Below are 286,171 nucleotides of genomic sequence, written 5' to 3'. Positions count from 1 at the left end.
TGGTGATGGTACAACTAACACCTTGTGTTATTACATATGTTGCAAAAAAAAGTAACAACAAAAACTAACTCCATGAGTTGATAACAGCATGTCATGTATTCATTTCAAAAGGCCACAAGATGCAACCATCCCTATGAACATACTAAAACCTATTCACATTTGAACTTCATGTCATAAATGAATTGGAAACTGATTTAGTGTGTTTCACATTTGAACTCTTAGTCTGACAACATGTGTAACATCACTAGCTGAAATGGTATCACTTTTTTTTCTCTCTCTCAAAAATATGTGTATGCATTCTAATGTATATGATTATGTCTACTCATGTGTGTATACTTCAGTTGACAAAACAGTTTCATGTGACATCACAAATATTTGTATTTATTTCTAAAGCCCGAAAGCTCTTTACTGACCAGACATTTTGGTGGTAAAAGTGAAGAGAACACTTGGGTTACCATAGTATTCAGGTGTTTTATGAACCTGTCAATGTATGATATTTATTGAATGTATATTGTGAAGCATTTGATGCCAATAGTGCCTGACAATTTTGATTATTCCACTTTATGCATATGGCAAGTTACTCCTCATGCATGTGGGACAATACACTGAACAAAAGTCCCTCATTTGGTAAATGCATCTAAAGCATTTTAAAATGCTGATGGCTTTTGTGTGGATGATATATTCCACAGCTGATCATTTTTCATTTTCCATTCCACATTAATTTGATTTACTGGCACATATGCAGTGGAGTTACTGAAACTGGTCATGGCTAATTCCATGAACAAAGTATAAAACACAACATGTTAAGCTGTGGACGCACATATGAATGAGGAATGGTAACACGAATGCTTTAAATTCAATGTTAGTATAACTCAGCTAAGATGTCCTATAATCACAGCCTCTAATATGCTGATACTGTAGTAACAAACATCAAGTCAGGTTTGAAATTGGAGTAGTGCTCTGAAAAAAGACACCCCCAAAAAACTGTATGGCTGCAAAATGGAAATTCTTATGTTATGACTCATTTCTTTAGAGATGCCATAAAGGAATTCCATATGTGTAGGTACAGCTGTTCAACGAAGAAATTTACAGAAATGAACATTTTTCATATTATCATTACACTGTTTTCATCACCGTCCAGTTTTGCAAGGAAGGTTTCCCACCGACCTAAATGTTAATATAGAGTAGGAGACAATCAATTCTCCATTGACATTAAGTCCATCCTACTTAAAGCAGTCATCAGTCTTGCTTTCATTTAATTTATGTTGTCTGTTTATAGTTTGTGATGATCTGATGCATAATTTGATATTATAAATCAGAAGGTTTGATTGTATATATAGTATCATATATTGATTTTGATGATAAACATAGTGATTATAAACGTTTTGTCAGAATTTTGTCGGAATGAGTTTTCAACTGACTTTTGAAAAGCTACCTCTCTTTAACACTAGCTTGGTAACAATGAACAGTACTACATGTATATGCCTAGATCCAGGAGATTTAACTCCATGTCCAAAAGCATAAGATTGTCAAAAAGCCAACAAGAAAATGCTTCATAAAATCCCTGGTACAACAGTTTTTTTGTTTTTTTTTTAGAAATCAGTGATGTGAAATTGAAATGTTGTAAGCTCTTCCCCACTGCTGTAGATATAGTATAAATCCAAAATCTGTTTTCATTTCTTTGTTAACAGTATATAACAAAGTATCGAGATCACTGAACATGCAAGTTCAGAAATGTTTTTCCCTGGAAATAATTTGTATAGTACATTGTATTTCAAGGACTTTGATTGTGAGTGATGATAAGCCAATGTAAAGTTTTCTATACTTCTACTTTTACATCAGGAAAATTTAGTTTCTCACAAAGTGGATTTATGTTCTATGCATTCTGCCACAATATTCTCCGAAATTTAAGCAACTGTTAAAATCTCCCCCAAATATATACCTATATGACACTCTAAACTTTGTTCGTTCTTGTGCCAATACATTGCATGTACCAAGTTATTATTCTGTCCATATCCCCTTAAGTTAGTGATGGGGAAGGGAGGATGGGGACCTATTTCTGAAAAAAACCCATATTTTGTTACATCAAGTGATTGTCTCCTGTCCACCTGAACTCCGTAACATTTTTCAACAATACATGTAGACTTCACTAGCTGGTCAGAAACTGGTACCGGTAACGAATTCCCAAGTGGATCAGTTGAGTTTTCAAAAGTGTTTTGACATGTGATATCATGATCATTGCCATATTCTAGTTTCAAATAACATTCATCCAAGACTTGCTCTTCTTTTGCATAATTAAAATTCCATTGAACTTTTTCTGTGATTTGTTTCTGGTAATGAATACTATATTTCTTTCATGCCGTGGTATTTATAGCTTTTTATCTTTTTACTGTGCATTTACTATGCATGGTACTTGTTTCTGGATGGGTAAAGAGATGGTTGCATTTTGTCATAGAAGCAAGTTTGTATCGCAGGATTTAGAGTGCCAACGCTTATCGTAATAATATAATTGAAGGTCAAAACTATTCTGACAATGCAGTAAGATGATTCTTTGTACATTAAAGTTAATTGTGTTTCCACTGCCTGCTGCATAAGTGATGTTTATTGATTACAATTCAGTGTTTCGTATGCTGCATGTTGAATGTTATTCCCATCTTGAATCCACAGTGTTTGGCGTTTGGATGCCCTAGTACACAGCCGTCTTCACTTCATCAACATATTAGCAATCCACATACCAAACAGTCATTGTATTATGCCTTTGTGTTGATGGTACTCTGTACAGACTGCATAACCATCATGGTTAGCTTGTAATGCTGTAGAATTGGAGGACACATCTAAGCTGTAAATATGATTAAAGATACAAGGGGGGGGGGGGGAAACATAATTGGGATTACAATGGTGCATGAAGTTTAAATTTTCGCTGCTTGTCATTGCCTTTACTGGAAACTTTTTGCCTTCATCCATGCAACCTGAAGCCAATGTGATGTGTACAGCTGGAATGTGGTTCAATGTGAGAAAAACGTTTCCCTTTTTTGATCTAGTTATGAAAAGTTATAAGTACGCAGAGGCTAAAACATAGTGATCAAGTGATATTTGAAATTTGGCAGTTGAAGAGAAATGCTATTGTTGTTTCAAAGTCACTTGTTCTCTGGCCCCACATTTTGGTCACACTTTTTCCATGTGTGTACCCCTTTCATACTTGATACTTTGATACTGTAATCCCTCTTGCAGCTTCATGAAGCTATACTGGGATGAACTACACATACTCATCACATTACAATTTCCTGGTTTGATTTTGATTAAGAATCAAAGAACTTGTTTGAAGTTATTTTCACAATGAATGTCATGCAAATTTACCTCACAATTTTGAGATTACACCAGTTTGTGTATTTTAGCAAGAAGTCGTACATCTTAAAAAATGAATCGTGTATCATGTTTTTATGATAAAGGAAGATGTGTAAGTTTGAAGGGTAGGACTAGACCGAACCATTTTGCATAAATGTATTCAGCCTAATATTCTTGTACGCAAATTTTACTTTATACTTAATGTACACGACTTTGCTGGGTACATTAAGAAAAATCATTAAATGTCACAAGAATATCACTCTGTGTTTATGTATTCAAGCATTCATACTGGTTGTTTGTCATTAGTGTGTGTGTGTGTGTGTTTGTGAGAGAGAGAGAGCAAGAGCTAGAAAGAACCGCTTGTTAAGAAATTCTACTCAGTTCACAACTGTCACCAAATTTCATTTGCTATTAGTAAACATTACACAGCTGATGTTGATTCAGTTTCACATCTGTTTATTACTGGCAATATCCTTGCCTCATTTTCACACACATATAAAGGAGAATAAAAATATTCTTCTTCTACCACACATACAGACCAAATGGTATTTCTCCTTTCAAAATGTTCTCATCCCTGTAACAATTTCAACCACAACAGACCATTTCATACTAATTATTTTTATTCTGATATAGTATAAAAACATCACTCCAGAAACTGCCTGATTACATACTCTTGAAACAGGTGTATGAATAGGAGATGACATCTGAAGTCATCAACCCGGTAAACAGGTGGAAAAGGATCAACTCCTGTACTAAAACCTTGCAAGTAGAAGATTCATAGAAAACAGTTGTCATTCTAAGATCAATATGTGAGGTTTCTGCCAGAAGTATGCTTTAGTTACCTCACTGACTACTTGGTAGGTGAATCAATCCCAATTTTGGGTCAATGCGTAGAACTTCGCGGAAAATTAACATCTTGTCAGTGACCAATAGCTGGAAGATGAACAAGCGGTAATGATTAACAAGTATTACAATTTATCACTGCCATACCACAATGTAGTTTGTGCTGTGTCAAAGATATATGTGGATAGTATGCATCTATGAAATAATGTTCCTCCATTTTCCACATGATAACCAATGCCAATTTCCGCCCCCCCCCCCAAAAAAAAAAAAAAAAAAAAGAAGAAGAAAAGAAAATGGATTCAAAAAAAGTCAAAATCACTACTTGGTGGCTTCTCCATAGAAAAGGAAATGAAGAGCATATGGTACAACAGATATCAAAGTGAAAAGACCAAAGTGTGTATCTACTCTGTGATGCCACATAGTGGGGTTTTCTGGCATTCACTCACACTTTCTCTTTCACCTATCAAAAAAATGACTTTCTGGATAGGGTAATTTCATTTTCATTTTCCTTAGCATTTCATGATACTGAAACTGAACAGCAATATTTTTTTTTTTCTTCTTCTTTGGAGCAATATACAAAGATATGGTTGCTACACTTGAAGATATTTAGCAATTGGTCAGGACACTGTGACAGGCTGATTTTAAGTTTAAGAACAAATTATAGACAAAATCACAAAACTTTTCCTCATAAGGACCCTAGAAAAATTAGTATTCAAAATTCGGCAGTTAATCTTATTAGACCATGGGTTTTGGGGAAGCTGATGTGAATCATTTCATGTTAGAAAGGGTACAAGCAGTAATTTGCAGATTAGTTGAAAAAGATCATACATGCTCCATATATTCTAAGATGCTGGTTAGTAGAAAAGACATTATCATGGAATATTCTTACACAAAAAATGTGAAGTATCACTTTCATACCATTTCACGCCTACTGTTGTTGAAATGGGGTGTAGTTACCACACTCAAAATAGAATAAAAATCTCTCCAGATGGGACATGGTGGAATATATATATAAAAAACAAAAACAAAAACAAAGCCAACACATGTCATGTCATGTATGTTCGGGTAAGTTTTAAAAATGAATTACTTTCTCTATCATGATCAAAACTATGGATCCCCCATCAAAAATGTCACTGATAACGCTCTCTGAGTGCTGAAGTCATTTGGTTACAAACTTAAGACATTTCTGTTTGTGTGACTCCAAAAACATATGTCATCAAATTTGAAAAGTTTGGAGAACACTTTTGACAGTTTAATCTTAATACAAAATATATATTCTGTCAGATGTACATGGCTGGAAATAAATTATATACATTCTCTTAATATTATTGACAGCAATTATTTACATAACCATGATGTTGAAAGATAATTGGATGACCATGAAGAAGAAATTCTAAAGCAAGAGTTGATAGAAAACTAGAAATCTTTTGCAAGGTGACATTGCATTACATATCCCTACATATCGTTTTGTAGCTAACCTACATAATATGAATTGAATTGAATATATATGTTGAGATGTACATGGTACAGACTTTCATTATTGAAAAATGATGAAACAAGACAACTGTCCTGCAATATGGTATCAATGTACCAAATAGACCGATTCCGTGATGCATTACAATTGATGGATATTTCTTTTCCTACAGCCTAGTAATAAAATATTTCATTCACCTGCTCTCTCCAATTAAAGGGGCACCAAGACAGCTTTTATAATTTCACATCATGTAGTGTAGTACATAAATCGATAGTGCCATGTATAGACTTGTGGAATCTATTGCAGTCCTATAGCAGATAAACTAATACTCTGAAAAGCCCAAAACGTATTACACTGTGCAAGGAGGATGACAGGAGGAGGCTCACATATTCCAGTTATGTAGCAATGTAATTTCATTATGATACCACTTGCCTAACAACTTCACCTGTGTAGAATTCATGCATCTACTGTCTTGAACACCCAATCATGTATTCTTGTGTGAGGATGATACGCCATTATCCTCGTTCACTGTGATTTGTAATGAATCTTGAAAACATTCTTGTTCCTCGTCCTAATCACTATAGATTCTGAACTTCAGGTAAGGGTACAATGAACTTTTCCATGACATTTGACAACAGGCCTGCAATGCACTGTCCCAAAACTACCAGGGAAGAGCCCTGTCATACCTCATCCTCAGCCAATTTAGAAGTAATTATGAAGACACTTATAACGCTATCACAGAATTAAAGTTACGATGGACGGACACTTTTATAAAAACATGCCTCTTGAAAAATAAGACATTATTTCCATATCCTGTGCAACAAATATTGTTCTCACTACAAAAGCTAAGCAAGAGCTATCTTTCTTGTTTCTACAGAAAGTTTTACCAGGATTGCTCTGCTCTCCTTCAGTTATCTGCAATCCAAGCTTTTGGTTTTTTTTTTTTTTCAAAATGGAATTCATAACATTACAAGAGACCCGCGGGTCTAGCGCTCACCTGAGTATCGCAAGTTCACCTTTCACACAGTCACTAATCTAAATTATTTACAGCTCTACCAAAATTTGACCAGGCATTCTCAAGCAGAAGATGAAAATGTACAATAAAGACCCAAATTTTTAAAGATTCCTTAATTTGGGGGGGATTGAGGCCCCCTGGGGCCCTCTGGTGGGGCATGGTGCCCATTATGATAAATTGAGATCCTTACCCCCTAGGGATGCTACCTGCCAAGTTTGATGAAAATCAATCATGAGGTTTTCAGGAAGAAGATGAAAATGTACAATTCAGACCCCATTTGGACCTTCCCACCCCCCCCCCCACCCCCAAGAGGGGCACCCCTGGATCTGCTATGAACATCCTTGAAACTACAGTCATTAATGTACTCATTCATAGTATTATCTTAGCTCTATAACTTCTGATTCTAGAGAAGATTTTTAAAGATTCCTTCATTTTGGGGCGTTTGGGCCCCCCTGGGGAGCCCCCCCCCCCCCCCCCCCCTGGGTGGGGCATGGTGCCCATTTGAACAAATTGAGATCCTAACCCCCTAGGGATGCTACCTGCCAAGTTTGGTGAAAATGGGTCATAGGGTTCTCAAGAAGAAGATGAAAATGTACAATTTAGGCCCCATTAGGACCCCTCCCCACCCCCTCCCCTGGGTCCCAAGGGGGGCCACCCCTGATTCTGCCATGAACAAACTTGAAACTACAGTCATTAATGTACTAACTCATAGTATTAACTTAGCTCTATCACTTCTGGTTCTAGAGAAGAAGATTTTTACAGATTCCTTAATTTTGGGGGTTTGGGCCCCCTGGGGGCCCCCTGGGTGGGGCATGGTGCCCATTTTAACAAATTGAGTTCCTAATCCCCTAGGGATGCTACCTGCCAAGTTTGTTGAAAATCGGTCTTGGGGTTTTCAAGAAGAAGATGAAAATGTAAAAAATTTACGCACGATGCACGACGCATGACGCACGCCGGACGAAGGGCGATCACAATAGCTCACTTGAGCCTTTGGCTCAGGTGAGCTAAAAATGCAAGTAAATGAGGGATTAAGCATGCTTCTGTCTTAAAAATAAATTCATTAGGGTTATTAATGCCCCTTCATACCAATATAAAGCAGGGGAAATAGCACCAAATTTATCTCTGAAATCTCTACTTATTACATTGAACTACCAATATAATGACAAAATTGGTTGATTTTGTCTTTACCTTGCAATAGTAGAATAAAATCCATTGCACAAAGTCACTTCCTGGAGAGGTAAGTGATTCTCTAAAGAATATAGCTTTATTGCACAATACACCTCAAGCTACTAATAATTCTCTGCAAAATCAATTTGCTCAAAACCATTGTCAGTGGTGATTAGGACAGTCTTAACACTTCACAAAATATTGTAAATAATGTATTTCACACAATTACAATAGCATGTAAATGTCATTTTCAATAATTGTATAGGTCACATATTTACATTTTACTACTGAAAGAGCCATCTGCCTTCTGTCATCAGTCGAATGTACCTCCCCTCCTTCTCATCTTTTGCCAAAAAAAAAAAGAAAAAAAAGAAAGAAGTAGAAGAAGAAATTTTCACATGAAGTGTCCATGAATGCTTTAGGAAATGGATGAGAAATAATGACAAATATCACCTTCAAGTTTAAATAGTTTCTGTAAAACATGATATATTCGCGGCATGAAATTTTCATGAATTGGAGCCGGCGGCCTTTTTTGCGGCATGAAACTTTCGCGAATTGCCACTGGCATTCAATGCATATAGTGTAGACGAGAACTTTCACTTGCATTTTAATTTCGCGAATCTTGGCGCTCGCGAAATTACAATGCATGCGAACATTCCTCGTTTAACAGTAACCAAACGGATGGAGTTTTCAAAAAGGTTGTACTTTGTCATCCATCTCATTTCTACACACTGATGCATACGTAAAGTATGCTGAACCTGGTAAACAGCTTCGGCAAAACATAGATAGACTGATGATGTGGAGTCACAGTTAGCAAGCCCCTTCATGAATGAAAGTAAGTAATATCCTCGTATTGTGGAGACATAAAACAGTGAAGGTCCCTGCTGCTAAAAGAAAATGGCTACAAACAGCGAGTCCTCAGGACTTGTGTACAGATAAGGAGGGGAGGACAGTAATCTCATCTCCTACATAATAAGTATTCAGGAAAATCATACCTAATCAGCAGAAAGTGATGCTGGTTGACTGCTGAAAGCTATCTCCCTCCTCACTAGCTTCAGCACAAAGGGAACAATGATTCTTGCCTTTACCAAACAGAATATATGATTTAAAAAACAAAAATGAATGCAAATACCACGGCAAGAGTTACGTAAGAATAGATACACACATACTCCATAATTTCTGATCAAACAGGTATATTATAACTGCCAGCTAACATTTTATGAATCAGGCTATGCAGAGACAGCACAAACCATCTCTCACAAATGTTGCCAACTCTGATATCAGCATTACGGTACGTGATCCAATTAAAGGCTACCCGGCAGGTTAAATTCGCTTGAGTCTGCACATTTGAGTTGAAGTTTTCAATAGACATATTGCTTGCAAGAATGCAACAGGAAAAGAGCATAATTTGGCCTATAACTCTACTTGCATTCACATTAAGCTGCTCTTGATACTTTTTGAAATAGAAAGATTTTATCATCTTGAGAAAGTTTTTCAATCACAGAATTTGTTCAACAAGTTTTTGAAGTCTCAACTGTTTCAGTTGACCCAGGGTAAGAGTTCCTAAAGCATTTACACTTGCTGGGAATACTTCCTTCAAAAAGCATTATTTTTTTGGCAGAGTGCTGCTGCAATTGCTTGAAGTGAATAAGACCAACATAATTATAAGATTAACTTGGCAGACCTTGAATCCTACTATCACAGCAATCTGTGCATAGCTCCTAAAGGCAGCTAGTTTTATGAGGCTGCAGTTGGCAAGTTCATTGATTATCTGTGGATGCTTTCATAAACAAGCCCTGTTGTCATCACAGTTTCTATGTGGGATTCCTCTCTCATCACAAGCTTTCCACAGGAAAGCACCAAGAGTTTCAGCTAATAAGTCTACATCACTGCACCAGCAAGGCCATGGTATCAAGTGAGACATGCATCGAGTTTTATGCAGCCTTTGGGCCAAGAGCTGATGATCTTACGTGATGTATTCCTGGAGAGAACAAGAAAACCCAGTGACCCCCATCCTGGCTTCCCTCTCACTTCAAATTTCTGGACCAGGTGCGAGTGCATCCACCATGCAGAGGGACCACATGCTCCTTGACCGCATCAACGATCCCCAGAAACTCAGGTGGGCTTGTAGTAACCCAGTCCCCTGTTCTTTGGCCTCAAGTACGCCTGGACTGGTTCCTGTATGCCAGTCCTGTCAGCCCCAAGCCCTGTTCCAGGGGTCCAGCCCATACTCTGTAGCATGCGACTGCCAATGCTGGTTGAAGAGATGGGCAGAGCATCACCCCCGACTGCACCTGTTGATTGAACACAATGATGGTACTGTTGAATATAGTGGCTCTTATTTTAACAGACTCAACAAGTGCAAGATTATCATCATCATGGCTCACTTGAGCCGTTTTAACTCAGGTGAGCTAAAGAGTGTGTACCTCATGCTTGGACCAATTTTATACAATAAAAGTAGTTCTATTTCATGAACATATCACATTGTAGCATATAATTTTAATATAGTCAAACTGCTGTACTCTATAACAATGGTAGGTTTAGTAGTTTTGAATTCCTCCAGTATTAATCAGTTCGCAGGACTGAGGTATATAAATGTAGAAGAGAGTAATGATATCGATAGTAAATCTCATGTCAACTGAATAAGAAAGTCATTAATTCAAACAAAGAGTCTATTCTTTGTGAAAGTCTGTGCATTCAATAACAAGTGATTGTAAAACGAAAGTATGACAATCCCATAAAAAAAGGCTTATGTTCATTTACGAGTACATTCTTAGAGTCCATATGAAGGTGTCTGCTAACCTTCTGATGGGGTCCCAGGCGGTGGTGACTTTCTTCTGCGTTTGGCAAATTGTGGGGAAAAGGACTGGCGACCTTTCAGAACCATCTCTGCCCCACCCCCTCCTCCTTCATAGTTGATGGTGTGTCTGGTGAACATACAAAAATATTTGACTGTTAATGCATTATTATCAGACGGCTATATGTAATCACTCTTGCCACTATCCACAGGGCACTAGACCCCTCCCCCCCCCCCCGCATCTTTATGTTGTTACTGTACCTCTTTCAGACTCAAATGAAAGAAACTAAAGCAATAAATAGTACCTGTTTGACATAATGTGACTGTGAAACCAAACACACCTTAGATGTAAGCTTCATACGGAGAGACAAGACATTGCTATATAGGTTGTTTTTTTTTTCTTTTTTCTTTTCATAAAAACAAGCGTGGGTTAAATACATTATGCCGATCTGTGGCCAATAAATGGAAGCCACAAAGAGAGTACATGCTCTGCATTAGTGCCTGAAATAAAGCGGTGCCTGAAATACAGCGGTACACCTCAGCTGTAAGTTTTATACAGACAGACAACACATTGCAACACAAGTTTTTTGTTTTAAGAAAACAAACATGGATATAATATGACAGGCTACATATGCTCTGCAGCAATGTACTGGTAAATGTAAACCCAAATCTGATTGAATAGGAACAAGACAAACAGAGAAAGAGAAAATATAAAGAGAACAACAATAAACCTTGTAAACCTCCTGCTATGTGAAGCATCAAATTCAGGTTAAACAATCACACATGTCACAGTCTTTTAAAGTCAGTATGAATCTTACTAACGCCAGGGTATGAAGTTTTGTTTTGTTGTGTTTTGTGTATTGAAGATGGAACTGACATAACAAGCATGACGTCAAGGACTGCTGTACCTCGTTTTAGTCAGCACAGACTTGCTCTTCTGACCCCCTCCTTCAGTTCGGACATCCAGTGAATACATGGAGGCCAGATGGAAGACCTGGTTTCTTTCTCCTGTCTTGGACGAATGCAGCTTCAACCTACGTCAAGTTGAGAAGCAGTGACATTACGGTTCAGGAGAATTGTCATGGCAGTATTCACACGTATCCTACTTCATTTTATCAAAATCATGCCATCAAAATCTAACCTGCGCTGCATATGAAGGCTAGAATAACAAATTTGTGTTGAAAATTAGAGCCATTGTACATCTCTTCTTACCTCACATCAATGACAAAAGAAGGGGCATATGTAGGGGTTGGAGGCTCAATGTCCTTTTACAAAGGAAATGGTCATGTTTTGTTATAACTATGGTATTCAAAAGATAGCCACGCGATTAAGAATTCAAATTTCATGCAGAAATATCATATTATGCAGATGCTAAATATTTTATTCTCCACAGAATATTGAAGTTTTATGACATGTTGTATTCAGAAAGATAAAATTTTGTGTCTGACCATGTTTGTGTTTCTGCAGGTATGAACTGAAGAAGTATTGCCAAAGATAGTAATGACAATTCTTCTGATGTCTCAAATTGTATCACATTGTGTGTATGAAACCCATTTCAGCATGCACCCTTCACACAGCATTTAGATGCCAACAGTCCATTATCAACTACTACACAGGATCTCAGAAAGTTTAGACATTTCAGTGGCCATGTTCCTCATTATTTTTCAAATCCACCTCAAATCAAACATGACATGCAGACTCATTAGAGTGTTATGAAAGGTGCATCGTAAGAATCTAAAGAGAAGTACCTTGGTAAGTTGGTAACACTGACTTACTCTTTCTCAAATGGATTATGCAGAAATCTGACAATCTTCTCATTGAAAGTGGCTAGACTGGATTTCTTCAGTCGCTGTGGGATGGAAAAAAAAAATGAAATGTTAGCAACACATAAAAGCCTTGACTATTCTCGTACATTCCATCAAAAACTTTGGTTTGCACTGTTCAGAAGAACAAAACAAAACAAAACTGCAAAGTATTGACATATTTGTAGGACCTATCATATTTGTCCACTAAATGTAGGTGTGCATGATATGGGGGGGGGGCTGATAGAGATAACCGATTGATCACATAGATTGAGCTACTGTTTGTGATTAACGGTCCTATTGCCCAATTTGGCCTTCCAGAAGAAAAATAAAATGTTGGTCATAAAGCAACTGCTTGGGAGTTGTCAAACACACACACATAAGCTCTTATTGTGATGCTACATAAGTACTTCTCTCAGGGAGCTAAGTGCAGTGGTATGTGACTGGTATGCTTTTTATACATTACACTGTATATGGACTAGCTTCATATTAGGTTTATACCTGAAGAAGCAGAAAATATATGGTTCTATTACTTTTCATCAGTAAGTTGTAGTCAGGCTCAATCATTGCAAGACATTTATCGGTAGGTTTGTTTACAGGATTACGGTGTTTTACTCTATTGTTACAGAGAAATAATTCCAATAAATAAGTGCATTGAGCGAATGCAGAAATGATTTTTTTAATGTTTTTATTGGAGAAAAAAAACAGAACATGCACACATAAACAAAAGAATACATGCATTATCATTTTAGTAATATCAAACAAGGTATTATACATTAAACATGAACTTCTTAAAGTAAATACCAAGATTATTATTTTTTGAGGCAATGTTGTACTCTGTCTTTTGTTTCACCCGGATAAAAGGAAGCAATGAATGAAAAGAGGGTTGAACATTTTGAAACTTACATTGATACATGAAGAATTTTGTACAAAGCAGAAAAATGTTGGTACAAGAAGAGTGAGATTGAGATTGGTTGATGCCAAAGAGTTTTTCAAAATTTGATAATTCTACTGTCTTTTTCAAATTGGAGCTGAAGTATCTTTCTAATCTGGACTAGATTGGAGTAACAATCTCACAAAAAAAAAATAGAAAATGCTGAATAGAATCCTGATCCTTTGCATAAACTACATAAGGAAGTGTCAGAAATATTAGTAGAACGCATCAGTGAAGTTTTGAGGAAAATTGGTCAATCCATTCAAAGGTTATTAATTTTTAAAGTTTAGGTACCACCATCACTGCAAAGGAGGACTACGACAATTCATGATGTAAAAGGAGGACATTAATACCATGATTGAGAATTCCATAATTTTTTTTTTGTCATTTTTTTTTGTGTGTGAAAAGTACACATCCCTGTTGAGAGTAATATTATGCCCCAGCATTCTGAAAGGGACAAGCCAAGTGCTCTTTCATTATGCTTGAGAAAATGAAAATACACTGAATTCTCTTTACATTTTCTCTATATCTTTGATATTCTGTGACATCACGAATTGTTGCAGTCTCCTTATCCTGCAATTGCAGTACCAAAACTTTTAGAGGGAGCATCCAATTTTCCTCAATATTCACTGATGTTTTCTTCACTTTATATTTGGGTTTCATTGCCATTTAATCCCACACACTTAGAGAGTACATGTACAATGCATTTTCCAAGAGTGAGATTGGGCACATAACGTAAATAGCGGTGCATTAACTGCACCCACGTATTAAACCGCACTCCTTTTTTTCAACCGTTGGGGGGGGGGGGGGGGGAAATATTTGCCTGGGCATATCTCTTTGTATTTTCCTATGTAAACTAAATATCTTATTTGATCTTCCCCATGACGAGAAAAAGCAATCTTTTTGAAGGGTTGAACGAACGTGTCAGATACATAAAATGACTATCATTGTTTTTCAGTTGAGACCAATTAAATGAAAGAAATATAGAGTTAAAACATTTGAAATCATGAAGGTGGTATTCAACTTCAGCTAGCTTTGAAACATCCTTTCCCTGTTTATTCCCCAAGGCCCCAGACTGTTTATGTTTGAACAAAGAGAAGAGTACCTGGTAGTGACGCATAAGCGATATACAGTCTATATATATACAAGATTATATCTAGGCTCTAGCTAGAGTAGGGAGTAAGGAAGAACATAAATACCACCGGCACAATGTTTCTTCTGTTAGCACTATGTAGACAGAATGGCTTGCCATTGATGTACCAAGCAGCATTGCTGATGTAAATCCATGATGTGCCATTCAATTTCAAATGATTAAAATGTCTCTGCTGCATCTTTTTATGAACATTCAACTATCCTGACCATCCACAGGCAAGCTGAGAGTGGTAGAATGTACACATTCATCATTGTCTGCACACTAAATGCAGACAAGCAGTAGGTATTGACAGTATATAAACCGCACCCTAAATTTTGACTGGTATCAAAAGGGAAAAAAGGTGCAGTTAATTCATCATTATTTACAGTACACAAATTTTACCTTGGGTTTTAGTCTTCCTCTGCAGCTCCTTATGATTTGGGGATCCTCCAGACCTTGGCAGCCACGTAGTTTAGACTGAAATGCTGCAGACAAGAAGATAAGAGTGATGACTTATAAAGTAGAGCATCATTGTGAAAAAAAAGTGCTACCATTATCATTTCAACCACATCCACACGACCAATTTTTCTCAAAATGTATTCATACGAAAGTTAGGCCAACATGAATAAAGGGGGAGTTACTTTTTGTTGTTGTGTGTACATCAAATTCATGCAGGAAGAGAAGAAGCTAAACATAACCACATCTGTGCTGGGGTGGAGATGGGTGGGTATAGTAACTATGAAGGCTGGGGTACTGTATATACACCATATATTTTGCAGGGTTTTTATTCTTGTAAGTTTCAAGTCAGGTGCTATTTGCAAATTACAAAACATGTGAAAAGTATGTGTTGCTTGAAGGTTTGCATGGTGGAGTAAATGAGGGCGACAGTTTGTGGTAACACAGTGTGTACGTAGTCCTTGTAGGGATTGTTGCTTGGTAGTTTAACAGCCTAGAAAGAGGAGAGTTAAGGATGGAAGCAACATAGGGGGATTGTAGGGAAGGCAAATAGTGACAAGTGGGGGTAGCAGTGAGCTGGAAGTTGAAGTTTTAAAAGTTTAAGTTGAAGGTGACATGAAAATATCAATTCTAATCTCGACATGACTGCAATGTGTATGTGTACATTCCTCCATTTATTGCCGAACTCCACAATCACGGATTTCACCACTCACGAATTGTTGGGAAGTCCTGATTCACAAAAAAATTAGATTAGCCAAATATATGGAGTATAAAGCATTTTGGAAGGGAGGGAGATCTTACAGAGCCGTGACAAAGCCAAAGCCTCTGTGAGTACATGAAATCTGGTACAAATACAGATCAACAAATGAGGTATAAGGTTGTACACTGTAACATGTTCATGAAATATTACATTTTGTTTACTTATCATAGATTCATTGTGTAATATGCAATTTCTCACATCATCAACTGAGCACTTTTTTTTTTAAACCTAAATGTTCAAAATAGTGTGAAGATTAGATGTCACTAGACAAATGGTGATCATACATGTACATGTTCATAAATGACAATCATTTTAATAGGCCATCACACTGCATACAATACCATGTTGCATAATGAAAATGCAAATAGTTGATGCAAACAACATCAAAGTTTACGCAAATTATCAGTACATGCATTATAACTAAACCATTAAAAAACCTGCCGGAGGTGGAAATGATAGCTTGACATGTTAAATACAATTAGGGTATATTACATTTGTCCAAATCATGTGATTAATATTTATTCTAAACAAAATGTCTGCATGACACAGGAAAACATTCCATTCCAATGTCATGGTGAATGGAACTTAAGGAGCCATGAGCAAATGTCGCTATGGCTATGGCGCTATGGCGACTGATGCCTCCACCATAATGCATGATTCTCCCAATAGGCGTATAGTACAATGTCTTCACAATGTGTGATCCATGACAGTTTCACATAACTGGCAAAATATTGAAATGACAGGTTTGTCAGAAATGTCTTGAAGTTGAACTGGGTTTGCTATAATTTTCTAAGAGTGCAGGTACACATATTTGGGGAATTTGGGGGAAGTTTATGCATTGAGTAATTTCCAAGGTATGAAGAAAGAGTGTGATGACGGTACAAAATAGATTTTTTTTTTTTTTTTTGGGGGGGGGGGGGCATTGAAACCTGGCCTTTGACCCTTAACCCTTGACCTTTGACCTTCTGGCTGGAAATTTCCCGGAGAATCTCCATTAGGTAATGCATGTATTAAGTTTTGAAACTAATAATGCAAGCATTGCATATACTAGTATATGAGGGAAATAGTAAAATTTTGAGGAGTTAACCTTGACCTTTGACCCCTGACTATTGACCCATGACCCCTAAATTCCCTAGATAATCCCTGCCAGACAGTACATGCATATGTACCAAGTTCCACGAAGATACATTGAACCATTTGCGAGAAAAGTAATACTGCAACATTTTCACCTAACCTTTGACCTTTTGACCTTTGACCTTATGACATGAAACTCTCTCTGGAGAATCTTTATGCAGTAGTACATGTCCACACCAAGTTTCAAGAAAATACCTTCGGGAATCGGGCATTGCATAGATATGGGGGAAATTGCAACATTTGTAGCATTTGACCTTGACCTTTTGACCTTTGACCTCTTGCCAATGTCACTAAAATCTACTCAACTAATAGACCGGTTTACTAATGATATGCATGATGACGTCAACCCCACGCGACCCTAGTGATTGTAACTAAGTCGGGCAAGCGAAATAAGCGCGGACGCGCGCGCCACACTGTTTCTGCATTCACGCGTGTATTGTCTACGATCATTACTCGCTGCGGATAATCGACAACTTTTGTTTGCTTTAATCTTGCTTTGAGATGGCGTCAGCTTCAAGTTCTAGCCAAAGTTCGAGCAAGCCATGAAAGAATTGAACAGTTAAGGAATTAACTGAGTATTTTAGGGATATAGGTGTGAGCACAAGCGGCTACAACAAGGAGAAACTCATCAAACTAGTGCAACTGCCGTAGCCGATTTGGGTTTGCCCATCGATCCCGACCTCTCCCGGGCGGACACCGGCCGGTCACTGCAGGAGAAGCTCGCTCTGGTAGGCTGCTCGTTCTCCGATCCTAACAAGCTCGCTGGGTTTACATCCAACTTCGAGAGTATTCCGGATTTTGGACTCTTTGACGTGTTCAACTACCTGATCATCAATCGGACTGACTATGACTGGAAAAGCTAAAGGGGTACAAGTCATTTGAGGACTACCGTCTTTTCGCGGATGGGAGTGTTTCAAGCCGGAAGTTCAATGAGGTTTCGGACACGAGCCCTTTTCGTGTTTTCCTTAGTGAGGTTAGGCCGACCGGACATACCTCAACAAACCAACGTACCAGACCTGGGTCGTGATGAATAAGTCAACGGGGGAAATAAATGTTGCCTACTGCGAATGTGAGGGAGGTTAGGTCTATCATTGTTTTGTTTTTAATTTTAGGTCTACGTCTAGATCTACTCTAGATGTAGTCTAGTATAGGGCTAGGCCCCCTAACTGTTATTGTTAATAGAAAAATAGGTCAAAATCGTCATTCTGTTTCATGAGGTCTAATCAGTATGAATCTAACTTTAAAAAAAAAAAAATCCTTGGAAACATATTGATTATGAGAGATTCGTTGTCTAGTTTAGATTTCACAATCAACCATAATGCTTAAAATCATTGAAGTTTGAAGTGATGCGGTCATACTGTTGCATGTTCCGTTGCAGCAGTGTTTTCCACCCATTTTCAGAACTACTGAAGCCAAAATCGAAGCCAAAATTCAATAAAATCGAAACTATAGTCCAGGGAATAATTTTCCTTCTCAAAATTGAATAGCAATCTTTGTCGATGGACATACATTTTCAACAAAATGGTGTACAAGTCTATGTAATGAAACTGCTATGCAAATTACATTTTGTATAGCAGTCATACCAAAATGCATAGCAAATTGCTATGCGATACCAGGAAAATTATTCCCTGTAGTCCAAATTGCATTTGATCACAGCAGAATTTTCCCTCATCTAAGGTTGGGAATTGATTTAGAGCCACACGAAATGCCAGGAGGTAAAGTCGAAGTTGATGCATCCCACACATGTACACAACATACACGTAAGTCTATATGTGGGGACGTGTCGGGGACGGCTGCAGCAGCCGACGTTGCAGGCTCGCATCCTTTGTTTGCCCGAGGTTGCGGCCGAGTGCAAAATTAAAGATCTGTGCATACTTAGTAAACCGGTCTATTGTCCCATCATACATCATCCTTGGATCCAGTTTGGTGAAAGCTGCTTCATCCAGTTTTGAGTTATCACATAAACAGATCAATTTTAGGATTTGACCTTGATCTTTGACCTTTGACCTCTGTCTGATTTCACTGAAAAACTAATCAAGTAATTGTCCCATCATACATCATCCTCCAACAAAGTTTGGTGAAATTTGCTTCATCCAGTCTTGAGTTATCCCGTAAACGATAAAATTTCATGATTTGACCTTGACCTTTGACCTTTAGCCGATTTCACCCAAAATCTAATCAAATAACTGCCCCATCATACTTCATACTTGGACCAAGTTTGGTAAAATTCCAGTAAATATTACTCAAGTTATCGCGTAAACGAAAGCGTACGGACGGACGTACGGACGGACGGACAACCCGAAAACATAATGCCTCCTGCACCACTTCGTGGCGGAGGCATAAAAACAAGTTTCAGAGGGTTGAACACATGTACGTCTCATTTGTTGTTCCCACACCAGATAACAGTTTGAACTGAACATGATACTCTGTAGATGTCTGCTAACAACTGCAAATCTAATCCAGTCCAAATCAAAAGGGTCTGAGCGTGACTGCCACTGAAAATGCTTGAGGCCAATGCAACAATTTGTTCTTGAGACATTCTAATATTCAAGGCGTGATGAAGCATACAGTCTACAGAATCGAACAAAGAGGAATGTGGATGGGTAGGTACGGATGTATATATACATGTATACAAAATTACAATGTACTGTCGTGAAACTACTTTATTTGGCCATCTCTTCACAAAAGTCTCAATTATTAGTAAAATTATCATGCGTTCCGGTGAAGAGCAATGTATTAAATGGTCTGCCATCACAATAAGCATCTTGGCAACAGAGACACTTGATTTGAATACCACGATTAAGTATGGCGCCAGAGGCGACTGGTGTTCTTGAGACATTCTACGATTCAATGTGTGCTGAAGAATACATTCAACAAGCTTGAGACAAACAAGAAACTTCAGCGGGGCCGTATCGTTGTAAGGCAACCCCCTTGATCAGCTTCCTCTCAACAAAAGTCTCAAGTATCAGCAAAACAATCAATTGTATTGATGAAAAGTAACATATCTTTCCTGCCTACCATTCCAATAAGCGTCTTGACAAGTGGGACGCTTGATTTAGATAACAAGACTAATGTGGTGCCCCAGGCATTATGACATCATCAATTACTGCTGTTTCCATGACAACCACATCTACATTAGAAAAGCTAAAAAGAAACAGTCAGGCACTGTTCCTAAAACATTCTTCGGCAAGCACAACCAATTTGTGCAAATCAACATGTGGAGGCTTCATCCTAGCACCTGATAAATTAAGCCTCTTTCATAACATTAGACAAAACGCGAAGAAAATACTTCTGCAGCCATTTTTGTTTCCATCATTTCGTATTTTTGTTTCTTATCATTTCTTATCTCAATTTCTATTTTCCCCATCAAAAGTTGATATTTCAAAAGGAGCAAGATGGGGGCAAAGAGAGAGGGAAATGAGAGCAGAGTTGTTTGTCTGCATACATTATAGTTATTTGGGTTGACTAGACCTCTGCACAGCCTTGTGGTAACAGCACAGTACAACTACTATAAAAATCAATATTTTCGCACAATGAATTTTTCATGCTGAGTGGCTCAAAAACACCTTCGTGGGTTCCTGAATTTGTACTGCGCAATCGCTATACATTCATATTACAATGTACATGTTTCCATCCAATTCACAGAAGGGTAAAGACAGAATTTGATTTATCATTTCCCTGCATGAAAATTGATGTGCTGCCTGATTCATTCGAATGTACACGTATGGCCAGCACAGTGACTACTGCACACACGAGTGCTTAAAGGAGAAGTCCGGACGATTTTGATTAAATTTCACCATAATCTACATAAATCAAAGACCAAAATGACTAAGTTTCATTAAAAAATACCCTCCCAACTTGTCACAATTGATTTTTTCGCATCACTAATTTTGAATCGTAACTGTTCAATTTCTGTACACCGGCAAGAAAGATCACGTGACGGCGTGACGTATTAGCCCCACATTGCTCTGTGTTTGGAGCGTCAGCTGGCTCGGGGAGCCCTGCATGAGCAACGGCGATACGGGTTGAGCAAGCGGTAGCGTACCGCGTGGTTCCGGCCATGCAGCGGATCCGCGGATGCACGCGGCATGATCTACATGTGTATGTTATTGCTTCTCTTCGCACGCGAAAATGCCGATGTTTCAAGCGTTTGGCCAGAAGAAGAGTTTCTTTGCCATTCCGAACCCAGAAAATGAGCAGGAAAGGTGCGCCAGATGGTTCTCCGATATTAGAATTGACAACTTTGACGTCAAAACTTACAAATACTACTCAATTCAGCCTCGTCATACTCCCCACCGGCGGCGGCACTGGTGCTTGCGTTTCTTCCGCGGTTCAAAATTATACGGTCGTAATTTACCACCGTCAGACATACTCAACAGTCTTGGACAACAAAAGAGGCAATAATTCTGAAATTGACAGACTGAACTCATATTGTTCACACTCGGAAGTCAAAAAAAAAAAAAAAAACGATCGCGGATTGTGATAGCATTTGGCCGCAGCAGACGTACTTCCGATGAAAGCCGATGAATGTACATGTAAATGATGGCATGGACACAAATAAGTACAGCAATATTACAATACATATAATATTTCAATAAAATGAAAATGTCATAAAATTGCAACTATTTTATATCAATCTTTGACAGATTTTAAATATATATATATCGAAGATAATTTGAATAAAGGAATAGAGCGCTTGGTAACATTACTCCTAAACGGTGTACGGACTCCTGCGGTAGCGCCAACTAGGCAGCCCTTGGCAGGCATGCAGATACCGCGCCGCAGTCAGCAGTGCAATGGGAGATCGATGCGTAGCTGGGCTGCACTCGCGGTGCTCTCAGCTGAGGAAACCGAGCCTGATACGTCATGATACGTTCATGAAATATTGTTCTTTACACGGGAAACGGCTGATAATCGTCCGGACTTCCCCTTTAACTGAATACTACTGGGGCACATACGCACATACACATAAACACACACACACACACTTGTACCACGGAGGCATCACTGATGAAGCCAATGATTCAACCCATTCGAAAATGTACAGAGAAAATTGTAAAGATATTTTCTTGGGTGACAGACTTTGTGCTAGACAAAGTACACAGTCGCTCAAATTGCAAAAATTTCTGCCTTTACAGTATGTCTTTAACTTCAATTCACATCGATTTCAACGCATGTCATGGGAATGAAAATGGTGCATAAATGTAAACCAAAACAAATTATGATAAAAGGATGACAAAAAACAAAACAAAACAAAATGAAGGTGTTATGAATTTTAATACATCATAAAATTCATCTCACGTTTATCATTACCATATCACATCCATAGCTAAGATGTTCTATTGTTTGTTCATTATAAATGAAGATCAAGGTAAAATGAATTTGGGAAAGAATACAGAGATGAGAAATTACAGAGATACCACGTGAGAGTAATGAGACAGGAGCATAAAACTGGCATAAGTTTGGAGCAAAATTTGCAAATTATCAAAAAAAATGCTAATAAGATTATCTGCCATCTGGAATGACATCATATGAGTGCCATAAAAGAGCAATTGAAGGAGAGAAACTGTGACGTTGTGTAACTTGTGTACGAGGAATCTTCCCTGGTAATTTGATTAGCCACAAGTCATGGTTGGAGTGTAGTAATAAGGAGTGACCCATTGTGGAAGTAATGAATACCCTCCCCTCCCCCCCCCCAAAAGTCCTTCAGATGGAAAAGAACATATGGATACAATAAATCAAAGAGTACATGGATGGTAATTGCACTTATATAACTTTTTCTTCTTTATTCCTACCTTTTTGACCAGGTTTGGAGAGATGCTGGAAGCTACCGGTGAGGATGCTCTGAAAGGTTTGCTCATCTTCATACTCTTCCAGTGTCTTGGTCTCCCACCATGGTGCCACCGTTGGGATGCCCGACACACTCCCTGGCTCGTGGTAGAAGTCACTCTGCTCATCATCACCTGACTCACAGAAAATGAAAGGAAAAGATGGTGGAGGTGGGTTGGAGAGAAGATGTGAATATGAAATAATGGGTCATAGAACAAAGGTGCTTGAATAGAGGATAAAACTCCACAGATTTTTGCTGTGCTAACTTTCATTATGCTCAGATGGTCTCATGATACTGCATTCATACGCCTTATATTTAGTAAGTCTAATTTTGTGCACGTCTGGACTTCCCAACAATTTTGCGAGTGGTTATATTCGCGATTGCGGAGTACAGTACTGAACGGAGAAATGTATGCATGCACATCACATTCACGTCAGGATGAGAGTTTATATTTTTGCGTGTTTTTAAATTTGCGAATAGCACCCGACTCATGAAATTCATGAAAATAAAAGCCTCAGTGTTTAAAAAAATATATTTGGCGTATGCACTAAACTATTTAAAGCTGAAACTTCAAACAAAATAGAGAATAAAGTAGAGATAGTTTTCAAACATGCCCATGGTTGCACTATAAAAGGAGGGTACATGTAGCTGAACTGTTGTGTCAATTCAACTCACACTCCCTTATAACATAAATACAATGTAAGTACCTGACTCAATGGATTACAGAGATTAAGAAATAAGTCAATCAAAGGACACATAATTTGTAACATTCTTGACATTGCAAGTTTACTAAGCATCACATCCACAAAAAAGTATAACTTCTTGGTGTGTTGTGTGTGGGTGTAAGTGTGTGTGTATGTACAGGTGTGTAGAATTTAACACAAATTGCCTCTCATGAATGATTTTGTACTTTTACAACTCTTTATGGACAAACAGTGTGTATCCATTGCCAACAGGAATCTGGTTACCTAGATATATATTAAAATAAACTCAAGTTTCAATGGTTTATGTACAAAGGGAACAAGAGAAACTGTACACAACAAATCAGTAAGCATAAATAGTACAAAGTATACAGTACCAACATTTGTACATGCACTTGTACAATGTACATAAGATATCCCCTTATCAGCATTCACTTTGTAATATCTCCACTACTTTCTTTCTGGGGCCGGCTACCAGAACTTCATGTGTCTGAATTACAAGTGTACCTCTAAATCTATGTAATTTCCACAAAACTGCACATGTACATGTATGTTACGCAATGTATTTTGCGGGCAATATACTTTCACAAATTTTTGCTAGTTGGTTCAATTTGGAAATTACAGTGCTCATGGAAACATATCAACTCTGATTCCAATATAAATGTAATGTGATATGCATGCATGCATATCTCAGTTGTTGACTACTGTACTCCACATTATGAAACTAACCACTTAGAAAATTGTCGGGAAGTCCCGTATCATGAAACTAGAAATGTCGCTATGGCGACTGGTATGCCTCCGCCATAACGCATGATTCTCCCAATAAGTGTATAGTACAATGTCTTCACAATGTGTGATGACAGTTTCACCTAGCTGGCAAAATATTGAAATGACAGGTTTGTCAGAAATGTCTTGAATGTTCACTTTCCTTGCACTAGGTTTGCTATAATTGTCTAAGGGTGCAGGTACATGTACATGTATTTGGGGAATTGAGGACTTTTACCTGACTTTTGACCGATCTTTATATAAAATTTATGCACCGAGTAATTTTCAAGGTATGAAGAAAAAGTGTAATTACAGTATAAAACTAGAAATATCACTTAAGGTGATTAATACCCCCGCCCTGTGACGACAGTCTTACCCAAGGAATGATCTTTCCTTGATCTTCTGCCATTTAAATGCCGTTACCATGGCAACGCAGCTTCCGACACGTCCGAAAAATATGTCTTGCACATCTTCCCACCAAGACTATTGTGTGCGCCACATTTCATAAGCTTTTGTCAAAAACTGAGGAAGTAGTTCAATCCACAAGATCTTTCCTTGATCTTCCGCCATTTATATGCCGTTACCATGGCAACGCAGCTTCCGACACGTCCAAAAAATATGTCTTCCACATCTTCCCACCAAGATCAAGGTGTGTGCCACATTTCATAAGCTTTGGTCAAAAAACTGAGGAAGTAGTTAAATCCGCAAGATCTTTCCTTGATCTTCTGCCATTAATATGCCATTACCATGGCAACGTACTTTCGGGTACTGTCATCCTAAGACTATCCTAAGACAAACATTCAATATGAATTCCATGAGAATTGGAAGAACACTGATGAAGCAGTTTTGCCATGAAGCATTTTGCCCTATATTTTACCAATAACATGCCGTTACCATGGCAACGCACTTTTTGCCACTGCGGAAATATGTGTCTTGCACATTAACATATTTAGATGAACATCTGTACCTAATTTCATAAATATTGATCAAAAACTGTGGGAGGAGTTCGCGACGCAAGATTTGTACCCATTTTTGCCCATAATATGCCGTTACCATGGCAACATACTTTTGGGTACTGTCAAAAAATATGTCTTGCACATCTACAACCCAGGGCACACATCTGTGCCAAGTTTTATGGGAATCGGTTGAAAACTGAGGAAGTAGTTCGCGACGCAAGATTTGCAACGGACCGACCGCCCGACCGACCGCCCGCTGATTCCTGGTGGGGGTATAATAAAAAGTGAAATTTTTATTACCATAGGATGGGGCAATTAGGTGGGGGTATAATAAAAAGTGAAATTTTGAGGAGTTGACCTTGACCTATGACCCTGACTATTGACCCATGACCCCTACATTCCCTAGATAATCCCTACCAGTCAGCGCATGCGTGTGTACCAAGTTCCATGAAGATACATTGAACCATTTGTGAGAAAAGTGAAATTGTAACATTTTCACCTGACCTTTGACCTTTTGACCTTTGACCTTATGACATGAAACTCTCTCTGGAGAATCTTGACCCAATAGTACATGTCTACACTAAGTTTCAAGAAAATACCTTTGGGCATTGCATAGATATGGGGGAAATAGCAACATTTATAGCATTTGACCTTGACCTTTTGACCTTTGACCTCTTGCCAATTTCAATAAAAAACTACTCAACTAATTGCCCCATCATACTTCATCCTTGGACCAAGTTTGGTGAAAGTTGCTTCATCCAGTTTTGAGTTATCACGGAAACAGATAAATTTTAGGATTTGACCTTGATCTTTGATCTTTGACCTTTGACCTCTGTCTGATTTCACTCAAAAACGAATCAAGTAATTGCCCCATCCTATATCATCCTTGGACAAAGTTTGGTGAAATTTGCTTGATCCAATCTTGAGTTATTGCGTAAACAGATACAAATTCATGATTTGACCTTGACCTTTGACCTTGGCCTTCAGCTGATTTCACCCAAAATCTAATCAAGTAATTGCCCCATCATACTTTATAGTTGGACCAAGTTTGGTAAAATTCCACTCAATATTACTCAAGTTATCGCGTAAACGAATGTGGACGGATGTACGGACGGACAGATGTATGGACAACCCGAAAACAATAATGCCTCCGGCACCACTTCGTGGCGGAGGCATAAAAAGTAGACTTGTTAAATATGGTATATATGGAGTATAGAGTATAACACATTTTTTTTTTTTTTTTTTGGGGGGGGGGGTCATGAATACCAAGGCACGATGACAAAGCAACAGCATTTGATATTCAAAGGCCAGACAAAGTGTGATGATTATCACACATCACACTGATTAATTTGTGTATACATGCACTTAGAAAATTGTGACAAACAATCTGAGCAAATATTGATGGCACTTTACATCTTGGAGAGTCATAAATTGGTTCTGAGAGTTGGCATAGCTTCTTCAATTTACAACAGACCTTGTTAGACTGAGGTTAAATTGATATTGATATAGGCAGGACAAATGAAAGCAATCACTCATTATTCTGCTGTTGTGGGTAAACAAATAATAAAAAGCAACACATCTGCATTCATCTATCACTACACTGCGTCATCTATGACTGAAACCTTCATGTCTTTCTGTTCTGTACATGTAATGACTAATGAAAACCCACTCATTTGTCTTTGGTGAATGTCAACTGAATGTACATGTACAATACCAGAGTCTGAGATGGCAATTTACATTGAAGTCTTGTCAGAAACGCTCTAGAAAGAAGACACAACAATCCTGAGACTTTGCTAAAAACAGAAACCCCTGTGCATCCCCTTAGTCAATAACCCGGCTATTGACTTCAGAACCAAAAAGATTTGAACTTTGCTATGACGCAAGATACCTTCACCCACATTTTATTTCTTTTCATTGTACCTGTAAATCTACTTAGGATAAGTTGCAAGACCAACCGAGTGTTGTTGTTTTTTCCCTCTCCTCTTATTCCCTCACACACTTCTTGAATTACAGGTGTACGATGAAGTAAAAGAGTTTTTCCCTCATAATTCCATTCCTTTCTATTTTGATTGGAGATTAATGCATATTGGCTTACGCTATCTATCAAATTGACGTTTAGTGATAGATGAATTACCTAGTAGTACAAAATGCGCAAAGTAGCTAGGTTCAAATGATTCGGGTAATACGTGTGTATACTGATACATACAAAGTTAGGCCCTACAGTGCACAATAATTACTCACCATTATCATCACTTATTCATTCTTTAAATAATGCTAATCATAAGTTCACTTAATTAGCTTAAAGGGACTGTATAGTACTGGTTGAGGTGGGGATTCATGTTTTGAACATTACTAAGTGAGATAATGAGAAACCTCTTATGAAATATGAAAGAGCATGTAATCTAAAAAAGGACTCAATGTTTATTTGATGAAAATTGGTTTTCAAATGGCTGAGATATCCAAAAGAGTGATAGTAATAAAAGGTGACAGGCCATGACTTTAATTAGGATCTCTTTGTTTCACCTTGTTTTTGGATATCTCAGCCATTTCAAAACCGATTTTCATCAAATAAACTTTTGATACCCCGTAGAATTGCATGCTCTTTGACATCTCATAGAGTGGTTTCTGAATATCTCGCAAAACGTTAAAAGCTAAAACCCCACCTCGACCAGAACTGTACACACCCTTTAATGTCAAATTTTTAATTTATTGGGTTGTTAGTCTCAAAGCACATTCAGCAGCTACTTGTAAACCAAGTGCTCCTTAAAAATGACGCCAAACTCAGCTGATATTGCAGTCAGTCTTCTACCATGTTTGTAACTAATACAATGTACTGTAGTCACAATGCAATAACTGTATCTTGTTCTCCACTTACGATTTTTGGTTTTTCAACATTCTTTATATTTTTTATAAACAATGCAACATGAAAAGCCTAGGTTGCCTCCTGGATTAAACAGAAGACACTTAAGACAAAGACAAAGGGCAATATAGAATAACATGTAACAACTTACATAAGAAGAGACACACTCAACAATTAGTTACATTTAACCATAAACAAATTGACAAAAGAAAATACATGCATAAACAAATATACATTTCTATCCTATTAATACAATACAATTTTGTCTCATTCTTCTGTTTTCTTCTTCCCTTTCTCTCTTACTAACTCACTCTCTTTTCCCCTCTCTCCTCTCTCTCCCTCTCTCTTGCCATTTAAAGGCATTATTTACCATTTTGCAGATGAGACAAAAACCCAGCTTTAGGTTAGTGCTTCAATTATATAGTCATAAAATGTGAGTTAAGAAGAGAAGCAACCAGCGCAAAAATGTTAATCAGTATTATAACCAATGTTAACTTAGGTATTGCTAAATATACAAAATGTGAACAATAGTTACTATAAAATTGTTTCTACACTAAACCATCTACAGTATTGGGTTATTGAGAAAAATAGTGATATCTCCTTGTATTTTAGTCTTTATTGCAAAACTTTTATATGGTAAGATGTTTTATGATACAACTGACTTACACATAAAAATGCATAAAATGTGATAATGCAAACCTTTTTTGAAATCACTGCTCCCAATGGTAAACAATACCTTCCTTCTAGCTTACTACCTGCCTCCTACTGCACATCACACAGTCCCTCTCTCACACTCTTCTCTCTTTCTCCCTTCCCCTCCTTATTCTTCAACTCATCTCCCTCCTTTTTTTCTAACTTTCTCCTTTATACATTCTCTTACCTTGCAATTCATTTAACACCTTATTGATTTCTTTTCCAAAAACTCCACTTTAACTTTCTCGTTTAAAAAAACCAAAACATTATAATACCAAATCCTAACATCACATAGCAACATCTTATCGAGCATCATCTGAAATCATATATTCACAATAAACTGAACCCCAAATTCCTTTTGTTTTCTGTGTGTAAACATAAAATCTTAACACTAAAAAAACCCCCAAACTTTGCAGATGTTATGAATAACATAATCATGTCTAAAATCATCAAACACAAACACCACACATCATACTCATAATAAATCAAACCCCAAATGCATTTCTTTTTTTCATAATGTAAGTAAAGCTTTAAACTTAAAATTCCACGAGGGTTTTTTCTGTGCTTATATAGCATACAAGTATGATGAGATAATTGATATTCTAGACAGGGCCTCAATGTGGGCTTTCATTTTCTCCTGTTTATCTGCTAACCCGAGCATGGAACAGATTTTCTTTTTGTTTTCTTTCGTAACTGGTCCTCAGGAGCCAATTGCGAAGCAAATGACATCACATTTGTAACCATGTGATTCAATGTCTGCTTGAAGGGGCGCACATTTTTCTCCTTTTCTTCTGTTTGCGTCTGTGATAATTGTGATTAAATCTTTCATTTAGTCTAAAGAAACCCATTTTCCATGACTCATACAATTGTATCATAGAAGATGGTACAGTACACATACTGTGGTCTCAAGGTGTTGTAACATTTTCATTTATCAATTTGGCATCCCTGGCATTATTTAACTACCTATGAGATTTCATAACTTAGTAATGTTCAAAATCATGAAATTCTGCATTCAAACATTGTTATCTCTTTATGTGCCACGTTCGCACGTCCGGCTCAGTCGATGGCGTGCCAACTGCGCATATTCTGCTCAACAAACAAAGCCGCCAAAACCGATCGATAAATCGCTAATCCCACGGTACAGAAGCGTTTCTCGCGCTTTTGTTCCTCTCACATACGGCTTGCATTCTATGTGGTGATTAACTATCAAGCGGTGTTCCCAACTAAATTTGTGTGTACAATCTAAGTTTCTGTCACTATTTCATGTGCAAAAGTCATGCCTTTACAGTAATGTGGCAACTGGTAATTCAAAAGAAAAAATTAAAATAGAATTGTATACATTGCATTTATATAGAAGCAAAGTTTGGCATTCCTCTTTAACTTTGCTCACTATTATGTCCAGCTTAACAGAAATTTGCAGAAGTTATACAAATTTGACAAAACAAAATTCTTTCTCAAAGCATGACTACCTTCGTGTCTCAGAATAATGTGGCACACAGGGGGTTTCCACCATGGCACGTAAAGAGTTAAACATGCCACAATGGAGCAGAACAAGTGCAATAGGGTTCTTACCCTCTCTGCCCTCATCATTCGTATAGCCATCATCTTCTTCATCCTCGTCACTTGATGACATGTAGCTGCTGCTTGTCTCACTGAAGTGGGAAATGTACATCAGACAAATAAACTTATCTATCAATACAATGAAAAAAGATATTGCAATACAGTAAACAGAACAGTTGCACAGGAGACTACGCAGGCATAGGTTTGGCTTGGGTCAAAGAACATGTAATGTATTTATACTACATGTAGAGCAAGAATGCATGTTTGATGCTAATGGGCCAGTTATAACATGAAAGAGGAGACCCCCTGGTCTAGCGCTCACATGAGCAGCACTTTTTGCCTTCGTAGCACTCCATCTGATGCAAAAACATTTCAAAAAGATTGAGATTCGGGGCTTGCAGCAGGCCCCTTGGGCTATGCCCTCTTATATTTGGGTATACATTTAGGCCCCCATCTTAAAAATCCTCCAGGGGGCACCACCACTTTTTATACAAACTATGATTCCCTCCCTGACTGATGATTCCTGTCATGTGTGGTCAAAATCCAGGAACAAGTTTTTAAGAAGAAGATCAAAATGTATAAACAGAAAAGAAAAATGAATATTAGTTGGGCACTTGGGCTCCAGCCCAAAGGCGTTATTGTAGGGACACCACCAATATTTGTAATAACGATTCTCTCATTCCCACTGATACTCTCAAAAAGTTTGGTCAAAATTCAGCTCTTCATTTTCAGGACGATGATGTACACTTGTATGCAAAAAATGCAAATTTACATCTAATGTACACCACATACCAGAAAACGGATGGTGAACAGTTAGATAGTGAACAATCGCAATATCTCAGGTGAAATATTCTGGATTCCACTCATTCAAATCCAAATCACCGTTGAAAAAAAAAAATAGTTTTTGCTCCTTTTACCACCAGGGACCTACATTATATCCTGAATATCTCGTCAAAACCCAGGCAAAAATTAGATAAGAAACTGGTAATGCTCACTTGAAAAAGAAAGGATTATCTTTTTAAAGAAATTCAGTTCTATGATTTTCTTTATATATCTGATTGATAGAATTCAATTTTCATGGCATGTAGGATGTGCTAGAACACAATGTTTTGACCAAGATTGATAGATCTTTTTCCTCACAAACATATTAACATTGTTATAAACGTATTAATCAGAGACTGTGAATATGTGAAGCTCTTCTTGGCAAACTGGTATGATGATAAGATGTGAGATGCTCTGAAAAGAAGTACTCACTCATTCTTCGGGGTTAATGGTTGAGCCATAGTAACATCACTGTCATTACTTGAACAGTCCATATTCTTAGCCTCTGGCACCTCAGTGGAAGTTGCTCCATCCGAGCTGGATGATCGAGTCCTCTCCTTTGACAATGTGGTGTCGGTGGATTGAGACTCCACCGAGCCCCCACTCTCTGGCAAAGATTTGCTTGGTTGCCTGCTGGGCAAGTCCTTGCTTACTTCCACTTCACCTACATGTGACTCGCGTTCAGGTTGGTCAAGTGGATTTTGCGGCTTGACTCTTGGCTTTAAGCTTGTCTTTTTTGATTTGGCAGAAATGATGTCAAATCCAAACTCCCCTCTGGCTCTGGGACCTGCTTTGCCCTTGCCTTTAAACTCTTCCTTTTGTCTTGGCTGCATCTTCTTGACATGTGGTCGCTTGTGCAAGAGTTCTGGGACAAAATCCGGCATTGATGAGCTGCGCACCATGCAAGAGGAAGCAGCTGGAATGGACTCTACGGCCATTCGTTTGAAGCGCTTCTTTCGCTTGTTGCCTGTCTTTTTAAGTTTTGTGTGATTTTCTGTGACAGAATCAGACTCACCATACAGATTGCTAGATGATGTGACATTGAGAGACGAAAGCCTCTTCATCATGGCAGTGTCATCCGAACCTGAGTCACTCTGCCCCTGCTGCTGCTGGGATGTAACATTGTCCATGTAGTCCTTGAGCGCCTCATCAAGGCTAGAATCGGAGCCCTCACTGTACTTGATGGCATACTCCCAGATCGGGTTGGGGTCTAGCCGCCTCTTCCGTCCCCTCCTCTTGCGAGACTGCCGGCGCACTGATTTTGGGCTGTTGAAGTCCGAAGTGGGACAGTCCTTGCCAGACTCAGCCCTGGAGGCCATGTCTGACAACATACTTGTGCAAGTCACTCGATTAATCCTTCATTTACGAGCAACAGCGTCTTGATTACAGGGCCACTGCAGTCAAGTTCCAACTCAAAGGAATACATCACATCACCTGACCTGGAGTACAAAACATGCAATTTCTGGAAGCTATCGTATACAGTACATGTGCCAGCATCTTGAAATGCGAGAAGAATACCAAACATATTCATCATTGCTTTCATAGACTTGTGATTTTTCATAATCTTTTACAAATTTCAGTTGTAAGAAAATCTTAAGTGGCATACCTACATGAAATCAATTATACCCTATATGGGATGACAATCTCTCGTTCTTTAATGGTTGAACTCTGCTAATGCTGAAAAACTACTGGCAGGAACACACACACACAGACACACACACACACAGCATCCACAATATTTGCCTCAAGAATTTGATTTAGCATAGCAATTTCCTGTTTCCAAGTCTTATAACAGATTCTAAGGCCAACACAACAATAGATATATAATGTGCTCTTAAATGAATCCCACAAGGATTGGAGCAATCATCCCCCAGCATTCCCACTGATTCCCACTGATCAGTTACTAGCCATCCCCTTTAAAAGCAGAGCAAATAGACAACCAAATTTAAGAGATAATACTAGACATGTGCAACTACAACTGTAGATCAGCCTCCAGCACAAATGTTTGCTACTGGTCAGTACATACTTAGCCAATTTTGGATGGCGATACGCTCGAATTATGGGCGGCTTGCTTGTGTTGAGTGGTACGGGAAGTGGAGGGCATACATGTATTTGAAACAAGTATTTCCCATTCAATACACATTTATTGATCATGTACAATGTAGAGCAGGTGAGTTTTGCAGCATGTAGGAGCACAGAATGAAGCATCCTCTTTAACAGTTTGTTTGATCTGGGGGAAAATGCAAGTATATTTGAGTGACCCACACCTCATCACACTTTAATGTTTATATGCATGCTTAAATCACATTTCGTCACTGAAATTCTATGAAATCCCACTCACATATAGGAAAAATGCTGAAGATTCTTATAGTACCACTAGTTCACTGATCGATGCCAAAAATTTGCAGCTATCATCGTCGAACGCGAACGATGTGGAATAGTTGTGCGCCAAGGAAGGGGCCCACACCTTGTCACCCCATGCTCAGCTCCCATAGACAAAGTACTGGTACGTAGACGTGTGTGGGTGACTGTGATGAGTTGTAACACCTATTGTTAGATCTAACATTAGTCTTTATTCCTAATACAAAAATCTGATATTTTCACGAAAAGTTGTTCCAATTTCAATTCAGTTTGCTTGGTTGTGGTACAGTTGTAACCCTGCAAAGTTTCACATGTGCTGAACACAGTCCTGGGCGCACATTTTTGTTCAGTGCGTTCAGGGTGATCACGTGACGTGATCATGGTGATGGTATTCTGTACTATTCATTTGACATGTTTTTTTTAATTAGGGCCCGTGACACTGGCCCTGAGCCTGACGAGGACGAGGTTGAGGTGCGGGCACACGCACATCAAATAGACTCTAATTTGATATTTGATAGCACAGCTGCTTTTTCACATAGATCTAATACTGGAAATCAAACAGTGGAATCAATGGTCTGGTGATGATGCCATAAAACATTTGTGGAGTGTGAATTAACCACGCTCGTCATTCAAATTAAACAATCCAACATTGCAACAATATCATCAATCACCGATCATGCACGTGTCGTGTTTAAATTGGAATAAATTAGATCTAGGCCTAGGCCTACCTTACGTGAATTACAATTAGATAGGGAGGTCCTCCCTGGTGGAATAATGCAATGGTGCCAACTCACTGCTAGATGCTCCAAATCCGGGCTTGTAGAATTACATTTGTGCTGGTGCTGGCGATTCGATCTACTGTACTGAGAGCTCCCAATATTGCTCTTGGTATCATCTAACGTGTTGCCTTGTACTGTAGGAGAAATGGACTAGCCAAAGGGTCCACAATGGCACAAGTGAAAGCCTCAGCGACAGCGTACCTCCTCTGCACTACACAGCACTGTGATGTGTTACAGCAGTCAGTAGGTGACTGCTACTAACTAACTGGATATGGACTTGCTCGCGAAGTGTGAGCTAGCTGTGCGTTTTATCATGCATGCATCATCACATCTCCCACACATCACTGCACTGATGTAGAAAAAGGAGTTACACCACCGAGTTATGTACACATATCATGCAGCTCCGCAGCTAGCAGTGAGAAAACTATGGTGTCTTTGAACATAAAACAAGTATAGAGAAATTATTGCATTCCTGTGGAGTGTTAGTTTTGCAGTGTTGGGTATGTAAGTGGTTACTGGTAGAAAGTTGAAAAGAACTGGTAACGTAGTATTCTTTTGATGAAAAATGTAGAGAAGAAAGTGCAAAATTTCGCTCGTATTGGAGGGATATCCCCTACCAGTAAACCCTCCCCTGGCTCTGTTTACCTGGCGGGGTTCACCTTCATAGATTTTGTACATTGTTTTGTTTAGTTTTTGTTTGTTTTTTGACAATTTGATTTTCCAATAATTCGTCAAAAATGTGTAAGCGTCTATATTTCTATTTCGGTTCAGATCAATCCGCTGCAGAAAGGGCTGTCTATCACCTCGCCTCGTGCATGGTTGTCCAGGAACAAAGTTGAACCAAAGTTGAGTGTTGCTATCTACCAGGGCTGATCAACGTACACTCATCAAGATCAAGATCAAGATCAAGGATTACTGGATATGCGCCCTCGGGCCTTGATCATCAATCTCTCAAGCTGAACTAAGATATGGTGATTGCGCTTTTCCAAATTATTCCACCAAACGGGTGCACCATATAGTTAAATTGCAATCATAAAATGCAAAAGCTCCCTCACATGGAGGGGGGGGGGATATATACCCCCTCCCACATTCAACATCCTTCAGCCTGATCTTCTCCCTCCACAGCTGTTACCGGCACTACACTTCTCTCACTGACTAATTTCTAGGTAGGTGCCTATACAGTATTCCCCAAAAAGTGTGCACCAAATCTTTGAATTTCAATACTAAAAATGTGAAAGAATGGTATATAACAGGGGGATATCCCCACACCATGCCCTTGTGTTAATTCAACCATGACACTGCATCGAGGGCGGATCCAGGAATTCTGTAAAGGGAAGGCGCCTTTACAAAAAGGGGGCACACGGGCTCCATTTTTTTTTATTCCTTGTTTTAACAAAAAATAAAGAGGGGCACGTGCCTGGTGCACCCCCTTCTGGATCCACCACTGCGCATGGTGTCGATTTGATATTGCTGGTGTTAATATCAATGTTATAACACCCGCCCAGTGTAGGAGACCACACCAACTTGGTGTTACTGTGGTGTAAATGTGTTTACACCTTTTTTTTTTTTCTTCAAAAATCAAGAGATGCACTTTATCGGAAAGTTCTTGTTGAAGTTCAAAGGTTACAAAATGAACAGTAACTATATAAGTAACTATTCAAAAGACAATCTTATAATTTGAAGTGACACCCAGAGGTATTTATCTAGCACCACAAATGAGCACTGGAAATTTAACACCGGACTTTTTGCAATGAATGTTTAGGCCTATGCTAAACATAATTTTCATTAATTTTGTTATTTAGTTTTGTTTTTAACTGAAAATGATATGTGAATGACTTACCGATGTATTTCTTTCATGATGCGAAGCCTTTCTTCAGAGGTTTTTAATATCAAAGTAAGGCAACGATAAAGAAATGTTGTATATGTAGGCCTAACTGTTCTTTTGTGAATTATGGATCCATTTATCCGTATTTCGGATACATTATGTATATATACGTCATATGCAGAGAAAGAGAGGGAGAGAGAAAAATAAAGCGCCTACTAGAAGGACTATGAAAGGTGCTTAGTAGGATAGAGATATAGGCACGCTACATGGATTACCGGTAATTTGTGACATTGAAGGAGACATACAATAATTTAGGTAACTCCCTATCTTTGTTGGATTTTGTCAAGCTGATCTTGTCATTGCTATTTTGTTCATAATGTTGTTTTGATATTTTTGTATTTTGTTTCTGTTTATTTTTTTTTTTCTCAGCTCGAATACCCCAATGGGGAAACTGGATAAAAGTGAAACTAGAAACTTCATGCGCCTGCTTGTACAATCCGTATTGATTATTCAGTGGTGCGCATACATGGTTTTTTTTCCCCTGGCCTATATTTTTCTATTTTTCATAGCCCAAAACAAAGATCTGCTACAATAAGGACGTGATTGCGTCCAGCGTGTAGTTACAAGCGCACGTTTGATCAAGGAGGTATCATACCTCCTTGGTTTGATCGTGTGCGTGGAATACTCTTAGTACTATTTGTACTATCAAGAGCAAACAGGTTCGTGCGTGCATGCTCAACCAATTCATTAGCGCGTGCGCATGTCGTACGTGCGTGCGGCATGAGCGTGAAATACGTGCACAGTTGGCCATGCTGGTATAGACCAAACAGTATTGAAGCGCACTGTCCCGATTTTACACGAAAACCGGCGTAGTACGGAGCCCATCGGCGGCCATTTTAGGATGCAAGCCGCTTGGGTTATGGCCGTGTATATAGAGAAAATTCTGCCTCCCTTTCATTTTCTTCTTTTTACGGGGTATACAAGGTTTCAGATGTATTTAGGACCTTGTTATACCATACAGAAGCATCATTTCTATTAAAGTATAATATAAAATTGAAGAAATGCCCTTTTCTTTTGTTCCAAACTGTTGTCCCTCAAAGTTCGAGCTGCCGTAACCAGCTGTAACCGCAGCAGCGACCCCATACGGACAAATACGTACCGTACTACAGCGCCCCGCGAGGGGCGCGACGGGGTTAGAGCTGCCGTAACTATGTGCAGGCCTAACTAAAACGTATACTCACAAAGCGCTTTTTAAGTCTCCCTCTCTCTCTTTCTCTCTCTCTTACCGGGCCCTGTTGGCTGTAGACCCCTATGTAATATTATTCGAATGATACGAATATCGATTCCATTATTCATATTTTAGGTCGTTCTCTTCTTTTGATAATGTATAGATAAGATATTACCTACAGTACCATATTCTCCCCAGAGAATCTATTTAAGGAACGCAATTTCCTAATATAACAAATTGAATTTTCCTTATCATAGTTTAGTCATAAGAAATAGTTATTTTCATATCTATATGTTTCATGGTCAATCTGCACACATAGTAAAAAGGTGTTGAGTTTTGGGTGATGCCTCTCTCCCGGCACCCTCCCAAAAAGGTTTTGGCATGGCCTTTCTGTAACTGAGGCTGCAATGATAGAAAAGATTTGACCTAGTATTATTGATTATTTTAGGGATGAGAGTTTAAGGGGTGACCCCCCCCCCCCCTTCCCTCGCTGGCGAGCAGGGTGCGCTTGAACAAGGAAAGGAAAATAAAAGTAAAAAAGTTCTTCCCAAATCTCCAAATGCAACAGAAGAGTTAAAGGGATCGTATAGTTTTGGTTGAGACCTAATTTCAAGTTTCTAACATTCTTTGGTGAGATAATGAGAAACCTTTATGAAATATAAAAGAGCGTATTGTAATTCCATGAGGAATTTAACGCTTATTTGATGAAAATTGGTTTTGAAATGGCTGAGATATCCAAAACAGAGTGATTAAGTGGGCCCCACCTTTTATTACTATCGCTTTGTTTTACTTTGTTTTTGGATGTTTCAGTCAATCCAAACCCGATTTTCATCAAATAAATTGTGAATTACTCTTAAAATGGTATGCTCTGTACTATTTCATAAGTGTTTTTCTTGTATCTCGCAAAGAGTTAAAAGCCGAATTCTCATCTCCACCAGTACTGTATACCATCCCTAATGTTTTAAGATTATGTAAACCACAAAAAAGTATATATACAACTGTGACAGGTTGATTCCCAGGGTATCCCCCCCCCCCCGTTTCCCGCTTCATCGGCGTTATAGCTGAAAATCTTGACTCCAAGAAACGGCAGAGAGAGATAGTTTCATAAGAGCGAGTCAGTATTAGGCAGGACGTCTCATTACTAGCGGGAGGATTGGTCTGGATGGGTTGGTTTTCAAATCCTTTTTTTTTCAAGAATCAGATGATGGATTTTCAAATGATTTTGATCAGTAAAAAACCGTGAAACAATTACAGATTATACCCTTCTTTTTACTGGTTGCATTTCTCGCGATCCTATTGTGAGAATATACCTCTGAGATCGTGATATCTATATGACCATACTGTATTCAAACTGCTGGTTTTTGAATTACCGGTGAGCGCTATACATCCAGTCCACCCCCAGACTGAGTATGGTGAAGACGCATAAGAGGTGACAGATGTACAACGGTTTACCTCTTAATATTTTATAAATATAGAATATTTTTTCTCATTTTAGATTAAAAATATTTGAGTGTGTGTTTCGAAAATATTTACCATAAAAAATGTGTACCAAGATTTGAATTTCAATAACAAAATAATGCAAAAGCTTTCTTGTGTTGGAGGGGGTATCCCCATCCCACATTTCTGACTTTCTCGACTCACTTGACTGTGTGCATAATCAAGAGTTTCAAACAAATTTGATTTGTAGATGAGAAAATCACCGAACGTGTGCTATACAGACTTCAGTTTATTTCTGGGCTCTTATTCTTAAAAATACTTATACATTTATAGACAACCGACAGAAAAAAATAGTACTATATACTTTTTTTTTTTTTCATTTCAAAATGTCCATATCATTTCACGAAGCCGGAGCACATCCTAAAAGACTGACATATTCCGCAACACAAATCAAAGAAGGATGATGCTGAACTCGGTAAATATAGGACAGAAAAAGTCAGTCGCAAATAGGCACAAGGTTATAAAAGACAATACTTTCGCATGCCTATGGCTGATTATGTACGTCAACTTGGCAAAAATGCAAAAATGAAAAAACAGTCTGCTCTTACCAGTTTTGAACCATTCATTTTTTTTTTACGGATCTGTTTTATTTTGTCCATGGAATATATTTCATCATGGGGATATTAGTCTATACGTGAAAAAACAAACAAACAAACAGACAAACCACGGGTGACTTGAAAACATATAATGATGGAACTAATATTCTCTTCATGGCCAAAACTGAAGGTGGAAGACAGAGAAGAAGGAGGAGGAAGAGGAGGAGAAGAAGAAAATGAAGAAGAAGAAGAAGAAGAAGAAGAAGAAGAAGAAGAAGAAGAAGAAGGAGAAGAAGAAGAAGAAAGAGAGAGAAGGGAGGCCCGAGGGAGAGGGAGAGAGGGGGAGGGAGAGAAAGCGCGCTTGGTTATTATGAGCACCCCACGTCATTCTGTATAAGCACTATATACGTGGCATAGGACACAAGTAGGCTAGCATATGGTCATGAATTAGCCGGCGAACATTGATTAACTAAAGATTGGAAAGTACAAAAAAAAAATCTTCAATTATATTTTATGATAAGGCAGAAATTTTACTTCTTTATGCCATAATAAGGTCCTGAATAATTCATCGTTTATCCTGTGTAGGCCCCCTGAAATGAAACGGACGCCCTCTATCGATCACCCGGCGGTTTGCATCCTAAAATGACGACCGCTGGACTGCCCATTAGCGTACTACGCAAAATCGGGTGAGTGTTTTAGCGCACCGTGCGCTTCTGACCGGCCGCGTTGTGAGCGCATGTGTGTACATAAATGGTGTGTGGGACTTTGGAAAGTGGATGCTGTCGATGTGATCGCTGTAAATTTAAATGCTGTTTGCAAGCTTCTAGTTCTACGAGAAGTTTCGGCAACTACCGGTATACATCCCAAGTTTACATGCAAACATAGTGTAAGGGGACTGCGTTTATTGTTCAATATTTATTCTCAGAACAATCGCTCATGCAGTCTACCTCAAGAGGGAGTTAGACCGCGACCGTAGTGCATGCTTCTGCCTCTCCCTCGAGTCAGGGCGCAGCGCTGGCCACGATCCGGTAAGTCTGCTACTAGTACTACCGCGGTATTCATTCTGCAGCAGCCGGCAGCCGCCATGCAACATTGCAAGTGTAACGTGTTAGGGGTCAGGGGAATGTGAAGTGCCTGTTTCTTCTTCTTCTATAATCTTCAAAGGGTTATAAAATGCAGCCTATCACGAAGATGAATACAACTTGTGTGCACGATGATAGGAGGGTGTAACTATACACAGCCCAGTCGCTGTACATGGTACGTCGCGACGTACCATGTACAGCGACTGGGCTGTGTATAGTTAAGAGGGGTGTGGGCTTAACAAGGTGTGATTTTAAGGTGGATCATTAAGACTAAGAGCTCCTTTAACTGTTCTTACTTTCAGGTGAGCAACAAGTGAGACTGCATGCTGCACAAACTACATTTTGTACAGAGCTTGGAAGTTTGTTCCACTCAGCTAAGTCTCAGGTATGGATCTCTGGGCAAATGCAAATTTGTCGATGTTGCCCTTGGGGCGGTATGTTTGAAAGCACATTTTGTGATTTTTCCTGGTTTTAGAAGAGTTAATTCAAATTGTAAAAAATGTGATTATGTATCTGGATGAATTGCAACAAGGTCGTTCATGATTCTGTACACCATAGTACGTAGTAGTAAGTCTGCTCACAGTACGTCGTGAAGATAGACTGGGCCATTTCAACTTATTGATCATGCTGGTCACACTGTTCGTTCTTCTATAATCAGCTGTGACAAAGCGAGCTGCTTGGCGTTGAATCCTTTCCAGTTCTTGAATGTTCGAGGCCATATGTGGGTCCCAGACACTATATAGGCAAACACTGCAACTGCAATATTCTAGGTGGGGTCGTACAAGGGACTTTATATAAGCTACCTCCCTCCCTGAATGACTGAGGGAAGAACCTTGTGTTGCGCCGGATGAAACCAAGCTGTTGATTAGCTTTCATGGAGGTATAACATGCAGTCATCGGTGAAAAGTCTGGTTGTAGATGAGGTTACTTCAGGCAGGTCATTAATGTAGAGAAGAAAAAGTGTAGGACCCAAAACGATACCCAGGGGAACACCAGAGGTGACGGAAGAAGCCCTGGATGTGGCACCTTCTATGACTACGGACTGCTGACGGTTGGAGAGGAAGTCCTGTATCCACATGAGGTTTTGGTTTTGGATTCCATATTGTCTGAGTTTGAGTATAAGGCGTTTGTGTGGATTGGGGTGTGTGATTATAGATTTAGAACTTGGTTAGTTAAAAAGTAGTGTGGGTCATCGGTTAGTTGATTCGATCAGCAGGAGCGGGAACTTAAAAAAAGAAATAGTGCTGGCTCAAAATTAAATTCAAATGACCGGTGAAAAGGTGTGGCTATTTTATCATGGCACTAATCAGCCCAGTCGCTGTTTGCGTCTGGTCGGGCTATAGATAATGGCAGTATAAAAATCATGTCGGCGGCGTGGCAGTGAGTGGACACTCGCGATCTATCTCTAATGTAGCTAACAGTATAATGTCAGCTCATCAGAGTAGACTCCATTTGTTTGGAGGAGTTTTGCATCATTTTTTTACTTTTACAGAAAATGTCCTCCACAGAGGACTCAAGAGGAGGTTCCGTTACGCCAGACATACATTGTAGTCTCCGCAGAATATATCCCCAACTACACAGACCAATCTTTTGATCAATTGTCAGAAATGACCATTTTTACATTTATGTTACCTATTGTTAGATGACAGATTTTGATAAAATATCATAACAGCAATGATCATTGTCTTACTCTTACTGTTGTAGTGTTTACAGCAGCGATGTTTTCAGCTCTTTCTTGTGTTGTATAATATGATACTAAATTTAATAGTATATTAAAGCTGAAGCAAGTTTTATTTAGCAAATTAAATACCATACATACAAATACAATTTAGCAGAATATATCATGGTAGACAGTAGCCAGACCAGACACCGTGTGAAGTATTTGTCTATAGTTAGGTAGACAGTAACCTGTACTGGCTATAGACAGCCCTGTCACTGTACAGAAGTTGTGAAAGGCTAAATTCTCATGGCGTCTGGTTGCATTGGCTAGGTAGACAGTAGGTTGAAATTGTTAGACAATGGCAGATTATTATTTTACATACCAGATACAATACTACACAAAGATATACCTTACAGCTGTGAAAATTGTGTTTTGGCAGTTTGGAAATTGTAAGATGCAGTTTTACAGTGCTGTATTCCTCCCTGTGCCAGCTGTGAGTCCAAGCTATGTTTATAGACTTCCTTTAAGAGAAAGCAAGATTAATTGATTTGATGAGTAAACTCCTTTCTTGTCTTAAATGGACATCCCATTGTTTGATTTATGTGGCCATGAAAATGTTGATAAGAAATCAGAAGTTATTTTTGAAAGTATGTTGACATCCTGGAATCTCACTCTTTCCTTTCTCAGAGAGCAAGAGGAAAAATGGACATCCTAAGTGATGAACGCTTTGCAGTTATTGCAAAAGATCCCAGGTTTCGGGAAGTTCCAAAGCAGGAACGCAAAGTCAAGATTGATAAGCGCTTTCAAGGAATGTTTACTGACAAGCGTTTCAAGCTCAAGTATTCTGTGGACAAGCGAGGACGCCCCGACAATAAAACAGCAGGAGAAAACCTCCGAAAATTTTATGACCTCGGGCATTCTGATGATGATAGTGATGAGGATATTAAAGTGAAGATTGAAATAGTTAATGATGCAACAGGTCAAAGTTCTCAATCTCACGAAAGAGAGAATTCAACTTCAGGATTAGGTGAAGACACAAAGAAGCGAAAGAGAAGGCGTCAGAGTGGACGAGAGTTACTTTTGGCATTCAAAATGAGGAAGAATGCATCCCCCAGGAAGTCACCAAAAAATTCAAATTTCTCTACACAAGCAAACATTAAACGCAAATCTGGGATCAACCTGGCAGATCCCCGTGGACAGGAACAAGACAATAGAAGACAAAGTCACAGCAACACTTTTTCCTCAGATGATGAGGATGATACTTCAGATGGAGAGGGGGAAAGTGGTCTTGGGAGTGATGACAATTCAGATGATAACTTACAACTGATTGGTAAGATGAGATGACTCTATGTGATTTAGCTATCAAATGTATCAATGTCCTTTACTGTCACTCCTTATAGTGCATTGTTAAAGCTGCATTAGATATTGAAAATTTGACATGTTTGCATTGATTTGTAAATACTTGTACATAGGTTGGTTTATTGTATACTCAAGCAGATGGTATGAAATTGCACAACCTTTCATTATTCAAAATTGTGTTGTTTCTTTTACATATATATCAAGAGATGTTTGCTGTGAATCAGCATTGAAAGACAGGGATATTCTTTCTGACGATTTACATGTGCAGTAATTAACATTATGAATGAGAGACAAAAGCTGAATTTTATGAAAAACAAATTAATCCTTTGTGACTTGTAAATACATGAACCTATATTATTAAGAGTTTCTTGTATTATGCGCATAGATATATAAATATAGATAAAATAGTGCTAAAATCATGAATCTCCCCTGTCTGATGATTTTCTCAGATTCCAACAGAAAGTCAGATGTTCAAGGTAGTCTAGCCTGGCAGAAACAACATGGTATCGATCTTGCCCGCGGTGAAGGAAACATCGAGTCCAGCTCCTCTGAATCAGACAGCGACAATGATGATCTTCCTGCTACATCCTCCTCAAGTACCAAGTTGGGCGTGGCAAGTGATGGTGTGGATATCAGCCACAACTGGGGAGAGCTTGATGCAGATGCTCCCAGGGAGGAGGCTACGAGTTGTCGACTGGCACTTTGCAACATTGACTGGGACTGTGTCTCTGCAAGTGACCTCTTTGTAATGCTGAACTCTTTCAAGCCAGCAGGGGGTGTCCTCCATTCTGTGACAGTATGTGTCTCTTTTTGAGTTGGCTTTTCACCATGTCCTTGTACAGTGGACTCCCATTAGAATGAAGTCCTTGGGACCGGCAGTTTATGTTGTGTTGAAATTTTGTTATAAACAATGTAAACAATATAAATCATAGAGCAAATAATGTTGCGGTCTGAATTATTACTTCGTTTTAACTGGAATTTTGCTGTAACTGTGTTTGTTATAACGGGAGTGCACTGTATAACATCTTTTACGCAGGATAGACCATGTACAGTATCATTTTTGGGAACTGCAAAAAGGAATCAACATGCTATTGTCTCTAGGATATATGTGATAAAGTGATATCATTTGTACATATTTTCTAGAGGATGATGAGTGAAATGTTTCATCAAGAAGATTAAAACTGTTTAAAGTTTACTAAAGACAAAAAGGTCGAATTTTACAATCGATGCCACGCTGTTGTAACCAAGATTACTCATTCAAGAAGCCAAGTTAAGGTCGTCAGAGTATTTGCTGATTGTCAAATGGCCACGAAAACATCCTTCATAGTTCTTTAATTCAATCAATGTTTTGCACTGATCTCTCTTTCACATTTTAGTGAATCTGTTGCCATCTTACACAATGAACATTTTCTTCTAATATTGACATTGTAATCATAAATGGGACCACTGCACAATATCATCTTGTCACTAATTTCTTTTTCTTTTTTTTTTTTCGTATCAAAATTTCTTGGGGACCTGTCCTTTCACTTGACTTGCCAGTTCATCTCAGTTTGAGCCTTCTGACTTTTTCATCCTTCAAAATTGTATCTACAGGGGTCGCACTTAACTTTTTTTTTTTAAAACTAGCCAGGCGGACTACCGGTACTTAGAATCAATTTTGACACTGAAGCAATTTTTTGGCTAGCCAGACGGACTAGTAACTTCAGAATTTTACGATTTTTAGCTAGTCTGACGTGATTTTGGGTGGCCAATGGCCAGCGGACCATCACCAATTACGAACCCTGATCTATATGTGCATGATATGAACTACACATTCTCCTCTGTGCAGATCTATCCATCAGAGTTTGGTCTGCAGCGTATGAAAGAAGAGGATGCCAAGGGACCACAGGAACTGGTGGAAAGGGATGAGAAGACGAGCAAGCTAGAGGGACTTGACAAAGAGCACTACCAGAGAGAGAAGCTTAGAAAGTATCAGATGCAGAGGTATGATGTCACAGCTGCTTCCACTGCTTGTGCTTAAAGGGAAAGTACACTTTATTCAGGTTGACTTTAACAAATATAAAGATTTTACAAAGTGAGACGTTGGTTGCGGCAAACAATTAAGAACAGTGAAATTTTTGCTTAAATTGGGGAAAGCTAAGAAAGTTTACTTTGTCATCATGAAAGCAAAGATATCTGTCACAATTACTTTTGCACACTGAAACAACGTGGTGTCACTGGCTCAGAACTCTCCCACTAGTGTGTCATGTAATTCTTCTTGTCTGTGAGGTGCATGGATGCTATTTCTATTAAGGCATCTGTTAGGCCAGGGTCATGCTGTACATATATATGTATGGAGCACAACAAACGGGTTTTTAATACAGTGGAACAGCAGATGAAATCATACATTAGCCATATTTGATTATAAAATGGGCTTTAGAATCTCTGCAATCTGATTGGTCAATTGTCATGCATGATTTTTACCGATCCACACTGAGCCATGCGTCCGGTAAAATCCAAACGCATGGTCATGCGTCTGGTAAAATCCAAACGCATGACTCAAGTCTTGTATAGTGTTGTAGGTGTACCGGACGCATGATGGGGAAAACGGTTGTATTTCATGAATTTACAGGCCCATTTTATTACACAAATGATGCACATTCCTATTTCATGGATCAGTGAGAATTGGATGTTCTCGTTTAACTTTGGAACAGTCTAAAACCCACTCACTACGCTCGTGGGTTTAAACAGTTCCAAAGTTAAACTCGCGCATCCAATTCGCACCGATCCACTCTGTCCTGTGCATCATTTGTATACTGACCTTTCAATGTCTTTGCTGCAGACTAAAATACTACTACGCTGTGGTAGAGTGTGACTCGGCTGATACAGCAAACGGCATCTATGAGCAGTGTGATGGCATGGAGTATGAAACCAGCTCATCCCGACTTGATCTCAGGTAAAACATACATAATTTCCGAGGCTTGTTCGAGTGGATGTGTGCCCTTTAGATTCCATGCTTTAAACTTCGCTGTGATGCAAGTTATCACTGCGTACACACGTACATGTAACCTGGACTCTTGGCAAAACACATTTGTGTGAAGGCATACTCAATGGAATTGATGATTTGACATCTGAAAATTGATTATGCTGGATGAAGTGTAATGATATGTCTTGATGTCTATAAGTCTTTTAAAGTATTGATTCAACTTTTTATGACTATAGCATAGGTCATTAAAAGTGTGTAAATAGATTGTAAATGTAAGCTTAATGGTTTAGTTTGTGTGTGTGTGTGTGTCTGTGTGTGTTTGCTTGAAAGTTGAAAGTGAGAATAACTCCTTAACAGGTCATCAGGGTCTTGTGTCATAATACAGTGTGCAACCCTTCCAATTTGCAAGTTGCAGTAACAATTCCTACTTGCAGTAATGATACCAACTTGCAGAAGTAACTGCAACGCTCAATGTATTCCAACTTTCAGTAACAGTTTCAACTTGTAGTAGTGATTCCAACTTGTAGCAATAAAAACAACTTGCAGTAATAATTGCAGTTGCAGTAATGTTTACAACTTACAGTAATTTTTTCAGCTACAGTAACAATTTCCATTCACAGCCAACTTGTAATCTTATGGGAGCAGATTAGCAAAGTCTATCATCTCAGAGAATTTTATCCTCTCTTCCTGTGAGAGATTATTTTCATGAAATTGGCCTCCGGTATTCTCTATTTGGCATCATGGCAGGTTTGTACCAGACGACACAGTTTTTGACCAGGATCCCAAGGAGGTGGCTACGGAGGCACCAGACGTTGCCGGATACCAGCCCATGGCCTTTCAGACCACTGCCCTTCACCAGTCCAAGGTGGAGCTGACGTGGGATGAAGACGACAAGCGGAGAACACAGCAGACGATGCAGGCCTTCGGCAGCAAGAAGAACATAGAGGAGATGGAGTCGCACATTAAGTCCTACCTTGCCTCATCCAGCGAGGAGGATGATAGCAGCGAGGAAGAAGAAATCAAAGAGGAAGATGGTAAGGCATAGAATACGACTGTAAAAGTGGATATTTTCGGGCGACCAATTTTTCGCGCTCGGCCGGGTTAGAAGAGTTTCGCGTATTTTTAAGTTGGCAGGATCAAGACATCAACTACAGGAACGTATAGCAAGCAAAAATATTTGTGTGCTTTTATTTTCGCACTTATTTCTGGTTGCACAAAATGCGCAAAAATTTCCACTTTTACAGTATGCTGTTGCTATTTCTTTGCTTTGAATACTAGAAGCAGTGTCTGACTTGTGCCTAATGGCAGCTCAAAGTGTTTTGACATATACCACCTATATAGTGCTAGTATAAGGAAGATTCCTTACCTTTACTACCAATATGGCAAGCATTTTTTTTTTTACCCACTGTGTAAATTGAGATAAATGACTCTGATGTTGGATCACCTTATTGCATGTTCTGTCCAGATCATGCAGCATAACAAAAACAAAAATGTTCATAATTGCCACCTTTTAATCGGTGCTAAATTTTTTTTTTTTTTTGGGGGGGGGGGGCCTCCGAGGCCCCCCCCCTCGACGTTCCGCGCGATGTATCGCTAACGTGAAAAGCTATCGCCGCGACGTTTCATGACTTTTTTCTTTCGAGTCTCCCGCATCTTTTGACACCAAATTTGCGATGCCCGGGTGCGCAGTTCCGAAGTTGCACATAAATATGTACGTGCATGTCAGACCAAAAATTGCTCAAAAACGTGAATTCGTGTACAATTTCAATGCAAACTGTGCTTACAGGCAAATTTTATAAAAGCATGATTATTTTGGGGTTTTATTGATTAAACTCAATTATTAACATATTTTCTTGTTCGGAACAATGTCGCGGACAAGTTTCATCGAAAAAACAATGAAAAACATAAAGTCGAAAAAACTAAGAAATTCAAAAAACAATAAAATACTTCAGAAATTTTTTCTGATGGCACAATTTTTTTCTCTTATATTTGCTCAGGACACTAAAAAGAATATTTACACAGAAAATGTGCCCATTTTGAGCTTTATTTAGTGATTTATACCAAATTGTCTGATTTCATGCATCATCATGCATAAATTAGCATAATTTAGCATAAATGATAATTTTTTTTTAAAATTTAACTTCATGGTACTTTAGATTACATCGTAGGCAATGTGTGTGCCAATTTTTGTCGCGATCGTGCGGTTGACGGCCGAGATCTCCTGGGAGGCCCCCCCCCCCCCCCGGCTCTATGATCTACCTAAATAGCCCGGCCTAGTTAGGGTTAAATCTTATGTCATTAAACAATTATCTCATTAAATCTTACATGTTTTTCCTGGCACACGTTTGATGTCATTCCTTTGTTTGTTTGTCATCAGTCACAATGAAACAAAGTGCTAATATCACAACAGTTCAGACGTACATGCATTTTAGCATTGTGGGCAAGTCTTTTAGCAGTGATTGCCACAATCACACAAGGACAATCCAGCTGAATATCTGATCAACTTGCCATAAAAGGTAACGACCCATCACTATTACTGAATTGTGATTCGCTATTCTAGGCCAATTAAATAGAATTAAGCTTTACCCTTTAGGGGTTCAAGACAGCAAAATTTAGTCCCTGTTAGTTTTAAAAAAAAAAGAGAAAAGGAAAAAAAAAAAGAAGGAGGTATGTGTTGTTCTATAAGTATGAATATGGTGTTTAAGCAATACATATATTTTACACATGCCTTCATTTTCCTCACAGCTCAAGATTCAGGTGAGGAAGATGAGTGTGAGGATGGTAAGAAGAAGAAGAAGAGGAAGAAGAACCAGGCAAGTGAGAAGGCCAAGATAGACATGTACCGGAGCCTCCTGAAAGGGATTGAGGACAAGGAGAAGCAGACTCAGGAGGACAAGGAGATGGAGATGGAGATTTCCTGGGAGCCAGGTATGGTGACTTTGTGCCTCCAGGAGGATCTCTTACTTTTTGCTCCTCTGCAATAATAAGGAGCTTTAGATTTTCGTGATGCGGACGTCCATAGGAGGAAAAAAAAAATGTTCTGCACATGCTCAAAATTGTTTTTCAAAATCAGTCTGGCATCCTCTGAGTTTTCATGGTTGGTTCTGGGCCATATTTGTGTCTGCTCAAATCATGATGCAGAGAGCTACTCGATGCAGTTGATCATGTGAAGGCGACGTTTTACTTTGTATAGGCTGCGTCATCGCGTAATCTAAAATAACTATGCAACATGACGTAGAGGGAGAATAAAATGGTCACTGCATTGTGCAGTCATTGTCTAAATTTCTGCATTGCAAATCTAAAGCTCCCTAATTGGTAATGATCAGACACAGAGTGACGCATCAGTGATCGCTTGTGATTGTTATTTCTGCAATGATGGCAACAATCAAATTCATTCACTGGTGCATTTGTGAGTGCTTACAACTGGTATTTCAGCTGCACCAGCTTGTTTGTTGTTGGTTTTTTTTTTTTTTTTTTTTGGGGGGGGGGGGCTGTCTGCATGACAGTATCAGAAGTATGGGAAGGCAGACAGGGGTGTTTCATAAAGCTGTTCGTAAAGTTACGAACGACTTATGAGCAATTGGTGATCAGTTCTTGTGCTGAATTATGGAAATTCTGATAAGTATAGCCAGGGCTGCACACTGGCGCCGGTCCGACGGTCAAAGACCGGTAAAAGTCACTGTCGGACCGGTAACTTTTCAGGAAATCCACAAGTTACCGGTCCGACATGACCAGTAAGAAAAAAAGCATTGGTGGGGTCAGTAGAAAGAAAAAGAGCAGCCCCGATCAGGAAGAAACAGAAGGCAAGATATCGCACTGATCAACAAGTTTTACGCAAGTTTTCGTTTATGTTTACCGGTGCAATTTGTACATGATATACAGTAAACATATTAGTTTTGAGCACTAGCAGTCGACCAGTGTATATTCGCGCTCGCTTGCGCATTCGGCGCTGTTCACGCACTGCCATGCAATGCAATACATGCAAAGCATGTATAGAACAGTGTAACTGCTTTTCGTTTGCTTGCGATCGGCGGTCATGCCAGACAAGAAGCATTGATTGAAGCGCACGCATTTCTGAGTCATTTTGCTCATGATTTTTTTAACGCAAGATCAGTCCGATCCCGGCTTCGCAGCAGCGTGGCAGTTATGTTAGAACTAATTTACTTGTGTTGATTTTTAGAAAAAGTAAAAAGACATTCGATATTCAACGATTCAGTAAACTGATTGCGTTTATTTTCATTTTACACAGTCATTTCACAGATGAGTATTTTCATTCGTTCAGAATAGTCTCATAATGAAGATAGGCGCAAAAAGGATCACGAAATCGGCCCTTCCGTGTACTTTTTAAGAACGCATGCACAAAATGTGAAAGGATAATACTAGGGAGAAAAAAATCATACAATCATCGCAGTCCCGCTTACATATTTGAGGTAGAAATCGTCCCAAAAAGGATCATGAATTCGACCGGCCGCGTCGTATCTTTCAAAAGCTTATGTACGAAATGCGAAGAGATTATAGAGGAGAGAAAAAAAATAATAAAGGACACATTTGGTGAGTACATCATAAAAGATTACAGCAGAATAACAATTCATGAAATCAACGCAATCCCGTTGAAATTTGAGGAAATAACGGGCGCAAAAAGGATCTTGAATTCAGTCCTGCATGCCGTGTTGGTTATCAAACACGCATGCACAAATGCGACAAGATTATCGGGAGAAAAATAAAAAACACATTTTACCCTTCTGGTGCGTGCATTACAAAAGATTACATCTGAAGTAATTCATGAAATCGCCACAATCCCGCTGATATTTGAGGTAGAAATAGGCGCAAAAAGGATCGTGAATTCGGCCGTGACGTATACCTTTTAAGAACGCACGTACGAAATGGGAAAAGATTAGCTTGAGAAAAATAAAGGACACATTTTCACCCCTTTTGGCGTTTGCATCATATAGATTACAGCCGAATAGTAATTCATGAAAATTCACAATCTCCTTGGAATTTGAGATAACAATAATAAGCGCAAAAAGAATCTCAAATTCGGCCCTGCATGCAGTGTATAATTTTGAAAACGCATGCACAGATGCGAAGAAATTATCCGGAGAAAAATAAAGAACGCATTTTCAACCCTTCTGGTGCATGTATCACAAAAGATTACTATCGCAATCCCGCTGATATTTGATGTAGAAATAGGCGCTAAAAGGATCGTGAATTCGGCCGTGACGTAGATAGGCATGTACGCAATGCGAAGTGATTATTGGGTGAAAAATACAGGGCACATTTTCAACCCCGTTTGGCCCGTGCATCATAAAGATTACAGCCGAATAATAATTCATAAAATCATCGCAATCCCGTTGAAGTTTGAGGAAACGATAGGCCCAAAAGAATCATGATTTTTGGTCGTGTTGTGTATCTTTTAAGAACACACTTACGAAATGCGAAGAGTTTATCGGGGAAAAATAAAGGACACATTTTCAACCCCTTTTGGCGCGTGTATCATAAAAGATTACATCCGAAGTCATACATGAAATCATCGCAATCCCGCTGATATTTGAGGTAGAAATAGGCGCCAAAAGGATCGTGAATTCGGCCGTGTCGTATACCTTTAAAGAACGCATGTACGGAATGCGAAGAGATTATGGGGAGAAAAATAAAGAACACATTCTCAACCAGTATAGCTGGTGCGTGCATCACATAAGATTACATCCGAAGTAATTAATGAAATCGCCACAATTCGGCTGATATTATTTTGATGTAGAAATAGGCGCTAAAAGGATCGTGGATTCGGCCGTGTCGTATTTATTCGCATGTACCAAATGCGAAGAGATTATTGGGAGAAAAATACAGAACACATTTTCTAATTTCAACCCCTTTTGGCCCGTGCATCATAAAGATTACAGCCGAATGATAATTCATGAAATCATCGCAATCCCGTTGAAGTTTGAGGAAACAATAGGCGTAAAAAGAATCATGATTTTTGGCCGTGTCGTATATCTTTTAAGAACGTATTTACGAAATGCGAAGAGTTTATCGGGGAAAAATAAAGGACACATTTTCAACCCCATTTGGCGCGTGTATCATGAAAGATTACAGCCGAAGTAATTCATAAAATCATCGCAATCCCGCTGATATTTGAGGTAGAAATAGGCGCAAAAAGGATCGTGAGTTCGGCCGTGTCGTATACCTTTAAAGAACGCATGTACGGAATGCGAAGAGATTATGGGAGAAAAATAAAGGACGCATTATCAACCATTCCAGCCGGTGCGAGCATCACAAAAAGTTATATCCAAAGTGATTCATGAAATCGCCACAATGCCGCTGATATTTGAGGTAGAAATAGGCGCAAAAAGTATCATGAATTCGGCCGTGTGAAACATCAAGAACGCACTTATGAAATTCGAAGAGTTTATCGGGAAAAAATAAAGGACACATTTTCAACCCCTTTTGGCGCGTGCATCTAAAAGATTACAGCCGAAGTAATTTATGAAATCATCACAATCCCGCTGATATTTGGGGTAGAAATAGGCGCAAAACGTATCATGAATTCGGCCACGTGGTGCATCTTTTAAGAACGCACTTACGAAATTCGAAGAGTTTATCGGGAAAAAATAAAGGACGCATTTTCAACCCCTTTTGGCGCGTGCATCAAAAAATATTACAGCCGAAGTAATATATGAAATTGTCACAAACCCGCTAATATTTGAGGTGGAAATGGGCGCAAAAAAGGATTGCGAATTCGGCCCTGCATGTCGTGTACCTTTCAAGAACACATGCACAAATGTGAATAGATTATCGGGAGAAAAATAAAGAACCCTTTGTAGAGCGTGCATCAGAAAATATCACAGCTAAAATAATTCATTAAATCGTCGCAATCCAACTGACCACCAAGAGCAGGTTACGCAGCAAGTTCGTGCGCCGATGTTTAGAAAAAGTCACACACGCATTTGACACAATCTGAATTTGTTCATTATCATTTTACACTGTAATTGACAAACAAACATTTTATTTTTTCCTATTTTTTTTTATATATTTCTTGTGCAATATATAATGCAAGTTTTCCAAAAAAATATTAATCTGTAGAATGTACATGGGTGGGGGGGGGGGGGGGGGTGGGGGGGGGGGGGACGTCCATTAAAAAAAAAAAATGAGTTTGCAAGTCATTTAATGTTTTTTCAGGTTGTTGTTGTTGACCGGTAAATTTTCTGTTCGGACCGGTAAAAAATGGTAAAACGGGGCATTTACCGGTCTGACAGAGACAGGTTGGACCGGCAGAAAAAATGGGTTAGTGTGCAGCCCTGGTATAGCACATCAGAACTGATCACCAGTCGCTCGTAAGTTGTTCGTAACTTTACGAACAACTTTATGAAACAGGGCCCTCGGTTGTCAAATGGCAGGAGAAAAATTTGACAAACTCTGAATCATAGATGTGGTCCAGTGAACCAACCTTATTTCAAGTTTAAGGTATACAGAAGTTGAAATAAGGAGATCCAGATCTATTAGTGGAAAGGGATACATTGTGAAAAGCTAACTTCTCAGAATGTCAAGAAACTCTTCTATCCATTCGTATGTTTCATTTTTCCCCCTCTCATATGAGACTTGGTACGAGAGTAGCATTCTCAAGGATCCTATTGCAGAAACTATTTTTTCAAAGGAGGTAGTGTGAAAGATGTAATACCAATTATGTAAAATGATTACTGGTACTTGTAAACTTGGTTTACACAAGTAGTTCTATTAGAAATTGATTTTATTCTTTGATTTGTTAATCTCTCTTATCTTGTCCTGCTACCTATGTCCCTTTCAGGACTGAAAGAAGCAACTCAAGAAATTGTGATCAAGAAAGCAGAATCTACTGGCTCAACACCATGGGAGAAGTACCTGGAAAAGAAGAAGGAGAAGAAGAAAGAGAGAAAGGAGCAGAAGAAAAAGGCTCCAAACATGGTAAGATGAGACGATTTAGTTAATTCAAAGACTTGTTAGATTTATACCTGCCCAAAGGGGAAAAAAATAAAAATTTTCAGCAATTCCAATTTAATTTACTGCTCAGAGAACATATCGGAAGGAACGTAATTATAAAAAAGTCAGTAATGATTCAAATCAATGTAATTCACTTAGCGCCATTAAAGGCAACATTATATGAAGGTGACCGAGATTTCATTATTTGCTAGGTAAATGTATTACCTGTATTATTGTTGTGCTGAGAAGTCACATACATTTGGTGATTTGGAGGTTATTTTGGCAAGCTACAAACATATATTGCCCATCTGGTCTGTGGAAAATCTGTTCAGCTTTAGAACCAAGACTGCTGCCAAACAGGAGGCTATTCAAATATTCCAAATTGTGCTAGCATGAATTGATTTCATTCCGAATGCTTGCTCATAGGTTGAACAGTCATTGATATCGTTCCTTCTACCACATTATACGGCTTGGGCTGTGATGTTAATGATGATGACCTTTCCATTGCTGCCGTTATCAACATCACTGCTGTTGATGTTATTATTGTTACTGTCTGCAATGTTGTATTATTTGTTCTTCCTATTTTCTGTTATATTTTTATACCGATTCTTGGACACAGCAATCTTTTTCATTATATTGTTCATCCTACCTTCCACCTCTGTTGTTGCTTATTGCCTGTTCTAGCCCTCTCTCACACACAGCAGAGTCTGGCATGCATCCCAATAGCCACACAAGCAGCAATACAGAATGCGAACTTGTTTTAAGATTTATTTTTATGCCTCCGCCAACGAAGTGGCCGGAGGCATTATGTTTTCGGGTCGTCCGTCCGTCCGTACGTCCGTCCGTCCCGTTTTGTTTTTGTTGATATCTCAAGAACCGTGTGGTGGTTTTGCATCAAACTTGGCATGAGGGTATATCCTTGGGGGATGATACTTTGTGTGGATTTTAGGGTCACAGGGTCAAAGGTCAAAGGTCACAGATTATTTTGTGAAAAAAAATTTGAAATTTCATGTTTTTCTCCATATCTCGCAAATGGTTCAAGGTATCTTCATGGAACTTAGTATATATGCTTGTAACGATGGGCAGTGATTATCTAGGGAAGTTGGGGGTCATGGGTCAAAGGTCAGGGGTCAAAGGTCAAGGTCAACTCCTCAAGATATAACTACTCTCCTTATATTTATGCAATGCCTGAAGAATTTTTTTAAAACTTGATGTATGCATGTATAACCCAATATATATTCTGTGGGAAGTTTCTTGCCAAAAGGTCAAAGGTCAAGTGAAAGTGCTAAATTGCACTTTTTCCTCCATATCTCAAAAATAACTCAAGGTATTGTCATGAAACTTACATATTTATGCATGTTCTACCTAACAGTGATTCTCTTTGGAACTGTGGGGTCAAAGGTCAAAGGCCAGGTTTCGATAATACTATTTTACTATTTGATACTGATATTATACTTTTTCTCAATACCTTGAAAATTACTCAATGCATAAACTTGTAAAAGGGTCAAAAGTCAAGTGAAAATCATCAGTTCCCCCAAATACCTGCACTCTGACGTTTTAATCATTCATCCAATTGAACCTAGTTCTAGGAAAGTGAACATTCAGCACATTTGTGGCAAACCTGTCATTTTAATATTTTGCCAATTGTGTGAAACTGTCATCACACATTGTCAAGACATTGTACTATAGACCTATTAGGAGAACCATGTATTATGGCGGAGGCATACACCAGTCGCCGTAGCGACATTTCTAGTTATTTTTGCCATGGTATTTCAGGGCCAGGAGGGGGTGGATGCTGCGGAGAGCTACCAAGCATTCAGTGACGATGAGCTTCCGGAGGGCGTTGACCTGAACGATTCATACTTCAAGGACTCTTTGAAGGGTACAGGGAAGCAGGGTAAAGATTATTTCGCATCCATCGTTGATTTGAGATACGGAGTTCTGTCTTTTATCTGTACATTTCAATCTAGTGTGTAATTCAATGTACTCAATGTCATTTGTTCATATGACTATGTATTTGTTTGCTAATGTACTGTAATGCCAGTTGTGGATTATAAAGAAAAGCAATATGCATTTATAACTGAACATGCCAGAGATTACCATTTTCTCTTCTTTGTGAATTGTTTCAATGTATGGCGGGATCAGAAAGCTCCAATTCTTTTGATATCGTATCCTTGATTCATCAGCTGTGATGCAAATGATACTTTGTGCAAAAAAAACAAAAAAAAAAAGAAAAAAGAAAAAAAAAAGAAAAAAGAAAAAAGAAAGAAAGAGTGAATTGTATCCATACATTTGCAATGAGATACAGCAATGGACATAACTACCTGTATTTCATCACTGTATGTAATCATGTTCTGCATTTGTACATTAATGTTTCTATTTCTATTGTTGAAGGCTTTTAAGTCAAAAACTTTGAATACATTAGAACACTATTGTAATAGTGGTCAGAAGCTTAAAATGATATTTGTGTAGATGCACATCATATATATATTTATCTATTGAACAAGTTTTAATTTGCAGTGTCTGCTTGACATGCGCATTTGAATTCAGCAATCTGGATGGTACCAAGGATCCATGATTAATTTACATAATTTACTTTCATTTTCTTCAAGGTGGGAGCAGCAAAAAGAGGAGGAAGGACATAAGCACTGAAATGTCACAGGAAGAAAGAGACACAGAAAAACAGCAAAAGGTTAGACCAAGTTCCTTACCTGCTTCTTTGTCCTGACTGGACTCTAGTCCTTTTATTTCCCCCATTGCAAGCCAAGTAGTAGCAAAACAGTTTTTTGAAGACCAAATGTAAAGACAAGTAATGATTTTTTCCCATGTGAATTTGTGAATTTTTCCAAAGTAACATTCATACACCTATAACTAACAATAAAGAAAAGCAATACAAGTATTAAAATTGTGATATTTCATTGAAGCTGGAAGCATGATACTTACATGTGATTATTGAAATGCACATTTGGTATTCTTGTGATATTCATTATCATCCACAAATAACTTGAGGTTACTTACCTTTATTGACCTTTGCTTTCATTTCCAGGCTGCACTTGAACTTCTCATGCTTGATGAAGAAGACGATGGCAAACAGCACTTCAACCTCAAGAGCATCATCGAAAGCGAGAACATGACAAAGAGCAAACGCAAGCGACAGCTCAAACAGCAGCGCAAACTGGGTGTGACCGAGGACGACCTCACCCAGGACAGCTTTGAGATTGACGCTTCGGATCCTCGATTTGAAGCCCTTTTCACTTCCCATGAATACGCTATTGATCCATCTGACACCCAGTTTAAGAAGACCAAGGCAATGTCAGCATTGATTGAAGAGAAACAGAAGAGGAGGCGGAGAAAAGAGCGTGAGGAAGAAAGGACTGATGGAGGAGACCATGGTCGAAAGTCAGAAGATGTGCAGGAAAAGAGGAAAAAGGACACAGACATTTCACAACTGGTGCGATCTATCAAAAGTAAAACTGAGCAGCATCATTCCAGGAAGAAACTGAAAGTTTCCTCATGATTCTAGGAAAAGATTTCCCTGTGTGCTTGCAAATCTTTGAAACTGAGCTTGTAACTGTGCTCTGAGCATAACCAAATTGTTCATTTTTTTTTTGTTGTTGCCAGACAGACTATCAAATTTATTAGAAGTTCTACCATCATTAAATACCACAGGGATTGTGACATTTTGGTAAAACAATAGTCGAAGCGAAAGGGTATATTTTGTGTTTGTGTGTAATAATATTTTCATGTGATTATCAATGATTGGTAGTCTTGCATGTTAAAACAAACTGCAAACATGATAATGATTGAGTCTGGTTCTCTACCTTTTTTTTTTTTTTTTTTTGGGGGGGGGGGGAATTCACAAAAAAAAACATCTTCTTTTAACATGTTTGAAGAATAAGGTATCCTAGGGCATTCACTGATATCGTTTTGACCATTGCCTTTCATATGTTCAGCAAAGGCCAAAGTTAAACAGTAGGATTTCAATGGGTTATCAACAGTTTAAGATGTAAGTAAATACAGTAATTTCTGCTTCTCTACTGAACAATTCATAGCAATGCCAGAGTTACAATTGCATTTGTGCAGACTCTGTACATGCAACACTACAGTAAATAAATTAAGTTTGATGCTATTCCTCCTGATACAGTGGAAAAGAGTTGAGCTCTGAGCTTATTATGGAACATAAGAACAACTTCTTCATCTTTTCATCCTTTTTTTATTTTTTATATTTTTTGCCAAATTGATTGATGCTGAGAAAATCATAAATAAAATTTGCATCACTTCATCAAGAAGAAATTGTTGAAAATCTATTTACATGTATTTTTGCATGATTATTCCTCACCCTCAATGTAACATTTTTCTTTTCATTTAGAATAATGATATACAAACTTTCTAACCTGGAAGAAATGTAAGTAAAGCGCAAACCTTTTGTTAAGCAGAAGCAAACCTTCATTATGTGGCCGTGTCAAAATTTGGGACAATGAAAGAAAATTACTGGTCCTAAGGACTTCATTATAATTGGGAGTCACCTGTATAAGAGAGAGCAGTGTGTGTGAGACAGCAGTGAGTTGAGGTCGTGAGGAAAAGTGACAGTGAAGAGGTTGTAGGTCACAGAAAACTTGCAGGATTGCTAGGTGGGAGTAAGAGATGATGGAAGGTGTGAGAGAAATCTAGCTGATCACAGCACTTGGGTATGGTACACAAGTTATTGTTTTAACTTATACCAAACTGCGGGTTTCCCATTTACTTCTTTATACAGTCTGCAATGTTATGAGAAATTGCTTCATTGGAGTTGGTGGTACTGGATTATCTCATAAACATACAGACACAGCTTTACTTGTACGTTATTTGCTAAGGTAGAGATATAGATGAATTTAAACTTGCCCAATTTATTATAAAACAATCTTGCTCAATATGTCATCATCAAGCGTGCCGGAACACTTCTGGTTTTGGGGGGGCAAAATCTCAACGGGGGCACATTGTGACGATGTGAGATCCTCCCCGCGGGAGCGAAGCGAGTGAGCGGGGGGGAGGGGGGTGGAAAGGGGGATCCCTCCCCCCACCACTGTAGGGAGCTTTTGTAAAACAGGGTACAAAAGTCGCGTTTATAGACCATTTAAAAGCAAATTTCTAAGGAATTAAACATAGTGAAAAATAATCAGTGCGAAGGACTATGATTATTACATACGGGAGTACATAATAATGTGATGGTGTGTGATCCTCGGCGAGGGAGCGAAGCGACCGAGCGGGGGGAGGGTGTGGGAGGGGGATACCCCCTCCCACGGTAGGGACTTTTTGTAAAAACAGGGTATAAAAGTCACGTTTATAGAGAATTTAAAGCAAATTTCTAGGGAATTAACATATTGAAAAAATTAGTTGGAAGGACTATGATCATAACATACGGGAGTACATCATGGTGCGAGATCCTCGGCGAGGGAGCGAAGCGACCGAGCGGGGGGAGGGTGTGGGAGGGGGGATGCCCCCTCGCACGGTAGGGAATTTTTGTTAAAACAGAGTATAAAAGTCGCGTTTATAGAGAATTTAAAGCAAATTTCTAGGGATTTAACATATTGAAAAAAAATCAGTTTGAAGGACCATGATCTTAACATACAGGGGTATATTATGTGATGGTGTGAGATCTTCGTCGATGGAGCGAAACGACCGAGCAGGGGAGGGTGTGGGAGGGGGATACCCCATCCCACGGTAGGGACTTTTTGTAAAAACAGAGTATAGAAGTCGCTTTTATAGAGCATTTTAAATTAAATTTCTGAGGAATTAAATAAACATAGTAAAAGAAATCACTGCGAAGGTCTATGATAATAACTAAAGAAACTTTTAATTTACTATATACGAGCGAGCGAGCGAGCGAGCGAGCCACTTTCACTTTGCAATTTATCTGAAATGTACTCATCAAAAGCTTAAACGTGATCGCATCGTTCGAACAATAAAAAATATTCTTATACTGCTAGAAAGCAAAGAAGAAAATGAAAAAGGTAAGGTTTACTAAAGGTATGTTTCAGCGGGCACACTCGATGACACAAGGCTACCATCTATACACTAAATTTACTCGTAAGTTACTATTAGTGTATAGATACAATAATGTATGTTGTTAGTGTATTATAATTTTCGCCCCGTTAGGGGCGAAAATTTTTGCATTTTCAGTTATGAAATTACAACATTTAGACAAGAAATATGCCTTTATTGTTCATTTTGTTCTTTAAATCAGTGATTAATTATTTGTTACAGGGGGCACTTTGGGGGGGGGGGGGGGGGGGGCAAAAACTCGTTTTGCCCCCCCAACATTTTGTTTGGGGGGGCAAGTGCCACCCCTGCCCCCCCCCGCGCTTCCGGCGCCCTTGGTCATCATGTGCAACAAGGATCACAATGGAAGATCTGTATACATGTACCAATACAAAGTGTATTTTTACAGTCTCACATTCAACAAGGAAAAGTAGAAATTACGCGGTGCGTAATATATGTCCCCGCCGGAAGTAGCATTTAGTAGCAAAATGTACAATATGGGTAAAAAGATCAAGGTCAAAGGTCAAAGAAGTCAAAGGTCAAAATTCTGTGTAGAAGTTTTGAAGCCCTCACCTAGTGCCATCACTTAAAGCAAACGGAACTGAAATCGGGTTACAAATGGCGAAGGAGTAGCATTTTGTAGCAAAATGTACAATATAGGTCAAAAATCAAGGTCAAAGGTCAAAGGTCAAAATTCTGTGTAGAAGTTTTGAAGCCCTCACCTAGTGCCATCACATAAAGCAAACGGAATCGAAATCGGGTTAGAAATGGCGAAGGAGTAGCATTTTGTAGCCAATGTACAATATAGGTAAAAAATCAAGGTCAAAGGTCAAAGAAGTCAAAGGTCAAAATTCTGTGTAGAAGTTTTGAAGCCCTCACCTAGTGCCATCACTTAAAGCAAACGGAACTGAAATCGGGTTACAAATGGCGAAGGAGTAGCATTTTGTAGCAAAATGTACAATATAGGTCAAAAATCAAGGTCAAAGGTCAAAGGTCAAAATTCTGTGTAGAAGTTTTGAAGCCCTCACCTAGTGCCATCACATAAAGCAAACGGAATCAAAATCGGGTTAGAAATGGCGAAGGAGTAGCATTTTGTAGGCAATGTACAATATAGGTCAAAAATCAAGGTCAAAGGTCAAAGAAGTCAAAGGTCAAAATTCTGTGCAGAAGTTTTGAAGCCCTCACCTAGTGCCATCATATAAAGCAAACGAAATCAAAATTGGGTTAGAAATGGCGAAGGAGTAGCATTTTGAAGCAAAATGTACAATATAGGTCAAAGGTTAAGGTCAAAGGTCAAAGAAGTCAAAGGTCAAAATTCTATGTAGAAGTTTTGAAGCCCTCACCTAGTGCCATCACATAAAGCAAACGGAATCGAAATCGGGTTAGAAATGGCGAAGGAGTAGCATTTGGTAGCAAAATGTACAATATAGGTAAAAAATCAAGGTCAAAGGTCAAAGAAGTCCAAGGTCAAAATTCTGTGTAGAAGGTTTGAAGCCCTCACCTAGTGCCATCACTTAAAGCAAACGGAATTGAAATCGGGTTAGAAATGGCGAAGGAGTAGCATTTTGTAGCAAAATGTACAATATAGGTCAAAAATCAAGGTCAAAGGTCAAAGAAGTCAAAGGTCAAAATTCTGCGTAGAAGTTTTGAAGCCCTCACCCAGTGCCATCACATAAAGCAAACGGAATCAAAATCGGGTTAGAAATGGCAAAGGAGTAGCTTTTTGTAGGCAATGTACAATATAGGTAAAAAATCAAGGTCAAAGGTCAAAGAAGTCAAAGGTCAAAATTCTGTTCAGAAGTTTTGAAGCCCTCACCTAGTGCCATCATATAAAGCAAACGGAATCAAAATCGGGTTAGAAATGGCGAAGGAGTAGCATTTTGAAACAAAATGTACAATATAGGTCAAAGGTCAAGGTCAAAGGTCACAACTGAAATTCTGTATAGAAGTTTCAAAGCTCCCGTGTAGTGCTATCATATAAAGCAAACAGAATCAAAATCGGGTTAGAAATGGCGAAGGAGTAGCATTTTGAACATTTTGATCACACACGGACGCACAGACGGACGGACAGACGGACACACGGACACACACATGTACGGAGCCCGTTTCATAGTCCCCTGCTCGAACTCGTTCGGCGGGACAAAAAGTCCATCACTTCATACAATACTGTACTTGATAGGATTTGAAAGTTCAGGCATCTCAAGAGGCTGATGGTGGAGGAGCATACTCATGCACACAGGGTCTACAATTCACCTTGGTGGAGTAAAATTGAGTATTGGTCATGCAGTATAGTCCATGACCATCACGAAAACATCTATGGTTATGATTCATGTAATGGAAAATTATAAATTTGCAGCATGTTTCTACCTATACTGCCATTATATCCATGTATATTCTTTGTAATACAACCTTATATTACCCAAGTTCAGTCCAGCTCTTACAAGTCAATTCCTGCTTTTGTAAATCAAAATCTGGGTGTGAAAATAACTGCATGACATATACAGTATTATATATTCTTTGTACATGATACACTACTTTTTCACCTGAATTAATTGACAAGACAGGAGTTCCACCGTCTGCTTATCATGATTTTTCTCCTTGCCCAATTAATCATTGAGCAGTTATTCATTTTAACCCACAGCCTTACAGCTAGAATAAAGGAAAAGAAAAAAGATGTCAAATCACTTGGGAATAAAAACCCATGATTGCATATGGAGCAAGTTACAATGCATGCATACAGGTACCATGTAGCTGTTTTTCAGTGTACAGTGAGTCATGACATCTACAGGTTTCCAACTGCTAAATGTCTTGTCACATGACTGTACATACTTTCGGAAACAAAAAACCCACACACACACTCACACACAAACAACAAAATCCAACACTGACTGCAAAGGCAACATGTACAACAAATCATGAAATACTTTACGCTAAGGCAAATACTGGGGAGACTCGTAGTGAGGTAGAATATAAGAATTGTGAATTGTGAAAAAAGTTTTTTCACAAGGTAAGGCATCACATCCCAACTAACCTTTATGTTGTGTGAAAATTATTTGCTTCAGAACGGTCTCATGATATTCAAGTAATGTGCAGATTAATGCCCCGTCACTGACCAGGGACGCTTACCTGGAAACATTAAACTGCACATTACTTGAATATGAGACCATTCTGAAGCAAATAATTTTCACACAAGAATAGATATATAATGTACTCTTAAATGAATCCTACAAGGATTGGAACAATCATCCCTCAGCATTCCCACTGGTTCCCACTGATCAGTTACTAGCCATCCCCTTTAACCTATGGGATTTGAAATTTTCTTTTATTGAAAGGTACATCTGGGACAAAACGGAAGAAAACTAAAAATTTCAGAAGATACTTGTGACAAAGCCAGCAACTACACTGTACTGCCAAATAACCACTCTATTGTCTATATTAATTATTGCTGTGTGCTTGCATTAAATGACTCCATGTATCTCAATGACAAGTGCCACTTACATGTGTGCTCTGCATTATCTGAGCCCCTATGGGGCCTGTTAATTGCTTGGAAGATGTAACTGTATAAATATGAATACTTGCGAGCCATCCTTACTTGGCACTGTTTGAGGAATAAAAATGGGGGGGGGGGGGGAGGGCATTCCATTCATACCCAGTATATCATGTATTTGTCCACAGAAACATCGGGTGTATCAACATATCATCAGGTGTCGCTGGCAGGAAGACTAGAAAGCATGCACGCTTATAACGACTGTCCAAGTTGAAATGCTCCTGTACTGATATTATGACTCGATTCGGTTTATTTATGAATGTTACATAGCACCATCTTGTGGCAGAGGCATACAGCAGATTGCATATATCGAGATCATCATGTGACATCACGATGTTGAGTTCCGGTCTAATAAACACCACTCCTGATGCATACACGTGAAGTATGATTGTCATTTCAGTTTCCAAGAATTATAGATGGTGTCAGGAGTGAAAGTGACTGTTGATTATCTGAATTGAGATATCTAATACAGTATGAACTTCTAGTGCCATCTCTGAGGTGAAAGACCCCACGATCATTGATTGACCAGAAATATGCGCCGAGAAAGTTTTCATTTGGTGCAGTATAGTGACTGGAAATAGCAGCTATGGAGCAATTGAAACCTCCATTGCCATCGGATTTGGAGAAGAGAAATCTTCCACGAGCATGAAACTCTGAAGCAAAGAATTTGAGCTCTATACAGAACTTTCAGTCACTGGTGACGAAGAGAAGAAGGTAAAACTTTTTCTCTATTCGGTGATGGGATCAAAAGGTAGATAGCTCTACAAGACCCTGAAGCTGGAGCCTACCCTGTCTCATTCAACTGACTTGACTATGCCAGCTGCACCTGTAGTGACCTTGAAAAAAGAATGGCAACCCCCCACAGAACGAAACTGTTGACAGGCACATGTATAAATTTTTCACCCGCCATCAGGCAGTTGGAGAAACACAGCTGGAGCAGTACATGACTGATCTGAAGCTACTGGCGAGCAGTCGCAATTTCAGAGACATGCATGATTTCCTGCTGAGAGACAGAATTATTGGTGTCATCAGGGATGATGCTGTGCAAGCAAGATTGCTTTGTGAGTTGGATCTGACACTAGAAAAGTCTATCCAGATATGCAGGGTGGCTGAGCTGTCAAAAGAAAGGATGACAGTTTTTGACAAGACACACTCACGGGATGTCCATGCAGTGCAGAAAGCCAAGGCTAAGGGTGGGGCTAGACTAAAGCAGAAGTGCAAGTTCTGTGGAAAATTGCATGTATTGGACAAAAATAAGTGCCCCACATTTGGAAAAAAGTGAAAGAAATGTCAGAAAGAGAACCGTTTTGTCAGCATTTGTAATGCTGTGAAGGATAAATCAGCAGGAAAGGCCAGACGTTACTGTAATGTATTGCCCATGTGCCCTGTAACCACATAGCAGAAATGGAAGCACATGAAATAGGGGCATAAACCCTGGGAATACTGGATAGGGCTGACCACTGTAACCACATAGCAGAAATGGAAGCACATGAAATAGGGGCATAAACCCTGGGAATACTGGATAGGGCTGACCACTGCCAGACAGCACCTGTCCCCATATATTTCATTCTGACCAGGGACCACTCCTGGCATTCATGAGGTCGAAGCCATGTGCTTCTGGTAGAAAAATATTCAGTCTGTTTCTGTACTCCGTAAGATAAACATGAAGGTTGGTTCCACTCCACATTATAGTAGTTTTTGTTGAGTACTTCGGTATTTTCTACAGTTACAAAAAGTCTGTGCATACGATTGAAGAAGAGAAGAAGCTGAGGATGTTGAGGAATTCTCCCTAGATGCCATTAAGTCAGCAGATTGATTCTGACAACTGGTTCATCGACTTGAAAGTGAAGTCGAGAAAGGTGCAATTCAAGTTAGACACTGGGTCACAATGCAACATAATTCCATAGGTTGTGCAAAAGAAATTGCAGTCACCGATGCAGAAGTCAAACTCAGGACTGGTGGTCTATTCGGAACATGGGATGAAGCCTCAAGGCAAGATACTACTTGTCTGTGAGCACAAGGAGAGATTCTTTTGATTTAGAGTGCCAGGTTGTGGGGCAGAAGGCCCAACCGATACTTGGTACGCAATCCTGTAAGCAGCCCAGATTAGTGAAAAGAACTTATGCTGTGCGCGAGAAGCCTCGTGCAGTCAAGGTAAAATATGCACAACTCTTTCAGGGACTTGGGTGTATGCCAGGAACGCATCAGATTAAGCTACGAGATGCAGTGCCCAAAGTCCATGCTCCTCACAGACTTCTGGTAGCTCTAAAAGAGAAGGTCAGAGAGGAACTCAAGAGAATGGAGGACCTGAACGTCATTGAAAGGGTGACGAAAACCGACAGCTTGGGTGAACAGAATGGTCACAGTAGCCAAAAAGAACAATGACAGAGTGAGGATTTGCCTTGACCCAAAGGAATTGAACCAAGCTATCGAGAGGGAACATTATCCAATGCAAACCACTGAGGAGGTTGTAGCATGTAACCCCTCTGCCAAGGTGTTCAGTATTCTCGATACGAAATGTGGGTACTGGCAGCTTTGTCTGGATGAGGTGAGCTCAGATCTGTGTACCTTCAATACTCCTTTTGGCAGATACAAGTACATCAGAATGCCTTTCGGCATCAACTCAGCACCAGAAATCTTCCAAAGAGCAATGTCACAGATGTTGGAAGACCTAAAAGGCGTTGATGTAGTGATGGATGATATCCTAATCTGGGGAACTGCCAAGGAAGAACACGATGAACGCCTTGACGCAGTGTTCAGGAGACGGCAAGAGAACAATGCTAGGCTGAATGACAACAAGTGCGAGATCACTGTAAATGAAGTTATTATTGACCATACACACAATTATAATGTTAAAATTATAATATATGTGTTGGGGTAATGTAATTTGCTTTTTTATGAAAAGGGGGATGTAATGATATTATGACTCGATTCAGTTTACAAAGTGCCACCTTGTGGTAGAGGCGTACAGCAGATTACATGCAGAGATCTTCATGTGAGATCACGATGTTGAGTTCCTATCTGATATATAACACCAATCCTGATTGCATACACGTGAAGTATGATTGTCATTGCAGTTTCCAAGAATAAAAGAGCTCCCCTTGCACAGGAGGCACTCAATGCAAGTCATTGATAGACTGCATTCTTTTGACATCAATCTTTCCGGAGGCTGCAATATGACCCACCACGTAGGCCAGGTTGACCTCATGTCCAGCAATACACAGAGTCTATGATGATGTCATCATACTGACAGGTGTTTGGCTTACATCAGTCTCTTTGCCCAAGTGGGGGACATCATCACAGAGCAAGTTGAGCTGCATGCTAATTTCCAGCAGCAAGTTGAGCCAAAGATGCACTCAGCTTGTGATGGCTGTGACATCTCACAGACTGATGTTTATGGGGTACCTCATGCGACTCATCATCTGAAGCCGGCAGGTGTGTATTGATGAGGCAGGCTGGGCAGAATGGAGAAGAACTTGAACCTCTCTCCCATCTGGGCGGGGTCAGTCAGCATCCTGTAGCCACTCATGAGGTCCTTGTGGTCGCTGGGTGGAGCACTCTTCAGCAGCGCCTTGTAATATCAAAACAGATAAAACAGGGTACATACCATAATGAGGTGCACTGTACTGCCATTACACACATTTGTCAGGGATGGTCAATTTGTAGCTTTTTTTATTTTATTAACAATTAACCTGAAAGAAACTGACTACAAGGCTCAGCTTTACATTCTTCTGTTCAGATGACAATGGATGTTTACAAAGAAACAAAAAACAAAAAACAAAAAACAAAACAAACATTACAACAACCATCCAAAAGAATATGAATGATTCATTCCTTTACAAAAGAAACTCTTGATCAGGCTATTGCTTAGTGGGTACAGAAACTGACTTCATTATGTGCTAATGAAACAAAATTATGGATGAGATTTAACTTCTCCCACAAATAACGAAATGTTTTACCCTTGATAAAATTCAAAGGATGAGTAATAATGGGATGTCTAACTGAATTGAAGTTTCAATACATGCCATGAACATAATTTGCATCAAGTATCAAAGGAAACAAATGCAGTGAAAGACTGCAGTGTTTATGTTCTCTCTTCAAGTCTGGACCATAAGAAATTGGGCTCAACTTTGTAAATATGTAGAAAAATAGTCTCATTTGATTTTCCTCACCTTTAGTCGAGTATCAATACCCATCATTTGAAGGAAGAGTCCTTGATGGACGGGCCCATAGGTAGTAGCTAATTTTAAAGTGCAGATGAGAAAAAGACAAATACATATTTGCATTGCACAGTGCCAAAGTAATCATTGTGACGCACAGTTGAGACACCAGTCAATTGATCAAGTGTCGAGGGATTGATTCTGGTAAGGTTTAAACAAAAATCAAGGTAAATAGCATCTGCATGTGTAACAAATACTCATCCTTCCCAAAGTGCTTGAATTACTGAATTTATCATGTTAAGATGAAAAAAAAAAATGCATATCTACCTTTGATTTGTGTATAAGAAATGAGATCTCTGGACGCTATTAATCACTATTGGGCAAGTACAGGTGTGGACATAAATGCTAACAGTAAGTGGTTCAACAGTAACACAAATTAAAAAAATAAACAAATTGAATTTTCACCATAAGGCATTATCACTTTTATTCAGAGATTTTGCCTCTGCACCATACGCATACCTCTATCGCCAACCATTTGTCTGAGGTAAGAGAAGTCAACATCAGCTGTCAAGTCTGCTGTTCCTGGCTCACTCAGCACATCATGAAGCTTATGCTGTCTAAATCCCTGCAGACAAATAATGTGCACAAAAAAAAAAACAAACAAAAAAAAAACAAAACAAAAAAACTTGCATTCTCATTTTAAAATCTAGTTGACTTCAATCTTCTTGATAATACATAGACTCATCATAGAACTCCGGTCATTCACTTAAATGGCAGATTCAACTCTGGACCACAGGTACATAAAGGAATGAAGTTGTTGGTTCTCTTATCATGAAGTTAGACTAGTCTTCACGCTTCTTGAAACCAAAGTAGACTTTTTTTCCTTTGTGTAATCATTATATGCAAGAAACATCTCTTTGATTATCCCAACACAAAGATTTGCAGTGCCAGGTATTTGAACATAGCCAAAAAGAGAAAATGTTAATTGAGCAAATAATGCATGATATATATTAAAAATGACAAAAAAAAGAAAAGAAAAAAAAAGGAAGAAGATAGATCAAACGTGCATGCAACTGGCAACAAGTGAAAATCACTCCATCTCCTCACCCTAAATGTATCTGTTTTAGTGCCATCATGTCCATAGTCCACAATCAAGGCCATGCCTCCATCACTGTAGATTCTACTGGCCATCTCCTGGGTAATGACCCCAGCCTGTGGGCAGACTTCTATATGGTCTCTTGTTTCTGACTTCTGTATGGGACGAGATCATTGTGACCACACACAAGTCTTTCAAAATGAATTTTAGATTTGTCTGTTTTAATATTACAATTAATTTCTATACATGTGCAAGTCTGCTTCATTACAAGAGAACAGCTTCATTTGGAAATCACCAGGTATGAACAATCAGTACCCTGCTATATCAACAGTCATTGACACATCAAAGAAATGTTATTTCTGGTGTGCTTTTTTTTTCAGTCCTGGAAAACAATTTCATGAAGGTAATTATTGTGACTAATTCTGATCAGTGCTTTATATTTAGAAGAAAATAGTGAGGGTATTTTCATGGCTGAAACATGTAAGCTGACGGTGATAGAAACAAATCATCAGAGAGTACACAAAAGCTTCAAGATACCAGTCCTGTCACTTTTACATTTTGAGGGGAAATACTAACTGCAGAGACTAAAGATGCATTATTTGTTGTATAAACACATCAAGCCCTCTCAACTGCATGTATCCATCTCTAACAACTTACTCATTAACCATTTCAATTCTCTGTCTGAATGTGCAAACTCCACTTTGTAATACCTGAATGTATGTGTTGGAAGCTGGTGTGGGAGCTGGAGAAAGAACAAATCTCAAATCTGCAGAGTCTGCCTTGTCTGTGACGTCAATCAGTATCTCCCTCCACCCTGACTGGGTTTTCTGTAGAAGCATATCGAGGTGAAACAAAAACTTAATACATGTATTATTCAATGAATATGAGAAACGGATGCACGATCAGCATTGTCTATCTTGTACTTCCAGTCTATTGACTCTTTTAAAAGCAATTAATTTCTAATGTATTGGCAAAATGTTCGATACTGGGTTTGAACTACAGCTCAACTTCATGCATAGTTGGTTGGACATACTAGGTTAAAGTGTAGAAAGTACTGTAAAATGCATGCGAAAGTTCTGTTAGAGGCAACTTGTGAAAATTTCATGCCGCAAAAAAGGCCGTCCGCTCTAATTCATGAAAATTTCATACCACAAAAATATCATGTTTTATAGTACTTTTCTCTGGTCTCCACCCTCTTCTTATGGCTCTTTCAAATAAATGTCATGCCAACCTCTGTAACAAGACTACCTCACCAAACAGAAGCTAGGAAAATGCACTATACACACATTGTTATCCCTTGGTCTTTATTAGATTAATATGTGAATACTGGTAACCGGTTTTTCCATTAAAATAAGCCTAATCTACCATGAGGAGATTACCAATGAATAAAGGTCTACTGTAATACAAACCTGAAACTTATGAATGGGCAGTGCATCAAAGAATTCATGTGCCAGAAAACAGCTAAACCCTGTGGAAAGGACATGAAAAGCATCAAGAGAATTCAAGTCTCATTTATCAAACTTATTTTCTGTCCTCTTAATAAAACATGAAATGAAAAAAAAATGAAGGCAACATATGAATTTTGTGTTCTTAGACTGATAAGAAGAGACAAAGACAGAGGAACACAAGGATACGAAGATGTACTAAATTCTATTGAAAAAAAAAACAAAAACAAAAACAATGCAAAATAACTACTGTTAAGCAACACTACTGTATGGAACAGTTGAATCCTAATGAGCTAGTGAAAACAAACATTTAAAGAAACTGACAAACATATCATTGTTTCATGTTGCATAAGGACTAGAAACAAATTTTTTTTTAGTACTTGTCCAGCAGTGATCCCTTCAAAATTTCCACTACAACACTAATACATATAATTTCATCATAATATACATTTTACCTGGATATGTTCTCAGAGACAAGATTCCCATTTATAATCTAAGCAGTTCTTTTAAACACAAACTTGCAAAAATACAGGTATTGTAAGGGCATGCAAGACATAAGCTTGACAAAACCTGCGGCAGTCAGAATGAATTACGAAATCCACACGTGTCAGACAACTTTGCGAGTGGTTGAACTCATGACCCAGAATCACTGTGATGAAATGAGGAAAAAGAATCATTCCATTCCAGCAGAAAATTAGAGATTTCAAACTTTGGAAAAGTTATACTGCACATGCATTTATGATAAGGGAAACAATATTTTACAGAGTTGTATATTTCATGAATATTAGCTGACTCACGAAATTCATCAAATTATTGAAAAGCACTGCCAAATAAATGATGTATACAGTAGAGTTTTTGGATATCGGTACTCACCCTGAGGTACCTGTGAGAGGTCGGTATACCAAAAGATGGGGATGCCATGCTCACTAGTTGCTGACCTATATGGTATAGTGTCTACCAGCCTTGAGCTGTCAGAGTTCTCCACCTTCTGTTGACCGGTCAGTCGAGCATGCTGGAGGTCACTCATCTCCGGGCTGACCTCCACAAGGTGAAGGGTCATGGTGTCAAGAGGTAGCTGAGGGAACTGTTTGAAAACCTAGTTCAAGATATGAAATATATGATTCTTGCATAAAGTGTTCTTGCAAAATGGTTTCAGAAACAACAGCATCATTCAAATCAATGGTGCCACCTCCTACTCCGTGGACTCTGTAAGCTGTAGCAGAGAATGCACTTGTACCCATAATGCACTTGTAAATAAATAGAACACCATTGCACACATCACCATGGCACTGCACAAGCCTCTCTTTGTAGCAACAGAAGGAGCTTTTAGGGAGATATTGAGAGTAAAATACGCACAATTTCGAAAGCATAATGAAACATATCTAGCATGTCAACACTAGAGTCTTTTTAAATTCAGAGACAATACATATTTCTGGAAGCTGTAGCACTTGGTTTTTTTTTTTTTTTTTTTTTTTTTTGCTCTACATGATTTAGTGCAGTCATGTCTATGCAAACAATCTCCTACAATGTATAGTCTTTTGTATTATACCTCAAAATAACATTTCTGATATACACTACTGTTCTGTCATGATGCATACACTGTACCTATGATCTTTCGATTGCAGCTGATTTAAACACTGAGCTTGTCCTAACCCCTAGGAAAAAAGCTCACAAAGCTATGGGAAAAAGTAAACAAACAAACAAATGAATGTGTTCAAGCATAAGAACAGATAAAGACTGGACATCTCACTCTTAGAACATCTTCAACGAGTGTTCCCCTTCCTGGTCCAAGTTCAACCAGCTGCAACGGTCTGGGACAGCCAAGCATGGTCCATTCATGGATGATCCATAGAGCTATGAGCTGAAATGAAAATACAAATAAAAACAGACTACATGCGAGGGTGTGGGAAGGGCACGTTTCACAATACTATTCATTTAGCATTGTGTGTTGCCCTCTTTGCTTGTTCCCCCACCCCCCCCCCTTTTTATTTTAACTTCTAAGTGGGCATGTTTGCATGTGTACAGGCACAGTATATAAAAGGAGAGAAGCTTGAAATATGTTGAATATAGTCAGGCAGCATATTTGTAAATCACATAGTCATAAGAGTAGGTTGTACTTCAATCAAGTCACGTCATTTATATGGTACCCACCACAGGTTCAGTGAAAGCACGTCAAACCAATTAATGACTCATCCCACCTCTATACTATACAGTGCACTCCTGTTATAATGAACACGGTTATAACAAAGTAAGAATTTAGGCTCCAACAATATCAGCTCTTTGTTTTTTCATTGTTTATTTGTTCGGTTATAACAAAACTGTTGGTTCCAAGCACTTCGTTATAATGGGAGTCCACATATACAAACAAGGAAAAATACAGGTGAAACAGAAACATGAAAATATAATGTTGTTAGCGCTTTACCTCTCCAAACATTTGGCTGATCTCGGGTGAAGTAATGAAGTCACCTTTTTGACCGAAGACATCTCCTTGCATGTAATAGCCCTGTACAGGTAAATGGATAAACAAAAAGACATCATATCATCGTTCTTGCAAGTCAGCGCAGATGGTATCACATAAGGCTATCATGTGGAATTGTAAAGCTAATTAAATGCACAGCACAATAGAGAGTTACTAAATAAAATCATAGCATTAAATGAATTGATACTTAGTGGAGATGAAATGAAGGCATCATCACTGCACTCACTCCAACTGGACTGGTGAGAACCTCTTTCATGTATTCGGCCACAGTGATAGGTCCAAGTGTTCGAATGCGCTGCTTCAGTCTACGAGAGACCGGATTCACTGCATTTTCCTCACTCTTCTTGTGAGTACATCTCACGAGTAGCATGTTTGGGTGACTGGTGCCCCTCGACACAGTTGGACAGATGCATCCTTTTGGGGGAAGTGATGGGTATACATAAATAAGTAGTTTCTTTGCAATAACTACGCACAATTTTAAGGAGTCATATCTATTCATTATGATTTGACCCAAGACATTCTCCTGTTAAAAAGATTTCATAAGCAACAACTTTTTGATGTAATTAAGATCACAAATTAAGTAACAGCTCATACTTGCCAACATTTTCATTTGAGAAAGCGGTAGAATCCAGGATGCCTATGCGAGCAGCGCTAGCTTGAATGCTAATGAAATCTTTCAAAAGCGGTAGTCTACCGCCAAATGCGGTAGAGTTGGCAAGTATGAGCAGTCCAATGTAGAGTTTGATCTTTTTTCTATTCTTTGTCTTCTATCATGAATTCAATGTTTATTACACACTGTAGTGCATAAATCTCTGAACTTTGTTTCGACCTAAACACAATTTCATTATCATAATGTATCATAAACATATCATGTTTAATAGCAGATTTGTCAAGAAGACATTTTCAGTACGCATATCTTTTGTGCTTCTCATAATTCCGCTACTATCATACTTGATACCATGTAAATTTTATTTTCGAGCAAATTTTGTACATTTTGTAAAAATAATCATTAACTTTTAGAGTTGAAAATACATGTATGTGAATTTTATTGAATTGAATTGGGGAGGTCTACTAATTTTTCACATGTGCATCATGTGCATGCAGCTGCAGCAGACACCGAGTACTCACATCAAATTGTATGCGAAGCTAAATTTATCTTGACATCTTGTCAATATCTAATGTAAATGTGAATACATGAAGGAGTATCCCCACTATTGTTAATTACTCTCCTTCATGACCGTATGCTTACCTGCTTTACACTGTAATAATACACATTAAATCTTTCTCATTTTCTTTTCTAATCTGTATAATCATCATCATCATAATGCGTAACACATCATATGTGTGAACAAGGAGTAGATAAATCACATGAAGCATCCGAGTTTATATTATTCATCAAATTGAACCTAGGTGTACGTATAAATTTGCACAAATTGCGAAGAGATGCTACTCCTCCACCACTCATCTGCTGTGGAACTTCTATCACCTCCTTGCCTAGGTACTGGCCTCAGACTGAATGTAATAATTAATAATAATGCACTAATAGTGGCCCAGCAGTGCATTAGCCATTTTTAGGCCTGTTATTATTAATGCCGGCCCCTTCATGCATACATGAAATTCACCTCGACTTACTCATTCTAAGAAGTTGATTTCCAGCAACTCTTGAAACACCTTGAGTCAGAACTTTCCGCAACATTATGGGACTGGGTATTTGGTTTGTTAAGAATGGAAATGCTCCTGGCAAAAAACCGTTAACAGTTAGAATGCCGAGACCCTGAAGTCGCCAAACATTGACTAGTCTAGTCTTTTGCAACGAGATATTGCGGAAAATAACGTTTTTCTACAATATGATATGATATCACAGCGCTCAGAGAATAATATGTTTGCAATGAAATATATTATTGAAATAACAATTTTGATTTCTAATTCCAGAATATAAAGAAAACCATGAAATAACATTGCCATAGTTTATTCGTTGTTCGAAATGTCATTATCAAGACTACATTTTCAAGATGGCAGCGCCCTTGGACATGTGGAACCAGAAAATATCCATTCCGCCACCTACCAACTTTCTGACTGTTGCACCCTGCCAAGATGTAGGTGACATATCAGGTGAGTATAAAAATGTCTGTAATATGCGTTGTTTGTTTTGACTCGACTTGATACTCAAGATTATGAGCGATTGTCGCCATACATTCTTGAGCTGAGCGAATAGGATTCTGATATGCGTAGTCCCGTCCGCTCATTTTCGTGTAATACAATGTAAATTTATTTAACTTTTTAGCTTGCATGTATCGAATACATTGTAAAAGAGTTGAAAGCTATACTGCTAACTTTAGTAGTCTAAACAAGGCTATTCTGGCAAAATCGTGAAATAGGCCCCACCGCAGTGCGTGTGCACCCGTGCGTTAGCAAACAAGAGACAGAAGAGTAGGTCCTAGGGTTAGGGTTAGGGTTTAGGGTTAGGTAGGGTTGTATTTATGGTTAAATTAGTCGAGGGACATTAGGGTGTCCTGACCAAAACAAAAAACGGGAGAAATTAAAGGGAGGACGAAAGATGCTATGCTGTGGAAATCGGCCCCACTGCTGTATCAATCTCGCGTAAACGCCGTTTGGTGGGGCCGCATTCACGAGTATTATACTGTGGAAGAAAGCCCCACTGTCGTGCTTATCTACCGATGAACGCCACACGGTGGGGCTGAATTCACGAGTATAAACAGGCGAGCCGCCGTAGTATTTGTACGGACAAGCAGTGGTGGGGCCTATTTCACGAGTATGCTGCTATTCTAGTCTATATCCAACGTAGGTAGTCACATCAAGGAGGTATCATACCTCCTTGGTCACATGTACCATGCTGCCGAAAAGACACGGCGCGTATGGTGTGTAATTATTTTTTACAAGCTGAACAGACTAGACCTCTAGGCTCTAGACAGACGTAGACAGGATCAGGAGCAAAAATGCCAATCTTCCATTTTAAGGCGTAAAGACACTAAAGCATTTATTGAAACTCCCCAAAAGCCAAAGGTAAAAATAAGATGGAGTCTACTAGACTTCTATTGCTTATACTAAAAAAGTCCAGAACTTGCTTACACACACCACACATTTAAAACTTACTCTTGTTCGCAGTATGACAACATATAAATTTAGCCTAGGTCTACTTAAGTATGAATTGAAAACTGCAGATCAGCAGTGCTCATTTGTGTCTGAGTGATGAGGAACAGTCAGAATGGGTGGAAGGAATGATAGGGCCTACTCCCTGTTAATATGGATCCAGAGACCAAGTAAAGGAATCTGTTGTACACCGTGCTAAGCCTCTATTTTTCTTTGATACTTCAGTAGCTACCTTTGAGTAGCTGCCAAACCAAAAGAAAGCCCAATATGGGTGCAGTGTTTGCAGGAAAAAAAAAAAGAAGAAAATACTGCATTGCCAGTGGGTCATCTTGACCCTAACTTGAATGATATTTCAGAATTGAGGTGATACGTTTTGTTCACTTTTGATAAACAAAACATAAAAATTGTTGTCTGACAAAGTTGAATGAATGATCCCTTTTTAGTTTTATGCCATGATTCATTTTCAGGTAAGATTTCAGCTTTTAAATATGCACTGGAGAGGATCTGTGAAGGTGAAACACTTAATGGCACATACCTACAAGGAGACCAGATCACACTAAGCCGATTGCTCTACAAAAGCAAGAACTCCAAGAGGAGATGGAAGCTGTATCAACTGCTAGCTGGGGTAAGATAGAATCCAAACGATTTGACATGGATGTGTGAATTAGTTTCAAACAGATGTTTGGGTGGGTTTTTTTTTCTGTTGCCTCCTAGTTGAGACAAAAATGGAGGAAATTATCATTAAAAAAATTATTATTATTATCTCTCGAGTTTGAACTCATTCATCTTCCCTTCTATGTTTGTAGCTTTTGCTCTAATGGTGGGAAAGTTGATAATTCATAAAATGGATGATTATGAATCATGATGATGCAAAGTTAGAGTGTAATTTCATACAATGTTCATGTTGAGTGTCATAGAGAGAGTGCCAGTAAATTCAAACCACCTGAATGGAAGACGTTTCATCAAAACCTGACCTGAAAAAAGTCATGGAATTTTTATAGTTACCCATGTTTGGTTTTTTTCTTTTTTTATCATTTGTATTGATTGCATCCACGTACTGGTGTTGAAACTGTCAGAGGTGATGACTTCTTTACCTCACAGATATCTTTTGATCTGTGCACAAATCTTGACTAATTTTCCTTTAAGGTTCATGTTCAAGAATGGGTTGAATTGTTGGCGTCAGTTTTTAAAATAAATTTTGAAAAATCCATCAATGATGACCTTTGGGGAAAGAGTGTGCAGTTGAAAAATCATTATCAAAAGCATGATTTGGATAATATTTTGTGTAGAAATTTATGGGAGAGTTGTGAGGTGGTAGCATTTATCACCTCTTCCAATTAGCATATACGTGGTTGTGCAGGGAATAATCTTCAGACTCATGTTTGATTAGCAATTTCAGCTGATGAACAATATTTCGAATGGTATCCTGTACACTTCTATGAAATAAAACTGCTACACAAAAGTTAGTTTGAGTAGCAGTGGTGTAAAAATGCATAGCAAATTGCGATGCAATACCAGGAAAATTATTCCCTGTTGTGATCAGTATCACTATTCAGCAAAAAAAAAAAAAAAAAAAATGTTGTGCTTCTTCCATATTTTGCTTATTGTATGTCCAATTTTGATGAAACTCATGCCACTCTGTTCATCATTTTTTTTTTTCAATACTTCTAAAGGTTATTGATGTCAACTTCAAAATGGATTAGTGTCTTGCACTTGAGCGGTGGAAATATCACAATCTTGAGTTACCTAAGAAGTCATTTGAGATAGAATAACACAGCCATTGTTGACATGGATATGGCAAGCCTGTAAATATTTGGAAGAATTTGTCAAGCAATTCAAAGATTATTACATGCCAGTAGATTTCCCACAGAAATTCTCAAGATAATGTGTGTGAGGCCCTGTGTAGGTCAGTGTTTACTAATACAACATAATATGTTTCATGACATTTGTTTGTATTCATGTGTAAACAGCATGATAATTTTTTTTTTTTCAAAAAGTGATGTGGTGAAGTTTACACTGCATTTAATAAAGGTTTTTATTTTCTGTACTAGTAATGGCCTCAAAATGGCACATACACCAATAAGTTTCACACAGTTTTTGATCTGACCCAAGCTGTAAGAAGTTCAACCTCGATGCAAGTTGGGAATATGTACTGATAAGTCGGGCAGTAATTAAAGCTCATTTTCTTGACTATAATCTTACTATTGATGTTGGCTGGTTCTCTCTTTTTGTAGCTGAAGAAATGTCTGGATCGCTTAGCAGAAGCTGGCATCTTCTCTTACGCTAAATTAATGCTGTCATGCTGGGAAAGGTAACTTTTTCTACTCATTGTGTTAATTTATGTCTTTAATCTAAGCTGCACAAATTGCAGTGTGGGGCAGTCAGCACTGTAGCATTTGTAACATGTTCTCTTGATTTTGTATAATCTTTATACTGGTGATGAAAAATCTTGCACACAGAAACAATGAAAGATTAAAAAGATTCTGATTTGTAATTCCATACCTTTGTGTTGATGTGTATCTTTGCTCCCTGTCATTCTGAAGTGACAAACATGAATTTGAATTCATATAGACATAGTTTATATCCATTCTGTTTGAAAATCTGTATTGATGGAACAGATGCAACCATGTATCATCAGTTGATGACTCAAGATTAATGTTAACTCCATGTTCTTTGTACCTGACCTTGACTTCATTTTTTTTTAATACTTATATATCATGAGTATTTTGAAAAGAGATAATGCAAGAAATTAATAATGTGTACTTGGGTAATGTAGAGATTAATGTCCGATTTCACAGATATCGAGTGTACACCATACATTTTTTCCTAAATTTGACTATTTTCATACAGATATGATGTGTTTTCTGCTTTATGACTTGATCCTTAGATTCATATTTCCAGAATGATAGCATTTTGATCCCAAAGTCTCAGTTATGACTTATGATAAAAGTGATGATGTTTCAGGTATCATTTTATCAGATATTCTGTTTATACTTACTTTTAAATATGTGTCATTTCCTTCTCACATCATCTTATCAATTGCTCTGTCCAACTCTATAGAGAACTTCAACCAGAAGAAGAAGAGGAGTCACCGTCTGTAGACTGTCTCCCCAGCAGGCAGATGTTGGAATACCTACTAGTCTCCCTTCAAGGCTGTGCCAAGCTGATAATTCGCATTTCATCATTCTGCGAACAGTCTGGCCTGTATCCTTCCATTTTTACCATTTCCATGTAATAGGATTACAGTGATTGCAAATCCAAGAGTTGAGGTTGAGGATATTCAAGGAAGTACTCGGCACTTGGGTTGAAATATGAGTTAAGAATTCATTTTAGGAGATTCTGGCATTTCAATCCATCTTCCATATCATTTGTCTAAGACGATATGAACCTAGAGTACGACAATCACTTTTTGTCCCCGCCGAACGAGTTCGAGCAGGGGACTATGAAACGGGCTCCGTACGTGTGTGTGTCCGTGTGTCCGTCCGTCCGTCCGTCCGTCCGTCCGTCCGTGTGTCCGTCCGTCCGTCCGTGTGTCCGTGTGTGCGTCCGTGTGTGATCAAAATCTTCAATTTGCTACTTCTCTGTCATTTATGAGCCAATTTTGATTCTGTTTGCTTTATATGATAGCACTACATGGGAGCTTTGAAACTTCTACACAGAATTTCAGTCGTGACCTTTGACCTTGACCTTTGACCTATATTGTACATTTTGCTACAAAATGCTACTCCTTCGCCATTTCTAACCCGATTTCGATTCCGTTTGCTTTATGTGATGGCACTAGGTGAGGGCTTCAAAACTTCTACACAGAATTTTGACCTTTGACTTCTTTGACCTTTGACCTTGATTTTTTGACCTATATTGTACATTTTGCTACAAAATGCTACTCCTTCGCCATTTCTAACCCGATTTCGATTCCATTTGCTTTATGTGATGGCACTAGGTGAGGGCTTCAAAACTTCTACGCAGAATTTTGACCTTTGACTTCTTTGACCTTTGACCTTGATTTTTGACCTATATTGTACATTTTGCTACGAAATGCTACTCCTTCGCCATTTTTAACCCGATTTCAATTCCGTTTGCTTTATATGATGGCAGTAGTTGAGGGCTTCAAAACTTCTACACAGAATTTTGACCTTTGACTTCTTTGACCTTTGACCTTGATTTTTGACCTATATTGTGCATTTTGCTACAGAATGCTACTCCTTCGCCATTTCTAACCCGATTTCGATTCCGTTTGCTTTATGTGATAGCACTAGATGAGGGCTTCAAAACTTCTACACAGAATTTTGACCTTTGTCTTCTTTGACCTTTGACCTTGATTTTTGACCTATATTGTACATTGGCTACAAAATGCTACTCCTTCGCCATTTCTAACCCAATTTCGATTCCATTTGCTTTATGTGATGGCACTAGGTGAGGGCTTCAAAACTTCTACACAGAATTTTGACCTTTGACTTCTTTGACCTTTGACCTTGATTTTTTACCTACATTGCACATTTTGTTACAAAATGCTACTTCCGGCGGGGACATATGTTACGCACCGCGTAATTTCTACTTTTCCTTGTTCATCTAGCAATAACACTGTGATCCTGGGAATATGTTACTGTGGTGTTAAGATAACACTGGAGTTAGGGATCAAAAGTTTTGCTTGGTGTTGCTTGCATTAATCTGACCATAGCTGCTGGATCTCCATTTAACATGATTATTTGGTAGGCAACACCAGCACCATCACCAGGACCAAACTTGATATCATATGTTCTATTCCTGAAGTAGTGATGATAAGAACTAGCCTTTCCTTAACAGTGCTTGATATATATAGCCTCATGCTGCAGGATCTGCACCTTGGGAGGTTTCTTGGAAACAACCTGGTTCTCTTTGCCATTGTCAGCAGGATACGGTAGGAAAGTTTTCGGTGTTTTTGAGACTTATAAGCAACTGTAAATCAACTGCTTGTGTTATGTAGGTTATTCATAGATTTGTGAACTAATTTGAGCCATTGAAAACATGGTGATCCTGTCTTCTTCCCTGTAAATGTATGTACATGTAATTAAATTGTGTGTGTGTGTGTGTGTGTGTGTGTGTGTGTGTGTGTGTATGTGTGTTCATTGTAGTGTGAATTATATACAGGCAGTACAAAGTTTCTGAGGAAATGAAAGAATTATAATAGCCATATGATTTCAAGCAGGTAATTGGTCAAAATGTGTCAGGTGGCATTTAACTTGTTTTCACGCACTGCACGGGAGTGCAGATGTTGCGCAAAAAGGTGATATACCACTCTCGTGATATCATGTTGAAGTTTGTTTATCAGCATTCATCATGTAACATTAAATAGCTTGTGATGCTACATCGTATCACAAGAAATTGCACAGTGCAGGATGGCTTTCAGACTGCCGTTATCGCATTGAAGTTTGTCTATCATACATCGTTTTTTTGATCTGTTATACTGCCATTTCTTCTTATTTGTTATTCATGAAAACTTGCTGTTTTATAAAAATAGTGCACTTGTCCCATTGTGTGACAATGTAAGTGCAGTGGATGCTCAGTATCTTTAGATGATGCGCACTGCGTACTCGCCTAGCAGCTCGTGTTCAGAGGTGGCACCTATCTAAAGATACCTCACGTTCACTGCACTTAAACTACTGCACGCTGTGCCATGTGCTGTTTCTATAATTATTGTATTTCTCTCCTGTAATGTAGCACGCACTACTTAAGTCACACTGAATTCACACTTTAATCGATGAAAAGCTTTTCTTAGCAGTAAGTGTTTCTGGAGTTTTTAAAATCCATCCAACAAACCCACACTCCTGGCACAATCTATCCAATTGAACCATATTTTTGAAGTGGCAGCTTCAATTTAATGTAGCATTTAGAATTCAGTATTGATCTTTGGAGAACCTTCAAGGGACTTTGAAGAAACCTTTTCTAGTAGGAATGTGTTCTTATATTAACCCACATTTACAGACTGGGATCGAATTTTGCTCACAATTAGATATTAGGGTTAGGATTTTGGATATGCCTCTGTATGTCCGAGATGCCTATGGTATTATAGAGGTGAGAGACATAACCATTGAGCTTAAGGTATCTCTTTTTTCATCTTTGATATTTCTAGTGTACTGGTCTCGAGAATTCTCAAGTCTGTCATGAGCTGGTATGATGATCTGTTTCCATGCCTATCACTTCTCTCAGCTACAAGTGCACCATGGGTAAGCTATTTTTTTTAAAACTCAGCCCATATCTTTATTTGTTAAAGTGTTTCTTTTGTTTGTTTGTTTGTTTTTTCAAATATATATTTTTGTTGGTGTTGTTTAAAATGTGCAAGTGGTTTGGTTGTATATTTCATTGTGGAGAGTGTACATTGACAATAAACTATAATATAATAGCTCTCTTTTACCTCCTTAGCTGAGGACAGGTACGGAGTTACCGTCACATCTTGAGGAGTGGCTTGGAGACGAAGCAAAGCGACTCACAACCAACATGTCCTGGTATGTTTACTTCTTCCCTCTTTCACAGAAGCAAACAAACGAACAAACAAATCAGATAGTCAGCCTACGTTTGTGGTGATATTTTGGTTGGTATTATTCAAGTCACGCTATCAATACTCCTGCAACCTGGATCGCCCGATATTATGTAGTTTATGACATGTCTCAGTCAGCCGTACAGAACACTGATTATGACCTTATGAACAGAAAATTACTTTCTATCCACATCATTGCAAGTAATTTTCATCAACAACTGTTGTCATTTATTAGTCCTGTGGTATATCGTCCTTTATGTGTAAATAATCCTATATAGAATGTGTAACTGAAATTAACCCAAAATCCATATGTCTTTGAATGATCAGTTAATTAACAGATAAATATAACTGATAGTACTAGATATGATGATTTCATTATATGTCCATGTCTGACTGAAAACTTGGACTGATTATTTCTCAAACTTTCTAGGAAATCAAAGGCTCTGAAGATGAAGCGAGATGTGCTGCTGGAACTTTTTAATGGCGCTGAAGACATTAATGGCAGTCAAATCCAAGATGATGTGCAGGCTGGGCTAGTCCATTCTCTTCTACATCAACCAGTGACAGATTTGGGAGGTAAAATTCATGCGAGAATAATCAACAGTATACCATTATGATGAAGAGATGTCCTTACTTCGTGTGTTTCAAACAAATATGTTATATAACACATCTAGTTATACTCTATTCTGCACACAGTGAAAAAGATACAAGATTTAATCATGAAAAAGAAAAAGTCATTAAATCAGACAAATTTGGCAGTGGTATGCATCTGTTTTGGTCTCATGTCAATAAAAGCATCATATGCTTGTGCAGTATATAGATTTGAATCTTCAGAAAATGCCCTTAGATTAGACAGCTTGACCAAAATACTACTAAATGATCAGACATTCATATTGGTGCTAGTATTTTCTGTTGGAGATTATTCATGCCATGAGATACCAGTATGAATGCATGTACTTGCTGTATATACAATATATAGAGTGATATGTATTTGTGCTTTTGTGTCTGTGTGATCTACATATTCAAAAATATATGGTAGTTTGTTCCATCAATTTTCACTGTAGAAAACTGGACTTAATCCTGTGTGATACTAGAATACACGTATGGTATTATGAAAAGTTTCTGTGGGAGCTGCTGTCATATCGTGGCTTGTGATGTTGTTTACGCCCCTGGGGGTTTAGACTCACCTGTTTACATCTGTTTTTGTTTCATGACTTTTGTTTTGACTGAAAACAAGTAGAGAATTGAAAAGGAAGTGACCTAACTTTGATGATACTGTATTACAAATCACAATGCCAGCTGTCACAGGTAGTTCTGTACACCAGCGGGTGGTTAAATGCAGGACTTACATTTTTAGGCACACTGTGCTTAAAGTGTAAATGCAGCCAATTATTTGAAATAAAGCTCTAAAGTATTAGCCATCTTAATGTTTCAATTTCTAGAGCTTGATTTCTGTATTCAACTTGTATATTACACCTACAGATATATATATATATATATATATTTTTAACGAAAAATACCATTACTCCTAGAGTATCACTTAAAGCAATGATTTAGACTCTTGTCAAGTCTTCCAATGCTTTTGAATTGGACAAAAGAAAATTAGGTTGTGAATATATGTATATTTAACTGTGTATTTTTCTTTTGTCATTTCTATTCATTTCACAGAGAAACTTAATGCAGAAGATTTGAAGGCAGTGTTAATGGGGACAAACTCACCCACATTGAGTGGACCTGGTAGTACACAAAAGATGAAAAGAACAAAGCCCAACAGGAAACGAAAGAGAGCAGAGTCCGTGGAACAGTGTCATGGCAACATCAAGACAAAAACAAGCCGTTCCCCATATGGTAGCCAAATCAAACACCAAGCCCACAGGTCAGACACCAAAATGAGGTCACAAACAAGTAATGACATCATACGTCGAGTCAGGAAGAATCTGAAGTCGGGCAACATTCCAGTTACTACTGGCAATCAACAGGAAGAGACTAGAGATAGAAGCCTCAGCGGTAAAGGTGCAAGACTACCCAGTGTGTGTTGGATGTCCTTAAGTAAACGGAGGAGAAGCAGCACCTCACTGCAGCGAAGTCTGTCTTGGGAGAATGCAAAAAGAGGTCTATCAGTCAGAAATGGGAAGGGGATGTCCAGGAAGAAGAGAAAGCGTGAACACCACCTGGTGAAACTAAAGATGAGAGGGAAGATGCAAGGAAAGAGCAAGGCTGCAGTACCTGATTCCAGTGGTTCCACTAGTCTTGTCATTGCCAACAGCACTGCTGATAGAGACTCTGATGTGCATAGGGAGTTCTTCAGTAATAGAAGGAAAGGAGGAACTCCACAACAGCAGAGTTTGTCCAGGGAGAACGTCAAAAGATGTCCATCAGTTCGCAAAGGCAAGAGAAATTCCAGGAAGCAGAAATATCCTGAAGACCAGCAGTTGAAACTAAACAGGAGGAATCTGAGGAGAAAGAAGAATACTGCATTACCTGTCTCCAGTGGTTCCAATTGTCTTGTCATTCCCAACAGCGCCGTTGAAACTAACTCTGATGTGCTAGGCTCTTCTGTGAGTTCCAGGAAAAGTGAAAGGCAGAAAAGTGCAGAGAGATCCAATCCAAACAAAGGTCATTTAATGAGGCGTAGAAGTTCCTTGCAACCTGGCACATCAGACTTTGGTAGCGTCCCTCCTCAGACTTGTCAAACCCAATCCTCTCCCACGACTCCTCGGCCTCCTCAAAAGTCAATGAGGCAGGCTAAAATGGTCAAGCGACTGCACAAGATGAGGCAGAAGCTTCTTGCAAAATTGCAATTCAAGAGGAGGGCTTCTTATAAGTTCAGTGCTGATTCCTTGACTATCGCCAACCAAGGAGGTCATCAGCAGGAAAGGGAGAAGCGGCGTCATCCAAGTCCTCAACAACTCCAGCGCCAGTCCCATCAAGGACACCGTTACCCACTTCTAGGCCAACAGTTTCCTCAGCAACCCTGGATCAAGCAGGAACACTCTCATTACCATGACCACAGTGTGGGGCAGCTTCTGCCAATCCCTTATCGGCAACAAACTCTTCCTCAGCATCAGCAACATTACCAGCAGCCACAGCTGCAATTTCAGCAGCGTCAACAGCAATATGAACAGCTCCAAGCACAGCAACATCAACAGTATCATCCACATCTTCACCAACAAACTCAGCAGCAACATCATCATCAGCTTAGGCAGATGCAGCCTCACGTGCCTTCACACAGGACTGCAAAGACTGGCAACAAAGGGCACTCATCCACAGGAAGGCAAAGGCATGCCACAAAAACTGAGCTTGTGGGTAGTGACATTGATTCAATATTTGACAAACTGTTGTGAAAAAGATTGTTATATGAGATCTGTATGGTATAGATAACCTTTATGCCATGCCACTACCTCAGTAGGAGTAAATTTTGGCAGATTGTCTGCAACCATTCGCTGTTACCCCTATTAGAACCTACCATTTCTTAGTACAGTTTACAGGGAATAGGAATGTTTTTAGGGTAGGGGGCTGTGGGGGTCATGGATCAATGTTCCCCCTTCCCCCCCCCCCCCCCAAATGGGAAGTCACAGATGCCATTATTCTTTTTCTGATTTTTTTTTATTCAGGCTGCACCCCTCATTCCCCCTCCTCCTGATTCCAGCATGGCCCCTGTGCACATATTATACCACGCTTTAATTCTCTCCACTGGATGATAAATCCTTTACACTGCAAAATTTGTCTTTGACCATCGGGTTATCTAGCTCTTACTTGCAGAGTAAATACACAAGAATCAGGCTATTCCTTGTTGCAGATTTCATTCAGTAGTGTTGCTATTCCATTCAAATACAAGAGCACCTTCAAAAGAATGATACAATGTACTCATGTGGTTTCATGGCAGGGTACATAGTCCTGCTAGTTTAAGCAATATCTCAAGGTCTTGGTCATTCTGGACTATGGTGGTTTATCGTAGCTAATGATGTCTTCTATCACAATGGAAATAACAACTCCAACTGTTAGCTTAACTGATTGTCCTTTAATTGCCCAGAGGTGGCGCTATATGTCTACCTCTCCTTCGTTATGGTAAGCCTAAGGTGAGAAAATCTACGTACACTGTACCGTACTAGTACTTTGTGTTCTATCAAAGTAAAACAACAGCAGTGCCAATGAATACTACAGCGAATGGTAAACATGTGAAGGGGATGTATGCATGTTTGTAGTAGTGCAGCTTATTATATAGAAGTCAGAGAAGAGAGAGAGAGATAGAGGGTGGGAAAAGGGATAATTTGGTAATAATCCTGGTGATAAATAACAATGACATGGTTAGGAAACTGACTAAGGATGATTGTTCATTCTCAGACAAATAAACGAGGACATGCAATCATTACACACTTCATTTTGTTTATTTCATGTATGACAGTGGACTACACAAAGGTCTACTCCAAAAGGAATAATGTCAGAAAAAAAAAAACAGTTTTAAGATGGACGGTTTCTTGTGTGTGTGTGTGTGTGTGTGTGTGTGTGTGTGTGTCCCAGTAACGAGGAGTGCTTTGCAACCACAAGATTTAATTTCTCGAAACTCCGCTTACTTTTGAAAGAGCAATTTGAGAAAGGTATACATATCATCATAACAGAATGGATAAGCTTAAACACTTCTTGTAGACTTTTTAAACGAACAGAACCAACAGTGTCAGCAGCGGTGACAAGCAGTTGCATCACGCAAACTGAAAGAGTGCAAATTGTACAGTGTACCATGTTTCGATGTTTAGTTTGTTGATACCTCCTTTGTTGGTTCTATCACAGTATACCATGGTTCGTAAGGATATCATACTGCACTGGTATTTTGTGCGGGATCAATGCAAGCAAGTTTCAGTGCACCAGCCGCCCTGTGTGAGTACATTATGTTGGTGAATGGGAGTGGAGACAGCTAAGTAAGTGCCTTCTGAGCACTTATCTCTATTAATAGTAAAGAGATCAGTGGTTCTGAGTCGTTGTTAACAGAATTACGAACCATCTATAGGCTTAACCCAAACCCACCGGGTTTTTTGAGGGACTTGAAACCACGGGGGGCCTCTTTTTGGCCCCCCTTCAGATCTCGGTCGTGGATTGCGCGATCCTCGCGAAAATTTGCACTAAGGTAGAGGCCAATGTAATCTACAAGACTGTATAGTTAGATTTTTCAAATTTATGTATTTTATACTAATTAATTTATGCTAATTTATACCAAAAAAATGCCTGAATATCAAAAAATGAAGTTCCAAGACTTGTAATTTTTGGTGAACATATTCTTTTCAATATCCTCAACAATAATATTGAAGCAAAAATTCGCCTTCATAATTATTTCTTATGTATTTTGTTGTTTATTGAATTTCTTATGTATTTCTTTGTTTGTTACTTTTTGTTTTTGTTGTTTTTCCGTCAAAATTTGTCGCAGAAATTTTTTAAAGCATAATCAGGCTAAAATAAATCATTATCAGCCGTTGGAAGTAGAAATATTTATTTTTATATGAATTAATTGCAAAAACACAAGATTTGTACACAAAATCATGTTTTTGAGCAATTTTGGGGTCGACGATTTTTTTTTTTCAAAGGGGCGTGGCTTCAAAACGGTATGCCCGGGAGCGACAAATTTGGTTTCAAAAGTTGCGCGATACTTTAAAGAAAAAGTCATAAAATGTCGCGGCGAGAGCATCACGCGTTGCGGAATAATCACGCGAAACGTCGGTGGGGGGGGGGGGGGGGGGCAAAATGCCCCCCCCCCCCCCCGTAGGAATAGGGTTAATTAGTGCAATGTAATTGTAATCAAAGTTGAATAACAATAAGCCTTACATTTTCATTCACAATGATTAAGATTGCCAGAATACATGATATGTATTAAAAGTCTCGGAATCTTTTAAAAATTGACGATGTTGCCAGTCATGTACGAGTGTCTGTTACTTATTGTGTTCTATTCCGTCTGCCGACATTATTTTAGTGATATAAGTGATAATCAACCGAGTCTTTTGCGGTTGTCGTAAAATGTTAGTCGCATGTGGGTACGCGCCAACATTGAGAAAGTCTTATCAAAATCATGGTTCTGTAACTGGTGTAGGTAAGCCTACATATACAATTAGGTAAACTCTTATAACAACAACAACAACAAGAGCAGCAACAACAGTAGCAACAACAACAACAAAGAATAATACGTTGAAATATCTTCTCAAATCTCCAAATTTGTTAATCGGAAACTGAAATAAGGTTTGTTATTCCACAGGTGTGTAGTTAATCCAAAAATAAAAGCTATATAGGTTCGTAATAATAAGTAGAATCAAACGTTCGGAATAACGATTCTTACTCGTTTTCGGATTAATGGACTTTCGGGATAATTAACTGTAACCTGAGCGAGATATCTTCAGCGCCAGTATTACCAAGGAGGTACATTTGTACTACATAGGCGAGCCAAACTCGACTATAGCCGTATGCAGCTGAAAGAAATTGTTCTCATTTATTTTTTTTAAAGACTTGAATGGATGTTTGATTTTCAAATGATTTAATAAGCAAATGAAAAATTACAAAACAGTTACATCCATTGAATTGCTGTTTTCTTTTATTTGGTAATTATATTTTGTGATATATGTCAGATATACACAACGGGTTATACAACTGGTTATGACATTTGTGTGTGTGTGTCACAGTGTGTGTGGGAATACACAATGTACAGGTCATGACAGTGTCGTGACATCTGTCACCACTCCATACCCAGCCTTTTACGTTGTCATTGAAGGTAAACACTAGCCACCTGCATAGACTGATCATAATGAGTGCAACATTGAAGACTCACACGGCTACAAGAGCTGACAGATATACGACTAATTTATTCATATTTTCCCTACCTATTTATTGTTCCCCCTTTTTTTAGTGAAAATTTTCCGAATATTCCACCTAAGTGTGCACCGGATCGTTGAATTTCAATTCTAAACATGAACAATTTCCCCAATTTTGATAACTTTTGATACAAAATTTTGATAAAATGGGAAAATCATGCCAAGCTGGTTTGGCGGTTTTTGCTTGCAACATAAGTAAAGTGTAAATAACTATCCTTTTTATTGAAAATTTGTAAAATATGCCACCAAAAGCGTGTACCAAATTGTTGATTTGCCACTCTAAAAATACAATAGCTTCCTCGTGCGGGAGTGGCTCTCTCCCTCTTATATCGTATTATATCGTATTATTGTATCATATCGCATTTACTCGCAGCTTCAATACATATAACCAAAGTATCGTCTTACTTTTTTAATTGAAAATTTCCCAAATATGCCACCAAAAGGGTGCACTGAGTCGTTGAATTTAAATTCTAAAAATACAACAGCTCCCTAATGATTCTTATCAATATTCAAATGAGCGAGTAAATTTTCATGTATGTTTTATACGAAATTAGAAAAAAAGAATGTTATTTTTAGCTAATACGGGTAAAGGCACATTCCCATACCAAAATATAGTAGAGTTCACATTTTTGTTCTTTTCTATTTTAGGTGGTTTTAAGGCCAATTTTTATATTTGTACAACTGAAATATGAAATTTTTGTCATTTGTGTAAAACAAAATGAATAAGAAATTGTGACAGCATGACATCGTCAACTTACTGATTTGAATATTCATAGCGACTGGTCAAGAAATGTCTTCCGAAAATTTTTGACATTTCAAAATGTCATAACTTCATTATTTCTTATCCGATTTAGATCATTTTTACACTGCTCTGCAGGGATTTTTTTCTCCTGGTCTTACGAAATTGAGAAAATGTTGGATTGGATTTCTTCTTTAATTGTTGCACATTTTACGAGCAGACCAACATGAGTAAAACTATACTTCTAAATGACTAAACTGAAGGAAACACCGACAGACAACATTAGTTCTAGAGGGAGATGAATGATTAGATGGAAGATGATACATAGAATGAGAGAAAAGAGGGTAAGATAGAAGGAAGGAGAGAAAGCAGTACAGATCGAGTAAATGAGAAGCATTGGATGTGAGAGATGTATAGAAGGGGGGGGGGGGGTGGAGGGCCGCGAGAGGGAGGGAATCAAATTCAAAGCTGATAGACCATCATAAAGTCTGGTCAATGCTCATTAAACTCTGACTTGCAAATCACGTGACAAAACAAGAACACCGATGACAAATAAAGCAGTGTTTGGCAACGCGAACTGGTCAAACATGACTGTTGAAACTAATTGTCTTATCGCAGGAATCCACGGGACCGCGTTTTCCACGATTTCTTTCGGTCTTGAACCGTCGGCAGTAATCCGGTCAGGCAGCTTGTTTATATAGGATTATACACAAGATTACTTATCAACAGGTTTCTACAAGTACTGCATGTGCATATTGTAGAAATTTCTCGTTAATTTCGTAGCGGTATTTTCGTCTACATTTCAGAATTGCTATTCTGAAGCTAATCGCCTAAACTGATATCGAAATTGAGAAGCCGGCGAGGTAAAAAGGAGGTCGCGACCTTTAATCAATCGAGTGGAAAACAAAGATGAAATAGAGGTCCAGACCGTGAACTCGGGAGTGGTAAAATAATTTCTTCATTACACTGTATATCGTCCTTCGTTGGCGTCCTTGTGCTTTTGGCCCGATACTGTCAGACGGCCAGGTTAAAGGGACATCTAACTCAGAAGAAAACATATAAAGTAAGTGTGAACTCGGTGAATGGAAACTAAGATATTCATTGCAGAACGCATCAGTGCAGTTTAAACAATCTTATTGGACAAGGCTTTCCAAACTTTAGACTTTCTGAATCTTTTGTGTAATTTCATGCGCCACCCTACGTAGGTAGTTGATGCTGATGTTACAGCAATAATTACTTTATGTCAAAATGGTGCGACAATGTGTAAAAGAAAAAACAAAGAAAAAACAAATTCATTGCCCCCCCCCAAAAAAAAAAAACAAACAACAAAAAACCAACAACAACAAACAAACAAAAACCCGCCACATTTTGGTAAATGAACAGTGCACATTCTCTCAGATTGCTATCACACTGTCGTTATTTTGAGAATAATTTCCTGGCCTTCTGAAGGCGGTAAGTCAAATGCTCTTTCATATTGCTGTGGTAAAAAAAGAAAGAAGGAAATACACAATCATACAATATGGGGGATTCCCTTAATTGATATATTTTCTTCACATCGTTTCATTCTTATAATGACATCACCGACTGTTATGGCCTCCTCGAATTTCATGCAGTTATGGTAGGACAAGGATATAACCATAAAATTTACAAGTTTGTAACTTTCGAACGGAATCGGAAGTCACTATGTGACCTTCCATGTCAGGCATATTATTCTTGGAAAAGTACAGACGACCCGTCCCGATTTGAGAGTGCTGCGGCTTTGCTGGACAGAGGTGACTTTCCTTCTCGTGTTGCCGACGTCATTATTTCCGTCAAGAACCAATTCATTCTCATGAACCCTCCGTGCAACCTAGAACAAATAACATTGGTCAGAATAAGTAAAGGCAAGTTATCCAGGTCAATCAAACGTTGATAGTCGAAGTATATATGTATAGTGATCGATATCTGCTCAGGTAAACGGTGGTTTTCTACTTCGCCCTCTAGAGATATGAGGCGATAGACGGACTTCTCTAGATCTGCTGTGTTCGACTCTGCTTACTATTAGTTATCGCAGACCCCCTCACTGCAAAGGGACACTATTGGAGAAGACGAAAAAGTGAAACAGTAAACGACGTTACAATGGATGATACCTTGAAGTTGAGTGTGTGGGATTACGTGCTCTTCGGAGCCATGCTGGTCGTCTCGGCTGGTATCGGCGTCTACTCGGCCTTCTCCGGGGACCGACAACGGACGGCCGACGAGTACCTGTTGGGCAACCGAAACATGCACGTGGTGCCCGTAGCGCTCTCAATGATGGTGAGCTTTGTGTCCGCCATCTCGGTTCTCGGGACGCCAGCCGAGATGTACGTCTTTAACACCATGTTCTGGTGGAACATTGTGGGCTACGCCCTGGGTGCATTCATCGCCACTCAAATGTTTGTGCCCATGTTCATGAAACTTCGAGTCACCAGTATATTTGAGGTAAAAATGGTCTCTCTTGCATATTTCTGCACATATGAGCAAACATCGGAAAGTACATGTGAAATGATTAAGAATACGAATATAAGGACGGCTCAAGTCTAAATTTAGCTATCATCTTTTGAGACCCCTTGCGAAGTATTGTAAAATATAGATTATCATTTAAATGACTATTTTATATTTCAATATGTATACCCAACGTAACATTCCCATAACTGAAAAATAAAAGATATTAGGATGCGTGTGTTTACTTTCTCAAAATTTTCTCTCATAGTCATGTATCTATATATACTTTGACATAAGCATGTATCAATTATTGTATGCATGTAGATTTCTGATAGGCCCTATTGTTTATATGCATACATCATACTACGCTTCATGCGAAACAACCACTAACAGACGCTCAAACCAACAGCAGGTATTTCATGCAGTATTTACATTACATGACATATTGTATTGCTTTTATGTATCACAATCATTGGCCCATTGATTTCAAAATGAAATTGTCTGATGTAAGCCCTACATTAAGGCAAATGCCTATAATGGATGTGTTCTATAAACATAGTATATACAGACAAATTAAATGTTTCGTATAAAAGACAGAATCCGCAAGAACAAGAAAAATTGAAAGTCAACGACTTCCCACAAAATAATACGAGTACATGCCAGATAATGGATCCAACCACTTACAAGATCTTCGAGGTCCACTGTTATTCAATTGATAACTTTGATACGATACTTTTGATATGGTCTAAGCTATAGTTGCCGTGGAAATTGTCTTCCATTGGCAAGACATCGGTAGTAATATTATCATGATACCATCGTTTCCGGCGTCAATATCGGCTCATATATAGGAACTTTGTGAGCGTTTGCATATCATGTGTGTTTGTGTGTTGTGTGCGTTTGTGTGAGTGTATGAATACAGCATGGCATACACGTGTATTTTATAGGTATAAATCAGTCTGTCAGCACATGCAGGTCATTTGAAGGTTTACGAATGCAACATCATGAAACTGTTACATGGTTTAGTGTGTTGGTTCATAAACCTTTTTTGTTTTCGTTTTTAATCTAGCAACGTCACAAAGTTAGGATACGACGGATACGATCTACTAAGTATACGAGACAAAAACTGCTGAAACTTAATCATACTCGTGTCTTAGTTTGCGCAGTTTAGTGTTTCTTCGAGTATACTGAAGGCGTAGGACCAAATCTATTCTATGCGTACAATTTTCTGTTCAAAGCTGAGTTGTTGTTTTTTTTTTTTTCAACTGATTCATTTTCAGTATTTGGAACTCCGCTTCAACAGGACTGTCCGCTTATTTAATATGTTTGTATTTTTCTTCCAAATGGTGAGTTTTTGAGACAAATTACCTTCATAGTTTCAAATTTAATGTGTAATTCAATTGACGTTCAAATAAGCCACATAATGTATAATTGTTAAATGGTGATAATGATGGTGATATGAACATTGACTCTAAGAATATTAAAAGATAAAAATAATATATTTTTTCTGTCCTTTTATCATAATTCAGTTCTATTGACCAGAGGCCATGTATAATTTCCAAGACGTGGTAACATCAACGTCAATCCGTTGTTGTACTGCACTCGATCACGCCGGATGGATGGCATGAAATATACTTGGTATTTGTTTATAAGATCAATCTTCACTTCGTTACCCGTCCGAAACTCCTGTCGAGTCCATGCACATTCACTGATTAAGCCACACAATCGACCCATAATATTGGATTCGCGGAGGGCTGCATTAATCACTGGTGTCAAAATGTTCACCTCATTACATGACTGAAGATCCGTATGATGCTATGTAAAACATAAAAAAGCCAGTGACGATATGATTTCTACGTATATCAAAGTGAACATGTCTAATGATAATCATGATTTTTGCTTTTGATAACTACAAGTAATAATCCCGAAATATGGTATCATTAATTTGTTTTGCTCGATTTCCACTTCAGAATTTTTACATGGGAATAGTGATCTACACGCCAGCACTAGCTCTTAATGCAGGTAACAATAAGTCTTTAAAACTCTCGGTAGATTCAAGAAAACTGAAAGGAGAAACATATTGGTTGTGTATATCATGTCAATGTCTGAAATCAATGCATTTTGATCACTTTGTCGACATCAGCTCATTAAATCTATAAATCTTATAAATCTTTGATGAAGAAAATGGAACAAGCTGTGACAATCTTGCCTTCACAATGACACAAGAGTGAATGGAAGTATCTGCTTTTGCTTATCATGTGTGTTTCTTTCAAGTATTTTTCTTTTTTTCATTAGATTTCGATAGTGTTCTACAAAGCATATTACATACACGCGTTCAGTTGTTTATCAGATCTATATGCAATCACTTAATCCAAAATGTCTGTTTGACAATACGTGGAATAAAGTAAATGTAAGTTATCCCATTTCGTTTTAATTTCACATAGTTTATTTCCACAACAAAATTAATTGAAACAAATGTATGATCATATTATTTATGAATACATAAAGATGGACCAATTTAAACAGTGTTAAAACAAAACAAACAAATATAGTCGCAAAGGGTCCAAATGATTCATGTATGAATTTTATCGTTTTCCCTGGACATAATCGCACATATTCTACGTGTTTTATTCTCTCACGGCAATGCATTATTTGCAGCTACAGGCATGAGCCTTTCAGCAAGTATCTTATCAACAGGAGCTGTGTGCATTTTTTATACAACCATCGTAAGTGCAGATAGTAGTTTTCTCAAAATTTGATATTTCATTTCATTTATTTCATTTCCAACAACATTTTCATACACAAAATAACACAACATCAATGCAATGTAGTAACAAAGAAAAATACGTGAAGTTGACAATACTACGCATCACAAAAGCAAAGTAAACAATGAAAATTGAATTGAAACTAAAGTTGCGGGAAATGGAGGAGACATGCTAAAAAGCTAAGCTTGTATTTTGCAGTCTCCTCGTGGACAAAAAGACTAAATAACATCAAAAAGCAATTAGCTAGACATAATATAAAAGGTGTACAACACATACAGACCTATACATACAAACAAACAAACAGACGGACAAACAAACACAAGCAACCTCTCTTGTAGAGAGAAAGATAGAGAGAGAAAAACAAAACACAGTAAAGGAAAAAGAGGAAAAGAGGAGATTATTTCGAAAGAAGAAACAGAAAGAGACAAGAGGACATGGAAAGGCGAGAAAGGAGAAGAGATGAAAGGTCTATATACCAGCACACGCGAGGCACATGATGCGGTGGATCACTAAGGTATATGTACATCATGTAGGAAAGGAATAGATAAAAGAAAAGAATGAGTATAACGAATATAAAAGAGAGCTCAAAATTAAGGCTAATTAAAATATAACTCATTCAACTATATGAGAATTTATGAACAACTTCTTCAGTTTAAATGTGAATGTGTTTAAACTTAGAACTTGTTTCATACTATTATCGAGAGTGTTCCAAAATTTGGGGCCAGGAAAAGAAAATATAGATTTAGCAAACATAGTCCTAGTTAATGGCAAATGAAATGAGTTGGATTGCCGGGTAGGATAAAAATGAACAGATCTATTTTTAGTGAACATGGACTCAAACACAAATGGGAGAGAATTATTGGTAAGTTTGTACATGAATTGTCCTAGGTGTAAAAAATACAAATCCTTAACTTATAAGATGTTGTTTTCATGAAATGTCACATCAGTATGACTTCTCCACGATTCATTGCAAATAATACGAAGAGCTTTTTTTTGTAACAAAAGTAGTCTTTCCAAATGAGAAGAATGTGTGTTTCCCCAGGCGAGTATACCATAATTCAAATAAGGTAAAATCAGAGATGAATATAACATTAAAAGAACATTTCTGGGTAAACAAAATTTAACTTTATTTATAACACCTATATTTCTTGAAATAATACGGCTTATGGAATCAATATGTAAATTCCAAGTGAGTTTACGGTCAATAATCAAACCTAAGAATTTGATTGAAGAAACTTCTTCGATAAGTGTGTCATTCAGATATACATTCCTAGGTACATTTTCCAAAGAGTTAATAAAAATCATACATTTATTTTTTTTTTCAATATTTATGGACAATTTATTTGCTCTTATCCATTGAAGTAATTTATCCAATTGAACATTTAAAACATCAATTAAGGTATTAGGATCAGAATGTGACAAAAAATTAGAATCATCAGCAAATGATTTAGAAAGGAAAGAATACTTGATGAATTTGGCATGTCGTTAATGTAAAGGATAGATAAAAGAGGTCCAAGCAAACTTCCTCAAGGCACTCCACAATTAACATTTTGCATGACAGATGTATGTCCATTAACATAAACAAATTGCTTACGGTTAGAAAGGTAAATTCTGAACCACTCCAAGGTTCAGGAAGGAAATAACTTCTATAGCAAGCTCATTGTCCATAATAACAGTAATATACGACTTTTATCTACATGTCTTTTTTCTTAAGAATTTATTCGCGATTTTACAAAAAACAGCAACAACAAAACGATATGGTTAGCATAAAAAACAAACCTGTCATGTTTCAGAGCACTTTGTTTAACCTTTTTGCGATGGCCCAAATCAGAAGTCCAAGGTTCTGATGATGGGGTCATATTTACTCTCACATTAAGTGAATTGTAGTAAATACATACGATAAGATAACTACCACTCAAGAGGCGAAAGATTATAAAGATAAGAATTTGGATTTACAGCGTCTATAGTGCAGTTAAGTTACAGGCTATTGACTTATTCTCCTTGTGATCAACTTCTGTGTGCATAAGGCCTGTCATTAAGTGGTGGAGACAGGGATATAGTCATAGTTAGACGCATGCACACGTCAGCCTTTGAATGTACATTGCACACACGCGCACAAAATCCGGGGTCGCAGGAGCTTGATCAATTGAGCAATGATATACATGTATTACAACGTAAATGCTTGTCTTCTTAATTTTTCATGATTTAATTATTGCGTCATTTCTCAGTTTGTTTATATTGCTGCTCTTTCACTATATGATTTGGTCAACACATGGTCTGAAACAATTCAAAGGAAAGAATGTCGTCTAGCAACGGGTTTTTTGTTGTTGTTAGTTTATATTTTTTTCAATTTGTTGTTATTTTTTGTAAGTGCAATTCAATAAAGAGGGGTCGCGGCAAGCTTGTGCCAGGTTGATTTGAGACATGCCACTTTCTGCAGCCATTTCTCATAGTCGTGCTTTTAGAAAAAGAACCCTTAATTCGGAGAAATGGCGTGTGTGGCCTATATTTGTACTGCAAGGTTTCTTAGCAGTGAGGCGGTTCAGAGTTATCATTACATTTGGATGTTATTTGTAGGATATGAAGTCCTATGTTGGAAACGCAACAATAACAATTATGGTTTACCAGCCCGAAGTGGGGTCGGTTTCCACTATACATAGCTTCAGAATAAATAAACATATTAGGCACTGCTTGGAAGGCTGAATGTACTTTATTTGTCATAGATAGATTCATTTTGCATTCTATGTATTACTCGCATACATTCCATCTCGGGGAGCTGTGTTTTACGTCGAAATATACAGAAGAAGAAACAACATAGGAAACAAAGCCGAGTCATAATATATATGGTAATGATTATACGTCGCCGTCTATACAAGTCTTCTGAAATATTATTGTCATCAGTTGTAGTTGTATATAATGTTGTCCTTTTATTTTACTTTCCCTCGTTATCGTGTCTGTTTTCTTTTGCTTGTCCTTCCTTTTTCCTTTGAGTCCTTAGTTTCCTCATTTATATGAATTAACTAACATTCTCAGAAAGAAAACAAATGCATTTCCCTACAAAAAAGAAAACAAATGCATTTTCCTTACAAGGGGTGTATTATTAGCGTCCTGTGCTTTATTCTTGGTTTCCTCCGTACTGTCATAATTTTTATTCTTGTAAATTCTAAGATCAATTATCATTCGGAAATTGATCATGCTTCTTGTCCTTTTCCCCTCAATTATCTTTAAACTTATTTGCTTCATTGTTTGTGTAAATATAATATATTATATTCTTTTAATGTATATTTGCATGTTCTTTAAGGAATTGTATTGTTTATGTATGTGTGTTTTGTACCTGAATGAAATACGAAAATGAAACAAAACAATAAGCAAGCGACCAATAAATGTTTCTGTTTGGACCTCCGTCACAGGGTGGTATGAAAGCCGTCCTGTGGACAGACGCCTTCCAGACCTTTGTAATGGCAGCCGGCGTCATCGCCGTTATCATTGTCGGCTGCATCGAGGTCGGTGGCCTCGATGAGGTGTGGAAGATCGCCACAGAAGGGGGACGAATCGTCTTTTTCGAGTGAGCGCCATTACAGAAGAATTTTATAGAAATCTTTTCGTCCACATTTAAATCAGTATTCACCTAGGCATGAATTTGAATGTCATCACATTTCTAAGTAATACAGATATTCACGGATATCAGGTTGTATAGTTATGTGTTTAACTGTAGACGGTATGGACTTACCGGTATACAGTATAGGTATGTGTCAGAACAGTGGAATAGTTTAGTTTCACGGTTTGGAATAGTTTATCTTTATTATTAGCCATCCTCAATAAAAACAGTATGTTCATAAGTTTTGAATGCACCTTGTCAATTGATAGTTTTTGCCCTATAATAATGTTTTGATTTACTCTATTTAGAAACTATAGACAGAAACAACGTGGTCGCTTTGATACGCCATGGTATATAGGGAACAGACTCTTATGGTTTGTTTATAGCAAATGATAACATTTATATGCTATACGTGTTGGTATAAAGTCATCAAAAATTACAAATGCCAATTGATTTGAATGCACGGCCTCTCGATCGAGTTCAGTGTGCACGACGTACGAGGTGACTTAAAAGAGGCACATGAATTCTAGGATGTGAAGTGTACCGAGGGATGGTAGTGAAGCGTTATGAATTATTGTTTAAATTTGTTAGCAGCAGTATTATATTCTAAGGGTCTTTTCACGTAATTCATATGATAACGGTTTCTTCATTTTTTCTATATGTTTCATTTACCACCAGCATGCGTGCTGACCTGACGATTCGGAATTCATTCTTGACAGTAAACATTGGTTCAAGCATGATAACCGTCTGTACGTTCGGCATGAACCAGGCCATCGTGCAGCGCTGTCTAAGTCTTGGTTCACTAAGAAAAGCCAGATGGTAATCAAGTCAACACTAACTTGTAACAAATAAACTTAATCAACTCTCATCCCTAGAATTGGTAATCAAAGCCCCACATCCAAACCCTTGGAAAAAGTTTGTATTTACAGCTTCCTGTATATAGCCAAAGGATCATAAATTCCTTGAGGGTTTGAGTCGTTGATGAGACCTTTGGTATCATTCCTAACTAATCTTGTATAAAGGAAAAAAAATGATCAGGCTTAAAGGAAATTACAGGCAAAGTTTGATTGTTCATTAACCACTGACAATCACTGTTTTCTACATGCTTTGTGACCATCGAATAGAATATCCATTTATTTTTCTTCCTATATATACCTACTTGTATTTTTGTTCCCTTTTTGTCAGATATGCAGGGCACTGCACGATATACATTGCAGATTTCAAGCATACATTAAATTTCGTATCGAGATAAGATGAGAATGACTGCATTATCAAATTTCATTATTGTAATAAGGTCTTGTATATTAATTTATACAGTCATGTACGTTGCTGATATAGTCACTTAGTCTTGCATGAAAATTCTTGCCTCCCGTCAGAACTTGAAAAAAACAATCAACCCCTCGATGACTTGTTAGATTAACTGTGATACATCGAGTGATGTATCGTTACAGGGCGTCAACCCTGCAAAAGTTTAGATGCCGTCCTTTTATGGAGTTGGAAGGAGTTGGAGTTTTGAGATGAAAAAAAAGTTGTGATATATCATGTTACTGAGATGTGGATCTGTCATGTAAACAAAGTCATTGCCTGGCGGTATACCCTTCGAGTGTTTACCATAATGTCGTTAAAAAATAGCACAAGGGTTCCAAAGCCTTGTTAGCACTCATTTAAACAAACGGGAGGACAGCAACCAACATGACGTCATGGCCTTGTTCATGGGGCGCCATGCATTTCCTTACATATATGTCGTACTTAAAAATGTGCATTTTAAGGACTCTGCATCTTTTGTTCTCAGGGCTATCTTCTTGGCGGTGGTGTCTCAGTGGGCAGTAGTATCGCTGATGTGTCTGTCTGGGGTCGTCATGTACGCGTACTACAAAGACTGTGACCCCTTCACTGCCGGCAAGGTGCACAGTCCAGACCAGGTATACAGGGCCAGTGAGTCAGCGTTTTCGGCATGCAGACACGATACGTCCTTAAGCCCCTTTTACACTTTCACGGATTTCACGGATGACCAAGGATCGTCATCCGTGGTGTTCCGGCATGCAAAATATCGATTTTCCTCTCAATGCCGGTGTGAATACGATCCCAACTGGGTGTCTACACGGACAAGTACGGAAGCTACAAGGACAAGTACGGTGCCTACACGGACCGACAAGGAATGAATGCGGACCACAGTGGAAACGATACGGAGCTAACACGGATATCAAGGAAGAGCACGGGTGCAACTGGGTCCCTTCGTGGTCTTTACACGGATATCCCCAAAAAGTTGACACATGACATTTGCTTTTGCTTTTGATACTTAATCATTTTCGGGCGACATGCTTCCAGAGCTAAGTATATATAACAAGCACACCACAAAATCTACAGCAGCCTTCATACGCATCTGCTTGTCGACATCATAAAGGCATATTCTCTTTGTTGTAAAATCTCATTTTGCGGGAACATCATAACACAAACAAAGCAAAACAAACTGAGACAAATCAAACGACAAAAAAAAAAAAAAAACAGCAGGAAGATGCACTGTAAAAACATCGGTGTTAGATTTAACACCATGGGTGTTAAATTTAACACCGATCAAGTGTTAATAGAGGACCACACCCACAGGTGTAGAAAATGCACTGTGATGGTGTTGAAAAGTGTTCACCTGACACTTCGTGGTGTTAATTTGACACTGTACCTGGTGATATTTTGACACTGTACTGGTATTAATTAAAAAATGACACCACATGGTGTTGATTTGATATTGCTGGTGTTAATATCAATGGTTTAACACCCGTCCAGCTTCAATAAGAGACCACACCAGCTGGTGTTACTGTGGTGTAAATTTATTTTCACATTTTTTAAACAATCTAGTATTTTAATGTAAAATTCTTGATCGTCTTGTTTAAATCAAAATTCAACAAGAAGTGCAGTTACTAAGAAAACTCTTTAAAAAACGGTTTTATATTTGGAAATGACACCCGGAGGTGTTAATTTAACACCATAAATGAGCACCAAAAATTTAACACAAGCTCGGTGTTCACTATTTAACACCGGACTTTTTGCAGTGTGTGTGTGGGTCACTGAACCTTCTCTTGCGATATGGACCTACTAACAGTAAGACGAGTCAATTGGCTGTACTGATGGGGAAGATGTGAGCAAATTTCCTTGACTTTCTGAGCTTGTTTTGGCAAAATACACGAATTTCTCATCCCGGATGGAGCCAATGCTAATACGGACGTCCCGATGTCTTCACGGAGGCAACACGGAGTAGCCGGTGCCTACAAGGAAGGAATACGGATGCAACACGGAGTAGATGGTGCCAACAAGGAAGAGTTTGTATCTATTTTCATCCGTGATGTCCGGGAAGAAAAATTAAGCAAGCTCAATTTTTTCAGCGAACATGCCGGATAATCAAGGATAATGCCGGATGACTTCACGGAGTCAACACGGTCATGCCGGAAATAGTACGGATGATCCCGGACCGACGATCCGTGGTCATCCGTGATGCAATCCGTGAAAGTGTAAAAGGGGCTTTAGAAATGATAATACGAGCGCGTCCTGAAAAACAGCAGGAGTTTTGATTTTTACGATGAGTTTATTGCCTGAGTTAGCAGCCATAGCTCGGAGCAAAGTAAAAGATAGACAGCAAAGAAACATAACAGACAAATCGCAGGTCTTCTTGTTGAAATATTTGTTTTCTTATGTTTGAAGAAGAACTGTAAAAACATGTACAAGTACTCTTGTTCAGAGGTTGTGTCAGGTAAACAAGCAAGAATTAAAGTCTGATGAAACACTTCAGGCATCGTGATAAACAGTCGAATTGTGCTTGACATAATAATGAACCTTGACGCGATGGAGTGATTGCGCATGTGCGTTCAATAAAATGAACGTTGACAGAATGTGCAATGATACGCTTCAAAAACAGAATGTTCGCATGATGTTGCGTACTGACCAATGGACATGAAAAAGTAGCCAACTGCGCCTTGTATGCTAATAATTCATCTTTGTCTTCTTGTTTTTACTCCCAGCTGATGCCATACATGGTGATGGAAGTTTTCTCTGATATGCCGGGTATCCCTGGGATATTTCTCGCTTCAGTGCTCAGTGCATCTCTCAGGTGTGGTGGCTTATGGTATCACTTTACAAACCATCTTGTGTCCGCGCGCAGTGTGTGTGTGTGTTGTGTTGTGTGTGTGTGTGTGTGTGTGTGTGTGTGTGTGTTGTGTGAGTGTTGTATGTGTGTGTGTGTGTGTTGTGTGTGCGTGTGTGCGTGAGTAAATTTGTGTGCAAGTATAGGTGATGATGATGTGGGTAGTTTGTGTTTTGTGTGTGCGTGTGTGTGTGTGTGTGTGTGTGTTGTGTGGGTGCGTGCGTGCGTGATTGTGCGTGAGTAAAGTTGTGTGCAAGTAGGTGATGATGATGTGGGTAATTTGTTGTTTTGTGTGTGCGTGTGTGTGTGTGTGTGTGTGTGTGTGTGTGAAGATTTGTGTAAGTAGGTGAGGGTGTGTGTAGTTTGTTAGTTTTCGTAAGTTGCGTTATCACATTTTCATTCACTACATTCGTATAAGGTGTTTACGAAGATAGCTTTCTATACGCAACAGTCTGAACTAGAACTTCCTGGATTCACATCGAATTATATTAATATGTTTGATAACTCATGCACCAGATTAAATTCCCATCTATGTATAAATGGCATTTTCATGATTGTATATCATTATCGTAGTATATAGAATTATTCACCGCAATATGAATAAAATACATAAAAAACAACGATTGCACTTTTTTAGTTTGTTAGCGTTTATCAGTGTATCAGGGCAATTACCCCGAGGGCAATTACCCCGAGGGCAATTACCCCCCGGCTAAATACTGGTTAGTGATAAGGTTAGAGTAAAGGTTAGAGTAAAGATTAGGGTTAGGGTTTGGGTTAGGGTTAGGATTAGGGTTAGGGTCAGGGGAAGGGTCCGGGGTAATTGCCCAGGGGGCAGGCCTAATTGCCCTAGAACCTTTATCAGGTCGTATAGCTGCTACACTTCTCTTACAGCGTTTTAATGTCCTACAATTTGGATCGTATGAGCCAAAAGATAACTGAAATTTGGTGGCCAGATATCAATCTTTGGTGGTCTCGCGCCATCGCTAATGTCAAGCCCTGTGTATAAAGATAATAAATATCATGTATACTTATTATTTTGCAATCTACAGCACCTTATCTTCGGGAGTGAACGCACTTGCAGCGGTAACGGGTGAAGATGCGTGTAAAATGATATGGCCTGATTTAGGCGGGAAGAAGTACGCCGCGGTAACAAAGCTCTTGTGTAAGTCAACACGTTGAGGAATTCCGTTTCGGCCCAACATTAATATTGACACGTGATAAAAGTTTGAAAACACATGTTGCCAGCACGTCATTATACAATGAGAAACTACATATTGGGGCTCCTTGGTAACTATTCTGTGGACTACTAATAACACTACGTAAATGAGAGAACCTCGATGTGAATCCTGCTCGACAAGAACGTAATAGGTGGACAAGAGTTTATACCCACTCACTAATTAAAGCCGGTGCGAAATGGACGTCCGGTGACTGGTGATGTTCGTTGTCTTCCGAAGGTTCGATAATCCGAAAATGAAATAATGTTCGTTGTTGCGAAGCTTCATTATTTAGCAACACACAAATTCCGTACATATAGGTTTGTAAATGAAAAAGAGTTTGTGAATCCGAACATTCTGTGGCATTGTTCCGATTGAAGATTCATAATTCCGAAAATGAAACAAGATTCGGTTTTTTTTTTTCGAAGGTTCGTTAATTCAAAATTTATGTGAAGTTTGTCATTACGAAGTTTCGTTAATCCGAAAATGAAATGATTTTCGTTCATCCGACAATGTGAAGACCGTATTGTACTGATGAACTTTCGGAAATGCGAAACTTTTGTTTTGTATTGTTCATTTTTCGTATTACCAAACTTTCGGAATAATGAACCTTAATTCGATTTCGGATTAACAAACCTTCGGAAGAACAAACCTTATTCCATTTCTTGATTAATGAACCTTACGAATAACGAACTATATTTCGTTTTCGGATTAACGAACCCTCGGAATACACTGAAGTGTATCCCCTGGTGATACTGTACTCCTTGAAGCAGTACTCTGATATGGCACCAGTGATAGTAATAGCGAAAAGGATGTCCTGGGCTGATCAATTCAATTCAGTTATCTTTTATTTCCATACAACAAAACAATGAAACAAACTACAAAGCATATATAACACAAATCATATCAATTTGTAAGAAATACACAATGTGTGGGTCATAATAAGACATTGTCATTAAGACAATTTCAAGCAAAAACTCAAAACTTATCTATACAAAGTAGCCTATGATTGTTAAATTTGAAGTCATTAATGCAGTTGTCTCAGTAGTACTGGTAACTCTAATATATTGTGCTTAGTAATTTGTAATTTCTGTTATATTTTGTATTATGGTATAATTTGTTTGTTTGTTTGTAAAGTGCATTGAAATTCTTTTCAAGTTTGAAATGCGCTATATAAGAACTTGTTATTATTATCAGTAGTATTATATGTGTGCAATAAAGTAGAATAACCAACACCAGCAATGCATATGCCCTGAAAGGTTGACAGAAAAGTAGACCTTACGTGTAACGATAGAAGCAAAAGGGTGATCCCCTGAAAAAAGCAGGGCTTATAGTACCTGGATCAGTCAATAAGCCAGTTCGGAGTTAGCTCATGGGCCCATTGATCCGAATGACCTTTCTTTTTTCTCAGTCGGTTAGGGGCATTTCACTCGTTTTAGAGCAACCCAATGCGTAAGCGTTACATAATAATTTATGGAATTCGTTGATCCTGTTCAAACAAAGAATGAACTTACGTAGACCAGATGACCAGAATGATCCGTCAGATAACACTTGGGAAAGCATCTTTCATTATTTTGCACTGAATGTATTAACAATCTCTTTCTATTGATATTGCCAAATACCGCTTTTGCTGCCAGGTGGATGTGCTGGCAAGCAGCATTTATAAGTATTTCATGAATAATCATTACATTACAGATGCTTATCCCAGTGAAATTAAAAACCAACATGCCTGTTGGTCCGTATGACCTTGTTTCTGCTCATGCGCAAAGTGGAACTCCGAACTGGCTTATACTGGATAATAATCAGAGTAGACTCTATATCATATTGTTATGCAATGTACTTCATCCACACATAGTTGTGTATAACACTGAAAGAGCTGCAAAGAAAACTCGCCTGTTGAATATGCAAATGTGTGATGTCATACATGTATGTATCGTATGTATTATATTAAGTTTACTCTTTTCCCTTTTCTTCTTTTTACCCTTTTCCCTTTTCTTCTTTTTACCCGTAATCGATGCGATAATCTCCAAATCGTATTATGTTACGGCTATAATATCCATGAATATAATGTAATTTTATCGGTGTGTGTGTGTTTCACCCATCAACAGCGCTGTTCTACGGTCTCCTTGCAATTGCAGTCGCATTCCTTGCAAAATTGATGGGAGATCATGTCCTCTCGGTAAGCCAGTAGACGGTCTTTGTTTTTTGATTGATTGCATTACATGCATAGTGATACAATGGTTGTCTTGTCTTTATTTGAGTTTCGTCGGACTGAACACATCGTCCCATGAAGCCTCAATGATCCTCTGGGCAAATGCGGCGACATTTTCAATTATGGTGATGCAAATATTTTAAGTTCCTCGTTGGAGTTCATCAAAATGTGTGTATTAACAAATTAAATTCCAGCATGATAAGAATTTGTAAAACATATAGTACATTATTTATGGCAGCCTGACTTCATGCAACTCCCCGTAGCAACAAGCAATCAAGAAGCAGGATTCCTGCCATCACCATGACACTTGCCATCCCAGCAAAAGTTGCTATATCATAGTATCAGCTTTAATGAAATGGGGCCCCTCTCATGGCTTACCCGAGAGGCCGCAGTGACTGGTAGAGAATTTCGTTCTCATACTTTGATTGACTTCACCAGATGGGACTGTCTATCTTCGGCATAACGTACGGGTCTGTTGTGGCGACATTCGTCCTAGGCGTTTGTTTTCCCCGAGTCAATTCAAAAGTAAGTTTTATTCTCGGTCATACCTGTTTCTGAGATAAGTTTTTGTGGACACCTCCTTTTGTTTCACTCAAGACCTCAACTTTACAATATGATTCGTTTTGATGCATTTGAAAAAAAAAATGACATCGAGAAATGTGGACATGACTGCATACATGATGAATTGATGGGTGACGCAGGGTACTTTATCAATTTACATCTTTTGCCAGGAGGAAAAATGATATGGTTTCTGACACTTTTATTGGTTGTTTTATATAAATTTGTAAGAAGAATGTCAAATACATACAGAATACCTGTGAAATGAGAGTATTTCCACAATAACCCAAACGAATATGAAGTTTGACAATTGAAAACAGCATATTGAAGTTGTACTGATGAACATAAATCTATATAAAGAGCAAAAAAAAAAAAAATGACGTCATCGTAGAATTGACGTTAATTTTCATGATTTTGATCCTGCTTAGGGTATTGTGCGGTTTTAATTGTCTCAACCTTCCTACCATTTACTTTGTTTTCTTCGCCTTATCTCATTTTCATTCTTAATATTTTCTTTCGATTGTATTAAATCGTCAATTATCGTCATCTTTGTCAGCCTTATAAGCGTCCAGACACATTGCCGTTCACAGAACTCTCACCTTCTCAAGCAGTATTAGCAGAATCCACATCGTCTGTTGAGAATGAGAAGGGCGTTAAGTGGTCTTGAACACTATGGGTTTTGTGGCAACTTAACGCCCTTATCATTCTCAACCGACGCTTATGTTTTGACAATTGGATCTGTCTTTATCATCCCGTTGTTTCAAAGGGCGTGTTGATTGGAACATTCGTGAGTATCGGCATCATGTTGTGGCTCAAACTGGGCAACTTGCTGATGGAAAACCCGCCATCCAGCCGCCTCCCGCTTTCCACTGACGGCTGTCCAGCAGACGGTGTGGAGAATAGTACGTATGTCGATTACTACACGACCCATATCATACAGACAGAGATTGGCTACACAGAGTTCGGATCGCATCAGTCGGAAGAGCACGTTACAAGGTTTGTTACTTTGATTTTTTTTTTTTTAATTTATGGACGTGTGTCGTATGACTGCGAGACATGAATATCTCAGTGAAATACCATTTATTTATATATCTATCTATATATATCTATCTATATATCTATATATTTATATTTTAAAAAGATCACAGTGTTTTGCTTCCAATATTGCACTACGTGATGTCAAAATGAGGGGTATGGCATAGAAGCGTAACGGCAAGAAGACTCAGCAAAATGACAACACAAATAAACTTCAACATCGTATTGCTGTGCTAGTGCATAGGGTACATAAGTACAAATTGTTACAATGTCGTTCAAGCTAAGAACATTATTACTATGTCCACCCTTTTCTTCAATATCCGACAGTAGCCCTTTATAATTCTATAACAATTTTGACCTTTTATCATCGTAATCTGTCTTTTTTTCCACACACGGTTGATTGCATTACATTAAAATATCAGATTCTTGCTGTAAACAATAGAATATCATTGTCCCATTTTAGCTTATTCATAGACTGAGCCTTCACCAGCATTCAATGTTGTAATTTGAAATATGCTTTGTTGTTCCTCAGATCACCACTGGACAACTTCTACTCCTTGTCATACCTGATGTACGGCCCACTCGGTTTTCTCATAACAATGGTGGCTGCCGTGTTCGCCAGCGGCGTAATAGGTGAATACTTGATCACCATCATACTGTAGGGCCCGAAAACTCGCGAAGTTAGTGTGAACGTTGCCCAATGCAGCACATTTACCAAATTCCACGTGAAAATTCGCAAGAAAAATCGCAAGTCAGAGCGCGAAGTTTGTAATTGTAAACACGTAGAGTTAAGATTTATGGTTTTCATGTCGCGATTTTTTAGAAGTGAGAATGGTCCTATAATTAATGAAATCCTCGGCAGTCCAGGCGCCAGGAAAACTATCCCATCAAGCCATGGACAACATATGCTGCAGGAAATATCCTCTAGTCATCATCAAATTGGCAGTCCCGAATTTCACTGTGTATCTTGTATTTGACAAAGATTACAGGAACTGCAGGATAAATTCATGAAATCTGCACAGATTCAGAGAGACTTTTACAAAGATTTGGCAAATTGAGGGAGACTGCCGAAACATGGACTAACTGAAATTACTTAACATGCGTTGCAAAGTTGAGAATCAGTACATAATAAAGAGCTTAAGAGAACTCTGCAAACAAAATTTAAGATAAAATATTTGAGCAACAAATTGCTCAAATTATGCATTTTTGTTCTCTCTCTACTTTCTGAAGCACTATAAACCGATTAGAGGTAAAATTGTTACAGAGACAGGCAGCACCAAATTACAGAAATTAAAAACCTTTCAGGAGTACCACCAACAGTATGAGAGCACTGTGGCGTCGTGGATAAGATTCTTGACTTCGGGGTCTCGAGTTAGAATCCCGAAAAGTGCCTATAATGTCCTGGGGCAAAATGATTTCACCAACTACATGTATATCCATTTGGACCCAGGTCTACAAGTAGGTGCCTGGCAGTGCTAAGATAATGATAATAGCAGGACACTCTAGTACAGCAATGGCAACTCTTGATATGGAGACAATACTGTCATTATGATGATAATGATGATGATGATGATGATAATAATACTGATAACCTAAAATGCTGACGACAAATTGTACATATAGACATGTTTTCCAGGGGACTAAATGAGGTTGAGCTTTGGTAAGCACGGACAGAGTGGTACATGGCAAACCGGATATTCGTTCCAAATCTACTTAAGATAAACGTCAGGTTTGCTTATGAGCAATGAAACAATTGGCAGGAAAAAAAAATAAAATCCCAAACTTCCATTGTTTTCCATCCGATGGTAAAAAGAAAAAACAAGAAATCAGAATACAGTTTGAAATACATTTAATAATACTACTTGTTATATCATTAGTACACAAATTTCAAGTCGTCAGAACAGAAACACATATAGTTTGACAGAATAATATCCGTTGTATGCTGCTGCTATTCTCTTTCCGTCTTGCCTATGGGTATATACAGAATATTCCCATTGTGCCTTTGGCACCGACGTATAGGTGGATAACTGATCATAATGTCATCACAATTAACATGCCATAATCCATATTTACAGGGTTCCAAGACCCCAACAGCGTGGATAAACGACTTTTGATAAACTTCGGGGACATGCTTTGCTGTTTCCTACCACCATGTTGGCGAAAGAAGTGCAACTGCGGTGAGGACGATGACGCGTTAGATGACGACATACCGTGGGCTGAAAGTCGTTACCAAGAAAAGGTGAGTCCATGAAGTGTACAATCTTTGATACTTCCCACCCCTATCCTATATACAGCGCAAGAGATTTTCATTCCTCTTTGACAAATATGTAACCAATGCTGTCCAATAGCTGGGATTTCAGGGTAAATTTGAACTCGTAGGTCTATACTCAGAATTGATATTCGAATCGCCATGGAGCGTCCCCGTCCTTCGCATCGACAACAAAAGTTGCCTGCTTGAGTTGGAACAAAAAGTAAATGAAGACTTCAAATATCATTCTGATAGTTTTGTGAAATTACATGTACTGTCCTTTTAACGTCAAAGATGAACTCATAAACTATGATGACATGATGTACAAGGATTGATTGTGACAAAGATCTCGATAGTATGAGACTCTCATCTAATGATTGATTCTGAACGAAGGCTCGTATGATCATTATCAGTCAGAAAAAAAAAGAGATAAATAATTATATTTTGCTTACCTACCAATGAGAATAGAATGCAGAAAAACATGGCTTGAAACCTCTCGGAAAAAAAGCTAATTTCAATGTTATGTTCTGATATCATCCAATCGCCATGAGATAACATTCCTGCCCCGTTTTTTTTTTTTTTTCTCATTTTCAGCTTGACAGCATCGGACATCGGCTGCACCTCCAAGAAAACGGAATTTCGGAGGAGAAAGATTTATTTCTACCTCCCGACTACAATGCTGACTACCCTTCGAAGACGACGACCACAACTAAAGTCTGGACGACAGTTTGATGACAATCAAGATGATGACTAGTTATCAAAATCTGGAATAGACTGAATTGATACTAATTCCGTTTTATCTGTCTCTGATTGCGTAACGTGGTGTAGTAATGGCGAGCTCTAGATTTTCCGAGAATTTTCCGAGAAAAAAAAAATGTTATGAGCATGCGCAAAATGGCTTATCAAATGCGATCATCTATTCATAGCTCGTGACGGTTGAGTCTTCACTATACCATGACTACGTACGCGTTCTGGGCTATTTTTACGTCCGCTCAATTTAGGACGCAGAGAGCTACTTGATGGACTGGCACCATTATTTCTTATATAGGTTGCCTCCTCGCGTAATCTAAAGCTACTTTACTTTGCAACACGACGCACAGAGAGAGAAGAATATGGAGAACGGCCAACGCTATCGTCGTCTCTTTATCTTTATCATTATTGCCGGTCTTATGAATTATCTCAGCGACGAATTATTGGGAGGAAATCAATCAATCCCTGATACATGAAGTGGTAATTGTAGAAAAGGATGTAACTAGTATATGGGGAGAGTCTGACCGAAACGCATGCAATATTCGCACCCTATTTTTCACATACTGTTAAATTACAACTACTTTGATGAAGGCAAACCACCAATATAGTGATCTGGAGTACATATTCAGAAAATGAAAAGTGCCCTGAACCACTGATCTCTAAAATTATAGTGATCAATGGCCATAAACTAAACCATTATCAATTATACCAGTTACTGCTTATACCAATACAGTGCTGCGTGCTCGCCCTGAATGTCATAATATTATATGCGTTTGTGTGCTTGTGTGAGCGAGTGTTGTTACTTGGGATTTTTTTGGTGCTTCTGTTGTTGAACATACGAGAATGAGAATAATTATTACGATGATATTCATAATGATAATACGCCCTTCCCTATTAACTACTGGTAATCTCTCAAACAAATGGAAGGGCCTAGCACTGCTCTTTCAGGCCTCATTGCCATCAATACTTAAAAACCATTACATCATCACTAGGGACTGCCTCTTACTGTGGTTCTTGAACGAGAAGTGAGAATAGGGTCACCACGTGAGACAGCTGCTATTAAGTCGCCAGTGAGAGGCTAGCACGAGCGAGAGAGCCTTTGAAAACCCGTCTGAATTTCTTCACTCAAGCCTCCGAGTTACGCGAGTGTCTTTTGCGTATAAAGGCTAGATGATTTTAATATAAATATAGGCCTACAAGAGGTTTCTATTTGTCAAATGAATCCCCATTGGTAGACGAAAGGCGCCCGACCCACGCATCATTGTATTTTTCTCCTCTACTAAACTGTTCATTTTCGTTTTGTATCTTTCCTTCTCCTAGTTTTCACAATCAAAATAATTACAGTGATGAACGCCTAGTGTCTTCTCTATACATACTTTCCTCTCCTTATTTTCCCATTTGTCTTCGGTCTTCCGTTACTTTTTTCTCGTTCATTTTCCCATCTGTTGTTTTCTTTCACTTATAATGTCTTGAGTCAATCACATGGTGTATATTTTGTTAACTTTGTACAATGTTAATAGATCCGTTCACTTATCCAGGATATGCAGACACGATCGTTTTATTTGATTAAGGCATTCCTGAATAAACAAGCATTATTGCAGAAAGATGTTGTTTGTATGCCTTGTATTCATGAATTTTATCATCTCTGTGTAAAAGTTCAGACGTACGTAACAATGTCAATCGGCCACTGAGCTCCAGTGCATATATAGATGTGTAATGAACTAAACAAGTTGATAATGTTAACAATAGTGGTATTATAGTAACGAAAATTGTGATGTTGTTGACGATGATAATGATATCAATTAAATATGATAATGATGATACCAATAATGACAATGATGATGATGATGATGATGATGATGATGATAATAATAATGATAATAATAATAATAATAATAATAATAATAATAATAATAATAATAACAATAACAATAACAATAACAATAACAATAACAATAACAATAACAATAATAATAATAATAATAACTAGAACACTCGGCCGGGGGACCCGATCAAGCACATGTATCCCCGTGACCCCCCCCCCCCCATATCCTATTTGGATGATTTTTTTTTAGGCTAAACTGTAAATTTTGTCCTGATCAGGGTGACCTTTGACCCTGTAAAAGGTGGAACAGTGGGGGCAGTAGTATCAATTTGTAAAGGTGTCTAGATTTGACTATGATATGTTTACATACCAAATTTGAAAAAAAAAAAAAAATCAGTCAAGAAACACAGCCAGGATCGTACACACAAACAGACCCTGAAATATTTACCGCTTCGTGTGTGTATAGAGACGGAACAAGCGAGCGCACACAAGAAAATAAATGTGACATATCCGCATGGCATCCAAGTCGGAACACTGAGGACGCCGTAACCACAAACTTTTGTGTCCTTCATGTAGAATGACCACCCATTGTACACCTCCTTAGCAAGTGTGAATCAAGCTATTGCATAAATAAGCACTTATGCAAATTTTGACATGATCAGGGTGACCTTTGACCCTGTAAAAGATGGAACAGTGAGGGCAGCATTATCAATAGGTATAGGTGTATAGATTTGACTATGATACATTTACATACCACATTTGAAAAAAAAAAAAAAATCGGCCAAGAAACAAGGCCAGAGTCGCACACACAAGCAGACCCTGTTAAATTTACCTTTTCCTGTATAAAGACGGATGATGATCTAAGTAGAAGTGCAGCCAGTAGAGCGCTCACAAGAAAATCTCTGCGGCGGACGCAGCGGACGCGACGGCGCAGTGAGGCCAAATCCATAGTATCCTCCGATCTCTGTTCGGGGGATACTACAACAACAACAACAACAACAACAACAACAACAACAACAACAACAACAACAACAACAACAACAACAACAACAACAACAACAACAACAACAACAACAACAACAACAACAACAACAACAACAACAACAACAACAACAACAACAACAACAACAACAACAACAACAACAACAACAACAACAACAACAACAACAGCAGCAGCAGCAGCAGCAGCAGCAGCAGCAGCAGCAGCAGCAGCAGCAGCAGCAGCAGCAGCAGCAGCAGCAGCAGCAGCAGCAGCAGCAACAACAACAACAACAACAACAACATATATACGTGTGTGTGTGTGTGTGACGGAGGAATGACTTGCAGACGTTGCAGTAATGCATATTAACCCGTTGAGGACGATTTCATTTTGCTACAACACGTATTTCCCATAGATCTGGAACTCGTATACTCGGAACTCGTCCTCAACGGGTAATAATTTTCATGTATATTTATATGTATGTATACATATATATATATATACACACACACATATACATATACATGACAATTATGAATCAATATGCTGGGCTCAATGAAGTACTAATATTGAATTGACAAGAGCACAAAATGCATCTTATACCATTAAATTCTGTATGTTTATGGGAAAATACAACTTTTTTTTTTTTTTTAAAGAAAAAGCAGATATACCTACATTCCCCCAATGACCCGTTTTCTATGCACATACAATATATACACCCATTTTCTTTTATCACTGACAATCTCCCCTAAATTGTATTGATGGTACAGTCCTCAATCTACACACATTACGCCATCTGTGTCCTACTGTGGAGTAGTCCTTAGGGTCCAGATCACTAATAAGACATTGAAAAACATTGTCAAGATACATCGTTTTCAGACATATATTTGCCCTATGGACCATTATTATACATATAAATATATATATATATATATATATATATATATATATATATATATATATACATATATATATATATATATATATATATATATATATATATGTATATATAATATATCACAAGTTTAATATCTTGTTAGAAATGCAAAATTTGATTCTATTTAATACACACACATAACATCCATGAATAATTACATGAGTGCACACAGAATAGGCAAACACACACACACACACACACACAGAGTTATATTTTACAATGGATACAACAAGAAATGAATGTCACACTTTCGGATCAGTTTGCAATTTTATAATTTTAATATCTTGTTAGAAATGCAAAATTTGATTAATCAGTTAACAGGTGAGCAAGACATGAGCAGATGACTATGGCCATCCTCAACAGACATGAGCTCAAAGCACAGAATTTTCACAAGAAATGCAGTTTCATCCCGTAAATATGGAAGTCTCATCAGTCTACCCTTACCGGTCAGGTAACAGTACAACCAGGGTTTGTTCGCGATTGAGTAAATACCTGCATGCTTGGAACACATGTTCATCTGTTTATGTCAGCAGCCCCCCTGCTCAGTACATAATGCAGAACCTTATTTCATGAGATATTTTCATCTGCAGTTTAACTGTAATATTTCGATGCTTTTTCAGAGAAAAAAATGCACTGGTTTTAAGTGAAATCCAACCACATTTCTGAAGAAATTAGTTAATAGGAGTTGTGTGATTCCAGACAGCGTACATAGTTTACGGTTTACCATGCAGAAAAAAAAGCCTGTTCTTTGGTACCAGCCTCTTAATGTCAGAACAGCTCATGACGTAAACATTTCCTGCTAACATAACACATTCACAACCTAACTGCATACAAAAGAATAATGATATATCTTTCAATTCATGGACAAATATTGTATAAACCTGATGGCCAGCATCATAAAGTTTTAATCGACCTAGAAAAAAAATGTATAAAGATGGATATAATATAGAGATAGATAGATAGATAGATAGATAGATGGACAGGCAGCGGGATAGCTAGATACATAAATGAAAGAAGATAGACAAAAGAAGAAAATGCCTCTGGATTGTTTTATATTCATTCCAAATCTACTTTTTAAAGTATTATGTACTGCATACTTTTGTAAAAGTCTCTACAGTGGATATTACGTAACATATTCACTTATAAAATGAATATATCCAGGATTTTTTTTCCCCTTAAAATCTCTGTTCCAAGTTGTACAATCACCATGTGATATCGGCAAAATAGATGATTTGGCATATCACAGCTCTTCACTATTGGTGAGTGGAATAATCACAGAAATTGTTTCCCTCTGTTCCAATCATATCTGATTTAAGCTCCAAGTATAAGAAACTTCTCTGGTCCCCTTTAAATTCTTACATCGACTAGACCAACAAAATTCTCTGGGGTGACACACGTTCAGTACAGAGCAGAAAGCATGTTAATCACATACATGTTTTATGGAGAGAATAAACTACTGGACCTTCAACACACTGCCTTGCCAGTCGCATTTCCTCTGCCAGTTGTTTTGAATACACGAACTACACACAAAGCGATATATGAGGAGCAAGGGTAGCGGAAAGTGCCCCCCCCCCCTTTTTTTCTTTTTGTATGAATACAACAACTACCTCATAAAATTGTTCATAGTATACTTCACATTTAAACCAACAAAACAAAAACAAAACAAAAAAAAAGCATGAAAATAGAAACATGCTAAAAACCTAACAATCACCAAACACTGACAGCTGGAAACTTATCTTCCCAACCTAATAATAAAATGGCAAAAACAAAGCAAAGAAAGTGATTTGCCTGTGGCTGATCTTCTCCATATCTTTCTAATCCCTAAACTATACAGCAATTTGATTTTTTTCCTTGATGTTCAAGCCGTCACTTAAATAAGACTCGGTGACATGAATATGGCCAATCATTTCCTCTTTTCTTTTTTTTTTTTCTTTTTTTTTTTGACACAGCATGATTCATTCATGACTTGATGTCAATACAAAAATGTCAGAAATCACAATAAACAATAAAATCCAAGCCCTTTAACATCGGCCCAGTGATTTCGAGTTCAGGCATTGTCTGTCGATTAGATGGCCATTGTACATTCTCACCATATTCATCTGATTTGACAAATGCAAAGAAAAACAAATGAAACAAAAAGAAGTTGGACCTCTTAATGGAGATTGCCAACATCTAAAACAACCTACAGAGCTCTGAGAACCCTGCCTTTGTGCAAGGAACACAATCATGGGGCATGTCAATAAAAATAATAGCAATGTCAAGAATTTTGGCTTGACCACAGGGTAGCTACATTGTAGATTCTTCTCAAATGTTTTGGATGCAGATTTGGACCTGAATGACTAACAGAATCTGTTCACTTGTTCCTTGGCATGTTTCTGACCACTCCGGAATATTTTAATCAAAGTTTAATGACACAATTCTGCCAACAGATAAACGCACATTACAAACAGACGTTCACAGTCTGTTAACATAACCTCCTTGGCCAAAGCAACTATAGGGACGAGACTGGAATGCATAGAATTAAATCTCCAGAGGGACCGCATAGAGATCAGAGTCTTGTTGTTGTTAACCCTCTGAGACTTCAGAGCATGGCCACAACAAATTCGCTGGTGGACAAAGATTTAAGGTGAGTACACTTTTAGGCATGGAGAGATTTACAATCCATTACATTTTGCACCGTCAGAGCTTTTCCTTAAACAAAAAAAAAAAAATAATAATAATAAATGAATAAAGATAAATCAATAAATCAATAAATATATAAATAAAGAAAAAGATCCAAAGAAAAAAAAAATGTCTTTTGCATACGAATTCCTCTCCCCTCCTTGCCTCCTTTTAACAAGCCAAGCAACAAAGACAATGAAATAATTATTCTGCTGTCAAATCCAAGCCTAAGATTACAAAGAAGAAAACACATTAAACAGGATATATATGGGAAGACTATCACTTGGTCGCTGGTTCGTTTTACTCTTCAGACTTGGTATTTGCAGATTAAAAAAAAAAAAATGTTCATCTAAGTTTTCATATGCACAGCAAGCTCTATCGTGTGAATACGAGCTTGCTGCCTCATTTTTTTTTTCTCTCTCTCTCTCTGTGGGTATGAAAAGACAGTTCAGAACTCTAAATTTCATTTCTGGAAGTTGACAGTTTATGAAATCAATTCTAAGACACACAATCCGCTTTGTTGGTGTTATCTGTTGTGTGGCAAATACCACGGTTGTGAGCTTAATCAACAAGAACAACAACAACAACAACAAATTGCAAAATATACTTGGGTATATCAGCCACTTACAACACTTACCAGACTGGTGATAAATTATGATTAAACAAAAAATATATGTTTGCTATGTACACTTTGATCAATTAATATATACTTTAACTTCACTGCATGATACACATAATATGTACAGTGATAACTGATTTACTGTGCTCACTTTACAGTGTGAATTACTGTTTAAATGCGTGTTACCACCTCTCTCTCAATAAACGACATATTTTTTTATATATCTGACATACAATAACATCTTATGAATAATTTCAAAAACTTGTCATCAATTATATACATGTTGATCTAGTGATCGTCAATTTAGAGAGAATATAACCATTTCAAACCTTGCTAAATACATATTATGAGTGTTAAACACATCAGTAACACATGTTATCATTCACAGAACACACAAATAAATAAATAGAAGCATCTAAGCAAAGATTACATGCATACAAATCATTTGCATAGCACTCAAAGATACCACAAAGACAAAGTGTTGTAACATAAAAGTTTCATCCCAATGCCAGAAATCATCCAATTGACTTTGTAGGAGGATGCCTAGCTAGAAACTACCACTGCACTGGAGGTATCCAATCAATTGTATGTTGACACTAATAGATGGGCAGGCCCCACTGCACATGATGAATGCTTTATTTCACTCAGAGCAACACCAAGCTGCAATGGGTGGGTGGCAAGGATTCAACGGGTGGAATCCAAACAAGGTGGTAGTAAAGTCAAATTTCATGGCCTGAAAGTTGGTAGGATGCTAACATCTTTGGGTCTGTAATGCAGTAGGCGGTGGGCATCACCAGCTTAATAACAGTTAGATTAAATCACATGTCATTTAGATGTTTAACATTTCCACAGCTACAATGTATGACTTAAGAGGTTCAATAGTGCCGGTAAGGAAACAAGTATGAATTGGAATGCTATAATAAGAACAGCTTCAGGATTCAATCATCTCAAATGAGAAGCTTGATTTGATTCACATTTTCTGCGGAAATGTAATCATTAAAAAAACAAAAAACGATTAGGGGGCATTGAGAAGGAGAGAAAGAAAGGAGAGAGTTAGAGAGATTTGGGATGTAGTGCCTACCCCTCCCCCCCCCCCCCCCCCCCCCCCGCCACAAAAACATACAAATAGACAAAAACCAAATGACTATAACTTTAAGGATTGAAACTATATGAATGAAAGATTGCCAAATTACAACAAAACCAGTGAACTGCTCAATGTGAGTTGTAACACAGAAAAGGTAAATCTTAATAGATGATTGTCACATGGCAATGAGTTTTCTCCATGAATAGAATAAAGAGTTTGAGCATCTCACTCTTTCCCCTCCCCAGTAAAATACTGTATAGATCAGAACACGGTATATCATTACATACTTGATATGCAGACAACTAAGTTGGCCAACAATCTGTAATTGCACGGTAGATGTTTTGTAACCTCATGCTAAATGCACTTTACCAATTACTGCAAGTTACACTCATCCATATGACCTCAAATTGTGAAATTAATAACTTTCCCTTTTGGAAATAAGAGGTCCACAAACGAGCTGGGTCAATGGGAAACTGACTTGTATAATGGCTGGCTTATTTTCATGTACGAGCAGGAGGTAAAAGTGAAAAATAGAATTATTTTCACTGCCTGAAACTCTTTATTCTGTTTTCATGTCTTCATTTACTTTGTTGTGTGTGCATGTGTGTGTGTGTCTACATACAGATCAGAATATAACAGAAATCAAGCATATTAACAGAGAGAAAAAAAAAAGTATCCATCCCACCCTCCTATTCTTGCAATCTTTTGAACATTTCACTATTAAATGCATGATTATCCCCGCAATGATTAGAACTATCAGTACACAGTCACCAGATATTAGATGCATTAACTCTCTGTGACAGAAGAGTGAGGCTAAACAGCTGAGGATCCACCTACAGTAGTAGCAATTCACCTCTTGGGCTCATTCTGTCCTCTTACTGTCACTATTTACACTCTCATAATGGCAAGTTCATTGACAGATTCTCAGAAAAATACACACACACACAAAAGGAATCAGAAAACATACTGTTTCCTTAGCTTTGAAAAGCAAGCACACAAGATCAAGATTTTAACACATTTTTTCTTTTTTGTTTGAAGTCGTCATAACAGATTTACTGGCAATTTTTTGCTTGCTCCTCCTCATATTTGTATCAGCCTTTTTTTGAAAGTTAATTTTACTCTCTTCGAGACAACGAAAGAGAAGAGAAAAGTTGACAATGTGCGAGTGAGGACATTCACCTTCACCATATACACATCAGCTACTTTCTCACACTCCACACACTGCATCTAGCTTTGTACTACATAACAAAATGGGCTGTGACAAGCGTGCTGAACTCGTGAAAACTACGCCGATGCAGTGAGAGAAAGTCATTCTGATCAAAATTTTAAGAAACAGTTAACTTTCGACGTGACAAGGACTTCTGAGAAAGGAGCTTGTGCATGACATAATTTCCCTGCACTACATAAGGTCTACACAGTTCAAACTCTTCACACAAATACTCTATCTCTGAGTTGTACATGTGTCAAATTTACAAATATTTAATAATTATCCATTCTATCCTATTTATCTTAACATCCCTCAAAACCTCTATCTTTGAATTGTCACAACATAATGTATTTCTGCCAATATTTCTGCTCCATGGCTTTTTTATGTTCTGATCAGTCATACTGAATGTTATCTTTTTTATTCAACAGTACGACTGTCCACCTCCTTGTTTCTTCTGGGTAAACTTGTGCTCTGCTTTGTGATGATTACATCTGGCTGATGAAGTTGAATCACAAACCATAGCCATTGGCACAAAACTGATTACTCAGAGAACTTTCCATCAGGAGTTTATGAAAAAAAGAACAGACTCCACAACTGAAATATGGGACAGCTGTAAAGCCATTACATGTAAATTCACTCACTTGTGTTGGCAAATTGTTCACTCCTAAAAAAACAGCTGAGAATTTTCATGTATTGTTTTCTGCCACATATTGCACAAACCTTTGGCAGTACACACTTTACTGATTCTTTGAATTTTGCTGTTGCCATTGGAAACAATCCTTTCAAGAGCATCGATGCATGGAACATGAGAAATCATGTCAGGGGAGCCTCCGCTCCTTAGGATGGTCTCCCAACATCCTAGTGGTCAATGCACATACAGAGTTGTGTAATTCATCACATATATATGTTAATTTTGGCACCTTCAACTATCATCCTACACTGAATATCCACTACGCTGAGTGACAACATCAGTCTGTATGGAAGATCTTACTGTTAAGTTAAATTCTGGCTTCACTGCAACATTCGCTAAATTATCAAACTTTATCATTAAAAAGAAGAAGACCAAGAGAAAACTAGTATGAGATGATCCTTACTGTCGAGGGTCAAATTTGTATTAACAATTGCTACACTGTGTAATCATTCTCCATTGTAAAAATTCCCCCCCCCCAAAAAAAAAAGAAGAAAAAAAGAAGAATCCAAACAAAACAAGATTATCATTCTGTGTCAACATATGTGATAGAGCATTTAACAACACAATCACAACACTAAACAAGACAGCACATGTCAAATGTTCCTTTGTGCTCTGCTTTTTTTTTCCTTCTCTTCATGCAAGGAGAGGCCATCACGTCCACAGATAATGCTTTGGGGGGAAGCTATCATCAGACACTAGACATGATGCATTATCTTCATTGGTACACAAATCCACTGCCCATCCAGCCTCTTGGAAAACAACACTAACGGCACGCTATATCGATGTGGCTGACAGCCTTTTACTAGATCCACACAACAGTTTTAAAAAATTACATCACATTTAAGTTGAGAAAAATAAAAGACAAACACCTGTAATTCTTGTTGTAACAACGATGCGGATTCATTATCTTTCCTCTCTCTTATCTGGCAAGCTTCTGCTTTCATTTACACTTGTCACTGCTGAGTTGAAGCTAGTTGAAAACACATACATGATTTCCATTTTTTCCCCCTTTTTTTTTGAGGGAAAATTGAATCACAGCATTTTGGCTTTAGCTGATGAGCAGCTTTGCACTTACATAGCTCTGTTGTTTCTGTCTTTATTGCATTGTGTTGGTTTCATGCTGCACAGGCTATACTAGCACCAAAAGCAAAGCAAAAAACAGAAACATGCACCTTTCATACAAAAAGAAATTCACAACAAAATGTGGATTTGCATGGAAAACATTATCTTTTCTTACACATAAGAACTGAAAAATAAATTAATACTGATTCATAAGTTTGAAATTCCAGGTTTCAGAATTTTCTTTAAAATTTACAACAACCCCCTCCCCCTCACAAAAAAAAACCCTAACAACAAAGAAAAAACAAAAACAAAAGCAGAACCCAAGGACAAGGCTCAGGTTAAAGAGAGGGTTTGGAGAGGACAATGGCAAGCATGATGACATCAAATCTAATTGCATTTTTTCCTTCTCAGTTTCTCCATCTCTCAAGATAGTCTTACCTCAGAAGAGTCACGTACAAACACAGATCAACAGAAGGGAGTATCCCTTGGACATGACGCTCAGCTACCTAACACTCAGCAGCTGATACCAGCCTCTTGAATGACCAGACTCATCTCAACCAACATCGTTGTCACGGTTACTGATAAGAAACACACTTCAGAAAAAAAAAAAATCTGGCCAGTCGCTTTACGATAAATCTCATCGAATAAATTCACACATTTAATAAGTTACAGTCAACAGTCTTTGCAAATTTTTTTCCCCTTTTTCTTCTCTGTAAATCAGTCCGGTATGTGTTGCCATGGCACCTAAAATGATGTCATGGTGCACTGGGAAACAATGCAGTTGGCTCACAAATATTCTGCTGGACTGAGGCCTCGGGACATGCCAGGCCCTAGCAGGGGGCCTCCACATGGCCAAAGAGGGCCACGGGGAACTGCTTGATGTGGGTCTGCCATTGGGCCGAGAGCTGGAAAAACTTCACTCTTGACAACTCGTTGCCATCGATAGTAACTGTAAAGATACAACAATCACATGAATAAAAATATAATTCAGACCATATGCATTTATTGTATGGAGCTCACTATCATTATCTCTAATTAAATGAAAGATACCAATATAAAAAAAATACTGCAAATTTAGATCCTGAATTATGAATGATATTGTTTTTTACCCATTCAGAATTTGCTCTGGAAATTGTACTGTCCTGAATAGACTTACATGTATATAGATAGCAACCATAGTCTCTCATCATAGTGCTCACATCCTATCTTGTTTTCAAGTAAGTTTCACATCCTATTTTATACAATTATGTATCGAAAAACTACAGTTTGGACATTGCTGGGTATTTAAGATGCTCCTCACTTTTCTTCAAATATATTCTCTGATCTCTTATGCATCTCTTATACACAAGGATAACAAAAAGATAAAAATCTAATGTCACATAAGATGTAACCCAAATCCAAAGCACTACCTTTTCTACTGGCACTCATGTGTGCCAATCCTTATCAGTTCTGTTTATAATGCATTCCTTTACTTCATGAATGTCATTTGATGATTAGTATGGAAGCATGATTTGTATTGACTACATAAATACCGGTAAACAAACAAGGAAAGTTTCCACAAGTTGTGAACAGTGCAATCATCCTTGAAATGGCAAGTAACATACATTTCATAAATCTTCGCCAAGCCTTGACCTAGGAATCAACATAGCAAAATGACAGTGAATATTTATTGGAGATGCAAGAGTTCAGAATTTAATCTGATTCCTGACTTTTTATTTATTCTGCCCTAAACCCAGTTTTTAGATTTTTTTTTTTTTTTTTTTTTTTTTTTTGTGTTCAAATGCACTGAAATGTTCACAGTCTAATACACTTCAGACTTTTTTTTTAGTAAGTTTCAAATTTTGTCAGACTTTTATTTTTCTGCAAGTATTCTCACACTTTTAATTTATGAGCAGCATTCATTCACAGCTGATCTAAAGAATGCAGAGTGGGTGTATGAAGGAGAGCTGAGAGGAGTGAGGTGACCAACCTACCTGTGAGAGAATAGTCCTGGGAGCGGGAGGTGCACACCAATCTGTGGATACCATCCACCGTCTGACTCTTCAGCTCCGGTACAGGGGGCTTCTTTCCAATCCTCATCACTGCTGGAGGGATGCATGTGTGGCAAGGCAAATAAAAACCCATCACAAGTATGAATGAGGTTGAAGTGAAGAGTGGGTGACTCCCAAGAACAAGAATTCAAATTGAAATTAAGATTAAAGAATGTCTCCTACATTTTCCTCCCTCTTCATTACAATTCCCATTTACAACAGACAATAAAACCCAATGTCTTACATGACTGTGCATGTTTATTTCCCAATATTCCTGATATAAAACATAGACTGACTTTTCTTTACAATGTTGTCATTACCACCAGCTCATGAATGAATCTACGGTCTGATCTACCGTCAAACATACCAGAGCAGGTATTAATCAAGTATTAATGTTAGGAAAAGAGAATGGACGTAGTTTGTGATGGTAAGTGATAGCTAATGTTGCATTGCTCAATTAGCAGCTATATTCTGTCATCTTTGTCATCATATTCTATTCGTTTATTCATCTATCTATTTACATATCTCTTCTATTCATTTGCATATACATTTATCACAGAATTTCTTTATTCATATATTCATTTATATATTTACTTATCTGTATGTACATTCATTTATTCACTTACCCTAGTTTAATTCTTCTTTTCATGGTTGGGATATATGTAATTACTCACTTTTCTTGTTCTTCTCCTTGGTGACAACCACCATAGACAGAGCAGATGACCCCGATGGAGTCTCACTGGTGGACGGCAGGCGGTAGACGGTCAGTGAGCGGAAGGCTGTCTTGAGGGAGGACTTGTCCTTCTTACTGCCGGACATGGGCCAGTACTCAACTTGCAGGTCCAGCAGCTCCCCACCGCTGGACGTCGGCGGGCTGGTGGAGGGTGCGGCACCACCGCCAGTGCTGCTGCTGCTGGAGACACACATCCAAGACACACTCTTATCTCTTTCTACACCATAATTATTGCTCGCTTACTATTGTACTTGGTATGAAAATCTGTGATGCAAATTTGTGAGATTGGCAAGTTGCTATTTAACCCTTGGCATGCCTTGAGTGCTGATCGGCACAGAAAACCCCCACAGCACTGTACATACTGTCCACAGTCCCTGGTACAAAAAGGGTTAATATGTTGTTACCAGGGATGACCTAATTGTGCACTCTGACAATGGCATTTTGAGCTTGTGGACTTGAGAAGGTTTATAGTATACATATATGGACTGCTTTCTTGGGCATTGTTAGTACCATCCAAGGGATCTCAACTCCATACTATGACAAGAAGGGCTTGCACCCAGGGTCACAGCGTGGAGTTCAGATCCCAAGGTGTAATAATACCAACAATACCCTGAATAAAAGCAGTCCATGTCTGTCTTATATACCAAATGATTTAAACTCTTTGTTACCATGCCTAAAGAGAGAAGACACATTGTACACAGGTCTATCAACAGTTGCCTTTAATTAACATGAAAGCAATATGTCAAATACATTGTATTTCTACCTAAACATAGCTGCAGTGATTTGTGGACTGAAATAAAACTCTTCACAAATTAAATATCATGCTCTCAAATACTGTTGGACCCTGTTACCATACCACGTTGTTTTCAGAAAGTCTTCATTTCATTTCATTTTCATTTCATTTTATTTCATATCTGTCTTCAAGTCTTCTTTTTTTCATATTCTATCTATTTACTGCTTAAACAATACATCAAATTCCATACTGTATTAGACTCGACCATTAAGTCCTAATTGTTGGCATGTCTCTAATACTACATTTTACTTTGTTCATCGAGACTCACCCCTGGGGGACTGTAGTAGTACTGACAGCTGGGCTTGGGGGCGGGGTGCCGCCATCAACCTTCTCCTTCGTGGCTGCAGGTGCAGGAGGACTGGACGATAGGACGGAGGCACCTGACACTGTGTCCTCATTTTCTGCTTCCATCGAATGAGAAAATGATGAGGGCGATACACTCATTAGTCATCATGCTCACGTATTGAAATATTTACTTTGCCTTCAGTCCTTGCACTCTGAAATGAGTCACAGTGGACCATGCACTCTAATATTCATGCATGAACTTCCTATGATTTATTAACAAGTACTAAAAACTGACTGATAACTACCCATAACTGTCATTTTTCTGACATCTCCCTGATCAAAGTTTAATCTATTCCACCTATAAAGGTAGGACTGTATTGTCTATGAATCGACAATAAAAACCAGTGCACCTGGGCACACTGTGCTTATTATCTAATCTAGAATATTCTACGGTGATTTCTGTTTAGGACTTTGTTGTGGTATCTGAAGCAGGTATAATTAAGTAGTTTCTGTTGCATCATGTGCATTAATTCATGAAAATATGTACTTTTGTTTGATTAGGACATTGCATGTAAATACAATGCAGCTCTGCATATTCAATGACCAATAAAAGTAAAGACCACGGTACATTTTGAGTACCATAGCATGACAGCGGACATTCTGAATCTAAATAGCAGACTCAAAACATTAATGGGAGTGGAAATGGCCAAGATGACAGGATCTACTTTGGTGCATGTGTTCTCTACAAATGACAAATGCCAGGAAAGATCTTATGCAGCTGATAAATTCTCATCCTCCTCAGTAAAATGAAAGGAAAATGAAATGAAAATTTACACAGTAAGTTCCAAAGAGTATGTAATAATATTAAAACAGAAACCCTCATGCACTATGTTAACAACTGACTTCGAGTGCAATTCTAAAATTTAATTTCACAACTTCTTTCTCTTGTGTAAACACAATGGGAGATATATCAGATTATTACATCATCAGCTCATCTGATTTATATCTTCGGTTGAAACCAATGTCATTGTTCCATGATACACTGTACAGCTTTGAAAAAAACTGTAAAATTCCATAACTGTATCATTACGCATCTGATCTTAACAAAACTTCTGACATAATGTGGCTTTGTTTGATTCTACTACCATGGCATATCCAAGTCAGCTTGATCATCAGAAGTGGAACTGCACCTGCAGTAATGCGAACAGGTGGGTATGAATGCATCATGCCGCATTAACACTTTCACACTATTGACATTCGCTCTAATCTTGTTTTCTTTTCACCCCCTCTTCTGTCCCCTTTCCCTTCCCTGAGTCAATGTGCTTTGCCAAGGGTCAGTCGATTTTAAGGTTAAAGAAGACTGGCGATGCTAAGAGACCTACCGGGAATCACACCCACCTACATCCTCTGCTCTGACAGCTCATCAATGCCAATTCAATTTACAGCTGTTTGTGACTTTGTTACTGCCTAGCAACGGGAGAAGCACTGGGGGGGGGGGGGGGGGGGGGTAGACAATGGACTCAAGTGAGTAGGAAGAGTGGGTCACTCCCACTGTGTGAGTAAGCCCTCAGCTGCTGCTGCTCCAGCCAGGAGACAGGCAGTCCCGGGAAATCTCCACAAGTCAAGGAATGGCCAACACGCACGAAAGCCAATCACCCTCGCACGTAAACATGTGTTGCAATATGCCCAATCGCATGCATGAGGGGAAGGCATCCTTCACAAACACTTCCTCTATTTATTACTTTATTAGCGGTGAGGGATGTGACATTGCCTCTACGGAGAATTCTCCCTATGGCCACAGCATCAGCTGTCATTCATTCATTCGTTGCCATGGAAACTCAAGGGAATGACAAAGTTCCTGTTTTTTCCAACATTGAGTGGACTGCCAAAAATATCTATGTAAACAGAGAAAGCAAGCAAGCAAGCAAGCAAGCAAGCAAGCAGAAGACTTGCATTTTTAAGGCCAAACCGTCTAATTAATGAGTAATAGAGCCGACTGTGAGAGAGAGTGTCTAGGGAGAAAGGGACGGGGGGGGGGGGGAATAAATGGACTAGCCATTGTATGGTCTCACCTGCAATGGCTACTGCTCCTAGTGCTGAATTTGGAGGACCAATCAGTACATTCTGTGGAGACAAACAGACAGAGATGAGAAAAATCTACAAAACAAACAAACAAACAGATCAAACAATATGACCCCATCTCAAGCACATCATTTCACTTCCTGGAAAGACCTCTGACAAAGAAACAGAAGACAATGAAAGCTCATTAAGAGATGTCATGAACAAATTGGACAAATAAGACAGTGACAGGAAGAGACAGGATATATATACAAACAGGTTATCGACATCAAATGACAACAAATGAAACAGAGGTTACATTCTAAACAGTTTAAAGTGATGGTATAGTTTTGGTTGAGATGGGGAATTTAGAGTTTAACTTTTAGCAAGATAATTAGAAACCATTAATGAGATGTGAAAGAGCATACAATTCCAAGTGGGATTCAAAATATATTTGATGAAAATCAGTTTTGAAATGGCTGAGATGTCAGAGAGGAAAGTAAAACAATGCGGTCATACTAAAAGTGGGTCTCACCTTTTATCAGGACCTCTTTTTTGTGGATATCTCAGTCATTTTAAAACCAATTTTCATTCAAATAAACTCTAAAGTTAAAGTCCCTCTTAGAATTGTATGCTCTTTGATATTTTGTAAGATGTTTCTCATTATCTCACAAAAAAAAGTTGGAAACCTGAAACCCAATCTCAACCATAACTTTACCATCCCCTGAAAGGGGAAATCCAGTCCAAATATAAGTTAGTCCGATAAGAAAAAGTAATTCCGAGTTCAACAGTAAACTTTTGATTGAAATCAGGTGAAAAATAAGGAAGTTATGACATTTTGAAATTTCGCTAATTTTTCAGGAAACAGTTCTTGAGCGGTCAATACGAATATGCATATGGAGAAGTGAGCATGTCATACCCTCTCAACTTTCCATATAGTTTGTACATGAAATTTTGGAATTTCCTGTTTTTCATTCAAACGCAATATGCCCGAGGCTCAAATCCTGAGATATCTATCAAACTGATCACTGTTCTGAAGTTATTCAACCAGGAATAACATCATGTTTTAGACTTCAATGACAGAAACGTTGAATTTTCGTCATTTTTTTTTGTACACTATCATCGGAAAATTGTGAGGGTATGACATGGTCAGCTCACTCATTTGCATATTCATATCCACTATACAAGAATTGATTTGCAGAAGTAAGCAAAACTTCAAAATGTCATAACTTCCTTATTTTTCATTCGATTTCATTCAAATTTTTACCGTTGAATTCGTAAAATTATACTCTTTTTTATCAGACTAATCTTACTTTTGGATTGGATTTCCCTTTAAGGGCACAATATTTGAAGCAATTATACTCTCACTTCCTCAAGACATACTTCTTTTTAGAAACCCTGATGAGGCATTACCACACATTTATCGTTTCATCCCAATTATTTCATCAAAAGAACGAGATGTGGTTTTTGCAGGACTTTTACTCTATATTATGTGTCAGTGCAGTACCAGACACACTTACGTTCATAAATGGTACAAATTTCTGGCAAGATTCGTCGTGCGACCCCCTCAGCTTGCACGTCAGCATGACCTCCCCGATTGGCAGGCCCAGACTCGTGGTGGCGCCAGACAGATACTTCTCCACCCGGTTCGCCACCTCTCTCTTATCAGCTGGGGCATTGGGATGAAATTCAAATTGCAGCATGTGAGAAGTTGGGTGCATTAAAAGAGCTTGCCACTATTGAAACTTCATAAATTATTTCTACTAATACATCCTGTACATGCATCAAAACAAGGTAATTGAAAGCAACCATTTTAAGTTAATAGCAACTCATTAAATTGACCTCTAGTAAAAGTGAAAGTCTCTTAAAATAACTTAAAATAAGCGTTCTTTCCTCTCAGGATGTGAAACACAGAGAGCAACTTCAGACTTGCAGCGTGGCACAATGGATTGCATATGCAGATGTTGCATAACAACCCTGGGACAAACAGCTGAACTGTTTACATAGAAAACACTCTTGGAAAACACACACCTCTCAAAACACTGGTCTTAGTCCTTGTGAAAACTTCCCAAACTCACAAAGTACTATGCATAATATGATCTTTACAGACGAGAGAGAGAGAGAGAGAGAGGTGAAAGACAGAGGGGCTACGTGTTTGCTGGAAAGAGTTAGGGGCCCTTTTAAAATTGTTTACAGTTTGTAAAATCTGAACTGCCTGGTCATACAATGATACCAGCATCTCTGACATTGCTACAGCACAAATCCATGAAAAGACTTCACCTGAAAAATAATCACAAAGTGTCTAAACAAAGCAAGACTTTGTGTCCAAATTTACCACGATCAAAACTGTTCCTGCAGCCAGTAGTGTTAAAATAAACCATTTTTAAATAGTTTACTGGCATGGCGATATTTGTTCAGCTACATCTAGATAGAGATGGCAGAAATTTTCAAAACTTTTGTCGCTTGAGTACCTCTCAATCTTTACAAACATTATATAGCTTAATAGTCAGTAAAGCTTGGTAATTTTTAAAACTGCCCTACTACAATGTTGAAGAAGAGAATTTTCACAGTGAATGTGCAACATCTGACATAAAGTGAAGGTGGCATGAAACTACCTTGGTAAAAAAAGAAAAGAAGAGATATAAACAGCTATTGAAGAGCTGGTAATCTCCTTCTGTCCAGCAACTTCAATCTCTTGAAGACTGGTCCCGAGTACTGTAAAACACAATATATTCGCGGCATGAAAATTTCGCGAATTGGAGCCGATGGCCTTTCTCGCAGCATGAAATTTTTGCGACTTGCCACTGGCATCCAATACATATTGTGTAGGCAAGAACTTTTGCGTGCATTTTAATTTTGCGAATGTTGTCGCCCGTGAAATTCGTGAAATTAAAATGCGCGTGAACATTCCTCGTTTTACAGTATTCTTGGGCTGGGGTAAATGGGGAATGCACGTTGATAGGTAAATCACTCGGTCTTCAGGGGCTTGTTTTTCTCTCATCTCACCTGCAGCCTCTTTGTCTGTCTTGTCCCACACCTCCTTCCACAGTGAGTCCTGAAAGAGTGAGTTGTACCTTGTATCCAGAGAGCCCAGGTATTTGGCTACAGAGTTGTTTCCTAGCATTGACAGGGAGAAAGCAGTGTGAGAATCTTCCCCATTTGATATCCTCAGACATCTTCATACCCATTGAACACTTCTGTTGAGCAGCAGAAGCCCACATATGATAGTAATATTTGTGGAATATGTTCAGGGCCTTGTTTTATGAAGAGTTAAAATTGATTATAAAGTTAATTTCTATCATAAGTCTATGGCAGCCTGTGTGTTAAGGAAATATAATATTGATTATATATTTTGATAAAACAGGGCCCAGGTTTCCTAAATTAAACATCGCAGCCCTCTCTTGCAAGCCCTGCCCCCTCTCTTGCAAGCCACCCTTCCTTTCATCACAATTACCTTTTGTCTGAATAGTGGATGTCATGTTTGGGCTTAAAAACTACACTGTGTTAAGCAATGAAAAACAAGAGTTCCCCATCTCATGACTGCATTACCTTGTTCCAGCAACAGTGAGACAAATGACTTTGTCACATTATTATGCCATCACATGATGAATGTGAACAAGCACTGTATCGCATTGATTACATGAGTTGGTTTGTGCCACAATAAGACCATTCATTTTGCAGCTTCCCATCCTACGTAGCTGAATAGATTTCATACAAACTAGAGTTTTCATGGCAGTTATTTGAGTGACACAAAATGAGAAAAAACAAGGAAAAGTAGAAATTACGCGGTGCGTAACATATGTCCCCGCCGGAAGTAGCATTTTGTCACAAAATGTGCAATATAGGTAAAAAATCAAGGTCAAAGGTCAAAATTCTGTGCAGAAGTTTTGAAGCCCTCACCTAGTGCCATCACATAAAGCAAATGGAATCGAAATTGGGTTAGAAATGGCGAAGGAGTAGCATTTTGTAGCCAATGTACAATATAGGTCAAAAATTAAGGTCAAAGGTCAAAGAAGACAAAGGTCAAAATTCTGTGTAGAAGTTTTGAAGCCCTCACCTAGTGCTATCACATAAAGCAAACGGAATCGAAATCGGGTTAGAAATGGCGAAGGAGTAGCATTCTGTAGCAAAATGCACAATATAGGTCAAAAATCAAGGTCAAAGGTCAAAGAAGTCAAAGGTCAAAACTCTGTGTAGAAGTTTTGAAGCCTTCAACTAGTGCCATCATATAAAGCAAACGGAATTGAAATCGGGTTAAAAATGGCGAAGGAGTAGCATTTCGTAGCAAAATGTACAATATAGGTCAAAAATCAAGGTCAAAGGTCAAAGAAGTCAAAGGTCAAAATTCTGTGTAGAAGTTTTGAAGCCCTCACCTAGTGCCATCACATAAAGCAAACGGAATCGAAATCGGGTTAGAAATGGCGAAGGAGTAGCATTTTGTAGCAAAATGTACAATATAGGTCAAAAAATCAAGGTCAAAGGTCAAAGAAGTCAAAGGTCAAAATTCTGTGTAGAAGTTTTGAAGCCCTCACCTAGTGCCATCACATAAAGCAAACGGAATCGAAATCGGGTTAGAAATGGCGAAGGAGTAGCATTTTGTAGCAAAATGTACAATATAGGTCAAAGGTCAAGGTCAAAGGTCACGACTGACATTCTGTGTAGAAGTTTCAAAGCTCCCATGTAGTGCTATCATATAAAGCAAACAGAATCAAAATTGGCTCAAAAATGACAGAGAAGTAGCAAATTGAAGATTTTGATCACACACGGACGCACACACGGACACACGGACGGACGGACGGACGGACGGACGGACGGACGGACACACGGACACACACACGTACGGAGCCCGTTTCATAGTCCCCTGCTCGAACTCGTTCGGCGGGGACAAAAAATCTTGGGCCGTACAAATTTTATTGATTAATTTATTAATTCTGGTGAAAAGACAACAGTATATTTCTTGGCAGACAAAAACATCAAATACAAGGCAATGTGAAAAAAGTAATATTCTATTTGTGCTGAACAAAAATGAAAAAAAAAAAAAGACACACTGTTGATTCCATTTCTAGATACAGGGTACTTATTTGATTGCAATATATACTTGTTTCTGAGCATTGTTATATGCAAATTGATATTTACAAGCCTAGTAGGAATTTGGAAATGCTTGTTACTGCCACAGGTAATTGCACGAGCCCATGAACGCTGACCTAACAGCTTACCAGTGGGGACAATGTAGAACTTGACGTAGTTGAGCCACTCTGATGACTTTGCAGAGAACTGCTCAACGTAGGACTTGAGAACGGTGCCCATGTAACCGTCACTCCCGCACACCCCAATCTTAATGGGAGACAAGACTTTGGCATTCTGATTGCAACTGTAAGACAAGATACAGACAATGGATTCGAGAGGATATTGATTTGATTTTCAATTGATCTGATGAGATTTCTGATTTGATTTCTGTGCTTTTCAAAAAATAAATATAACATCCCAAAAAAATCTTCCAAGGATAACTATACACTGAGAGATATTACATATGTGACTGCCCAGCTAGAAACCTACAAAAAGTAGGCTGTAATGAATTTCTTCTCAACATCGTTCAAAACAGTTAAAGGTCCAGTTTACCTTTGGGAGCAGCGATTTAAAAAATGTACAAGATATCACATTTGATGCATATGTGTAGGTGTGTTGCATCACAAAACATCCTATCATATAAAATTTTCACAATAAAGCCTAAAATGTAAGAAGATATCAGTGTTTTTCTCAATAAACCGTAACTGTAGACGGTTTAGTCTGGAAACATTCTTATTATAACTATTGTTCACATTTTGTGTATTTAACAAACTTAACATCGATCATAGGGATTCAAATTTTTGCAGTGGTTGTTTCTATCCCTAACTCATATTTTAGAACTATTTTAAAGCACTAATGCTAGGTTTTTGTTTGATCTGCAAATGGTAAATTATGCCTTTAAGCTCTGAGCTTTTAAATGATATACAACTTGTTAAAAGTGGACCATCCTAACCCACTTAAAAGGTGAGTGAAATAAGAGAGAGTTGGGAGGTGCAGTTTAATAGAAAAGGGAGAAAAGAGGATTTAAGGATTAGGATCACTCACGTGTGCTGTGCAGAAGTATCAATGAAAATGTATTCTATTTCCCAGTGAAAGCAACGCCTGTCTGAAAAAATGTGGCCCAGAAAAACTGCCAATATCTCAATTTTGGTTTTGTTTGAAATTGCCAAATTTTTACACTAGGTAAGAAAAGATTACTCTCCCAGGTAAAAAAAAAAAACTTTAGAAAAGTCAGTCAACCCAGATGACAAATTTAGTCCATTACAAAGAATCCTAATTTGCGACTTTTTGTGGGGCTTGAGCTGAGCAGTCACATCTACAAATCATCCAATATGTATAAGATGTAACAATAAACATATGCAATAAGATCTAATTATTACAAAGAAATGCAAGAGACTGCCAATTTAAGTGACAGCTTAACTTTGGTGGTCGTCTCATGGAATTTCAGCCATGACATATCATACGTAACATAAACACTGGTGATAGTGATAGGTCTACAGTGTAGTGAAGTCATGTTTCTTTACAAAAATCACATATGCTCACACACCCACACCCCGCCAACACCAACACACAACACTCATGACTTAATCTCACTTACCAGTGCATGTTCTACACGGATTTTGTTGCACCTGTCAATTACATACATAAGTTACGCTTAATGGCAGCGTGACAAGATGTACCTTTAAATGAACTCTTATGTCTTTCAAATACAGAGAGTGAAGCTTTGTTTTGTTTCCTTGACTTGGCTGTCAATCCATTTCCCTTTATAGCAACTACAAACAACTCAACAACATCTATACACACTACTTTGAAATCTGTATGCACGTTCTAAATCTACAAAAAGCTTTTGTTTATCCAAAACCAAGAATTAACACAGGCCAAAGGGTATGGATGCATTCAACATTCATTCATAGTTTCACTCATGGCTTTAGAAAAATGCTGTCTTTTTAATCAGGTAGAGATCAATATAATGTCTCTCTGGCTTGGCTAAAAGAGATATTCAAAAAAGGGAAAGTCATTTTGACAGAGTAAATTGCCCATCGATGATCATCCATGCAGCCACAAAGTGACCATGGAGTGCCACAGCTGGGGATCAGCCATTCCTGTTTGCTAATCAACACAGACAGGCTCATCATAAACTGTTCAGGGCGCAATCGGCTGTCCTTGCCAGCAACACAGTTAATCAGTCTAAGACGACTTTTAGCACCATCACAAGAAAAAATGGGAGGGGGGGGGGCAGGAAGAAAGAAAAGGGGGCATTGTCATCTATCAGTCCCCTGTATGCAGGCAAGTGTGCAATTTGTGCCACTTGCCTGCTAGTGTACAAGCATGCAGAAATGGTTGTCAAAAAGAATGACCTCTGATGGTAAGACCTCAGTCATTACTCCACTGCCCAAACAGTCATTGTATCCTGCTAGATCTAATTAGACTCAATTACATTCATCGCTGGCACGACCTTCCCCTCTGGCTAGACTGGATTAAGGCGCAAGAAGCTGTATGAAGTCAATTACCTCAAATACACATCTCTGTGGGACTATGCATGGTCTTTTGTTTTTGCTTTTGGTGCAGCTGATGGGCTACTGCCATGACAACCTACGGGACATTGTGATACGATGCCTTTAATCCTTTGAGCGTCATATTAATTTTCTGTCCATGGGCATGTGTGTGTAGTTGGTAAACATTTGATTCATTGGCAGAGAAAGGGTTAAAGAAGGCCTAAGGTTAATACCAACCTTTCCCCATGGCTCATCGCTTTGGCATTGACTTCTGATCTCAATTTGTAGTATTCAAACAATCAGTGTTGACTCTACAAACAACTCATTCTTGGCTACCTCGGTATCTTGTCATGAACTGGCCGGGATCAAAGGATTACAGTGCTACCGCGCACCAGATGTGATGGATCATCGTTGTATGAAAACATCCGCTTCATGTGGTATTCAAAGTATTGCTTTTAGAAGTCTGGTAATCAGACACAACTGTAATATTCAGCATTATATAATGCCTACCATGAACAATTCAGAAAAATATCACATAATTGTATATTTCATGAAGAAAAAAAATGCTTTATTAATACAAACTCTGCAATTATCACATCAAAACCTCAAACCCACCATTCTGATTACAATACATTTCTGTAATGAACTTTGGCCAAAATAGACATGTCAGATGTTCCTATACCTCCCCTTTCTGAAATACAATATCTTGTTCACCTAAAATGCATAACTCTTTTGAGAGGAATACTGACTAAAGAATTTGCTAGATAAAACAAATGCTTTCTATGTTTAACTCCCCTGTCTAGGTAGACACTAATTTGTAGAATATCGTGACAGAATTTTTGTGAATAGTGCGAGTTGAAGAGAAGGGCAGTACTGCTTGTCACTCAACATGCTACTGTCAAAAGGGGAGCTGCAGCACCCCAGAAACTTTTCGGGCAGTTGATTAGCGATATCCTGTCGTCGTGGAAGAAGAAGATCAGCATGTTTGGTGTCTAACACACGCTACTACAACACGAAATACCTGTCAAACGATTTCTTCCCCTTCTCACAATCTCATTTTCTCCTTAACGAGGAAAGACAGTCAAGTATTGATGATAATGTAGGCATGCACGCTAACTAGTTTTGCTTGGGCCTACTGGTACACTTACAACTTCTGTATTTTTTGGACGATGAAATGTATAGTTGCTTCCACATCGGTCGCTGATTGCGTGGTGACCATGCTCAGCCGTGTCCCATGTAAGCACTGTGCAATGAACTGTAAAACAAGCAAAGCAATGCATCGTGTGAGTTCAGAAATGTAGTAAATTTGTTTTTTGTACCATCTTGTGCTCTCTCTCCCCTTTGATCTTTTTTAATTTTTGGGCTGTGCGCAGATAATTCCTTGCTGCACCTTAGAATTAATCTTCAAACTTAGAGTTGGCACATCACATATTCTCACTATCATTATCACAATCTTTGATTGTTATCATTACTGTTATCAGCATCATCATATTAATCATTATTACTGTTACTCTAACCACAATTGCAGTAACTACAAACAAGTTTTTAAAGCAATTCAATCATGCTCATATACAGTTACTGAAACCCATCTATCAATTCTCTTGTGCATGTTCAAATGTTGTTTTCTATATCTAGCAGAAATTACAAAATGACACTGTGTAGTGTCATGATGTACATATACCTAAAATATATTCACAATTTAAAATAATTCATCTTAATATTGTTTGTTTATAAACTCACATGCAATATATTTTTAGAATACTGTGAAACGAGGAATGTTCGCGTGAATTTTAATTTTGCGAGCGCCAAGATTCGCGAAATTAAAATGCACGCGAAAGTTCTTGTCTACACTATATGCATTGAATGCCAGTGGCAGTTCGCAAAAATATCATGCCACAAAAAAGGCCGTCGGCTCCAATTCGCGAAAAAATTCATGCCGTGAATATATCATGTTTTACAGTATTCATGCTTCATCATAAGCCTGCAAACTACTTAATTCAAGAAATTACAATTGGAACAGATATATTGAATGTGGTATAATACCTTCAAATGATCCTAATCACGAAAAGAATTTAATATCTATTTTTTCTCACTCTCTGGATAACAAGTTAAGCTAAGAATAAACATGTAACTGACTTGTATCAGGGACTAAAAAGAACTCCTTCATTTATACAGGAAAGAGACCACACCAGGGATGACATATTCATTGACCCATTCCTACTAGATCCTAAAGTAACTGCAGTCTCTGTAAAACACCCACCAGGTTGCCAAGAGCACTCGGTTAAATGCATCAATGACTGCCCCCCCCCCCCCCCCAATAACCAAAAGAAAATGAAAGACACAACCGACAAATAATCAGGGGATTCTTTTTTTGGCCATCTTTGAAAAATGTTTTTACTCAGTGACAAATGCCTCTCGAATGATCTCAACAATGTTCTCCACGATGGGTGAAAAGAAACTCTCTTACGATGTTATGCTACATGTTGAAATATGAATGCAACATAGCGATAGACGATCCCCTTTAAGAATGTGTGTCCAACAAGTCTTGCTTTTGGGCACAAACAGGAAGATTCCCCCTGAATAATGCATTGCATTGATTGTGAACTTTGGAGAACGGCGCATGAATAATCACCATGCCTACACTCCGCCGCTCTCCCATGCCTTTGGTTCTCACTCGATTACATCCACATTCGCAACGTGAGGTCGAGAATATGTTAGCGGCAAAGGCCACATATAATCAGATCAACAGATAATGTCCTCACGCGTGAGATTACTTGGCAAAGGTAAGTGGCCACAGGGGAGCATGGGTAGATGGAAGCTACCCTTTTGAGACAGACCAGAGGACGTCTAGTCTCATGCACATTGATTTCATAGACACCGTGGTAATGAGTGGCAAGGACTGTAATATCATTATACTGATGCATTTTAAGGGGGACCAAAGATATGATTTCTTGTGGGAAAATTTCATTTTCATAAGTGATAATCAAAAAAGATTCTGAAATGTGGATTATGCATTCTTGAAAAAGTCTTATTCACATCCAATCTTCAGTAATATCACTTTCACAAATTGCCATCATAATGGATTGATCACATAAAAAAAAAAGAACCTTTTTGTAACTCAGAATTGTAAAATTCATTTTCCACCTATATTTATCAATCGCACAAATAGACAACTTACTTGAAACAATAATAATATAGTTTATGACAGCAATACATTCCGACATTCAAATTTCTGTAAGAAAGCTATAATTCTGGTAGAAAAAAAAAATCAAGAATGGACACAAAGGAGGGTATCTGTATCTTTAGTGCCTGTATGCTTTCATTACACTAATCACTTCTTTTTTTTTATGGAAAGTCCACTTTATTAAGTTACCAACATCTCTACTAGCTTGTCTTTTACATGGGCCTCTCTTTTCCAGTATACATAAATGATTTTGAACAAATAGTTTTATATGGATTATGCACTTGCTCTTTTTTTTCACTTTCAAATGTATGTTCACAAATTTTGAATGACATTTATTTGTTGTAATTGTTGTATGTGAAAAAAAAAATTGTGATACTGAAAATAATAAATATGAATTGAAAATCTGAATCACACTCCAGGTTCTTGGTGGGAGTCTCACACAATAATCTTTTGTTTTTATCTCTAAACAGAAGAGCGACATTTTCCTGAACAATGAAATGCAATTAGTATGTAACCGACTCTCAAACAAATAGGAAGGATGAAATTCCTCTTCAGAATGACATTCACGAGTTTCCCTTTCATTGTTAGCATATACATTGTACATCTGTTTAAAACATCAAGGATTACAAATTTGTTGTGCACAAGAACAAGGATATGAAATATAGTGCTAGGTTCAAATTTGGAGAGCAGCAAATCAGTGTGGTTCAATATTTTTGATAAGAATAAGGTGAAAATAATTTACAGTATATTTATGGTGTACCAGCTCTATGTCCTTTAATGTATCACTTTGCTGGATGTACACATTGCACTCAAGATTCTATGTGGTGAATTATGGTGACGTTAGTTTATAATACACATACACGCACACACACACACACACACACACACACACACACACACACACACACACAAGTAGGAAGACAATATCAACAATTGATTTCTACACCAAATTTTATCTGGACAAAAAAACTCATATTTAAGAGATGGCTCATGAAAAGTTAGGTCATCATATTCCAGCATAAATCACAGCCAAACAACCAATGTGGCCACAAATCATTGAAGTGAATCCTCCCCTTTGTTAACTTCACACCAAGTAATATTGCCTGGGTAGCTTTTAATAAATGGCAGATGATCAGTGATATGATTCAGATGTCAATACTGGAAATAACCACGCTGCCAATATTCGAGATACTTCCCCCCCCCCCCCCATCCAACAAAGAGACAGGTTTGCTTGTATCTTCTGTTTTCAAATAGAAGCCCAACTAATATTTAATCCAATCACATCACTGACTCCCTTCAGCATGGCATGGACAGAAAGGGTTACCTTGAGCTCGACTGATTGAATTATTGTCATCAAAATACTGCTGGTATAATTGCCCCTGAGAACTAATAAGAGATGGAGGTATATTAAAATCCCTTGCTGCCTTGCCATTCTCCAGGCTTTATTTGTATCCCTCATCTGCAGCAACACTGATATTTTTAGATCTTAATATCCTTTGTTTTGTTCAAGAGTAACCTTTACTTTCTATGAGATTTATCGTATCTAATGCAATTCATATTGCACCATGACATCAATATCATATAGTTTGTGGTATGAGCAGTATGTCCAGACCAAATCCAAACGAAAGCCTAAACCAGTATGTATAATGGTACATGTGTGCCATCTTGCAATGCTTTTCAACAGTGCAGAACGAGTTTGATTTTCATGAATAGAAACACTTACAAGTCATGTACATGTCACTATGCAATTCATGACATGCGTGAAATATGACACACATATCGTCTGTTGAGAATGAGAAGGCCGTTACATTGTCTTGAACACTATGGGTTTAGTGGCAACTTAATGCCTTTATCATTCTCAACCGACGATATGGCTTGCAATATGATACTTTTCACAAGGTCATATTCATCTTTGTTCAGGGAAGCTAATTACTTATGAATCATGATGATTCTGCTGTAGTTTCACTTTTCATATAGGATGCACTTTGTTTCATATGCTTGCACATGCCATGTGCAATGGCAAAACAACATCTTGCCTCTTCCTCTGTAAATTAAAAGGCAATCAATGATTAATCTGTGATGGAAACATATATTACTTTGGGTAAAGCACATCTCAGTCTTAACCCATTGAGGACGGACTGATTTTGCTATAACATGCATTTCCCATAGACACCTGCCCGAGTATTCTCGGGACTCGTCCTCGACAGGTTAATCTACTTTTTTAGTTGTTACACCAATTTTAATTAGAATTGGAAATGTGATTTGCTCACTGTGATTTTGACACTTTGAACATAAATGTCCACATTCTGCATGCTTCACAATTGCTCCTTCTCATATTCAACGTTAAATTACAATGAATACAGATTTACAGGGATGAGTGGAGTACATATTATGCACAAGGAACCAGCTAAACAGACACTGGTGAGGTAAGAGAGCAATTGAGTGTTGGGGGGGGGGGGGGAGGGACGGTGGGCAAATACCTCTTATGTCCAGTACTAACCCTCTCACAACTAACATCCAAAGATCATATTGACAGTACATATAAACATGTCACAAAGGGATTGAAATATTTAAAGGAGAATGAAACGTACATATGCACATAGAATGAGTGGAAGGTAGTAATATCAGTACAGCGCATCGGTCAAGTTTGAGGAAAAGTAGAGAAATTATTCAAAAGTTATGAATTTTTAAAGTTTCAGTGCCACCATCACTGGATGAGTAGACTACTACAATTCATGATGCCATGCATGGACAATGATTTCATCTTTTATGAAAGAACACATTCCCTCAACTTTTTAGAGAAGTGAAAAATATGTTGAATTTTCATTTTATTTTCTTTACCAGATATACCACTGCCCTACTGAGATGTGACATCACAAATTGTTCTAGTCTTCTCATCAAGCAATAGCAGCAGTGAAACTTAGAAAATTAATAATGTTTCAACAGATTCTAAGATTTTCCTCAAACTTTTTAAAGTGTTCTACTAATATTGCTGCATTCCCTCAATTCCCGTATATATTTGGGTTTCATTCTCTTTAAGAGGGTCAAAAGCTGGTGGGACTTTACACCAAATCTGATGAGCACTGAAAAAGAAAAAGTATGTCGCTATCAAAATGGCAGCAAACTTCTTTCCCTGCTAGCTTGTGTATCAATCAAGCCATAACTTGTGGAAATGCAGTCGAAGCTATCACGCTCATCCGATAACCCTGTCTGTTCCCAAGGCACTTCATGGCCAATCCCAAGGTGCCTCTAGTGACAGCCCATCATGAGGTGTACGGAAGGTAAATTCTCTACATCATCATTCTCAACATTTCAACATTAGGCTTCCTGCCATGGTTAATGAATAAAACTGATAAACAAGGGGGAAGACACAAAACAATAGGCCTATTCATAAAAGCGCACAATATAATTCACACCATTCAATAGAGGCATTGAAACAACAGCAACAGTGGCATATGGATAAGTAATTTCCAGTGTATTTGAGCATACACAAAACAGGTGTTCCATTGTATGCAAGCAAATATGGATGAAGTGCGTGCTGGATGAATAAAACTGGAACAGGATGCCTCTGAGGCCTTGATGCCTGCTTCTGCTTTGCATCCATTGCTCCCATTGCATTAAAGATGATGTTCAAACTATCCGTTAGAGTCAACAGATGATCTCCTCATCAAGTCCTCAGCTTTCTGCCGACAGAAATTGATGTCAAAGCAGCATAATGTCTGCAGAAAATCTATTGTGTGTTCCATCTTGATTCCCTGAATGCTATGTATTTCCAATCATACGTCAAGAAAGTAAAATCCTTACCTGACCCTGCTTTTCAGAGATGTTGACGAGGAGGATTTTTTCCGGAGCCGTTTCGTCTGTCAGCCACAGTTCTGACAGCTGCTCAGCAACGGACAGTTTGGGTTTCTGGAATACAACACATGGAGATATCATGTAAATCTACCTGAAATTTCCTATGGACTCTTATGAAAACTGACAGAATCTCAATCTAAAGTCCATGGATGATAAACTATTGATGTAAAATGTCCAGCTCTGGTTTATTTTTCTTTTCAACATACTCACACATTTTCATTGGCAAAACAGTTAAGCCATTAAGAAAACATTTGCTCATGACCATCTTGAAAACAAAGTGAAATATACACAAAACAAAAGCACTGGACAATCCTCACAGAGGACTGGTCAGTATCAAAACGTTCATATCATGAAAGCCTATAACCACGAAAAAGATGAATTAGAAGGTGAAAACGTGCAAATTTCAATGAGATGTCAGCACAGCAGTTTTTATGCTATTACAATTAAAGCTGTGAAATGTTTGGAGAGAAGCAAAGTTAAGGATGAACAAGGTGAGCATGCTAGCTTTTGAATGACAATGATCTGCAAATGAATTTTTTTTTTAAAGCATCTGCGGAGCATCTTTTTTTTTTTTTCCAAGCAGTTCAATACCACTAGCTTATTTAAACTTAAATGGGCAAATGCCAGCTTAATTTTAGCCACTACCACTTTGATAGGTGGAGCTGCTGATCATGCATTTATATTGAGTGTTTTACAGGGAAATCAGTGCAACATATTTTCTTCTCTTTCTTTTTCTTTTTTTTTTTTGTGCTCACTTTCTTGTCACCGATGCCAATGCTGTTAGACCTCTCAGCCGACCGATTCCGCCGATGCTCGCTGTGCTGGCCCTCCTTGCTGGACCCCTTGCGGTCCCGCCCTGTGCTGCTGCTCCTCTTGTAGCTCTCCCTGGCGGCCCCCGTGAGGAAGACCCCACCTGTCCCAGTCAGGGCCCCTCTGTCTCCATTGGCCGTGGGCACGGGGTTCCGGTTGGCATCAGTGCTTTGGGAGCTGGCGGTGCTCCCCTGGCGCCGGTGGTCACCCACCTTGCTGGAGCTGTTGTCCTCCTCCTCATCCATGATGGTGGGCTCCTCGGCGTTGACATCAGAAGAAAAGATCTCCTGGGAGATGTCAAAAAGAAGCAAAATCATACACTTGATACTCTACCATGACTTATGTAGTGAATGCGCCTTCTTTCATCAGTAGCTGATCCACGATTTCATTATGTTCTAGTGACATGAGTTCCACAGTTACCAATTCAACAACTTCAACACCTTCAAGGAGGGAAAATACAGACCTCAACATGTATTATATTACTGTGCTGTTCATCAAAACTTTTAATCATAAAAGGTCATCATAGTATGTTGTGTTTTCGACTTTATTTATTCTTAACATCTTGCCCTACTTGAGAGCATGATTCTTGAAACGAAAGGGGACAATAAGCAGATACATAACAAACATCTGTGATCACATGGCAATTGAAACTTTTCTTTCTCGTTAAAGACCCTCTATTCATTTAGCCAAGACAAGGAGCTCCTTTCAACTAGTAGTCATGCACACAAATTATTGAACATCCTCCCAAAAAAGTAACACAAGACATATCATTCAGGATTCATGATCTAGATGAGTTGGAAGAGGGACAGCATGGGGTTTGCTAATAGATATATGTACATAGTAAATGCCTCATAAATATACCAGTCTTTATGATTCAGATGGTGACCAAAAGCAGTGAAACTGTCTGATTCAATGACCGGTGCCACTCATTGCTACTAATGTGCTGGTCCTACCTGCGAGTGCTTGACCGTGTCCTGGCTGTTGTCAAGAGAGAGCTCAGACTGACCCACATGCTCCATGTCCTCGGCCATGGAGCTGGACGTCGGGATGCCTTGCGAAAAGAACGGCCTGTGACGCACAGAGTAATAAAAACATGTCAGACCAAACACTGCATTCATGAGCTGATATCACTAGTGATGTCATGTGATAGATAGAATGTGATGGGGTTACCAACCATTTGGCCAACAGAGATATGACTGATCTCATGACTTAAGTTTGGTTTAACACGCAATATTGCAGTCACAACTTCATATCTTCTCTTATTTATGCACTGCTGATTATTGTAAACACTACAAAGTGTCAAGCAAATGCCACTTTAAAAAAACAACAACAAAACAACAAACCAACAAACAAACCAGAAACAAATTGTACAAAATCTTTTTTGGTAACACATACTTTCGTATCAATAACAAATTCATGTATGATTTTCTTGAACATGAAGCATAATGACCTTCACATATAATACACTTCAGACACTGCCCTCAAAACCATGTAATGTTACTGGTAATTAGAGTGATAAAAAACAACCTGAGAGCAAACTATCACTACAAGGTGTGAGCATTCTCCAATCGAATCACCTTTTTTTTTTTTTTTTTTTTTTTTTTGGGCCAATTACACGGTGTCTCACCTTAGGACTGGTTTTGGTGTGGATCCGATGCTCATTTCATCGGGATCCATGTCCGGGCCGCTGTCACTGTAGTTGATGAGATCCAGGTCATCATAGAGGAAGTCCTCATCTATCGGGGTCTGGTCCTGGTCTTCAAATGGGTAGGGCTCAGTATCGCTCTCGTCGCTCGCTACCTTGAACTTCCGCAAGAGTGCAATGAACTTCTGCTTGAAGTTGCGTTGCTGTTGGTGGTGGGTGATAAGAGTTGGAAATCTCACTCCTTTACTCAAAGACGATTTGTGGATCCATGCAGTGCAATTTCATTTACACTCACTGTGCATAACTGAGTGAAATAGCTGCACACACGTATTAAGAAAAATCATCCTTGGTTGAAAAACTGAGTAATGCCATGTACATTAATAGACATCTTTTATTTGTGTGTGTGTGTGTGTGTGTGTGTGTGTGTGTGTGTGTGTGTTTTGAACTACATTTGTATTGTTTTTGTTTATGTTACACCCAGAATGGGTTGATTCACAAATGATTTGAATGAAATCAATAAATATCAAGGAAAAACAAAAAATGTAAAATACACATTTTCCTTTAAGAGACTTCACAGGATATGAAGGTCGAAGAACAGAAAAAAAAAGAGAGCAAGACAGACATAATACTGTAGACAAAGTGGTTTCTGAAACATTGTCAGAAATTCCCAATCCCCATTATTAATAGGCTATTCTGAAACTCAAATAGGAAGGGACAATTCAGCAAACAGAGAATCTTGTATGAATAAAAGAGGATGTGTAACTTTAGATGGTTACTCTGCACCACAAGTGTTGCACACAAATTGGGAATAGAAACACTGTTTTTAAGTGTGCTATCACATTTCTTCAAATACCACAGTATTTTGATTGATCCTCAGGCTTGCCTAGTTTCCTGTTAATAGAAGTTATTTCCATAGCCCAGAATAGTAACTGAGAGTTTAAGACTTTGATATACTTAAACATAGTGAATGTTGGCATTAATGATGTAACAACTGACATTCAAGTTTCACACTAACCACAAAAATTTATTCAGTACAATCAAGCATTTTCACCAAGTACTCAATGTCTCAGCATATAGCCAATGTCACTCATCAATATTCTTTTGAATTCTTTTCAAACCAAATCATGTCTGCTATTGGTTGAATGATAATCAAAACATTTACTTCATGTTGTCTAGTTATTGTTTTGTTGTGCTTACCTTTTCATGAGATAAAGTAATAAGCAAAAAAAAAAAAAAAATAGCAGTCTAGGAGCAAATTATTTTGATCAGCGTGCCCTTTCAAATGACCTTCTGTGAACAAAACAATATCAGCCTTAGAATAGATTATGAGGCTAAACCACTTTATCTAGATTAAAGCAATCTGCATTCTAGTAAGAGCTTCACAAGTCTGGCCTGGCCATGGGGTATTTTGCATAATGCAGTATAGTATAACACCACAGCATGAAGTCGAGCTGCTTTTCATACCATAATGTAACAGCAACCACATATACTTGCACATACAACATCATAATTTTTCTGAATTTTTTACAGGGAGGAGAATTAGCTACACATTAAAACTAGAGACAATTGTTTTCACACAAGAGACACCAATTGCATATAATATGTTTTTGACTGAATACAACAAAATGAGTGGTCACTTGGAATTACACTATATTCATCTGCAGAACATAACAAGGCAAGTGCCACAATGTGTTGTCTCGCCCATTCGCGTACAAGAAATTGTATGCAAATGGGATATAACAGATTTTAAAAAAAGAGATATAACAGATAAAAAGAGATATAAAAGGGTAAAAAGTTATGGCAAGAAAGAAACGTGCCATAAAACTTAACATTGGGCCCTTTAAGTTCGTTGACCCCTGCCTGTGACCTTTGACCTTGTGACCATCCACTCCCCAAGGGACATCTACCATCCAAGTTTGGTCACAAACGGACCTATGGATCAAAAGTTATGACCCATAATAGAAACGCGCCACAAAAACTTAACATTGGGTTCTAAAAGTTTGTTGACCCATGCTTGTGACCATTGACCTTGTGGTGACCATCCACTCCCCAAGGGACATCTACCATCCAAGTTTAGTCACAAATGGAGTTATGGATCAAAAGTTATGACCCAAAACAGTTTGATTGCAATTGAAGCCCAGAGTAAAGAGTTATTGAAGTTTTTGTAGCGTTACGGACAGACAACCGACGGACGGACGACGAACGGACGATGGACGGACAGACGCCACAGGTGATTCCTTAGTCTCCCCGCACCTCCGGTGGGCTCGACAAAAGTGACTGATGGTCATTCAAAATATAACCAAAATCTGATGCCATGCAATTTTGCTAAAAATGGTAAATATATTAATAGAATGACAAAAGCATCTTCTGTGCTCTATAGTGATCCAACTTGGACTTGCTTATTAAGTGAAAAAATACATAAATCATTCTTCTGCAAAGCATCTAATAATAAACCTAACAAATATTGTTAGTAAAATGGATTTTATTTTAAAAGAAATGTTACGAACAGCTTTAGGCATTAAAATTCTTTTTACATTTTTTCTTCATGGCTTTTCATCCTTCTTTTATTTCTGCCACAAGCTTTATATCAGATTGCACTGTCTGAGTAAAGTGTGAGCTTCAATCTCATTCTCACTTCCATTTTCTGAGATTTGGCTCTCCTGTTTAGAATACACAGATACAGAATTTCTGAATTTGACCTACAGGAATAAATCACCTGCAGGATCTGGAGCTCGGTAAATTACGAAACCACAGAGACAGGGAAACAGAGAGTCTCTGGAAAGCTGCCCATGAATTGGGGATGTCTTGTTTCCACGAGTTTGTCTGAATTCAATGTAAATTAGCTTTGTTCTTTGTGTGTGTGTGTGTGTGTGTGTGTGTGTGTGTGTGAGAAATAAAGCTTTTACACTTTAGAGAGGGGACACTGGAATGAACATTTTTGATCATTTGCATTTTTTTTTCTTAATAGCACTGTGATTTCTTCAAGTAAATATCATGCTCCTTTCAATCCTGTAAGAGCTATCAAAAGCTTAGAATCATGAAGGTCTTTTCTGGAAGGTTGATAAAACCCAAACAAACTAACAAATCTTTGATTATGTCTTATTTTTAAATAACAGTGCAATTTCTTCAAATAAACACTGATTATGCTCCTTTCAATACTAAGAGCTATCAAAAGCTTGGAATCATCAAGGCCTTTTCTGAAAGGTCAATAAAACCCACAAAAACTAGCATTATGCTTTATCTGAAAACCATGTATTCATGACAACACAATATTTCAGAATATTTGCATGATCTAAAAGAAAGTACACTTCTCTGAACATGAAAAGCAAATTCAAATAAGCCTTCTATATATAACACACTCTCATAGGCAGTGAGACCATGTACTGCTATTGATTATCATTTTACATTCTTTAAAAGACACATGAATCTTCCTTTATCAAATTCTAGGAAACATCCTTCTGCATCAAGGTAGTCTCTGCAATCATCTCGATTCCATCTTCAACTGACTGTGAGCAAATGATTTCTGCACTTTTCACTCGATATGATGATATAGTAAGATGAGTCACATTGGCTTCCATGAACCTTATTTTTCCAGCAAGAATACTTCATGCTTGTCTCGTCACTTCAAATAAAACATCTGAACAGAAGTTATAAAAATTGATCATAAAACTATATAATTGGCAAATATATTGTATAAGAGTTGCAGGGTGAAATTCATGAATGCACAGTTGATGACTAAAAGATAACATAATTCCCCAGTCATTGTTGGGATTGTTTAAATAAACATTCAGCAGGCTACTTGCTTATTCCTCATCCTTGATTTGGGTTTCCTCTGAAGCCATATCGGTATATATACATGCATATCTAACTATCTATCTATCTATTTGTTTATATATATACATATATAATATATGCTTGTATATATATATATAATGTAAATAATGCATCACCTTGCAAATTCATCGGATATTTTTGGACATGCAATCAGCATTCCTTAAGGAGGGAAAAGTAAACATATTAAACAACACAAGCAAAGAATTTCAATTTAATGTTGAGGTGGATAGATGCCACTAAAAACACCCTTAGAGGAAAGACTGATACTCTGGGCAGAAAAGTCCTCTGGAGAATGCATCAGGAAAAAAAAAAATTCACAAGGTGCCCTTGCTATGAGATACCTGAGGGGAAAGTGAGATGTTGGCGAAGCATTTTTTCCAGGTCAGATCGAGGAAATGAGAGAAACACCATGGCCACGATCACTGAAATTATTAGTATCGCCATGGTGTACCCCTCACTCTAGATTGTCGAGGGCGCTTTTTTTTGACGTCACATATAATTTACGGCCAGAGACGCAGTTAATAATTGACAAAACCGCAACAGGCTTCGATGCTGGATACCAATGATCCATGGCTGGTGAATTCCTTTCACTGCATATACACAAGCTTTCTATCAAAACAAAGCAACACCAATGGATAAAAACCTCTGGGGAATTGTAACTAGATGGCAAAGAGGTTGCTATGGAGTAAATATTCCATTAGCTACAAACAATAGTCTAAAATGCAATAGGTGGTATGTACAGAAATTCTATTGACTCTACTAATTCCGACACACAGAGACATGAAAACATCTACAGTGTGAATCATGAGGTCTGACGAAGAGAGCAATTTGACAGTAGAGTACAATCAACTGGGATGCCTCAATTTTCTCACTCAATCACTACATCAGCAAGAAGTGCATGGCTAATTGATTTACATTCCTGAGATTATGAAATTCACTGTTCTTGAGCGCTGACCAATGAAAAATCAATGAAAGACCAATGAAAGACCTTTACCCGTATCTGCAGAACGGAAATATTTCTCATTATATTCATATCCTTTACAGTAATTTGCATTTATGAACGCAAGACTTTAATACCTAGTGCCAATTATTATGTCTAGAAAATGATACTGCAAGAGCGGACATTTTCAGTGTGCAAATTTTTGTGCATTTTGCACAACATAAATTAACTAGCATGGGAATGAAAGTATGTGATTTCATTGCTCATTGCTATGCTTTTTCTCTTATTTGCACTTTTTGTCACATTTACTTGTTCTGTAGCGTGTGCTGCAGACCAATTACAACTGTACTTTCTACTGCAGTACGTGTTGCCTAAGTCCTTAACCGCCATGGGAGTAGTGAGCTGTTTGAAGTGCCTACTGCTTTATTGGGACTGTCTGGGAAATTCTTCTCACCCAACTAAGCATGAAAAACTAGTGTGTGAAAATGTTCCCTTTCACAGAGTTTAAGCTAACTTTTTGTGACCTTTGACCTTGACATTTCATTCCCCTGTCCATTCGAGCTATCACTTGTTTATCAATTTCTAATCATATCCTTTTAAACTAATATTACCATTAGACATTTCTTGCCAAGTTACAACTAGATACCATTCTAACCAAATTACAGTGACCTTTGACCATGAATTTTGACCTATCACTGTTTAAACGCTCATGTAAATAGTTACTCCGGTATCCACCACCTCATATCACCACTGGACATCCCAGGTGAAATAATGGCTTAAAAATAATGTATATGCTAGCAGTATATATTATAGGCTACATTTCTGACATTTCAGACACAACTGAGCTAGATATTCTGTAGCTAGTTTAGGTATTCTGCATCTGAAATTAAACTGCAAAGTATGAGCTGATACGACATCAAGACATATGTACAATGTACTCATAGAAAATATATCAACTAAATGTGACTGACTGGCAAGTGTGCGTAGTATATTACTATCAATAACTGCTGCAAATTATGCTAAAATGATGAGAGAGAGCCAGAGGTGAAACTGATGATGTTGTAAGATCGTGGGATATGAAATGACAGCCAAGCATACAACTGTTGTAAGGGCATAAACTATTTACAGTGTGTACCCTTTGTGAGTTAGCAAACCATTAGGACTACTAACAGATAGTGATGCAGGACAATGCTGCTGCACCTCCACACTCTCTGACAATATGTCATAACGCAATTCCCAACCATCCTGTATATATAAGGTTTAACCCTATCATAGCCAAACATAAAACCATCATGTCAAGCATCAATTACTTTTTGCAACAAAGGCTGTGAAAGGGTTAAATACCCAGAAATGTTTAAATTTTCTCAGAGAAGATAATCATTGAGTGTTTTTTACTGATCAACTTTAATTTGAGGTGATGCGGTTAACACCTCAAATTTTTACTTATACTAGAATCCCATCAGGTAGTGGGTGATGCGAGGTAATGTGAGATGATCCGTCGCTCACTTGTTTAGGTGGTCGATGGAAGGTGATGTGAGGGATGAATTTCAGTAGAAACGGAGCCGGTAATGAAATTCAGTGTGCTGAAGTCTCAAATTCTTATATGGAGATTCTGAGCGTTATCTATCATATAAAGGCAGTGCACGTGCGACCTGACTTGCGACATTATAATATGAAACTTCCTGGATCATCACATTTTGCAAGTTCCCTGAAATTACCCCACATCACCACATATTTTATTTTATTGCACTGCATAAATAGTTTGGGAAGTAGGAATACACAAGGTGATGCAGATGATAAAAATCCACAGTGATGTGAGGTACTGTGTACGCTGTTATTTTCACGTACGGATATTATCGCGAATGAGGGGGTCACAGACATTTTCGCGAGATGTTGTTTTCGCGAATTGACACAGAGACCTACATAAGCGCACTACTACTTTAGCATATGGTGACATTTTCATGTGTTGTTACATTCACGGTCCAACTGAGATTCGCGAAATTCACGAAAATTAAACCCTTGCGAAAATAACAGCTTATACAGTAATATTAGGTGTCTAGTAGAATTACACACTTTGATTACCTGATGAATATAGATGGCAAAACGTATATATATATATATATTTTCTTTTTTTTCTCCCCTCTTTCATTCTCCTTGTGAAGTGCTGCTACATGTACATACAAGAGGGTAGTAGATACTAGTTAGGAGTAAAACAGAGCAGGGAATGTGTTTCAGCCTTATCCACTAACAAATTAATTACTAGAAATATTCTCAAGGCAATTGTGTACGCTAATCTCATACATACATGTTATGAATGACAACACATAGATGATCACATTTTGTTGATAATGAGCTGTTGTAGTGGCATTATTTTGCTTTCTCATCAGGGTATTAAAGTGCATCATACATCCAGTGAAGCAAATGGTACAATGATGATATTGAAGCACTTACATGACACAAATGTCTGCCACAGTATTAGTGAGCTACAACAAACTCTATAATTAGCGATGCAGAACTTAACCAACTGAAGATCCTGAAAAAAAAAAATACTTGGCAACTTGAAGATTTTCTGTCATGAATTTATACAAGGGTGGATGCAAGTTCATCTTGTGCTGATAAAGCATTATTGCATGGGAGCCAAGCTTTGTGCAAAGTGTGGACGCAAAAGCAAACTGATGACTGGATATCAAGCCACACACAAAAAACAGAAAACGGACGACCCACCTTTTGATGTGAAATTATCATAATTTTGTTGAAGTTTACAAATAAAGAATGAGCCTTGCACATGAATGAAGATGGAGCATCGGAGAACAAAGAGAAATTCTGTGGATTAAAGTCAATTCTTATCCTTACCCTTGTGACATTGTGAAGCTTGTTTCCTTTCCTTGGCTCATGTTCCTCCTCAACATCTCCAAGGAGATCCTGAAAGACATTTAAAAAAAAAAAAGTAGAAAGATGGTTGTGCATCAGGGACTGGATGTCATCTCAGTTACCAAACTTATTATGAAACTAGTTAAAAAAAAGAGAAGAAAGTAATGTTCGGATTTGTCTTTGCTTTCAGATACAGTCTCCGTCACGGTGTAGCAACTACAAACTGATATTACATTTCAGTGTATACTCTGGCAAAAGATCGTTAATATTATCCAGGTTGATATGCAAATAAGGCAACTCTGCACACTGGCACTGGTCGGATGGTCCCTGACCAGTAAAAACCGCTGTCTGATCCATAACTTTTTCAGGAATGCGGACCAGCAAAAAATGGAAAAACTTGGAACCTACTGGTCTGACAGACAGGTTGGACCAGTAGAAAAAAATGGATTAGTGTGCAGCCCTGAATAGGGTGATCAAACTTTTATATCCCTTTTCCATTTCCACTGTACAGGGAAAAAAATCACAGGATCAATCTCTCTCAGTATACTTTCTCAATCATCAATTCATGAAACATTCATCTTTTACCAAGAGACCAATACAGACAAAACTCTGGATGATCTGAATTTCAGATGACACTTCTTGTGAATAAGAGGGACCAATCTTCCAGCAATGGCTTAAGTACAATTTACAGCAATTCTGTCGTAAGTGGCTTACGGTTGCACGTTAAATGACAAGTTATTAACACTAGATTGTGCTCTGAATGGCAATAGATCTTCACGATGCTTGTCGAGTAGTCAAGTTCTTGGACAAGCCTCCTCCAGTGAAATTACTTTGCTGCACGTAATGCAGCAAACTTTTTGTAGGATGGGAATAACCTAGCTCATCCCTATACCAGCTAATATGTAGTGTGAGATGTTAATGGTATTGTACATTAGCAGTCTGGTGACAGTTACATACATAGAAAACTATTGACCCTAAAATGAAATGAAATATCATTCATTGACTGGGATATGCAGCAGTAATCTGTTATGACATTATGTAAATATGACCTCACTTACTTGTACTCCATTACTGGTCATTTTATAAGAATTATAGAAATAAAAATAACAGCTATTCTGGATGAAGAATGTCATGGACGCCTAAAAAATGTATTGAGTTCAAAGACATAAGTATCAGGAAGTAAAAATTCATGGACTCGTGTATTCTTCAATAGAATTATAAAGTCATCAATTGCATACTCATTTGAAATCCTCTTTCTGTAGCGATTCTATTTTCGTAAAAAATTAGAATGATAACTGAAACTAGAACACATTCTTGTTAAACACTTCTTTGAAGTATGGCCTTGCTTATTGAATTTCAAAATGAACATAGCATCCTTCTCTGGTTATTAAGCAAATATTTTTAACGAAAGAAAAAACATAACAATGCCATTAGTAATGCCTGTATCTTCCTGGTACATCAATATTGTCATCAGATGTAGTATACTTCAAGTTTTGATGATATTTATATAAGTTCAAATCTCTACAAATGCTTTGCTATAGAAAACATGCTTGTCAACTGTTAAACTTTAAACAGCAATAATATTGTCAAACTGAAAACTTGCAATCATTCATAACCAGTCTACATTCTGGGGAAATTTGCAATTACAACTTGCAAAATTTTCATGATAAAACAAAAGGGTTGAATATAACTACTAAAACAAATTGCATCCTTCATGATTGTCCATCGCTCAATTTGTTATTTTCTGTGTTGCTGTTTTTGGATTTTTTTTTTTTTGGATTTTTACTTGGAATGTTCCCTGCATATTTGTAATGCATCTGCACATAGAATGAAAATAAAAATTGTTTGGAAAAATCCATCTTGATGGAGTGATGAAAGGTCTGGTTGGTAATGCACAAATGAGCATCTTCTACGAATGCTGATACTGATAAATGGGATTTATATTGTGAATTGTCAGAGGATAATATCATTGCTAGTGGATTTCATTACCCATTGATTTAGACAATTAATTTCTTCACCAAATCAGTGTTGGCTTCTAGGCCTACTTCAGGATATTAGGGGGAATTTAGCTCTCTTCTGTATCCACAGGTGACCTACATAACTAGAATTATCACTGAAGGTGATTAATACTCCCGCCCCTAGTGTCGCTTTATAGTATGTGATGTCATGAGGGCAATGACGTTAATACCAAGTTTGTGCACTTGTCGAATTGCAAACAGAATAAGTTTAGTTTACTGTACAATTACAGAGTTGACACGGAGTTCCACAAGGTTTGGGTAAAAAGTGTGGTTACCATGGCAATGCATTGTCTGATACAAACACAAGGGACATTTTGCATAACTGCACTTAAAGACCATCATACACACCAAATTTGACCTACATAGCTTGAATGGTATATTTTTATACAAAAATGAGTGGTTACCATGGCAACACATTTTCCTTAAACTAACACATTGGTGTCTTGCAAAACTACACTTCTAGATCATGATACATACTAAATTTGACTTTAATTGCTTGAATGATGTATAAGTTATTCAATCTGCAGGGTTCTGGTAAAATTGTGGTTACCATGGCAACGGTTTGTGTGACAAACACAAAAATTATGTGTTCCACATCTATACCTCAAGGCCATAATGCCTACCAAATTTGGTTTCAATTGCTTGAAAACTGTGGAAGAAGTTCACTCCACAGGATTTAAAAAAAAAAAAATGCGGTTACCATGGCAACGCATTGTCTGATACAAATACAAAGGACATTTTGCAAAACTACACTTAAAGAGCATCACACACACCAAATTTCACCTTCATAGATTAAATGGTTCAATTTGATACAAAAATGAGTGGTTACCATGGCAACACATTTTTCTTATATTAACACATTGGTGTCTTGCATAACTACACCTCCCAATCATCATACATACTAAATTTGACCTTAATTGCTTGAATGATGTGGAAGTTATTCAATCCACAAGGTTTTGGTAAAATTATGGTTACCATGGCAATGCTTTGTCCGACAAACACAAAAATTATGTGTTCCACATCTATGCCTCAAGGCCATAATGCCTACCAAATTTGATTTCAATTGCTTAAAAACTGTGGAAGTTGTTCACTCCACAAGATTTCGAAGAAAACATGCGGTTACCATGGCAACACTTTGTCAAGTACAAACACAAAGAGTGTCTTGCATAACTACACCTATAGATCATCATAGATACCAATTTTGAAATTGATTGCTTAAATACTATGGAAGTTATTCAATCCACAAGGTTTTGGTAAAATTATGCTTACCATGGCAACGCATTGTCCGACAAACACAAAAAACATGTCTTGCACATCTACACCTCAATATCATTATTTACCCCAAGTTTCATTTAAATTGCTTCAAAACTGTAGGAGAAGTTCGCGACGCAATATTTTGCAACAGACCGCCCGCCCGCCTGCCCGCCCGACCGCCCAACCAACATCACGGTGATTCCTATATACCCCTTCACACTACGTGTGGCAGGGGTATAATAACCCGAAAGAAATATAAAACTGCAAAGGAAACACATACAATAGAGTAGCGTCATGAAGGGAGAATATGACACACTTACAGCAGTAGCACAGCACTTACTCACGAGATATCAATTACCCCCTTTTTGTTTGTTTTGGATCACTATTCACCCTATCTGCTGCCAAACGTCATATCAGAAAGCTGACCTTGGCACACTTTCTTCATAAGCTCCTGGATATATTTTTTTGAATTACAGATTTTTCCCTGTTTGGTAAACAATATGGGCACTTGGCAGTGCACAATTCCCCTCTAAACACATCGTAACACAATAGTCTTGAATAAAGCAGGTTCATAATCCCTGACAATATGTCGTGCATGTCCAAGGAAGTGGTGCTACCGTCAGGCTAACTTTTATTTAAGTTATATACTGTTTTTTTTTTCCCTTTTGAACATAATGTATACATGTATGATTTCAATGAACTAATGTTCAACTGGTACTAGATGTCTACATTGTTATTGCATTAGAGTTAACACTCAGTTGTTTCACACTTTACACACGCTCAAAGAAACCCTTCAGACTTTGTACTCGCACTTCACTTTATTTTAGGGTATGGAAGTTGAATTTGTAGATAATCCATGATAAGTTGCTTTTCAATAAAAAAAACTGCTAATGTCATGGGTAGGTAATTTCAGATAAGGCATTCATATTTACATTTTGTCATGTACTTACTGCACCTTGACCAAGGTATCCTTTACTCAGTTTGAATGGCCCAAGGCCTGTATATTAGCTAATTAATGTATGTGAGTCTGAATAGCTGGGCATTATTCACTTGATTCTGTCACTACAAAAATTTTCTGGAAAAATATTTGCTATGATACAGTTTCTCTTTTTTGTGCTTAGTTTTGTATTTTCCTGTAAAGATGATTCTAATACATGATTGAAAATGAATGGCAAAGTCATTTGAGTTAAAAATGAACAAATAATACCTTGTATGAACTTTATTTTACCACACATATGATGAAAACATTGCAGTAATTGATTTAACTAATCAAAGCTCACTGAATCGATATAGCTCATTTAAATATGAGGTCTACTGCATAGTCTACTTTTTCCCTCTTCCAGAAGTTCCACATATCACTTGAATGGAGTTGCGACATACCAGCACGTACAAGGGCCTAACTGTAAAATTATTATATTCAAAAATATGTGAATCATAGCTGTTTTATGTAAACCAGTCTGCTGTATTCTGTGAGTCATATCTGACAGAGATGTCCAGTCTCTTGTGCAGTGTTGTCGTCATAAAACCATGGAGCTACAACGTACACAAGACCCAGTGCTCAGTAGCCAGGAAGTAATTATTCCTGAAGCCACTTGGAAGATAGCTGACAAGCTGGTTACAGTGATCTCGGCACTGGAGTGTCACATTTCATGGGCACGAAGCAGGGGCTGCCCAGGGAAAGCCTGTCCCACTCACACACTCCATACATTTTAAATGCAGCCACTGAAGACAACAGGAAGTTGTGAATGTTTTGAGGGTGTGAAAGGGGGGCAGGGGGCAGGCTACTTACCTATCAAAAGTGGTAACTTACATACAATGTAAGTACCATTTTGTGAGCCTTCTATATTTCTACCTTATTCTCGCTGATCAGGATGTTTTATATCAGAATACAGTACAAAGCAGGCTACACGAAAGACTGGGTATCACAGAAATGAAAAAGAAAAAACAAAAAGAAAAACAAAACCATTTACATAATTTTCTTAATTCTCTGAATGCTTAAAGCAATCTTCTCACTGACTTTAGATCAATGAGGCTGGATTGGAGGAGTATCTACGACAATGCTACCAATAAAAGTGTACTCTTGTCATGCTATTTTTCACATGTGCTTTGCTCATATCAGTCTAATGCCTCGTTCTAATAGAACCTTTCAAACAAGAGTTACTGTGACAACAGTCCAGGTACATGTAGTTCTCCAGGTAATCTTTTTTCACCCTGTCTGTTAAAACAGTCTCCGCAAAATGTTACTTGGACATTTTCACAGAAACAATGCCAAATTCAACCCTTGCCAGCTAGTGTCATTACTGTGATATTACATTACTACGACATCATCCCGACATCCCATCTATTCAAACGCAACTGCGGTAACATTCCTCTGATATACTCAACCCGCATGTGCAACATGATCAGAAATTGTAACCATGATTTGCTTACTAAAACGATTGCACATGGTACCTATATGTGCACAATCTAGAACAGGCGGCACTGGCCGGTGGGAAGGGTAGTCCGTCAATGGACACACCCCCTCCGTGGAAACCTACTCAAAGAAGGTTTACAGTGTGTGTCTGATATAAAGGTACTCTTCACTCTCTCTTGCTGTATTATTGCCGAGCCAATGAGCCATTCTCTGGATGTTGTCGCGATGTTGTCACGGTAAGGTCTATCAAAACAGGGCTTAATACCGGTATATGACACACTGAAATTCAATGCTTGTGTCCAATGTAAGGAAGTTGCTAAAGCCAAATCTAACCATTGTGTAATGTCATCAAGGTCCTAGGGATGCTATTTTCTCACAATGCTAAGCTTTATTTTCTCCCCAATAATGATAAACAAAAACAAAATTAAACACCTATTGAAGAGAAATCAATAAAATTAAACAAATAGAAACAAGCATCTGATGGTGAATTGATGATTTCATCCGTGCTTGCAATATAGATAAAGGAGCTAGAGATTTCAAAGAGAGACAGTATGAATAGATGGATGGATAGGAGAATGGATAAAAAGATGTATAGGCCTATAGATAGAAGGATAGGGAGAGAAAGAGAGGGGAGGATTGATAGAGAAATGGCATAAGGGAAGTAAGGAATGAGGAGGCTAAAAGATTATTCTGTAGTCACAGAAGCTTGACTGGGTTAGCTCTGCATATTAACTCGGTGAGGCATGATCCTTGTGCCTGGAAGGATTATAATTGTCACAAGCTCAAAAGGAGGATTACGATTATTCTGGCTTCTAGCACCAATCCTACGTGGATTTTGTATTCTTCAAAATAGAACTTTGTTGTCAGCAACATCCATGCTCTCCATTATGCATGATCAGAAGCTGCAACATTTCACATAGCACAAGAATGTACTGGTAACATTTCTTCAAAAAAAAAAATCTGAACACATACCTTATCAGCTTAATATGCTAGTATCTATTTAGCTTTTATACAGCTTACAAATACAGGTCTACAAATACTATGTCAAAGATAGCAAGAAATTCCCTTTTCTTATACTTTCCTACACATAAAATATTTCCATTTAAATATCAAATATTGTCCAGACTAAACATAGATCTGAACATAGATCACTTCACTAACCTTCACTGATCACTGCACAAACCTTATAATCTACATACAAGTAATGCTAGAAAAATTTTGTCGCAGCTCTCCAATATTCATTGTCAGCTCATCTTCAAACACTTGCTATAAATGCTTCACATTCTAAAAATGTCATGCTATCTATATTTTGTTTGTTCATTTAAAAATTGAATGGTCTCACTAAAATATCTAAAAGAAAAGCAGATTTAGAGGGGTTTTTTTTTTTCACAGAATTCTATTATCCCTAACATCAACTTCAATAAACATGATGGAGGTTTGGGGTTGCAAGTAAGAAAGTGATACAAGACTCTTCACAAGATATCATACTACACACTATGTACGTACCCACTCTGGTCTGCTCTATACAGGGTGAATTTCCTCAGAGAGTCTGCTGAATTTCTTCACAGCTGACTGTGTAAGAATGGTGCTATACAGACTCATCATGTATGATGAATGTCATACAATATTTTCATGTTCATAACTAAGTTGCAGAGAGACGGTGTTACATTTGTACATGTCAATAGTCAGCACTATGACTGGCAATTAGATGCTCACTGCAGATGTTTTGAGCCTAATTAGATAACAAGGTTGTACTGCATTTCAACTACCTAACAATAAACATAATACAATGTCCAATTTACAATGTAGTTGTTGTTGTTTTTTCTCTCTCTTAGCCATGACCACTGATCATTGACTTTTCCTATAAACATGATTACCAAGATGATAGGGGTACAATTAATTATTTGTCTCACGAAGAAAATTGTAGTAACTACATTTTACTACCATTTTCTTCGCGAGACCAATGATTAATTGTTCCCTTATTGTTTAAGAACTCACTACAATGGTCAACATCTTCACAAATATGGTTACCGTTTGCATGTCAATACACGGCTGCAAGTTTCCAGTAGCCTGATACTAAAGAACCAATTATGGCTTCTTGTTTGGGGAATATGTATTATTCTCAACAAATAAGAAAGAAGCCACACGTGTACTCTTTACAAGGAATTCACAAAGGTGGTAAAAGTCAGTCCAAGGATCATACAAATGCCGATTACCACGGTACATAAGTACCCCTGACAGAACGCGTGCAGCAACATCCCATACTGAATGTATTCAGACACGAGCATGTGCGAGGTGTATATTTCACAACATGGATTTAATTCAAACCATTGACTTGACCTACACTATCTTTGTGAAATGGGTTTAAGGTTCCAGTATTTCCTGAAGGTCTTCCTCTTGAGAGTGCCCAGAATGCTTTTTTTTTAAAAAAACATTTTCCTGAGACTAGTTTCAGCTTTGCTTGCTCACAAAATGCAGCAAGCTTTAATACTACCCATTATTTAATAATAATAATAATAATAATAACAAATTCTTATATTCCAGACTTAAAAAGAATTTCAAAGCATCATTTATGCAGTTCAACACAGCAAAGATGCAGGGTACATAACTAGCTGTGACACACATTCTGATTTCCAGTCCTCCTCGCTTTGAATATTGCCCATTAATGACATACAGATTTGATGCCTCTCGAATATAGAGACTGCATGGCGAGTTCAGTTTGGGGCGGCGCTTTTTCACAGCAGGTGTGTTCTTAATTCCATTAGTTTTTCATGCATGGGAGAGTGGCACGAATCCAGCTCTTCCTAAGACAAACAACTCTATTTATTAGCTGTCTGTGGCGACCGGCCCCGCCACCCATTATGTGATGCACTGACAACTGCGGTCTCCACACTGACTCATGATGCCCCGCAATTGTTGAATGAACATTCCTCAGTTCATGTCATCCCCTCATGTGAATCATCACTCTTTTTCACTGAATACACAGTCCATTTCATTTTGTGGTTGCTTCTCTTTGCGTTAATATTGCCCCCCCACCACAAAATGAGACAGAAAAAGGCGATCAATTCACATTTGTTCATCCAAAAATGTATGTTTGGCTTTGCCTTGCTAAATCCTGCAAGGAAATTCAACAGCATGAACACAGCTTTTTTTTTTTTTCATTTTTTTTTAAAGTTTGTTCAAAATCACAACTTATTATGTGGCTTTTGTTAACCACTTTGGCAAAATCCTCCTACAAATTCTTACATTTATTTCACTATCCTCACAAATGCAACTCCATACTCTCAGTAATGGTAAGTGAAATGTCCCTGAAAGTGAGTGCAGTATTTCAAGTTATTATGTATTCTCTTTTCAAGCTGGCATTCTGTGAAAACATTGCTATTTTCTCTGTAAACTTTCAATGAATATCTTAGTTGTGTTAGTAAACAAAAAATGAGTAATCCTACAAAATCTCAAGCTTTCTCTAGTACAGCATATTCACAATATACACTTATTATACACTATACATTTCATGAACTCTATGAGCTATTGTTACATATCTGGATATGACAATGACATGTACAGCATGTCTGGATGACAAAGCTTCCAGACAGCAAATGACAACATGATCGAAGCATATATCCCACTATCCACACTCCAAGACATAAGTGCAGACATGGGATATATTTGGGCAATCTCTCTTGGAATGGCTGTGCCTTCCAAAACATCCACATTAACCCACTGAGTACTAGCTGATTTTGCTACAACACACATTTCCCACAGACACCTGCCCAAGTACACTCGGCACTAGTCTTCAACAGGTTAACTTGCAATAAAACACAACAAAACAGTACTGTTTACATGTATATCACATGTGTTGACACAGCATGTCAGTCATATATTGCCGACACACACTTTGTGTTATGGACAAGCCAAAACTGCAAACAGTCAATTTTCTCTGTACTTCACGAAGATTACATCATGTTGAAGTATAATTAAAGAATGATCTAAAGAAATCATTTCACAACACCTGTTTTGGTATTCACAATCACTTTTATAAATTGCATGTTAATAGGACTGAAAGTTGAATAGAATATATCCGACAGTCAATCAGAATGAAAGAATAAAACAATTCCACTAGCTTAACTGACATCAATCTCTACTGCTAGTAGTCAAGGCCCTGATTCCTGTAAGGGGCTTAATTAAGGAGTTCGTTCAACCCACCCCGCAGAAAAGGTTTGACCAGACAGGGTGGTAGATGGGACCTCTATGAACATCCCCAGGTAGTATGTGGTTCCAAATTGTGGTGTCAGTAGAATTTTACTGGCCACTTTTCATCATGATTTGTTGGAACAAACGTAAAAGAGTCTGCGCACGCCAAGACTATTATACGTATCACTAGCACTGCTACAGGCGCCAGTGCCAGTGCTGCGTGTAGTAGTCTTAGCGCACACATACTTTTTCTTCGAAAAACAAGAGTTTTGCCTGCAAACTAACTTTTCACGCCAAGCTGTGGTCGGTGTAGTGTATAGTTTCTAGCCGTTTTTCTTTGGTCTTCATTTCTCCGAGTTCAAGCAAGCCGAGTGAGAGCACATTCCCGGTGTTTGCGACGGCCGAATCGCAATCACTAGGTATGCGCCCTCACTCGGCTTAGCGCAATACAGCGGGCTTGTGCATAATACACAAGCTGCAACTCAGAGAAATAAAGATGAAATAAAAATGGCTAGTTATTAAGACTAGGGTCGGTAAAGCTTGTCGCTATTGGGGCACTGAAAAAATGACAAACTTACACAGTTTTTGCATTTATTTCATGAAGAATACATCAAAACTGCATAAAACTATATATGTACATGTTGCTAGAGATGTCAGCCAAAAAGTGGGATTCATTGTAAGTTATAATATTGTGCATGGTTACCATGGTAACCGGATGCCTAAAGGTGATTCGTAACCCCCAAAATGCCTCCTACTGCTGCAAACTTTGATTTCTTTTTCATCTTATAGATGCAATTTAAAAAGAAAAATACAGCACTTTTTTATTGAGTATCGTAAAAAAGGTTTTTTCCTGTTGCCATGGCAGCGAGTATTATCCAATCAGGATTCAGCTGTCAATAACTCAATAACTTAAGCCCATAATTTCAAAAAGCTCAATAAGCATGCCCTTCCTTCTGCATAAGTGACGACATTATATGTGAAGGATATTTTTAAGCATTCCCAAATTACAGCAAAACTTGTAAGCAAAGGCATAATAAACGGCTATTGAAAGAAATATATAATTTTCGAATTGTTAAAATGCATGAAAAAGTTGCATCCGTCGTACTTTCAACACAAATTTGACTTCAAAGTATAGGCAAATGTATATAGTTTTTAATAATGTATGGAAACAAATTCCCCTTAAAAATATAGGTTAATACAGAGAGCAAACCCAATATTCTATTGTTAGCTCTTTGGAGTATTTACAGAGCGATGGCTATTCAAAACAATCCTGGAAAAGAGCAAAGGAAAGCAATTGATTGTTTATGTTCTTAAAGGAAGTTTTAAAAAAATGCCGATAAATTCCTTTCTAAAGAAGGAATATACACGCGGCTGGATTATCCATCAAAGAATTGAGCATACTTTTGTGTTCGTTAGCTATTGTAAAAAAAAAATATATATATATATATAGAATAAAATGAAAAATCATGATATGCAAACTTGTATCAAAACGTGCAGTAATGAATTAAGGCTAAGGAGAGAATGGGGGAAAAATCTTGGGTGTCTTTTCTCTTTTATCCAGGCTAATTTACAGTGTAGAGGTAGGTACTTTAAGATCAGATCTACAATGGGTGATGTGCACGAAAGGCAAAAGAAACAAACCTGTCTAAATTCCAGATATTTTAGGGGGTTACCAATCACCCGTACGCATCCGGTTACCATGATAACCATGCACAATATTAGACTTTACAATGTATCCCATTGTATTGCTGACATCCCTATAGCAACATGCACATATAGTTTGAAGGCGTTTTGATGTATTCTTCGTGAAATAAATGCAAAAACTGTGATAATTTTGTCATTTTCAGTGTCCTAATAGCGACAAGCGTTACCGACCTTAGTCTTAATTTCTTGTCGTTTTTATTTCGTCTTCATTTCTCTGAGTTGCAGCTTGTGTATTGTGCGGAAGCCCATTGTATGCGCTAAGCCGAGTGAGGGCGCATACCCAGTGATTGCAACAAAAAATTGGTTCGGGCATCACAATCACTAGGTATGCGCTCTCACTCGGCTTGCCTCAACTCCGAGATATAAAGACGAAATAAAAACGTCTGGAAACTACACTACACCGACCCCAGTTTAGCGTGAAAAGTTAGTTTGCAGGCAAAAACCCTTGTTTGTCGCAGAAAAAGTCTGTGTGCGCTAAGACTACTACACACACCAATGGCATTGGCGCCTGTAGCAGTGCTCGTGGTACGTGTAGAAGTCTTAGCGTACGCAGACTCCTTCTCGAAGAATAAGGTCTTGTCGCAACTAAAGTGGCCTGTAAAATTTTATTGATACCACAATTTGGAATCACATACTACCTAGGGGTGTTCCAACCGACCACCCCATGCAGTCAAACCTTTTCTGCGGGGTGGGTTGAACGAAGTCATTTTTTCTGGGTCCCTGCGCCTGGACTATAGTATTGAATGGACAAATCTTGAATAATTGTTTCTATCAAAAAGGAAGTATTTGCCACTGTTTTGAATATCTGCATATTCATGATCAAGAATGCATGAAAATCAAATGACTGATGATTATCCTTGGACTTATCAAAGAGGTCTGTACCAAGTGTTGCATCAATGTCTACAGCCACTACGCTGGTATAGCTCATATACTTGCAAATGTATGTATATTTTTGAACATTTGATGGCTATTTTCTCAGCAGAGGAATTTCCAAAACTTAACGTATGGGAGAATTTCTTGTTTGGGGTCATTTCTTTCAGTTGCTGTTTGTAAGAATGTTACTCTGCTGAGAGCACAAAGTGGACTTGATGACATCAAGTCTAAAGTCTCCTATATTACTTAGTGGTAGTAGTAGTAGTAGCAGTGATAGTAACGATCATAATAGCATTTATAATCACCACTGCTGTAACCATTCCGATCTTCAATGTTGTTGCTTAATTTAACAGACACATGATAAGTGTTTGGAATGATCTGTTAAATGCATGCTAAGTAGAAATTCTGTCTTGTAAATCACAAGCCAAAATATGAAGTTGCAGTGCAGGTTGTGGCCTTTAAGGGTTCTCTCTTTTTTTTTCTTTTGACTCTCACTTGACCAAATTCTGCTGGACCTTGTAGCACTTAGCAGCAACAATTGACATGAACCCAAAACAAATTGGTCAACATGCGCAGGTAGGTTGTGAATTTTAGTCAATAGTCCCATTAGCAAGTTAATGTCATTATTGACATTGATTATTGAAATTAATTCTGAAGGTCGACATCTGTTGTTTGTGGTTTATCTAACATAACGTTAACAAGCCACTCTACCTTTGTGACACTTTTTACACCATTCTTTTCCCTGCACTGACTACAGAGTTAAAAAAACATTCATTGAAAAGTGTGCACATGAAATGAAACATCAATGGTTTTATCATTTCCTTATTCTCCAATTATCAAAAGTTCATACACCCAAAGCCTTTCACAAATGTTTTATGTTAATGTTTCACATTGTTTTCTTCCACCAAAAATACAATACAGCTATGCCGTAAGTAACAGTGAGGGGAGCTTTTGATATTTGCCACACCAAAATTTGCCACCATTTTTTATTTTGAAGGAGACTTTACCCCAATGACACAGTAATTCAAGAAGGGCAGAGATGAAACACAAGAATATTGGTAAAATTTGGTGTGTATGTGGATCCATGACAGGAATTTTACAACAAAACTAAATGCTGCTAAAACATTTGATTTTACTTCCTATGAGGAAAAACATGGTGGCCTTGAAAACTTGATGTTATAACCAGGATAAGAATATTCCACAAATAGAAGAGAGACCACTCTCTCTGTGTGACAAACTATACATTTCAAAGTACTACATCCACGGCATATATTTTGTATAATTTACTACAAAAGAGAGATTCCCTCCAGAGAAGAAGTTACTTCTGGTAAAAAAAATCATGCACCAGTTACATAATTGCAAGCCTAATGACCCCCTCAGTCACATGATCACATCAGCTTTCATAAGATTTTCACCAGACATCAATGATTTGCTGTGTGAGTGATCATGATTCACCTATGACTTGCCTGATTTTGGTGAATCATCCTTGTATGAGGTTTTCCATGTCCTTGCCTTTTATGATGATCTGCTTTTTTGGTCCTTATGAACAGTTACTGCCATCAGAGGACTCAACAGTCAGGACAACATGATCATATTTCATATAAGGATTACATGCAATAAGGGCTTTGACAACAACATGCTGTACACTGTAGCCATGAGTATGGCATGTAAGATAGTAGTTGATTTTTCTTGTTGATTTTAAGTGTAATTTTCTGTAGTACATCTGTATCTCTTCGATTCTGGAAAAAGTAAAAGCTATAATTGTATCAAAATAACATCTGCAACATTAATACGCATACAATGAATAACAATGATTACTGTATACTGCACAGAATTTAAGCAAGGGGAACAGCTAGGAAAACAAGGGCGGAAAGGTAACAATATTGTACAATTGTACCTTATTCAAATTCCCTTCAGTTTATACTCTCACTTTCCATGAGTTCTAGCTTTGTGCTGCTGGAACAAAGTAGTATTTAATTCTTGAATGAGTTAAAAGGAATAAGCTCAGATTTGCACTGCTCATTTGTGCCTCTTCTTGCTATTTAACAGAACTTTGCACAAACAGTAGCTCGCAAATCAGGGGGTCAGAAATATCGGGTGCTGTTCGTTATTCCGAAGGTTCTATATTCCGAAGGTTCGTTGTTTCGAAGGTTCGTTAATCCGAAACACGCAAATTCCCTATACCTAGAGGTTCGTTAATCCGAAAATGAAAAAGGGTTCGTTAATCCGAACATTTGTGGCGTTATTCCGAAGATTCGTTATTCCGAAGATTTGTTCATCCGAAAATGAAATTCGGAAAAATGAACCTTCAGAATAAGGAATCTTCGGACTGAAGAGCCTTTGGAATAATGAGCTGTAACCGAAATATCAAATCTTAATGAGATGACACCTTCTCATACTCATATAGGAATAGAATGACCTGAATAAAAGGTATAAGATTGCAAGCCTGCCCTAGCAGGGTCCCTTGCCACCCAAAGACGGCAGCTGATTCCACCTCTTAAAAGGTCTGGGGAAAGTGTGTACGCTTCAGGCAGACTGGGGAGACTAATGCATTCACAAACTCTCCAGAAACATAGCATATTTACAGACTACAAGCTATTTGAGAAGCACAGCCCAATAATGTCATTATCTCCTGTGTAACCGGCTGACTTCACAGGGTTACATGTATGAACAAGTTAGTCTTCTAAAGCAGACTCACACAGGATAATCAACCAATATGAAATGATCATTCTTTCCCTTGACCTTCCAGGGTAAGCTTTCTTACCCTTAGATTTCATTTCATTTCATTCTTTGGTTTCTGCAACTTTTTCATGAACAAAATTTTACAAAGAAAATACCAAATATGATGAAACTAAGGGTACATTTTGATTTCGTGATACAAATTATTGTCACATTATACAAGCTTATCATATTTAATGATCAATATAATTGCATTTGCTATCACAGTATATTTGATGGGGTTGCAGGGGTTTATACAAAGAAAAGAAAGCTTGAAAACATGATGACCCTAAAAGAAATCAAGTAACTTTCTTTGTGCAAAAGGGGCAGGTGCAAGTGCATCATGTGTATGATTAAAATATCAAGAATAAAAGGATGTGCAATAATTAAAATAGGATTTGAAATAATCCACCAGCAGTGACTGTTATGGTATTATATTTGATGTTGAGGTACAAAACATTGCAAAGCCTTTCATGCACCTATAACTACATCTTCAACCAAATATTTACAGAAACTTTCAAGTATAAATGAATCTGTACCAGATCTTGCAATATAATATAAAGATATTTTCTCAAATTTGTGTGTTAAGTGTGAACAGTAGCTTAAGGAGGAAGATGCTAGATGCATACATTGTACACTGTAAAAGGCACAGACACAATCGCATGTCTATGGGAGTGCATTATTTATCCATCATCATCTCAGTGCACATAAAAACTAGCCAAGAAAGTTTCAGTAATACAGCTTCTCAATGAATGGAAAGGGACAAAGAGGAATGAATGATTGCATTCCTTACACCGCAACATGAAAGTATTTTATGTCAGACAAGGCAGCTCACGATTACTGCTGTACAATTGTTTATAATGCCAGCTTTTGTACTATTTATGAGTTGCATACACTACTCAGTAAAGTACTCAGAAAATCCCTCTCAGATGATATAACTTCCATTCTAAAAACCTCCTCATCCTGAAACTCTTATAGCTGATACTTGAGCTCATGATCCCTGCCTACGAAAACCAGATCAAGATTTACAAGATAACAGAAGCTCGCAGAAGCCGACTTCCTGGGAGTTTTTAGCAGCTGCCCTGTTGTTGTGAGTCCAGGGCACCATTTCATGAAAGTTGTCAGCCCTGACAAGTTGTCAGTCTCTGACAATCACCATGGTAACAGTGACCACAGCTTCTCAGCCAATCAAAACCACAGATTTTACTGAAATTGTCAGAGACTCACAACTTGCCACGGCTGACAATTTTCATGGCACAGTACCCTGGGCATTCAGCTGTCAGAATGACAACTTTTAACTGTCCCTTTACATACAGTCATATAGCTGCTACTCACAACAGGAAGCTTGATCACATTTTGATATTAATTGCCCTTCACAAACGTTTACAGATGAAACAGTGCAGTGAAAGTTCAAGTGATATTGAACACTTTTTCATATTTCTCTACCATCTTGAAAAATCATATTGGGAAATGCTTTTGAGAGCTGTGCTAAAGGTCATCACTCTGAGAAAATTGCCAAAACAGGGCTGGTTACACATAGGATAAAGGAGTTTTGTTTCTACCAGGATATGGGTGGTCCAGTTTTCAGTCAAGTTCTTGAAAAAAACAACTTCCAAAAAACAAAAACAAAAACAAAAACAGAAACAAGAAATCTGTGATGCAGAAGTCAATGCAGTGGATCACAAATAAAATTTTGAGACAATAGCTGAATTTACACACAACGGTTCATGGTTTTCGCATTATGTTGCACAATTGATTTTCACAAACTGTTTATTTTTTGGGTGTGTTTGAATAGGAGTTACACAATTCTAAAGACTGCCTCTCCATCTGAGTAAATGAGTCTGTCATGGATCACTTGATAATCAAATACTCATGTTATATCAATGCTAAATCTTAAAAGTTTTGAATAATTAAGTACCTTAAGAACTGAGATATAAATAGAGATACAAGTACATGACCCCCCCCCCCAAAAAAAAAAAAAAAGAGAGAGAGAGAGAGAGAGAGAGAAAAACCAAACAAACAAACACAATCTTCCTTTTTCTGATCATGAAGCAAATAGCAAGTATCAGATTCACAGAAACTGTGGAGCTGAATGCTAAAGTTTCAATCATAAAATTGATTGGATTTTTTTTTTTTTACATGCTAATTATCCACTAGTCCCAAATAAAAATACTGTTCTGTCAAATGTCAAAAGGAATGATAAAGGGTGTGCTAAAACAAGCTGTAACAACAAATTGGTGCTTTGTTTATTTTGTAATAGACCATATATTTTTTCTCTTTTAGTTTAATCCAATGTCTCAATGCATGAGAAATTGTTTTCTAAAATATATTACATTTGTTTATTTGTTTGTTTGGTTTTCTTGTTCTTTGGTCTGCATTGGGTGTATAAATGACTGAAACTGAATCCATACTGACTTCAGATATAAAGAGGAAGCTGCATTTCCTGAATGTTGGTTTGTAGCACCACCTCAATCAGGCTGATAAAGGAATACGACATCGCCCCTTCTCTATCTTTACTCCACACAGACACAACAGGCTATAAAAGCCTCGCAATGTACACTGCACAGGGACAGTGCAGGCAGAACAACATGTCACGTGAGATGAAATCCCATCAATAATGCCAGATGAAACAAGACTGTTTCAGGAAATAGGTGAAGGGGCTGGCTACACAGCAAGACGCTTGCCTATTCATCTAAAGCTCATATCGGGGCTTTGAGGTCTGGCAAAAACAATCTGAGGCCACAGCAAACACACAGCAGTACCATGATTTTACATCTAAATACACATTTGGAGAAAGGGGGGGGGGGGTGATGGGAGCCATTGACACAAAACACACTGCACACAAGACCAATGTGCTTTCAAACCTCAGTAATACCATAAAGAGAAGAAACAACAACAACAGACAATACGCTCTACAGACCAGACAGATACTCTTTACAACACAGTGCAAACTGCAAAAGGGGGTTTGGGGAAGTTAGCTCAAGGTGTAAATGGGACTAAAAACATTTTTGTTAGCTTTTTTAACAAGAAGATTATTTATGCTTTAAAACCTAATACAGAGTCATTATCCCTTTACTTCTTTATTACTCGCCATAACATGAATTCTATGAGCTTTGATCTGTCAAGAATACTGAATGGTTTTATCATCAGCGAGTGCTCTACTTTGAATTTTGTATGGCTATAAAACAAATTGGGTTGTTTTTTAGATGACAACAGTGACAATGACTACACAAATAAAGCATATTTCAGATCAATGTTTCTGAGGTATTCAAACCTCTATCAATTTCATTGTTTTCACCTGAAATCATGGTCGTCTCACAAGAACAAATGAATATAATTGCTTGGATAAAATTCCACTTTTTAAAATACTCCTTGCTCAAGTTGTCCCTGTAATCACAATAACTCATAAAGCTAATACACACAACATGGTTAAAGGTAAATAAAGAAATATACTACGACAAGATTTTTTTAAAGAAAAGAAAAGGTTACAAACTTAAAATAACACAAAAATATATAAAGCATCACACTGCAATGAGGGCAGGGTGTTTTGACAAGACTCACGTTCCAGGGAAGCTGGTGGGCATGCAGCTGAGATCTCACCTGGCCGCCTCCCCCCATGTTCTCACCGCTGTCACTGTTCTCCTGGTCCGATGAATACGAATCGTCGTCATCGTCAGTCTCGTTGTCCATGTCCACTGAGCGATCTGAGAGAGGGAGGTCAGAGGAGTAACATCAAGAGATGAGGACAGGGCGTAAACATCACCCCAAGCTATTCTATACAGTGTGCTGTATAGCTCTTTTCTGTCTTCAGAAGCATGAAAATACTAGTAGATTAAAAAAAAAAAAATTGCCCTGAAACATAGATAATACTGACATTGGCACAAATGCCACAGTTATTACTCACCTAGCGTCATGTGCGTGAGGAGGACAGATAAGGATGAAAAGCATTTCATATGACTCATTCAACTTTCACATCAGATACACGTGACAATTCAAGCAACAGAAAACCTTCACAGAATGGGACAATAATGCAAGCATTAAAAATGCATGTAAACTCATTGCCCTCGCGATGGAATCATTCAGCCCTCCCTGATAGCAACGGATCATTGAGAACATCATTATTTTCTGACACAGCAGGTGCTTTGCATGTATGGTGAGCCTTTAACACATTCAAGCATCCCACTGAGAATATCGCATCCTCTCTTCTTTGCCTGTGGCAAGAATCCTGATGGTGAAGGCCAGCTAATATATTGTTATTGACAGACTAACACATTATGCAGTATTGGGAAAATACCGGTATATAAAAAAAAAAAAAAAAAACTGTCTCTCTTATAACAAATGAGTAAGTGCCATAATCATTATCTCTTGCCTGGGATTGGAGTTGCTAGAGTGGTAAATACTACAGAATGACTGTTATTTATACATGACCACATCAATATACACGGCAGTATTTCCATCCTCTAGACTCATTTTTAAGTTATTGCAATGCCTCATAGTATGGTCTTCTAACAGAGACATGGTGTTTGTTTCATTGCTAAACAGCAAACTTTTGAAATATAGTAATTATCGTTTAGACGATACAAATATTTCATTTCACATAATGTATGAAAAAATACTTGGAGAAATCTAAACCCTCCCCCCCCCCCCCGAAAAAAAAAAAAAAAAAATGTCTCATGAAAGAAAATGGATATGCTGGTACATACACATGCTTGAAAAGGAAAGAAAATTTTCCATCCATTCAGAGACAGAAAAGTATATTATCTTGTCTACATACTTGATGTTTTGTTGAATGATTGACCATTTTATAGATTAAATCTCCTAATTAAAGGGTGTCTAAAGTTCTAGTTCAGGTGAGGATTGAGCTTTTAACATTTTGCGAGATATTCAGAAACCACTCTATGAGATGTCAAAGAGCATGCAATTCTAAGGGGTATCAAAAGTTTATTTGATGAAAATCAGTTTTGAAGTGGCTGAGATGAAATCTAAAAACAAGGTGAAACAAAGAGATCCTAATAAAAGGCATGGCCTGTAGTCTTTTATTATTATCACTTTTTTGAATATATCTCAGCCATTTGAAAACCAATTTTCATCAAATAAACACTGAATCCTTCTTAAGATTACATGCTTTTTCATATTTCATATAGAGGTTTTTCATTATCTCACTTAGGAATGTAAAAAACGTGAATCCCCGCCTCAACCAGTACTGTACAGCCCCTTTATAAGGTTTGGTACATGTAATGGCTCATTACAAATTTCAGACTTTTATTTAGTCAATACCAAATTTAGGGTGCTGATTCAATGGGCAGATTTACTTCATATTATGATGTGTACATGAGGTGGCAGACAAAAAAGTGCTAGTGAATGAAATTCTTAATTCCAATGTCAAGGAATGTATTAAATTGCATTTTAACTAATAATGCCAAGTGTAAGCACCAGACCTTCATGTGAGCAGGTCAAATATGGTCCTTATCGGTTCATGAAATGCAAACCACATCCACATGTCATTGTGTTGAAAACATCCTGCAAAAACCACACACATCCTTACTTGGAGACAACCGAAGTCTCTTGTATGATCCGGCTGGAGTTTATGTATTCTACCGGCCGTAATTCTCAGCCATAAATTATACATCTTCTTGTGACGTAAACAGAAATGTGATGAACTATACAATGCATGGCTTAGCTGTACACTGGTCTTCCTCGTTGAAAACAAAGCTATTTCAGAATAAACACAGAGACAAAAAATTACTGCAAAAGTAGTGGAAAATACAATTAACCCATTGAAGACGAGTCCGGAGAATACTCGAGCAGGTGTTTGTGGGAAATGCATGTTGTAGCAAAATCAGTCCATCCTCAGTGGGTTAAGAGAGCCCCGAGACACATACGTGGGTGTACAATCCCACAGATCATACACAGACTATTAGGTTTCATACAGCTGTACAAGGTGCTCTGGTATCTGTTCAGGTATACATAGTCTATTAACCCATTGAGGATGGGCTGAATACAACATGCATGTACCATAGATGCCTGCTTTAGGAGTATACTCGGGATTCGTCTTCAACAGGTTAATATGTATGTTGTACAACTGCACCTGGATTCTGCAGTAGGCAATACTCATTCATATTTGTCATCAATCCTGCACATTAATCCTAAATCTAATTTGGGAGAAATGACTGGACAATCAACTCACTGCAGGAAGCATTTCTTTTTTCCCTGCAAATGAAAAAGCAAAGGGAATCTTAGCTGGAGAGGGAAATGTGCTCTTGGAGACTCTGCTGTACGTCATTGCGATTATTGTAGCATGGCGATACCAATTATCTCAGGAATTTTACTCGTCCTCTGATTTAAAGATTTGAGGCTAGACATGATACATAGCTAAACACCGGATGGGATCCCGCTGGTAACTGCCAACTTTGGACTCAAATTTTTGATTGATTGGCCATGTGATGGTACTGTCATGCAAGACATGACAGAGTATCACGTTTTAGACCCTGTGGTTACAAAATAGAGGCATAATGTGCAGTTGGTTTAGTTCAACAAATCAGAAAATGGTCCATAGAAATGTGTGTGTCTACATTGTAATGTAAAACATTGTATAGACCTGTGCTGCTAAATGAATTCAACATCCACTATATGAAGTGCATTTTTACATCTGTTCACAAACAATACTATTCAGAGTCCTGTAAAAACCATATAAATTCTTAGAGCAATTTACAACAGGATGTTATGTTTCTGATGGCTCTACCACCCCTTCATGCCTAATTAAAAGGTCAAATGACAAGTCATGAAGGTATTGTTTATTTATCTACTTCAATTATAGTTCTGATTCACTTCAATGCAGAAGGCTTCCTCTGAAATACTTTGTAAGAAAGTTTTAGCAACAAAACTGCGCTTAATAGGTTATAGGAACCAAACATGTTTTCTAAGTACGCGTGAAACAAATCAAAGCTTTGATCTATGACTCTGAAAGTCTGGTCCTTTATGCTCAAAGACTCACTTGCAATTACAAGAGAAATCCCACAGTCGCAGGTAAAATGTGCAGATTCACTACTCTATTTGTGAGTACTGGTAACACCATGATACAGACAGTATTGCATATACTTTGGATCTTTTTTTTTTTTAAAGTCATGTTATTTAAATGTTATAAGAAACAAAGAAGAGGATGCATTTCTGAGAGCCACCTGTATAAGCAACTCATCCAAAATATGAAAAATAACAATATGGGTTGATCACTTTCTGGGAGCACAAGAACTGCATGAGACTCAGACGAGTGCAATATATTCTTAGCTCAGGCAATTTATTTCGGTGGCTCCCAAAAGGGATGTCATTATCAGACAAAAAATTTGAAGAATACAAATGTAACTTGGTAGGATAGATCAAAACAAAGCAGAATTCATGAAGCAACTTTTCAAGCTGAGTATGCAACAGTATCAATTAATAATTGAGGGACTTTTGCCAGAGATATTGGGCCATGCATTGCTATTGTATGACTCACCCCTGACTGCACACTTGCCTTTCAAAAGATTCTTCAATCACAAAAGCAATCTTGTCATACATAAGTCCTTAAGTAAATTCCCTACCAAACATTTATCTCTTCTTTTTTTTTTCACAAGAGGCTGAATCACCTGAAGAGTAGCCATCCATTCAAGTTTGATATAAAGAATAAATAGTGACAAAAGGTTACTCACATGCCAGTTAAGCACATCACAATCACAAATTAAATTATTCAGGTTCAGAACTATTGATACAACAAAGAATAAAGAAAAGGGAATGTGAAAAAGAAAGCTTGAAATCACAATGTAGATGCAGCTCCTTTGTCACTTGTGGTGTATAAAATCACATTCATTATCTACAGGCAAAAAATATTTTGTGGAACTACCAATTAGGAAACACATCAGAATGTGTCCTGAAGTACTACTATGTACATTTCACATCAGCATTTGATATCCGATCGTATTTCATAATGGTCACAGGGAAGTAAAGAAGAATTCAATGAATTCTGAGTACAAAATGACTTCCAAATATTCATTTCCATATCAAAGCTGAGATTATTTTATTGCAAATGACAGAGAGATTGATCAATAGTATTTAAACATGATGGTGATGTACTGAAGATCAGCTGCTGGACAGGTTGTATCTGTAAATGATTCAGAGGAACAAATCAGAAATGATATAAGAATAAGAGACAGCAAGGGAAAGAGAGAGAGGGTAAGAGGTGGTTGGAGGTTGTCTTGCCTCAACAGTGCCTTAACTGAATGAAATAGATCTCATTGCTCATGGATGCCTGGAATTGCTGTTTGGCCATCATCACCTCTGAACTCAACCGACCAACTTGGAACAGCAGCGTACATCCGAACAGGTGAGGCATGTACAGATGGAGCATGCAGATTTATTTGACAGCATCAGCCTGGGCAGAGGAGTAAACTGCCCCTACAGGCAGCGGTCTTCCTATGCTTACCAGGGTACCCTCAAAAGGTCCTTCAGAAAGTATTTTCATCAAAAGCTAACATTCTATATAAGAGCCATTTATTAGAATTTAACATGAAAGTGCACGCTACATTACAGGAAATATATTTTCTTCAATATTCAACAATCAAATAACACACGGTGCATTTTACCACGAGAAGGAAATGCTAATTTCATTACGCATGCTAATGTATGCCCACTGAGAAATAATCCCATTCAAGAATATGCTCATCATTTCAGTGATGCAGGCTAAATTCACTAGGTGACCCTTTAAAAAGTCTGCAAGTGAGCAATATAAGTCAGAGCCCATGTAGCATCTTGAGCTGAGATTAATGTTACCAAACAGCAGCTAAAAGTCACTGCTATGTCTTCTGTAGTCCTTCTCTATTGAACATAATGTGGTGCTGAGACAACTAGAGGGTCAAATAAAGGTGAGCAGAAGATAATAAGCATTTGTTTGTCTGCGTCTGGTCATGGTACCATGGATTTAAAGCTTTGATCGGGTTTTGTGTCAGTCACTGTGATGCTATAGGCTGCATGAAAATAGTGAAGGAACTATATGTATGCTGCTCTTTCCTCAGATTTTCATTCGTTAGGAAAAATTAGTTTGCCAAAGATCAGAAGGTAGATAACTTGCTGTATTCTGTGTTTTGTTTTTATATCAATGTTACTCATATAGTACAGATCTGTTTCTTATTCTTTTTTTTTTTCAAACTACTAACACATTGGGCGTAATGCTCCTTTGCAGAACATACTACAATCCTTCAAAGGCTGTCTCTTGCTCAATATATTCCTATTAAAAATAGATGTAGGGGCCCTAAATATAAACTATATACAGTGCAAACTGATACCTTCATATTGACCATCCATCCACAGATTATTACCTCCTATTCCTGTTAGCATCATAAATTGAGTCATTTATTTTTATGTTGTAACTAAAGACTGACTGCTCTGATTATATACAAGTGATTAATTCTTATCAAGTCACAGAACCCAAATCCATAACAGGCAGGCTTAACCCTTTGAATGTTTACCTGGATTACCTACACTACAAAATAAGACTCTTCATTTGAATGGTTTAAACTGAGCAACTGCCAAATGTGTCAAGATACATGCCTGTCAATGTGTGTGCTTGAGTATGAGAGTCCCATAGATTTCTTATCCCTTGGAATCACTTAGAACATGAATCATTTAGAATGACCTGACAAGATGTACAGCATATACTTTCAGCTGTGTGTGTATGTTTAGTTGCAGCTGCCACTATTATGCATTTATTACTGTATCCTGATCACACTCATAAATTCATTTGAAGTACAGTGTACCCCCACATGCTGTGATGTGGTAGCAGAGTGTCCTTTATCGTCCATTTATTCTGGACTCAAAGCGTACTTTGGGCCTCTCTCAAACATTCTTCCTGAAGATAAAATTCAATGGATTATGCTTTCATGATAGTGGCATTCACATTGTACTCACTTCTGAAAATGCAAATTATATCAATTTAAATAAAATTAATAATCATTCCAATACGGTTTAACACTTACTATTGCTATGGTATCGCTGTCAACACAGGCCTAAAAACGATGAAAACATAACACAAGCATTAAATTAACTCTATCAGCTCTACTCAATGAATTAATGATAGCCATGTTGACAACCAATACCGAAGCACAACCACTGATCTATTTTTGGAGATAAAACTGCAGAATAGACAGGAGTTCAGTTGGTGCTGATGTTGACAAACTTCATAGACAGCAAGAGTACCAAAATTCAAACTGGCATGAAGCTCCACTGTATTTGAACCTTTCACAGCCAGCAATTTGTTAAGCAACATGTTTGACGCATCTTGATTCCATTCAGCCATTCAGGCGAACCTAAATAAAACTGTCCGCCTGAATCACAGCTAACCAGTTTCACTTCTTCACAGACTGTATAACATGATGTGAAAGGAGTCTACACATCACAACGTCTCCCTACAAATAATGCCAGATATGAATTGAAAAGAGAGAGATGAAAGATATGCCACATAAGAAATGCTGCATATTTCAAGGAGACTCTAGAGAATGGCCTCCATTTCTCTAAGAAGCTTCTAATAAAGCTGTATGTGCCCAATGGCTGGAGAGTAGCACATGCCCAGTCTCCATGCCTGATTTGATAAACCCCTGGCGTGCATTATAGATGATTGCGCTCATATCCTCACAGAGAGATAATGAATGCTGCTCGGCCTGAGGGTGAATTTGCCTCTCATCTACTCAAGATGTAAAATCACTCACAGGCTTCCTTCTAGCCAAAAAAGTTTTCTCTCAAATAACTCACTGGCTCTCCCTTAGATCCTATATAACATGTAAATAAATCAAGTCATAAAGTTTCTCTTCCCCCTTTCTTAATTGTCTTTCCTTTCTTCCTCTTAAATGATTTATTTTTATTTTCTTGCTACCATGAAGAAACATGATGAATGTACATTGTACAAGCTAGTCACATATGTGCTGCTCTCAAGCATGATCAGATGACATCATGACACATCCTGGCTCAATGCAAAATTCTTGTAAAGCTACATGGGTTTGGCAAATTAGGGGAAAAAAAATGTATGTGGGAATGATAATATAGAGTTTCAAGTGCTTTTTAAAGCAATTTGCAAAAGGAGAAAGGACACCAATACAGACACACCATCTCCATGTGGAAGTCAACTGCTAGCCAGCAAATTCCTTAGCTGAATTTGAGAGTCCGTTTGAGAAATTGAGTTAGCAGACAGCTTGGTGGGGCATGGTGTGCAAATCATATCAAATAAACTTGGTGAGCAGATCCTTGCAATGGCAGTCACATTCGCTGGATGCAGCTAAAGGTATGTTGGCAATGCAGACAATGTGGTTAAAGTCCTTGCGGGAGTTAGGTCGGAACCATACTTCAGATAAGTGACGAGAGCTTTATAATCTCTACAAATTTAGTGAGAAATAAGTACAGAAAAATATACATAGATACACACATGCAGACATTGTACTTTGTAATCATATCATATACTGTATGTCTCTCTCTTTGTAATATACATATAAGATCATTGTCATCACCTTCTCTGCACTCATGTGTATGAAGAATCTGTTACGAGTCAATTAAATAATCCACAGATAACTCATATTTTTCTACATCAATTACAGTACCTGTGTAACAAGTCAGCTTTCAGCAGTTCAGTTGATGCTCAAAGAAACTACAGATGGATAGTCCCTTTACAGCTGAATGATATTTGAATTCTGCATGAATTAACTCTGTCACTAAACATCAACAACATATGCGTATAGAATGTCAATGGCATTCTCGGAATTGGTCCTGAAAGGCTTAAGGAATGCACTGTGTCACTTCATGACAAAGTACTTCCTGTTCAAATCAGGATTATGTTATTGATATTAACAATAAACAACATTTTTATAACTCTTAATGTGGGTGTTTCTATGTGCAGGAATACAGAACTGAGAAGTTAAATCAAGATACAGAATTTGCAAACTGAAAAGTTTGTACATACACTGTATATTCTATGTACATGTACAATACAGTTTCTATTTACTGGAAACTCGCACAAAAGGGGAAAAAATACTACACTTCACAGTCATCGATCCTGCTATTTAAATTCACGAATGCTTTAATTGTTTGTACATTCAATACTAACCTACAAATTCAAAGACTAACATCTCGCATGGATATTAAAACCAGTCTCTCCCAACCTCGCTGGTCAAAGGGATGAAATCTATTCATAGGAAGACTGTATGGGCCCCATGGGATGAGTACCCATGACAACAACTCCATGACATTTCACAGTAGTGAATTGATGACGAGCAACTGAATATCAGTGTACTTGAGAATATAAACCATAATGGTGATAAAGAAAGAGGGTGAGAGAGAGAGAGAGAGAGATAGAAGAAAAAAAAAGGGGAAAAACCCCCAGAAAACATGTCCTGCAATGTTTTCACTCCTTTGATTTGATTTTGTACTCCCACAATCCCAGTGGTTTGGTAGAAATGTATCACAGAAAACTTTCATCAAAGTGTCAGGTATCTGGACACCATTTCCTGAGCAGTGATTTAAGACTGCTTCATGCAAGCAATTCAAAAAGAAAAAAAAATATACTGGTAGCCTTAGCTGCTATATTCAGATTAAGCAACATGAAAGCTCTGTTGACATGTAGTAATTACTAGGCCCTACATGTTAATCGCCCAAGTACAATTCTAAATTGCAAATTCACTGTCAATAAATAAAACTGCTGCTGAGATCCAAACTTTCTAAATGCATAATTTCAGACCACAGATTCTAGAAAGGGGGTAAGTTATTTCAGCAAAATCTCTCTCTCTTTGTAAACTGATTGGCAATTGCCATTTTGAGAATTTTTTGGCATAAAGTCAACTCAAGTAGATGGAAAGAGCAGACACACAAACATGAATCATATTCTTTCTTTTAAAAGAACACAAGTTTTTAATGATCATTGTATCATTGTTATCTATTATATTTCCTGTCATGTACAAACTGCTATTCACTGAAATGAACACACAAATATTAAGTAGATGAACGAAGAAAGAGAAATAAATCACTAAATAGACAAATGAATAAATTATCAGATTGTTAGCTTCTTGCATCAATAAGTCTAAAGGTACATTATGCAGGCATGAATTTGTAATCACCATGTGAAAATGACGATGGCTTATTGTCGTGTTCACACATTGCAGTACATGTAAAATGTATTGGGAACTAAGTGTAAATTCTATGAATTTCAACTCCACTTTGAACCAAGTCAGCTTGAACAGTGCATTCTACATGGTCTGACTGATACAATTTGCAACAACAGGATTTGCCTACGGTATAAAATAATCAACATCTATAACATGATATGTATATAAAAACCTTCTCACTTTGTATCTTTAATTGCTAAGGCTGCTGTATCTCTTTTTAAGATGATATTTTTATGAAAAAAAAGAGCCCACAAATGTTCAATCCTTTAACTTGCAGCTTGTTTTGTTTCAGCAATACTTCTAGTATGTTCAATTTGTCTAATTTTGCTATTTACAACAAACACATATAAGAATAGATATCATAGGTAAGACAATAAATAACGATCCCCTCCCCCCCCCCCAAGTTGTATGGCAAGCTTGTATCTCACGCTGCTCCAAACGTGACAGGCGGAATGACAAGATCCGTCCTCAACCTTTGAAGAGCCCAAGCGCCCTGCTACGAGGAAATCTGGGTCAGCTAAAGAAAGACGATCGAGGCGAGGAGTGTTTGTTTAACAGTTCGCACTTCTCTGCTTATTGGAACTCGCTCCTTTTCGGCTGCTTGGGATAATTCCCTTGACATGACAAGCGTGTCACAGATTGATAAATTAAGCAACAGCAAAAGAATAATACTTACAAAAATTAATTTAAAAAAAGATACAAACGATAAGTATCTCATTCGTGGAAAGTCATAAAACTTGGTGGTGAGGTACATTGTAGCACTTACATGTAGGTTTTGATATTGATTGTGTGTCAGTCTACCTAACCAACCTCATTAATCACATCACCTCCATCCCTCCCCCCCCCCCCCCAAAAAAAAAAAAAAATCAATTACTGCCAGCAGCATTACTCATTGTGCTACATAAAAACACCTATACCTGTATTTATTCACATTGTGGCATGGGCACAAAGTGCCTCCTCAATAAATATGAAATACTGAGCAAATAATGAATCATCTGATTGGCTGTGTGAATGCTACCTTCGATGAGATATCCCTAGCAAACGTAAAATGAACATTCTTCCTTCAGTCAGATGGTTGCATGCCCACTCATACATTAGTAGAATCAACAAAGTCAGCTTAATCCCATGCATCAATTACTCTGTTTACACTGGGAGCATATTTACACATCCACAGCTACTATTAGCACTGGCTTGGTTTGCAGCTTTTACAACCCCTTCAACATGAAAAATGCTGCCATACAATTGTACATTCATCATAGCAAGCTCAATATCTTTTATTCGTTGATCTTGGTAGACACAGGAATGTTTTATAATGAAAAAATCTCATGAAATTTAACTCTCCCTGCACCTTGAAAATGCGACTACACTCACATTTCCATTATTGTACTGAAATTTGGTTGCCATATTGCATCAGACTGCATAAGATGCATCACAGGCGGGGCTAGCTCTCTGCCATGCCGAGCTTCAAACATGTAGATGTTGAATGTGTTGTGGGATGCGTGTGTCTGTCAGTAAGTAGCTGCATCTAAGATGGTGTAAAGTGAGCTGGCTATAGAGCCATTCAGGAAGACTGGAGAGGGTGACAGCGATACTTTGTTTATCATCCTCGGTGGTTACTAAACTTATCGCAATGTCAACACAACCTCTATCATTGCGAATATTTGAAGGTGGAACGTTCACGGTATGGACATAGATGCTTCATGCAATACTGACACACACTCACGAAATGCGCAAGCCCAAAATAGATGAGCAAATTGATTTGGAATAATATGACTGGTAAATTGCACTTTCTGGGATTATGGGAGGCCTATCTGCATTACGACTCATCCTCTTTCCTATTTCTTCCTCTTCTCTCCCTCTCTTTCCATACACACATGTAACACACACACACACAACACACAGAATCACAAGCTACACAATTGGCTTTAATGGCAAAGGACGAGTGCATTACTATACACACAGTGGGAGGCCCTCGCTCTACGGGGCGGGATATTACAGCCAGTGGACTGCAGGCTCTCCAGGGAAATACAGAGAAGGGGGAAAAAATCAATGTGAATCTTCATATTCATGAATAGTATGGAGGGGGAAGAGATATGCAATGTGAGTGGCATATTGACCCTGCAATCAATCACCTGCAAGGGCTAACATGCTCTAGCATGCGATATAAATTGGAACAGATATTGTTTGGCAAAATTAAACACAGTTTATGGGTTTAACATCTGACACACGGGGCACAAATTGCATTATCTGTGAGATGCTTCAGCTATAGATCAGTGAAAACGAAGTAGTGCTCAAGCTGTATTCACAGGTCCATGATGGAAACCCAGGTCGCAGATACTCTGGCAAACGTTACCTTAATTATGATATGATGATGCACTGAATATTTCTTTTCTTTTCCAGACTTGCACCAAATCATTTTTCCCCCTTAATCTGAATCAAGTAAAACAAAGAAATAGATGGAAGTTTTAAAAACAAATGCCCAATGGACAAATTTCACACACAAAGTGTTCTTATCAATACCAACAAAACTCTTTACTCACATCACAACTAAATCAAACAAACAAAAGGATGGATGACATGAGCTCAGAATGGTACACCTACTGACCAGGACACAAACAAGACACGTGAGAATGCATGTAAATCTCACTCTTCATTGAATCTGTGAAAAGGTTGTGGCCTTTGGATTTTCAGGGTCTAACTGAAGGCACTAATCCATGGGTGCCTTTATCAACACACTTCTGGTGCAGAATTAACCCACTGAGGACAAGTCCCGAGTATACTATCGCAGATGTCTATGGGAAATGCGTGTTGTAGCAAAATCAGTCTGTCCACAATGGGTTAAGGTTTCCAACAGCTTTCAGGAAGTTTGGGGCAGTTAATAAATGCAAAGCTGTTTTTAATATGGGGTTAAAAATACCAGAACACATACCGGTAGTTGATAAACGCAAAGTCATTTTGAACACATTTATAGCTCAGACCTGCCCACCCTAACCACTGCCAACCAACCACATATCTCTGCTCCTCTAGTCAAACTGCATGATGGAGCTGTGCAGTGACAGGGCTTCCTAATCGACTCATGACAGAGATGATAAATGCAACAACTCCAGAAATGTGATCTGAAAGGTGTTTGCAAACATGTTTTCATAGTGGGTATTAAAACATTAAATGCAGCCAGTGACACTCAATTTGGATCATATATAAAATATATCCATTTGACAGCAAGATAGACAGCATTCTAAACAGATATGAACTTCACCTGTATGATGCAAAATATTAATTGCTTAAAATTGTACTTCAGCCTTTGGGAGCACATGGGTTGTGGCACTATTTGGTCTCCATGTGATATTGGTATTTGTCATCAAAACAGAGCTGTTAATAAATGCATTCTTCATTTTTTCCCCTTGATGTATGATTTACAGTGGTCTGCTACAAGTGCTTAAGCAGGCTAATGATGAAAGCTATGGCATCATGTGCTACGTCTTTGTCTTTGACAAAAAGAAGGTACGGTAGATTGATATTAGATGGGACACGGTGTGCTCACATCCGACAGGACAAGAATACAGCAGTAATGGGGAAGAAAAATTGGAAAGACACAGTCAACAAACATGTGGCAGGAAAGGTCATAACACTGCTACGGCTGTTTCCATCAAGCAAACTTCTGTCGGCATTCCGGATTCCGTGAATGCTTATTTCTATTTTTAGATGTTTAATGCACACGCTCCTCTGCAGCGCATGCATGTCAAGAGTGTTTTCCAGAAAGCAATAGGGGCAAACGGGATTCTGTGCAATGTAAGATGGCAATGTGTGATAACTTATGTGAATGACTGGTTGTAAAATATACTGATAGGCATGAATTTGAAAAATTTATTTTGGTTTAAGAATCAAAGCCACAAGGCTCATATTAACTGATCAGCCGAAGATATGAACTTGTCGAAATTGTTTTGCCATCTTCACTATCTTTAGTTAGCTAGCTTCATCTTGAACAAAGAGGACATGTGCAGAGATATGTTAGATGAATAATTTGTCTTAGTGCCTTCCAATGAAGAAAGACATATCAACAGCACAAACAATTACACTTGTGTAATACCTTTATCTACACATGCCAAGCACTGCATACAATATCTGATTGGCACAATGTACCCTTACTGTAGCATGTCCTGTGCAACTGCTTCAATCAGTAGGTTCGGAATAATAGGGGAAGTGTCATTGTACTGTCATGGTTTGCTTCAAATTTCTGGCTGACTCTTTACTTTATTTATAATGCAGTGGGAATTGTTCAGATGCAGTATTATTCAGTAAACTTACAGTTTACTCACTTATAGTTCTTATACCTCTCCTTCGTCAGGTATATATTTATCTTTGTGGGTTTGAAAAAAAAAAAAATCTATTGTTTATTCTCTTTGTCGGTCAGATGCAATCGCAGTGAAACTTCATTTGCCTCTCTCCGAATGAATGTCGGCATTGCTGTACACACATGAAAAGTAAGTGGCGGTCTGAAAATCCATAAACCTCGTGGGAGACTTTTGCAATGTGACACAATTTATGGTCACCTTTGCCAACGAGGCTGCGCTGATGACTAAATCCAATCACTTAGTCCAAGTAATTACTGACTCTTACGAGTTTCTTGAGGGCAGCAGTTTACAATATGTGCAATAGCCACTGCTGTCACTTTGTTCCCTCCCTATTTCCAGCTTATGAAATAAACTGCTGACCTTTCTCTTCCCGCGATTCACCAGTCCACCAAGCGCATACTTTAAATTATGGCACTGCTCTCCCACAAATAACCCCTGAATTTAATCTCAGCGAGAGAGGGTTTATTGCCACATATCTCTACACGAGTTAGTCCAGTGAACCATATAATCTCATATGTATGCAGTTGGATGTAAATTGCAGTGTTTGACATATGTTGGCTGTGTATAATATCAAACATTTCGTATTGGCTAAACCCGTGAAAGCATGACAAGAATACAATGTATTTATCTGATGAAACCTATCGCAATGTGTAACATGCATGAAATTTGGTCAGTATTATATCCAATTAGTATTTCTTCACATTCCCCATCTTTCTCTCCTGCGCTTGGGTTTTATCACGACAGTCACGAATCAAGTGAACCTAAGAAACTTCACAAAGTAGGGCAACAGAGTTGCTCCTAAGAGTTCGCCTGCTTCAACATAATACTCTGCCACACTTCCTAAAAATCCCATTCCACATAAGCCCTAAAGTCTTTGAATCATAAGGCATACCTATTGTTCATGGAAATCAGAACTGATATTTTACATGCATGCCTCCTATGCAAAAGGTCATGAAATCCATGTTGAGGGTACATGAAATACAAGTTCAACAGAGTAAATCTCAAGAAAGTTCAAAGAATTCATGCCCACGCAACTGAAAGGAAGTCACATTGTCCCAGTACAATCGATGACAAGATGCTAATCCCTTAAAAAGCAGAGCATTCTTTAATTTTCAGTACCAGTAGTAGTAAAGCATCATATAACAAAAGAGAGATACAATATCCAATATAATCTTGTTCTTCTTGTGGACAAAGCCTGGAAGGCACAGAGAGACTTTCTGATTGACCTAAAAAATTGAAAAGGTCTCTCCTCAGCTACCAATTTCTGTACCACGGCTTTTGTAATGATCTCAAAACTTGGCTTGCAGTGCATAACTGTAAATGTCAAACTGCCTTGTTATTTGTGGCATGAACACTGACATTTTATGTTTTTGTTTGCATCTGCCCTGTACACGTGTATCTCGATGGTCATTAGCATCACATATTTTATTCAGTTTAAAACCAGTATTATAAATACTAGAAAGTTAGGATAAAAGAGCAAAAACAAAGACTAAATATTAAGATCAAAACATTAATTTCTATCAAAAGTTTTTTTTTTAAATCACTTTTTTAACTGAAAAGAAGAGCCGATCCCCATTGGCATCTTGTTGCATACAGAGCCAGTGTATCACCACATAATTGGATTCAGTCATCATACTGGGTCAATTATCACAATATCCCATTCAAACATTACAGCATTTTACTTGTACTTTCCCTGATGAAAGAATATTTGACTTCTTCCTTTTATATGAAAGAGTACATGTATGTCTCCCGTAGATGCCAAACATTTTGTGGGCATGATATTTGCAAATCAGGAGTTGAACGAACATTTTGCGGGTGGTTGAATTTAAGGTTCGGAGCATGAATATGATACAGTTTGCATGCGCTCAGCATGTATAGTTGTGTGCCTGCATGTGCAATTATAAGGCTAAGAATCTGTGTGCAGCTTTCACCTGCTCATGTTGCATGTACATCACCCTCATACATTTTGTACTTGGTGCTCATGTAACCTGAGGGTGATATACAAATTGTGTACCATGGGTATTGTATTTAGGCAGGTTTTAAGATTCATGAAAATAAATCCCATGCAAAATATCCAGGATCTACAGTATTCCATACTTGATTTCTGTGTTGATACACAGAAGTAACCAAAATATCTCATCTTTGTTTGTGAGGTCACTAGAGGTGTACTTTCAGCCTGTAAGGAAAATAAAATCTTGCTTGAGTGTCGAAGCTGCAGGTGGATTGGGGAATTGATCATTAAAGGTCCTGTTTACCTTGGGGGAACAGCAAAAAATTTTCAAGATATGACATTTAATACACATGTGTACATCTGTTGTACCACAAAACATGCTACCATACAAAATTTTCACAATAAAGCCTAAAATATAGGGAGATATCGGTATTTTTCTCAATAAACCGTAACTGTAGATGGTTTAGTCTAGAAGCATTTTTATTATAACTATTGTTCACATTTTGTATATTTACAATACTTAACATTGATTTTATAGATTCTAATTTTTACAGTGGTTGTTTCTATCCCTAACTCACATTTTAGAACTATTTTAAAACACTAATACTGGGTTTTTGTTTCATCTTCAAATGGTAAATTATACCTTTAAGAATTCTGCATACACAGTCTGCTAATTTTTCTTTTACACCCTGTGTAGAGTCCCCTAAAACATAGCGCGACCTCTGGAGGTCATGCTATGTTTACAGCGTACAGACATTTGGGACTCGAAGGGTGCATTTATCAACTCTTTTTCTCGGCAGAAACAGGTTTTCCAAACAGCTTTCAAGGAATTTTTGCGAGTTGATAAACGCAAAGCTGTTTTGAAAGCCCTTTCGGAAAGCCTTTTTGAAAGCCGCAAATTTGTGCTTTCCGAAACAGGTTTCCTAAACAGGTTTTCAGAAACCTGTTTCTAGAAGCCTTTTGAAGCGAGATAAATGCAAAGCTGTTTTGAAACGGCTTTGTACTACAGTTACGAACCATGCACGCTATTATGACCTCTTCTCCTCGGGTCGAATTGTGCAATGCAGCTGTACAGTGACAAGCCAGTTATCGTGTTCTCAAAGAGTTGATAAACACAACTTTTTTGGAAGCCGTTTCTAAAGGGCTTTGAAAACAGCTTTCAAAAGGGCTTTGGAAACGGTTTTTGAAAGCCGTTTAAACAGAGGAAAGTTGATAAATGCAGCCTAAAAGGACAAAACACAAGGCACAAAGCACAAGTCTGGAGTGAGTCTGATACACTGTTTATAGTCCTCCTGTCTAGTAAGACCTCAGGAGGACCTGTGGAGGACATGCCAGATGAAAAATAATTTTTTTTTTTTTTTTTTTACACTAACTCACTTGTGGGTGAGAGAGACAACCGTATAAAGTTCCCTGGTCATCTAGCGCAAGGTAGGCATATGATCATATGCTTCTATGGAAACCAGTGGGCGGGCATTTCTCCTCGAAAAAAGGTTGCAATTTCTCTTGTGCAAATATGCACACTTCACCACAAACAGCACAGGTCACCGGACGTGTGTGCATGTTCACGCTGTGTTCACGCCTAGACCTTTTAGAGTCCCCTCATCTGGTGTGAACACGCCAAAACCTCGAGAGGTTGTGCTAGACTCGTGCTAGGCTGTCTAGCATGACATTTACGCCACAATCCCGATAAACTCACGGAAAAGACTTACGCAGGATTCTTTGTGCTATGACCGTTTAGAGTCCCTATATCGTCTGGCGTGAGCACGACTCAACCTGTGGACGTTGCGTCGTGTTTTGGGGGACTCTGAAGGAGTATGACACCCTGTTTAGGTAGAACCTCTGGAGGACATGCCAGGTATAAATGAGTGGTAGAACTGAGGCAACCCAGTGGGGGGAGAGAGACCTCCATTTAGAGTTCTTTGTCTTCTAGCATGAAGTCAGCATGTTTCTATGGATACCAGCAGTGGCTGCGCATTTCTCCTCCAGAAAGATGTGTGGTTTCTCGCAACAACTGATTTCCATAGAAACGTATGTTGACTTTGTGCCCAACGACCAGGAACCCCATAACGGGGTCTCTCTCAACCTTTTGGAGAATCGTTTTTTAGCTCTGGAATTAATTTTCAGTTTTATTGTTGACTCGCAGTATGGGTAGCTGGCTGGTGTGAATTCCAATCCCAGAAATCGGTATCAGAAATAGGACTGAACAAGCAGTGACATATGAAAGTAGACAAGGGAGAAAATAACAGAGAAAATGAAAGAGCGAGAGGGAGAGAGGGAGGGAGGGAGGATTGCGTACCTAAACGCTCTCTCAGGTATGCCATGTTAATTGAATGGGCTAAGACAGAGGCAACTGATCTTACTGTTCAAACCAATTAATTCTGGCAGCCCCATTGTTCCATGGCAGGCATTTGTTGGGATAGGCTTTCAATAATTGCAGGAAATGGGTCCAGTTAATTGACAGGTCTGTAAATGGACACCTATGAATGCAGTCTATGGTCAAAATTGACCTTCGCGTGATGAAAAACGGAACTGAAGTGGGCAAATTTTGCTGCTTCCTCTGAGCAGGGAGGAGGTGGCTCTACCGCCCTGCTCAGAGTGTATCATATAACACACACATAGCAAAGAAAACAGGACAAACCACCTCATATTCAGCAATGTCATGTTCCTGTTAAAACAAAGTTTTACATCAAAGTCAACAGTAACAAAACATCAGACGAACAGCTTCTCAAAGGTACATTTGTCACAAGCATCATGTCATGAATTTTAAAGACACAGGTAATGTACATGTAAAAGCTCTGATCTGGCCAAATTCAAGAATAAAAAGAATGAAATGCAGGCCAAATTAGCATTAGGATTGCACTATCAATGTCAGATGAAAACTCAACTGCATTGTGCTCTTGAGAGGCCTTGAACTGTATAGAGTACACATCAAGCTGTATATCAAGGATGCTTCTAGGGGCTATCCATTTTCATTTTGAAATTGAACAGATGCTGCGAGCAAAGAAATCAGGCCTTTTTTTCTTTCTTTTTTTGGCATGGAAAACCACTCCATGAATGTTATCAGATGTCTGTGAACAGAAACTCTCACAAGAATTGCTTGTGTGTGGATGGGCAAGGAAAAGATGGGGTCATTCTAAAGTAAGATGAGGTCAGGGTACAATAGGTGATCACTGTACCAGGGACAAGTCATAAAACAATAAAATCATCTTCTGGATTGTCAATATTGCAAATTATAAAAAGTCTTTATGTTTCCATACGAGACAATATGATATATCTATGCTTCAAGGGTAGTCAGGGTACAACCTCATCTAGACAAAAGAAATGTGCAGCCTGTAGTTGTTGTTTTTTCTGGCAACGCATACATACCTATCACACACTAAATTAATAGAGGAATGTTAATGAAGTACTAGAGACTTTCAGTATTAAAAGTTGTTATTTCACTGTTGTACTGTCAAATATACATCCCTGTACATAGTCACAGACTCCCATTTGGAATTCCAAATGATTCATAGGTCAAAAATTGACTTCAATTGACTGAAATGATATCATAACTGATTGTAAACATGTGATTAGTACTGGGTTCTTCATGATACAAAGAGCATCTACAGTAGTTTCCTTAACATTTGTGTGTGTGTGTGTGTGTGTCTGTGTCTGTATGTGTGTCTGTGTCTGTATGTGTGTCTGTGTGTCTGTGTGTGTGTGTGTGTTGTTTTGGAAGGAAAAAAAAAACTTGTTTGCCAAGGTTTCTCTACAATACATATGATATACACAGCTTATATGAAGATAAAAACTGTGCAGCATTTCATGCACTTTGTGGCTCATCAGTGATTAAACTAACACAAACATGATGCACCTGCCAAAGAGGCAGCTCTGAGAATAAATCACTTTCAGGGAAGCCAGATGGGAAACTGATATACATGTACATGTAAAGACTACTCTGCTTGAATAGTCTGTTACATTGTAGAGGAATGAGTTGCAAATTTCAATGAGCGCATCCTATACTGTTGGAGCTGAAGATGACAGAAATTTTGGGGTGACTTCTATACAACTCTAAGTTATCTATAAGATGCTTTGTGTTGGCACCATCTCTCAAAGACCTTAGACAGCAAACGTATAGAAAAGAGATCCAAATAAAATTTAAAATATTTATATACATGATTATTATTATTACTTTTTTTTTTTTTTTACACTAGCTCAACATCAAATTTGGTGACTGCAAAGAAATGTGATAGCGCAGTGCACACTGATCTTGTATTAACTTTACATCAAGTGATCACTGATGGTTTATCATCCAACAGTTTGGGGAACCATCAAATAATTTGTCGAAGCTTTTCTATGACAATCAGTGAAAGAACCCGATACTTTCTGATACATGAAACAAGGCACCAACATTATCCTTTTCATTATTCCAAGACTTTCTAAGCACCAGGACATTTTTAGGCCATAAATTTGCAGTTCACATCTGTGCTTCAGCAGCAGTCCATCGATCAGTTGAACTTTAAAAAGATTTACAACTGCCATAATCTTCGTTCAAAATGTTTACACTGCGTGATCATAAATTCACTACGGGGATGCTTTCATTCACAATTGAAACTTGTGTGGCATCAGGCTGCAGGATAGTTAAAACACCAGAGTGTGCAATGAATAATGTTTTATTCCTTGTATAATAGACATTATCACAACAAAACTGCCTTGCTTTATATCATACAAACCATAACCAGAGAAAAGATGGGTGTGATGTGTCTTGAATTCTTGGACTTTTGATTAACTGAACTGAAAGCTGTATTCAGGTTGCCATTTACAAGGGAAGAAGAGACAGAAGTTCAATTTTTAACAGGGAAATTATAGAAAGCTATGAAATCCATAAGCAAAAGAAAAGGCTTCAATTTTTATCAGGGAAAGCACTGAGAAACTTGTGAAATTCCCTGAGCATCATGTGCCTTTGTGGAACAGATAGATTACACTCAACCATGCATGTCAGACGAGACAATAATGTCACTTTTTACAACCTTTGAGCGCAAGTTTTTTTTTTTTTTTACATTTATTGCCATTTATTTTTTTTTTTTTGTCTGTAAATAATTTGTTAACTGACAATCTCCCTCGCCATAGAAAAGTCAGCACTGCTAGATTATGGAAGAATGATATGACGGATTTCATATTTTCTTGGAATTTCATCCACAATAAGTGAAAACAGAAACACTGTCATGATCATCAGTTTTCTGTGTCTGTAAGTGGCAGCTGAAAACTTTATCCATTTCAGTTCAATTCATTCAATCTTGATCAGAAGTTTTACATCAGCCTTTTTTGTTTTGTTTTTGTTTTTTTGTTTTGCTTTTCAGTAACAGCCAAGCACCAAATGTAGTGTGTTAACTCTGGCGGCATGTAGCCAATGTTTGTATTGTACATAGCCGTCATTCCTGCAATGCCACCACACTGCCTGGCTACACTAAATGAACAATGTTTGAACTTACATATGAAATACAACACAAATGCACACCAGATTGGGAGAATTCAATAACTTCCCAATCACATCAGCCTTGTGGTAGAAAAGCAAATCAAGATAGAATAGGACTATGGGTCAAAGATTTCACTTGTCTGACACTGTTTCCATGTTTACCTCATCCTAATGTGATATACTCTGACCACAAAATGCATAAGAGCAGATAGATCTGGAGATAGACGCATGGATAGAAATGGACAGATGGATATAGAGAGACAGACAGATAGATAGGTAGATGGATATAGAGAGATAGACAGATAGATAGGTAGATGGATATAGAGAGGTAGACAGATAGATAGGTAGATGGATATCGAGAGACAGACAGATAGATAGGTAGATGGATAGATAGATGCAGATATAGAGAGTTAGGGTAATATAGAATAAATATCAGCACAGAATTGATTCCAGCCATCTCCTTCCATCTCAACAAGCCGTGAACTGATAATATACTCTTTCACTCTCTCTCTCTCTTGTACGAATTGCTACTGAGGCCTTGCCCATGGCACATGAAATAATCAACATGGGGGGGGGGGGGGGGGGAGGGGGAATACCTAGCATCAGGTTTCTCAGTTGAGCTGCTAATATCTTGGCCCTTGTGAATATTGCATGCCAACAAGCAATCTGGCGGCTTGCTGGCTGGCTGCAATAGTCATCTATCCTCTGCGCTCTTCTTTCCAAGGGAGAAAACAAGCTTAACAACAGCAGACAAACTTTGCACCGATTGCATGAATTTGCATATTATTTGAATGGCACTTCTTGTTAAAAAAAGAAGCACCACTCAGCAGAACCATAATTTTTTTTTCCCCTCTGTTGCGACTACCAGCACATTTCCATGTAAAGAATCTGATCATGGCCTCCCTTTCTACTTGTAGAAAGATATCTCATTTCTTTGCGTGTGTGTTGGGGGGGGGGGGGGATAAAATGTGGGTGTCAATAAAAATGAACAAATTGCAAGAACTACATCTTTTAAAGGCTAAAGACAAACTGTATGTCTGCATAATAAATAGTATACAGTGAAACCCCGTTATAACGAGGTCCGTGGGACCGGCGATATTACCTCGTTATAACCGGTACCTCGTTATATCCGTACGCATCAAAAACAAAGAAAAACATAAGCTCGACATCGGAATATACCCATCAATGAAAGAAACTTGAGAACATCCTTTGCGTTGAACCCTGTAGATGTAGATGCCGTAGCTCTCCTTCCTCTTCCTACGCCTTCCTTCAATTATGGATCACTATTATTGAGATAATAAAGGGAAATTATTTGTGAATTAGACGAAAAAGTAGGGGATGAAATGAGATGATTATTTATTGTAATTCTTGTTTGTTAATTTTTCCTAACACCAGCGCAATTTTTTTTTATTTTTCTTTATTTTCTTCCGGAAATCTCTTCGCGTTTTGTACATCCGTTCTTGAAAAATATGCGACAGGATTGAATGTGGAAGGTAACGTTGTGATCCTTTTTACGCAAATCTGTACCTCATAGACCATTCTGAAAGAAAGATAAATCTTCATTGTGAAATGTAGTGTTAAAATTGTGATAATGAACAAACCCAGATCTATTCAATCTAATAAATATGTTTGTTTCTTTTTCTGATTTAGGTTAACATGCGTTATTCAACTATTTTTTACGCTACTGTCACCTGGCGAGATCGCGATAATTTCAGAGTAACATACATGCGTTGAGAGGTATTTTACGCTGTTGGAGCCCAGCGGGAATTCGATAATTTCATGAATCATTTCGGCTGTAATTTTATACAATGTATGATCGTTGCGTCCGACGGGATTAAAAATGCGTTCTTTATTTTCTTTCGAAAATCTCTTCGCGTTTTGTACATCCTTGAACTGTTAAATGCGTTTGTTTCTTTTTCCGAACACCAATTAAGTAGGTTAACATGCGTTATTCAACTATTTTTACGCTACTGTCACCCGACGGGATCGCGATGATTTCATTAATTGTTTCGGCTTTAATCATCCACACTCATACAGTATTTGCTAAGCAGCAAAAGAACTGGAAGTCGGAACTAAAAATGGAAAGGCTATAATAATGAGTTGCACACGCATTCCAGTTGTCCATTTTTGGCCACAAGTGTCGCTACATGAAAAGTTTTTGAATGCGTTATCGTTTTTTTTTTTCTCGTTGCGGTGTGGTCTGCCCTAATATCACGCACGCCTATCTCGCGGAAAAGAAAATCGAATGATTATGTTTAATGATTTAGTAGGAACATCGGAAGGCATTCCTGTGTCTTATCGCGTGATTTAGAAGAAAACATGGAAGGAACGGTTCTCTGCAAAATGGAAAAAGACGTGGATGGCGTGAATTCGGTTTTCAGTGTTTCGTTTGTCGCGTTTTTGAAAGCGGCAATTTAGTCAAGAAATGGAACCTCGTTATATCCGATCAAATTGCTTATGTTTTTCTTTATCATGATGCACCGAAATTGTCCTCGTTATAACCGGAATCTCGTTATAACCGAACTCGTCATAACCGATTCGTTCTGCCATAGGTTTACACGCAAAGGAAAACGGGACCGACGTGATCACCTCGTTATAAGCGGTTCCTCGTTATAACCGAACTCGTTATAACGGGGTTTCACTGTATTGCACATGGATCACACACCCATGTTCACTTAGCATTTACACATGAAGTTCTAGTCCGTGCACACTGTACATCGCACACAATTTTGCTATGATATACATTTGTTCATGATGCATCACGAGTAGTACCCCGGGTTACCGCGTTGTGTAGCGCCACCTCTCATCCATTCGAGGACAGCCAGAGAAAAATGCACGCACTGTGTGAGCGTGTACATAGCCATTCCCATGCCACTGCATGTTATACTATGCGTGCATGGTACGCTGTGATACCACTAGCATGTGCTTCAGTACAGTGCAGTGCAGTGGATAGCGCGCACTAGCACCAGCACCAAAATAATTTCCTCTTTTTGGCACCCAGGGTACAACCTTTAAAAAAAAAATAATAATAATTCAACAAAATGGCTGATTTTTATTTGGTACCCCGGGATACCATTTATGCCATCACATGTAAAAGACCTAAATTCTCAAGACCTAAATTCTCACGTCACTTTCATGCAAAGTGTCATGCAAAGTGGCTGGAAAAATAAAATGACTGGTAACTTGAAAACTAAGAGAAATAAAAAGATACATCCTATACGAATACACACCTAACACATCATAAAGAGGACCCTGTCTTATCTGAACAGGTTCAGAGGGGAAAAAATCCTGCTTAACCCTTCAGCCCCCAAACTGCCTTGTATTATTCATACTTGTGTAGAGTGTCAATGCAGCACCAAAGTAATGCTTGTTGTGACAGACTTTGAGGTTCAAAGAACTTTTGGCCAGAGAATGTTTTAGTACTTAGTGTACATTCCATGCTCCTGGGCAAATAGATTTATTGCATTAATTTATATACTGCAAACTGCATGCCCACTTTTATAAATTGAGTTATGAAACTACACTCTCGCAGCCACATAACAGGTAATTAATGCACTTACAAAGCAGATCACACACGTGGCGATAACGCACCTAACAGAATTACGTTCATTACAGCTCTTCAAAGTATGGGTAAAACTTTGTTAGTGCACAGGTAAAAGCCATCTGGGCCCTAGGGAAGATCATGTTCTAGTTATTTTTATTTTGTACTCCATGATGCCGGCTGGGGAACTACCAGGCTTGCACATACACAACAGTATTGCACATTCTGTTTTGTTTTTTGTTTGAGTGTGCACACACGTATCAATGAAGATATGTTTTCAATACAGGTAAAAAGTCTGGAAAATGATATTTTCTCTTAGATCAAGACATTAGGTATGTTCCAACAACCATGAGAGACAGAATACATCTAAAATGGCCATCAATAGGCACATTAACATGGCCTTATTGGTTGCAGTGTTTGTTAATGCCACTGTTTACCACTGAGAGCAGTGATTATAAATATGTTGAAGTTATCACATTTGATGCATATGTAGGCTCTACAGTTCAGTTGTATCACCTACATCCTACCATATAAAGTTTTTGCAATAAAGCCAAAAATATAAGGAGATTTCACTAATTTTCTCAATAAACCATAACTGTACACAGTTTATTCCAGAAACGACTTCAATGAAACTATTGTTCACATTTTTTATATTCAACAATTTACTTAACATTGGTTATACTGATTGACATCTTTACATTAATTGTTTCTATCCCTAACTCACATTTTAGAACTATTTTGAAACACTACACTACACTAGGTATTTGTTTCATCTGCAAATGGTAAACAGTAGTTTTAACAAAGTATTCCTCATTTGTTATGTGTGTGAAATACTGTATACGCTGTTATTTTCGCGAATTTCGTGAGTTTCGGGCCGATCACGAAATTAAAGACACAAAAAAATATTACCCCGTCGTACCTTATGTACAAATTGATGACAAAATGCATCCAACGCTGGCTGGACCAACGCGGCTGTTACACCGGCCAGTATGTACACATACTATCCTACTCGTTACGTACACTACGGTGCGACCGATTGTGGAAGTGCAGTACGATGCTAAACATGTGCAATCTCAGTGCTACATAACTGTGACCAGCGCAGCAGCCCCATACGCATAGCATAATGGGGCTGCGGACTGTAGCATTTAGGATCATGACAGGGTAGTATCGCGGACAAATATCAACTTGAAATCGAAAAATTTCTTTAATTTGAAGACTTACCAGTGAAGTTAAAGTATTAACAACAGGGTTCGTGCAACGTTTGGTTCTGCCAATAGTCCCTTTCTGTTCGAATTGATGACTAAATGTGACTTGGTCGAGAGGAACCTGGGAGAGCTTGAGCGAGCCACACTGAATTGACGGCCAGCGCATGTGCACTCATCACATGCGCATAAATTTCAAATCCATTGACTGGATAAGACGTCTGTGTGAGCATGCGCTGGCCGTCAATTCAGTGTAGCTCTCCCAGGTTCTTCTGGACCGAGTCACATTAAGTCATCAATTCGAACAGAAAGGGACTATTGGCAGAACCAAACGTTGCACAAACCCTGTTGTCAATACTTCACCTTTACTGATAAGTCTTCAAATTGAAGAAATTTTTCAATTTTAAGTTGATATTTGTCCGCGATACTACCCTGTCATGATCCTGAATGGTACAGTCCACAGCCCCATTATACGCTATGCATATGGGGCTGCTGGTCGCAGTTACGTGCTACGTTACCCTACACGAATGAACACCGGCTCAACCTGGTTGGGTGAGGCCAAGGGATGCATGTAAAACTTTTGCTAGCGCTAGCGCAGCTCTGAAACTTTGTCGTCTACATCTATTTGTTGCAACATTTGGTAGGTACTTGTGAATGCCGTGTGTGAGTGTCTCACTGCAAGTTCCCGTAATTGTTTCATTTTATAAATCTTCTACTGTGTCTTTTCTCTTGTCGTGTTTGGGAAGTCACAATGCAAATGGAAAAACGTTACGAGTACGTTGGCAAGTGTTTGAACGTGTTTCTCGGGCTTGGCAGTAGACCCTACTACTACTAGTATCAATCGCGAATTTAACAACGCGTGAAAATGCCACTGATACCGTGATTCGCGAAAATATCTGTACGCGAAAATATTGGCGTATACAGTAGCCCCAATATTCAATTTCTCTTAACCCATCCACACACGGGCCTCGGTGTAATCTGTAATTTCATATGCCTGCCTAGTAAGTTGGCCGTGAACTTGGGCGCGATCTTCCCTACGGCGCGATCTACACGTGAAGGGCATTCATACGTCGTTGAAAAACTGCCTGTGTCATTCCCACTAGGCAGGAGGGTTGATGCGTGTACACTTGTGTGAATGTGCACTTAGTTGACTCAATGCAGCACTAGTTTATGTGAATTTTATGAGAGGAAATAATAAACTGTGAATGAATTATGGAAAAAAATATTATGTTTTTGTGTATTTTATTCATAAATCCTCTTCATTTCAACCCATCTGTAATCACATCTTACCCACTTGCAAATCGACGTGTCCATAACGTCCTCGAGCCCCCGAGATAGCTCTGGGACATTCCATTCAATGACAGGGTTTTTATTTTGCAACGTCATCAAATAACTCTCATGTAAGCAAGTTCTTGCTATGGCTAATCTATTTTATAATGTATCATAAACTATCTATGCTTAGATAACCTAATTCAAATTTGCAAAGACATAGAAAAAGATTTGTTTTACAATCGTGATACGTTCAACTACTCATTTACCCTGTGCTGAAAAAACACTCAGCACGTGGCATGGTACAAACAAATCGGACGTAAGAAGTCGTACATTCAAGAGCTAAAACAGACAAATAGCGAAATCAAAGTCTACTGAAAAGGTCTTGACACTGTGATGTATGTTCCAAAATCATGTTTGGCTTAGTTTTGAGAGGATTTTCTACACTTTGAAGTTTTTCCTCGCACGAGATCAGGAATGAGATCAGTGAACTAGCTACTCATACAACGTGTACTGTATGTATAGAACATGTGAGTGCATGCATGCACTAAGTGGATGTGAGAGTGCGGCAAGAAATCTAGGAATGCACCAGGGTACGGTGTGCTGCAAATTCTTTGGGCGAAATAAGACTTCATTGTTCAGCCCCTTCTTAGTATTTATATTTGTATAATAATTCTAATTCTTCATAAAATCACGATAAAAATACTTCATATATTCATAATATATTTTAGAAGCTTAATATGAAATATTTTGGCTTTTTTTTTTCAGTCCAAGAAAAAAAAATATTTTGAATAAAAAAGTAATAATAAATAATAGTTCTTGACTCAAGTCTAAATTCCATGTGCCTTCTTGCAGTTACCTTACCCCGCAGTTGCCCATGGATACGATGCATAAGTAATCAGCTGTTTACAGAGTAGGACCTATTCTTCTGCTCCTGTTACTTTGTAATTGAGAGCGATTGTGATTTTATCGGTGACGTTTAGTTTTATAACCCTATCCAATAAAAAAAGACAAATTCAAACATCAAATGGTGTGACAGTTTTTGTCAGAATTCCCTATCAATATCACTTGTCACGATAGTTTTCAGATTTCACTTGCTTCATTATCGAAGCTGTTGGACATTTGAAAGAACTGCTTCATAAGAAATCACCTTTGATTTATTATTTATTTTCACAAACAAGAATTTTTATCACTTACATATTTTTTTATTAGTTTAATGTCATAATATTTCATGATGGTATGTGTTCTGTCTTTACATGGCAAGATGGGATTTTTTTTTTTTCCATCCAGGGTCAAAGAAGAAAGTGACAGGAAGGAAACAAAAAGGATAGGGAGGAAATGAAAAGGATAGAATGAAACACCTGCTCAGCAGGCTCTTTTTTATTGATTTAACACAATGGTGAACGCAGTACATCAGAATTTAAGTACAGTTCTAAATAATTTATTAGTTGAAAAATGAGCAAAGAAAATGGGATTTCATCGAGTTCTAAATGAAAACTAAATTAGCATCGCCATTTAGATCTAATATTTACTACAGAATTCAGAATAGACCTGATGCAAACTTGTTATCAAGCTTTTGGTTGAGTTTCTTCAGAGACACGAGTGATAAAATGCAGGTCTCTAGACCACTCCTGTCTGTGCACGAGCGAGCATCAGCCCCCGTTTCAGTGACAGTGTCACTCTCGTCATCGGCCTAGGCTACTCATGTTGTACTCGCCATCGTGAACGTCATGGTCAAACGAAATAAATTGCATCATCATAAGGGTTCGTACATCAACATCACCAGAATCATTATCATCATCATCACTATCATCTCAACCACAGCAAAACCCTGAATATCACTCCCATCATAGTCACTCTCACAAAACACATCAGCAAACGATACAGACATCGCAGACCTAGCTAGACATTAGTTGTACACAAAAATGAAACGGAGGTGGAAAACTAATAATGAATACACGAAGACTATCGACGATGGCATTTTACCGTAAAAAAAAATACACGGAACAACTTGCACCGGAAAAAAAATTGAGGTAAAAAACTACGATGAGGAAAACTAGGGTGAAAACCCGATGCTTGGAAGACGAACGATGAAGACACTTTACGGTAAAAATGCTTACACGAAAACAAACGAGTGGGTACCATACAAAGTATGATGTTCTCGCACACACATAGATAATCTACATCATGTTCAATCAAAAAACTCAACATTCGAACAAAAACTCACCTCTAAATTGTTGCAAACGAGATAATCACATTTAAAAAAATGAGCAAAACACTCTCAGAAGTACGATTGTACTCTGAAAATAAAAGAGATAGAATGATACGAAAGCAAAAGAGAGAAATGGACGGGAAACCTAGAGAAGTTACATACGCCACAGTCACTAACATAATTGGAATTCGACACACAGGTAAACAGATATTGTCACGCACTCCCTGAGGAGATCGATATCACGATACCACGCGCAAGAAATCACTGCAGTTGCTGGGGCAACAAAGATACATGCGCGCTGTAAACATGAATATTGATTAGTTTCTCAGCAGGCTCGAACCCCTGGTAGGTGTTTTAGCTAATAAGAGACATTCTAAGATAGATTTCTTTGCATAAATTATTTTTCAGAGTCCCAGTAAGGATCTCTGTGATTGGCTAAAATTATTCTACAGCTCGTGGCCAAGTCTGAGGTCGTAGGCTGCCCTCTTTTGGTCATAAATAATGCACCCCACGCTAGATGTGGGGTATTACGCGAATGGGTTAAGACAAGTTGTCTGCAGGTGACACCCTCAAGACGTACAAATATCATGCTGTTGTGGCTCCTATACATAAAAAACTTGAACTCTTAGTTGACTTTATCAAAAAAAAAAAAAAAATGACTCTGCAAAAATAACAGGTTGTCCAACATGACTAAGACAGCTATTTCCTTATGTAAAGCCGTGTCATATGATTTATTACATATGTACATTCAAACCACATAAATTGTGATTATGGTTTCTTAAAGCTATGATTTAAAAAAAAAAAAAAATCTCATTTCCAAATGACTTCAGATCTTTGATGCTGAGAAAAAACATTTGAAAGAAAAACAAAAATCATGGCATAAAAAGCAACATTTATCAGGAAATCCTCCTTTGGAAATACACCTGTACCTGTTTAGTTCAGTAGCTCACTACTACAAGTGTACTTCCTGTTAGTTAAAGGAACAAGGTTGCATTTTTCTACAACATGAGCTTTTGACTGTCTCCTGTACTCCCAAATACCAAGTAGTAGGAAATTATACCTCTGTTCAGAATTTGCGACTGAAATGCGCAAATGTGATGATATACAGTGTACAGGCATCAACAAAAGTTGCAAAATTACATTGGTGACTGTGGAAAACATGGGAGTACATACGTACATAATGTACGTAGAAGGAATTACAGAAAGCACAGGCATCATAGCATATTATACAATGAAGCAAAATGAAATGTACCTCAACATGAAATGGGAAATATGTACCGTACTTGCACTATTTCTCATTCAAACAGAGCAAGTGGCAAAAGTCCAGAGCCCTGATAAAAAACTGACATGATTCAGACAATACAAACACACATGCCAGTACATCAGTATACACACAGACACACATCATCTGCTCCCTCTGAGACCCCGGACCGAAACAACAAATACACTGTATGTGTTATCCACTTGTCTGCTCTGGGAAGAGTGGATTACAAGGCTGCATCCTTTAAATAGTATGAATGCATACACAAGTAATTCAACTGACAGCGAATGGCATACCACTTACTGTAGGATGTGACATGTCAAGGGAGTGAGAAATAGAAAGCACACTCAAGTCCATATGGACTGCCACTGTCTGCAGACTGCATGCAAGCTTATCACAAGCAACAAGCATTCACATTCACACACACACACACATACACACCATAACCTGCAAATACGAACATGGCCATGATCACATTCACATGCACATGTATACACACAATGTTTGGGGTCTTTTTCCCCCAAAGGACTGGGGTTTGCATAGAGTACAATCAGTATTCCTGCTTGAAGTATGAAATAAAGGCTGAGAAAAAAAAAAAACACAAAAAAATCCTACATGCCAAAGACTATCACCACTAAAAATTCAACATCTAGCAAATATAAATAGATTGTTCCTCTTCAAAAAGTAAAATATGATATTCAAAGCAATATGGAGGAAGTATACACAGCTTCAGATTTAAAAAAAAAAAAATGGACTTGGGCTGATTTTGTACAAAATGCACCAAAGAGTATTTCACAAGTTACCTATAGATGGTAATAGGATCAATATTTTTTTTTTCTATGAACACAGGACAGGAAATTGAAGAATCTACTGATATTCAAATAATCATAACTTTAATGGGAGGTAAACAGTAAATTACTGGGGGCCTGCACAAAGGAAATGTCCGGAGAATTCTACACACTCTGCCATGTATTCATTCCTTAGTACCACCATACAAATCATTTCCATAACAGGTCAAAACATAGACAAGAAATATATATTTTGAAGACAGCCACGAAATAGGGCACAAAATACTTGAACCCATCTAGAAAAAACCATCAAGGAAATTGATGGGACACTATCCCGAGGCATTTTCAAAAGGCTGGAACCTTCCAAGTCATGATCGAATAGCCCCCCCACCCCCATCAAATAAACATTGATGAGACGCAACTGTCACTTTTGAACTAAAGGCTCTTTCACATACATTTTGTGCTTCCTTTAAAGGTAGGGGATACCTTTTACAGACCTCCCAAAATGCAGCAAAACATTAAATATGAACCTCAGGGGACTTGTTTAGGCCACTGCTGAGAAATTTGGAAGTCAACAGTTATCTACAATTTGAATAATGCACAAAACTCAACTACTCAGTAGTTCTGTGTGTCAGCCACACTTAAGCCTTTTTGTTGCAGTCTTCTGTATTATTTATTTATAAACACAAATCTAAAAGTATAAGAGCTGATGTAACATCATATAGAGTGTGTGGCAAGAATGTATATATGTTTGTAAGTTTTGAAGAACTTTCTTCACAAAATATACATGATGGACACACTTGCAGTGCATGGGTCTGCAAAGGTAGCCTAGTAATGTACTGGAATTTACGGTGAGCCCCGAAAAAAATTCAATTCAAAATCTAACGGTCAATAAAAATGTACTAAATGTTACCTTCCACTTTCAATACTTTATGGGAGTTTCTAAAATGATACTCTCTTCAACATACCACTGTATTTATACAACTCTTCATTTAAGGCATGCAAATGGGATTCCCTACCTTTAATCTTGAATTGCTAACATTTGGATAAGAAAGGAGGTACTCTGGCTGCAATTTCTTACCTCGTTTGACCTGGTCAACAGGTTGACTGGAAAGTCCTAGGACTGTCACTTGGGCTACTTTATCTCTGGCCATGCCATGTTCCTTGCCATACAAGCTCAGCTCATTGTCCTTTGATTGCTGCAGCACCTACATGGTCAGATAAACACGCATGTTTAATTTCTCAGATGTTATGTCATACACTCAAAAACAAGAATTTCTAAACTAGAGTTTCTAGAAAATTTCAACACCACAAAAATTTCCACTTTTACAGTATATCAAACATAAGACAATGGGATGGGGGAGAGATTTAGCTGATCCTGAGAATTTTGAAGAATGCATTCATACAAATTCTTAAGAATTCCATCCAAGCATCTATTGGACACCTACCAACAAACAAACAAGTAAACAAGCTTGCAAACTTTAAGGAGCTAACAAAGAATAATTTACAAACATTTACAAAATATTACACTTCTTTTACAAGAGTACATTTTTTGCCAGCATCTGTAATGAGAACTTTCGTCAATCATTCACAATACAATATTTTGTAAACACTACTACTTGGGTATAACCTAACTACAGAAATGTCCAGGAGAAAGAAGAGAATTGGTTACTTTGTATCAGTAATCTGAGATATAAATTGACTGACACAGCTAATTTGACAGCTGAGCATGTGAAAACAGCGTCAGTACAGCACGTGCCTTCAAAAAAATTACCGGCAATTGGTGTGCAGGTTGCCTCATTCAATCAGGGGGACATTTCATGAAGCGTTTTGGTCGGATATTTTTCTGACAAACTGTTCATACTACTGAAATCCTTGCATCTGATTGGCTGAGAGCAAATTTGTCTTTAACAAGTTTGTCAAACAAAAAGCTTCATGAAATGCCCCAATGGGATGCATCACGCTAATTTTTTGAGGCGAATTCACATTATCATATAGCGCGCTAGTTTGCAAATCACCCCACTATTTCGGAAATTTCCCAAGTTTGGGTCAAGAAATTTTCTCGAGCTTAGCTTTAAAAAATAGTGAATAGCATGCTATTTCGTCATCGGGTTATGAAAATCCTAGCTCAAGATTTCTGAAAAGACTGCGCTATTTTGAAACATTAGGATGATGTGAAAACGCTTTCTGATAAAGATCTGCATCCCATGCACACTGATGAGGAACAAACAACCAATAAAATGTTGATGTACACAGAAACAACATGGCCTCTGGAATGTGAACAAAGTCCAGAGTTATGTAGCTTTTGAAATATCGTAACTCCAACAGGTCTTGGCAACATATCTTGCTCTGAGCAATTACCGTACTCTTCTGGTTCTGATTACAAATTGTACATCAGCTGACGTAACCATGGCTACAAATTATGGACCCCTGAAAGAAAAAAAAAATGCACTTTTCAGGAAGTTGCAGTATCACTCCTCAGAATAGGAAGTTCCTATACTGGAATGCAAACAAGAACTATGATTACCAGGTAGAGCTATAATGGATTGGTCTTCTATTGAAAGTACACACATCCATGCACTAAAACCTGCAGTATGAAACACCTGTGAACAATTTTGCTTTACCCTCCTTTTCTGTTAGTTCAGGAATCAATCCAATACTGGGAAGAAGTATGCATTTTTTTTCCTCTCTCTCTTTTCTGTTGACTATATGGGTTGAAGAGTTCACCGTGCGCTGCAAACAAGTTGGCAAATCTTGGTGAAATTGAATCCCCAGAGTGGCTGGGACAATATGTTCAATGCCTAGGCCAGCTGTTGTTATAAATATGTTTGGATGAGGCATAGTGACAAAGCTTCTGACTACAAGGCTAGGCTGTTCCTTCTGCTACTCGCCTACATGTAGCAGGGCAGACACACATACATGTACAACAAATAAATGTCAAAAGCATGAAATATGTGTTCCTTAGACTTTGTGTTGGCATACACATGTACAAACATACAAATGTATGCTCTTCCCCCTTGTAAGATCTGCATGTGTACCGTGTACGTATAACGTCACGCCATGTATGGACATGGTGCAGAACAATTGGAATTGACAATCAGAACTTTGCTTGCGGCTGTACACTTCCCTGGTACACATGCTAAAGCCATTTCCATAATGATGCATGATAATGCTACGTTGTACATCCTACAAACATCATGAGGCAGTCTAGTAAGGTATCATCACAGGCAATTTGCAATGGTTTCATAACAAAACTCACTTAAAATGCATCCTTTTACAAAGTTCTGCCTGAAAATACCAATATTAGAGCTACAAAGGGTATTAAAAATAATGTAAAGAGTTCATCTGGGCACCTCAAAATAGCCATCTTAAATACATTATACAGATGGCAGTACAACAGATGATTTCCTCAGTACTTGAACATTGTAAACACATTTCTTTGGAGATACGTAATGACCATCCAACATTATTCTACTTCCTCAAATTACTGAGGAAGTTAGGTCTGACAGTTTACTTTGATAAAAAAGTACTCATGTTTTGTTTGGCATAGGAGGCAAAATATTCTTTCACATTAAAAAAAAATAAACAGTACTACTATGATACAAAACTACATGACTTATGACAAATCATTTTGATATGCTCATATGGAACACACTGATAAACCAACATTCAACAGCCAGTACTTCCTTGTCAATTGTTGATTTTGCCAAGAGTTTCACAAAAATCTATTGCTTTTTAATTGTCTTGTTTGGGTTGAGAACTCTTTCTATCCCTGCCCTGTGTATATAATTTAAAACTTTCAGTGCTAGCACTGTCTCAGGACATGTGTGTCACATTTTAGCAAAAGTAATCATAATCTAATGAAAAATTCTAGATATTCTGGGACTCTACTTTCCTGACATACACTGTATGTAATGCAATTGCATCTCTGTGGACTATCAAAATTCATCTATCACGACCTCAATCAATTATTTCAATAATTCATGCAACCCAGTTAGACTGTTGAGCCTAGTAGATTTAACTGGTAGAAGGTAGTACTGTATTAACCATCAGAGTGTATCAAATGACAAACAAATGGAATGAAAGTGAAATTGAAAATACATCTAGGAGTCCTATGTTGAACAATTAAATACATACATTTGTCACTGACACAATGTAATTAGTGGGCGGTTTACAATATCAGTACTATTAAGGCTGTCACGCAATAAACTTGCACTGGGACTAACACACGCCCAGAACAACTCAATAAAAAAAAAAAGTCATTATATTGTAGTTGCTATCAGGACTTATTGTGTGTTGCTGGCTTTTAATTATTATTTTCAAGCCTGCACAGTATTTCAGCAAGAAATATTCTCAGTTTTGCCTCATTTTTATAACTAAAAAAACAACAAATGATAAAAATGTAAAAACAGTTCGATCTCGATTATCCGGCCATGTCGGGACTGGCGCTCATCCGGATAAGCGAATTGGCCGGATATGGGAGACACAATGTTGATATATAGCTGCTGTCCCAGTGCACTGGCAGCTACGCAGGTAGCGTATCCCGCAACGGTGGTGTAATCTATGCTAGCCTGCGCAAAATTGGAGTCCCTTCTTCACAAAAATAAAGTATATCTTTATGTGAAAATCATACATGTTTTACCTCATTAGATACTGAGAAACCTATCATGCACATCTTATGAAATTAGTGAAATAGATCCATGAAAGTCACTTTTTTTTCTCAATTTCTGGATGAAAAAAAAAAGTCCTTCACTGCTTGAACGCGTCCAGATAATAGAGATTTCCGGATAAAAGGAGGCCGGATAATCAAGGTCGAACTGTAACTCAAATAACCGAGTTAAAGGCGTAATTTACCATTTGCAGATGTATCAAAATCTCAGCTTTAGTGCTTCAAAATAGTTCTAAAATGTGTGGGAGAGATAGAAACAACCAATGAAAAAAATTTGAATCAGTATAATTAATGTTAAATATTGTTAAATACACAAAACGTGAACAATAGTTATAATAAAATTGTTCCTAGACTAAACCATCTACAGTTATGGTTTAATGAGAAACACAGTAATGTCTCCTTTTATTTTAGGTTTTATTGCAAAATTTGTATATATGACTTATAGGATGTTTTATGATACAACTGACCTACGCATCAGGTGATGACTCGAAAATTTTTAAAATCATTCCTCCCAAAGATAAACAGTGCCTTTGAGAGCATGACCAATGCTAATGTAGGGATTTCATCCATGTTCTTTTCTCACCCTAAAAACTGACATCAGTTTTACTATAGCAACACCTTGAAGAACTTCAGCAGGAAGGATTTTCTAATGGCAACTATATCTCAATTTTAGCTATTTGTCTTTATGAGACAAGCACAGAATTTAAAGATAAGGGATATATTACGTCCAGGGCACCTATTCGAAGTACCAGTAATGTGTGGATGAATAATGTTCATAAAAACTTTGTAATAAACAATTTTATACAATCCCATATACAGGTGTATACCGTGTAGACAATGTAACAATGTTGCCACCATGCCGTTAGGTTAAATACTTGCCTTAGAATCGGAAAATCCTGCCCACAACATGAAACTGACTAAACACACTTCTGTTTGGTTTTGTTTTTTGTTGCTGTGAACTTCCCGGCACAAACTGTATGCAGAGCTCTGCATATGAGACTATGACTGTGTACATAAACAGGCGCAACCTATTCTACAAGGCTACCACTGCACATACTGTTACAGTAGTTAAAAAGGCAGACTGTACCCTTGCTGTGCACAGATTGAATCAACAGATCAATGTCAATATTTGACCTCTAAAGCTCTGGGCTTATTGTTCTAGTCCCCAAACAATTTCCTCGAAGGATTAGTCATGCTGTCTCTTGAGCAAAATAACTGATTAGGGCTTAGTTCCCTATGCAGTATCTGATAACAGCATTAAACAAAGTACTTCTTGTCCAGTGTGAACACAATACTTCCAGGACACTTCTGACACACAAGTAATGGTCATCAAAATCAAGAGACAACTGTAGATTCTTAATAGAAAAGTGCATAGACACATAACAAATACAGTCTGTCCTGATTATCTGGCCCTCTCTCATCCGAACTTCTCTATCATCCATGTGTCTCGAAGCAGTGAAGACAAAAGTGATTCTACAATGTAAACACAAGTACTGAAACTCTAACAAAACTCATGCAATTTACATAATTCCCTACAGAAACATGTTATGAGTTTTACAGTAAAATGTTTCAATTTCATGACTATGACTTTAAGTAGGCTGGCATAAATTACACTACTGTTCCAGTGTACAATATGAGCACCTATGTACAACAATTTGTACGTACAGTACCTCTGCATTGGCAGCCTACTATACATAAACATTGTTTCTCCCATATCCCACCGAATCGCTTATCCAGACAGGCACCGGTCTGACATGGCCGGATAACAAGAGGTCGGACTGTACCACCATTCCAATCATATCTGCACCATGCATATACTTGATATTTTGGAAATGTTGCTGTACATTTGAGCATTTGAAGATTAACACTTTACACAATTCAAGTGCACTGTACATGCCAGCTAGTATCTCGAAGAAGTTGTTTACTATAGTCCCCTGTACTGACAATCACACGTGCTGGCCACAGAACAGTTGTGCAGCATCTGCTTCTTACCTCTGACATGTTGATGAGCCCAACAGCCAAGGTCTTGTATCCTAGAATGGTCCTGTTTTTGTAGCGCTTCCGCCGCTGGAGCATTATCCTCAATTTGTTTCCATCTCGTTTCAGAAAATGTGGATACTATGAAAACATAGGAGGAAGGAGGAGAAGAGTTGGAAATACAGGGGACATAGACACAGACATACTTTGTTCTGGGTGACATTTCCAGACAGCATCATTCCACTGATAAAGTGCTTTCAAAATACAAGTTATATAAAACCTGCAGTACCAGTATTTGCAACAGATCTTTCCTGCCAGCCTTGCCCCCTTATTCGTCATTTGTTTGTGTCGACCACATACCTTCATACTGTCATCTCAACTGTTGTGATTTCCTTTTATTTAAATATGATTTCAAAATTGCAAACACACACACCACATCACAATGCTCAGCAAACAGATACTACCTGTACCAAAATACCTCAATACATCTTGCACATATCCTACTACTAGAAAGATCGCAACTTGAGAGACATGAAGTTTTTCCTACGTGTAAGCAAAGTGGTGGTATGGGCATGTGTTGAGGAGATAGTAATGCTGTTATGTTCTGAGGAAAGTGCTAGAATTTTAAGTGATTGATCCATGAAAGCGAGGACGACCAAAGAAGATGTGGAAGAGAAAGGTGGAGGAAGAGCTCATCAGAAAGGTTGGAATGAGGAAGGAGGACTCCCCAAATAGGGCAAGGTGGTGAAAAGGTGTGAGTGGTTGCTGTGAGAGTGAGGTATATCCAGCCACTCTGATTATCTGGGACAAACCCAGATTTTAAACAAAATAAATAAAAAAATTTTAAAAAATGGAGGATGACAAGCACAATCTTATCAGACTATTCATTTTACAAACACTCACATTGTACCACTACAAGCAGGGTATTTCTCTCCCAAACATTTCATTTTTTATTTTTTTTTTCATTTATAAACAGTATCATTACAGCCCAATGAGCTCATGGAATAACATGACATGTGTGTACATGTTTCAGGAACTTGATTAGAAAGAACTGAGAGCTACACGGCTTGTACTACCAATTCATTATCTGGAAAGCTGTTTACCTGCAGAGAAAAAGATAGGTCCAGCTCCGTGTCCAGAACTTTTCCTTGCTGAAGAAAAATTTCATTTGAGCGTAGTGTCCTCTTTGAGCTCTATAGGAAAAAGATGCAGACATGAAATGGAGAATAAGGAAATGTAAACTTTGCTATCACCATCTATTATTGTTTTTGCTTTCTCCGTTATGATCCCATAAATATGTGCTCAGAATGTTTTACACTCAAGTACATTAACATACAATATGTGTATGTACATTGTAGTACATGTACACTGTGTAGGGCGCAACACAGGAAATTATTACTGTGTACATGGTAATATGAAATGCTGTTGAAGGTTTGTACAGCAATGATGCCATCCCAGGACTTGTATTCTACAAAGTATAGTACGTACCTCAAATAGCATTTCAAGCCTTTCAGGTGTAGACATTTTGCAATATTCCAGACTAAAAAGTCAACAAATACCAGCATCATCATTATCATCAGATCTTGAGGACAACAATACATAGCTTCAGAAGTACACGGTAGGACCTCTATCACTAGGCTGGAGGGAATGACAATGACAATACTATAAACTATAAAACTGCTTGTACATTGTACATGAACAGGCTTAGCATCAGCATACATGTGGAAAAATGCTTTTGGCACAGAAACAGGGAATACAGGTAAGCCCAACTACAGTAACTGCATATAATGAACCTGTGACTATCAGTAGCCAGTGCTGGTCACTAACACTTACACGTTGTAGATGATTATTAATGACTGTGATTATGTACTGTGACTGTGATAATCTAATATGACTTACTTACTGTCAAAACCTGATAGTTTATGATGTACCATTGTCACTTCTAGCACGATTTGGGGTGGAAATTAAAACTATATAAATAGTCCCCATAGTTCCATACAGTATATTTGTAACAGCACAATCTGGTATTTCATACAGTCAAAGAGTAACTTCCAAGCACAGGTTTTGTAGTAAATAAGACAAGAGGAATTCATGTACAATGTACAGATGTAGGCCTAATAATTAGGCCAGATAATTTATCCAAATAAAGAACACAAGGACTGATACATTCTCAAAACATTTCCCAGACCTACATACACTTGCAAATAACAATACACAATTTGTATAACTGAGTAATTTACATTTCTTAGGAAGTAAGATTAATGAATACATGTAACTCAGGCATTGAGGGGGTTTGATAAAGATTGAAAAATGACATCCATTCTGGATATAATATGCACACACTTTTCTTCAAAGTGATAGGACAATGTCCTTGTTAAGAGGTTTAAAAATTAGCAATCATTTGTTTTTCGACTGGCTATGACTGCTACACCTGACTCGACCAGTCTTATTTGAGTGAGGGAATTGTGTATGATAGCTCTGATGATGAGCAATTGATGACACTACAGTTCATGTTGCAGTGCTCAAACCCAATACAGTCACAATGTGTCAAGTAGCACTGACGGACTCAGTACCCATGGGGAGGAATCCCCTGTCTCATTACCTTCACGATGTGTTTTGTTCATCATGAAAAGTAAGAAAGCACTGCTACTGCAAACCAGTATGTGGCGTATACCAGTGACCTTTCTGTGACCTGAGAGAACAATCTACGTAATCCTTGCAATGCTGTTTTGGGTTCTTACACTACAATAAATCATGAGGTCTTCTTCTATTTAACACCTTCATGTCAATTTACACCCTTCTTCTGGATGTGTACACACTGAAAATACAATTTACAGGCTGTTGCTTTCAAAACACAGTGAGTAAGACCTAGGTTCTTTTAGCCTAGGTGCAACATGAATTGTAGAAGAAATCTATTACACTCCAAAAAGTTCTTTGGCGAGAACTTACAATGTAAGAGCTGTACAGCTGTAGCATTTTGAAAGAACACATGCGGGTCAATGTTTGGTACAAGTATTTGTAAACACTGACTGTACATTGCAAATTGATAGGAGTTTACATTGTAATTCATATTCAATATTTTCACACATTCTATGTATCTAGTGTAGAATGTATTTTGCAAGTACCGGTAGTCTAGGGAATGAAATATACCTTCATACATGTGTAGATGAACGACAGTCAACAAAACCAACAAAAACCCCATAAACTAGAGAAGCACTCTGAGAGCACAGACCTCCGCCAAGCATGCAGCCCATTTCCACCCGCACTGATCTTATTCTTCATAACCTCCCCCCTTGGCGGAGGTAACAAGTCTTATCTGGATGACCATGGAGTTGGTGCAATGAAAATTCCAAGGCAAACGAAACTGTATTGTTACATACATACCACATGTATGTGAACACAAGAAACATATGATAGAAAATACATGTACTCTTACTGTACATGTATGTCTGCATTTAAAAGACCTCTCTGGTAGTTATGGCACAGACAGAAACTACTCACAAAGAAAGAAAGGGAAAACATTTGACTCTTAGGCTTCAACCTGGTGGGCATTCAATACTCACTTGCATTCTCACTGCTATGATGATGGAGTTGAGATCACTCTCCACTGCTTTGTGAACGACTAATCTGGTAAGCCGCAAACTGCATAATCTGTAGGACAAACAAATTAAAATGATAAACAAGGAATATCTCAGCAACTGGCCTGAAATATTTGATTACAATCTGAGTAGCAAACTTTCTCTTCAATTTATATACTGTAAAAGTGGATATTTTCGCGCAATTAATTTTTCACGCTTGGCCGGGTATGAAGAGTTTTGCTTTTTTTTAATTCCATGGAATCAAGACATCACGCACAGGAACATATGGCAAGGAAAAATATTCGCGTGCTTTTATTTTCATGCTAGTTTCTGGTTGCGTGAAATGCGAGAAAATTTCCACTTTTACAGTATTACAAATGATATCCTACACAGTTCACAATGCAAAGCCACCAATTCAAAAGACAGGATATACAACATTTATATTGTATTGACAAATTTAGTTATAAACTGTCATAATCAATGGACTCTTTAATTCACACCTAAATAAAAGTATACAGGAGCAGAAGGAGATCACTTGTTTAAATCAGCTAGGATCATGCTTTAAAATATGGCCAGTCTAGTCTAGTATTCTCAGGTTTCCATGGCGAGAGGCATACCAGTACTGTGTTTGTAGTCTTGGTGATTTTCACTCCACAATGCACCAAATTCCTTCTTGGAGTAGTAAGAACAACTGATTGAATTTCATCACTCATCCTTGAATGTTTGTTCTGAAGCAAGTCAACAATCCTATCTTTAAATGACAAGTAGTAACCTTTACAACATAATTGTTAAATTCAATGACAATTCAAAATCAAACCCTCCCATTTGGTCAGCCATGAAATTTTGTCTGATAATACAGTTGTCAGAGTACAATTGTGTAATTCAGTATAATTATTTGCCATTTGCTTTACAATAATGATAATAATAATATGAAATTTAATGCGCTAAATCCACTCTATAGAGTGCTCAAAGCGCATACTGTACATAATATTACTATTATTACCCCAGTCTCTGGATACATTATTTCCCGCCAGCACTGACAGTGCTCACTCTCCACTCCCTGGGGAGCATTCCAGCCAGTCGCCATTTTACAGGCGCGGACATGCTGATCAACCAACATAAGCTTTCTCATCCTACCGGGTACCCATTTATACTCCTGGGTGGAGAGCAGCAATGTGGACAAAGTGCCTTGCTGAAGGGCAAACGTGTCGGGCTTTGTGGGGCTCGAACCCACGAACCTAAATCACGCTCGCGCGATTTAGAAACGTGCGCCCTTATCCACTCGGCCACGACACCTCCACGCTTTGATATGGAGGTACAGCTGTATGAAATAATGCACAGTAATGTCACAGGAATGTGCATTCTGGTGTACTATTACTGTGGCGCAGCTCCATAGAGGCACAGAAGGATTAAATAACTTGAACATGGTTACTCCATAATAACATCAGAGCTGTTTGCAATGCACCAAAAATCATGCTTGACCAGATTCCCTTGCAAATAAGTTGAATACTCTATGCCAATAATGCACTTGTCAATGTAATGACGCACCCCACTACCCCCGGACATGGGTGCGTCGGTCATTTTTTGACTGACTACACGGGGTTTTTGACGCACACCACAGTCACTTTTTTGACGGACAAAACCCTGAAAATGACGAACACCACAGTCACTTTTTTGACTTTTTTGATGCAGTTTTCCATAGCCAAGTGACGTACCATGACGCACCCCTCGGTCAAAAATTTAACGGACATAGCTGGTAAAATGACGCACACCTGGGTCACAAATTTGACGGACCAAACGAGGAAATGACGCACCCATGTCCGGGGTAGTGGGGTGAGTCATTACATTGACAAGTGCATAATAATCCAGCTATAGGATATACAATAAATGTAATCAGAAAGGCACTAAGAGAGTGCAGACCTCAGCAAAGCAGCTTATTTCCATCGGAGGGCGGGGGGTGGGGAGATGAAATCACCTCCATGTTTCCACCCATACACACATGCCGAAAATCGCCTTTACTTCCCAAAAAATGAAGACGCCTTTCTGGGGCAAATTTTTTGGGGGGGCAAATTATTTGTATAGGGCCCCATTTTTCTCTCTCTTCTTTTTTCCTATAAAACAACAACACTTTCTGTTGTGTCTCAGATCAGTGCAGCAGCACAGCTTACTCGCACACAAGTTCACCTTCATTAACATAAGGATTGAGAGAATGTAGCAATATTAGTAGAACACATCATTGAAAGTTTGAGGAAAATTGGACAATCCGTTCAAAAGCTATGAATTTTTGAAGTTTTTGTGCAGTCACCGCTGGATGAGAAGACTACTGCAGTGTATGATGTCACATGCGTACAACAATATAAGGAAAATATAGAGAAAATTTCACAAAATTTCATCTTTTGAAAAAAGTACACATTCCCTTGACTCGTTACTGACGTATGTTATGGGTACTATTATTCCCATTGCCTTTAGAAAGAGGCAAGTCAAGTGTTCTTTTATTATGCGAAAAAAGTGAAAATATGTTGAATTTTCTTTACATTTTCTTTATACTGTTGTACTCATATGACATCACGAGCCTTAGTAGTCTCCTCATCCAGCGGTTCCAACACAAAAGTTTTAAAAATTCATAACTTTTGCATCGATTGTCCAATTTTCCTCAAACTTTCACTGATGTGTTCTACTAATATTGCTGCATTCTCTTAATCCTAAATGTTAATGAAGGTGAACTTGTCCTTTAAGCACGGAGTGAGTGTGCAGATGCACACTTCAAATTTGTGCAACTTCAACTCCTTTGTTTGTTGGCCTTATTTACCAATCATAATCCTTCAAAAATCAAAAAAGTATCCTGGATCCAGATGTTTATCCAGATCACATGTTACCAAAATTGAATCACCTGTTCCTTGTGTCATTATCAACTTTTCCTGTTAGTTTTATGCAAATCCATTCAAAAATTTTTGAGTTACACCATGTATTTTGCAAACTGACACACAAAACCAACCAACAAATCAACAAACAAATGCTGGCAAAAAAACATAACCTCCTTGGTGGAGATAATAATGCGTACATACTCAACCATAAGATTACTGTACATGTTTGGTGATGCTAATCAGATGACGTACAGTACATACAAGCATGTACCACAATGCAGTATAAATTGACAGGAGTATTGTACTACCAGTGGCAATTGTTGCTTTCATTGAACATTCTGTTTTTAGAGTAATTATATTGACAGGCAGCAGCCATGTCTATTTGTAAAATAATCTAGTAATTGCAGCTAAGCTACACGTGTAGTATTTCAATCTGACGAATGACATAATGTCAGTGAATAAGTGTCACAGAGACCAGCACCCTAGCTGGCTAGCATGAGCTCATCATACCAAGCGAGTACAATACATACAATGTAAAGCTTTCTAGTAAATTCTACTAATGAGCAAGATAATCAAAATCACCAGCGACAATGTATACTGTACATTGTATAAGTTCTAACCACCACATTCAAAGTATAAAAGTCTACATACGTGTACGTGTAGATCTTTGTACTTGATAAAGTATAAAGCCTTTAATAACATACATGCATACATGTTGTAAGACTCATACTTCTTTTACTATATCACAAATGCTCAGTCAGATGCTAGAAAGTAGAACTCTATGATTAGTATGATAATTGATTGATATGTAGAACCCCAGATCCATTTTGACAAAGTGTGTAAATACTGTGAACTACAATGTGTATTTAGATCTAGACATGAATATCTACTGTCTAAACAACCTGAAAGACTGTAGTGTGAACTTCCTCCAAAACAAAAAACAAAAAACAAAAAAGAAAATGTAGCACTGCAGCAAAAGTATGAAAATTATTCTCTCAAATTTTTGGAAAATGGACTTCAGGTATTATCCCTCTCCAAAAAGCTGTCTTGGCAAGAGCTCCTTTTGAGACAGCCACCCAAAAGTGAGTGTGTGCATCCATGCGTATCACAAGCAAGGTTAGGCTAGTTTAGAGTTGTATAGATCTGCACTTATTTAGTACTAGTGTGATTGGGGTGGCTGTCTCAAAAGGAAGTCTTTCCGCTGTCTTTTACTGCAGTGTAAAATAGCACTATAATTCCGGACTTGATTTTCGTAATGGAGTAATCAACGTTTTTAGCATCTTGTCATTGCACCAGAATATCAATTTGTATGCCATATTTCACAGTACACATTCTTACCGATCGGACGACAAAGAGAAAATCGGCAATTGAGGCTCAGATTTTGTGTTTTATTTACAGTAAAATGTCTAACATGAACATTTCAAACAATTAATGCATCAATAAAATCTTGCGATAAATCTACTGTAAATTGACATATTCTTTTGAATCTGAGGTGAAATGTGAATTTCCTAGCATTTTTACATTTTTATGTCACATTTTTTTTTTTTTTTTGATTCCGGTCCGTACAACACTCTGTGAGACTAGTCTACGAAGTCTTGCGTGTATTGAATGTCATTTAAGTGAGTATTGCAGAAAAGTGCGTGTCCGGAATTACCATGCTGTCCAGCAGTAATACGGTACCATACCTGTAAATTTATACTGGTATACCATATCGAGTCTAGTTTAAATGGGTAAAGTCGGCCTACATGTAGCGGATGAACTCGGCCACTAGCGCCCTCAACAAGTCGCCGAGTTTACCCGCTAGGTCAAGTTTAGGCCTACCCATACATATATAACTAGATCTATGGCAAGTGCTTATATAAACTTACTAACACAGAGGGCCTAGTGACAGTATGTATGATTTACTGTTCATGTTGCCTACTGAATACTTAGATTCTAGTGCGGTGTGGGTAGACATGTTGATGTTGTTGCTAATTTATATTAGAACTAGTTGGTGTACAAGTATGTAGGTCACTGACTGTATTCAGTTTCAGATATCGCCTCCGTTTCAAATGACTGCTCAGCACTGTCCCTTGTTTTTTAGTTCTGACTAAATTTACAGATAAACAAAGGGCTCACTTTTCCAGCATGCCATGGATGGCATGGCATCCTTAAAGTTTAATTGTTTACAGAAACACTATAGAGTCACTGAGTATAATATCTGAAATGAAACTTTTAATATCACAACTTAAGAATGGTCCACGCCTAATTCAAGATGAAGAAATTCATAATGAAGATCTTCAAGATGAAGGCCTTGACGACCATCACGCATCATGACTATCAACATAGGCATCCTTACTTACCGTGGGATACAATTGGGCGAGGTCCTCTCCACTTCCCAAGTAGCGAACAGCTTCATGGGTACGGGCTTGCCCGTTGTGTTCGCTTTAACAATCACTTTTTCAGCCATTATTGCAAATCCAGTTTCACACAGTTGTACGAAGATTTCCGTTCCCAATTTTACGAAAACATCGCAGACATACAACAATTACTCGAGGTCAAGTCCCAAAAACGGGTATGTCCCGCTTCTGGACTTGGCAAAACTACGACAGAAATCGCCTGACGATGTCAGATAGTCTCTTCCGCACCGGTCATCCATTCATTATCATAGCCAGCGAAGCCAGCTACTATTGCTGCCGTCGTTCTAGCCGCTCCCACAAGCCAGGATACGAGAGAGATGCACACCGCTACAGCTCAGTATGATTGTAAGAAAGTTGTCAGCATGCAGTGCATGTACAGCCATTGATACACATTACAAACGTGCGTACGGCCCGCCCGGAACGATCATGCAGAAGAACAGCAAACGGACAGAGAATCTAAAATGTCAATGTAAAATGAAGCCATATAGGGGTTCCAAAGATCCGGTAAGAGCTAGCTATGTCGGTGGTATGGCGGCGGACAGAAGTAGCTTATCGAGACAAAGTTGTAAGCGCTGTGTTGCGTGTGTGACTTCTCTTGCCACCACATCCACAAAGACTAATTTTACACCGCACAGTGTGTACTTTTTGTACAAAACAGACTACTGGTGCTGTTTATGCGCTACTAGTATATGACATTGTACGCTGCATGCATGCATGCTCATGATGGTCAATCCTAAATACGAACGGTAAAAGGAAACGGTAGTGCGCCAGCTCTTGTTGCAGAGCGTGCAGCCATGTGCCGGAGGCGTTTTTTTTTTAAGACGGCACAGATTGGGGCATGGCGCGTGTTAAACCTATGGGAAAAACGTTGGGTTAGGGTTTTTGGTTATGGTTATGGTTATGGTTAGGGTTAGGGTTAGGGTTAGGGTTAGGGTTAGGGTTTGATGGTTAGGGTTAGGATTAGGATTAGGATTAGGGTTAGGTTTAGGGATAGGGTCCCCGATAGATTTTTAGTTTCCCCAATCTGTGCCGTCTAAAAAAAAACCACGCGTGCCGCCACCGGAGGCGGAGGGCTCGTTCCATGTTCGGGGGGGGGGGGGGGGGGGAGGGGGGGGGGAATTATTAGTAATAAACAAACGAGTACTACAATGTATATATGTAAATGGAGGTGACTGCATGATGGGATGGAAATATTGAACAAATAAGATGAAATGATAAGCTATGAAATAATGTAGATTGAACATATTTGGATTGGACGTGACTTCAAGATAACAGTTATGAAACGTTTGTGGCAATTGCAAAACTATCCTCTTGTATCTCTCTGTAGCATCAAACAAAAATAAAGTGGGAAACTAAAGGGGGAAAATGAAATTTTTCCGTGAACTCCAATTTTGAATTCATAGGGAGTAAAGTCACAAGGGTGATTAAATGGACAGAATTCCTTTATTTCATTCTTTTTAGGAATTTAAGAATTCATGCATGAGACAAATTCAAGAATTGATTGTTTTCAATTTTCCTAATTTGAAATAATAATTCATCTTTCTGTAGTACCACTTTTGTCATTATTGCCTCTTCTGTAATGCCATTCGAATTTGGATTTACCAGAAGATTCTTCATTTTCCTCCATATGTAAATTTTCTTATAATCTTCGGGACTACTAAGAAATTAAAGAGGTCTATAGGTTTATTGTTGCAAGTTAATTCGTGTTTTTTCTTGTGCTAAATTTCTTTTTCGTTCCTATTGTTATAATGGAAGAGCACTTCGAAAGGATGGCGACTGGTAAATTTTTGCAATTTTTACATTATTGTGCCTGTGAAGAAAAAAAAAACCACGAATGAGTTCACTCATGCGTAAAGTTTCCCTTTTTATTGACCTGCCAGGTTAATAGCCAATTAAGTTACCTTTACCTTTAGAAGTATGAAGTTGAAAAAGTGTTTATTTTCTCTCTTTTTTTACTGAGTGCACAGGCACACACACACGCACACACACACACACATATATATATATATATGTATATATATAATATGTGTGTGTGTATATATATGAAGAGTTTGTTTGCAAAAACCGATAAGTCCATTTTTGAAGATTTTGAAGTACGGTCTCTGTCATAAAGTACAAAATAATACCTTTTAAATGATACATTGGTCCATACATATAAAGGTATATTTTTGAAGTTATGGTCAAAAGAAGCAAAACTTTTCTTATTATTCTCTTTATTTTTCTTGACCTTTAATCGCAAATATCTCCATTTGACAAATATGGACTTATCGGTTTTTGCAAACAAACTCGTCATATATATATATATATATATATATATATATATATATATATGTACATATATATATATATACACACACACACGCCACACACATACACGTATACATGCAGGGCTTCGTGCATGTGTCCATGTATCCAAATATTGTTATTCCTTAGTACATGTACGTGTATACTGCTTCATGCCCGATCAGACCATCAACAGTGTAAAAACGAATCGCATTTTAAACTTGTGAAGGGCAAAACTTAATAATGGGTATAAACAGTCATAACGCATACAAGAAACCCATGTCACTCAGTTTATTATCTAACAAGAAGAAGGGACGGCGTTGACATCAATACACTCGTATGCGACTGAGGCATACGTTCTCTTTAAACTGTTTTAAGTTTGACTTCCAATTACTTTCATCCATTCCTCACTGTTCAAGACATCTGCTACATGCCTTGCGCACCCCTTGCGTTTATCACTGGTAAATGTCAAATTACCATCAAGACAGAACGCCAATTCGAAAAGCTTCGTGGATCCCTATCATTCACGCCACATTTTCCTATACAATTTATTGTTGTGTCAATAGCAATGAAACATGCAGTCTGTTTTGAGATTGTGTTGTAGTCGAAACAATTGGTGTCTTCACAATGTTCACTGTTATTCTCACAATATGAAATGATAATGATGATATATATTTTTGTATATACGTTACATGTTTGCTAAATCTAACAACTGCAGTTTTATATCAGTTTAATATCTAGATTAAAGATGAATCTACAGTTCTCATCTGTACCTTGTTACACACATGCACGAAATATATATATATATATATATATATATATATATACATACATTGTATATATTTTTGTCTGTAGAGGGCGCAAACCAATCATGACGACAAGCCACTTCTGAGTTCAACTTTGCGCGAGGACAGAAAAAGGTTAATAGTGTACCGACAGGCATGTTGCGTTTTTAATTCATTGAGATAAGCTGCATCTATGAGGTAATAATCATTCACATGTAATCCTTAAATAAAAGGTGCTTGTCACAACGTCCACCTGAGAAAAGGCCTGGTATTTTGGCAATATTACCAGAAATAGCAAAAATTTCTTAATACATTCATTGCAAAATAATCAAATGGATGCTTCCCAATGTGTTCATTGACGGTCCATTCTGGTCACCTGGTCGACGCAAGATCATTCTTTGTTTGAACATGATTGATTAATTGCATCTAGGGGCCTACACCATACAGGGTCTATATATCGGCATTGGGCAAGCTTATGTATTAAGTCGGCTTGAACATGAGTGAAGAGCTGAGAAAAAAAAATGTAATTTTGTACCAATGTGTACAGGCCTGCTGACCTAACTTCGAACTGGGTTATACATCGCATATCCAGGCGGAACCGTATTATGGTATATATATTCCGTTTGTTAGATACTCCACTCAACATACTATTGGAATTACATGTATCTTCTTATAAGAAAGATGCTGTGAGAAAGTGACTTGTATTCAATCACAGACGGATTAAGACAAAGGAAGCTATACTTTGAGTTAACAAGTCACCTTCTTGGGTTCTCATCATAAACATGCCGTAAAGCCGCCTATTATGCAAGGTTTCAACTGGTATATGCGTCTATGTGTAATGTTGAAAGATGGAAGATGCAGTCTTTAAATTCTTCGTTTTAGTTTTGTTTGAGTAGTTGGTCACAAGCTTATTGTTCCTGATTGGCGTATGAAAATGGCATGATGGGATCTGTAAAGAAATTGGGACATACAATGATAGTGTTGAATCAGTCCAGGGACGCATATTATTCTATTCTTCTTTGACCTCTATAAAGATCAATAGGTACTCCCTATTCCAGCAAACAAGAATGTATGCCCGTTCACGTGTCTAAATAGCCTTGTAAATAGATGAATGCATGCCTCTCTACTTTAAAAGTCAGCAATAATACTTCGAAGTTCAGCAACAAGGAAAACCATTAAATGCTTGTAGACGTCCCGTCTGAAAACCAAGCTCCAAAAGCATCGTGCGATGCCACGAGGGTCAATGTGTTGATTACACAACTGAAACACGGAGATAAAAAGGTGGACTCCCAGGAGGCCAGATTGTGAAAGGCACATTGTCTCTGCATGGTATAAACCGGTACATTGTGAAATGTCCCGGGGCTGTTATGTGAATGAAGAAGTTCGGATGGTATACAAGCTAAGGACAGTGGACATCCATATTTGCCCAATTTGATTAGTGAAGTCTGTGAGATCAGTTTCATTGACCGTAAGTGCAATATAAATATTTAAGGAGTCTTGTCCACAAATTTTCGAACCAGGTCAACAACATTCTGTGAACCATAATTGCACGCACGCTCGAAGGTTGTGACCTCGAGTTAGCAAAGTCATGCAAGTCCCCCGCCTTACAGTCAATATCTTGATTGCTTATCGAAAATAAATGGGGCATTATAGTATGTACATTACAGCAGTCGACCTGCTTTTCACCCTTATCAAATTTGATTTGAAGTTTAGAAACATGATGTCAAACTTAAAAACAACGATGCAGTGCTAGCAGAACACTGAACACACTTCAACTTTGGGAGAGCAATCTCCTGTTTAATTTCATTGATTGAGCGATGCATGAAAAAATTTTGTAGACTTTACTGGCTCCCGACTCTTCTTCTTCTTCTTCTTCTCCTTTTTCGTAGTCTTTTCTTTCTCTTTCTCTCTCTCCCTATTCGTTCTCTTGAAAAAATGTAAATGGAACGAAATAATGAATTCGGATACAAATTTACAATCAAATGCAATATTATTTTCATATTGTACAGGTCTATTATTCCGATGATTTATGTCTTAGTTGTTGAGAACATCGAATGCCAAATATGCCTATATTTGTGAGTTATACTGTTCTACATCGTTGTAACAAATAATTATAGAGGATGAAAATTTCCAGCTAAAATTCAACATTAGTTAACAGAAATGGTTCATGAATACCACTCAACACAACGGCTGAGTATTTGAAGATTCGCAGATCAAAGTTCGTGTTCGAATCTCTCGTTAGAAGAAAAAAAAAAGATAAAAGGGACGCTGATATCCTAGATCTTGGTAAATCAGATCTCCTACTCACAAAGCATAACCACTGGACGCCATTTTGCAGCTTGTTTGTGTAGCTTAAGTCAATATTTCTTTCCCACAAAGTTCTTAAACTGTACATTAGATAGCGAAGAGGCCAGTGTCACGTGCAGGACGGCGTGGAAAAGGCTGAGGGAAGACTCTTATGCAACTCGGGAAAAAAAAAATACGATGAAAATTAAATCGAGATTTTCTTGTATGAGTTAGTGCGTATTTTGATGTCTCTTGCCCTGTTCTTCCGTGTGCACTCATTGACTTCTTTTAGCTATGCTTTCCCAGGGGCTCTTTTTATCCGCCATGTAGGGCAAATGATACATAACTAATAAAAGGTGTTTTTTTTTTTTTTTTTAAGAAGAAGAAGAACTGAAGTACAAAGTAATAATGTGATAATAATTATTATTTGATCGTCAGTTTCATTCTTTTGTCCATAATCAAAACGTTCTTGTAATGGAATATATTGTATTTATTTATGCCTGTGGATCTATTCGTTTACTCTTTAATCCATGATGTGTGATTTCATTTGTATAGGTTATCTATGTCTACGGTATAATTTTCAAGTTAAATTTGTGTATATCAAGTCTGTGAATTGCATGTATTTTGTCAGTGTTCTTTCAGGGCAACATGGGTAACATGCCTACGGGCGATAGTAAATGTCTTTACTTTTGTGTGCCCTGACCCACATGTTGTCACCATCATTACCTCTATCATTTTGTGTTACAGTGATTTCTATCGTGACATCCATTCCATTACTGAGTTCAGTGTGCTCCGTTTTGGTGTTGTATCCCATTAATTTGGGTATTAATTTCATATGAGAACTGGAACACTATACTCAGCGAAGCATTTATTGCACTGCGTCGTTGTGATGCACAGTATTCACTGCGAATTGTGGTTTACCAATATTCTAATCCAAAAGAAAGATAACAATGAAGCATTGTCAGATTTTCAGCACCTGGATCACGCGTAATCGTGCATATTTTGTCATGGCACCATTTTCATTTTAAAAAATGCTATGATAGCAACTCTTGTTGGAGTGGCAAATGTCATGGTAACGACAAGAATGCAACTTCCCGATTCTCTGTTGATATGGGAAGTTGCTATTCTATAGCATGACTCACTATTTTTACATGTCGTATTGGGCCATAGATGAAAGGAAAAGAAGTGTCTAGAAGATTATCATAAAGGATAAAACCAAGTACCATTAATCCTCTAAGGAACATGATTTCAAAATGTTGCTAGGAGAATTAATCAACTGATCCCATCACAGAAGTGTGTGTCGCTTTCAAAGCATTCATACTTTCGTCTTTTTTTTTCTTTTCTTTTTTTTAAAGGCCCTGTCACACCTTTCCGGGTGAGCTACGCGTGCGGCTTGCGAAGAACAATTTTGTTACCCGAAGGTCCCCGCAGATGACCCGCATATGACAGTACCCAGCACGTATCTCACCCGTAGTTACTTGGAGTTGCTCACGCAAGTCCTATTCACCCGCAGCCAAGTTTAGGCACTGTCACACCTTTCCGGGCAAGCTAGACGGGCTTGCTTCGTGTGGGGATTTTCCAGCACGCAGGACAATTTTTGCAGGACAAGGATTTGGGCAAGTTTCGCATGCGTCTTACCTGCTGGACCCGAGCTACTTACGTTCTACTTCCGTGTGACCTGCGTGTCAGTTGCATGGGTGCATGTCCGATTTACCTGCAGCCAAGTTTTGAGCATGACCAAATCTTTTTTTCCGGGTGAGTCGCGGGCGAGGATTGCCCGATTTGCCACACAATACGCCAGTAGGAGGCCCTTAGCGGCAGCTAATGGCCTCCCACGCAACTCCCACGCAGGTACTTCGCAGTCCCCGTAAGCGGCCAAGATAATGACATTCTCTGGGACTTCTGCCATTCCTTCAGAGGGATTCTTTCACATAGTTGTCAGCCCTCATGCACCTCATGCAAAGCTCTCACGCAGGTCACACGGAATACACGCATGTCGGCAGGTACGTAGCACGCGTAAGACGCAAGCACGGAACTCGCCAACAGCCTTGTGTCCGCCCGAAGAATTCTCCTGTGTACTGGAAAATCCCTACTCGCAACAAGCCATATCTTACCCGGAAAGGTGTGACTGGGCCTTTGGCGAGTTCCGCACTTGCGTCTTACTGCTAGACGCGTGCTACTTACCTGCTACTTGCGTGTATCCCGTGTGACCTGCGTGAGATCTTCGAAACCAATCCGTTTTCATGAAATCTTTGAAGGTTTCCGTGGCGGTAGAATGTTGGGTGGTTTAACGGTGCACCACGTATTCAGTCTAGGGTATGAGTGTGGCCCTGAAAAGGGCCTACCCATCCCGACGTTTCGGCAAGCATGTTCTCGCCGTTCTCAAGGGAATGTTCTGGCGAGAACATGCTTGTCGAAACGTCGGGATTGGGTACGTAAGTTGCCCGTGGATCGATGTATGTGCCGGAAGCGTGTGTCATCTGCGCACATTCTACGAGCATAATACGGATGTTTTACTGGCAAGGAACGGTGTCAAAACTGCCAATATCCGTGTAGCTGGTCGGTTCTGCGAGCGTGGAGCGAGCTATACGAGCAAATTGCATGTATACTGAAGGTTAGTTACTATCTTTCTGCTGGTTAGTTGAGAGTCGGCTGCGGCCAAGATAATGACATTCTGCGGAACTTCTCATATCAAATTCCTTCAGAGGGATTCCTTCACCGAGTTGTCAGCCCTCACTCGCCACCCATGCGCCTGACAAGCAGGTCACACGGAATGCACGTAAGTAGAACGTAAGTACCACGGGTCCAGCAAGTAAGACGCATGCGAAACTCACCCTATTCCTTTTCCGCCTGCAAAAAAAAAAAAAAAAAAAAAAAAATGTCCTGTGTTCATGTGCTGGAAAATCCCCACGTGGAACAGGCCCGCCTACTATAGATTGCCCAAAAAGGTGTGACAGGGCCTAAACTTCGCCTAAAATAGGACTTGCGTGCGCAACTCCGGGTAACTACGGGTGAGATACGTACTAGGTACTGTCATGTGCGGGTCATCTGAGGGGACCTCCGGGTAGTAAAAATTGTTCTTCGCAAGTCGCATTCTCACGGCTTGCCCGGAAAGGTGTGACACGGCCTTAAAGGGACTGTACAGTACTGGTTGAGGTGGGGATTCATCTTTTTAACATTCTTAAGTGAGATAATGAGAAACCTCTTATGATATATGAAAGAGCGTGTCATTTCAAGAAGGATTCAACATTTATTTGATGAAAATTGGTTTTCAAATGGCTGAGATATCAAAAAAAAAAAGTGATAATAATAAAAGGCGACATGCCACAACTTTATTAGGATCTCTTTGTTTTACCTTGTTTTTGGATATCTCAGCCATTTCAAAACCGATTTTCATCAAGAATAAACTTTTGATACCCCTTAGAATTGCATGCTCTTTGGCATCTCATAGAGTGGTTTCTGAATGTCTCGCAAAACGTTAAAAGCTAAATCCTCACCTCGATCAGAACTGTACACACCCTTTAAAGGAGGGAGGCTTCTCAGTAACATGTATCTTTCATTCATATAAAATACAAAACAAGAAACTAGCAAGGCTTTTCCATAATTCTAGATACATGTATTAGACATTCAATTTCTGTATTTCTATACAGTTTACGGAAAGACCAACGGACGTGACAGAAGAGGGATAAAAGGTCATCACGAAGTGTCCTTTACGTAAGTTACAGATGCAAACAAAATGCACACTATACAATCATGTCATCCAAAGAGATCAATACGTAAAACAGCTTTGACTTTATCTTTTGTATCGCCTTCATGATAGCAACAAAAGGGGTGTGTCGTTGGTTACACGGTCCTGTGTTTTTTTCTATAAAGTTGATATCGTCATGGATTACGTAAGAGAATTACATAGAGTGTATAAGACTCGTGGAATCTCACATCTTCCAGTCTTTCGTCACAGTGAAGACAGGAGTGTCATACACCACTTCAGTCATCACTGGAGAATTAGTCTTATATTGTAAATAATTATACGTTTCTTACTTTTTGAAAATGGCTGCTTTCGGGAGACTCGCCCTTAACCCTTTCTTCATCATTCTGACTGTATTATGTTCACATCTTGCAAACAGTCAATACTCCTACCCATCAATCTTCAACGATCCTGATCGGGATACTTTAATCAACGGTTCTTTTCCAGCGGGATTTGCCTGGGGTTCCGCAACCTCGGCTTACCAGGTCGAAGGTGGTTGGAATGAAGACGGTAAGGGAGAGAGTATCTGGGATACCTTCTCTCACGACAACAGAATTGCTTACGGGCAGACTGGCGATGTAGCCTGCGACAGCTACCACAAGTATGCCGAGGATGTCCAGCTCGTCAAAGCCATCGGTTTGTCGCACTACCGCTTCTCCATCTCCTGGCCGCGTGTTCTTCCCGACGGGACAATCTCCAACATCAACCAGGCCGGTCTTGATTACTACTCAAACCTGATAGACGAGCTGCTAGCGAACGGCATCGAACCGGTAGTGACGCTGTATCACTGGGACTTACCTCAAGTTTTGCAAGACATCTACGGTGGCTGGGAGAATGATACGCTGGCTGATCTCTTCAACGACTACGCCGATCTCTGCTTTAGAACCTATGGATCACGGGTAAACAATATCATTATCTCGTCATTTATTTCTGTCAAATCAAACCTCAACAAAATTACCGCAGTTTCACAAGTAATAACATATGTTCAAAGTAGGTATCAAAGTGTAATGCACAACATAACATAGACTTGCACACCAAACATAAATAAACCAACAAATAAAAAAGGGGAAAAGAAGTAGCGTAAGAATGGGAGTATTTTCACGATGAATTTTTGCGATGCCTTTTTTTTCCCCACCCAGTTTCATTTCCCTAAATTGCGTTGTATTGTGTGCTTTTTAGGTCAAGCTTTGGATTACATTCAACGAACCATATGTTGTAACATGGCTTGGATATGGCATTGGTGTTTTCGCCCCCGGTGTCTACGATCCTGGATACGCCCCTTACAGAGCGGCTCACACTATCATCAAAGCTCATGCTAAAGCTTACCACACATATCGGGACAACTATTACCCTTCGTATGGCGGTAAGGTATCCATCACTCTTAGCACAGACTGGGGAGAGCCGGAGGACCGGAACAACCCGTCCGACGTAGCCGCCGCCAATAGATACATGCAGTTTACTGCAGGATGGTGGGTCTACCTTAACATTAGACAAAGTTGAACAACCATTCACTCTACTGTGGCGTTACTTGTTACGCAGCCATTTGGCACCATTATTTTCATAGGTGCGAGTTTGTATATCCTGACTACTTATGAGTATTACTAATGTTCTAAAAACATGTTGTTAGATCTAACATCTTAAAAAAAATGTTCTATACAGGTATGATCACAGTTCATGTGTAACTTAATGTTATGAAAGGACCACTGACGACAGATATTATAGGAAACATCAATCCACTCCAGCTCGAAAAATCATGCAATTAAAAAAAATGACAGCCATCTCAAAGCTAACTGTAGCAACTTACGGAGTTAGTCAAGTCTGAGACCTCATGATTACGACAACATCAGCTGAAGAAAAATTAATGATGGTTACTCTCCTTGCGACCATAATAAAATCATGACAACCATCGCTGGTAAACAGTCTTATTTCTGGCAGCTCGCGCAAGTGTGTGACAAGTTTTTGGTTCTTTTGACCAAATTGAAAACATTGTCCAGATTATGGTTGATGGCCTATTTGCACTTGGTCACATGTTATGAAGTTACATTGTAACCAGTGACGATGTAACACTTTGCGTTACAGGTTCTCCCACGCAATCCTGAAGAACGGTGACTACCCGGATGTGATGAAGTGGCAGGTCGGTAACAAGAGTCTGGCTCAGGGCCTAAGCCAGTCTCGTCTGCCGGAGTTCACCGAGGAAGAGAAAGCGTTCAACAGGGGAACGGGCGACTTCTTCGGTCTCAATGCGTACACTAGCACTGTGTGCAGGGAACAGATTAATACTGATGGCCCAAATTACGAGGGAGATCAGGTAGACATCTTTCGTATATTTGTTAGTATATGTATTGAGCTGGGTGTGTCTGCATGATTATGTAGACCCAGGGAATTTGAATCGTTGATAACAATAGGTAGTTTTACAAGGAAAATTTGTTCACTGAAAAAGGCAGTTCAAATGCACATTTTAATCAGAAGAATAAGATGTCATGGCCATTGTCTAGCAGCAGGTATGGCAAAATGGAGAAATCATTTTCATCGATCAACATTTTGCTGATGGAAGGAATCTACTCACCTTTCTACCGATATATATGTTGATTAAACAGTTAGGCCCTACTCATCATAAATTATGTGCTTCATAACCTTTTACTATTAACTGGATGTTATACTTGGAAAAGCTCTAAATCACTAATTGGTTATTGGTTTGCATCTACAATGTCTTTATTGTACAATCAGCTGTATTGTGACACGACGTTTGCTCCTGCGACAATTACTCCGGTCTTATTTTCTCCAAGGAGTAAGGGTTATAGGGTTAGGGTTATAGGGTTAGGGTTGTGATTTGCTGATAATGTATACAAATAGTTTGGAGTGAGGATTAGGTTTTAAGGTAGGATTATGTTTCAGTGGGTTGAATTATGCTTGGCTTAGCTTGCAGATATTTCGTTGGAGCAATGTTATTGTAACAGGAGCAACTGTCATGGAACCAAGCTGTATATGCAACTGAAATCTTTCAATATATATATATATACACACATATTTTTTTTTTTTTTTTTTTTTTACTCAACTTTGAATTCCAGGACGTTTCCAGATACCAACCGGACAACTGGCCAAGGTCGGGGTCAGACTGGCTCCGCCCAGCACCCTGGGGTTTAAGGAATCTTCTCAACTGGATCAAGGACGAATATGACAATATCCCTATCTACATCACTGAGAACGGCTTCTCCACGCCTGATGAATACAATCTCAATGACGAAGGCAGAATCACCTATTACAACGCCTACATCAATGAAGTTTTGAAAGGTACGATGGAAAAGAGTTATATAGCGTGCATATTGATAGTCCATAGGGGAAAAAGACTTAAATTCGAGCTTTTACTCTTTCTTCAACAGAATGTACAAATGTACAATCGTGTTGACATGGTGCAGTAAATGGATGGTGCTCACCTGCATTCATTTTTTGTAAAGACCAGGGAATGGAGGGTCACGCAGGGTATAAGGAAGCTAACGTTGACATGGTGAAAAAAAAAAGGATGACCATTGTCAATCACACTTCGAATTGCTTGATGACAATGCATTAGATATCACTTTGTTGTCTTCATTGTTTTCTACTCTAGCTTACCAAGAGGACGGCGTGAATGTAGCCGGTTACTTTGCCTGGTCACTAATGGACAACTTCGAGTGGACTTCTGGCTATACCCAGCGCTTCGGGCTTCACTACGTCGACTTTAACGATCCAGAGCGTCCGCGAACACAGAAGGACTCGGCAAAATGGTTGACCGGTGTCGTCGCCGAGAATGGTTTCAACACGGGCTCGTTCGCTTCCCGGATGCAAGGCTCCTTGATCGTCGTTTGGCTTCTTGCTGCAATATACGCCTTCATGGCATAGGTCACTTCCATGGAACTACGGATGACTGATTGTGAACTGAGTGAAACGCTGCGGCCACGCGCATGTGTCTTCCAAATGGTGGAGTTGATATAATATGCTCAAAGAGGACATAATGTTGTGGATCAAAGTCTGTAATTCGGAACTCCTCTAACGTGCATGCATTTATATGCATGTCATGTATGTCTCTTAATTGATTTATCTTGTGTTTATTTGACAGCAAAAACTTTCGTATAACTTTCATGACGTTTTTACACGACACCCAATTCTTTTTCATTTCGTTTTCATGAACCGTCCAATTTCTAATTTCAAATTAAAACAGAGTTTAAAGAAAGACGCCTTTTATGATAAATTTATTCACCTTGTCATATTTCTATTAAAAAGTTATGAAGGACCATGCCCTTTTATTTATGTCTTAAATGTTATCAATCATGTTTGCGTATACAGTAGATCTCCTGCATGTTGTTCGTATCGCTGACTGAATGGGATTGATTGAAGACGCATACCAAAATCTAAAAACCAACTTCAAATGTTTGATTTAAATAAGCTCCCTGGGAAATAGCTTTGACAAAAGGATGATATTAATTGTTGCAGCTGTGTGTTTATATCATTTTTTCCCCTGAAAGAACAATGTCGATATCAATGATGCTCCAAGAACACTTATTCGACGACTTACTTCCATATAGTACTAATACAAATACTTGTATGCATTATTTGCAATAATCGACATGAAGAGAAGTCTGTTTGGTGTTCAAATAAAGATTCTATATGTATTGTTCGATCGAAACAGAGAGCATGGGATTCAATGCAATAAAGGATTGCAAAAAGAATTTCGATGAGTTGATTTTTGTTGATCATCTTGTTGGTTCAGGCACAAGCATATCAAATTTTTGAAAGTGAGAGGGACAGAATTACTAGTATATCCCAGACCAGAACGCAAGTCTGCACTAAGAACGGACAATTTATGTTAAAACTCTCAAGCATATCATTTCTCGTAGAATCCCTAAATATTGTACGTTTCTTTGATACATTTCTTTGGAGTGCAGTGTAACATATTCGTAAGAACGATGTCGAGTTCTTTATTGTAGAATTTTGTTATAAATTGTGACATATGACTTCCAATCACTTTGTTAATTGGTTTATACTTGAATTTCTAGTGATGCGTGACAGAGAAGAGTAATTAGTCACGTGATGCATTTTGTCTCCGGTGAAATATGAGTCCCCTTTGTTTGTTTGTACGCAGTGGCGTATCTAGGGAAAACGGCGCCCGGGGCAAGCGCGAAAATTGCGCCCCTAATTTCTGAAAAAGTGTTCAACCCCAACCCCATCCCAGTAGGGACTTTAAACAAAGTCCACATGATATGCTTTTTCAAGCACTTAAAAGGGGTCTTTTGAGATTGATTTAAATGTAATGAGTGTTGATAAATTTTGGCGAGCGAGCGCAGCGAGCGAGCCGAAAATTTTTGTACTTTAGCTTACAAAACATGGGATTCTTGTCATTTTTTGCTTATCAAATCTTTCAATTCTAATAAAGATATAGTGACGGCCTTATAGATAACGATTTATACCAACAAACTGAGGACTTAGAAAAAATACTCTAAATTAGTACGAGCGAATGAGCCGAAATTTGTATATTTCCGCGGCATCATCACGATTTGTTCTTATCTCTCTCTTTCGTTTTGTTTTGTTTGTTTTGTTTATTTTTTGGCGAGCGAGCACAGCGAGCGAGCCGAAAAATTTTGTATTTCAGCTAACAAAACATGGAATTCTTGTCATTTTTTGCTTATTAAATCTTACAATTCTAATAAAGATATAGTGACGACGATAACAATTTATACCAACAAACTGAGGACTGAGCTGAAATGTGTATATTTCCGCGTTATCATCACGTTTTGTTCTTATCTCTTCTTTTTTTTTTTTGATAAATTGTGGCGAGCGAGCGCAGCGAGCGAGCTGAAAAATTTTGTATTTCAGCTTACAAAACATGGAATTCTTGTCATTTGTTGCTTATTAAATCTTACAATTGTAATCAAGATATGGTGACGACATTATAATATAGATAACGATTTATACCAACAAACTGAGGACTTGAAAAAATACTCTGTTGTACGAGCGAGTGAGCCGAAATTTGTATTTCCGCGTCATCATTACGTTTTGTTCTTATCTTGGGATTTTTTTGCGCCCCCTCCCTCCGTTTGTTCGAAACCGTAATTGGCGCCTTCTTTTGATCCAATTGGCGATCGCTTCAGAACGGAATAAATTGCAGTCGCTGCTCTGTGAAACATTTTGCCTGCTAAATATAAAATGACATGTGTGAACACAATAGACATTGTCATTTTCCCCGCGTCATCATCACGTTTTGTTCTTACCTTCTTTTTTATATAAATTTTGGCGAGCGAGCGCAGCGAGCGAGCCGAAAATTTTTGTAGTTCAACTTACAGAACACGGAATTCTTGTGTGAACACAGATAATAAACATTGTCATTTTGCCCGCGTCATCATCATGTTTTCTTTTTATATTGTTTGATTTGGTTTTCTGCCCCCCCCCCACCCCCCCCTTCCGGGCGAGTTTTTTTTTTTCTTGTTCTTGTTCTTGTTCTTTTCTTTGCTTTCTTTTTTTTTCTTCTTCTTCGTTTTTTTTTTCCTTTTTTTTTCTTTTTTTTTTTCGTTTTTTGCGCCCCCGAGGAGTGGCGCCCGGGGCACGTGCCCCCCTTGCCCCCCCCCCCCTAGATACGCCACTGTTTGTACGTGTGTGTGTGTGTGTGTGCGTGTATGGATGTGTGTATCAGCGTTTAGGCTTGTGATAGTGGGTGTGTCTGCATGTCATTGCGAGAATTTTAAACATAGTGAAGTATCAGTATTAACATGGAACATTCATGCATTGAAATTAAGGGGACTGTACAGTACTGGTTGAGATGGGGATTTGTTTTGAACATTCCTATGCGAGATAATGAGAAACCTCTTATGAAATATGAAAGAGCATGTAATTTTAAGAAGGATTCAACGTTTATTTGATGAAAATTGGTTTTCAAATGGCCGAGATATCTAAAAAAAAAAAAGTGATAATAATAAAAGGCGACAGGCCACGCCTTTTATTAGGATCTCTTTGTTTCACCTTGTTTTTGGATATCTCAGCCATTCCAAACCCGATTTCATCAAATAAACTTTTGATACTCTTTGACATCTCATATAGAGTGGTTTCTGAATATCTCGCAAAACGTTAAAATCTAAATCCTCACCTCAACCAGAACTGTACTCACCCTTCACCCTATTGTTAACTGATTGTTAAGCTACCATTAGAATTTTGACAAACTTCGCCAGCAAATCAGATATTTTTGATGGTCTTCTAAAAGAGGGAATGATAACACTTTGTTTATGTAGACCTATGGGAAATCATAATCTATAACAAGTGGTTTCATGGAGAAAACTAAAAAACGGGAAGTTGTGTTCATGTATGACATAAATACTCTTGTCAAAGTTCATGTTGAGCAAGTATAAGATACAGATTAGATCAACATTCCCTTACCGTATCTTACAACGAGCGAGTAGACTTTGTGCATGGGGGAGGTACTGAAAATAGCACGCTGTTATTAGTCGCTGTATACAGTTCTTAAAAAAACGCACAAAACAAACAAACAGATTACGTCAATTTTAAACTGTGTCGCCTTTGAGGCGCGAAAGGACTAAACTAGAGAGGGGAAAAGATATACACAATACGAAATTGTTTCATTTCTCTCCACATGATCATCGCACTTTATACTTATCTCAAAAAAAAAAATCAAACGCTGGTCTTAAACAACGTCACTTGTTCTGGAAGGAGGCTGGATAAGTGAAAAGGAGGTACCCTTTAAACTGAGCGTTGTCACATCATCCTCCTTTGGAACGAGTAGTGGCCAAATAGTAAGAAATGACACCATGCACCTACAAGGCAAAGAAGCTACTTATCGAGTGAATCATAATCTTAGCTAACATTGTGGGCCCTTGCCCAGCAGTATCGGCCTCCTCGTTAAACATGACTATTAAAGTCGCACCGGAGAATCAGATGTCATAATATGTAAACCAAGAGGCTTTGACAAAATAAATGGCTGAGAAGCGACCCCAGAGCAATAGGAACGAAATTAAAATGAGACAGGTCAAGAGACAGAAATGAATAGACAGAAACATTTTCACTTCGATATAGTATAGAGCTTGCACAACTGAGAGTAGAGAGAGAGAGAGAGAGGGGGGGGGGGGGAGGGAGGGGGAGAGAGAGAGAGAGGGAGACAGAGAGGGAGAGAGAGAGAGAGACAGAGACCAAAAGAATGCGTAAAAAAAAATACAGAACAGCTATAAAGACACTATAGAAAGTGTGAAGGAGTTTTTTGTATGAAGTAAGACAAGGCTGTCAGAAACAACATTTTGGATATCAAGAGTCAAAGAAGTAGCCTATACAAAGGGTTTCGATCTGTCTGTACTCAAGGATTTAGAACCCTGCCCATGTAGAGCACCTTGGACAAGATGTTTTACCTATGTCCACTCTTCCAACGCTCTCTTGACCAACACTGGATGTTTAGTGCAGGTGTCACCGTGTCACAGTAATGGCAACAACCTCTGTATGGGAGAGAGCTGATAGTAACGACCGACATTTACCTGGCTAAATAAGACCGCTTTATTGTCATTATCATCTTGCCCACTCTATAAAACAATCAGTAAGTTTACATCTTCTATAAATGTATTTACATGATGTTATCTGCGGCTACTTGTTGGATGTTAAAGTTTGCCGCGAGTAAATCAGTTAGGGAGAATTTATTTCAGTTATGATGTTTAACAGAATATATAAATCGCATTTCATAAATATGTTCCATGCCTAACAAATCAGTCAGACAAATATTGACGGGCTTCTTCCTTTTCAGTAGCTGGAGACAAATGGAAGGATGATTGTCATCTTGCAAACTCATTTCATTTTACAAACACTCGTGAATTAGCGAAGACAAATTTGATCATAAATATCACAATCTATTGTCGCTTCTGTTTACACGCCTTCGGCACTATACCTTGAACTTTACTTATCGGGGGTTCTACAGGTGGTACCTGGACTGCGCCCTCGAAGTAGCCTCCCATTGCATGCATTTGAGTTACAGTATATGGGGCTTGTACAAATCATCCCCTCCTATCAGTTCGATTGGTATTGTTTGACTTTGATACACCCACTTAGGCCCGAATTCACGAAGATGGTACAATCTTTGTCCATGGTTTAAACCATGGACAAAGACCGTAGTTTTGTATGGGGCGCCAAGTGTCGCATGGCCTATTTCGTTACGAAATCGAGTCATTTCGGCGACGAAATGACCATTTCGTTAACGAAATTTACAAATGACCATTTCTTCGACGAAATGACCATTTCGTTAACGAAATGATCATTTCGTCGACGAAATGTTAACATTTCCTAACGAAATTACCATTTCGTCGACGAAATGACTGATTTCGTAACGAAATAGGTCATGCGACACTTGGCGCCCCGTACAAAATTGCTTGTCCTTGGTTTAAACCATGGACAAAGATTGTACCACCTTCGTGAATTCGGGCCTAAGTTCAGTTTGCTAGGAAGCGGCGCTCGATCTTGTCTTGTCACCACAATCATCACGGTATAACCCGAACCATTCGCGCCCCTCGACATTATTTACGAAAAATCTTCCACCTAAACAACTGTCGACCATTAGTTTGGGAGAGGAATCTCACAGAGAAATTACACAGAAAATTCTAAAACTCTTATAATTTATCCATGGACATGGGTAGACTATCATTTCAATATTTCTTCATTCTTCTAGCTGCTGTAAGCTTGAACTTGGCGACTGGTCAGTATTCCTATCCTTCAGTCTTCAACGACCCTGATCGTGACACCCTAATCACCGGTACATTTCCTTCGGATTTTGCCTGGGGTTCCGCTACCTCTGCCTACCAGATAGAAGGTGGATGGAACGAGGACGGTAAAGGAGAGAGTATTTGGGACAGGTTTGCCCATACTCCTGGTAAAATCGCCAATGACCAAACTGGAGATGTGGCCTGCGACAGCTACCACAAATATGCCGAGGATGTCCAGCTCGTCAAAGCCATCGGTCTGTCGCACTACCGCTTCTCCATCTCATGGCCGCGTATTCTTCCCGACGGGACGATCTCCAACATCAACCAGGCCGGTCTTGATTACTACTCAGACCTGATCGACGAGCTGATAGCGAACGACATCGAACCGGTAGTGACGTTGTATCACTGGGATTTGCCTCAAGCTCTACAAGACTACGGTGGCTGGGAGAATGATACGCTGGCTGATCTCTTCAACGACTACGCCGATCTCTGCTTTCAGACCTATGGTTCTCGGGTAAACATTATCTATAGTAACGTTTCAGCATTAACTCAAAGATTGGCACTTACAATAAAGTGAATGGCACAATATATGGCATATAACTGGGTCGAAATGAAAGACTATGATGATCTCTGCGTCAGGAATGAGAGATTGCTAGCGGGTATATCGAATAAAATAGTTTAATGTGAGGAATAAATACCAGTCGAAAGGAAATGATAAAATTTCTTCGTCTTTGATATCGTTTTCACACATTGTACCTGTATCAGCCGTAATAAGTGATTCTGCTCCAATCTCAATCATTATTTAAGTTCCTATGATACAATGTCAGCAAACACGTGAGAAAATGAACAGAAACACGAACAAAGAACAAGTATTCCAATGGAATGATGAATCGTTTCAATTTTGATATTAACTGTTTACTTCGTTGAGTGAAGATGGGGAATTTTTAGATTTCTGGAAATATGACATAAAAATCGTTCGGTACAATTCCTTATCACGTTTGTTGGCTGTTTATAGCAACCACCACGAGGCGTTAGAAAAAGGTGTGAGTTCTCTAAAATAATTGATTCTATAAGCTCTCTTCTCGGGCTACAGAAGAGGAACGAGAATCAAAATTATGAACTGTTGGCTTATGATCAAAATGTTATCGACAATAACAGCAATTACTTTGTAGCAAACACGTTTCATTCATGATTTGCTGCCATGTTTGTAAATTATAAAGACATTATGACCTCTTTTTGTAAGAATGCTTCGAGGATTACGTGAAACATTCTGTCATGAGTACTGCATATAAAATATTACACGCTGCATCAACAGGTATATTATAACACTTAAAAAAACCCGATGACTTTGACTTGTTGCTACATGATTTTTGTATCATAATATTTGTCATGTATAAAGGTCAAGCTTTGGATAACGTTCAACGAACCGTATGTTGTGACGTGGCTTGGATACGGCATCGCAGTTTTCGCCCCCGGTATCTACGATCCTGGATACGCCCCTTACAGAGCAGCTCACACTATCATCAAAGCTCATGCCAAAGCTTACCACACATATCGGGACAACTACTACCCTTTGCAAGGGGGCAAGGTGTCCATCACTCTTAGCACAGATTGGGGAGAGCCGGATGACCCTAACGACCCCCAAGACCAGGCCGCTGCCAACAGATACATGCAGTTTACTGCAGGATGGTCAGTATAAGATGGCATTAAAACGAGAGGCATACACTGCTCACTATCCACATAGATGGGCAATTCTTTATTCTGTTGGATAAAGAATAGCAAATTTGTCTCAAATAGGGGTGGAGGAAGAGGTAAAGGACAATCAAGCAAATGAACCGGAATTCTTATACTTTCTGTTTATAGCAGAGGGAATCGCGTTTCTACAGAGTACAAAGGCCTGTTGTATTCCAATGTGACTTTCTTCACTTCGGCTATGTCGTGGAAGGACATTGCAGTGATTACAAATTATGATGAAAGTCATTTAGAGAAATGACGATCACAGCAATGGCAAAACCATAATCAATTATCGAAGCTTTGACTTATTGTGATATATGGTATACAGACAAAACTGATTTTATGTTTGGCTTGAAGATTTATAGCAGCAAATCCATGCTGCCTTATTGTAGTGTAGGATCTTCTGATATTGATCTACAACTGCTCACTGAAAAATTTCACTGTTCCTTGTAATATTGTTTGTCCTGAAAACCTTGTGCATGCTTATAGGCATACTAAGCTTGTCTGAAAGTACGACCTCTCTATATAAGCCTATACGCTACTCATTCAATCAGCGGCGCTTGACCGTGTTCGTTTCAAACATACTGGTGTCTTCTGTTTGTAGTTCTAGATTATCATCATTATTATCATGTTTTCGAGCAAGTGCGTGTGTGCGTGTGTGTATGTGTGTTGCATTGAATGAGCCGTATCCGAAGTTCAAGATCATTACGAGATAGCCAAGATAAGATATGACTTTCTGAGACTCTTGTCTTGAGACTCTGAGACTCAATCTACTGTATATCACTTAATATAATAAACAAGCTTATCACATAAAAACATTAAAGAGAATCACTTGCTTAAGATCGCACACGTTGTGTATAATCAAATTTATATTACATTATATTTAAGTGAAGGGATCGGAATGTCAAGGCAAGCGACCCGTTAGATGACCAAGTTAAACCATATGCATCGAAAGTATCACAAGATTCCCCATGCCATGCAGTGACAACCCTGACAATATTTTACTAGAGAAGAATTCAATTACGATTCAATTATTGAATCGTACCGCAATAAGAGTGAAAAGTCAAAGTGAAAAGTGGTATACAATGAAACAACCTCATAAGCGCGAGATGAGCACAATGCACGCCTTTTTTACAGTAGCCATGCAAGAAGGTGGAGTCCCCCTTCTGCCTCCATGAAGTAACAACAACGGCGTAGCCAGGATTTGATCGGGGAGGGGGGGGGGGCGGTTAGTCTGCGAGGGAGCGAAGCGACCGAGCCCGAGCGAGCGGAGCGAGCGAGGGGGAGGGGGGATGTGGGAGGGAGGTGTCCCCCTCCCACGGTAAGAACTTTTTGCACTTTGATGTTGTAAATGGTGCGATTTGATGCACGTTTTTGCGCGTTTTATCGAATTGAAACAGTCCCACTTGTTTAAGGTACCAAAATATTTTCATGTCGATTATCATTGAACAATTTGGCTATAATACGGTATCATTTAAATAAATGTCTTGTACACTGAATATCATGAACGCGACTGAACCCGAGCGAGCGGAGCGAGCGAGGGTGGGGGGGGGGGGGACGGTGAGAACTTTTTGCATTTTGATGTTGTAAATGGTGCAATTTGATGCAGGCTTTTGCGCGCTTTATCGACGTGAAACAGTCCCACTTGTTTAAGGTAGCAGTATATTTTGATATAGATCATCATTGAACAATTTTCCTATAAAATGGTATGATTTAAATACACTTCTTGTATCAATTCTTTTCACTGAATATCATGAACGCGACTGAACCCGAGCGAGCGGAGCGAGCGAGGGGGAGGGGAGGGAGTGGGAGGGGGTGTCCCCCTTCCATGGTGAGATCTTTTTGCATTTTGATGTTGCAAATGGTGCAAATTGATGCATGTTTTTGCGTGTTTTAACGAGTTGAAACAGTCCCACTTGTTTAAGGTTGCAGTATATTCTAGTGTAGATTATTATTGCTCAATTTGCCAATAATATATATAAAATGGTATCATTAAAATAAACTTTTTTGTATTAATTCTTACTCTTAACATCATGAACGCGACTGAGCCCGAGCGAGCGGAGCGAGCGAGGGGGAAGGGGAGGGTGTGGGAGGGGGTGTGCCCCCTCCCATAACGGTGAGAATTTTTTGCATTTTGATGTTGCAAATGGTGCAATTTGATGCATGTTTTTGCGTGTTTTTGCGTGTTTTATCCACTTGAAACAGTCCCACTTGTTTAAGGTAGCAATATATTTTCATGTCGATTATGATCATTGAACATTTATGGCTATAAAATGGTATTATTTAAATAAACGTCTTTTAATAATTCTTACACTGAATATCATGAACGCTGTCTGTTCAGCAATCAAACAGAAAAAGCATGCACACGAGGGTGTAGATAGGGGCATTTTCAGACCTGACATCGCTGACAATGATGTCAGCGATCTGGTGCAAATTCTTGATGCAATACTTTTTCATCGAAGTGTTAAAATCACGGAATTTAGCTCTTATTCCGAACGTGCATCATGTGTATATGTACAAAGTCTAGTGAGGAAGAGCTTAGGGGAAGGGGGATTCCCCCTCCCGCTCGGCGGAGCTTTTGCGTTTTAAGAATAGAAATAAAGCGATCTAGAGCACACTTTTTGTGGAAAATTCGGAAATTGTCATTCCCAAAAATGTATACACTACTACTACTAGGTCTAAAGTGGGTAACAAATAATGGAATGGTGGCAAGATACCTCTCCCACATTCAAGGGAGCCTTTTTTCAGTTTTAAGCTTTTAGAACTGAAATTCAACAATCTGCCGTACACTTGTCTTTTGTTGGAATATCTGGAAATTTTTCAATCAGAAGAGAAGTGTAGCAAGTCTGTGGAAGGAGATTCTATATAATTTTCTGATTGCAGTTAAACGTTTTGGTGCACACATTTTGTGTCATATTTGGAAAACTGTTTATGTTCAAAGTGTAGCCACAGTCTACATGCATGGGGGGGGGGGGAGGGCGGGCGAGCAGGAAGAAGGCGTGGGCGAGTGTTATCTCCACCCTTCCCGTACGATGGAGCTTTTGCCTTTTTAAGGTTGAAATTGAGATAATTATCTCGTATACGCATATTTGATGGAATATATGGGAAATCATAAAAAAATGATGTGGGGGGGGGGGCTTAGGGAGGAAAGGGTCGATAAAAAGGGGAAATTCCCCTTGTACATGAGGGAACATTGAGTTTTCTTAATATAAGTGATAAGTTATGTGCACTCAAAATTATTCATAATTTTTTGTAAATCTAAAAAGTGTACTAAGGCTAGGGAAAGAGGCACAGAGGGGAAGGGTCTGGGAGGGGGTATCCCCCTCCCAAGCACGAGAGATTTTGCATATTTTGAACTGAAATTCAACGATGTGGTGCACACTTTGAGTGAAATATTCAAAAAAAATTATGATCTTATTTGATGAAAGGTTGAAAAGAAGACCGGCTTCATGTGCATGTATACAGTCGATATACGCATTTTTTCCCCCTCGCAAATCCCCGGTCCACGACAGTGAGTAACGATGACTTCTGTACCTACAACCCACAGGTACGCTCACCCCATCTTTAAGAACGGTGACTACCCGGATGTGATGAAGTGGCAGGTCGGTAACAAGAGTCTGGCTCAGGGCCTGAACGAGTCTCGTCTGCCGGAGTTCACCGAGGAGGAGAAGGAGCTCAACAGGGGAACTGGTGACTTCTTTGGTCTCAACGCTTACACCACCACAGTGTGCAGGCACGAGATTAACAACGGAGACCCACATTACGAGGGAGATCAGGTAAATACAACAACAGCCCTATCCGCCAGAAAGAGAAAGACATGCAGGGAATTCGTACTAAAGACTTATGAAGGGACCATCAGTTCCACTTGCTCCATATGATACTAGTATAGAGTTTTGTCACCTCGACCAGCTGACAAACGCTATAAAAAAAAGAAACAAACGATGGAAAGCCTATATATATAACAACCATCGTTAGTCTGACAACTGACTTCAGCCATTTGAACAAAATCTGTATGCCTTGCATTGGTATTATACCAAGGACAACCGCCCCCACCCCTCCGGAACATTTTGCCTGAGCTAATATGAAATTTGTCACAACAACAACAACAACAACAACTCCCTTCATTTCAGGACGTGTCCAGATACCAACCAGATAACTGGCCGACGTCGGGATCAGAATGGCTCCGTCCGGTACCCTGGGGTCTAAGGAATCTTCTCAACTGGGTCAAAGATGAGTATGGCGACCTTCCCATCTACATCACTGAGAATGGCTTCTCAACACCTGATGAATACAATCTCGATGACCAGGGGAGAGTCACCTTCTATAACGCATACATCAATGAGGTTTTGAAAGGTGAGTAAAAGCATGGACCTATACAACGAATAGGTCCATGGTTAAAGCAATAGGCCCATTCTTGCTTCTTCTTCTTCTTTCTTTTTTGACAATTTGAAAAACTAACTGCGTGATATTGGGCTACTGACACACAGTCAGTGGATACGGCTGCCATTCGAAAACAAACGGTGCCCGAAGAACTGTTCATTTCAGCCCATGCATGATTTCTTCTTTTCAGCTCTCTTTTTTATCCGGGGATACCGACTGCTTTCGTCTTTCTTCAACAAACTGTTGGAGTTATCAGGCTATTACATAATATGAAGAGCTTGCTTCCAAAAGGCGCTAAATCCATCATTTTTCAATGGATTTAGGGCCTTTTTGGAAGTAAGCTTTAATTTTGCGGTTCCTTCATATTTAACATCAAAATACGCTGACATATTTTCTAGTCATATATATATATATATATATATATATATATATGATATATATATTATCTGTATGAATAATCATCTTTGACATATTGTTCATTTACTCTGTGCCATTTAACAGAGGAACACAGTATGAACATTGTTTTTAAAATTCCTTGCCATATTCTTTCAAGTGAATATAGCTCTAGTCCTCATTGATCAGTTTCGAAAGGGGTACAAAATACCACTGTACTGTACATCCTCATTGCAATACATTACTTACGATTGGTTGTAGGCCCCAATATAATTTTCTGTCATAATTCAAAACATAATGCACATAAATCATGCATTTATTTTGGTAACATGCCAAAGAAATGAGAGACTAATTAACAAATTGACATATAGAATAGATATGACAAGATAGTCACGAATTGAATGTGCCAAAATGAAGGAAAAAAAAAAGAAGAAATCATAATGAATATGCAACACATCATTTTTTTTACTCTAATCTGATCTTCGGATTTAATGGATATGAATGTTTCTCAAGAACAGCTCGAAGGCCCCTTAACGTGTCCATTCAAAATGGTATTGACAATATTGAAACTTTGTATAGATGAAAGAATGCGCAGCATCAAGTACGGTCTTATGTTTTTCTTTAAAGTTGAAGGTTATGGAGAGTCTCGTGTAACATTGTGGTTTTGGTACTTCGCTAAAAGTGTATAACCATGTTATCTTCTATCAGCTGAATCTTTCCTCATGATCAACTTCTCAATTTTTCTTGTCAAAGCATATAAATATGATGACGTGGATGTGGTCGGTTATTTCGCTTGGTCACTGATGGATAACTTTGAGTGGGCATCAGGCTACACCCAACGCTTCGGACTACACTACGTCGACTTCGAGGATCCTGACCGACCACGGACTCGCAAAGAATCGGCAGACTGGCTAACTCGCCTCGTGGCCGACAACGGTTTTTCATCACACGCTACTCGAACCCACGGCTCATGGCTTGCTGTGTGTCTGTTTGCGCTGATATACAAGTTGGTAGCATAAAGAATTAAAATGGGTAATACGTGGTATCAATACTCTTTATACATGTTATATGAGTATTATTATCATACGAATGCATTCTTCTGCTACATGTCAGTCTGTCTCCATGTTCGACGTTATGTTTATGCGACCTTTTCTGGTATTCCCTCATTCAATGACATGTACATAATGATTAATGTAATGGCACTGTTTTCGTTTTGTGTAGTCTTTTGGCTTGCCGTCTGTCGTTTTGAAATAATAAATCATACAGTCAAGCTGAAGACATTTCCCTACTTGGGCAGATAAAGTCGGTATAGAGTAACAACACTCCATGATGTTTTATGATAATAATATTATATACTTGCAGTAGATATATAAATATTCTTTTGCAAATGTTTATCTTATAACGATTTCATTTTTCCTCTCAAGCCAGTCATATCGAGCTCTTGAACCTTAGTAAAGTTTTTTTTTTTCTTTTGATAAACGTTTTGATGTATTGCTTTGCTTGTCTGTTTTTGTCATCATCTTATTCCTGCTGCAGGGCTAAAAGGTTTTGGTCTCCACCAATTACGCAATTTTGCAAAAAATCTATAACACAATGTATTCCATTTCTACTTTATTCTCAAACAACTGCGATTTCAAGCGACACTATTGTATTTTGCACTGAGAGCATTGATTCTTATTGGAGTGCATACCTGTCACACAGGATGGTTGAAATATTATACTACTCATGAAGCAATTTCAGGGAAATTACCTCAGATCCCTGAAAAGTACTTTAGTCTGGGCTGAATTTCATTATCCTGCTGGGGATGAAAATTTTTTCCCCTCCCTCTCTTTACTGCAGATCAAAATCAAAATCAGTTGAATCGTCCAGATGATATGAGATCTTTTGTGACCTGATACAGATTTTGCGCAATTATATATAATTACTAGCATTCGATAGCATGAAACGGTTCCTCTATTTTCTAAGATCATTGTAAATACCACTGTCCATTATACGATGTATTAGTGTTGTTAGACTGTTAGTGTAGTAAATGACACATAGTTTATTGTATCGACAAGAATACATGTACCTCAATATGTCGCATTGACATGCGTAATTCTCTCTAGTAACTCCTTAAATCCATTTTATTATACTCTTACTCTCTTTTTACGCGTGGTTCTCTCTAAAATTTAGCTATTTAAATCCATTTTATTACTCTCTCTGTTTCTTTCTCTCTTTCTTTATCCCTCTCTCTCCCTCTGTTTTGTTTGACATTTGTCATAGATGTATTTGCTTTGGCTGCATTCATACAAGCATATACAAATCCCTTAAAGTCTTGAAATTTCATCCAGCATTTACTAGTAAACAATAGTTTTTATACACCACATTTAACAACGCATAATTGGTACAGTTATGATTGCGTTTTATTTGTTAATTGTACTTATTGATGTGTCCGTGTTATTGAACATTTACAGCTGTGTAATAAAGTATAGAGGCATGAGTACAATGACACAATCTGTGTGGCAGTGTATTATGGCATGTGTATCAAAACACAAAATGAATAAATCATTTGCAATCATATGCAGTGGTTCATGGAGCCTATTGTCAATACTTGAATCACATTTCATTTTCAACTTTTCTTTCATTCAATAACAGCATTCAAGAATATGTTCCATTAAGAGTCATATTCAGCTAATCAAAATAACATTCTATTCAATACATCACAATCACAGGGAACACTGAAAAAAAGAAAAGAAATCAACCGTAGATCAACCTGCTTATTTTTCTCTTTGATTCTAAGTTATCATATACAAAATGATGGTTTCTAACTTATCGATGATAGAATCCCACGAAAAAAATGACAAGGACGGAATAAAACAAACAATTTTCATCTGACAACTTACAGTCGACCTCTTCATTTCAAAAGTGGGATTGATTTGTGATATGCTGTTTGATAGTTTGATATCATTACAAGATGAATGACCACAACATAATATTACGTAAAGGTAATCAGAACGAAGCTGAAAAGATAAATGGATCGTGAAGGTTTATGCCCTGTATTATGAAGACAAAAAATACAAACGTGGAATTGTTTCGACTGTTTCATCTGTGGTAATGTGATTTCAGGGTATGGCAAAAAATTTAGGTTGATACAAGTCATTGCGCGGGATAAATGAAACAGCAAATGAAAACATGGAGAACCTGTCTTAACCAATCGAGGTGGTCTACAAACTACAAAGTGTTGTGAGTTGATTTGGATCAATCACTTTGCACTACCAGATGGTCAATTGGACCTCAAACAAAGCACAAAGTGCATCGGAGCTGATGGAGATAAGAAAGAATTATGAAAAACGTGTCCATCTTCACATAAAAAATCGTAGACTGTACATCGCAGGGGCGGTGCAAGGGGGGGGGGGGGGGCTCGGACCTCCTACTTTTTTTCCCCATTATACATAGAAATATGGTCCAACCCCTTGGCCCCCACTTGTTTGTTTGTTTTGGGTTTTTTATACCCCGGAAGTGGCACCAAAATGATATCTAAACTGCCCCCCCCCCTCCCCACACACACACACACCTGCATTTTCCATTATACATAGAAATATGGTCCAACCCCTTGGCCCCCAACTTTTTTTCTTTTTTTTTATACCCCGGAAATGCCACCAAATATCTAAACTACCCCCCCCCCCCCACACACACACACACACACCTGCTGCATCTCATTGAATGAGATGTAAATGATTAATGAGATGTAAATGATTAATGTAATGGCACTGTTTTCGTTTCGTGTAGTTTTTTGGCTTGCCGTTTGTCGGTTTGAAATATTTAAATTATACAGTCAAGCTGAAGACATTACCATACTTGAGCATATGAAGTCTGTATAGAGTAACAACACTCCATGATGTTTTAATATATACAGTAGTTGTATAAATATTCGTCTGCAAATATCTATCCTATAATGATTTCGTTTTCCTCTCAAGCCAGTCAAATTGAGCTCTTGAACCTTAGTAAAGTTGGGTTTTGTTTTTTTTTTTGTCTCTCTTTTGATAAACGTTATTATGTATCGCTTTGTTTTTCTATTACTAGCATTCGATAGCATGAAACGGTTCCTCTATTTTCTAAGATCATTGTAAATACCACTGTTCATGATACAATGTATTAATGTTGTTAGACTTTTAGGATAGTAAATGACACATAGATCATTGTATCGACAAGAATACATGTACCTCAATATCATGTCGCATTGACATGCGTAATTCTCTCTAGAATCTATAACTCCTTAAATCCATTTTATCATACTCTTACTCTCTTTTTACGCGTGGTTCTCTCTAAAATTTAGCTACTTACATCCATTTTATTACTCTCTCTGTTTCTTTCTCTCTTTCTCTCTCTCTCTCTCTGTTTTGTTTGACATTTTGTCATATATTTTGCTTTGGCTGCATTCATACAAGCATATACAAATCACTTAAAGTCTTGAAATTTCATCCAGCGGCATTTACCGGTGAACAGTACTTTTTATACATACCACATTCAACAAAGCAAAGTTGGTACAATTTTGATTGCGTTTTTATTTAGCTTTACTTCTTAATGAGTCCGTGTTATTGAACATTAATAGCTGTGAATAAAGTGGAGGCATGAGTATAATTACAAAATCTGTGTGGTAGTATATTATGTGTATCATAATCCAGACTGTACAAACCATCCTCAAATCTATATGGTGGTTCATGTAAAGTATATTGTCAACATTTGAATCACTCTCTGCTGTACTATACATTTAATGTTCAACTTTTCTTATGTATTGAATACGAATATTCAAGAATTTATTCCATTAAAAGTCATATTCAGCTAATCACATCTATTCATGAAAATGCCACTGAAAAAAGAAATTAACTGCAGATCAAAACAAATGAACCGTATAGATCAATCTGCTTATTTTTCATTTTAGTTTCAAGTAATTACAATAATGGTTTTTTAATTCATCTACGAAATCTGCTTGAGTCTCTCAGGAAAATAATGACAAAATATATGGACGGAACAAAACAATCTTAATCTGACAACCAACTTACAGCTGACTTCACCATTTCAGAAGTGGGATTGATTTGTGATTGCTGTTTGATAGTTACTTTGATATCATTACAAGTCAAGATGAATGACCACAACATTAAAAAGATACACGGATCGTGAACGTTCATGCCTTGTATCATGAGGACAAACATACAAACGTGGAATTACTACGTTGCTTTAAATCGTATTTTGTTGCATGCCTTGTATACACGCTGTTTCGACTGTTTCAAAGTTCATCTGTGGTAAGTGATTTCAGGGTATGGGTAAAATACAGGTTGATACAAGTTTCTATAGTCATTGCACGGGGAACATGTAAATGAAACACTGAATGAAAACATGGGGAACCTGTTTTAACTAATCGAGGCGGTCTGCAAAGTGTTGTGAGTTGATTTGGAACAATTATTTTGCACTATCAGATGGACCGCTGAACCTCAAACAAAGCACCAAGTGTATCGGAGCTGGAGATAAGATAGTATTGTGAAAACACACAGGATCCAACCACTTGCCAACCCCACCACCTGTGACCCCCCCCCCCTTTTTTTCTTTTATCCCGGAAGTGGAACCAGAAAAACGTGTGGTTGAGCTTTTTTTTTTTTTTTTTTTGCTTGCTTGTCAGCCGATTAACCCCGAAAGCACAAGAAAATTGCGCTGAAGGCCCCCTTCCTTTGTTTTTGTTTTTTTTTTTTGTGTGTGTGTTTTGCTTGTGAGCTGATGAAACCCGGAAGTGGCACCAAAAATCTTAACTGCCCCCACCACCTCCACTTTTAAATATGCAGCGCCGGCCCTGCATCGACCCCGAGGGACCGGGGCGACCAAGCTAGAAACGGTACTTTGAGCGAAGAACAAAAGTAACGTACTTTTTTTTTTTTCTTTCTATATCATGTCAACCTACTGGCACGTTTATTTTTCGAGTAAAAATAATGAGAATATAGAAACAACGTTAAATGTTAGTACTTCTTCCGCTGCTGCGTAAATAAAGTATGGGCCTATGTTATGCAATCTGCGAGGGACATTAAGTAAGATAAGACAGTAATATATTAGTTCTCTGAACGAAAGCTTTCTGAATTACTGAAGAGAACGAAACCGCCACTTAATCATTGTCACATGAGCACTGCTGTACAAGCACTATATATTCGTTAACTTGAACAGAGTATAAAATGAAACGAGCAGACTGGTGGACGTGGCATTAAATCGGACCTAAGAAACTAAGAACCTGGCACAAGCAGCTAAGGGTATTATCATTAAAACTCGTGCGCCTGATAGTGAAGAAGTGGATTTACTCCACGTCAAAATGCATGCCGCACAAATTCAAATGATTTGTACCTTAGTTAGAAGGGGGAAATGATTATGACAATATTCATGATTTTATTTTTGTTGTCAGTCAAATTGGGCTGTCTGTATTATGGTGATCTTTGCATTAAAAAAATAGTGGAAGTAGCTCACAGCCATGTGAGCTCAATGTGGACAGGTTAGACACGGAATGTAGGGCAGAGTTTGCAAAAACAACGTGGCAGGGCGTGTGCAGGGTGCACTAACTTATTATTATCAAGCACACTTATAAGTTTCGTAAGTGCACATTGCACATTTCTCTTACCCAAAACTGAATACCAGGTAATTGTGATTTTCCTCTCTATATGCCTTTTGATAAGGTTTCTTCATGTTTCGAAAGTTTAGCTGGTGAATTAATTTGCAAAGGTTTTTATTTCTCTTTTTTTTTAATTTGGTCACACATAATTTCTCAATACTTTCTTTTTCTTCGTCTTTAACTAATGGTCTCCAAAACTTTTTATAGGCTGCTAACTTTGAGGTGCATGGTGCCCATCAAGCGATGAGAGGATTCCCATCACATCCACTCGCCTGGACCGCATCAGTGCATAAATTCTCATTCATGAGCCAAAAACATGATCATGTTACAACATAGCAGTCATGATCTTTGCTTGCTCGGCCTCTTGACAATAGTTATGAACATTGAACTTTGCTCTCAGGAGTCTTGGTGGTACCAGGCGAGGTTCTCGAAAGAGAATAACAGTGAAAAAAAAAAAGCCGCCACAATTACCGGCAAGTCAATTATTAGGGGTTATCCTTGTCTACCATGTATAGGTTGGTATTGTTTGACTTAGACACACCCACTGTAAAGTTCATTTTGCACAGAATCTTTACGCAGGCAACTCTCTTGACACCACAAACATCAGCAGTTTAACCAACACAAGCACCTTGACATTTCACGATAAAGCTCCCTCCTAAATCACTGTCGACCAGTTTTGAAAAGGGTATCTCACAGCGATTGCAAGAGAAGTCTAACACTCTCCCCTTCATCCTGAATTATGGCTGCCCTCGGCAAGCTCTCGATCCAACATTTTCCTGTCCTCCTTACTCTATACTTGCACATAGCAAGTGGTCAATATTCCTACCCCTCAGTCTTCAACGACCCTGATCGTGACACCCTAATCACCGGTATATTTCCTTCGGATTTTGCCTGGGGTTCTTCGACCTCTGCCTACCAGATAGAAGGTGGATGGAACGAGGACGGTAAAGGAGAGAGTATTTGGGACACGTTTGTCCACACTCCTGGTAATATCATCAACGACGATACGGGAGACGTAGCCTGCGACAGCTACCACAAATATGCCGAGGATGTCCAGCTCGTCAAAGCCATCGGTCTATCGCACTACCGCTTCTCCATCTCCTGGCCGCGTGTTCTTCCCGACGGGACGATCTCCAACATCAACCAGGCCGGTCTTGATTACTACTCAAACCTGATAGACGAGCTGATAGCGAACGGCATCGAACCGGTAGTGACGCTGTATCACTGGGACTTGCCTCAAGTTTTGCAAGACGTCTACGGTGGCTGGGAGAATGAAACAATGGTTGATCTCTTCAACGACTATGCTGATCTCTGTTTTCATACGTATGGATCACGGGTAAAAGAAACGACGAAGTGTTTAAAGCGGGGCACATTTTCCACTTCCATAGTGTATAGTTTTATAATATACATAGGCCTATCTGTATAAAGTTATCGCAACGAGGTCTCCCGTTAAGATGACATCATACCTAACCAAAACAAAACTGGGGGGGGGGGGGTATTGTCGTCGACAAAGAACCATATTTCACAAATTACTGTGATATTTATCTACTTTGTTCTCTGATAAGTTATTAAAAAAAAAAAAAAAACTCCAAACTGAGCACAATGAAGCAGGCATGTCTATGCATCGATCCCTATATAACTTACTGATAAAAGAAAAATAAACAGAGCAATGAAGAACTGACCAGCCGCGATCATATCGTAGATAGCATACCCAAGACTGTGAGATGTATGGGAAACTCCAAAGCTTATTAATTCATAGTGGTATATAGATTTCTCAAAACATTTACACCAAACCAAATTATTGTTCTTGGTGACTAAAATAGTGTCTGTCATCTTTGCACATCACTTCAACAGTTACAACGACCAGGTCGGAAGAGAGACAAAATTTGAAATTTCATGAATTTTCAACATAGGAGTTAAAGGAAACCCAAACCCAAAGAGAATGTGGATTGAGTGAAAGCAGCAACATTAGTCACATCAGTGAAAGTTTGAGGAAAATTGGACAATCGATGCAAAAGTTATGAATTTCTAAAGTTTTGGTGTTGGAACCGCTGGATGAGGGGACTACTAGAGGTTATGACGTATGTGTGGACAACAATATAAAAAAAATATAAAGGAAATTCCACAAAAATTCACTTTTCTAGCATAATGAAAGAGCCCTTGACTAACCGCTTTCAGAAAGCTGGGGGAATAATTGCTACCCTTAACAGTTAATCAGTAGGCCTATCAAGTTGATGGTATGTGTAATTTTCATGAAAATGAATTTTTGTGGGATTCTCTTCATATTTTCTTTATATTGTTGTCCACACATACGTTATCTAGTAGTAGTCTCCTCATCCAGTGGTTCCAACACCAAAACTTTAAAAATTCTTAAAATGATATTTGTAATGAAGCGACTGTTGAGAGCGAGATGCGCACACAACGTCCCGTTGAAATAAAATGCGTAAATGGATATCTTAACATAGAGAAAATGAACTACAATGCAAAATCATGGAAATCGGGAAATCGCTGTTCTCCGTCATGGAACTTCGAATTGTTAATGCCTGGTTTTCATTTCATGAAAAATAATTGTTACACATAAAGGTCAAGCTTTGGATCACAATCAACGAACCCTACATGATGGCATGGCTTGGATATGGCACTACGATTCTGGCCCCAGGTATCAACGATCCTGGATTCGCCCCCTACAGAGCGGCTCACGTAATCCTCAAAGCTCACGCGAAAGCTTACCACACGTATCGGGACAACTACTACCCTAGGTACGGGGGCAAGGTGTCCATCACTCTAAGCTCAGACTGGGGAGAGCCGGAGGACCGGAACGACGCGTCCGACGTAGCCGCCGCAAACAGATACATGCAGTTTTCCACAGGGTGGTAAGTTTGAATCGATAGGATAAAGCAAAGAAAACAAAAAAAGAAAAAAAATCCAGCAATGGGTAGACATGGTTTAAGCCTAAGTTAGTGTCGACGGATCCTGTTGAGGTTCTCAATGATCATAGATACAAACTATCTCAAGCAAAGATCAAATCTATTAGTAATTTCTTGTTTTCGATTTTTGTGGACACTGCCATAATTGCCGCAGGTTCGCTCACGTGATTTACAAGAACGGTGACTACCCGGATGTGATGAAGTGGCAGGTCGGTAACAAGAGTCTGGCTCAAGGCCTGAACGAGTCTCGTCTGCCGGAGTTCACCGAGGAGGAAAAGGAGTTCAACAGGGGAACTGGCGACTTCTTTGGTCTCAACTCGTATTCTGCTGGTCTGTGCAAGGAGCAGATCAATACTGGAGAACCGAATTTCGAGGAAGATCAAGTGAGTACAGCAACATGCATTCTTACCAGTCAAGATGGGCAGGGGGAAGCAAGGGGGACAGTTGTTGGGATTTATGAGTGGATCATTTTATTCCTTTGGGCTATGTGGGCATACAGAGATGACACTAACAACACTGTCCTTACCAGACAGGCTTACCTCTTATCAAGGGTTTTCGTCTTTTGACGCTAAATAATAATGACATCGTTTGCCGTTTACCATTTGCTTTTGTACTTTATTTTCTTGTGCTTATTTGATTGTTGCTGAAAACACAACACGTTCTTCTTCATCCTTATACTAACGTTCTTTTTTTCCCCTTTTACATTCTTGCGCTTCTCTGATCTGCCCCTATCCACGGCAGATCCTTCAGCACGTTTAACGGTCTTCGTCTTTCTCTATTTCAGTTCTCGATACGGTTTCTTCTTCTGTGGTTGCCCAGTTCTGTTATAGTTCTTCATGACAATGAGCGAGGTTTCATGATTAAGAAAATTACTTCCGCTTCCAAGGATGTTTTATTTGAAAGCTTTGGAAGCAAACTACCATTTACCCAACGACTGGCAATATCATGGCGCTAAAAATCAGCGTTATTCGGCGTGGGGGCGCCCAAATTAAATCAGTGTTTAAAGTTACATGTTACATGTCCGTTACAGGACGTTTACCGATACCAACCGGACAACTGGCCAACGTCGGGGTCAGAATGGCTCCGCCCAGCACCCTGGGGTTTGAGGAATGTTCTCAACTGGATCAAAGAAGAGTATGACGACATACCCATCTACATCACCGAGAACGGCGTCTCTACTCCAGATGAATACAATCTCAATGATGAGAGCAGAACCACATACTACAACGCCTACATCAATGAGGTTTTGAAAGGTGAATGAATTAGGAAACTATGCTTTCTTTTTTTTTTCAACATTCTGAACGACGAACAGTGGATTGCCATGATCACCGATCATTCCATGATACAATACTCTACACAATTAAATATGGTCACAGATCTGTTTATAATTATGATTGTGTGTACTATTTGTCTACCCTCGTTTTGTTTCGTTGGCATTTACTTTGTTATCCATCTGTTTATTACATTCTGCGGCGTGTGGGTTTATGTCTGCGTTATCGTTTATTCAGTCACACTGTACATGTATAATGTTTGTTTGACGATTTGTCGCTTTGTAGCGTACTATACTTCAACTTTGAATGAATGTAATCCGCAGGGGCCGTTTTCAGCATCCCTCTCCATTTCAAAATAAGTTACGGCAAATTTTTCTTTCGTGGTTCAATTATTATCACAGAATGCCCGGGCATTATATTATCATTAATTGCATGCACTTGACGATTACCAGGTATTGTCTTTTAATAACACACACAGACGACCAATACAAAACAAGTGAAGTAATAGTTTTTGGGACCCGCCAAGGAAGTAATGAGAGGATGATAATATCAAAACCAATGAAAGAAGTATGCTGTAAGGTGGTACAACGAATGCACTAACATTCAAAATAAAACGCTGTTCTAAACCGGGAAAAGTATAATTTTAAATATGTGTTTTAAAATTATCGTTTATCAAAGACGTGAAAGTCTTCTACTGATCCTATTCAAAGCAGTATCGATTCCACTCTTAATAGTTTTATCACTCGATTCAATGGCGCTCTAAAAATAATCTTTCGAGAGTAACGAAGAAAACAAAAGGAAAGGATCTTTAAAGGAGAATTCCGGACAAATTAAAAGTTAGTCTGAAAAGGAAGAGTAAAACTTCACCATTGCAGCAATGAAAATTTGGTCAAAATCGGATTAAAATTGAAGAACTTATAAAATGTTAAAGATTTGCTACGTTTTTCAAACAATTCTCAAATAGCTGATATGAATATACAAATTAGTGAGCTGACGTCATCATTTCCACAATTCTCTATTGATCGTGCACAAGAAAAAAAGATGACCAAGATTTAATTCTCTTGATATAAAAGGGTAAACTCCAAAAATAATGATCAGCTAGATGCGGGAATTGAGACTTGGGAATACGTGTAATTTCATCTAAACCAAACCAAACTATATAAAAAAAAGAGCAATATTCCAAGATTTAATGTACAAACTATATAGCAAGCTGTAAGGTGATGACATTATTTTCATATTGGCTGTTCAAGATCGGTTTCGTCAGAATTAGCGATATTTCACAAATTCATTACTTCCCGGAGTTTCACCCGAATCAATCAAATTTTCGATGTGCTCGCAAAAAATTCACTTTTTCTTTTCTGACTAACTTTGTCTGGTACGGAATCCCCATTTAACTAGTATATGGCTCATTTTTGTAGGTTTTAATTATAATTCTTAGTTTGTTTGTTTTTTGCACACTCGTTTTAATTCCGTTTCATGGACTTCTCTGATCTTCCTTAAATACAAAGCTTATAAACATGATGGTGTGAACGTTGTCGGGTATTTCGCCTGGACATTACTGGATAACTTTGAGTGGGCATCCGGCTACACCATGCGCTTCGGACTACACTACGTCGACTTCGAGGATCCTGACCGACCACGGACTCGCAAAGAATCGGCAGACTGGCTGACTCGCCTCGTGGCCGACAACGGTTTTTCCCACACTACTCGAACCCATGGCTCATGGCTTGCCGTGTGTCTGTTTGCGTTGATTTATAAGCTGGTTGCATAAACCAACTGATGCAATTATCATACAATCCGCTCCAATTATAACAAACACGGTTATAACGAAATTCTACGAACATCGAAGTAAAAAGTAACTTTATAAACTTTACTGTTTGCCTATAGCGAAAGAAAAGAGGACTTTGTTATAACGGGAGTCGCCTGTAGACAATATTCTGTAGGGGCCCGTTGCACAAAAGTTACAATTATGGTAACTTTGCCATCCAATGGTAACTACCATGGCAACAATACTCAACAGCCAATCACAATCAAGAATTCCATGGAAGTTACCACTGGATGGTAAAGTTACCATAACAGTAACTTTTATGCAACGGGCCCCTGGATACGTTATTGTAGCACGAGTATTCCTCGGCTGTGATTCTAGTCTGCCTCTATGTTCCCATACATTCTTATAGACAAACTTTATTGGTACATCCGCAGTCAACGTCATTTGAATGGTTAATATCATTGCAGCGTCTTTATGGTTTTTGTCGGCTTATGCCTCACTGTCTGTTAGTTTGCAATGATGTACATAGAAGTTGATGACAGAAACCCAATTACGGTAGAATTTTTGGCACAGTATAGGAATATGTAGGGGAGAGCGGGGTGAATTGGGACGCGGGTCAGGTGGGACACGTTCTCTGAATCAAAAACTGTTCAACCAATCAGCGATTGGCTTACATCTACAATAAGCCCCTAGCAATCATACATCACACTAAGAAAGCCATGCAGTTCGGCAAATTCTAAGTATGTATAAATTGCTATTAAAAATTTTCCCCAAAATATAATATACTTTTTAAAATCAGGTTAATTAACCTGTTGTCGTTGTATTCATGATTTCAAGGGCACAATTTAAGCAGGCGGTGAGCCTTATTAATAAAAAATGCCTGCATGGTTACTGAGTAGTCCTACATATTCATGTATATATGTCATGTGAGGGACAGTTGGGACAACGTGTCCCATTCGTCCCTCATAATACCATTACACTGTACATGTATTTGGAATTCATACAAAACAAACAGACATATTAAGATGAAAATTGAATCAAACAGTATTTATTACCCAAATTCACAGTTGATGTACTCCGAAAAGAAAATGCAAAGACCAATAAAGATAATGGAGATACAGCAGGCCTAAGTTTATATCTACAGATGTATTAACTACTGGGCATAATTTGTTAAGGAAACAAAAGCAGTTCAGATTTTCAAACATGTTGTTCAAACTTGTTTTGTTGAAATAAAGATCACTTTAAAGCATGTTTGACTGTTTTCATTACCAATGTTTCAATACGCCTTCCAACTTTGACATTTCTATAGGATGTCCCACTTTACCCCCACCGTCCCATTTCTCCCTTGCCGTTGTCCCACTTTACCCACGGTTGGGTCAACTTCTCCCCCAAAATAAGGTTTTTTCTTTTCATTAACTGCAGAAAATTGAGAACAGTGCAACCCACAGCTTATGGCTTTTTATGTAACCTACCATATGAACCTTCATGCAAGCCCGAAAGGAAATGCAATCATCTCTTCTATAAAAAGATATAAGAAGAAAATCGGCGAACTTGAAATAATGTCCCACCGCTCTCCCCTACCTAAGTTAACAATATGACATCATTGTATGTAAAGTGGATTTTTAATGTTTTGTGCCGGCTTATGACTTGCTGTTAGTTTGCAATGATGTAGAAGTTAGTGGCAGAAACCCAACTACGGTAGAATTTTTGGCACAGTATAGGAATATGTACCCTAGTTAACAATATGACATCATTGTATGTAAAGTGTATTTTTTTATGTTTTGTGCCAGCTTATGACTTGCTGTTAGTTTGCAATGATGTAGAAGTTACTGGCAGAAACCCACCTGTGGCAGAATTTTCGACACATAAGAATACCGTAAGTAGGCAATATGACATCATCTTATGAAAAGTCTGCATTTGCAATGCAAATCTGTCTTCTAAGTTTCAATGGTTACTTACTATGAAAACTTCTGGATTTCCTTCAATCAGTGTAATTGAATCGCTTAAGTCCTTCCAAGGACAACATACACATTGTGTTATTGCAAACCACTATTCCTCCTTACTTCTAACCTTAATTGTTGGTAAGTATGTTTTACCCAGTATTCAGTCTGACCTCGATTATCCGGCCCCCTCTTATCTGGACTCCTTTATTCTCCGGATGCCTCCTAGCAGTGAAGAAGAAACCCACACACACACACATACATACATACATACACACAAACACACAGACACACAAATGTGATTTCAAACACAATTACAACTCCTAGAAAACTCACACAATTTACTTATATTTCCTACAGAAACATGTTATGAATTTCATAGTAAAAGGTATCAATTTCATGACAGTGATTTTAGTAGGTTCGCACAAATTACACTACTGTTCTGGTGTATACTACCTACGAAGCTATACCACAGGGTCGGCAGCCTACTTGCACTCGTGGATATACATAACATTGTTTCTCCCATATCTGGTCAAATCGCTTTTCTGGACATGGCCAAATAACAGAGGTTGGACTGTACATGTAAATCATCCTTCTGTAACCATCTATGGCAAGCAACCACATTGTATGAAAACAATTGTATTTGCAATAAGAGCATTTGAAACTAAGATGTGCATTCCCATTGCTGAATATAACATTTCATGGTATACACGAAGTAGGTTTAGAGAGCATCTTTGTTTTTCAAGCCTAATTAAATTGCTTATGGAACTGAGTCTTTTCACTAATTTGGTTACTCTTCTCTAACAACTGAGTACAGCTCTGTCCCCCTACAGCAAAATCGATTGATTTGTCTATCAAGGATGCTTTGATTATGGATGAATTTGTGTGTTCATTTTTCTATTATTCTTCCCACAGACATGTAGGGCCTACTATTTACTAGAAACAGCTGCTCAAATTTCTCATATTACTACATAACGTTCTATAATAAACATGGCAAACGAAATTCTTGTTACAACCAAGTGAAAATTCAGGTCTCAAAATTATGATCTTTATATCTCTATATACAATACTTGAGTGTTCGGCTGTAACAAAACTTCGATATAACAACAGAAAACTGACTGGTCCCAAGGACTTTGTTAAATTGGGAGTGCACTGTACAGTGCCAGCACACATCAAATCTCATGTACACTGTGCATACAAGAAGATATGAATGAGGGTTGGTAGTCATCAATTGGTGTGCGTGTACTTCAAGCACATAGTTTATTGTCTGAAAAATGTCTAAAAGTGTCACATTGCTACGCATAGTACACAAGTCTCACCGAGCATCTTTTTGTTTATTTGTTTGGGGTTTTTTTTTTCTCTCTCCATTCTTCATTCTTCATTCTGGTTTGCCTGCATTCTAAATGTATAACTGACTAAATGTTAAATTCATATTTTTTCATTTACCAGCAAGCGACAGCTTTTAATAATGTTACATTCAATGAAGTAGAAATGGCACAATTCTTGGTCAGTGTCAATCTAACCTGAAGTACGTATTTTGAAGTGTATTACCGTGAATTACTGAGTAATTTTAGTCTTTCCCTTCTTTTGAAATAGTGTCATGACTTGAGTATAAAGTACACTTTGGAGGCAATGTACAATACTTGTACCTTTGAATCTATATATCCGCATAAATGGCGTCAATAATGTAATTATGTAGTCCTTGCCCATGCAATGATTTCTTGTGTCCTAATCAATGTCAATACATTATGCTGAACTCTCATATACTGTAGTTCAATAATCACAAAAATATTACAGAAACAATGAGCACTGAAAAAAATAACATCCAAGTTTCAATGTGCTTCATTTTCGTAATTATATCCTATATTTCTGGTAGCTACATGGTGTAAAAGGATGATTGCTGGTCCACATTTTCTTCATGACAGGCATTCAAATACATGTATTTGTGTTCCTTTTTTCTCTCTCATTTTATTTAAAAATAAAGAGCACAATTCTACATTGATAAGTTAGTTTATCATATCATCAGTGAAACTGATCTATTGTTTGAGTTTTGAATACGTTCAAAAGCTTGCAAGAATGGGGGAGAAGCCTTTTTTTTTTTTGGAAAAAAAATCCTCATAGCAAAGTCTACAGAAACTACATCCCTTTCACTAATACTGTACACTGTATATGAAATGTGTCTATCTTATATCAATGTAAGAAAAAAAAAACCCAAAACAAAAGAAGAAAAAACATATCTATAATCTCAAACTGGTTCATTATTGTAATTTGCTGAGATACAGCACTGGAACAGGAAAAGATTGACTGCCATGAAAGTCCACTGACAGGGATTGGATGTTTCTGACTTCTTGTTAAACCTTCTGGTTAAATACAGACTGTGCACTGTGACTTCAGCAAGGTTTACAGTAAAATATTAATACTGCCTGTAGCAACATTATCATTAAAGTGTTCAAAGAGCAGAAATTGGAGCCACACAACTTCATACCTTTGATCCATAAATGATAGTAATTTTTCTAGCCTCTTTATCTTTACTTCAGGGGGTGTTTCATCAACGTTTGTCGGCACTGACAACTTGAATCACCATAGTAACAGTCAGTGACCAGAGCATCTCAGCCAATCAAAACCAAAGATTTTGCTGAAATTGGTCAGCACCGACAGTTGTTGGCGCTGACAAGCGTGGATGAAACACCCCCAGGTCATCTCATTATGCACAATAACAAAGAAATGATACTTCCAGACAATTGTAATTGACAATCACATAATGATCCTCCTAATTTTACAGATTTTTTTCTTTTAAATAGACATTGTGCACTTCTTCAAAACCACAGTATCAACATTCACTTACAACTTAAACTTAATGTAAAGACAGCACATTTAGCCAGTGGTTGTTGACCACTCAACTTGAAGTCTGACCTTTTACCTTTGCCACCTTATATTGACATATCTCTCTGACAATCCCTTGAAGGTTTGGTCTACTTGCAACACATTCCTGTCTGAAGTTGTGTCGATGGAAACAGCACATAGGAAAAGAATTAATAATCCTTGCCTTCAAACATATTTCTCATGGTCTTCACCTTCTCTATCGATGGAATTACTATGATTGCCTGAGGGAAAAGGGGGATAGCATCTTGCTCTCTTGAATATTTTCCTCTCCTCTTTCCATTTTCCTCTCCAAGGATGTCTTAATGTTGACATTCAAAAGTTCTTCCAGCAGAGTCCAAAATGGAGATGACATTACCTATTTGTTCCTGATTTAGACAAAGTCCTCTCCATAGCTTCGCGGTAGAAATCAAACACCTTCTCACAGGCCTTCTGCACCATTCCCACCAGCTTGTGATACTGAGCAAACAAGAGCACAGACAAAAACGGCATGATCAACACAAAATTTCACTCATTACTACAAGTAATGAGTTTTGGTAAATTTTGCATCATTCTTCTAGTTGCTGGAAGCTTCAAGGCTTTGGAACTTAAAAGTTTCTAGTTGCTGTAAAATTTGAAGTCTATTTTTTTCTTATCTATTTATTTTTGATTTTTTTATTTAAACATCACTGTCTTATTGTAAATAAAAACATTACAACGTTGACTGTACCATCACCCACTGTCACAGCACATCTCATCCCAGTTTAGCTTTGGAAAGAGCTGCTTCAGGGATTATCTCATCAAGGTTCATTGTTACTGTAGGAACAATTAATCATACAAACACAAGTGGATGGATGCCTCAAATATATTGCTCCCTGCACTGCTAATTTTTGAAGCATTTAAGTACATTAAGGTCCATTAAGTTTACTACACATCAAAATGCACACCTAAAATAAACATAATTCATGTGTGAAGTGAGAACTTGAAAAAGAGAGTCCCTGCTAATACATTCTGCCTTCCATTAAGATGGTATGGATTTCATGAACATGGAAATTTCCTCAAAAAACATTTCAAAGCTTGACAGGATAAGATGAACAAGACTTACCTGTTCTACACTGCAGCTGCCCTGCATTGTGGATGCAACAAGGTTGTGAGCCCCACTATCTACTGCCGCCGTCAGCACACATTCGGCATCCTGGAAGAACACGGCAGTGATGACAGTTATCTCACAAAAATACATCGAATTAAAAAATTCTATCATTTTTTTTTTCTTCATAGCATACCAAGCAATTTCTTGTCTTGGTGTTGCATTTTCATAACTTTGTCATAACTGCACTGCAGCTCTGGTACTTGGCATGATCAAAAAAAAAAAAAAAAAAAAATGACAGCAAAGGAAATTGGAAAATCTGAATACAGAATTCTCACATAATATGGTAAATGAATATCTGTATTGTTTCCCTCTCAATTTAATAAGATTCTTGACCATTTCATTCCATACGATATCTGAAGAAAGAAGCCATCATTGACAATTTGCCAAACCTCAATGAAGAGTGCTAACAAACACAGACTTATTGTGATATAAACTGCCCTGAAATCTGATGCTTGCTATTCTGACGTAAATCTCACTCATTAAATGATTATGATATCACAAAGAAAATGAAAGGGTTGGTATAACAAAGATGCATGGTGCTCCGTATGATGGAATCTGTATGCCCAAAACGAAGTAGACTTTCTCTTTGCAGGTATATCTGTCTCTTTTGCTTAAAATTGAAATATCCATGCTACCCCTTCAAGAGAATCATTCAGATAGTAAAAATAAACTGACACCACAAAGATGAGCTTCACCTTAAAAGGCAAAATAACACCACCCAGAGCACTACTGAAGTATAACAAGATTGGTAAATGATATCTTTATTTCACTTTAATTTATCAAACTCTAATCAATATCATTCTGAGCTACCAAGTGATTGAAACCACATGAATTGCAACAAGTTGAACCAAAAACCAAACAAATAAAGCAAATGAACCAAAACAAAACAAAACAAAACCAGAGAGATTTAAAGAGTGAGTAAGAGAACAAATAGCATCAGTGACATATCCTTTTTCCCCTATCGGGCAACACTATGATACTTGTGGGCTACCTTGAGTTGCTGCTTTGTGGGGTCAGCCAAGAAGTCTCCATCTTTACCCATCATGCAACAGGATGCAGCCACAGTACACTTCATTGGGATGCCTGCATTGATCATGGCTAGACATGCTGCATTGATGCTACATGCAAGTAACTGGGGAATAGCAGAGAGTGAAGGAAAGGCCACTATGATACTGTTACTTTGAAAGTGAGTGCACGCAAACAAAACAACATAATTTAACAGTTTTCTTGCAGTCGGGGAGAAGGATCTTTCAATAAAACTGCATCAGTATTCACTATTGTCTATAACAAAACAGATGCAGTGAACCCCATGTACAATGCAAGTGGATTGCCTTTTGTTGATGTAATAAAAAATAACATAAGAAAATGATAGAAAAGTTAGGGCTTGCTCATTGGTCAATTTATGCAATTTGCTGACTTATGGGATGATGACTTATGTGAAGTTTACCGTATTTGGTAGCTTTCTTTCTGAGAGAATAATAACAACAACAATAAATACACTGAACCATAAGATGCTGGTAAACAACTTGACTGGGACAATGGCGCTTGAGACGAGGGAAGAATAAAGTTTTCTTGTTACTTTAAAGGGTGTGTACAGTTCTGGTCGGGGTGAGGATTTAGCTTTTAACGTTCTGCGAGATATTCAGAAACCACTCTATGAGATGTCAAAGAGCATGCAATTCTAAGGGGTATCAAAAGTTTATTTGATGAAAATCGGTTTTGAAATGTCCGAGATATCCAAAAACGAGGTGAAACAAAGAGATCCTAATAAAGGTGGGGCATGTCGCCTTTTATTATTATCACTTTTGGGGATATCTCAGCCATTTGACAACCAATTTTCATCAAATAAACGTTGAATCCTTCTTAAAATCAAATGCTCTTTCAAATTTCATAAGAGGTTTCTCATTATCTCACTTAGGAATGTTCAAAACATGAATCCCCACCTCAACCACTACTGTACAGCCCCTTTAAGTCTGATATTATGGAGGTAGTGATTTGTTTGATGTCAGAATGTGTGACATGTTGTTGTGCCGCCAAATTTCATTCCCTTCCAAGTTCCATAATAATTACATCATCTCCCAATGATGAAAATAGCACAACAAAGGCAGCTCATGACAATAGCTTACCGGTAATTAATCTTTACAGACAGCATGATACTGAACATTATACTTTCTGACGTTACTCAGAATTACATCAATATTCTATGATTTTTGAGAGAAGGTGTTTGCATGGCGTGGTATTAGATACACTTGGTTTGCGGTTCACCATGTATGTATAGTCCTGAGAAGGACTGTTGGAGTGACAGGAGAAGGATAGAAAGAAAAGTTGGATGAGAGGTGAGAATTGAGTAAGAGTATTCTTTCTGGAATGAGTGTAGTCCTGAAAAGGACTGTGAACCAAGGAAGTATAGAACCAAGGAAGTATAGGAGAGTAAGAGGAGACTCAACGTTTCGGACAGTTGACTGTCCGTCCTCAGGAGTCTCAGACTCAACGTTTCGGACAGTTGACTGTCCGTCCTCAGGAGTCTCCTGAGGACGGACAGTCAACTGTCCGAAACGTTGAGTCTCCTCTTACTCTCCTATACTTCCTTGGTTCTATACTTCCTTGGTTCACAGTCCTTTTCAGGACTACACTCATTCCAGAAAGAATACTCTTACTCAATTCTCACCTCTCATCCAACTTTTCTTTCTATCCTTCTCCTGTCACTCCAACAGTCCTTCTCAGGACTATACATACATGGTGAACCGCAAACCAAGTGTATCAATATTCTATTCCCTTACAAAACAAAAAACAAACAAAATTTTGTTAGACTGACATTGTTACATGAAATGTATCTGTTCCTTCTTAATATTTCTTCAGTTCAATAATCTGCAGAAGGCATCAGTTCAAAGGATACAGCTCCAGCATCTTGCACCTCCTGTACAATAATGTCCACGGATGACCGAGGGAAGAGGGTGGTCAAAATCACAGTTTCACACGAGTTTCTTATCATTCTCTCAAGGGCCTTTTCTCTCACACCTGAAGAAAGAACAAATGCAAAACTTTTGAATAGCTGATAATTGTTGATGTGTGTACAACACTGTATCATCACTTATTTTGACATACTGAATATTCATAACATATCATACTTCAGGTCTTCATTTGTAATATACAATAAAACAAAAACTACTGCATAAAAAAAAAATGTTACAATCTACTAATTCATTTAAGAGAATTAGTCATTCATCCAGCATGATTGGCTGACCATGCAGTCATATTGTATTTATTACCTGTGGTCCTCATTTTGATGTTTTATTTACTCTCTTTCAATAAAGTAAAAGCATGTAGGCCTACTATACTTAATATTAAATATCTAATGAACCAAGTGCAAATTCTGCTATTAAGTGATACATGAAAAACATAGAAAAGTAAAATGTGATTTGATAGTGAAACTTTCAATGACAGAAATGAAGGACATGAATGTCTTCTTTTCTCTACTGCAATAGTTAGTTTTTCATATGAGCATATGTATAGATGATGAACTGCTCCATAAAACATTACCTGCAAGTCCAACTTTAGGCTTGTAGACGACAGAGACTGTTGCCTTGTCCATTAGGGCCTTGCTTGGTCTCACATCCCCCGGACCATACACAGCTGCCATTACTGAAGTATCGCCTTTGAAGCATAAGAAAGAGTTCAAAATACTAAGATAATATACAATTTCAGGTGGATCGTGGAGCACAGTTGTAAGCATTGCTTAAATCCAGCTTTCAATATCTTTTTTTTTTTTTTTTTTGTATGCTAGTGACAAAAGAATACTTTATTTATTTTTTTTTCTTTTTTTTTTTTTGGGGGGGGGGGGTATGCTAGTGACAAAAGAATACTTTATCTTTTTTTTTTTTTTTTTGGGTATGCTAGTGACAAACCTTTCCACAACATCACCTTGGTTAATAAAACAAATCATGTTCCCCTGATCACTGTGTAGTATTAAACCAGCATCTTCCCGGCTCTTACTTCAGCCAGACTGTCCTCTAAATGTGCTCCATCCTGAATCCAATTATATCAATGGTTGATCACCAACTATAGTATAGATACACATATTACATAACACAATCTATGGGAGCTCTAATCATTGCTCACTAGTAGTTCCCTTTAAAATCTGCAATACTTTTAGGGCTTTATCATACTGGTCTCACTCAGCTGCGGTGAGTTAATATAAGGTCTAGTTTGTATTGTGTGTATCAAGTATCTGTGGTACACATGTGTATTATTTTTTATAACTTGTTATTAAATACTCTTTGAGAAGTTACTATACTTTAGCAAATTCACAAAGATGTCGAAGGAAAGGTTTCTCTCACAAATGTAAAATTGCCTAAAATTCATGAAAAAAAAAAGAAGAAACAAATATCAGGTGACCACAGCCCAAGAGACGTCAAATCACACTCTATTGGAAACCCAATCTGACTTCGATTGAACAAGTAACTCTTTCCTTGGACATCTTTAATACATTTGTGCCTGTGCCTGTGCCTGTGGGTTACCATCACTGACCATTTATACACAACAAAGGAGAGTCCAAACTCAGTAAGTCATAGAGGTCTATTTCCAACTCCATCTCTACTCTACATTGACTGCAACGTAGCGAGTAATATATTACAGATTTTTTTTTCAGGGTACTCGTCACACAAAACTGCAAAATAACTGCTTCAAAGCATGTTATTATTGTTAAGCAGTTACGAAATAACTGCTTCAAAGCATGTTATTAAGCAGTTACGAATAGTCCCAACAACACAATATGACATAGCGGTCACAGAGACTCCAACTCTCCTGCTTTCGACGGGAGGTCTCCCACCGAAAGCTCATTTTTGCAAACTCTCCCGTTCTCCCGCTTGAAATGATTTCTTACTTAGTGTCATTGTATGTTGAAAAAACAAAACAAAACAAGCCTTACTTAGCACGAAATAACATCTAGAACCCTTGAGATGGACCCCGGCCACAATTAAGGAACCTCGCGCTTTCATGCGCGCCCATCAAGTTGGAGTCTCCCGTTTGCTAAGGGTTTCAGACGGGAGAATCTCCAGATCAGAAGGTGCTTGGGGTTGGAGTCTCTGCAGTCATAGGGTCTACATGCTGACAACCACCAATTCGGGGGGGGGGGGGGGGGCACAAAAAGAAATTCTTCGTTTTCAGCGCAAGCCGAAATGTACAGTAAGGGCACCGGTTTTCGACACTTTAGCACATTTCCTTGTTTACCATCAATACTGCACCGTTTTACCTCGGAATTTTGATATGAAGTTGAGCTACAAAGGCCAATAATAATATGCCTTAAACGAATTCCCATTTGAATGCACTCGTGTTCAATTTTTAAGCGATTTCCATCACGCCGTCGCTGGCATCAGATTTCGACACCCAGCATCATTTTTCAACACAATCACAGCGCGCATCACACAGAAATCACATGGCGCGTACAGTACGCGTACACTGCATTGTGGACGCAAACTAGCAATCATACCGGCGCAAAAACTTGTTTCCTCTATAACGTGTCTTGATATGGGAATGTCGAAATCTGGTGCCACATTCTCAAAGCCAACTCTTTCTACAACTTTGCTCATTTATCACGAATTCAGCCATGAAATTACTAAAGACGATTATGAAATCAAACATCAAGATTTGGCAAACAAACTGATACTAAAGCAAGATAACCGGCACGGGTGAATTTAATTTTACGGCGATGTATACAAAATGCGTCATATTGTTTTGAACCCCTAAAAATGGCTGACATTAACATTTCTGCTGACACTGTGTTGCTTTTCTCCTAAATATTCTACCGTCGGATTATGATGACAAGTGACAAACGGTGTTTATATAAGACTAGAAATGTGATTGATAACTTGGTTGATTGCTGAAGTCGGACATTTGTATTGAGTATGAAATTTTATGAGAATTATCTGCTGGGTGTCGAAATCTGGGTCCTGTTGAAAACTGGTGCACTAACGGAATACACTGTATTTTACTTATAACATGCTTTCCCACATACTCATATCTACGTTAGTAAGTTGCCAAAAGCAAGAATACTAGTAGGCCCTAGGCCTAATATGCTCGACGACAGTCGTGCGTGGTCAGTCTTATATGAATATTTCATTATGTATACAGTGGGATCTTGCTTAATCTTGCTTGTATGCAAACGGTAACTGAGTTATGGGCAGGCCGAGTTATGTTATTCAATCGCAAGTGTCACGACAGTTGAGTGTGAACAATTAAAATTGAAGCTGCCAAACACGCCACGCCATCATAACCGGGCATTAGCATGTTTCACCGATGAAGCCAGCCAGCGGGTGCTCGCACAGATCAGCCCCGCATCTAGGGGGCTGAATCTACGAGCGACAGGCGTTTGACAGGAAAACGGGCGCGACAAATCGTCCAGTATATTCCATTGTCCACTCCGTTACCACAACTAATCGTAACTTGTAAATTGCTTTACCCTGGGTAAATACAGCAGAGCCATCTGGTCTAGACAAACAGCTTTGTGAAGATCCCAAAGAACGTATTTCAACAGCAGATAAATTGTCACAATTGGTTGATGCCATTTTCACTTCTCGTTCCGTCGTAACTCCGATCCACGAACACCAGTCAGTCTGAGTTCGAGTACCCACGTGCACGCAACGCGCGCCGCCCCCCCCCCCCCTTCTCGGTTCTTTCCATGGATTTAGTGCAATAGTGAGAGATTCATCAAGTGTGCCCCAAATCTGTCATTTCAGTAATGACAATATCAAAAAAAAAAAAAAAAAAAAAAAAAAAAAAAGAGTTTGGTGTTCCCTTATGTGGAGGGAATGTCCTCTTCCACTTAATACTATAGTAACTCCATCACCCATTCCTCGATCTTCATCCCCAAATTCCCCGAAAAGAATATTTTGAAAAAAAAAAAGTTATCTCTTTCCAATTCTAAAAGTGCAAAAGCCCCCGCCAGGCCCCCCCCCCCCAATGAAACTACTGAAAATGTTTGGGCAAATATATCATCTCCTCCCCCCCCCCCCATTTCCGATACGTGGGATATTTTACTCTTTTTTTTTCTTCTTTTTTTTTGGATAGAAAATTTTCCAAATATTTCAACAAAACTGCACCAGATCGCTGAATTTCAATTCAGAAAATGCAAAATCTCCCTTTCCAATCAATTCTCTCCCCCTCCTTCACAGAAGTAAGGGAGTTCTCCTCCCATACACGTCTTTCTCCTGGTCTCTCTCCACAGACTTTTCTGACTGACGAATTTCCATATATTTCCATACATTCCATCAAAAGTGTGTGCCCTCCATAGATTAATTTAGTGCACTGAAGTAAATGACAAATATCTGAATATTCTACAAAACTGCATGTGCGTTAGATCGTTCAAGTTCTTTGAAATCCCAAAATGCATGAGTTCCGTCGTCTGGGAGAGGCGTCCCCATCCCCCTCCACCTCCATAGACTTTGCCGCGGGAGACTTAGTTGACGCACACGTGCAAAGATACTACGATTTAGCCATTTGTATTTCCCCAAATGTTTATTTGGTTTTTTTTTTATGATATTATCACATCAACACGTGGACAACTTACACTTATACTCAGCAAAAAAAAAAAAAAAAAAAGAAAAAAAAAAAGAAGAAAGTAAACACTTTTTGCAGCACATATTTTTCATAGAAGATTTTGATCAAAATCATTGTGTCATATACCATATTAAAGATTATTCAATTGGTTATCAACTTGGTAGGTTAATATTAAGTGGAAAAAGTGGGAAACTAAAGGGTTAATAAGAGTTTTCTGTCGAATCTAACTTCAAATGGCACAGGGAGTAAGTCGCAAAGGTAATAAAATGGACAGACTTTCGTTATTTCCTTCTTTTGAGTTAGGAATTTAAGAATACTAGTACATGAGACAAAGTCAAGAACCAAATATCATTTCAAATTTCTTAATTTGAAATAACATTTGAAATTTCTACCATTTTTGTTAATATTGCCTCTTTCATATCATTTGAATTTGGATTTGACAGGAGATTCTTAATTTTCTCTTTTATTTTTTCACCTTCCTTTATCTTTGCGGGCTACAAAGTCATCACAGAGATCATAGGATGATTTTTGAAACTTTGTATTTTTTGTTTGAATTGTTTTTTGTTGTCATTGTTACATGGAAGAGCACATACGCATGAATGACAACTTGTCCACTTTTACAATTTGTATTTTTTGCTTTGGAAGAGAAAGATAAATGTGTTCACTCATGCGTAAAGTTTGCCTTTTTATTGACCTACCATCAGGTTGATAGCCAATTAAATTACGTTTAACATGGTACAGTGCACTCCCGCTATAACAAACACGGTTATAACGAAATTCTGGTTACAATGAAGTAAAAATTAAGACCATAACATTATCAACTCTATGTTTTTTATTGTTTATTTGTTCGGTTATAACAAAATTTCGATATAACGAAAGAAAAGTGCCGGTCCTGAGGACTTCGTTATAACGGGAGTCCACTGTATATAAAACATTAATGTTTAGAAAAATTTTCTTTGAGAAATATGAACTTGAAAAAGTGTTTACTTTCTTTTTTGCTGAGTGGATACATAGTAATATATACACACTATTATATACGTATATCAACAATAGTCAATATTTTCTGACCAATTTCAAATCACTTTTCTAATCCAAGTCAATTTGAGCATGATGTGAGGTTTCTTTGTAAAGTTATGGCACCCACAGTTTAGCATATTTCACTCTTGGATGGAATGTGAAAACCTAGGCCTTACATGCATGAACTTATCTGCCCGTTTCCTCATACATGTACATTGTATATACATGTACATATTGCACATGTACGTCTTGTAAACATATGGTTTTTTTTTTTATATATTCATACAATGTGCAAAGAGATTTCCAAGGTCTTCCTTTTTCTCTTTGTCGGATCAATTCATAAATGATTCTTTTTATTCTTTCTCAGTAAAATTGATCCCTATACCTGTGTAATAACTGTTCATTGGTTTGATTAATTAGTACATTGTATATGACTTTGTGGTTATGCCTTCTTTGTTTGTCATATGCATGTATGATTATAAGGAATTGGTAAGAAAGAGGTAATATCACTCATCACAATGGGGTTTCACTGCGCACACACACACATACACATACATCATCAAGCATACATGTAATAGTTGTTCATACAGGTGGAGACAGACAAACAAACAAACATTATGTATGTACCACAATAAACAAGAGAAAGTATATGTAAAGTACATATAGCAAAGAAATCAAAATGTGAGAATTCAGTCAAGAAAGCTAAAAGGGGAAGAAATAAAAGTCCTGCATGAATGCATCCAGTTTTATTTGTTCCATTATAATGTACCGATAATCATATTTACTTTGTATGACATTTCCTACAGTGAATTCAACACACATCAAACATGTATACACTTCATATTAATTTGTATAACTTTGGGCATGCTTTATGAAAAAAAAAAAAAAATCTCTCCCTTTGGAAAGTCAGGAAAGAAAAAAAAAAATAGGGGTAGCTTCTGACGACAAGCTCTTAATCAAGAAATTGTAAACTGAGCTCTACCTTCACACCATGAATACATGTACAAGTGTATAAAAGGAAGCCAGCATTATGCACACCTTGTATTTTACAGGACAGTGTATACAGTATTTACAAATTTACTACAATTTTTATAATATTCATTAAAAAAAAAAATTGTGCATAATGTACTTCATATACTATTATTTTCCCTGACTGAATGTTTTTGATTTTCAATTTCACGTCTTTAAATCTTTACATGTTTTTGCATTCAAGACAATACAAAAGGCAAATCACAAACAAATTATCAATACAAAACATCACATAATATTCCTTATGTATAGTAATTTCACTGATAAAGTGTTCAAATGTTTTCTCTTGCGCTCGATTGATATCGACTAGCTTGAGACAAGTTAGGTAGAGTCAGAGAATCATACATTATATGGCATTGAGATTGGAAAAAAAAAAACCCAAAAAAGTATATCTGTGTATTGTAACATGCTGTAAATTGTATGCAATTTTGCTGTTATATTTATAACTATTTTTCTTTCTTAAAAAAAAGTGACTGAGATCAAAGGTTTTCAAACATTAAAATGAAGCATATGATCGATCAATCACTTCCTAAGAAACTGCACCCAATGTAAGAATTCATGACAAACTTTACTTCCTACATCAGGGCTCGACACTAACGGTGGCCCGGTGGCCCGGTGGCCCTGGGCCACCAAAAACGCACGTCGGGCCACCAAAATTTCAGAAATGAAGAATTTGGTGGCCTGATCGGGCCACCAAAAAAGGTCGTATGTTTGCCTTTGGGCCACCAAAAATAAAAGTTAGTGTGGAGCCCTGCCTACATGCAAAAATCACTTTTAGGTTAGGGCTGATATTCACTTCATGTGCTAAAGCAGCTAACTACAATTGGTTTGAGTCACACCTGTGGTACTGTACGTGAATTGTAACTAAATCAATTACATGCATATATTATAATTTTTACCTTGTTGGAGCAAGAATTTCATTATAATGGGAGTGCACTATACGTGTTTTGAATGTGGCTAGCCATTGATCCTCACCTGTTAAAACAAGTTATAATCACTACTCCAGCAAAAAGGAACATAGACATAAAATGAGATATAGTCTATCAATTACAAAAGAATGTTGTTATGACAAGGACCTGAAAACCATGACATTTACCTTTTAATATTAGGTTTCTCATTATATGGGGTACAAAAACATAAAAAAACAGTTAAGAGCATAATCACATTGTCACATAAAAGAGTGTGTTGTTATATTTGACCTCTCTGGTTCTACTGTGTCATTCACTACTTACTGCTACTCATATACAAATCAACCAATACTGTCAAATGTAAACATAAATACATTTTACACTGTACCACATATTTTCAACAAAATATTTGAACAAAATTTACAAATGCTGCAAATTAAAGATTTTAGTGAACCTTGCTACATGTACAAAGCAACAAAGAATTAGAGATTAGACTGTCACTATTAGCCCTACACAGGAATTAGGAACAAAGTTTAAAATGTAAAAAAAAAAAGAAAAAAAAAAAGAGAAAAGAAAAATGGCTTGATGGAATGTTTAAAGAGGTAGACAAGATAGAAGATCAATGCGCTGTAGATTTGATACAGAACAAGTATAATCAAATACAAGGTCATTATAAACTAAGTGAGCCATTTCTAACTGATTCCTTATTCATGGAAAAAAATTAACGCAAGAATCAAATCATATACATTGCCGTTTTGATAACCACATACACATTGAAGGGATTTTGTGGTCACGTAGGTTGTAAGTGTTGTAATTGTGGTAATTTTAGTGGTTAATGGAATGCATGATATCACTGCACATTCATTTTCAAGAAAGACAGGTATATTGTATATGCAAAGGTTATGTCAAGTGAACACATCCAGTTGAGTCTGCTGTACACCTTAACTCATCAGACACTCATCTCATTAAAGTTTAAAATGGATGAACTCTTTATCCCTAGATAATGGAAAAGCAGAATTCCCACAGTAAGACAAACCATGTCCTATTTCCTGAATTGGGGTTATTTCAGTTTTCCTGCAGCAGATGCAAGTTCCAGAGGATAGCTTTAATATACTGTAGTAAGCAATGTTGATCAGTGAAAAGTTGTTGGAATGTTGTGGCTGTAGAGTTTCTTACTGGAGAGCGCTTTTGAAGTTCATGACTGTTACAAGAGTTTCATGCATCCTGCGATACCATCCTGAAAGGAATGAGGTCGGCGAAAAAATTGCCCTCGTTATCACCTCCTCCAAAAATTGCCATTGTGGTGCTATGGCTCGTATTTTCCTTTCCGTCCTTTACTTGCTGGTTGCCATGCATACTGATGATAGTGTGACCAGCTCTGATGCCTATGGGAGTGTCTGAGTGCAGTTCAGCTGGAGTCCAGGTGTACGTGTCTTGAGTTAACAAAATATTGAAAGAAGAGATAGAAGACATGTTGTAGAAAAGAGATGACATTATTCAAGTTATTGATGTAAGTATACTTTTCAAAGTTTTACTTTCAATTTTCACATCTGATCTTAGCTTGATTTTCTCAAATCCTTAGACAGTAATGTTAGAGGTTACTACTGTAAATGTGAAAAAGTATTTTGATCGATGTTCCGTCTTCATGCAAACAAGAAGACCGTGGATTCAGTGAACACAGAAATATTAGTAACATAGTATACACCAATGACTTTCGAGGAAAAAAAAAATTGACAATCTGTACAAAACTTGTAAGGTTTGTTGAATCCATGTGAGGTTATAGCTGGATAAGAAGACTATAACAGTTTATGATGATATGATGAAGAGAATTCAGCATATCTTAATTTTTCTAGCATAATGAAAGTGCACTTGACTTATCTCTTCCAGACAACAGGGAAAATAACATTACCCTTAACATTTTGTCAGTACCAAGTTGAAGGAATATGTACTTTTTATAAACACATGAAACTTGGAGGAAATATAAGTAATCAGTAAAAATTATATCAAGATAGAGTCTGAGTCATACTGGTATCTAATGGTAAACTTTGGGGTACACATTTTATATACAATGTACTTTGAGATTCCTGCTCATTTCATATCCTCAGCAAATTAAGCTGAAGGGTCATGCCAACAAAAGCTTACTCACCAAGATGGAAGATGAAGGCATCTGCAAGAGCATCATTACCATTGTAACCACCATGGATCAAAACTCGGTTACCAGGGAGAGCCATGGATGCATGCCAACTACACAGCAATAAATAAAGAATGCCACTACATTATTCCAAATAATCATATACATATATGTATAAATATATACACACAATAGCATTTTTAAATCATATTGGGGTGCTCAAAGTTAACTTTTCAACATATTTTTACAGAGTTAATTTCACATCATCTTTTCACATGAATCATGTTTTATCATTATACATGTATATGGATGATATACACCACTGGTTGATATTATTATTAATACTGCTATTTATAGTATGATAATGACAACAATAGTACATGTACATACCTGTAGCAGTCATAACACAGACGATAATGATAAAAAAGTAATAATATCAATGCAATCAAAAAAATGATCATACAATATCAAAACATTGATAAGTAAATAAGTTGGTTCATTGGTTCAGTACCAATTTAAGTACCAATGTGAGGATGACACATAGTTACACTTTGATTTCGATTATCGCATGACATAGGATATTTTGTTTGATTAATGAAAACTACTGCACGATTTAAGTCCAAACAGTTTGGTCCAAACATTGTTGAGTATTGCAACAAATCATGGGGTCATAAAATTGCTGTATTACCTTCTGGGTGATGGTGGGGTACCTGTTACTTTGGGAGCAGTAAACTCCATCAGACCTGATACAAGAAAGAAAATGATAAGCAATCATGTCAATAAACCTTCAACTACACTGTCAAAAAATTTGGCTTGGCGTTTCACATTCAACAAACACCTTGAATTTAATATTATGATGATCATACTTTAATACATATAATTAAATGCCTACTGCACCTGCATGTTCACTGCACATGGAAATATACTTGCCTTCTATGTTTGGTAGACCCCCTGTAATTTTGTCCTTCATTACACTCTTTTGTACAAGAATAAACACATCACAAATGTCACAGGTCAATTCAAAAGCTTCAGCTTTTATCAGTTTCGGTCACTTGAGAATATGGCTCTGACTGCTTTGTAGTAGTCACTGTTTATGGTAGCTTATTGTTAATCAACGAACAGCCTCACAAGAAATATCCATACTTACACAGATCCAGGATATGTAGATCATTAAAGCAGAATGGTGCGTCCCAGCCACCGAAAATGACCAGTTTATCTCCGAGCAGTGTTGCTGAGTGCCTGAAATAGCAACCATAAAGAATTCAACCAAAGGAAGATGAGTGCTCAGAAAACATTATTATGCCTCCTAGAATAGCTACCCTTTTACTCAACCACAAAATATACATAATTCAGCGGTTTCAAGTATAGTCTGCTTGCATACATATTTTTTCTGTCACATGCAATCTAAGTAACACCAGGAGCATCAGGAATTGCCTTCTCCTTGTTTCAGATGACAACTGCTCACACTTTGAACTCTGAACTTGATATCAAGAATGGGAAATTCAGAAAGACAGTCAATGATAAACATTTCACTTTTTAGGTTCTTATACAGCAATTCACTCAGATGAATTATCCTATGCTTATATGTACTGATGTATTTTGATAATAACACATGATTCCAGATATTTTTTTTTCTTTCTAGAGTTTTATGACATCAGCTGTTTCATACATTAAAAAAATGAAAAAAAAAAAGTATTTATTAATCATACCCAGATCTAGGCTTTGGCTTCATGCCCATGGTCACAGGTTGATACCAACTTTCAGAATCTGTGAAATGGACCAAGTGGTTTTGTATAAGAATGTTTCACTGCGAGATAGAACATATGAATTAATACAACAACAACAACAAAAGTTTCAGAGAACAATTATATACAATAGATACAGTCAGTGATAAATCACAACTTCATGAATCCATGAAGTACTTGGGGATTTCGCTGAAAGATTTATTATCTTGTCATCATTAAATTGGCACACACTGAGAAAGACCAGAACAAAAATGTGGCAATTTCAAAAGAAAAATAGGAACTTTAATCTGCAAAATCATGTTGCCAATTTGAGAATGAGTTATGAATGATAATAGATAGATAAATAAATAAATAAATAAATAAATAAATAAATAAATAAATAAATAATATTAATAACAATAATAATGATAATAATAATGTAAGTTATTAAATCATATTGGTGACTATGATGTCTTGAAAATTCTGCAAATACTATGTAGAAACAAGCGATCATAATGTATGCTGAAAAGAGGCTAAAATGAATAATTCTTCATTTTTGTTTTACATATCCCGAAGAAATACTCAGGAACAATAGTAATATCATATCTAAAAAACACACATACAGCACAAAAGTGCCAAAGTATGGTATCTAAGGTTTGTTGGGTCAAACTGGACTATGTACAGTAAGTTTGTTGTCCTACAGCCTGCACAGTTTACCTGGACTGTAAATGATGACATCATTGCTGCATCCATCTGGCTGGGGGTCTGGATTAGGATAGACACCACCAAATATGTACAGCTCATTGCGGAAGATGTTACTCGAGTGATATGCCCGGGTTGGTGCAATTCCAGAGGCCTTTAGACAAGAAAAAACAGAGGGTAAGTTGACTCTTCTGGCTACAAATGTCATTCTCTGTATTTGCTTTTGAATGTAAATATTAATGTTTCAAAGATAAAACAGATGCAGAGGCAGCATACAATAAAATAACCTTCATTTTCATTACAGTAACAATGATAACTTCTAAGCAACAAAACATACAAATATATCTTGTCAAACCGGCCTTAGCAGCCATCTGCATGTCTATAGCGCTGCGGCCATCTGCGATATACTGCCAGGAAAGAAAATCCCCCCCCCCAAAAAAAAAAAAAAAAAAAAAAAAAAATCTCCCCAAGAAAAAAAGCCATATTACAGAAACCCTGTCATATAGCAACCACCAGTCTATAATGACCACTTTTTTTTCCTCCCTTGGGTGGCCAAGACATTCAGGTTTGATTATATATGAGTCAAACTGTGAAATAAAATAAATAGTAGGAATGAAGATGGGATTGGGGTGAGCATTGACTCTGTAAGCTTTAAACATGCTTACCTCAACATGTGACCAGTTCCAAGTTTCAAGGTCTAGGACATGCATGTCACTAAACCAACGGAGATTCTTGGAACCTCCATAGACATAAACACACTTAGCCTGTGCATCAAAGGTTGCAGTGTGACCCATCCGTGGCGGTAATTTGGTAGACCCTTCCATTGTAGGTGGACTGCTCCATTCACCATTTTCTGCGAGCAAAAAAGTGAGTGTAGTCTGGTGGAATGAAGGCATTAAAGGTCTGAGGCGCATATACCCGGTGTTGTTTAATGTCTGGTTTGGAATGCTGCTATAGATACATAAAACAAAACAATGTATATGCAGTGATCTTTGTTGCCAAACAAGCAGTGAAGATATAGCTAAGACCAGCTCCTGTTCATCAATTATACAAACAAACAAAAAAGCCCAAACACACATAGATCTAACAAAGAAAATGCTGAAGGCATTGCAACATTTGACAATCAAAAGTTGATGGATATGTCTATGGATACAGCAGCTACATAATTTGTCAATTCACACACATGCACTGGCCATATACAAGATGTCATTTGAATCTAGCAGCTGATACAGTAGCCATGAGGGCAATCAAGCTTTGATAGTGGACGATGAAAACATTGTTAGCATTGCTTCATTGACCCCGACTGTACAACCAGAAAACAACAAATTCCTTTTGAAGATCTCACTGCCAATCAATCTTAAGTCAGTTTACTTCTAATACACCAATGTGCCAACACAGATATACATACCTGTGTCCAGCATCCAGATGGTATCCCTGCTAATGACCTGTCCACGTCCTTGTCCACCAATCAATAGACTCTTCTTGCTTCCAATGGAACAAAGGGTGTGACCCCAACGGGCACTAGGTCCTGTCAAAACAGGCACTGATAAATTAGAAGCTTGCAAACTATATGTCCTTGGCTCTTAAGTGCTTAGAAACTTTTGTGTTAAACACTATATAAAATCTATTTACTATCATCATTATTAGCTTGTATAGTTCTTTCTGTCACATATTCATCACAACTAAGGATAATCGATTGGCGCAGGTAGCGGAACAAAACAGAACAGAAAACGGAAAGGAAAACAAAACACTGCTGAGGTAATTGTCAAATACCCAGCTTATTATAAAGTAGTTTGCCATTGTGATGTGGTCTTATCACAAAGACTTTATCAGCAAACTAGTAACATAGTCACTTGATAACAAATTGTGTATATTGAGCGACTGTTACTGCATCAAATTTGATGCGTGATATGCCAATATCAAAATTTTCAGTAAAGACTTCTTACGAAGTTGCCATTTTCTGTTCTACAATAGATGATGGATATGCTTGTTGTTGTTGTTGTTGTTGTTGTTGTTGTTTTGTTAAAGTAAGATCCTGGCATTCTATTATGCTGACATCAAACTTGAATATCTAGTTACTAGGCGAATAGTGGGTCCTCTGGGTAATGTGCAACACCTCCTCTCCGGAAAGTGGTACATCTTGACTGCTCAGTCAAGATCTACTAACCATACTAAAGGATGCCTTTGCCTAACAGGTACCCAATTATGGACTTGTTTGAGTTTACCCGAGTCTTTGCTGTCCCTCTTTGTGGAGGATGCCTGCTGGGCAGCAGTGGTCCGGGTCTGCTGTCCTCTGCTGTTTTCACTCTTTGAAGACAGGGGCGATGCAACAGAGGACTTCTGCCTGATCGACTGCCGCTTTCTGGAGGGAGGTGTCGAGGTGTTGCCTTCTCCCAGGCTGGCTTTCCGTTTCTTGCTGGCTGAGTGTGAAAGGTGTGGTGGCGTGCTGGGCGTTGTCTGTATCTGCAGCTAAAGGAGCACATAAAATAATGTCAACAAGGTGGAAGTGTTTGTCTCTCAACTATGAGCACACCATGACACTAATTAAACATGTACTTGCAGACAATTTTACATCTTTGTAAAACACATACTGGTACTGCAAACATAAAAGATGCAGCATAAATACCAAAACTCCTATTGGGTTAAAAGAAAGCAGTTGCAGGGACAAATGAACAAACATGCTTTCTACAAGAGGACCTGGACCAAGCAATACTTGAGATTGGAGTTTGATAGCAGAGGATATTTGATGCGAGGCTTTGAGGCCTACCTCAGTCAAATACTTTGTTAATGTGATGTCTTCAGCTAAGTTCTTGCAAGAGTGAACTCCCAATACATGAACAAAATTGTATTCCTAACTTCACATGTTTATACCACCCTGAGATTAGCAACAAAGTAACAGTCTTAGAATGATTTATACACTATGTCCTATCAGCACTATATGCTGATAGAGTAATAACAATTCTTCTATACTTCTATATCGCTAATATTTTAGAAGCAAATGAAACATAATCATGGAGATTTTCATACTGCATCTGGTCAAGACATTATGCATTATTAGGTTACATGACAAATCAGAGAAGGACAAACATTCTTGAAGTACATTTTGTAAAGTGATTAAGTGCTTGACTGTCAAAATCCTACTGTCAAATGATTATAATGGTTATTTACTCCATAAGTAAAGAGGGTTTCACGCAACTATGTCATGTACAGTATATATGCAGGATAGTATATACCTGTGGTGTTATCTCTTCAATGCCTGCCTTGCCCTGTGTCTTGGGGCTGGGGCTTGCTGTGGATGTCATGAGAAGCCTGTCAGCCTCAGGAAGGGAATCACCCATCATGAGTTCCTGAGATTCCGTCTGTGAATTTTCGATCGTTTCTTCTTGATTCTTTATCACAGATGATAACTGGTACCCAGCTTCCTCTGGAGTCTCAAGAAACTTTTTCAGTTCTGCATCAGTCCCAATATACAGGTGGTAGTTGTGTGTTCCTTTTGGGACTTTAAAACCCTTGCTATAACAAGGTTGCCAAGAAATTGCCCTGAAACAAAAACAAAGCAAGCAACACAAAACAAAAACAAAACATAAAGGAGTTTGTGGTAGGTAAAAAATGCTTACAACTTGAAAGGTAGCCCTCATCTCTTGTAACTCACAACCATTGTTAGTAGAGTGTAGGTAATTTATCTCCCAAATTCTCTAATATTGTGCAAACTTGTTGCTGACTATTTTGCTTTTAACTTGACTCAAATTAATATCCTTTCAGCTATATTTCCTCCTAGATAGGCATTAAATACAGGTTTATAGAAAACCAAGTCTGGCAAAAAAAAAAAAAAAATATAGTGATTTGTCATTGCACTAGATACATGTAGATCACAATTTTAATTTTGTCTATTGCCATATATTACTAGTGTAGTTACCAATCTTTATTTTTTTCTCTTAGTGCTTGTTACCATGCTAATAAAATTTTTGGCCTTTGACAGTTGAAGATGTGTTTAACAATTGTCACTGTGATTTAAGTAGTCGTAGTAAACAATAAAAACACTATTGCCATTTTTTCCCCCATATCATAACTGACCTTTCACTTTGATGCATGGTTCCTATGTTCAGATGATCTGACCTCTTCTTCAGATTCACAAGGACAACCTGCAGCCTGAGGTCTCTCTTCCATGGCTTTGATGTCAGGGCAAACACCACTACCATGTCAGGAAATGAGCGAGGAAGAACACAGCTCTGCCTATGGAGGTTGAGATTTACATGAAATGCATAGATTTGTACCGGTATTTTAGATCTAGACCTATACCATAATGTGAGATCAAAGGAACCTTACATACATGTACATTGTACAATCATATCACAATCCAATGATAAAGACTCTATGAGACATATTCAATAATATATGATATTGCTGTAGAAGTGAAAACTTTTGTCCCACCTCCCCGTCCAATTTCAGCAAAGCTTGTGTGTTTTTTACAATTTCATAGATGAGAGTATTTTGTGCATGATATTACTATGTCCATATTTTCACTGTTTGACAGCAGAGACAGAGTCCTAGACTAGGGTTGAATAAGTATTGCAATTGGTGATAAAAATATACACATGGTTGGGCCTAACCTGACCAAGCAGAGTGCAAAGCACACAGCACTGTCACAAAGCGACAGTGCTGTGCACCATATGTCCATAGGTTGGGCCCAACTGACTTGGAATCATTATGGGGTGGTCAAAAGAAAATTCGGAAAGAGTTCCTTTTGGGACAGCCACCCCATTTACACTAGTACTACAGTGGGACGTGCAGATCTATACAACTCTACCATATGTCTACCTAGCCTAATCTTGCTTGCGATACGCACGGATGCATGCACTCACTTTTGGGTGGCTGTCCCAAAAGGAACTCTTGCCGAAAACTCTCTGAGTCTTTCCAACAACTCACCTCAACAACTCAACTCTCAACTGCAACTCAACAAACTCTCAAGGGCCAATCAAGGCCAAGGGCCAAAAGCATGGCATGGCATGATGCAATGCGGGCAATGCAATGCACGTTGATCAGTTGATTAATGTAATTCCAGTAAGTTTATAAGTGAAATTTAACAGAATCTTATTAACTCATTATCATCAAAAAGCTTTAAATTTAGAATAAATTGCCAATAACAATTGATCATGCCATTAGATCTAGCCTACATGTAATCAATAACGACGAGATGACCCATTGCCAGATTGCCTGGGTAACCAACACAATGAATACCAACACAATGAATTCTTCATAACCAACACAATGAATTCTTCATTTTGTCCGGAAAGGAATAAACTTACCCGAGAGTAATGCCAGTGGGCTTGGAAGACGGAGAGAATATGACGTAGTACTCCATGTCACCTACACTGTATAACTCGATACTAGACGGTTGCTACTGTATTGCAAAGTAAAGTTTTACTTTACGAATTGAATGTGTCGATCATCTCGGCATCAGCTCTTCAGCCTGGACTTTGCTTCATGTAAATTCTCGTCTCTGCGCTGAGTCTGAGCACTACTGAAAATATCCTCAGGTCTTAACTGCGGTCAATATCTATTTATTGCCGTAGGTACTATAGTCTACTAATTGCTCTTTAAGGAACTACAATATTGTAGAACGTGTTCTAGAGGCGAAGCTCTCGGCAGGCAACAGTCATTTCATCCTGCACGGTCGATCGTACCGTCGGTGGCTAGTACCGGGCGGGCGGGCCGGCGTAGGAGCGGAGGCGAGGCGCGGTACCGGTGTCAAATCAGCTGCTTGGGTATGGTTTTCCGCTTGTTGTTCACAGCAGCGCGCGACAGTTTCACATGTCGCGCGTTTACCGACCATCCTCTTAAAAAAAAAAAAAAATCTGTAATTTTAAGTATCTACATGCTATTTTGAAATATTTAAAAAATTAATCAAAATACATAAAAATATTGTATTCATGAAAATATTTTTGCTAATACTTATAATTCTTTTAATATTATTAATAATAATGATAACTCTTATAAGATCAGTACATAGAACTGACCATAGGACAAAGAGAAATCTCTTTGCCATAGGACCAGCTAGACTCGTCTCTAGACCCCAGTGCAAGACCCTCCAATCAGTAGATTTCATCCAAAACAGCTGGCTTCAAAAGTTTAGTGGTGGTTGGCACCATAAAATATTGCGTGACATTTATCAAATACTGTAAGAGAGGCATAGTGATGTAAGAGCAGCAGGAGCTTCATTTTGAGAAATGCTTCCTAGGGTTCCAACACTTGATTTGCATGTGAAAATTTTATGCATTTATATTCCGCTGTGGTAATCACAAATTGCCAATTGTTTCTGCGAGATATAATCAAATTCCTAGTAGAAATGAAAGATTTTGTACCCATTGCAATGAAGATGAAATTGATGATGAATTTCATTACCTTTTTCAGTGCAGCCTCTGTAATCAGCAGCAAAAGAAATACTTAAAAAGACATAAACCTGAAACTATGAAGATGCGGAGTTGTAGTTATAGGCATGTTTACATAATCTACTTCATCCCTTTCTTAGTCTATACATTATATAAGCTATATTACAGGCTGTACCTGCGATCTTCATCTTTATTATCAATTTGTAACTCGTTTGCATTTCCAATTCTCCTAGCTTCCTCTCCATTTCTCCTCCTCTCACTCTCTTCTCATATTTCCTACGTTCTTTGTCCACTTATCGTTATTTCTATACATCTTTGCATTTTTGTTTTTGTTTTCTTTTTCTCAATTATGTCACTTGTGTTTCTTTTATTATTGTTAATTTTCATAAGTACTTTATAGTCATTTTGCGGTGCATCCTTCTCACTCGTCCTTCTTCGCCCCTCCATTTCTCCTCTCCCAGGCTCTCCCTCTCTCCCTGTCTAGTCTCGTCATAATTATGTTTCTTCCTTTGTTTTTTGTTCACTATGTAGGGTATATTTTATTTCTCTACCAGTATACATATAATTTTATTTCACTCTTATTTACTTTATTATACACTAGTTATTTTGTATATTGTTAAAGTAATTTGCTACTCTGTATTATCGAATGATGTACAATGCATTTATTCTTCCATATTATGTATTGCAACACTGTGTGGGCCACTGCACACCCGTCCAAACTCTGCAAACTGCATCGTCTTCAAAAAAGGGCTCTGCTTAGGGCCTATCTGTTCAAATACCGAATTTTATGCTCCATCTACGCCTTTATTTTATACTTTGAATACATTAAATGTTTACGATATTGATAAATTAATTATTTGTATGATTATGCATCGTTATTTTTCCAATACATCACTGGAGTATCTGATGGAAATGTTTTCTTTGAATCTGGATGCTCACAAATAATGATACCAAAAATAGACAACTCTTTCACAAATCTAGAGTAACTTCCAATTCCCTGTATAATTTGATTGGTAGTATTGGACCAAATTTGTGGAATTCTCTGCCTCCATCATTATGCAATATTCAATTTCTGAATTTATCTAAAACTAAGTGTAAGTTTCATCTTTTGTCTTTTTATGTTTAACGCAACCTCCTATAATATATACTCACATTCACGCACACGCTCACAAACAAATCAATGTCATACATAATGGGTGTATGTACCTGTCAAGCCTCATAGGCTTTTACTGATACGTCGTATTTCATTTTTCTTTATGATAATGCTCTCTGTTTTTTCTATTGTATTTGTTCTCTGATATACTTTTAAACATTTTTATAGGAGCCTACCTGTACATAGTTATATATTATGAATGATTATTTTCCAATTTTTATCCGAAGAATAATATAAAACGAATGAATGAATGAATGAATGAATGAATGAATGAATGAATGAATGAATGAATGAATGAATGAATTAATGAATTAATTAATTAATTGATCAATAGTGTGAAATTTTTACGCTTTTACATTGGTCCCTATACCCAGAATATGGGTTGTTGAGTATGATATATATTATAGGGTCTAAACGTTCAACTGCAACTTTCAAGTGATCCTCGAGATCCTCAGGATCCTGTAAGTTTGTGTCTTGCGCGTGTGCGTGTGCGTGCGTGATCAATACAGTACAGAGGTAATGCGTATGGATCAAAGAGATTTTATACACTAGTAGGCCTGGTATCAGTGGTAATCTCTTTGGTATGGATACAGTTCTGTTCATCAAGCCCCCGCCGCTGCTGCCGTCTACTGGTACTAGTCTACAAACTGCGACATGATGTTGTGCAACGTCTCGACATCTCAGAAAACTAGCTTTTGACCAAAGAGCGTACACTCTGCTTTTGACTGAGCTGGAATCCGATGTTCCAGCAGCAGGTGCATACACACCACACAGGGGGAGCGAGCACAGAGCTTCAATCAGGAAGACAAAAGTCATTTAGTCTACCCGGCCCGGCCTGGCATGCTGTTTTCATCAGTTTTCGAAGTAGAGTCTAAAGAAGCCCGAAATGTACTATTTTTAGCACCTATCTTCAGAACCGTTCGCATAGTGACACGGACTGACTTCAGTTCTAGTAAAGGTTT

General features: G+C 38.1%; 10 protein-coding genes across 10 annotated transcripts; 5 read left to right on the top strand and 5 right to left on the bottom strand.

Annotated features, from left to right (window-relative positions):
• Nucleotides 1–9,116: 9,116 nt before the first annotated feature.
• LOC140227777 (G patch domain-containing protein 2-like) lies at nt 9,117–34,273 on the bottom strand. The gene is made up of 9 exons (XM_072308178.1): nt 34,202–34,273; nt 31,479–32,485; nt 30,237–30,316; nt 22,655–22,822; nt 14,912–14,994; nt 12,417–12,490; nt 11,550–11,675; nt 10,647–10,771; nt 9,117–10,138 (listed from the first exon to the last, which is right to left on the bottom strand). Exons 2-9 carry the CDS (start codon nt 32,375–32,377, stop codon nt 9,960–9,962), a joined length of 1,734 nt encoding a protein of 577 aa, XP_072164279.1. The 5' UTR covers nt 32,378–32,485; nt 34,202–34,273; the 3' UTR covers nt 9,117–9,959.
• A 6,325-nt stretch (nt 34,274–40,598) lies between these two features.
• On the top strand, nt 40,599–58,132 carry LOC140227767 (ESF1 homolog). Its single transcript, XM_072308168.1, has 11 exons — nt 40,599–40,610; nt 42,702–43,344; nt 43,823–44,169; nt 45,202–45,356; nt 46,195–46,308; nt 47,086–47,372; nt 49,084–49,266; nt 54,137–54,273; nt 56,065–56,185; nt 56,901–56,980; nt 57,335–58,132. Exons 2-11 carry the CDS (start codon nt 42,717–42,719, stop codon nt 57,803–57,805), a joined length of 2,523 nt encoding a protein of 840 aa, XP_072164269.1. The 5' UTR covers nt 40,599–40,610; nt 42,702–42,716; the 3' UTR covers nt 57,806–58,132.
• A 9,022-nt stretch (nt 58,133–67,154) lies between these two features.
• On the bottom strand, nt 67,155–74,777 carry LOC140227756 (protein arginine methyltransferase NDUFAF7, mitochondrial-like). The gene is made up of 11 exons (XM_072308160.1): nt 74,666–74,777; nt 73,260–73,447; nt 72,977–73,057; nt 72,305–72,415; nt 71,428–71,650; nt 70,519–70,577; nt 69,820–69,936; nt 69,121–69,264; nt 68,533–68,638; nt 68,026–68,093; nt 67,155–67,424 (listed from the first exon to the last, which is right to left on the bottom strand). Exons 1-11 carry the CDS (start codon nt 74,727–74,729, stop codon nt 67,272–67,274), a joined length of 1,314 nt encoding a protein of 437 aa, XP_072164261.1. The 5' UTR covers nt 74,730–74,777; the 3' UTR covers nt 67,155–67,271.
• A 264-nt stretch (nt 74,778–75,041) lies between these two features.
• On the top strand, nt 75,042–87,016 carry LOC140227747 (uncharacterized). Its single transcript, XM_072308151.1, has 9 exons — nt 75,042–75,145; nt 76,612–76,769; nt 78,379–78,455; nt 79,205–79,348; nt 80,964–81,041; nt 82,254–82,347; nt 82,544–82,626; nt 83,089–83,234; nt 84,327–87,016. Exons 1-9 carry the CDS (start codon nt 75,046–75,048, stop codon nt 86,000–86,002), a joined length of 2,556 nt encoding a protein of 851 aa, XP_072164252.1. The 5' UTR covers nt 75,042–75,045; the 3' UTR covers nt 86,003–87,016.
• Nucleotides 87,017–92,363: 5,347 nt separating this feature from the next.
• LOC140237477 (sodium-coupled monocarboxylate transporter 1-like) lies at nt 92,364–111,303 on the top strand. Its single transcript, XM_072317405.1, has 15 exons — nt 92,364–92,705; nt 93,986–94,051; nt 94,676–94,727; nt 95,364–95,431; nt 98,881–99,035; nt 99,747–99,887; nt 100,861–100,990; nt 103,079–103,167; nt 104,250–104,362; nt 106,523–106,593; nt 107,065–107,151; nt 107,951–108,180; nt 108,752–108,852; nt 110,295–110,458; nt 111,062–111,303. The coding sequence occupies exons 1-15, from the start codon at nt 92,364–92,366 to the stop codon at nt 111,197–111,199; spliced, it is 1,947 nt and encodes a 648-aa protein (XP_072173506.1). The 3' UTR covers nt 111,200–111,303.
• An 11,639-nt stretch (nt 111,304–122,942) lies between these two features.
• Nucleotides 122,943–218,977, bottom strand: LOC140227736 (phosphofurin acidic cluster sorting protein 2-like). Its single transcript, XM_072308142.1, has 20 exons — nt 218,687–218,977; nt 213,466–213,553; nt 211,006–211,095; nt 209,918–210,043; nt 204,338–204,464; nt 171,615–171,757; nt 152,865–152,933; nt 145,220–145,440; nt 144,546–144,660; nt 143,538–143,879; nt 142,732–142,836; nt 136,892–136,998; nt 133,398–133,552; nt 131,188–131,298; nt 129,702–129,850; nt 128,196–128,247; nt 126,107–126,239; nt 124,987–125,222; nt 124,256–124,366; nt 122,943–123,231 (listed from the first exon to the last, which is right to left on the bottom strand). Exons 1-20 carry the CDS (start codon nt 218,791–218,793, stop codon nt 123,113–123,115), a joined length of 2,706 nt encoding a protein of 901 aa, XP_072164243.1. The 5' UTR covers nt 218,794–218,977; the 3' UTR covers nt 122,943–123,112.
• On the top strand, nt 218,901–245,089 carry LOC140237465 (lactase/phlorizin hydrolase-like). The gene is made up of 14 exons (XM_072317395.1): nt 218,901–219,080; nt 225,453–225,472; nt 225,949–225,985; nt 228,220–228,741; nt 229,022–229,311; nt 229,922–230,150; nt 230,911–231,133; nt 231,447–231,641; nt 236,268–236,272; nt 237,554–238,069; nt 238,955–239,244; nt 242,837–243,065; nt 243,420–243,642; nt 244,816–245,089. The coding sequence occupies exons 1-14, from the start codon at nt 218,901–218,903 to the stop codon at nt 245,079–245,081; spliced, it is 3,225 nt and encodes a 1,074-aa protein (XP_072173496.1). The 3' UTR covers nt 245,082–245,089.
• A 6,337-nt stretch (nt 245,090–251,426) lies between these two features.
• Nucleotides 251,427–256,656, top strand: LOC140237456 (cytosolic beta-glucosidase-like). The gene is made up of 5 exons (XM_072317385.1): nt 251,427–252,023; nt 253,271–253,560; nt 253,769–253,997; nt 254,645–254,867; nt 256,394–256,656. The coding sequence occupies exons 1-5, from the start codon at nt 251,427–251,429 to the stop codon at nt 256,654–256,656; spliced, it is 1,602 nt and encodes a 533-aa protein (XP_072173486.1).
• Nucleotides 256,657–259,830: 3,174 nt separating this feature from the next.
• Nucleotides 259,831–269,201, bottom strand: LOC140234504 (exosome complex component RRP46-like). Its single transcript, XM_072314549.1, has 6 exons — nt 269,060–269,201; nt 266,143–266,256; nt 265,499–265,620; nt 263,594–263,734; nt 262,558–262,647; nt 259,831–261,932 (listed from the first exon to the last, which is right to left on the bottom strand). Exons 1-6 carry the CDS (start codon nt 269,163–269,165, stop codon nt 261,828–261,830), a joined length of 678 nt encoding a protein of 225 aa, XP_072170650.1. The 5' UTR covers nt 269,166–269,201; the 3' UTR covers nt 259,831–261,827.
• Nucleotides 269,202–273,916: 4,715 nt separating this feature from the next.
• LOC140237445 (kelch domain-containing protein 2-like) lies at nt 273,917–283,029 on the bottom strand. The gene is made up of 12 exons (XM_072317375.1): nt 282,974–283,029; nt 281,742–281,900; nt 280,901–281,207; nt 279,893–280,136; nt 279,076–279,195; nt 278,333–278,520; nt 277,683–277,821; nt 276,951–277,008; nt 276,389–276,480; nt 275,930–275,984; nt 275,257–275,354; nt 273,917–274,543 (listed from the first exon to the last, which is right to left on the bottom strand). The coding sequence occupies exons 1-12, from the start codon at nt 283,027–283,029 to the stop codon at nt 274,326–274,328; spliced, it is 1,734 nt and encodes a 577-aa protein (XP_072173476.1). The 3' UTR covers nt 273,917–274,325.
• Between the last annotated feature and the right edge of the window lie 3,142 nt (nt 283,030–286,171).

The sequence above is a fragment of the Diadema setosum genome, chromosome 1 (assembly GCF_964275005.1).
Source record: "Diadema setosum chromosome 1, eeDiaSeto1, whole genome shotgun sequence".
In the NCBI taxonomy this organism is placed as follows: Eukaryota; Metazoa; Echinodermata; class Echinoidea; order Diadematoida; family Diadematidae; genus Diadema; species Diadema setosum.
The sequence above is the reverse complement of the archived record's forward strand: the minus strand, read 5'-3'. Positions and strand labels throughout refer to the sequence as shown.

Coding starts and splice junctions, on each gene's coding strand:
- LOC140227777 (XM_072308178.1), bottom strand. CDS start 32,377: ATGTTGTCAGACATGGCCTCCAGGGCTGAGTCTGGCAAGGACTGTCCC. Junction 11,676..12,416: donor CATAATCCATTTGAGAAAGA/GTAAGTCAGTGT, acceptor AACTTGACGTAG/GTTGAAGCTGCATTCGTCCA. Junction 10,772..11,549: donor TCTGTGCTGACTAAAACGAG/GTACAGCAGTCC, acceptor TATGTTCACCAG/ACACACCATCAACTATGAAG.
- LOC140227767 (XM_072308168.1), top strand. CDS start 42,717: ATGGACATCCTAAGTGATGAACGCTTTGCAGTTATTGCAAAAGATCCC. Junction 44,170..45,201: donor GTGTCCTCCATTCTGTGACA/GTATGTGTCTCT, acceptor TCCTCTGTGCAG/ATCTATCCATCAGAGTTTGG. Junction 56,981..57,334: donor ACACAGAAAAACAGCAAAAG/GTTAGACCAAGT, acceptor TTTCATTTCCAG/GCTGCACTTGAACTTCTCAT.
- LOC140227756 (XM_072308160.1), bottom strand. CDS start 74,729: ATGTTGCGGAAAGTTCTGACTCAAGGTGTTTCAAGAGTTGCTGGAAAT. Junction 73,448..74,665: donor AAATCAACTTCTTAGAATGA/GTAAGTCGAGGT, acceptor TTCCCCCAAAAG/GATGCATCTGTCCAACTGTG. Junction 71,651..72,304: donor TCGTTGAAGATGTTCTAAGA/GTGAGATGTCCA, acceptor ATCTTGAACTAG/GTTTTCAAACAGTTCCCTCA.
- LOC140227747 (XM_072308151.1), top strand. CDS start 75,046: ATGGCAGCGCCCTTGGACATGTGGAACCAGAAAATATCCATTCCGCCA. Junction 75,146..76,611: donor AGATGTAGGTGACATATCAG/GTGAGTATAAAA, acceptor ATTCATTTTCAG/GTAAGATTTCAGCTTTTAAA. Junction 83,235..84,326: donor ACCAGTGACAGATTTGGGAG/GTAAAATTCATG, acceptor TTCATTTCACAG/AGAAACTTAATGCAGAAGAT.
- LOC140237477 (XM_072317405.1), top strand. CDS start 92,364: ATGGATGATACCTTGAAGTTGAGTGTGTGGGATTACGTGCTCTTCGGA. Junction 99,036..99,746: donor GGACGAATCGTCTTTTTCGA/GTGAGCGCCATT, acceptor ATTTACCACCAG/CATGCGTGCTGACCTGACGA. Junction 110,459..111,061: donor AAAGTCGTTACCAAGAAAAG/GTGAGTCCATGA, acceptor TCTCATTTTCAG/CTTGACAGCATCGGACATCG.
- LOC140227736 (XM_072308142.1), bottom strand. CDS start 218,793: ATGGCTGAAAAAGTGATTGTTAAAGCGAACACAACGGGCAAGCCCGTA. Junction 171,758..204,337: donor TGTTGACCAGGTCAAACGAG/GTAAGAAATTGC, acceptor TCCCTCTCTCAG/ATCGCTCAGTGGACATGGAC. Junction 144,661..145,219: donor ACACCAAAACCAGTCCTAAG/GTGAGACACCGT, acceptor TGTGCGTCACAG/GCCGTTCTTTTCGCAAGGCA.
- LOC140237465 (XM_072317395.1), top strand. CDS start 218,901: ATGTCCCGCTTCTGGACTTGGCAAAACTACGACAGAAATCGCCTGACG. Junction 225,473..225,948: donor GCCCTGTCACACCTTTCCGG/GTGAGCTACGCG, acceptor ACTCCCACGCAG/GTACTTCGCAGTCCCCGTAA. Junction 243,643..244,815: donor CATCAATGAGGTTTTGAAAG/GTGAGTAAAAGC, acceptor TTCTTGTCAAAG/CATATAAATATGATGACGTG.
- LOC140237456 (XM_072317385.1), top strand. CDS start 251,427: ATGGCTGCCCTCGGCAAGCTCTCGATCCAACATTTTCCTGTCCTCCTT. Junction 253,998..254,644: donor CGAATTTCGAGGAAGATCAA/GTGAGTACAGCA, acceptor TGTCCGTTACAG/GACGTTTACCGATACCAACC. Junction 254,868..256,393: donor CATCAATGAGGTTTTGAAAG/GTGAATGAATTA, acceptor TTAAATACAAAG/CTTATAAACATGATGGTGTG.
- LOC140234504 (XM_072314549.1), bottom strand. CDS start 269,165: ATGGCATCAACCAATTGTGACAATTTATCTGCTGTTGAAATACGTTCT. Junction 266,257..269,059: donor CTCTGCTGTATTTACCCAGG/GTAAAGCAATTT, acceptor TATGCTTCAAAG/GCGATACTTCAGTAATGGCA. Junction 265,621..266,142: donor GCCTAAAGTTGGACTTGCAG/GTAATGTTTTAT, acceptor TTCTTTCTTCAG/GTGTGAGAGAAAAGGCCCTT.
- LOC140237445 (XM_072317375.1), bottom strand. CDS start 283,029: ATGGAGTACTACGTCATATTCTCTCCGTCTTCCAAGCCCACTGGCATT. Junction 281,208..281,741: donor ACCATGCATCAAAGTGAAAG/GTCAGTTATGAT, acceptor TTTTTGTTTCAG/GGCAATTTCTTGGCAACCTT. Junction 277,822..278,332: donor GGAACTGGTCACATGTTGAG/GTAAGCATGTTT, acceptor TCTTGTCTAAAG/GCCTCTGGAATTGCACCAAC.